This window comes from Leiobunum rupestre, chromosome 7, assembly GCF_980474605.1.
Source record: "Leiobunum rupestre chromosome 7, qqLeiRupe1.1.hap1, whole genome shotgun sequence".
In the NCBI taxonomy this organism is placed as follows: Eukaryota; Metazoa; Arthropoda; class Arachnida; order Opiliones; family Sclerosomatidae; genus Leiobunum; species Leiobunum rupestre.
Window position 1 is genome coordinate 32,034,100 of NC_143390.1, and position 282,176 is coordinate 32,316,275.

General features: G+C 38.1%; 2 protein-coding genes and 1 long non-coding RNA gene across 3 annotated transcripts; 2 read left to right on the forward strand and 1 right to left on the reverse strand.

The window, feature by feature from the left end:
- Positions 1 to 35,524: 35,524 nt before the first annotated feature.
- On the reverse strand, positions 35,525 to 169,609 carry LOC149936075 (cell adhesion molecule Dscam1-like). Its single transcript, XM_090153612.1, has 26 exons — positions 169,546 to 169,609; positions 165,217 to 165,540; positions 138,566 to 138,724; positions 138,053 to 138,199; positions 132,741 to 133,037; positions 130,228 to 130,500; positions 125,800 to 126,207; positions 114,353 to 114,511; positions 109,445 to 109,732; positions 108,862 to 108,981; positions 108,534 to 108,719; positions 107,450 to 107,597; positions 103,946 to 104,094; positions 74,292 to 74,423; positions 72,476 to 72,637; positions 56,668 to 56,738; positions 56,343 to 56,580; positions 56,142 to 56,237; positions 55,860 to 56,045; positions 53,266 to 53,559; positions 49,091 to 49,288; positions 46,712 to 46,977; positions 46,476 to 46,551; positions 41,918 to 41,984; positions 36,660 to 36,778; positions 35,525 to 35,733 (listed from the first exon to the last, which is right to left on the reverse strand). The coding sequence occupies exons 1-26, from the start codon at positions 169,607 to 169,609 to the stop codon at positions 35,675 to 35,677; spliced, it is 4,686 nt and encodes a 1,561-aa protein (XP_090009738.1). The 3' UTR covers positions 35,525 to 35,674.
- Positions 169,610 to 181,926: 12,317 nt separating this feature from the next.
- LOC149936076 (uncharacterized) lies at positions 181,927 to 183,312 on the forward strand. The gene is made up of 4 exons (XM_090153613.1): positions 181,927 to 182,028; positions 182,515 to 182,683; positions 182,747 to 183,043; positions 183,158 to 183,312. Exons 1-4 carry the CDS (start codon positions 181,927 to 181,929, stop codon positions 183,310 to 183,312), a joined length of 723 nt encoding a protein of 240 aa, XP_090009739.1.
- A 95,983-nt stretch (positions 183,313 to 279,295) lies between these two features.
- On the forward strand, positions 279,296 to 279,738 carry LOC149936077 (uncharacterized). The gene is made up of 3 exons (XR_016472328.1): positions 279,296 to 279,443; positions 279,521 to 279,631; positions 279,691 to 279,738. It is a non-coding gene; the product is annotated as an uncharacterized LOC149936077 (long non-coding RNA).
- Positions 279,739 to 282,176: the final 2,438 nt, after the last annotated feature.

Genomic DNA, 282,176 nt, shown 5'->3' on the forward strand with positions numbered 1-282,176 from the left:
GAAATAAAAATATTTCGGACATTAAGGGTTGAAGCGAAAATATTCCTGTTTTACGACAATCGTATATAAATCAAACTTTACCAAAAAGCAAACAAATTAATATAATAATGTAATAAAATATAACATTTATTTATTATTATAATAATAATATATATAAAACCGATGTTTACTAATTACGATAAGGGACACTTGTATAAAAAATTAATTAAAATAAAACATTTAATTCACAATGAATTGCGTTTTAACAAATTCATATATTTCATTAAAATAATTAATTACAACATTTAATCATACACTGTAAATACTCTTACAGGGAGACGACCCGAGGTGTAACCTATCAATTTTGTTTAAACTCAGGGAATTAGTAGACCTTAACGTAACTTGAAAATTCCTAATTGGAAAAGTTACGCTGGGCTATCGTTTTGCCATGGCAACCGAAAATGTTTTTGACAACACAAAATAAACTTTTCTTTATGTGATTTAACATGGAAAAATCACAGATTTCAAGAGTATTGTGAAAAAAATAATGATATTTTAAAAAACCTAAATTTTGAAAGAAATATAAAAAAGGAAAAGATTTACAAATTTAAGGTAGCAAAAACGCAACACGCATAGCAAAAACGTAACACACGTAGCAAAAAGTCCTGAACTACTTAAAAATTCCAACTAAACCTCCCCTTCTACCAAGTCCCTTTCTTTCACACTAACTCCCCTTCTACGAATTTTACACTAACCCGTTAAAAAAGTTTAAAGGTCGGGACGGGCGCAAAGAACTCAAGAGAGGAAAACCAACCGGGCGACGTTTTAAAACAAATAACGGCGCGACCACCCAACATTTAAAAAATGTAAATGATCAAATATAGATAAGGGAAGTAATAAGGTGCAAGTCGAGAAGAAAATTAAAGCCGAGACCAGCCGGACTAGTAGATAAGGGAAGCAAAGAGGTGAAAGTCCAATGTCGAGTAAAATAAAAATAAAATTGAATTAGATTAATAACCATGTCAGGTATTTGAAATTAGGTGCGTTTAGTTGGAAATCCGGCCCTGAACATTGAGTTAAAATTTCAAAGCTCTAGAGGTTTTAGGAAAATGACATACAAATAAATAAATAAAAGGGCAAACTTTAAGACTTATAGATATAGATAGTAGAAACACGAGAAATATTTAAAAAAATGTATGGTTAGAGGTAAAATATATATATTTTTAAAAGAGCACCAAACGGAAGTGAGAGGACCACCAATTTCAACTTTCAAAAAAGAGCGAAAGGAGAAGACCAGCAATTTCAGGTTTCAAAAATAACGATATGAGAGGACCGGCAATTTCAGCTTTCAAAAAAGAACTAAATGAGAGGAGCTCTGAATAAGGCGCTAAAAATGTGCAAATTAAATGAGCGATAATTTATAAGCTCAAAAATCCGCGAGCGTGAGCATGTGTCAAGCTCACGAGCACGAGCCGTACACGAGAGGAGCGACGGTTTACCTGATTTATTCAAATTAAATCACTTAAATGGATTTTATCTATATATATTCGCAGTTCTCAAATGCAATGCATTTTCCAAAAATTAATTTGCAATAACCCAGATCTACTTGCAAAGTACCCAAATTAGTTCTCGTTTACCCAACTTTCCTTAATTGGTCTTGCCTATTTAGTTCACTTTTATCTTACTTATATTTTCCCCAATGTATTCGAATTAACCCAACTTACCGTTATTTTGCCTATTTAATCGTTTTTCTCCATTTAGTCGAACTAGCCGTTATTTTGCTTATTTAATCGACTTTCTCCATTTTGTCGAACTAACCGAAATAAGTCGCAATTTATCTAACCGAATTTAACGCGTATTTTCCCTAATAACACAATTGATTAAAGTTGGTCCATTTTAGTCGAATTAAAATCATTCGAATTAACCAGAATTTACTGAATTTTACTCGTATTTAACTCAAATCATTGGAATTTACCAGAATTTACTGAATTTTACGGTTTTACCCAATTTATTAAACTTTTTCCAATTGAGACTAATTAACCATAATTTATTTAGATTTACCCAACTTAACTTATCTTACTGAATTTTACTCGTATTTAACCCAAATTGTTAGAATTTACTGAATTTTACGGTTTAACCCAATTTATTAAACTTTTTCCAATTGAGACGAATTAACCATAATTTATTTAGATTTACCCGACTTTACTTATCTTACTGAATTTTACTCGTATTTAACCCAAATTGTTCGGATTTTACGGTTTTACCCAATTTATTAAACTTTGTCCAATTGAGACGAAATAACTATAATTTATTTAGATTTACCCAACTTAACTTATCTTACTGAATTTTACTCGTATTTAACCCAAATTGTTAGAATTTACTGAATTTTACGGTTTTACCCAATTCATTAAACTTTTTCCAATTGAGACGAATTAACCATAATTTATTTAGATTTACCCGACTTTACTTATCTTACTGAATTTTACTCGTATTTAACCCAAATTGTTCGGATTTTACGGTTTTACCCAATTTAATAAACTTTGTCCAATTGAGACTAATTAACTATAATTTATTTAGATTTACTTAGATTTACACAACTTTACTTATCTTACTGAATTTTACTCGTATTTAACCCAAATTGTTAGAATTTACCTGAATTTACTGAATTTTACGGTTTTACCCAATTTATTAAACTTTTTCCAATTGAGACGAATTAACCATAATTTATTTAGATTTACTTAGATTTACACAACTTTACTTATCTTACTGAATTTTACTCGTATTTAACCCAAATTGTTAGAATTTACCAGAATTTACTGAATTTTACGGTTTTACCCAATTTATTAAACTTTGTCCAATTGAGACGAATTAACCATAATTTATTTAGATTTACTTAGATTTACACAACTTTACTTATCTTACTGAATTTTACTCGTATTTAACCCAAATTGTTAGAATTTACCAGAATTTACTGAATTTTACGGTTTTACCCAATTTATTAAACTTTTTCCAATTGAGACTAATTAACCATAATTTATTTAGATTTACCCAACTTAACTTATCTTACTGAATTTTACTCGTATTTAACCCAAATTGTTAGAATTTACTGAATTTTACGGTTTTACCCAATTTATTAAACTTTTTCCAATTGAGACGAATTAACCATAATTTATTTAGATTTACCCGACTTTACTTATCTTACTGAATTTTACTCGTATTTAACCCAAATTGTTCGGATTTTACGGTTTTACCCAATTTATTAAACTTTGTCCAATTGAGACTAATTAACCATAATTTATTTAGATTTATCCAACTTAACTTATCTTACGTAATTTTACTCGTATTTAACCCAAATCATTTGAATTTACCAGAGTTTATTGAATTTTACGGTTTTACCCAATTTATTAAAAATTTTCCAATTGAGACGAATTAACTATAATTTATTTAGATTTACCCAAATTTACTTATCTTACTGAATTTTACTCGTATTTAACCCAAATTGTTCGAATTTACCAGAATTTACTGGATTTTACGAATTTATCCAATTTATTAAACTTTGTCCAATTGAGACGAATTAACCATAATTTATTAAGATTTACTTAGATTTACACAACTTTACTTATCTTACTGAATTTTACTCGTATTTAACCCAAATTGTTTGAATTTACTGAATTTTACGGTTTTACCCAAATTATTAAACTTTGTCCAATTGAGATGAATTAACCATAATTTATTTAGATTTACCCGACTTTACTTATCTTACTGAATTTTATTCGTATTTAACCCAAATTGTTAGAATTTACCAGAATTTACTGTATTTTACGGTTTTACCCAATTTATTAAACTTTTTCCAATTGAGACGAATTAACCTTAATTTATTTAGATTTACTTAGATTTACACAACTTTACTTATCTTACTGAATTTTACTCGTATTTAACCCAAATTGTTAGAATTTACCCGAATTTACTGAATTTTACGGTTTTACCCAATTTATTAAATTTTGTCCAATTGGGACGAATTAACCATAATTTATATAGATTTACCCGACTTTACTTTGTGACCAATAAATTGGGCGCGTTGAAACGTGACCACTTGTTTAGTATTTAAAAGTAGATAATGGGCCCAATACCCGGCCCGGTCAACTCAGTTTTGCCAAATATATTTTATATATGTAAATAAAGTGTTAATTATTAAAGTGATTATGTTTAGCTAAGTAATATTTAAGATTTGTAGCTCTGGCTCGATAGCATTGTATTCCCCATTGACGTCACTGGCTCGAATGGTTAGTTTTGCCCCGGAGGAATCCGTCCCGTAGAAGCCGGAAATTGATGCGCGTATTACAAAGTGCAATATTTTGGAACCTCTTGACCGCGATTGTGAAACGCCCGGAAACGAGACCGCTCCCCCTTGGCGTAAGCCGGGGTCACGAGCGAAAGAGTAGTTAGTAAGAATCGGACTCGAAAGCCATCGGTCACGATCGAAAAGCGAAAATATTGTCGCAGCCGAAAACAGTTTCAAAAAGAGTTGCAGAGTAGCCGTCATGTTGAGTTCGAAGCTTTGAACGTCCGATGACCGTAGTGCCCAGCCGAAATACCGGAGTGCCTTCGTCAAGCTCATCGCGGGAGCCGAGTCTCGTATCGACAGCCACCACGCATTGAGGACCGCCACAGTGCACGTCCGCCCGTCAAGCTCCGCCGCCCTGGAGCCACCGCTCTTCGTGAGTAACTTATGCTAACGCATTAACTTAACGCCGACGCTAAAGCCAATAGAGTTCAAAAATAGAGCATTCGTTGCTAAAATAGTGAACTAAGTGCTATAGAGCGTCGCGCAGTGTTTAATTGGTACCAATCGCGATAATCCCCTTTTAATCCATAAACGAGCCAGAGCGTAGTTAGAATTGTTTAATTATAATTAGTAATAGTATTAATTTTAGTGTGTAATCATTAGTTCATAATAACCGTATTCCTTTAATAAAAGTGTTCATTGATTTATCTGAATCCGTTGTAATCTTTAATAATATTTAAGGCCTACAATTAACCGTCATAAATAGCTAATCAGAGTGTGTAATTCGTTAGGCCATTTTTAATATTTCTTTAATTATTTTGCTGACGGTATTGACTGAGTTGGCTGGGGTGGAATTATTGGACCCCAACCATAAAATCGTCACAAAACTGGGGGTCCGTGACCGGGTTTTAGAACCGCTAGAGAGACTACTTTATTAAGTGTAATATTGAGTATTTAGCTTTTTCTTATTTTTTTATTATTATCGTATGAATATTTTAAAATTGATAGGTTTTATATATCGACTTGTCACGTTGTGGTCCTGTTCGGTTGTACACATCGTAATTTTGTATAGTACATGTACCTATATTCGTTTTCAAATGTTTATATAGCGCACGCGCGCGTGAAAGTGAGTTTTTGGTTGCTGTTAAAAAAGGTGTTATTTTGCGCGTGTAAAAATAAATTAACGGCCAGTTCTGTTTTGAAATAAGAGGAAAAAGGTTTACCGGTTTTTATGTCGGAAAAGTTCGCGTCTTTTATTTCGCTGTTCACGACATTTTTTGGTCCGTCGAGCCGGATACATTCGTCAACTTGATTATGTTCCTCAACTAATCATCGAATCGGCTATCTTTCCGTGAGAGACAGTGAAAATTAGCGTGGATTCTCCGTTGGAAACCGTTTAAACCATCGATCATATCCCGATCGTAAACGAATCAACATAAGTCATCATGGATGTTCTGGTGAGAAGAAGAGCAGCTATCAAGGGACAGATCACCAGGATTGAAAATGCGGTGGGTCAAACAGCAACGAATCTATCTGACGTCGCCTTGAAGCTGTATGTAGACAAGGTGGAAAAACTATCGAAAGACTTGGATGAGGTTCACGATGCCGTAGTTGCAAATATCGATCCCGACGACGACGATTTCGCGGATCACGAAGATGAATACAACCCCCTAATCGCTCGACTCGAAGATCTGACAATCCTACTCGTCACTGAATCGAATGAAAGAGCAGCAAACATTCCAGTGAGACAAGTCAGACCAGCTAGTGATGTACGTTTACCGAAGCTGGAACTTCCATCATTCAGCGGTGGTTACGTCGATTGGCTTCCATTTCACGATCTCTTCACGGGCACCGTACACAACAACGAATCGCTTACCGGAGCTCAGAAGTTTCAGTATTTGAAGTCATCATTACGAAACGAAGCAGCGCTCCTCGTTCAATCTATTCCGGTAACTGACGCTAACTATCTGGAGGCTTGGGATATCTTAAACAATCGGTTCAACAATACCCGGGAAATCATCGATGCACACGTAAAACGTCTCTTCAGTCAAACTAACGTCATCCAAGAATCTTCATACGCTTTACGAACGCTCATCGATACCACCGCCGAATGCATAAGGGCGCTCAAGGTTCTCAAAGAACCAGTACAACATTGGGACTCCATACTACTTCATCTTGTAAAGGAAAAACTGGATTCAGAATCTCGCCGACAATGGGAACTTTCCCTGAGGGGGACCGAAAGACCAACTTTCGAGGATCTCGTTAAATTTCTTGAACAACGGGCCAGAGCCTTAGCAGCAGCTCCGCCTACAACTACTGCAATCAAGTCGAAGCCTCCATTACATCAGAGACCGAGTACAAAGGCTCATCATGGTGCTCTGAGCGAGACGTGTCACTTTTGCAACGAAACACACTCTGTATACAAATGTACCAATTTTCTGAATGCATCTTCGGACGAGCGTTGGAACATGGTCAAGAGGAGTGCCATGTGTTTCAATTGCTTACGAACCGGTCATCAAAGCAATGACTGCAAATCTGGTCATTGTAGGAAATGCAACGCACGACATAACACACTTCTACATCAAGAGAAGGAATTAACGAAGACGAAGGCAACCTCCGGTGTAGTTTCATGCCCATCTCGTGAAATAATTGGATCAACCCAAGTTATCTTGGCAACCGCAATGGTCCAAGTCAAGGGACTTGACGAGCAACTTTATCCAGCCCGAGCGCTTCTGGACTCGGGTTCTCAAGCCAGTTTCATCACGGAACAATTCACGAGGAAACTAAGATTGAAGCGAACACGTTTCAACGTCTCAGTTGACGGAATTGGAGCAACCGGAATGAACACCTCTCAAGGCAGTGTCATGGTGAATATTCAGTCAAATATCATTAACACGTCGGAGGTCATCGTCGAGGCAATCGTCCTGAAAAAGGTCACGGATTATTTACCTAACAGTCCGTTCGATCCTGGAAATTGTCTACACTTGAAAGGCTTAACACTTGCTGATCCAACTTTTCATAGCCCTGGACAAGTGGATATTTTACTAGGTGCTGACGTGTATCTTGAGCTCTTACAAGATGGCATTTGCAAGGGGAAAGAAGGTCTTCCAGGTGCCTTTAATACTCTTTTCGGATGGGCAGTTTCCGGTCCATTGCTGATGGCCGGAAGAAGTTCGAAAATAAAGGTCCACCATTGTACATTGGAAGCAGATTTGAAACATCTTTGGGAGCTAGAAGACATCCAGCCTCGAAGAATACTAACTCCAACAGAAATTCAATGTGAAAAGAACTTTGAAGAATCCATACACGTGACTCTACAGGAAGATTCACTGTACGATTACCAAAGATAAACGATGCACCAAAACTTGGAGATTCTAAACAAATGGCAATCCGTCGATTCTCTCACTTAGAACGACGTCTACGTGTTAACCCGAATCTCTATGAGGAGTACCGCAAGTTCATGGGGGAATACATTGCCCTTGGACATATGGAACTCATTCCCTCGAATGAAATAAAAATCGAAACCAATCCATCTTACTACGTGCCTCATCATGTGGTATTCAAAGAAGACAGTACCACCACGAGAGTTCGTGTGGTGTTCGACGCCTCTGCCAAATCTACAACTGGAGTTTCCCTAAACGATCATCTGCTAGTGGGGCCAAAACTTCAAGATGATTTGGTCAACCTCCTTATTCGCTTTCGTCAACATCGCATTGTAATGAAAGCAGACCTTGCCAAAATGTTTCGTCAAATTAGAGTACATCCAGACGACTCCGATCTTCAAAGAATTGTTTGGCGAAACAACTCACACGAACCCTTGCTCGAATACCGTTTGCTAACGGTTACATATGGAACCGCATCAGCGCCATACCTAGCAACTAAAGTCTTGAAGCAACTCGGCCATGACGTGAAAGAGACACTTCCGTTGGCATCTTCGGCTTTACAAAATGACTTCTACATGGACGATCTAATGACAGGTGACGAAACGATTGAGAACGTTTTAAGACTTCAGTCAGAAATCATTCAAGCTACATCTCAAGCAGGATTTGAAATAAGGAAATGGGCGTCGAATGAAGCTGCATTATTGGATACACTACCAGCCAACTTGAAGGATTTACAAAAGCCACTATGCATCGAGAACGACGAATCAGTCAAGACTCTCGGCCTATATTGGACTCCTTCGGCTGATAATTTCTCGTTTATGGTTACTTCTCCAGCGTCAAGAAGTTCAATCACTAAACGTACGATTCTTTCGGATACAGCAAGGATATTCGATCCTCTGGGACTGTTGGCACCAGTAACCGTTCGAGCGAAACTGATGTTACAGGAAATGTGGCAGCTAAAATTGAATTGGGATGAGCAACTTCCCCAACCACTTCAAGCTAAATGGAGGTCGTTTCGAACCGATTTACCAGAAATTGAAAACATTACGGTTCAACGGCACATTTCGCAAACTAATGCTACAGACATTAGCCTGCATGGATTTTGTGACGCATCGGAGAAAGCGTACGCAGCTGCCGTATACCTGAAGACGGTGAATAACAACGGACAAATCAAAATACAACTGATCGCAGCGAAAACAAGAGTCGCTCCGCTCAAACAAATCACACTTCCGAGACTGGAATTATCTGGTGCATTACTTTTGGCTTCTCTGATTCAACTGATCAGGGAGTCATTGAGATTGGATATAGCTGATGTTCATTGCTGGTCGGACTCAACAATCGTCCTAGCTTGGTTGAAAGCTCCACCGCAACGTTGGAAAACGTTCGTAGCCAATCGAGTGTCAGAGATCCACGAGAAACTACCGAGAGCGCAATGGCATCACATTTCAGGAGATAGCAACCCTGCAGATTGCGCTTCTCGAGGAATATCCGCTAGCGAACTGGGAAATCATGGTCTCTGGTGGCATGGACCGCAGTGCCTTATTTTCGCCGCAACAACGCAAGAACTACATGAACTCTCAGAGCCAAATGAATGTTTATCCGAGGAAAGACGAATTATTTCTTTAGTAACACATCATCAAATGGATTTCACGCTCCTTTCCAAATTTTCAGCGCTTAAAAAACTCATTCATATCACCGCCTACATTCTACGTTTTGTCTTCAATTCGCGAAATGCGACAGAATTGAGGATTACTGGACCTTTATCGAAGGAAGAGAACGAAAAGGCGCTATCCCATTGGATTCGGGTCGTCCAAAGCAACAGTTTTAACGAAGAGATAGCTTGCCTTAAACAAAACAAAGAATTACCACGGAAAAGTAAAATCCTTTCGATGCGTCCGTACATCGATCAAGATGGGATTCTTAGAGTTGGTGGCAGACTTTGCCACTCCAAGGGTATTTCCGTCGACCCCGCAAAAATTGAGGTTATGGAGCAATACCCTGTACCCCGGACGGTTAGGCAGCTCCGTCGTTTTCTAGGAATGGCGGGCTTTTATCGTCGATTTGTTCCATCTTTTTCGGAGATAGCCGCTCCCCTACATCAATTACTACATAAAGACCGTAGATTTAAATGGGGCACTCCTCAGCAAGCAGCGTTTGATAAATTAAAATCTGCCCTAGTATCAGCACCTATAATGGGTACGCCCAATTAATGCAGAAAAGTAGTGCCGACCTTAAATCCCCACTTCGTGTCATTTATTACGCGAGCCGTTCGTTGAATAGTGCCGAACAAAACTACTCGGCAACCGAACGCGAATGCCTAGCTGTAGTGTGGGGGCTCGAAAAATTCCGACCTTACGTCGAGGGTGCCACTTATGACGTTTGGACCGATCACAGCGCGTTGCAGTGGTTGTTTACCACCAAAGATCCGACGGGTAAATTTGCCCGCTGGATAACTAGATTACAGGCGCTTGATTGCCAGATTAAGTACATCAAAGGAAAAAGTAACGTTGTTGCCGATGCGTTGTCACGGATTCCCGAAGCGCAACAGGATTTGCAGGCAAATTCTGAGGGGTTCGTGGCAGCTGTATCGAGCGACGAAGTTACTGCTTCTAACGATGAATTAGTTGAGCTCGATCGTGAGTTAATCTTAGACCACCAACTTAGAGATAGAAGAATAGGTTCCCTAAAAACATTTTTGGAAGGTAGTTTGTTTCCCGTTAATGACAAAACTACTAGCAGGTGGATCAAGAGGGTCGCTCCCTTATGCGCAGTCAGTGATGGTTTAGTACATAGGATCGTAGAATCAAAGTACTCCGATAGCAATGATTTTCGCGTATTAATCCCCCGCTCATTAGTCAATAGAGTCATAGAGGCAAATCATGATGTTCCAACTAGTGGGCATCAAGGGACCAATAAAACCTTAAATCGCATTAGGAAATCGTATTCATGGGATGGGATGACCAAGGATATTTTGAAATATGTGTCTTCGTGTGTTACGTGTCAAAAACACAAAAACCCTCAATCAAAGCCCCTCGGTTTAATGAAACCTAGTTCTCCCTCTAAACCGTGGGGGGTCATTGGAGTTGACCTCAAGGGCCCTTATCCAAGGAGCAAAAAGGGAAACACGTATATTTTAGTCGTTACAGACTACATGACGAAATGGGTAGAAGTATTCCCTCTAAGAAAGCCCACTTCACAGGCTATCATAAGTAAATTAGTAGAAGAAGTGTTTACTCGGTTCGGCTTACCTTTGAGAGTCGTGTCCGATAACGGAGCTAATTTCATTTCCAAAACCATGAAGGGTGTTTACGCCGCGCTAGGAGTAAAGCAAAGGCTTACGTCGCTGTATAGCCCCCAATCTAATCAAACAGAACGGGTTAATAGAAACTTCTCAGTTATGATCTCGTCCTACGTGACCGACTTCCATGACCGCTGGGACATTTACTTACAGCAATACGCTATGGCCCTACGTAGCGGTCTTCACGATTCGACGGGGTATTCACCCGCGTTCCTTAACTTCGGTAGGGAGTTGCGTGAACCAGGTGACCCAATCCCAGGTAGTGATATCAAAATTGATTTCGAAAGTGAAATAACTAAAACCGAAGCGCTTGCTTTTGCTAAACGCGTTAGCGATAATATCGATAGAGCCCAAGGAAATCTTAAGAGAGCGCAGGAAAAACAAGCCATCGCGTATAATAGGGGCCGGGTGCATGGCGAGTTTGACATAGGTCAATTAGTTTTGAAAAAGGCCCACTATTTGTCGTCTGCTATTAATAAGTTTGCGTCCAAGCTAGCCCCTCGTTGGGATGGACCATATCAAATAGCCCGAAAATTATCTGATAAAACTTATATTCTTAGTGAGATTGAATCAGGGACAATTTTAAAAGGTACTTATAATATAGCTCAGTTGAAGTTATTTAAAACCCGCGAAGGAACAACACCTTCAAGTCGGAAAGCGAAACCGCAAGGTCCAAGCAACCAAAATTTTAGTGAACACCCCATGACACTTCGATCTCACTCGAAATAGGCCACACTTGGTAAATCGTCGTAGCCCTCTCGGGACGTTCGGGTCTGGTAAGGGGGTTATGTGACCACAAAATTGGGCGCGTTGAAACGTGACCACTTGTTTAGTATTTAAAAGTAGATAATGGGCCCAATACCCGGCCCGGTCAACTCAGTTTTGCCAAATATATTTTATATATGTAAATAAAGTGTTAATTATTAAAGTGATTATGGTTAGCTAAGTAATATTTAAGATTTGTAGCTCTGGCTCGATAGCATTGTATTCCCCATTGACGTCACTGGCTCGAATGGTTAGTTTTGCCCCGGAGGAATCCGTCCCGTAGAAGCCGGAAATTGATGCGCGTATTACAAAGTGCAATATTTTGGAACCTCTTGACCACGATTGTGAAACGCCCGGAAACGAGACCGCTCCCCCTTGGCATGTAAGCCGGGGTCACGAGCGAAAGAGTAGTTAGTAAGAATCGGACTCGAAAGCCATCGGTCACGATCGAAAAGCGAAAATATTGTCGCAGCCGAAAACAGTTTCAAAAAGAGTTGCAGAGTAGCCGTCATGATGAGTTCGAAGCTTTGAACATCCGATGACCGTAGTGCCCAGCCGAAATACCGGAGCGCCTTCGTCAAGCTCATCGCGGGAGCCGAGTCTCGTATCGACAGCCACCACGCATTGAGGACCGCCACAGTGCACGTCCGCCCGTCAAGCTCCGCCGCCCTGGAGCCACCGCTCTTCGTGAGTAACTTATGCTAACGCATTAACTTAACGCCGACGCTAAAGCCAATAGAGTTCAAAAATAGAGCATTCGTTGCTAAAATAGTGAACTAAGTGCTATAGAGCGTCGCGCAGTGTTTAATTGGTACCATTCGCGATAATCCCCTTTTAATCCATAAACGAGCCAGAGCGTAGTTAGAATTGTTTAATTATAATTAGTAATAGTATTAATTTTAGTGTGTAATCATTAGTTCATAATAACCGTATTCCTTTAATAAAAGTGTTCATTGATTTATCTGAATCCGTTGTAATCTTTAATAATATTTAAGGCCTACAATTAACCGTCATAAATAGCTAATCAGAGTGTGTAATTCGTTAGGCCATTTTTAATATTTCTTTAATTATTTTGCTGACGGTATTGACTGAGTTGGCTGGGGTGGAATTATTGGACCCCAACCATAAAATCGTCACAACTTATCTTACTGAATTTTACTCGTATTTAACCCAAATTGTTCGAATTTTACGGTTTTACCCAATTTATTAAACTTTGTCCAATTGAGACGAATTAACCATAATTTATTTAGATTTACCCAACTTTACTTATCTTACTGAATTTACCAGAATTTACTGGATTTTCCGGTTTTACACAATTTATTGAACTTTTTCCAATTTACTCGAAATTACTTTTAAATAAAATTGAATTTTGATACTTTTAATTGCATTTATTCACTAATACTTGAACTTGCCTTAATTGATTGAAATTTACTCTAATTTGGTCGCATTTACCCACCGACTGGAAATTTACCCAAAAAAAGTCTCTACACTCCAAAACTTGTAAAATTTCCCATTCTTTCAAAATTTAAGTTTTTTAAAATTTCATTGTTTATTAATTGTTTTGAAATCTGTGATTTTCCATGTTAAATCACATAGAGAAAATTTCATTTTGCGTTGTCAAAAACATTTTCGGTTGCCATTTCAAAACGATAGCCTAGTGTAACTTTCCCTAAAATATGAATTGCCCAAGTTTAAAGCAAATCGGTGGAATACACCTCGGGTTGTCTCCTTGTTAGTTATACAATTTGAAACACGATTTTATATGAAAGGTTTTATTGATATCATAATTTATTATTTTAATTAATTATTAGATAAATAATAGATAATAAGACGTAAAAACAGTTTAAATTCGCGGTATACATTTTTTATTGCGATTTTAAGCCGATTTTTAAGTTTCATTTTTAAATTTGTTTTGTTTCACAATGTGCTTTTCATTAATTAAAAGATAACTAATTTAAATTATCTAGATAAAGAAAACAAACTTTTCGGGATAAAGAAAACTCATCTATAAATTATATTTCACATAAAATCTAGGAACACTTCCTTTTTCTTCTCAAAAGTAAAGAAACTAGAAAAATATTATCCCTATGAAAGCCATATGTTAAATAATCGGTGATGTAAAACTTAAGAAAATTTTATAAGTAAACGTTAGGACGAAATCAATGTAGCGAATAGCAACAGAGTTTCCAAGGAGGAAAAAAACCCCGTCGTGTTCGAGAACCTTTCTCGAGACGTTCGGAGGATTTTTATAAACCTGTAGAATGAAAAGCCCATCTAACGTTTCTTTTGTAATAAAAAGAGGGGGGCACAGAAGCATAAAGAATTTCTTCTCTGAATGGAAAACCCGGGACCGGATTTTTATAAGTACGAGAATAAATTATAGACGAGGTATATTAGAACGGGGATGAGGGTAGGGGGACCTAGCCAGAAAGATATAAACGCGAACGCCGGAGAGTTATGGTTATTGATCTGATCTCGCTCTCCACCATACATATCGCGCGAGGAATGAAAACCTAGTAAAAAAAAGCCAAAGCAAACATCACCATCCCGGAGATGCTTTCCTTTTCGCTCGCTTTTTTCTCCATAGAAAACCGGTTAGCCTTCTCCCCCCTTTTTTGCCCTCTTTCGGTGAAATTTGGTTCTGAAAGATCTCATCGCTACACGTCTTATTCGGATGGTTCGGTTAAGAGATACGATTTGGGTGAAGTTTGCGCTAGTTCCAAGCCGCTATTTGACTATCACAGATTGCCCATGAAGAAAGAAAAAAAAATAATATTTCATCCCATTAGGAACAGCGAATTTATTTTTAGAATCTTCGGCGTCGAATAAAACGATATTTGGTTATAGCCTTCAACGAGCTATAGCCTTATTCGTAAAATTTTATATTTTTAATGAATTTTGTTTATTTTAAATCCAAAATACGTGTATCAATAATGCTGTAAGAGTATATACGTCGAGGAAAATTGGAAAATCAAATGAAATTAAAAAGATGGTACTTTTGTACGTTTCCAAGTACTTTAATTTAAAAAATTAAAAAACGACTTAAAACTTCCCCAACTCGGTACTTTCTACCCCAAATAGCATTGACAAAAAGGAACGAAAGAAACGTACGCTAACGGCTCGTGTCAAACCAATTGGAGAAAAGTCCAAACATTTGGCTGTCAAACGGGGCGACTTTCGAACTGCAACCGTCGTGTCGGTAGGCATATTTGCCGGCGCTCGCTCTAAATAACATTACTCAAACAAACTTTACAAGTTTTGAGCAGGGCTCAGCTCCTGATTTATGGCTCGTAAGAGAAGCGATACGCGCGACTTGGACGCTGAACTCTAAACGTCATTTGACAGTTTAGACAACTTCGGAGTCGCCGAGCAGAAAGCACCCAAAAAAGAGAGCGAGGAACAAACAGCGACTTTAAGAAGGGAGAAAAGGGTAAGAGCGCTTTCTTAGTTTGATGTAAATAGTAGCGGAAGAAAAACGCCACGCGCACCCCTCGTCTACTCGAATGTCACAGCAGTGCACAAAGGCGAAATTGAAAAATTCGTTGCGCCCGGAAAAAGTCGCGTATAAAAATTGACCCAGTTGTAAGACATCTTCCTTCGGATGTCGGGGATTCGCGGAGAGAAGCATAGAGAACCCTCACCCGTCACGACTTAATAACGTATCGATCACGTAGCTAACCTTCACTTCGGCCACGTACGAAACGAAGACTCGGCGAAGCTAAGGACGAAGACTACCCGGAATCGCGACGGATGAGAGAGGATGAATCGAAATGATCCGCAACTTCGTAACGCGTCCGTCCCGGATGTTTTGGCTAGATGGGGCTAACGCCAAACGGGACAGATAGGCTATAGGCTGAGAGAGGAGAGTTAAGAAGACGAGTAAAGGATTCGCGAGAAGCCGGTCCCTTCTTTTTCCAGCGAATTGGGCGTGCGTACGGATCACGGGTCATTTACTCCCAGAAAGGGGGGTGCGAGAGAGAGACCAGGCTGTAAGTCCCGAAACTAGCTATATCTTGGCATCCCCTCTTACAATCCCACGCAAAATTGACCTTCCAAAGAGGACGTTAAGTTGGCGTTATGAAGCGTCTCTACTTTATTATGACTCTTTATAGCGTCGAAGTATTAATAATAAGTTCCGCTCGGTACTAACGTTTTACCGATATATCCGTTTTCAATTACTAAAAAAATTTGAGACGGATAAAAAGTTATAATTCGTAACAACTCGATACGAATCGACACTCGATGCCATTACGGTACGCTTGACGTAAATAGAGATAGCCAATTAACTACAATTACATAAATCTGAAAATATAGGTCAGCGAAATATATCAATCGCCAACGAACGTCGAAATTTGGAAATTAGGGGCTTTATAGTTTCCGCTATTATTTCGTTGAATTTTATCCCCTCCAGGAATAAAGTTATGAAACTTCGCACGGAAAGATTTGGGAGTATATTCATCGACTGGAGCTCGCCATCGATTTCCCTTAACTGGATATATCAAAGCCTCTTATAGTTCAGCCTTAAAGCCGTGGCGTCTCCTCGAAAGGCCGCGTCTTGCGCCTACCATAGACAACGCTCGAATTAAAACAGCTTAGCCCGAATTAGCGACGAGAAACTTCTCTCTCTCTCGGTCGGTGGAGTTCCCCGCGTCATCCTCTGGCGCCCGGAACGAGGACAGTCCCGAATTAATGACGGACCATTGCTAATTACTGGAGGAACACGCTCCGGTCCAGGCTCGCATTGGCATGCTAATGAATTTTCAATTTAAACTATCCCGAATATATTAAATTATGCTAAGGACGGAGACGAGCCAAAGGGACTGAGCTGAAGCTAGTATAACAGATTTGCGATATAAGAGGCAATCTGGCCCCTCTTTTACAAACTAAGAAATCGACGGAGAATCGCGTCAATTTTCCATACATTCCCTCTAATGTATTTAAGCTCGTTAAGGCGATAGTTAGGAGGTTTTCAATTTCGATTCCAAGTACGGTTGTCCTAAAGTGGCGTTTTAATTTATTACTTTAAATATATCTAAACGATGTGTTTAAGAGAGGTGGTCTGGGGCGTGGTGAACGTTGAAAAAGGCTAATATCTCAAGAGGCCAACGATAAGCTGCTGGATATTCATTCGTCAAGTAGTTCACAGAAGTAGTTTCAAATACTAGAGACAAACCCCATTTCATTATAGTTATTGCTGAATATAGTTAGTATCTTAAAGGTCACACAAATCACCTTGATATATTAAAATATTTTCGAACTTATTACGAAGCTCACACATACGCCGCAAGCTATAGCTTGGTGCTGTTTCTAACTTCCCAGTAATGGTGGCGACGAATCTCCTTCGCGAGTCAATTTTTGCTAGACCCCAAGGCCTAAATAAATTTAAAACGCTTTCATAATTAAATATTATGGCGAAATAATGTCAAAATATTGAAACGGAACATAAAATTGATCATAATAAACATTCAAATCGTTTCTGGAATTTGAAATCAAACACGCGTTTCCACTTTTATTTATCACCATCAAAGTAACATGGTAGTCATTCTGCCAACAAAATGAATGCATTAGTTAGTTTGTAATTAGGAGCAGAGATATAGTGTTTCGTCTATGTATATAGGGCCTGATTAAGCACGATTCCCACGGGCTGGAATATACTTTGAGACACACAACGTCCCGAATAAAATTTGACAATAATTAAAATGAAACGGTTCAAGCTACAACACTTAAAAAAATGTTTTCAAGCAAAGCACTATTTTCCGGTACCTTCTATTCATCGGGTGTATTTCCCAGCACACAGTGTAAACGGAGCGAATAATTACTAAACCAAATGGAAACAAAAGGCGGGTGGTTTCGGAACCACCATTCCCGCTGACTTTATTTACCGTTAAACCCATAATACCCCGTAAACGGGTGGTTGAATAGGGGGAGTCGGCAGACCGGGTGAACTCGCAAAACCGTAATTAGAAACAAACCTTTTAAATTTACCCCTTTACCCCCCTCTCTTCAACCGCATTCAAATTTTATCGATTTTTGAAAAGCTGGTAGACACAAGTGGAGACGAATTCTAAAGCTCGCCCGATAGGTACTGGTTTTGGGAAGTTAAAATCTTTATTTGTATAAAACGGCTAGGTCATACCGCGATAATTTAAGCAGTCTATCTGTCTTTGAATTGAGCGAAAAGCCCGATGCTATTGGGCCTTTAATATTTTCCACGAATAAGTCATCCAGTTGCGGGTTGAAGCTAGAAGCAAGATCGCTTTTATCCTCGTATCGGGGAAAACGCCTGGCTCTAGCGCAAATTAATTACGTTAATTAAACGGCCAGCGCTGATTGGACTTGAATGGAAACATTTGAACTCCTCTCCATAGTGATTAAAACTGGGTCTCTAATTACTTAGCGAAATGCAAAACTGTGTCCGGGGAGGAACGTCGAAGCTTAGAATCGGTCAAATCACGGCGGGGATTTCCGAACGCGTCCATCGACGCTTTCCGCACCGCTACGACCTCGAACGCGGGCAAAGATCGGTGGAACGTCGCGCTGTGACGTGCGGCGCGTTGCAGCGGGGGACTGCCTTAAGTAGTCGAGTGCGCCAATTTAAGGCCGGAGGAAAAGCTTATTTATTTAGAAAAGGCAAGGCCACTAATGTTCGAACCTTCCGAGTCTCGCTTCAAGCGCAGCCGACTGAAAATGCAGTCTCTATAGTTTACGAAATACCTTTAAATCGAAGATCGCAGTTGCGAGAAGGCAGACCCGTAAGTCTCGATTTAACATTTCTAAAATCGGCACGATCACCCATTACGTTTAGCTATATATTCCCTAAGATAACACTCGCCCGACCAACTATTTCAATTTTCTGAAAATTTTTAGGCTGGAAATTAACAAAATTTAATACTCGTTATGCATATCAGCCTTAAAATGAGGTGATTAATTTTAGAGGTATTGAAGACTCGGTTTCCACAAGGGCGTGCGGGAATCTTAAATGTATCTCCTTTTAAATTACGCATAGCTCCATTAATAAACTTAAAGTACTTACGGCACAAATGGAAATGGAACAAACGCCACTTTTAACTGGCTTTGCCAATATTCTCCTTCTTTGACTTGCTGGTGTGGTATCAATCACGACGACGAAACCGCTTCTCCGCTTCTGTTTAACCCGGACTCTTTAAGAATTCATAAAGCTACTAGGAATGGTTTTCCGGTACACTTTCTATGACAAAACTTGGAGGGTAGGCCTTATAGCCTCGGCGCGAGGTACTAACGCTTTTTAAATATCTCTATGATTTAATGAACAACTAGAGGGAAATTTTGTACAAAATAATTTAAATTATTTGTGAACGTCAGTAAGAAAACCATTCGAGGTTTCTTATTCAATTTTCTGGTGTGCACATTTTCCACGCCCATTTTTGTCGGCGAAGGCCAGGACTGGACGAAATCGGCAATCTTTTAACAGACTTATGTAGTCTTATACTCTTAGAAAAGGTTTATTTTCATACCTTTAATAATTTTTTTCTTGCCTCAAATTTAACACCTTAACAGGTTTATAAAGGATATTATCCTACACCTTAAATAGCATTTTTCATTTTAGGGTGTTTATTTACACTGTTTGGGTACTTTTGTCCTCCGTTTTGGTTTCTTAATTACACAGTTTGTATAGTATAAAACTACTCCTTTTACGGTACAAGACTACTCCTTTTAGGGCACAAGACTACTCCTTTTAGGGTACAAGACTACTCCTTTTAGGGTACAAGACTACTCGTTTTACGGTACAAGACTACTCCTTTTAGGGTACAAGACTAAATTTTTACTGTACAAAACTACTGCCTTAAGGGTTCTACAATACTCCCTTTAAAGTGTTAAACTTATCCCTTTAAGGTGTTAAATTACTCCTTTAAGGTGTTAAATTACTCCTTTAAGGTGTTAAATTACTCCTTTTAGGGTACTAAACTACTCCCTTTAGGGTACTGAAGAATTTTTAATGGTTGATATCTCGAAATGCCTAGTTCTTTTGATTCTATTTTGCTTGGGAGAGCTTTTATTTTAATTTTTTACACGCAGCTAACGGACTGAAACATTAACTGGGTTCTTATAATTTCAATTGAAGATTGAATTATCTACTTAAGCTTATGATTTTGAATAAATTTTCACAAGGTTATTTTAGAGTAAATATTTTATTGAATGCTGCTATTAGCAGCCAAGACGCTGATTTTGGCCTTTCTCTGACAAAGTTTGTTCTTAATCTTCCCTAACTTCTCTCTCTCCTTGCCAAAGAAAGCTCGGTTTTTACGGTTGGACCCAATATCCTGCTCATTGTTCAGGTGGGGAGGACCCATAATCCCCTAGCATCTTTTTTCGGGCGAGGAGTTAGAGAGGGTTTTATAACTGACCAGGTTATAATAGCTCGGAAAGTTTTGGGGTTTTTCTTTTCTTTTGAAGCAATGTCCCTTCGAAAAGGGCATTTTACAACGGTTTTCTGTCCGTCTGTGTGGCTGTGTGTCTGTCCTGCAGTTTCCGTGCAAAGGTTAATCATTACGTACGCAGTTTCTCGAAATTTCTGCGTTCGCAGTTTCTCGAAGGGTTGGCAAAACCACAGTGTGACGGTGAGCGTTTTGTTTGGATGGTCTTTTTTTGGTCAACGCTCACCGTCGCGACAGTTTTAACTCAGTTTGATTGAATATTTCGTTATTGTAATGTTTATGTGTAGGTTGTGAATGTTGAGTTCGTGTTATGACGGTTGTGGGTGTTGAGTTTGTTGCGTTTGTGTTATGATGGTTGTGGATGTTGAGTCTGTTGTGTTTGTACAGGCGTTTTCTCTCCAACTTCTTTTTAATGACTTTGGGACGGACCGAGTGCTCAACGTCCAATGGCAGGGTTTCCACCAATTGTACACGGTACTCGTCTTAGTATCAATTAGCGATTTATATATTTATAAATTATATTCATCTTATATTTAATTAAATATTTATAAAATATATTCATCTTATATTTAATTAATTATTTATAAAATATATTCATCTTATATTTAATTAAATATTTATAAAATATATTCATCTTATATTTAATTAATTATTTATAAAATATATTCATCTTATATTTAATTAAATATTTATAAAATATATTCATCTTATATTTAATTAAATATTTATAAATTATATTCATCTTATATTTAATAAAATATTTATAAATTATATTCATCTTATATTTAATAAAATATTTATAAATTATATTAATCTTATATTTAATAAAATATTTATAAATTATATTAATCTTATATTTAATAAAATATTTATAAATTATATTCATCTTATATTTAATTAAATATTTATAAATTATATTCATCTTATATTTAATTAAATATTTATAAATTATATTCATCTTATATTTTATTAAATAATTAAGTATTTTAATGTAAAAGTTGATCGTGATCAAGAATTGAACTCGGGTCGCATTGTTACCACGCGGATAGTTCACCGCCGAGCCATTGAATTCCTTAGAAAAGATGTTAAAGTAAAGGAACCATTATGATAAGGCAGGTTTTTTTTTACTAAACGGATGAATACAATATCTGTGGATATTTTTTATTGAACTTTGTTTTTTTATTTTTGTGAACTTGTTTCTATTTCGTCGGGAATTGAACCAGGAGCGCGGTTTTATGACTTTGATTCGTTGCCGCTGTGTTTTTGATTCGTGGCCGCTGTGTTATTGGTTCCTTTTACGTTGTGTTATAAATCTGTATTATATTATTCAATGACGTTGATAAACTCTTTAATTGTCAGTAGGTTTATTTACGTATGAAATTTTAAAGGTCAAATCTTGTTTTAGCGCAGTCAGCAGAGATAAGAGGGTTAAAGGGTAGAACCTGTAGCCCTGTGGGTGATCCACTTTGTTAGTTTTTTGTTATTTATTTACAGGTTTTATAATCGTCTTAGATATAGTTGCAAAACAGCGAAGGCGTTCTTTTTACGTTTATTGATATTTGAGCTTGCGTTTAGTCAAGTGGCTCTTTGTGCTTTGTTGATGGTAAGGTTTTTGCTTCTTGTTAATACATTTGGTGTGGATATTTGGATATCTACGATTCCAAATACATTCATTGGTTTCCTGGGTTTGCGAGCCAATATATGATATTGAAAATTGGACGGCATTGGTCTTTTTCATGCGGTATGTGTCACAACGTCAACTGGAAGTCTACGAGTCGTCCACTACCAGATGTCGAAAATAGCTATTCTACGGTATCTTCAGCAATTATTTTAATTATAATTGAAATTTTATACCGGGTGGGATAGAACTTAGATAACATTTTTTACAAATAACTCTGAATTGCGGAGATATATCTTTAAGGGTCATCTCGATAAATTAATACCACTAGGGACAATTCTTCCGAGGAGAGGTATATTTTGGCTTGCCAACTTGTTACATTTTGTTAAATTTCGAGTTTTAAATTATTTTATACAATTTTAGAAGCTATTTATTTTAAGTTTAAGATTTTAGTTAGAATTAAATTTGAATTAAATATATTTTGAAGTTTTAGGATCAATTTCTCTATTTACGTTGGAATATAACACCGTTTATACGCCTTTTCAAGTTTTAAATTTGGGACCCTAAACCATTTTTTAAGAGTGTACGTTACTAAACTACAACTATCTATGTTCGGCGGCAAAATAACTTATGAGGATGCAAATAGCGTTATTAGTTCCTGGTTTTACTAAATTAACTCATTCATTTATTGCGTAATGAAATGACAAAGAGTTGGGAAATCTTTGTACTGATTTTCCATTTTTTAATACTTTTGAAATACAGCGATGGAGTTTAATTTGGCGATACGAAATGAGCCTAACAAACGTGGATGAAAAAGCAGGACGTTTTCATTATTTAGCCCTTATCACTAAATCATAATTTGATTAGTGTTTCCATTCGGACAATTTCAATTTGACTTTTTCGGGCTTCGGGGAAACTTTAAAAATTTCTTTCCCTGCTACTACCCCTTAAAAATTTTCAATTTTAATTCACTCATTAAATTAATGCAAAATGTGACATTAAAAAAGAAACGTATGCTGCTTTCAAATATAATTTTCATATAAATTATCGTTTCCCTAGATTTTGAGTAATTTATTAAATCTTGGCTTTTTCTAAAGAAATAAAATCTTATTACACATTGAAACAGGGAGGGTGTTTTAAAAGGTTATGCAAATATTTTAAGGAGTTGTAGGGGGTGAGTTGAGAAGTATGCCTGTTTTCCCCCCATTTTCCTACGATGAGTTAAAAGAGCGCCAGATAGCTTCAAAATGTAGCCTACTAGCCCCTGGAAGAAGGCTGTAACAAGCGCAAAACCAAGTTGGATCCCTCTTTAAGTCTGTTTTATTTTAAAAGTACTAGTTATTATTCTTTGAGGCTGAATTGGCATTAGCGAATCAGTCGTTTCCATGATGTAAAGACTAAGCAAATAAGGTGGTTATGGATTAAACAAATTATAATTTTAATTAAATTTAAAATAGTATTGCAAGTTTACTAAGACTTTTTCTATTCCACGTGTAACGAATATTTTTCAATACGTTACCCCTCTTTTCTATGGTCGCGTTGGATAGTTTGTAGGAATGGGAAGTAGTTAGCGAAAGGCCAAAAGAGGGATCCAACGGGTTTCCATTGTTACTACTCTGCTAAAAGGAATCTCTATAGATGCCCGAAATTGCCCTCCTGTCAACCCAGGCACTGATTTATAGTTTTACGATCGTCTTTAGAATCGACGGAGAATAGCGTATAGTGTGCATGCCACGTGTATTTATTATTGATCTCGAACCTTTGCCAGATTTTCTCGACCAATGCTTACAATTATAGTAGTGCGCCTCGATATTATTGTTTGGTGTAATTGTCACCGAATGTGTGCGCGTCTTGTCATCTCAAGAAAGTGAAACACATGTGAAACACATGGGCGCTTGAAATAAAGCCCTACGTTGAAATTTGGTGATTGGTCAAATCATAGTGTCCCTCCACGTGACAGCCCGTCATAGAAATTCGATTGCGTAACGAAAAAACCAGGATGGACCCAAAAAGTCACGTGGTTTATACAACAAAACTGGGAGACAAGAAGATAAGAGGACCCGTATCTCCGGACCGAAAGTAAAGGATGATCTTAAAACACCGCTTCGGATGACCTTAAGAAAAGGAACATAGTTTTCGCGCCGGTCGCAATCTATGAATGTCTCCAGCCCATTGAGCAGTTATCGCCGGACCATGGTTTTCCTCTGCCCATCACCACCACGACACCTCGTAGACAATAGTAGTAGCGTCATCGTATCTCCAACGTCTCAAGCCTTCAACTCGTCTCTTCAACTCTACGAACTCTTTCCTCGCATCTACCTTATTCATTTATTTTCAAGTCTCGAGACCAACGATAATCAAGAATAGTAATGAGTACTTTTTATATGGCGCAATTAGTGTATATAGTAGACCGCGTATTTTTAGTAGTCTGGCATTGGTAGAGTTCATGCTGCATGTAGTTATTTTGGGGGTCATGTAAATTGATACAGTAGTATTTTATTTGTTAGCGGTATTGTTTGGTTTTTATTTAGTAGTTCGATTCGATATGTTTGTCTAATAGTAAATTTAGTAGTTGATCATTAAATCAGAATCTGGGTATGGCAAAAACTTGTCCTTATTTAATAATTCTTTACCGTCCTTACGAACCATTTTAATCTAGTAGCATAGTATTAATATATGTCAACGCTAGGCACCTATAGGCCTATATTAGTATTAGAAAAGCGTTACACGCGTACAATATTTGGATTTTGAGAAAGCGTTTGTGGACTTCGTCTATTCTTCTCCGCTTTGTAGTTTTCAATTTAGAAATATATTTTAAATGAAAACTACAAACTAATAAACCAAATAAATTTGTAGTTAACAGATATAATATTTCAAATTCTAAACGGATAGAAAAGTATAAAAAAATTTCTATTTTTAAAACAAATTACGTTCTTGCGTCGGATAAATCCATTATTCCAAGGACGTAATATATCCTCCCGATGCAACTCATTAACCCAAAAAAAGCCATGGCAACGGTAGATCCGTATACGCTAAGGAAGCGCGTCAGTGGAGTAACTTAATGGAAGATAGCCCTTAAGCTTCGAGTATTTCCCTCGGGGTTTCTACTCATTACCGTCCGTGTCCGATCAAAGCGAGAGGCCTTCTTTTTGATAGCTTTAAGGTCTACCAGGAATCAAGCGCTCGCCAGAACTTCCATTAGGACACGCGAAAAAACACAACGGAGGGCGAGGGAGGGGGTACGGTTAATCAGCTTCTGCGCTTTTTGAGTGGAAATTACGGTTATAGGAGAAAATGTAGCAATGTTTCCGGGGGTGGACGGTATTCTATCATCAATTTCGCGTTTGCGATGCAAATCAAATTCTCTTTTGCCTCATCACGCCCGCCCGAATAGTTTTCTTTTTAAGAGCGCGCGCCCTCTGCCGGGATCGAATAGCGGAAGCTCGGCTACTTTGATGCAACATAAGGTTTATTCCTTGCCAGGTTTTTCCGCGAAAATTCCGTACTTAATTGACGAAAAAGAGGGGTTACCGAGTAAGAAGAACAACGAAAATTGCTGCGGGATATCGTAAAATGATTTCTGCAAAGTTCATTTCGAAGGCTGCCAGTTCAAGTTACTTGGGCAGGAACTTTCTAAGGTCTTTTAGTCGACCTAAGCGAAAAACGAAGGGATACGATGACTTTCGTGAAAGTTTTCTCGCATTATTTAGTTGATAGTTTGACAGTTTCTTATAAGAAGAAATTACTTTGAAATAAAAGTCGGTACCAATTTAACGTCAATAAAAAATTAGGTTTAAATATTTCTAAATTCGTACGTGATATCAAAAACTAATAGGCTTTTCTATAAAGTAACATTCTTGTCTAGATGTATCGGGCGCGTCACTCGTGACGCAGAAGTGACGTTTCACTATGATAGCCAATAGACGTTAGCATAAACTCTATTTATGTCTTATTCAACCTGTTAAAAAGTTCCACGCGCGTCTTAATATTTTAGCGTAAATGGGCTCGAGCGATTTCACACGTGCTCCCTGAAATAAAAAAATGCACGAGCCTTTTACGCTAAAATATTAAAGAGCGCGTGGAGATTTTTTACCAAGTTGAACAAAACGATCAGTCATCCTATTTATAAAGATCTAACCTTCAAAACTGATCTGAACGAAAGTGATACGTTAAAACAAGTTCGGCAAGCATAATGACTTTATAGAAAGCCTTATTCAGGTACCTAAGAATATAGGCGTACTTTATACCGTACTTTTTAGCGAAAGTTTAGTCGGCTTTGGGTATTTCGTGACAAGCTTTCACTTTCGTTACAAACATACCAGATGCTAATGCTATACTCCCATATTGTCAGTGCCAAATTGCATTCTTGGTGATATAGACATTCATACGTTACATAATTTACCGGTAATTTTATTCCAAAACCAAAAATAACCCTTCAAAAACTGTTAATCTAAATCCTTTATTGGGAAATTTAAAAAAAACTTTCACAAGGAATATCATCTCTTAACCCCTAAAAAGGGGAATAAAAAAAGCGGCAGATTCCCGAATTCCGTGGATTGGAAACGCGCTAAAGAGAAAAAACTACAAGCTAAATTAATTGGGAAAGGAACGTTATTTTATACATTTTATCCCCTTACCATAATAACGCTTAAAACAAAACGTTGCTAGCGGGGCTGGCACTCCTCATCCCCGGCTGCACTCGGCCTTTTAAGTGCATTTCCTCTCTCGAATCTGTGGTTATAGGAAACGCGTGCTATTTGGAGCGTTAATAGGCAAAGCTGCTTTTTGCTGCTTGGATTAACGCCATCCGCTTAATTGTATTCTCCGCTTTTTGCAGCCTTCCCTCCTTCTCATTTCCACCCTCGACGGAAACATTTTTTTCCCAAAACGTCTTCCGATACTTTAGAATCCCCCCCCCCCCCCACGATTCTCTAGCCTAGGCCTACGCCATGCCCCCCCCCCCCTTCTGTTGTTTGAGCAAACCATTATTCTTGTTGAAGAAGTATACGGGCGAGCGTAGGCAATAAATTGATGCATTACGTTGGCGCTAACTTCCTTCTCGCGAGCAAAATGAGATCCTAGCATGCTATACTGGGACCTATACGACATGGCACTTACCACGGGGATTTGGTTTATGAATTCTACATTAAAATGATCGTTATGTAATAAATCTTTACCAGAATTCGTTCAGAGTTCTGTATGGATTATTTTATCTCCGTGCCTGAGATTTAATCAGAAAAATTTAACCAAGGACTTAACATAAATAACAAGGATAGATAAAAGAGGTGCCTTCTGCGTTAATACAAGTTATCTCACTACTGGGGCTTTCGCTAGAGTTCTTCGGTTTCCCCTTTCAATAAAAGTTTGCTGAGGTTAACGGTAATAGTAGGTGTACTGAGCTGTTGGCTCGCGTGGAGTGAAGGGATTGTTACCAACCTTCTTACGCATTGTAACCCGGTAATTGGCTTTAAAAGTCTCTAGTTGACTTTGGCCTATGGTGGTACCTTGGATAGTAGCTTAGCTGATTAGCTTACCTGATTACTAAAAGTATTCAAGTTTAGCTTTAGTTATATGTTAGGCACAAACTGAAACAATATTATTTGTTGTTTATAAATAATACCTTGGATTAGTTTATCGAATCCTTATTAGAATTAGGTATTAGAATGTTTTTGGGAACATTTTACTGGAATGCTCCCCTCTTTTCAACAGCGTATTGTGGTCTGAGTCTGAGTCTGATGGTAAATTAAATAAATATGCCAAATTTAAATAGATGTACAAGCCGTAAAAAGCTCTCAGAGTCTAAAATCAATCCGAAAGCTTCCTTCCTCCAGGAGTGGCGAACGAAGTGCCTTTTAATTTCTTAAGCAGAAAGGTATAAGAGTTCCTTAAGAAAGAGGCGAGCGTGTTCCGGCTACAAATTGGTATTAGCAGTTGTTCACTTTACAAGTACCGTCAAAGCGGGCTAGGGGGAAGGAGGACCTCCGACACGGAGCGATAACGGGATGTGGCTTGTTTTTTGTTTCGCTCGCGAAGTCCGTAAGCCCATTACGGACTTACGGACGCGTGGCTTGTGCTGAGAACGACGCGAACAATCCGTGAAGGAGTTAAAGTTTAAGTTCGCGACACCTTCCGCGTCGTTCGACAAAATTAGGATCAGCGCGGCGTCGGTAACAAAATAAAAAATGGGTCCTTTAGTCACGTACGAAATCCCCTTTAAAGGGATATTCAAACGTCGAAAACTGGCTACGTGCTAAACGCTTATCGGCCGCCGGCTTGTTTAGCTGGCGCAAACATTTAATCTAGTTATTAAAAGACACGAAGAATCCGCTCGCGCGCTCTCGCCCTCAACTGCGAAACTCATTCCCACGGTTAAAAGCCAAAGGAGCACGCCCACCCCTCTCTAGCCTCAACCGAGTTTGCCGGTAATAGATTTAGTCGCTCCTGACGTCAGAAAGACCAAACTGGGGGTGGGCTGTAAGTGTGGGAGAGTGGATGGCCGGTCCGAGATAAGACCCCGAGGTGTTGCTGCGAACGAAATGATTTGGCTAACGATAAATTGAGTTATTTCTGGATCGTGCCGTGGGATTAAAGCGAGATGCGGCACAGTGGCCTTTATAGAACTCATTAACGCACTCGGAATTATAGCGAGATAGAACGGTGGAAAAGAGTTGGCTGTTTGGACGAACGCGTGCCATTTCAAATGTAGAGACACTCAGATCGGAAAGAATCTTAAGAGCTTACGCAGTCCCTTTTCTTTCGTTACGAATGGCTTGAACGTCTTAATAATTTCGAGGAAAAACAAAAAAATAATCCTCCTTCGTACAATTATTTCATACTTATCGTTCCTGTATTCTATTCTAAAAGGGGGTAAAGAGCTCTCAGGTAAGGTAGGTTGAAGAATAATAGCTTAACTTCGAAAAATTATCAGAAAAGAAATACAACCATTAAAAGCTATGGCCATGTAGTAAATCCTATATATACTAAAAGGTTAAATAATTAGTGGGATAAAGTATACTTAATCGTAACATATTGCTTAGTAATAATAATAATCCGCTAGGCTAATACCCTTGGCACTATACTTTCGATCCAAGTCAGCTAGCGACTTTTAATGCCTTTAATTCAGAATGATAGCTTCTCCCAGTGGCAAAATTTAATGAAAATGTATACATTTATCGTTCAAACGCTATCGCGTAACGGTAGTAAATAATATATTGGTAGAGTTTTAAGGCTTGATCCCGTACCCAATCATTCTCCCCTGGTGGGGAGCTGTAAAGTTAAAAAAGATAAGAACAATAGAAAGAGTAGAATGACTCTAAAATCTGTCCGCCCACGAAAGTCAACGAATGAAACGTGATAGGAAACCCTATACCAAACGCCACGCGCTCTTTTAGAAGTTTTAGAAAACGAAAAACAAAGCACTCTCTCCAAAAAATGGTGTTGGAGAGGTTATTTTCTAGGTATGTACGGGTGGTGATCATTCTTCAAAGCGTGAAGCCACAAACCCGACCGTACCTCGCTCCCCGAAAACCCAGCGAGAGAGAGAGAGACGCCTGCACTGGCCGAGATAGTGAACGACTGCGAGGCATTAAAACCACCGAAATCTGTCGTTTAATTATTTCAAGCACGAATTTAATCCGGCATCAGCTTCCCTTTTCGGCTCGCTCTTGGACGGAAGGGACCCAAGCTCTCTCTCTCTCTGTCGGGCAATTCGAAACGGTCGCCTTTCCATAATTACACGTACATTTTTATGGCTTTAAACTCGCTGGAAATATGAATATGTAACGTACGATATGAAATTAGAGAAAGCAATATCGCCCGCTATAAAGTCATCTCTATATTTTGAAATATAATGGTTACGTGGAAATTTGAGGAAGACCTAGTAGTTGTGAAGGTAAACAATAAGTACACCGAATATAAAATTTAAGTTCTGTTTGTTTGGAAGTTAATACGCATTGATCTATCCTGCAGAGGCGTATTTTCTTATGGAAATGCTGGATCAAATTTAATTCCAAAATAACACATAAAAAATGTCAGATAAAAATTCGACTTTGATCGAAAAGTACAATTGAATCGGTGTGTTATTTGATCCGATTACAAGGTACGGAATTTTACTTTATTCTCATTTGATCAGAATAGTTTTAAAAAAAAGTAGAAATGGATCCAAACTAGATATGTCTTGGTTCAAATTTGGACATTGGATTGTGTCATTTTCATAAAGGTTGAAGCGCTTAAAACCCCTCGCTTTGGACACTGTCTTTTGTATAATAGATCTTGAAGGTTCTATAATTCCACACCTGTATTGTTAATGAATTTAATTAAAAGTACGGACAACTACATTGCAATATCTTGGTCCATTCAATCTGAACTAATATTTTCAAATTGTCAAAATGTGGAAATTTGGCCCAGCATTCTGTCCGCAATGTCAGAAATACAGTCAAGACGGAATTGAAGCGCATCGATTGTTTCGGTCGGCAAAATGAAAGGTACTCCTCCTCGGGACTCTCTTCCCTTATGACGATGCCACCGCATCGCATTCATTAGGGAGAGAGAGAGAGATTAGCAAATAAGGGAATAACGTTTCACGTCGGAAATTCGAAGATTAGCCTCGAATATTATTGTCAACACAAAACACCGTTATCGAAATACATTTCAAGGTAATTTACAAGTGGGGAGATTTGAGAGCGATTTTAAATTTCTAAGAAGGCTAAATTTAGAGGTACGATCTTAAAGAGTTCGATACGGGAAGACTCAGTTGCTCCTAGCAACAAATATACAAGAGCTATGGGGGAAATGTGAGAGGCATTGTGATGGAAAAGAAGGACCGGTAATTGATATTGTTATTATTTGGGAGCAGCTTGAAGCGGAAACGGGGAAAATCATTTTTGTCGCTTTATGATACGTGACATGTATTGCTCGTGGAGCTCAATATTCCAAAATGGTTTGACACTTTCGAAATTCGAAGCAATATCTTCACCGTTTCTCCTAGCAAAACAAATTTTACACAATAAATTAGACCTTCAAAAGAGTAAAATCGCCCCAAAAGTAATAAAACTGTCAGATTCCCTTGTTCATCTTTTATTTTTATAACCAATACCTTTCCTATGACGTTTCTCTATATCTTTCATCAATAATAAATCAGCTAGGCTAATACCCAAGGCACCACCTTAGGCCTAAGTCATCAAGCGACTTTTAAAGCCATTAATTCAGGTGGCCTGGTTACAATGCGTAGGAGGGTGGTGGCAAGCCCTTCATGCCACGCGAGCCAACAACTTCCTACACTAACTATTAACGTTAACCTCCCCAAGTTTTTATGGAAGGGGAAACCGAAGAACTCATTATAATTACGAAGGTAACAACAAGGTTACCGCGTTGAGTTACCTATTTGTTTCCCCACTGGATAAAGGGGTTTTCCCCCGAGTTCTTCTGTATTCCCTTTCCATGAAACATTGTTGAGGTAAGCGATAATATTAAGCTGTTGGCTAGCGTGGGATGAATTGCTTTCCACCACCTTCCTACGCATTGTAGCTCGGTCACGTGGAGTAATATCATTCAAAGTCCTAAGCTGATTTGGGCCTAGGTGATTATTACTATTATTAAAGGGAGTAGAACCGCAGGTATTTGGTGTGGAACACCAACACTTCCAATATTGGTCTCTCTGTTATACAGCTTTAGATATTTCTGTCGCTAGTTAGTGAATTATTGTTCAAATTGTTCGGAGTCTTCCATATTCCCTTTAAATTCATTTCCCTGAGCATCAACGCTGTAACGATAAATCAAAACAGTCCTCTAAGTTAGAGTTTATACATAGGACTATTTCGGAGGTTCTATCTCTTTAAACAAGGTCTGTGACGTACAAAACTTTGATACCGCCCCATCGGCCCTGAAGGTAGAAGACATATCGGTGGTGTACAGCTCGAGAATCACCGTCGCGCAGGTTGGCGAAGGAAAGGTAGATATCTCAGAGGAATCCAACGCGAGAGTGGGCTTATTTTCGGCCAAAGATAAACGATACAGTAAGCAACGAATTGGCGCGCAACGCTTGCATGTACGTGCCGTCCCAGCTGGTTCCGAAATGTATAGACAGGCAGAAGCATCGCCGGCCGGTGCACTGCCAGAACATCTTTGGCCTTTGAGAGTTCGGGAGAAAAAAAACGTTTTTTTTCAGCTCGAGGAAATATATGACTATGGAAAAAAGAATTACATTAGGACCGTTTTTTTATTGTTCCGCGTACGCCAGCGAGATGCGAGTACTTTTCGATTCACCATTAGGCCATCCTTCGCGAAAACCTCGCTACCAGAGGATGATACATGCCCCTTCATCGTAGCCTCAACCCACCGTTTTTACACACAATCCAAGGGATTTGTGTGTATTGGTTTCACGTACTGTGTCGGTCGATGCTGTCGTGTCGTACATAACTCTTTACCAGTTATTGTTATAAATTTCAACGATATCTTGTTCTACCCTACATTTACCGGCCTCGGTATCCCAATATGAATTTTTTAAATCTGAGCCCATGAAGTTAATCATTTTTCCAGTTAAGAGGTTTTTCGCGATATTAGACTTTAAATCTACATACTTTTTTTAAATTAAAACCCACCTTGGTCGAAAATTATATTTTTAGTTGGTAATGATCATTTCAGAACTACGTTTTCGGTTCCGTTAAGAAATATTAATAATAAGTGAGATTTCTGGCCAACTCGCGGGACCACATGAGTCATAACACACGTACCAATTGATACAGGCGCGATCTAACTCCAAAACACATGGCTACCCTATTTACAAAACCAGTTAACTCCAAAAATTCAGTTTGTCTAAAAATTAATTTAAATGAACGTTTTCGCGTTTCACTACCTTATTTCCAAAACCAGGCAAATCGAAAAATTTGGTTTGTCTACAAATTAATTTAAATGAACGTTTTTGCGTTTCACTACCTTATTTCCAAAACCAGGGCTTATCAAGTTGATGTACAAGATGATTGAAAATTTGTTGAAATTTAAATTTAATATTTAAAATAAAGTTATAACATCGGGGGGATCGTGTGTAATTAAATGTCCGTGGCATCTTGTTTTTTGTTTCAAAGTGGGATAGTTGCCTTTTCACAACTATACCCCTTTTCACAACTATACCAATATAAACATTTTCTGCCATTCTACGGCATTCACGCTAGGCTAATACCCACGCAACGCACTAGCTAACGTCCCAGTAATCTAACGACTTTCATTGCCTTTAAAACAGGTGACCGGTTACAATGCGTAGGAGGGGGAGAGAGGGGGGGCTTTCATGACACGCGAATCCAACAGCTCCCGACACGTACTATTACCATTAATGTCTAAGTTTTAAGGAAAGGGGAAAGCGAAGAACTCGGGAGAAAACCACTTTAACAAAGCGGGAGATAACTTGCAAACTCTACGCAGAAAGAGTTGTTCCGAGTTTTCACCCAGTGACATTAGCTGGAGTAGAACCCAACTGCTCTTGCTGCGAAGCGAATGTGCTAACTCCACCACTACACCTTGTAAGCCACTAGATTATATATTTAGTTCTTCATCTTAAGAAATAAATCAAATTAGTATATAAGCTTATGTAAACCTAAGCGAGTTTATCATGTTAACTCGGAACAAAAACTTTGTCGTGAGCGTTGTCTTCTGTAGCAACCATTTAAACCCTTTCGCGTCACATTAAATCGTCTTTGAGTAGAAACGACAAAACGCGCCTATCGTCAGAGCTCGTCATTAACTTCTGAGTAAAACGCTCTATTAATTCTACTTCGTTAATTACGGCTTTAATTAAAAACCTGGAGGAACGGAAATAATTAAACAACATAATTGCACGAATTAGAGAACAATTAACGTCGACCGGAGACTGAAAAGGATCGTTAGCGCGTTGTGACTCGGGCAAATAGAAAAGACTAGCTTGCCCCTACACATCCATCTTCGAAGAAAAAGTTAAAATTTCAGCCGTTATGTTTTCGCCCCCCCCCCCTTCCACGTAATGAATGATTTTAGGAAAACGCGTGGCCTCGATTCCTTGCCATTTGAAAGAATGAAAATAGGTTTTTCTTTCAAATAATAAAAAAAAGTCTAAATCTGGTGAGAAAACTTTAAACCCCGGAATTTAAAGAAAAGCGAACGGAAAGCTCTGAATATTTCAGTTCCATATCCTTCGCTCTCGGGTTAAAGAAATCCCGAGAAAACATTCTGGCGATTGCATCCACACACACACACACACACACAGTGAGAGAGACGATAGATGCAATTTTTGTTTGATTCTTTTCTCTCAGATCCCATCCTTTACTTAGGCGATATTCACCCCTTTCAAGCCACTACAGCGCAGCCTGCACTTTCCTCGGGGCTTTTTTATATTCGAACTGAAGGCGATTTGTTCTCGGGTTTTCTAACTTTAAAGCTCAACGGCGTAATGTTCCGTCGTGCGAGAGAAAAGAAAAGAAATCGATGCCAGCCAGAAAACCGAGAAAGCGTAGAAACGAGTATAACGTTTTCTAGTCCCTTTCACTTACGTACTATCAACCCGATTTATACTTCTCTTCTTTCTATTTTGCAGCTTTCGTTCGCTAATGCCTAGCTACCGATAAACATGATGAAATTCCACTATCGAACATCGTTGCAGTATGCCAGACGGAGTTAATTTCATTTGATTTTACTATTTAGGTGCCAGATCGATATACGTGTATAATCATTTTAATTGGTTTCTATAGTTACGATTCAGATCGATACCAACCGCGTTAAATGGTCTCTATCCTTCAGATACAATCTACACATTGGTGACCATTCATTGTTATATACGATGTGACGGACTTGTTCCATATCTTGCCATTTTTCAATTCCTTCCCCTCCTAGATTTTCGTCGGAGCAAGAACGAAAATTCCTACACTTTAAGAGCGTTTGTTTATATATACCCCAGACTGTTATTAAAGTTGCGTTTTTATTTTATACATATAAAAGGCTGGGTTTTGGGAAAGTCGGTTTTTTCTGGTAGCGTCCCCTGCGAAGAAATTATATCTTCGCATGACTGACTTATTGAATTTAAAGAAGAAAATTAGCCATCGCGCCACGTCTTCGGCTATCAAATATTTACGAAATCAAAAGGGGAATTGGGGTTAATCTATCCACTCGTCTACACGATTTTTCCTTTTCGCTCATTCATCCCTGTACTAATCACTTTAAGGGCCTTCGACATATCCCCGTGCGAAACTCCAAATCGTGTCTCCACTTTTTTAACGAAATATTGAAAGAACGAAAAGAAACGGGAAACAGTAGCGTGCTTCATTATCCGCGTCTGAAGGTAATCAATTTGAAAAGCATCGACTAAAAATAAACTGTCTTTGACCTTTTAGTCGCCTTCGAAATGTTCAACGTATCGTATTTCAAAATGCATTTGGCGCCGCGAAGTACACCGACCAAATTGTCATTCTAATTGTTGTCGTGTAAAAAAAATCACATATCGTCGAATATCAATACGCCACGTTATAAACAGAAAGAGGAAAAATCACTTACTTGATTAACGCAAATTGCGTTCGGGTCTTTAATGCGCTGCGTCTCACGTTTTAGAGTAATTTGAATAATTATGGATCTGAAATCAGATTAGCCTTATTGATTTATACGAAGATTTCTAACGAATTAAGAAGATAAAGTTTTACGACGGTATGTCTAGAAGAAAATGAGACGTTACAATAGGAGAAAAAGTAAGAGTCCACTAACGGATTAAAACACATTTTTGTCGTTTTTAATTCGCACATTAGAGCTAAATCTTCTAAGCTGTACAAAAATTATTTACAAGAAACCGTCTTTGTTTTGTCTTCCTTGTTATATTTACAAATAGCGTTTTCTCGTTTTTATCTTCGCCGTTTTCTCTCAACAGAAAACATACGGTAACACAGAAAAGCAGTTTTTTATTTTGTTTTAAAAACGACTTCATCAACAAACTTGCTGTAGCCTTCTTAAGGCAGGATCGCCAAGTCTTCGAAATTGATACTCTACATCACCAACCAAACATACAGCGTTAGTGTGAAAGAAGAGGTTAAAAGAAAGCATGCAATGAAATGTTCAATAATGGTCGTTCATAAACTATAAAACATTTCTAGGTACTTTTACAGTTTAATACTGGTATTTCTAAATTGTAATGTCGATGTAAAGCATTAAAAAAAATTAATGTAATAGGCCTTTCTATAAAGTAACATTGGCCCTATTGTTTAGATGTATCGGGCGCGTCACTCGTGACGTAGAAGTGACGTTTCACTATGATAGCCAATAGACGCTAGCATCTAGGAGCAACAAACACAACACCCCAGCTAGCATAAACTCTATTTATGTCTTATTCAACTTGTTAAAAAGTCTTGATATTTTAGCGTAAATTGGCTCGAGAGATTTCGCGCGTGCTCCTTGAAAAATGCACAAGCATTTTACGCTAAAATATTAAAGAGTGCGTGAAACATTTTAACAAGTTGAACAAGACACGAATTAAAATTCAACGAGTCGCCCTTTTAATAAAGATCTAACCTTTAATACTGAGCTGAACTCCTACGTATCTCTTGACGAAAGCGATACATTAAAACAAGTTCGGCAAGCGTAATGACTTTATACAAAGGCTTATTAAATAAATAAATAAGGTTTATAGTATTTTTCATATATTTTAAGGGTGGATGTCTTTCTAATTATTACTCTTTGTTACGATGGAGAGGGTGAAATCGAAAAAGGTTTTTTCGTTAGGTAATTTGGGACCCCTTTAAGAGAATTGAAAATTTTGAATGACATTCAAACAGAGATTTATAGCTAGAGCCGCCCAAATTAATGCAATAGCAGTACTTAAAAAAATAAAATTCTTGGTACTCGACAGGGTTAAAAAAACAAAAAAGTCAGTATAATTCAGCGATACTCGGAAATTTAATCTTGATAAGCGTACCTCCTAACGATAAGTCATGGTGATCCCGGTCACATTCGGTCTCGGAAAACTCTGCGGATTCGGAGAAATCTTTCCCGGAGTTCGTCAGGTGATCTCCCTCATTACTGAATTGCGTACCACTACGAATATAGAATAAAGACAAAAGACGTCTACTCATTATATTCCGTCTATAGCTCCTTCATGCACACAAAGAAATCGTATTAATAGCGGATTTCTATATTAGGACTCTCAGATTGCTCTCGTAACGCAATCTCAATTACAAATGGAACACGAAATGTGATACCAGAGCTCAGTGGAAGCGTAAAAGATAATATTCCAAGAAATATAAGTGGGCTTTGAGATATACTGGGCCCTCATTAGACAAAATGTTCGATGAGGTCTCCAACAAAAAAAAACAGGTAGGTTAAATAATGACTTCCGAGATTTTCGGTGGGGATGGGGGAAGGTAAAATACAATGGAAATGAAGCGACCTTTGAAGTAGTAATTGCGACACACTCTTGGAATCATTTCCTATTTTTAACAGAAAAGACCGAATCGTTTTACTAGATTCATTTTTCTATCCGGAAGAGAAGAGAGATTGACTATAAGGAAAGCCAAAATTTCTCAAACAATAAGGACTGAAAGAAAAATGGGTGTATATATACTGTTCTAGGGAAGAAATCAACAAGAAAAAAGATAGCCTGACGAAGATGGGGAGACGATGAGGAAAAAACACAGACAAAAATGTTTCTGACAAGCGTCGGCCATATTTCTTTGACACCTTCTCAAAAAATAAATAATGACAGATTGTCTAGGCCCTAGAAACGTATAACCATTGCGTTTTCCTCCCATCCCTCCATTCTCTCTCCCATTTCAAACAAAACCGCAAGAAAAAAAGAGAAAAAACTTTCTACTTCATATTTCGGGCAAACAAAAAGGGTGCTCGGAAAAAACTGTGGAAAGAGCGCGCGAAGAGAAAAATGTTCTTTCAAACCATTGAGGTTGGTAAAAAATGGTTTTCACAATATTTCCTTTCGGGGCCAATATCGTTTCCTCTTTTTGTTGGGTTTTTACTTTGGAATTAATCAAAGAATCGTCCGACCAAAGAATAACATTATTAACGAGTTCCGGCTATGTAAACATACATACAGACTCTTGTCGAACTATTTTATCCTAACGAAGTAGGTTGAGTAACAAGTTTAAATGTAGACAGTGTAGGTATGTTAATAAAAACATAATTTTGGTTCATTTATTGGAGTCTTTTGTCTCTATCGTAATATGATTATTAAAACCAATATTATTTTAAATATTATTCAATAATTAATTATAATTGAGCCAAACGTATTTATCTAGGCAATTTATAAATAAATAGTACGTCTAATAGTGTCTAATGATTATCTTTGAATTTTAATCATTGCCTAACTTGCCTTTATTCATGCTTAAATAAGAATATTTTAGGCAGTGCAATTTGGGGAAGAATTTCCTTTGAATAGGGCGTATAATGACCGGGCTATCGAGATATTTTGGTCTTGTAACAACCTTTTTTGATATTATGAAGATGCATTTTCGTAAAAACAAGTGTTCTAATGATACCTAGCTAGCGAGTGAGACTGTGAGAAATTTGACCCAAAATGAAACACAACCTGAGTCGTTTAGCTTGAATTTTTTTTAAATTATTACTGCACGAATAAAAGACAGTTTTCACTAGGGAAAAAATGGTTAATACAATATTTTAGCGTTGACGCTTGTCGTCATGGCATTTTTTCCTTAAGCGCGGTAACAGACAGATGTTCTTAATTAACCTAATACACAAAATAGCCAAAAGTGGCTATAGCGTTCTACAAGCAGAATCGCGGCCACACCCATGTAATAGTATCTTATAATATTGGAAATAGCGAGCAGGTTCAGATCTGCGGCGAAGAGAGCGAAGGAAGACGGGTTAGAAAAGCATCGCTTGTTTTGTAAAATGTCTCGTGACATGTACGCGGAGCGAGAATGTAATGTACGAGTGGCGCGCGGGAAAGGGAGCACGAAATTGAGAAGGGTGGGATCGCGGCGAGTATAGGGCGTCCTGAAATTCAAGGTGACAGTTTGTGGTTATCCGAGCGTTTTGAAATTTGGATAGGTTTTTTTTCATTCTTTTGCAACGCGCGAAAACGTCGTTGCGGTCCACAATGGAAGATGAAATGTGTACGACAACGAATTCGACCAGCAAATGCGAACCACCACGCTCTCCGCCCCGCCAGATAAATGGCATTCGAGAAAAAGATGACAAAAATTGAAACGTTAACGCGCTCTCGGATGACACTCCGGCTAACGCGCCTAATATATTTCCCACAAATGGAAAAATAGCTTTTCGATATTATACGTTGGGAGATTCGGAGTGGCCGAGGCCGCAAACCGAAGAAGAGAAAGTGAAAGATAAACACTGTCATTTCGTTTTTAAAACACGGAAAATATATGACATTTCGGTGTAGACCATTTATATACAGTCCGAGATAGTGACACCTCAAGTTCGACCTACATGTCGATTTCACCGAACACGGGTTTTTTTTTAAGTTGGGCTCGCGTTTACCTAGAACGACTGAAAAGTCAACAACCTAATGCCCTCATAAACTCATTCGAAAACCATTAGACATATTAGGAACATGTAAGGGGAAAAATATATAGCCATGTTTGCTTTGATAAGCAATACGTAACTGAACGAAGTAGGGCAAGAATAAAATCCAAAATATATAGCGGAATTTGCCTAACTGAAACGCGTAGCAATCTTTATCCATTTCGGAATATTTCTGGAATTCAATTGAATTTATATTTTATATCCAGTTGGATTTCCTTTCCTTCCTAGTTCTCAGAATCGATTTACTTTCTTGGGATATCATTTGACCAAACATTTTGCCACCTTCCCAAACACTGTTCATATTCTATCGGTATAACGGTAGTGTACTATTTGAAATACTATTTAAATTAAATAATTTCATAGTGAAAGGTATACGTTTCAATTCTAAAACCACGAGTCAATGTTGCTAATGATTTACACCAGTAGCAAAGATACACTTCGTTAGTAGCTTGTCTCAAGTAACCAAGTACCTGTGGGAATTTATTTGTTTTATTACTCAGGAATTAATATAATTAGAAATTAATTAAAAAAAAGTTGACTTGAAATGCTACGGCACCATCAACAACCGGTTAAATGTATCCCATCAATAAATAAATTGTTATGTCCAAGGCCTATTTACTTGTGGCCTCGGTAGTCTTATGGTAGTAGCGTTGGGACGGTAACCCAAAGGTTTAAGGTTCGATTCCTGCCTGAGGTGATATGATTTTTCTTAGTCACTCTGGTATGGAACCATACTTAGAAGTATTCCTTGGCTTAAAAAAGGAATTTCTAATAACATAGTACCCGTTATAGGAAAATAGGTCAAACTCCTGTAGAAGTGTTCTAATAAAGGCACTTTAGTGTTCAGGGAGAAGTTACCCACAAATGTTAAATCGAAATAAAACTAAAAGAATTAGGACATTTCAAATCGCGTTGGACATTTTCATTTCAGAATGCCAAACAAAAGAGTTACGAGTCGAGCTAAGCAAATTTCATTTGATCTATACTTGGCGTGAGTTCGGGCAATTTTCAACTTTTTGCCAGAAAATTTAATTTCATCGCGTAGAAGGCGAATCTAGATCACAAACGCGCGACAGAGAATGACTTCGATGGATTCCACGAAAAATATCCGTTCCCTCCCCGTCGTCCCTCTGGCACGACGCATATCGCGCTAGCCCGATTCTCGTCTACTCCGCCCTCTTTCCCAAATCTTTCTTCGTTCCAAAAACTGATATATGCCGTATTTTGTAACTTTTCCATTTTCATATAACGGTCAGAGCTCTCCCAACCCACCCTCCTCCATCACGAAGGCCCATAGCTGACGTTTTCCCTCAATTGATACGTCTAAACGCGTCTTGCAGAGGCATACGCCGTCCGAAGCTATTTTGGGAACAACGAAATTTCTTCTAGGGTCGTATGTACGTTTCAGTTAAGGAATTGTAAAGGACGTCTGGATTCCAAGCCCCATGCAATGGCAGCTGTGGCCTTAATATGCATGACAGAGCTCGACATTGATTTTTTATCACCTCAAACTCTTTCTCTCTCGCTGTGTGTGCCATTTCGTGTTTGAATAAAAAAACGTTGGAGACACACGAGAAAGAAAGGGAGAGTAGTGGGAACGGTCGCGAGATCGCCAAAAGTCGAAAAGCCAGTTTGAAAAGAAGAAATTGTTTTGCAGAGAAATATTCGGCTTTTTTTGGGTCTTTTTCAGCCTCCGTACTCGCTTCTCGCGTACAAGATCGAAGCGAGGAAGAAACGATTAAATTTAACGCTATATCTCGCCTTTCTAACAGCCTTCCTCACTTTACAGTTTCCTCCCTCTCTCGCCATTCTAAAAGAACGAATCAATGAACGTTTTAGAGTTGAAATTCAATCCGGGTTGGAAAAAAGGAGAAAATAACCAAGCGTAAAGCACGGTTTTTCGTCAGCTACACTTTTACGCGAATTATTACATATCACTTCTCTCTTTTTATTTCGGCCGTCACCTGCTCTCAAATAAGATTTAAAACTTTATCTTCAACGATGCTCCAAGAGAAATAAGGTGAAATTGACACGATGATGGCCCCCAAATTTGCCAGTTAAAGCTTCGAAAATTGATAACTTTTCTCGAACACGAACTGAATTTTAAGATATGAGAAATCGAGTGCAGTTTTCTTCCAAATTTTATATTTATCACTAAGATTAATCGGTTTGAAGATTGTTTCAAATTTGGATGTTTTAATTAAACGAGAAAGTCATATTTTCGTTTCAATTTGCCTTTTGATTTCGGCCGTAATGGAAATTTTCATTGAATCGCGGGTGGTTATAAGAATCACTCGATAATTAACTAAGTTGACAAATAAATCTGAGGAAAGAATGGGTGTGTCAGTTTCCCAGAAATCCATCCTATTGTTCTTGGAAATATAACCCTGGAGTGGGTGTCGGCATCTGGAACGGGCACATATCGTAACCGTAACGATCTAGAACTCCATCGGCCTTCATTACAATCACCAGCGAAAAAAAGATACCCAAGGCCACGAGGGACCTCGAACGAAACGTTGCTTCGTGTCATTCCAAAAGGGGAAGAAACAATGATGGAATTATATCTAAAAAGATAGAGGAAGGATACTACGATCGAGTGATAGCCGTACCAGGGATATTGGAGAGGAGCCAAAAGACAGAAAAAATGGTCAAGCGCACCTTTTTATCAATAGATGAGGGGACCTGGCTGTCCGAAGATACGATAACGGTTGCCCAGTTTTGCTTCCTGAAAATAGTAAACATACACGAGTCAGGAACCAGAGGGGTCAACCTATTGTATGCGTGGAAGGTATGCTAGGCCACGGCCAACTTTGATCACGCGCTGTTCGCGCTACAGCGGCCAACCCATTCGTTGAAGTTTCTATGTTCACCTATGAGCAAAATATATCTGTATAGTTTTTACATTGAAGCTAATATAAAAACGAGCGTGGCCTTGAGCTTCTACAGGTTATAGTAGAGTTTATAGGTAGAAAATCCTTGCTCGCGGAATTTCGACGAATGGGTTGACCACTGTAGCGCGAGAGATCAAAGTTGGCCGTGGCTAAGCTAATAAACATCCTACCACCGTAGCTTTTTTTTGGAGTAAAAAATATAATTTTTAAGGCAAAAATTTCAAAACTTTAACCCATGGTCCATTTATAATTTTCGGGAAATTCAGGTACCCGCGGGTTATAGAAGATTTCAATGCAAAATCATTTGTCTTATCGAGAAAGAAGCCGAAGGGGTCTGTCAATACACGAGAAAGCGAGTGAAAGATTGTATTCCTGGAAGGAAACGATTTCATGGCTAGTGTGTTGAATTTTTAAAGCGTAACCAGGCAAGAGTCGTCTTTTATTACTTCTGTCTCCACAAGCCAAAGTGCGGAAAACTTTATTTTTTGTAAGAAAGTAAAGTTGGTTCTTGGTCAGGAAACTCCCATAAGCTCAAACCAAAGAAAACTTTTTGCGGATTTCTTACGACTCCCCTGGTATATACACACTCGTCTGAACCACCCCCGCCTCTGTTGATTTATTGGCATCCATAAACAAGCTAACCACGATATGATATCTTCATCCAACAAAGAGTAGATCGTAGTGTCGTAAATAAAATAACACTAGACTTCCCCGCCTTATACCGCAACTACGCGTTACGGCTATTGAATTTCAAAAATCTTACACGTCTTGAAGCAGCCAAATTAAATCGGCAGTTAGGACGTTGCGTTTAACGGTAAGAAAACAACGTCTTTATATTATTAATCAACTAGAACAGACTGGATTTTCGCTTTCAATAATAATAGCATTGCTCATATATTATTGAAATAAACTTTGTTAGTACATAGAGTATTTGAAAAGATTACAAAGTCATATTAAAATTTAAACGTCTGCTCAAACCAGGTATCTTAGACGCATTTAGAAAATAAATTATTTAAATATTCTAATATATTATTAAGCGATACGTTTTAATGTGAAACCATATTTTTGAAACTATTTTAAATATTTTAGGTATGCATGTTGAAATGCTCTTTCGAGAAAAACAGAAAACGTGTAACTCGATTTACTTAGTTTTGGAACTTCGGTAGCGAGTTACGAAAATAAAGAATTACTGACTGTCTATACGATAGGATTTTAAATGAAAAACACAAGTTTCACAACAAACTATATATATATATATATATATATATATATATATATATATATATATATATATATATATATATATATATATATATATAAAAATGAGGCAGTTATAGAGCTTATTGTAGGCCAAAATAGGTCAGACGCCTGTAGAAGTGTTCAAGCCGCCTCGCACGGATGCTCAGAGAAAAGTTCTCCACCAGGAGATAATCCGAGGGCAATATACGTAGACGGATATAGAAATAAAACCATGTCGGTAGCAGGATCGTAATTACTTTAATTACAGCGGGTGACTCGAATTAGATAACATCACGTTTAACGAAATCGTGGCTTTATTAAGAATAACAACCGCCAAAGATAAAAAAAATCGCCCATAACCTAGAGAAAAGAACCAGGGGCGTTCATTACGCTTAGAAACCCGAATACCCATCGATTACGAGAATCGGCGCGTTTACGTACAATCCACTTTAGGGGGACACTTTCATCCTGGATGCGGGAGATAAAATGGAAGTTCAATGTTAAGGGAGACGACTTTTAAAAGTCAAATGGTAACTATAAGGAAGATGGGGTCTCGGCGAATCCAATCGTATCGAGTGATTGATCTAGACTGTCCATCTATCTTTATTATTTTTCCCTCTTCCCGCGAAAGGGTTGGGACGCGGGCGACACGGAGAGCGCGAGCGGGACCAAACTCGATCCTTAATTTGGGGAAACTCCGGCCAAGCGTAACTACCGCTACCGCCAGTCCGAGATTCCCGAGGAACAAAATAAACTATAGTCTAGAGTTTCGTGAATGTCTATTAGGATCAACCGCCGCGCGAAGACGCCAAAACGCAGGACGCACCCTCTCGTCGCCTTTCCGTGGAAGTAATGATGAACACCTCCGGGGTTCTGGAGAGAGTGGGATTTCCTATCGAACACGTTTCCTATAAAAGGAGTTCGACCTCAACACGGGGCCCCGAGAGGTTCCGGCCTTGATTAGTAGCCGATATCTAGTCCGGTGAATTCCCGCCGAAACTCGATAACGTTAACCGAACCGATGCTGACCAACAAGAAAGAATAGTATAAGGAGCGCGAGTAAAACGTATAGCCTTCTGGGTATTCGGAGCGGGAGGGCTCAAGAGAGATAGAAAAAAGGCTGTAGACGTAAAAATGTGAGAAAGATATATCCCCGGTACTAATTCCAGTCTTAAGCAACTATTCCAAATAGTCTTTTGCAGAAATAATAAAAACCCGATAAAAGGAAACCGCTAATTATATCGAAGGGGAACTGAATTATTTACGTCTGTTTGAATAATTGAGGTTATGTACGTGCTGTGGCTGTCTCCTTCGCTCGCCGAGACGTGAAAGGGCAACCGAGTAAATCGGGGAATTGACTCTCTTTCCGAAACAAAGAAAGAAGACAAACAACCGATTTTGGGGGATTCCATTGATTCGAACTTTTGTCAACGACACCGAAGAGATTAATATCGCCTTACGTGATACAGTCAACCGCCAAGTTACGTTGAATTTTGTTAGATATTATAATCTAGAATTTATTTATTATATATTTAGGGAGACGACTTTTGGTACTTTTCTCAATACACCTTACGCTCTGCCAGCTAGGAGCAACAAACACAAGGAGAACGCAGCTAGCCTTTAAACACGCTAACGTACACTCTTAAAAACGTCGGGTTAAATGATTTTGGTTATTTCATTTTTAACTACTTTTTGAGTCAAAAATAACCCAAATTTAGTTGAAAATATTGAAACGCAAAATTTGGGTTAAACAAAATTAGGTTGTTTTTAAGATAATATAATAGCAACCCAAAATTGGGTCATGCTATTAAATTTAAAGTTCCCACGCGCCAAAGACGATATGAGCATCGAAAATGTGTCCATCGAATTTGTAGTCTTTGGAAGACTGGAAATTAAACATTTTGCGCATCGTTTCCATGAGTGCTTGAAAGGATTCTTAATTTTTGATTCTAAAGGTATAGAATAATTTTAATTTAATTTACTTTTTATAATTAAAATTTTTCCAATATTTAATTTTTTTTTTATGTTGTGTTGATATTTCAGCGGAAGAACGTAATGAGCTCTCTTGTTTAAATTTATTGCAAATTGCCAAGGCCCTACGATATTCTTTCCAGTGTGATCAAATTTATAAACCAAATTAATTGTTAATTTATAACCCAAAATTGAGTCATATATTAACCATATTTTGGGTAACTTATAAATTTAACCCAAAATATCGTTATTAAAATAACCCATTTTGGGTGAAAACGAAAACCACCCAATATTTTGTTTGGTTAAATACTGACCCAACAATGGGTAAAAAAAAACAACCCAATTAATTGTTAAATTATAACTCAAAATTTAGTCATATATTAACCATATTTTGGGCTAATGTTCAACCCATATTTGGGTAACTTATAAGTTTAACCCAAAATAGCGTTATGAAAATAACCCGTTTTGGGTGAAAACTAAAACAACTCAATATTTTGTTTGGTTAAATACTGACCCAACGATGGGTAAAAAAACAACCCAATTTGGGTCAAAAACAACCCAATATTTTTAAGAGTGTAGTGTTGTGTACAAATTTCATTGGACGAACCTTTATGCTGAATGTTATACGGGTAGGGGGAAGGCAATTTCAGAATTTCCCCTTTCGACGGCAGTAGTCGATAAAAAGTCTAACCAATGAAAACTGTACACAAGAAAAAGCACGACTTTTGACAGGTTGACTTCTTCTTGTGTGGGGTGCTGTGTTTATTTCTCCTAGCCAGGATGAGTACGCATTTCAACGCGATTAAGACACACGATGATGATTTTTTCCTGATGGGGGAAACTAGACCATATATAAATTCATTCTTCCTGAAACCTTCATAGTAAAATAAGAAAACTAATATTATTTGAATAGGTTGGCATTTTCAGCCAACTAACAACTTACTCGGAGTCAGTTTTATGTATTGGGTTAATATAATTCGGGCTTATAAAGTTAGGTTTAACCAAAAACTAATGTTACAAAAACCTAAATGTAAACATACAATAAACACCCGCTCTCTCGTAATCGACAGGCAGGAAACGAGAAAAGGTAATATAATAAAATTGGAAACACATACCGACTCCGTAATTACTATCACCGGACGTATTTCTGGTGTGTGTCCATAACTTGGCGTACGGAGTGTAGTCTCCGCTCTGCAAAGAGAGATCAAGAGGATTTATCGATTAGAGGGCCAAAGTTAATTATAAAGAGGAGGGAGCGCCGCCGAAGGGTTTCTTTACACAGGACAAAGTACCCCAACAGCGGAGGTGAGTGAGAAGGCACCGAGGGATCTTCGGGACGCGTCTTACGCACCTGAACTAATCGTTGTGGAATGTCGTATTCGTGCTCGCGGGCCATCCTGCCGACCCTTCTGAGCGTAAGCTGAGGAGGTCCCAGTCCGCCCCCGTGATGCTGATGCTGATGGTGGCCTTCGTTCTCGCCGGCTATTTGCGTCGTCGCGTACGGCGTCGGGTAATAGAGCGACTCCCGCTGGTGCTCCTCCGTTAAATCGTTCCTCTTGATCTTCCCGTAGGAGACCATAGACATGTTCTCCGCTTTTCCAACGGAACTGGCGGAGTCTGTAAGAAAAATAACGCCCACGTTAAAACAACGACGTTACCCTTTAAAACGACCTCTTTCGGGCTTTTACGACGCTCTGATTAAATTTGCCGGTTATCGGCCTCGAGTCAAATCCGTCCTTAATGCGCCACAGTGCCTTCAGATTGCGCGCCGTACGTAGGCGTGATAAACGGATAATTGAAAGACGTGATGTAGAAATATTCCCGCTAGAGTTCAAAATATGGCATAAAAATACCTAAATCGAGTATAAGAGGCGATGTTTACATTAGCGGTAAACACCTTGGTTGAAAGGTTTCACACAGATTTTCAAAAAAAATTATCCGCTCTGTTTATGTAAGGGAATCAAGCTGAAAATTAGAATCAGAAACCGGTGTGTTTGAAATTAAAATATAGAATTGTGGTAAAACAAGTTTGTAGAATCAAGTCTAGTAAAATGCCAACCATACATTTTAAACAGTCCCAGAGCGTCACGATTTAATGGAGGAAAATATTTTTTTACGCCGAAGCGACGAGATATCGCGAGTCCTCGCCTCGCGCGATTGCTTTCCCAAAGTCTCATTTCAAAAGATTTCAAGGCGATAAATTTCCCAAAAACCGCATATTTCTTTTGCCCTCTTTTTATTTATTTTCCAACAACGCGAACTTATCAAAAAAAAAAGATAAATAGACTCAACGTAGCAGGCGAAAATAACCGAGCGTAACTGGACTTTTCAGCCTCGGGTTGGAAGGGGTGAAGTCCGCGCGGTACGACGCTAACTTTAATCTGTCCCTAGCTTAAACGGAACTAGGCAGTTTCCTTCAGTTTCAAGTAAGGAGAGAAACATCGCCTTATTGATTTAGAAAAAAACATCTTTCTTGAAATAGAAGCCAAAGGACTCCCAAAGATGGGTCTTGGGAAAAAAACGTACAAATTTTTCTTAGCGGTCTGAGGTTGGGATTTTTTAAAGGCTTCTTCGGCATCGCCTTAAGCAATGAATAGTGTGGTTCCAGTTCAAACAAATACCTCCCGCTTCTTAGATATATATATATATATATATATAAGAGGAAACCTGGTAACATCTTACACTAAAGCAAAGGTATATATGGCAAGAGTTAGTCTACCGCGTAAAACCAAGCGTAAACAAAAATCCCGCGTAAAAGAAAAAAAAACCTAACTTCGCCTTGAGAGATACGCCGCCCAAGTTCTTCTATCTAGTAAAAACACACCGAATTCAGCCCCCCCCCCCCCATCTCCTCTTTTCTTCGAGTCTCTAGCACTCGTTTTCACACGCTCAGACACCATCCCTTTACTCTCTTTTTCCCCCTAAAAAGGAAGCTTCTCCAGATCACTATCGCGCCTTACAGAAAAGCGCCGTTGAAAGGGGTTTCGGGATGGGGAGGTTGTAGTTGGGAGAATAGGAACGCATAATCAAGGCCAGTACATCACTAGCACCTGAGTCTCCGCTTTCCGATAAAGCAGCTTGGGATGCCATATAATCTCAACGGGGGCGTTCGCTCTCTCTCCATCCTTTGAAAAGAAGCGCGAGAGGAGGGATGGAAGAGGGATGCGCGCTCCATCGTTGTTGAAAGAGTTAGCAAATTCGTTTAACGGCGGTGAAAGACTAATGAATATTCATTACCGCCTTTGATTTTGGAGGAACATTACGGCTATATCGGGGAAGGACAAATAGAATAACACCTTTTAGAAGGCGCGCCTCGAATCCGCTAAATTGTTCATAATTCCGTTATAGGCGAACAATGAAGCGCGCCCTCGATATAATAGAATTTTATTATCCGCGTAGTTTCGAAACTCCACGCCCTCTATCACTGGGAATTTATTATTATTAACTTTTCCATTATTAATGAACTCGGTTAAAGGAATTTTAGATATTTCGAAACAGCCCCCTTCCCTCGCTCTCCCGTTTAAAATATTTATATTTCCTCTCGAGCATCTGATCGAAATTCGCCGAATGGTGGCATTAAGAGATAACTTCGTTCGAATTCCAAACGCGCTATATCGTTAAGAGTTAGTTTAGTTAAATTTATGTTTTGAGGTCAGTCACTTATCCGGATAACGTTTAAATTAACAATTACGGAATAAAGAGACTGTGCACTCGAAATGTACACACTTACATGCACCTTGTGATTGGCACTCGGAGGCGTTGTCCTTCCTTCTGAGGACGATGACGACGGTGACCACAATGGCGATGACCAGCACCACTACGGCGGCGCAGATAATGGGTACGATCACCGCCGGGTCTTGGAAGGCCGAAGAATCAGTGTCCATGCTGCCCAAACCCGTGGAACCTCTCGATTCAGGCGCCACAGTGGCTGGTTAAAAACAAAAAAGAATCCTAAATTTATACACTCTTAAAAACGTTGGGTTAAATGATTTTGGTTATTTCATTTTTAACTACTTTTTGAGTCAAAAATAACCCAAATTTAGTTGAAAATCTTGAAACGCAAAATTTGGGTTAAACAGAATTAGGTTGTTTTTAAGATAATATAATAGCAACCCAAAATTGGGTCATGCTATTAAATTTAAAGTTCCCACGCGCCAAGGACGATATGAGCATCGAAAATGTGTCCATCGAACTTGTAGTCTTTGGAAGACTGGAAATTAAACATTTTGCGCATCGTTTCCATGAGTGCTTGAAAGGATTCTTAATTTTTGATTCTAAAGGTATAGAATATTTTTAATTTAATTTACTTTTTATAATTAAAATTTTTCCAATATTTAAAATGTTTTTTATGTTGTGTTGATATTTCAGCGGAAGAACGTAATGAGCTCCCTTGTTTAAATTTATTGCAAATTGCCAAGGCCCTACGATATTCTTTCCAGTGTGATCAAATTTATAAATCAAATTAATTGTTAATTTATAACCCAAAATTGAGTCATATATTAACCATATTTTGGGTAACTTATAAATTTAACCCAAAATATCGTTATTAAAATAACCCATTTTGGGTGAAAACGAAAACCACCCAATATTTTGTTTGGTTAAATACTGACCCAACAATTGTTAAATTATAACCCAAAATTTAGTCATATATTAACCATATTTTGGGCTAATGTTCAACCCATATTTTGGTAACTTATAAGTTTAACCCAAAATAGCGTTATGAAAATAACCCGTTTTGGGTGAAAACTAAAACAACTCAATATTTTGTTTGGTTAAATACTGACCCAACAATGAGTAAAAAAACAACCCAATTTGGGTCAAAAACAACCCAATATTTTTAAGAGTGTAGATAAAAACATAATTTGCTCAAAAGTATCCGGGTGAAAAACGCGAGAAAGGTTTCAGGGTGGAAAATTACGAGGCACTTTCGATAAACATGTTTTTCCCATTTTGAGAAAAATCAAAGTAATCCTTAAAAACACGACGCCGTTTTAACTCCCGTTATATCTCGTCTCTCAATAAACTTCAAACCAGTCACCGTATTATCCGAAGAAAGACAGAGGATGACGGGTAAAACGTCTCGAGAGCGAGTAAAAGCTGAGGTAAAAATCCGCTTTATAGAGTGGAAAAAAGAAATTAGGAAATTCAAAAGAATTTTAAAAGTTAGCCTATTAAAGTAGTCCCGCTGACTGCGCAACATTTGCAAGGTGCGCTTCACTTCCACTCCGCCCAAGAAAAAACCTTCGCGAAGAGGAAAAAAGCAAAGAGTTGCAAATACTCGCTCGGGAACGTCGAGTCCCGGTTAGAGTTAACGAAGGATGCGAAGCTTCGAGGAATACGAATCCGTTAATGCAAAATAAGCGTGACCTTTCTCTTGCCTTCGCTCCCACTCGAGGCGCAACTGCGTAACCGTATCAGTCCTCCCTTTTGAGAGATTTACCCCGAGCACGGTGGTTAAACAACGCGCCTCGAGTTCGGGAGTCGCCGAAGACGCGAAGGTTACGCGCCCTTAAACCGCGCATTAAATTCCAGGTAGGCTTTTTAGCCGGCGTTTCCAACTGTCGCGTCGCGTAAAGAGATCTTATAATCCCCGTCTCAAATGCCAAACCTGGAAACCCCCGGGGAGATCATAGTGGGGCCTAGTTAACTTTATTTCGAAAGCGTGACTCTACGAATTTTCAGGCTCAAAAAGTTAAAAAAAAAGAAATCAGATTTTGAGGGGGACTTGATATATTCTCCGTCTCACCTTTGTTAGTAAAGCGAAAGACACTGGGCCTCTCTGGAGAAATCGATATTCCAGAACGAATCCTCCACGTACGCGCGAACCGGAGGGCGCCAAAGACAAGAAACAGATGTCCGAGTCGCAAACAGAATTTTTGATACCGCGTTAAAACCAACGAGTTGGCTCGAGTAAAGATATGCTTTATTTAAGGAGAGGAAATAAATAGTATATATGAAAAAGACAATCGATCTAAGATTCTTTCTAAGCCTTAAGGAAATCGGTCAAAGATAAAAAAAAAGGTTGGATCTTTTTCTTCGAAACCCGGCAAAGAACAAAGCATCGATTGAGAATCGATAGTGGAAAGTGTTTTAGTAAGAAAAATTCCTAGGCTCCCGTTATCGAAGATTGTTAAAGGAAATCTTCGAAAACACGCAAAAGGGTCGGATCTCGCGGGCCGCGTAAAGTACCCCAGTTCGAAAGAAATTATTCTTTAGTTGGTCACGAGTAGCGGGCGATTCGAGAGGAGGAAATAACGGGAAAAAATGAAGTTGAACGGCGCTTCGTATTAGCCTTTTTGCCGGTAAAACATAGTCGCCGACGATAGGTAATTCGGAGCTGGCGCGCAATTGGCAGAAAAAGCACGCGATTCTCCGCGGAAAGCGAGCGCAGAGACGAAATCCCGAGGGAGATAAAAGGATTATTACATGGAGGCCGATCGCAAACTCAGGATCCTTGATGTACGGCCTCTATCGGGTTAGTTAGATACTGCTGAACCACTTTCGCGGCCTAAATCAGGTTGCTGAAGTATTATTTAAAAAATTTAACAACCAAAAAGCAGATCAAAATAACAAAAATATATGGTCTATTTGATCCAATTACTATGCGTAAAATTTAACTCTATTCCAAATTAGATTTAATTTATTTGATCCCAACGGAATTGAAAGTGTCTTGTCCAATTTGGATATTGCATCCAAATATTTTCATAAGGGATCATCTGAATAATAAAGCTACGTATAATAATGAATCAATGAAATATTGGAATTTAAATTAAAGCTAAAATACTTTGTAATATTTAAATAAAAATGATATAAGGAAACGCGAGCGCAAATCTCGGGTGCAAACCACACCCGTTGCTATGATAATCATCTGGGCAACCATTGTATTTCCAAGTATATACAAATATAATTTCCTGGTTGCTTGCGCTTATTTTCTATTTAATGGTATATATTTTCCATTTAATGGTATCAAGCCCATCCATTGACCATATAAAAAAGGCGGTTAAAATGATACAGGGGACTACCCCGCGAAAGTGTAGTGGGAACGAAACCCATTTTACGAGTCTCTTTTAATACCCAATATTAAAGTTCCCGTCCCCTTACATGTAAAGCGATAGAGGTTAGCTCTCCCCTTTCATCTTTGGTTTTTGGCTTCTCGCGTCACTTCTCCCCAAGCTATTTTTTTCGGGGCTCGGGGGAAGAGAGAAGATACTATCGAACAAATGGCCCTAATAAAGCTAAATCGTTAGCAATTACCATTAAATCAGTCATCTGGTTAATCTGTTCCTTAATTCATCATGATTCTTAAAAAGAAGCGGTCGCCGACGAAGCCGCCAATTCCTATTCGATGAAGCCGAATAATTAAATACCGCGTCCAGGGACCAACGCTTCGTTCAATGGCGCGGGAAAGGTAAAGTCCCCGCGTTCCACTCTACTGACATAATACCAGCTGACACCTTAGTGGGAAAGCAAATCAGAAGCAAAAATTACAACTGACGTGCTAGAGCTACGGTCAAAAGTTTAGTAACGAATAACAGAACCGCAAGTACGAGCCTTAACCAAGCGATAAAGGAATTGGGGAGCCACAAGAATGCGCGAAACCCTAACCACGTTTCTAGCGAAGGTAGTTTATTTGAAAGCTTTCATCTTTTTCCAATGAACCGTTGAACTACCGTGGCGTATGATAGCCCATTACTTTCGAGGAATCGTTCGGAAGGTATCAGAAATAAACAGGAAATTTTACGGGTTATCTGGATCAGTAATATCGACGCGTCATGACAGGGTTCGAGAGAGACGAGATACAGAAATGTCCGAGTTGAGACATTTTTCTCATTCGACGAAGAGATGCGCTGGGAGGGGGGGGGGTGGTCTTCGGTGGAATTTGATTTATATCGACGGTGCGCGTACCTCCGGTCAGGGTGAGCGTGGCGAAAGAGTATTCCTCTTCGTTGGTGCCAGCCTCGTTATGAGCGGCCATCAGCAAATCGTACCAGGAGCCCGCGGCCAGGTCAGCGATAGTGGCGATCCCTTCAGTGGGTAATATTCGATTTGAAAGCAGGATCCAGTCGGCGTGACGTCGCGGTTTATATTGGATGACGTAAAAAGTGATTGGACATCCGCCGTCATTCCAAGCGGTTAGACGCAATGAGGCCGCTGATGAATTAACCACCATGAGCTGCTCCTTTGGTGGTGGCACTGGAGCTGAGTCGCGATATCCAGAGGAAAGAGACAAAAAATGAGCGAATGAGATAAGGGTTACAAGTTTCAAATCAATTCAGAAACCGCGGTACGACAGCCAAAACACTAATAAAGATACGCTAAGTATAATATCTGAAAATGTGTCCCCACTTATTCGAGATCATTTATAACCCCAAATTCATATTACCGAAAATATCACTAAGTAAAAGAATATTTGATTCCAAAATCAGGCAGATTTAAATGCATCTTTAATTGAAAATGAAATCCTCAATATTTAATAAATTAATACAAATAATCTGTACGAAATTAAACTTTATTTCGATTTGTTCTAAATTATTTGATGCAAACAGAATATAATCCCAATTGGATGGATATTGATTCCATTTGGATAGAAATTTGGATATCAGATCGTATCATTTTCGTAAGAGATGTATCAGGATTGATTTACAAATAAAAATACTGAACTATATTTTTAACATTTTCATTACAGGGTGGTTTTTCAAAAGGTTATGCAAAAATTTTAAGGAGTTGTAGGGGGTGAGTTAAGAAGTATGCCTGTTTTTCCCCCATTTTCCTACGATGAGTTAAAATAGCTATAGCTTCAAAGAGTGGCCTACTAGCCCCTGGAAGTAGGCTGCAAAAAGCGCAAAACCAAGCAGCAGGGAAATGCGAAAATTAAGGTTTGGGTTCGTGTGATAGGTAAAAAAGGACGTTGTACACAAATCGAGGTAACCAGCGTAAAAAAGTAAACCTAAACAGTATTTAAAGTCCCTGCTGCTGGGTTTTGCACTTGTTGCAGCCTACTTCCAGGGGCTAGTAGGCCACACTTTGAAGTTCTCTGAAGCTCTTTTAACTCATCGTAGGAAAATGGGGGAAAAACAGGTATACTTCTCAACTCACCCCTTAAAATTTATGCCTAACCTTTTGAAACACCCTGTGTAGTAAAATGGTCTCCATGGCAGCGCGTTTCACGGATAAACTAAACAGGCGGTTTAGGAATCTACACGTAATTTGTTTACCCAATTCTTACGAAAGCAATAACGTTTTTTCCGGGCGATGGGAAGAGAAGGAGCCAGGGTCTTTCATACCCGCGAGAGAGCGCCTTACAAGCACGTCTACGATATATCGGAAGTAAGGCAACGAGTTGGCAATAGGATATAAAGTCATTCCCAATTTGTCTGTCTTTCTCCTCGGCCGATACAGGAATACGTGTCAGGCTATCGGGCCTCCCTCCGCGCGGATAGCTTTCTCCACCCGCAGCGTTCACCCACGAAACGTGCGCAACAAGAAATTGGTAAGAAAGACACGGCTAAAGAATGATGAAAGAGCCTCGAGTATTTTCTTCCGTCTTTTTCTTGCTCGGAACTCGGGCCCCTTCTTCTTTCTCCCTCGCTCTTCCTCCTTCGAAAATAGATCTGTCAGGAATACGATTGAGTTGTCCCGGCAGCTTCGCCTTCGTACACGGACGTTTCAAAGCGTAGAAAGGCTTACGAGGGAAGCCCTACGCCGAGTCACTACGTTACCGACAAGAAACGAAGAGAGGCAATACCCTTCGCTTTACTGTCAGATGGGGTCGGGCCCTCGGCTGTGGCGCTGCTTCGACGGTTGGGAACAATAGCCACGGGAAAAGCGGCCGTCGGAGGATCAGGTTTTTCAATTTGGCTCTATAAGTATTTCGCTTTGAAACTAAACGGAGTGCGTCCACGGTCTAAGTGAAGAAACCCGGCAGGATTTCCTCGGATTTCAAATCCGTCGCACTCGGTCCTGTTCTTCGCCTACCCGCTGCTTTCCGCAGTTATTTATATTTTTATATTGGAAAGTCCCATTGTACGAAGTTCTAAAATTTTCCCACCAGAACTAAACAGAAGAAAAACCGTTTTAAAGGGAATATATTTCAATGAATTGTAATATCGATCCGAAAAAGGATTTCGAGAATACGAAATTTGGCAAAACCGGAATCAGAATAAACAAATTTGTTCTCTATCGTGAAGTACTTTTTAAGGATGTGAGATTTTTTTGGAAGCAAGATGCACTTTAGACTATTGGTCTGTCTTTTATCCACTTTTGACAATACGTATACTATTTTATAGTTCCAATATTCAATTCTTAAGGAAAAATTGTGAATATTTTCGCTATACGGGTGGATTTCTCAATATACGAGTGTAATAAAATGTCTCGAGTATCAATACTTCTAAGAAACTGTTTATATTATTTCGGAAAAACACCAGTAGATAAAGTACTTGTCGGCCTCTCTCTCAGAGGCAGTTTCGCGGAGTGAATGTAGAAGCGGAATAATATCTTACCATTGCCTGTCGTTTTGACGGGGAAGGGCTCTGATGGGAGTCCCTTTCCCGCTTTATTGTAGGCCGTTAGGGTGATATGATACTGCGTTCCGCATTGCAAGCCATCCAGATAATGTCGCGTACTGGACGAAGCCAGGCGACTCTCCTGCCAGTCCCCATTGTGCGTTTTATAATTCAACAAGTACCCTGCAGTCGAGGGGGAAAAAGGAAACAAGAAAAACTTTCTGAAATATGCATTCCATATCGAGAGGGAGGAACTCCGTGAACTGAAAAAGCACTTACCCGTAATCGGGTTATCATTTTCTCGGTACGACCATTCTATCTCTACCGAATTGGACGACGTCCTTATCAAAGACATTTTCGGCGCGGAAGGAGGGTCTGCGCGCCGTGAGCGTTAAAGAAAGAAAGAAACCAAGATTCGTGAAATGTTTCAGCAAAAAGATAAGTCTGCACGTGTAAAAAAAGAAGGCCAGGATCTCTCACCGAATTCCAGTGTTTGCACGACAATTTCTTCGGACATTGGTCCGGCTCCTTTCTTGTTGAATGCTTGTACAGACACCGAGTACTTCGTGGATTTCCGCAAATTGGTCAGCTCTACTTCTCCCGTTTGACTGTTGACATTATCGATAGTCTTGAAGACGTGAGATCCGGACGTATCCGTCTCTTTGTAGCCCACGTAGTAGCCCAGAATCTGGCTGTTTTCGGTCGACTGATCCAACGGCTGCGATCATAAATATTAGAAATTGTTACAAATAACTGCACTTTTCTTCTGCCTTATTGTCCGAATAGGAAAATCTTCATAACGTACCTTCCAAGTAATTTTGAGAGATTTGGAGCTCGTAGCGATGGCAGTGACCTGTGAAGGTGGTTTCGAAGGAGCTACGGAAAAATTAGAAATATTATTGATATATTAGTAGTAAAAAATGCTTCAATTTTTTTGGCGCCAGAACGTGGGAGCCACCAATTTAAACAAAACATGACTAGCAACACTGTATCACGGTAGAAAGAAAAACTATACGTTTAGCTTTTAAACACAATTGAGCACCTAAACACATATTTCCCAAACATATTGTTTAAATCGTTTAAAATCTCAATCCATAGATGTTTTTTACATAAACACCAAAATAGTTAACACTTTTTTAGTGTTTACGATGCGTCGCTAAACGTTTATTTTGGCAATGGATAAGAAAATTAAACGTTTTTCTCAACATGCCGTTTCAAATGGAAAACTTACATGTTTAGGGATAGTCTTTAATGTTTAGAGTTTTGGTCCAGGTAAAAAAACCACCATTTTTCTGTTTAAAATTACTTATTCAGGATCGGTTTATTTGCTAAGTACTCTGATTTTAAATCATAATAAATAAATTAGTAATAATGGGTGAATTACCAAATTTTTCATGAAAGCGCTCTTGAATTTAACATTTAGAGAAAATGCCAATAATTGTAAAGTGTATTTCTAATTTTTATGTATAAGCCTTAATGTATAAGGTAAGCATTAAGCCTTGGCAACCTATAATGATTACGAAGTAACCAAATAAAATTTTATAGAACTAGTAAGATATGTTTAGATGCTATTCATTTAGCAAGCTAAACACGTTTAAAAGCTATACACACAATCCACACGTACGTTATACATTAAAATATGTAAATGTGTTTGAAACTTATACAGCTTCAAGCCTAGACATGTTTAAAATATAATTACGAAAACAATAATCATGTGTATATTCTAAACACAAAAGGTTATTAAACGTTTTGGAAACGTAATCATATTGATGGTAGTCATATAAAAAACCTAAACACTTTGTGTACTAAACATGTGTATTAGATAAACAGATTTGAATCTAAACACATTTAGCTTTTAAATGTGTTTAAAAACGCGTTGCATTTTGACGTTTAGGAAAAAGTTTAGGTCCTAAACGATGTTTTTACTGTGTAGTTTCTTAGAAGGTAGTATATATAAATATCACCTATATAGTTTCAACAAAAAATACCATATCACATCATTTCGGTGATAATAATAAACTGTAATTTTTAGTTTTGCACTTATTTCCTAATTTAAACCGGATTTCTTTTACATAAACCCAAATAAACTGTTTAATATTGAAATCGGAGGAGCAGAGTAAATATTTCACTTAAAAAATCTATTTATTTTGGTAAATACCCCCGACTAGTATTGTTAAATTAGAAATCAAAGTGGTAATATTATAAATATATAGGAAGCACTTTTCTAAAATCACAACCTTCAATCTTTACTACAGTCACTTACTACCCTCATAATAGTGAGCCGTAATGGCGGAGGCGAAAAAGAGTCCACAGTACTTCAATATTTCTAACTTTATAAAAACGTACTTCCGCGTTTAAATGATTTAATCCAATCGGGCGTGTTCGTCAAGAAAAGGTTTATTTAGCGAAACTTACAGTGCCATTAACTGGAACTTTTGCGAGACACGCGGACATTTTATCGGATAAAGCCATAAAGAACAATATTGGCGACATAATAGTATCGTATTATTATAAATAAAGGCAGCTGTCTGCCTTTAAAAGCGAATAAGAAGGAACATCACAAACGTTTTAAAGATTTCTCTTATTTCCTCTTCTTTGATAGAATATTTGGCCTTTTCCGCCGATGCTTTTAAGTTTCTGGCAACGACAGGTTTTTCACGCGGGATTTTCGTTTCACGAACAGTCGAGCTAAGAACAAAACTATTTTTTTTGGGGATTTTATTTAAGTTTAAAAATAAATTTGGCGGAGGCCAAAGTGAATTTCTTCGCTAAGTATTTTGGAGTTTTTACAGAAAACGCTTAATACATATATAATACGGAAAGATTTATTCCTTCAGACAAATAGGGCAAAACTCATTTAGACAAAGTGGTCTGGAACATTATCTAAAATCTATACAAAAATAGATGACATGCCCATACTTTAATTACTTTTTCGTCTGTTATTATCCAAATGGTCTAATATCAAATATATTTCGTATTATAGACATACGTTACCTAACGTCAATATATACAACGAAAAATAGTTTGCAAAACCGTGTTACTTAACGGTAGACGAAGTAAGCAAACTAGATTTCAAAACTAATGAAAGTTGATTAACCTTCAATTTCTGTAAACAGCCTATTTCTTTAATGTATATTGGCCGGGCGAAGGGAGCTCTCTTAGACCCACAAAAAGATGGAATATAAGTCTATAAGTAATGGATAATGAAATATTAATTGATAAAAAGTGCTTTTTATTCTAAATTAGGCCTTTTATATTTAAAATCGGATCTTGACATATACTGCTAATGCTGATTTTTGCGTAAAAAGTTCAAACGACTGGTAAGGCAAACTGCACCAATAATGGCGACCATCTTGGAAAAATTTAATTGTTTTATGTTGGTTACGATTTACGCACGAGTGGTAGAACAACCGTTATCGATCGACGCTTTACGACTTCCGGTTCAAATGTAACAATCATATGAAGTACAAACCAACTTGCTACTTCTAATGTATATTGTATACAGTAGCGGAACAATAAATTTAAAAAATTAAACTTAATAATAACCATGGTATAATATTAATATAAAAATTAAACTTAATAATAACCATGGTATAATATTAATATAAAAATTAAACTTAATAATAACCATAGCAATACGTAACTGAACGAAGTACAGGGCATTAACCATGGTATAATATTAATATAAAAATTAAACTTAATAATAACCATGGTATAATATTAATATAAAAATTAAACTTAATAATAACCATGGTATAATATTAATATAAAAATTAAACTTAATAATAACCATGGTATAATATTAATATAAAAATTAAACTTAATAATAACCATGGTATAATATTAATATAAAAATTAAACTTAATAATAACCATGGTATAATATTAATATACAAATTAAACTTAATAATAACCATGGTATAATATTAATATACAAATTAAACTTAATAATAACCATGGTATAATATTAATATAAAAATTAAACTTAATAATAACCATGGTATAATATTAATATAAAAATTAAACTTAATAATAACGATGGTATAATATTAATATAAAAATGAAACTGGAGAAACTCTCATGGTATAAGCCATTTTATTTTATTTATTATTATTTTTCATTGTTTAAAATCTTGGGCTTTTAAATTTATATTAAGTAGTCTTAAATTAATGGATTGATTAAGGGCCTCAGCTCGAAACGTCTCCAATAAATAAATTAAAATTGTTCCGATCAGATAAAAACACTTAAGTAATATCTACTTAACCGATTGATACGATCAAGAGCTTAAATATAATTCAGAAGAAGCACACTCGAGGAAAATCTAATTTTTATCTCAATTCAATGTGTTATATTTGAATAGGAAGTCGCAGAGAGTTGTTTAAACTATTGTTAGATAGGTAATCGGAAAAGCAAACGTTTTTTACGATTCTATAATTTATTTCACTACTTTCTATAGCACTACTAGCACTTGCAATTAGTTTGTTACTCATTTATTCTATAGGTAAAATCATAATTTCCTTGGACTGTACCTAGTATTTTGTTTATATGGTGCAGTATAGAAATTTTCCTACAAAGTTGGATCAAGTCTATAAACTGGATTTATGGGGAATATAAATATATATCTTTATTTTCTTTATATGATAGCAAACCGTAACGTCCCTATCCAGATCCGACTACTAAATCACGAGATACATTACATAGCGAGAAACTTTAAACCCCAGACGCGCGGACTAAATATATAACAATAATAAAAAACCGCAAACCACAAACCGACCAAGCACAAACAAAATAATAAAAATAAAAAAGGGAGGTGGCCTTAATCTCCGCGAGTATTCCCTATTACATTAAATCAAGCTAGCCGCCCCGTTCACATTCGCGAATAAATAATTCACGGGAGAGGGCAGTAGTCTAGAAGATCCGGTTGTAAACACTTCAATAGTACTAAGCCCAGCAACAGCGTATTCCAAGATTCGGAGCTCGAAAAATAAACCAAAAATAAAGGATGGGGCTAAAAACAAGACAGCACACATGGAAAAATAGAAATCAAAACAGCGAAACAGCATCTCGCAGCCGAACAGAAAACGAGCGAGAGGTGGGGGGGGGGTCTTCTTTTTCTTTTATCCTTGCCGCTTTTATTTCACTTTCGCAACTTCTTTCGGGCCAGCGTCTTTCCCTCTATCTCTTGAATTATATAAAGGGTTAGCTAGAAGCTCCATCTCTTCCGTTTTTTCTCTCGTTTCCCCATAGACGAGGAAACGACTTTCATAGTTTCGCGAGATTGTCAGACTTACCCTAGAATCCGTCAAAAATATACGTTAGGCTTATATTTTTTAAGACTTATACGCGTTGCCAGTTCGAAGAAAGCCGAGCGAAATGGTAAAGTTTGCTTAACATTCTAAGTCTCCCGTCAACCGTTTTCCATTCGTTTCCGTTTTGTTTTCCAGAGTGCGCGAATATGTTTCTTCGCGAAGTGGGTGCTCGTCTTACTTTCGGTGCAATAGTCATTGGCCCGATGGAAACTATCGTTGAAGATTGTAAGGGAAATGTCGTACTTATACAATAAGACTGCCTTTTCCTACCGTAGATATTTTTCTTTATACGAAATGCCTCGCTCTTTTTTGCCTTATCATTAGAAGGAATTTGTTTGGAGCGCTTGGAAAATTGAGTTGTTTTTTGCCATATTCTATTGCCGTTAGGAGGCAATATAAACGGTTTTCTTAGTTTAATGATTCTAATCTTCTTCGGAGATCGGTGTTGTATAACGAGGAAATGCCCTATTTATACGAAGATATTGTTATTCATCTTATCCTAGGCAGGAAAATCGGATAATGAACGCTGTAATTGGAGAAATAAAACTTCAAGCGAAGGGATTATCGATTGAAGAAGCGGATTACGATATAAAGGGTTTAATGTACGTGAAATAATAAAATTTTATTATTATTTGTTTGCCAGACTAGTGCAAGCGTCTAAAGCTTAAAACCAAATATTTTAAATTCTCATGTTTGTAACAAGAAATACTTCAAATAAAAAGTTGTTGCTCGCAATATTATTAGTTCAAATAACTTAGATTTGACAAAATTTGACAAATCAGAAGGCGATAAATTGAAAGTCAATGAATTCAATGTTTGATAATAAAATAATCTGATTATAGTGACTAAATCAAATAAATACTGAATAGTTTAAAACAGTTCAATTATGCCATCGTTGGCTATACGATACATGCTTGAGGTCGATTAACGACGGAGTTCATAGTGTGGTTCAACATTTAAATTGAAATGTCACGGAAGTCATTAATTATTTTTTCTCGCAAAACTTCAATTTCCCGGCTTCTCATTGGTCAAAGTTGAACTAATAATATGGCGATCAACAACATTTTAAAAATGAACCAAATTCGTAAACCCAACGGTTCTCGAGAAAGTTTTTGAATGACCTTGAAGACATGGTTAAAGGTCATTCATTTTACACTAGTAAATGTCCAACTTCAAATGTTCCATAGAAATTTTAAATTTAAAAAAATAAAGTTTTTTAGTTATTTATAATTTTTTGTTTTTTTAGTGGACACCCTGTATTAGATCGTTACAAAATAGTCATTCTCCCTAAGTATAAATAAATTCATCCTTCTTACAATCTCGTGTTCCTTATACCGCGATTAACTATCCGCTTTTACAAAATCTAAAGCCTATTACCGTGTATTCAAGTCGAAACCCCCTTTGAACTAATTGCGATCGGTACCGACTTTGACCATTTCAAACATTCGTAATACGCGTGATTCATTTCTAATCAGAACGCATTCAATTTCAACAGAAAACCATCATTTTTTGGTTAGCAGAGAGAAATGCCAAGAGAGATTCGAATCCTTCTTGCTTTTCCCATCGAAACGCAAACACAACAAAGTTTTAATGATACGCGGAAACCAGAAGAAATATATATAAATTGAAAACTTTTCCATTTTTATTCCTTTTTTTAGTAACAAAATGATAAAAACCAAGCAAATGCTAGCCAAAAGTTTCTTCCTTCTCAACACTCTGGGAATTTTTGCAAATTTCTATTGTAAGGCAAACAAAAGTTGAATACGTATTTTTTTCCAACTTTTTCCTTCGCAAAAACGTGCTCCGAGGGGGCGAAAAACGTTAAAAAATACCAACCGTTCTAAAAATTGGAGAGGAAAAAAATAAGCGAATTCTTTTGGCCTCGCCGATCACGGATTTAGTTTAAAGCACTCTTAACTAGGGACCAAGTCCCTCGGACTCCTTCCGACAGGCCGCCGAACGAATGGCGGCTCTCTAATATTATCCTTAAAAAATAGATGAAAATAAAAGAAAAACGAAAGAGAAAAGGGCGCCATTAAAGGCGGAGATTCACGGTAATAATTTCCGTTGAGATTTCGGATCGAGATTGAGGAGAAGAAAATTTCGAAAGAATGGGGATAAGGGTTGGGTGATAAAGGGAATAGAGGATACTGCTGGAGATGAAGGGAGGTTGTGGGTGTGGCGAGCGTTGGAAGAAGTCGGGAATGCTTCTTGGGTTTGGGAAGCTCGGGATGAGGATACTCCTATTTTCTCCATCCTTTTTTATCTTATATTTTGTTCCTCTTCCGTTTCTCTTCTTTTTTTTCTCGCGACTAACGATGTCGTTAAAGTATGGTACATGTACTCCGACTTACATTGTTGGTATTTGCTTTATAGAACTACGAAATATACCGATATTCCTAGAAATTTCGTTTCATATAGACTCGCTACCCAAGTCCAAAACAAACAGCCTTTGAAATGTCCAAATATTTAATCGTCTGCTTCTTTACTCTCGTTCAATTGTGTAACGAATTCAGCCGCAACTAGCGAAACATAAGCCGTAGAAAGCTACGTATATTTGGGAAGCACTAGTATAGTACTTGTATATAGTGTAGTAGTAATAGTAGTAATACCGCACGAGACTAGGATGGATTTCTTCCTAATAGTTTTTCTCCCTCCTCTCTAATCTTTCCGGACAAAGTTTTTAAAAGGATTAGAAAAAAGTCTGAAAAAGAAATGTAAAAAAACTGGCTTTATAAAAGCGAAGCTCTGTTGTTTGGCAGGCCCATTTCGGAGAGGTATTAGAAGCACCATTGTTTTTCTTGGTGCCGTTGGTCTTTTTTTTTTCCTCTTTCGGGCGAGCACCATACTCGATGCTATTATCAAAATGTGGAAGATAGCTAACTCGGCCCTTAAAATTCAGTTCTCTTTTTTCTTTAAATTCTTGTCGTAGGTTTTTTTTGGCTCTTCGCTGTTCCCTTCGTAGGCCTGGTATTATTTAAAAGGGTTTTTATATGAAATTAAAGTAGCTAGAGCGGAAAGTAATTGTTTTCCTTTACTTGACTAATGGCATCTTTTCTTAACTTTTGACCTTACGTTCTCCGATGAATGATCCGGGACATTACTTATTCTTTTAACTAATGGATCCATGGGGAATTTCCTTCTGTTTTCGTATTATTTAAATTAATATTATTTTTATTATTTTTGGCCTGAAATAAATTCGGTTATTTTACAGTGAATACTAGCGTAAAAACTGTACATATTTGATTATACAGTAAATACTTGTCATTTTTAGTGCCATGTAATTACTTCGCAGACACTTACTTTATATATTACATTTTAAAGGCAGGAGATGACTTCGTTGTCGATTTAACATTAACAAATACTAAATTTTGGAAATTAAAGTCCAAAAATGTCCTATATTAACAATGTAGTAATAAAATTAGGAATATCCGTTAAATACTTAAGGGGAGTATCGACGAACTACTACATTACTAGTAATGTAAGCCTATAAATTTTGCTCCTATTACTGTCACGGCACAAATGTATGACAGCGTGCAGCGCCACCCAGTGTAGTTTATGGAAGTTAAAAATTCGTTACAAGATTGTAGCCTCCATGGAAACGGAGATTCAATTTTTAAAAGGAAAAATAGCCCAGAAAAATTACAGTTAATTTAAACTATGGTTTAAAGTTAAGTATTAACTAATACTAAATATTTTTGCTCTTCTAGGTATTCTTCAAAATGGGTTTTAGTCGGCTCTTTCCGAATCGATTGATAAACTAGATGATGCTTTACAAAGTCCAAAAAATGATAATTTAAAGAATATCAATAAACTTTCAAAGCACTTTTTCGGTGTAACCTCTAAAAATTAATTATCAACGGTAGTATTCGCCTTCTTGTACTAGATTTTTAACGTTGCAGTCGAATAGCGCAACAGTTAAAAGATAAATCCTCTATGCGGACTTACAAGAAGACTACGCGAGCTGATTATTACCAATTTTGTTGAAACTCGGGGGTTCGGTAGCCCTTATTGTAGTATGAAAATTCCCAAAGGGAAAATTTGCAATGGGCTTTAGTTTTACCATGGCAACTGAAAATGTTTTTGACCTATCCATTTAAAAAAGCATGGGATTTTCTCGGTTACCCCATATTTGTTAAAATGTAACCAAAATTGATCAATTTTACCCAAAATAGGTCAAATTCATCTTATTGGATAAGATTTGAAAATTTAATTTTTTTAAGTAAGTAATTACCCTGTGAAACCGAGAAAACCCCATGCTTTTTTAAAGGAGATTTTTTGTTTAGAGAGATCAAAAACATTTTAAGTTGCCATGGGAAAACTAAAGCCCATTGCAATTTTTCCCTTTGGCAATTTTCATATTACCATAAGGTCTACTTAACCTACAAGTTTCAACAAAATCGGTGATAACCACCTAGGGAAGTCTCCTTGTTAGTAGAAAATTAGGATTTCCCATCCTGATGCGAGGTGTATAGAAATATTGTTGGGAGATAAACCCCCGCAGCAGGGTTTTATACCACGTTCTAGACCAACGCGCCACGAATGACTAACGACCTAAAATTTCAGTGATTAACTTTAAATATCACCATTTTTGATCAAGAGATGGCGGCGCTTTTAGTTTATCATTAATACACATTTTTTTTTGAAATTATAGAACGAAAAAAATAATTCCAATACTATTACGTTTAAACGCTGTAAAAAAAATTAGGGACAGCCGTAAAAATCTTCCGTTTTCACTCCACTTACGGCGAAATAGTAGAAACAAAATATTTCGTGCACTTAACGATCTCTATCTAGAATCGAACGGATGGTTCAAACGTCTATAGAACGTTTAAAAAAATCCCTATAACTCAATCGCGAGGCGGGGGCGAATGAATAAAAGCTTAATATCTTTTCGCCACCTTCGCTAGACTTATTAAGTTCGCCTTTCCCGTATAATACATAAACATAATTCTCGGTACCATTTGTAGCGTTTGCTATTTTTCGTGTTTCCTAACGACTTTATTGGTTTTCGCTTTGACCAATCATCAAAACTGTTGGTAACACGTGAACGAGAGCAAATTTTATCTCTAGTATACCCAAGAGTTGAAAAAACAGCGGCGTATATGAATTAAGGGTTGGGAGAGCTACAAGCGAGGGGGGGGGGGGAGAAGTGGAACCATTAAATGGGGGAGCGCACTATTTTCTCGTGTCAGCCAACAATAAAGTTTTGCTTTTTTAACTGCTTTCCTTCCGCGACGTTTAACGTTGCCATATCGAACCACCAATTAAAAGCAGCCAGCGACTCTCTCTGGACGAGATGTCCGTAATTAAACGGGAACGCAGCGTCTCTCTTCTCCTTTTTTATGTGGGGACACACTTTGTCGTTTGCCATTAATAGCCCTGACCCCTTTTTCTCTGGCGGTTGGCTTTGACTTTCTCGGTGAGGCCATGCCTCAGTAACGATCTACTATGTCTGTAGTGTCATGGTTTAGTGATTTAGTCTGGACGTAATTTCCCAACAAGATCGTCTTAAGTTATCCTCCTCCCATTTATTAAATATCACAGCTTTTAAAAAAACCGTTAATATCTGTTTAAATATTTTAGATAATTTGCATTTCAAAAAAATAAGCGAGGTTATGTCTATAGTGCCATGGTTTAGTGATTTAGTATGAAAGTAATTTTTTTACTAAATTGTTAAATTAAACTGTTAAATGTCTTTTTCATTTGTAAATGTACTATTTTCACCTGGTACGCATAGCCGCCGACCGCCGGTGTTCGTGACATAACTTTCAAACCGTTTGTAGTAAAATGGTAAATGATACATCAATGCACCGAAAATATCAAACCCTCACGTCTTTATTAATACTTTGGAAGTTGGTCATTGGCCCATTTAAGTGATCTTTGACGATTTTAGACTTTAAATATACATCCTTTTTTAGTACTAAGACCAACTTGGTTGAAAATTATATATTTAATTGTAATTTTAAAAGAGATATATGGCCAATTCACGGGTCCCCACAACCCACGTATGCTATGCCATCTTGACAATTGTTAGATAAAGTTAACTATACTATGTTAAAATAGTTTATGTATTGCTCTACAGGGTTTTGGCAATGCTATATTGGGTACTATCTGAGTTTATTTTAATGGCGCCAATTTTCTTATTATAAAAATTATACTAGTACGTTTATTAAGTTAATGCACAAGATGAATGAAAATATGTTTAAATTTATATTTAATATTTAGTATTCAATATAAATTTAATACATCAGGGAATTGTATGTAATTAAATGTGCTTGACATCTTTTTACATGGCGGATTTAGTACCTGGATGGTACGATAGATGTCGTATTCGGCAGCTAGTTCAACGATCGATTGAGATTTCCAAAGCTTACGTATATTTGCAACCGGAATTAAACACATACTCCATCTTATAACCGAGACTAAGCGTCAAATATTAATCTTAAATTATAATAAACATATTTTCGGTTGAGAAAAAAAAAGTTAAAATGTGATAACGAACACGCCTTCATTATGTTTATCAAGAGAGACTGTAGTAGATTATGTAATTTTTAAAGATTTACGAGTAATTTTATCAGCTGGCTAAACTGAGAAATTGCAAGGATAGATGTAGGAGTTTTTTTGGTGTAATACAGAAAAACATCCAAACAGTTTTTTGCAGCCGCCACTTTCTTTAAATGGAACGGAAACTAAACAGAAAAAATTTCTAACCAATTTGCAGAAATGTGAGCCTTTTTAATCCACAATTAATATATTGGTTCACACTTTATTTAACACAAAATCAAGCTTTTATTGATCCATTAAAATAAAAATCCTGCCATTGAAAGGTCATTTTTACTAACAAAAAGTTAAATTTAACGTTAGCTTTATTTGGTTTGAACTTCCAGGTACCTTCGATATCAAACGAATCAAATATACGGAAGAAGACCCATAGAGGCTTTATCCCCGGCGGAAACCAATAAAAGAAACTATTTAGACCCTTATTTCGAGCAACTGTCTTTACCCAGCGTGCCAGTAGTAGGGAATAAAAACTAAAAGAGGCAATTATCCGATTACAATTTCGTCCGCTCGGGACCAAATTCCAGGTCGCTTAAAACATTTATAGCCTGTCCATTGCTCGGCGAAACGACCCGGCTCGACGCCCCCTCGTTAAGAGCGTCCTGAGCTGATAATAAAAGTTGCGGAAGAAAATGAGAGGTGAGACAGTACGTATAGGCATGCAGTCGAAATAAAGAAAATAAACCTTCTTAAATTTCTCTCTTTCTCTTTTCTGTGGGATGGTGGGGGGTAGAAGTGAGGGAGATCTTCGGCGTTAAAAAGCGCGTCTCAAACTCATCGGTCGCGGGCGGATTTTAAGGGAAGCGATAAAATCCTCTTAATGTCTCGGCCATCTGCGCTCTCTTCGCGTTTTCGGAAAATCGAGGAGACCCTCTCACTCCCGCTTTCGAGTAAAGCGCATTGACGTGGAGCGCCATCTTTTAACTCAGTGGAGAATTGAAACTGCGCGACGTACCCGAGGTAGAAGTGGGAAGGCGACGCGGGGTGGCGCCTTCCGCGAGACCACGGAATAGGTCCGGGAGTTTCCATCGACGGATTTCCAGCTTTAAGCGTTTCAGGAAACTCCGTCATTTGCAGACGACCCTCCATATTCGTGTGCCGGAAATCGCGGGGAACAGGCAGCTGCGAAAATGTCCGAGCGTTAACTGCCAGCGCCTCTCTTCTTTTTCCGAAAGTGCGAGAAAAGGAAGAGGCGAAATTGGCCGCGACCGTCAGATTTGTTTGGATTTCCTGTCACACCAGAGCGTTGGAAGCTTCTTCGGAACCCCTCCAAGAGTCCGGGCCCGCTCTTAAAAGCCCTTAAGAGCCCGGCTTTTTCGGGCAAGTGGTCACTACCGCAAACGTCCGACTAATAGATTATTATATATTTTTTCTATCTTCATTCTTTTTCGTGGTTCGCGGTAATCGCCACGGATACACACATTCGGGATGGGTTATTCTTTTATATATATATCTCTCTACGGACTTCGCCAAGCGTTACGGCTATCAAAAATATTTAAGCATCTGTTTCTGAGCGAGAAGCGACAAGAACAATTGGCGATAGAAAGCGACAATGTGGAAGAAATGTTAAATAGAGCGGAAAATGGACGTTTGCTTTAGAATTTCGGAGTCACTGTCTCTTACGCGTAGAATCCATTTCCAGATTTCTTTCAGAAAACCATTTGATTTACAAGTCCCATTCAAAATTGATTCTAATCAATTTCGATTGATCCGCAGCGTCTGTAATTTTTTCCTAGTGCATTTGCAAAGTTTTTCACGTTTCAGGTTCTTGTATTATTTTTTGAAAAACATATTTAAATTCCTCTAATTTATACAATTAAGTTATATTCCATTTTAAAATGTAAAGTACCTCAAAGTATCGAGGGAATTCTAATTGAATTTCCTAGAATCGGATGAAAAGTGCTACTTTATGTAGTCCTAGACGGAGGAAAGATATTTATCGATTTGGATGCGACTTTAACCATTGAGGAGGTAGCATGCCTCATACTTTGTCGCCATCTAGCGGTGGGTATCTCAACCGTTATTTAAAAAAATTACTTAATTTATTAGAATGAACTTTTATTATCTAATTTTTGAATTTAATAAATACGTATAAATAAAATGTAATGTCATAAGTTAAACTACATAAAAAGTATGAAAATCGATATTCTTTTAGGCGCGATCCAAGCGAGAATTTAACCAATCAATACGGAGGTCCAACAAAGCCCTACTTTAAACGGTAAATTTAGAATACGCTCGTACTTTGACAGCACTACCAAGTATGCTATTCCCTGCGAAGCTGTGTCACTAAACCTCCCTGTTTTTTACCTTTAAGATAAATTTTATTTAACTGTTCTTAATTTAAATATTAATATAATTATTAATCTTATAAAATAAATGTTTATAAATAAATAAAACAAATTGTTTTTACCAACTAGAAACCTTGACTAGAGATGGCGCTAAATGCGGTCTTTTATCGAAGAAAGCGCTGGCATCGGATCGATGAGGGATACGAGGCTATCGTCTCTAGCCGCTCGATATCTTCATCGCGGTAGACGGGGGAATATCTTTCCTAGTCGATAACTTGACATTGTTTCCATATACAATCACTTTTCAATTAACCCCGATAACGAGCAAAATGTACCATTAAAATTAGACATAGCATGTCCAAAATTACGCTACTATATGGAAAACACGACTTAATGTTTCGAACAATTTAAACGCAAATTACCGCGAATATGGATTAGAAAATACAATTTGTAGCAGTCAATTAGTCAGGGCTCGGCTCCGAAAACTATCAACTCGACTCGCTTCCATCAGTCATTGTATTATAGGGTTTATTGCGCTATGGACGATTCCTCCATCCCTTTTACTAAGAACTCGTAAGCCGGCAAAACAATTACCCTCACGTCCAGCTAATTTATCGCCGGCGTAACCGAAATTAATAAAAAAAATCTTTATCCAGAAATGATCCAAACTTCAAAAGAGAGTGAAGGGGACATCGCAACTTATAAACGTCGAGCGTTCCACGTCGCTTTGTAGGAAAACCGTTATGAAATTGCGATGATCATAAGGCTCGCGAGAAAAAACGGGAGTAACGCCAGAGAAGGTGGATGGACCACTCGCGTGAAAAAATACCCCACTTAAGTATAATCGACCATTACACGCCTTTGCTTAATCGAAAAAAAATATATTCTAGAAAACCGTGGTTGACTAAAAATAGACATTTATCGTCCTCACTCGCTCGTCCGCTAGAGGGCGGCAGTTAGGGTAGAAAGAAGGAAAAAAGAATCAGCAGGGGGCGCTGGCTTCCATCGATAGGAAATCGCACGGAAAATGAAACTCGGGAAATTGTATGTTAGCAAGCTTGTAAGGCAGCGCGTGGAACTAACCTCTCGCCGTAATCGCTTCGCTGAATTTTAATGGAGGTCATGTTCGAAAAACGTTTAAAGTGATTACCAGCCAAACCTCATTTTGGAGGACGCCTTTTACTTTTTACCTAGGCGGGGAAAAAATCCCACCAGACCAACAGACGAGAGAAAGCCAGAGAAAGAAAAAAATTACTAAGTACACGAGTGGATTCGTTAATTTCTTTCGGATGCGTTTCAAATTAGCCTCTTTTAGGTTAGATTGGATTTTTTCATCAAATTAAAAATAACGTAAGAGTGATAAAAAAAAACGGAAGACGAAAAGGTGAAGAGAAAGCTAATTCGAAAAATATTTCTCGCGAACAAGCCGCGGGTTGCAGACACGTGCAACTTGTAATTAGCTTTTCAGCTATAGAAGTTCCTAGAAAACTCCCATTCTCCCAGTCAGCGTACAGTTTCGTCTTCAAATCAGTCAACAAACTTTACCCTAACTCGTAACTGTAATAGCAACAACACCGCCATTCGATGTTAACCTAGTTGCTTACAAGTTCGCGAAGACGGGGAGGGTGGTAGCTTTCATTCGATTTTTCGGGATTTCTTTTTGCAACCGATTGCATTTTTCGTATTCTAAAAAACGAATCAGCCTTCCAGGGAACCCATATTGATTTAAATCTATCAGGCAACCAGGCTAAATTAACGTTTTTTTAAAAGAACATCAAACTGAAAAAAAAACCGCGCAAACAACGTTGCCAATGAAAAGCAAATTGTTCTATAGCGCCGCTAACCGACGTAAGTGTATACGTTAGCGAAAAATACATAATACCTTTATTTTGGGGGAGGGTGAGCTTTTTCCTTTGTGAAGATATACGGGCCAGTAAAGCGAAGAAACGACTCACATAAATCATTTTATCCCCCCCCTCCCCCGCTTTACGAGAGAAAAATGGAGGGGGAAAAATTTCCGGAATAAAAAAAAAGCCCGGGATGTTAGATTAAAAACTAACCCGAGCAAAAATTCACATTTAGGGAAAAAAGGGAGTAAAAATGAATACATCAAAAAGCGCTTCACTCGTAGCCCGTTTCCTCGGTAAAATGTACTTAGCATATGATTTGAAACAATTCTTTCACGGACCTTTTTTTACTCTTTTTATGGGAAAAGACGTAAAATGTTTTTGTTATAAAAATTGCTTATTTTTTTGCGAGTGCTTTTGGATTCCCATTCGCTTTTTATCTTTATTCGGAAGGTTTTACGACAGTACGCTATAAGCTGATGATGCGTAGTGTAGTCGTCAATGGTTAGGTATAAGGGCGTTGCTGTGGTGAAGTAATTGTTACGGCCTACCCGTGACGTTCTTGTTTTAGCGTGCGAAGATAACTGAATAAATAAAAGTAGCTCGTACCTGCTTCTTCCGTTGTGAAAATCAATTCTTCGCTAGGCTCGCTGGTTCCGATGGCGTTGGCGGATATAATTTTCACCTTGTAAGAATGGCCCGGTTTTAATCCGGTCAGTACCACTTGAGCTTCACTCGCTTTGATGCTCGATGATAAGGATTCCCAATTTTCTACAAATAAAATCAAAATAACAAATAAAATAGTACTTTTCGTAGCGAGAAAAACATAGGGTATATAGAAATATACGTTGATTGAAATGTTTGATACCAACGAGCGAAGAGAATTAATTTGGTTTGGATTACGTCTGACGCGTGAAGGGTTTACTGTCATCGACGTAAATAGAAGGGCAAACAGACCCTGTTTTGATAGAGATTAAGAGCTCGAGAAGAGGTATGGCTCAAATTACGTACTCTAAGAGTGAATATTTAATAGACAAAAATGACTAGCAAACGAGATAGGTAAATAATCCGAAATTCAAAAGCAAAAAGTTATCTACACCTATTCAAAAATCCGTTGAGATTGACTCACCAGACGATAAATATTTCCCGACATCAAACGAAAATTTTCAATTCAGTATGTTTATGTTTAAAACGTTACAATCCAATGGGAATTGCGCAAATAGAATTTTCAGAAATACTACAACGGATAAACAAGGGATTCGATGAATAATTTGGTTGTTTGTACGGAAACAAATAATATTTAATACGATGTTTGACGGAACGTACCGCTTTGATCCTAGATTCCAATTTATTTTATCTATTTGCCAAAGGAACAATCGAAATTAACTATTTAATAAGGTGGAAAAATCTAGAATGATAGCGAATTCCATCAATAAAGGATGGCCACGTATTTACACACTCTGTAAATTCCTTTCGATGACGTGCCATTTGTTAACAATTGCTACCCAAAAAAAGCACTTCATCTGCCGTATTTTCGTCCGCTTAGCAGACGCTTTGTGTTTTATAAAAAAGAAATTACCCGCATTGCAGACGAAAATATCACAGTTTATGAACTTCTCGCATTTGCCGCTATGTGGATTTATGTATTATGAAATGGCTTATTGAGATTTTGGGTATAAGACCAAAAGAATTTGCTGGCTTTAGAAAATAAAAAAGGCGCCCAAATGGTTCTATGAGGCCCGTCAAAAAATAGAAACCTGAACAACACATTTTGATCCGCCACTGTTTGTTAAGTAGGACAAACTATACGCAATCCCTGAATCCCAGCTTTCAATTGAACTAGTTATAATAGCTTTAATTTGTCCGCAAAGTCTTTATATCGCGTATCGCGAGTACACGAGCATTGCATTTAAGGCTTTGGAAATGTTAAGAGCCGTGTCTGGCATTATTACGGTTAAGACTCGAACTGATCTAATGCGGCGCTCGTTGCGGGTATGACGAGCGTCTTGGACGATCAACTATGAAGTATAGCAAAATTACATTTCCTTTACACGGACTGGGCCGCGTGATCGTGCGAAGGGAAAGCCAGCGACTCGGGAGAGAGCGCGTGCTTATAATGGGGAGTCGGTCATCGAGTTAGCTGCAAAATTTAATCAGCCGCACTGGCGTTTCCAGTACACAGTCAGACACTCAGACCAGCCGCCCCTGTTCCTTAAACACGTCCGCCACGTTGAAACTACTCAATATCGGCCATGTCTTATCCTACGCGGCCCACCTTCACTTTCGCTAGCGTCTTAAGCAGTCGCGAGAGGGAAGAAATAGCCGTTAGGGAGTGATGACGAACTAGGGAAACTTAAAGTGGCGTAGAACTTGTCGCTTTTCAAAAGATGTCCGGCGACAGGAATTGGCACGAAAATGAACTTACCGGAAACTGGACCGAAGTGCACGATGTATCCGGTGACCGGCGAGTTGCCGGATTGAGTTTGAGTCCAGGTCACGGTAGCCGTGGAGCTGGACAGCTGAGTCACTCTCAAGTTTGAAGGAGGGTCGGGTGGGGCTACCAAATAGAAAATGTCAATAAGGTGTTAACGACAGTTTGAGTGGACTTATCGCGGTCGACGAGCTAAAAATAGATCAAATTTAAGGATCAATTGGTCAAAAAAGGCCCTTCTTTTAAAAACGTTACACCTATATCCCCCCTCGGCGGCATTCGGGTCGAAGGCAACGTCTTTCGAAAGCATAGATCCAATTTTCTCGCTTCAACGTATTGAACTACGCGAGTGTGGTAAATTATTTCGCGGCTTACTCGAGCGCATTTGATAATTAGTGTACTTCTGGAATATACTCGTAGTTACAACCAAGGCTGTTCGGAGGTGGTTAAAAATGCATAAGTTCGTCCTCAAATTTGCAATCCTAGTTGGAGTCGATTCCGCGTGGTGAAAATTAATTTCCAATATGGTATTACTCTTCGTTTTAAGACCCTAATTCATACAACATTTAACTCATTAAACTTGGACGTATAAGTCGGGTGTATACTCTTCTGGCAAACGACGAAGTAAATTTAGTTTACGCAAAGCCGTGTCACATATATAGCGCCATAAATATTTACAATTTCTAATTAAGATATAAAACGTCAACTTTTCAACTTAACCTCCGCCTCGACTAATCTAATATTTAGACTTTCATCGCTCAAAACGAGGCGGCTCTAGACAAAACGAAATTTTCTATAAAATAAAACGCGAAATAAAGGAATTCTTTTAATGAAATTTCGCCATCCGTTTTCTTTACGCGAGCTCGAATAAATGGGCTCTTTTCTCGGCGATTTGCTCAAATGAAATATAAAACCCAGGCGGCTTGAAGATTTTACGCGTCCACCGGCGGGAGCTTTACTAATGGAACTAAAAACATCGTTATCTCGACGATTCTGAGCAAATACACGTCTGGAGCGAACGCGCAGTCAAACTGGGTATAATTTAGCTCGGATGACCGGTCCCTTTCTTTAAGGTTTGTTTCATAGCTTAGCCTCAAAATAGCCATAGATGACGTAAGTTTTATACTTTATCTTGGCAGTCTCACTCACGGAGGGGCGTATTTATCAGTCATATATAGCCTTTTGTCTCTGTAAAATAAGCGAACCGCCGGAATCGTCTCCGTTTTGATGAGGCCCAGTCACGAAAAGTCGTTAACTTTTGGGACCGTCCTTCTTAACTGTCTTAGCAACCGGATCAGAAGAAACTTACTCTTAAACGAAGCCTACTCGCCAAATTTTCTGACTATGACATTAGATTACGGTGTTTAACAACAAGACTGACCACGATTCCCCACCCCTTCGCAAAGAATTCAGAATGCTCTTAGGAATATAAATATAAACTATGTTTCGGGCCATATTGTTGGTGCCAGCTAGGAGCAACAAACACAAGGAGAACGCAGTTAGCTTTAAACACGCTAACGAAGTGTTGTGTACAAATTTCATTGGACGAGCCTTTACGCTGAACGTTTTACGGTTGGGGGGGGGAGAGAATTTCCGAATTTTTCCCCTCCGACGGCAGCAGGCGCTAAAGCGTCTAACCAGTGAAAACTGTACCCAAGAAAATGCACGACTTTTGACGGGTTGCGTTCTCCTTGTGTGGGGTGCTGTGTTTGTTGCTCCTAGGTACTGCAGCATTGCCACCATTCTAACTCACCTAGCAGTGATTATAGGAGATGATTTGGAAAAATTCATCCCGTGTTCCTACTGTCGTACTACAAGTGCTTTTAACCTGTAGAGTTGATTTGATCAGATTTTAAATACATATATTTGAGTGAAAACCCCTACTCATTTATCGGTTAATTTTAGCTTACAGTGAGCTGACGGAAGCTCAATTTTGTGAAAAAAAGTATTTATAATTTTGACATTTCTTATATACTCTCTTCAGGTAGGTTACTTGATTAACTTTTGGTTGGTCAATTAAAAATATAGAATAAAATGATACTGTAGCCAGGTTAAAAATATACCGTCAACGATGATAACAGTTTCGCCGGTCACACTTACAAGGGGATTTTCATTGATTTTGTTAAATTTCCGGGGATAAGTAGACCTTTATGTAACTCGAAATTTCCCAATAGGAAAGGTTTTGACGGGCTTTAGTTTTTGATAACTTAAGACCTACTTTTCCCTATGGAAATTAAAATGGAGAAATCACAGATTTTAATGATAAATGTGTCTAAATTTGGGAAAAAATAAGCAAATTATTTAAAATGGGTAAAAATGGGTATATTTCTGCAAATATTAGTTAAATCTGTAAATTAGGTAAATACAAGTAAATGGACAAAATTTTACCCAAATTAACCTGAATTTACCCAATGTACAATTTTTTTAGTATAATTGATTTTTTTTAATATTTTAAAATCAACGAAAAGTATATTTTAAATAATAAAAAAAAGTTTCGTTGCCATGGCAAAACTAAAGCCCGTCGAAACTTTTCCTTTTGGGGAATTTCAAATTACAAAATCGGTGAAAATCACCTCGGTTCCTTGTTAGTACAAAATGGCGCTAAACAAAATCTATACTTGGTATCGTTTTTAAATATTTCGTTATTTTATACTTTCCCGCAATTAAATTAATTAAATAACGATCGTATTAATATTTTAATCAATATATTTCTTTAATGAAACAAATTGTGTAAAAATTGAGACGTCAAAGCAATCGCTTATTTAGAAGAATGGCTCCGTCGTTTTACGATAATATAATTTGACCACGTCTTTCGAGAAAAAACTTTGAAGAGAAAAGTTTGATGGCGTAAAAGCTTCCATAATTCCGATTACACTGACGGTAAGCGATGACACCCTACAGGAATATATAAAATATCCCCACCCATCCTTTCATTTCTTTCTCGTATAAAGTGCTCTTTTTGAATATATAAAAGTACATTTTAATATAACAGTTTGCCTTCAAAAATACCGCGAAAGAGATGGGGAGGTTTTTGGCGGTGCATGACTATCAAAACTTGGATTAAGAGCAATAATAGGCCGTACCTATTTGCTAGCGAGAGAGAGACGCTCTTTTTGAGGGGTCTGCGGATAAGAAGGGAAAAACGCTTCTTTCAAATCGATTTTTAGCGTAATCGGATACAAACTACGTTGGCACGTAAATGGAAGAAAACGCGCTGCCAGCCTGATATTTATTCATAAATTCAAAGTAGCAACGGCGGTTCTTGGCCGCGTTGGGGTGAAGACCCAAGAGTGCGAAGCCAAAAAGGCCGCCAGCCACCCTTCCCATTTTCGGGTTTCGAGGATAAACCCATTTTCACCAGCGGGAAAAAAATCTTTTCGCGCCGATTTTGTTTTCGTAAACCCAACAGAACGCTTTCTTGTCCGACGCATAAACGCGTCAACTCCGAAGATACTCTCAGGGATTATATCGAAAAAGCGTAGACAGCCATATTGCAGATTTTCGCAACCCATTTTTAGAGATTGTTTTATTTCCGTCAAACGCCAGCGCTATATATATTAAATGTACGTTATCTTCCAATTAAAGGCTGGTGTTTACTATAGGGCAAAAACGCCACAACGGCGAGAGGCGACGCAAAAATATTGCATTAGGCCTAAACGGGAATTTTTCGCGTCGATGTTCACCGTCGTGGCGTTTTTGCCTTTAAGGTATTTTGCGTATTTTTCTCGCGCACTCGTGCAACACCGAAACCATAAACAGGCGTTTAGAAATGGCGGTAGATTACTTTTTATTTCTACCCTGCCTTCTATATATATATATATAAGCCTTCACAGGCGGATTTTCTTTGTCGTTCGACCCAAAATATATATCGTAGATGCCACCGTAGCTATCTTTCAATCTCGGCCAATTTTTTCCAGATTTTTTTTCTTCCATTATATGATCGCCTATAAAAAGTTTCCTCTTCGGAAGTCATCGGTCGATTCTGGCCAAAGAGGGGTGGGGGAGGAGGAGGGTAGAGACGCCCTTATCCCGTATAACGCGCCACCTAGGTCTCCAAGTGGTTTTAAAGAATTGAAGAGGCCCGCTATCTCGGAGAGTGAGAGTGGCTGTACCCTTTTACTTCCATCCAGAGAGAGAGAGAGAGAGAGGGAGAGAGTGCGCGTGTATATCGCGCTTAGCGTCGACCGATTTCCGCTGCTAGTGCATTTTCGTGTATTTCAATTAAGGGCGGTCTTTATCGGAGCGGCATACTGGCTCCCATTTACTCTTTTAGCGGATCCCCGAGGCTGCGCGGGAAAGCTTCGCTGCTAACAGCGTTTTCGGATGCCCCTAAATAGATTCTCATTTAAAGGAGGAACACCGGTGTCCGATCGCCCAAAAGTCGAGGAAATGTCACTTCGGAGGGCCATTCGTCACATTAAAATGCACGTCGGACACGGGTAATAGGGGGGTGGGCCGTTGTCGACAGTCTTCTCGGCTAACACTCCCGATAGCGCAGGATCGAGCGAGAGCAGTCTTGATCGCGGCAGGAAGAGTGATTCATTTCAAAGGCTACTCAGCCACCTCTCCATCCTCCCGTCTCCATCCTCCCTGTCGTTCTCTACGAAACGTTCTTATTTAAAAGCCTCGATGGGAGAGAACTTGCGAGGGGGAATTTTGGGTTAAAAATTTACCGTCTGACACTCTGAGTTACTTCAACAATCACCGAGATATAAACTTGACTATTAAGCTAAACCGACACTTAAAATTGGCTAGAGGTTTATCGATTTACCTACAAAAAACCAACCGAGGGTTTTAATGGCTAAAACGTTTCAAATACACGGCTAGTTCATATCGAAATTTTTATTACGCTTATTTCGGAAAATCGTACAGCACAGACAGAACGAAATACAAAGATACCGAGTATACAGGGTGTTTCAAAACGTTATGCAAAAATTTTAAGGAGTTGTAGGGGGTGAGTTGAGAAGTATGCCTATTTTTTTCCACATTTTCCTACGATGAGTTAAAAGAGCGCCAGAGAACTTCAAAGTGTGGCCTACTAGCCCCTGGAGGTAGGCTGCAACAAGCGCTAAACCAAGCAGAAGGGAAATGCGAACATTAGGGTAACTTAAAACAGTATTTAAAGTCGTGATGGACCACAATTTATCGCAAATTCATCGTACCCCTGAAATCGCATTTCTATGCTGCTGGGCTTTGTGCTTGTTGCAGCCTACTTCCAGGGGCTAGTAGGCCACATTTTGAAGCTATCTGCCGCTCTTTTAACTCATCGTAGAAAAATGAAAAAAAAAAACAGACATACTTCTCAACTAACTCCCTACAACTCGTTAAACATTTTGCATAACCTTTTGAAACACCCTGTATACAGTATTCACCTTCATATCGCGCTTATGTATTATGTGTAAAAATTAAAAATAACTTTTATATGAAAAAATATTTGTGGGTCGAATTACATTAGAGAGGTTAAGTTAAGCGCTCTATAGGATAAACATTCTGTAAAATCAGTTGAGATCACTTCCAGTTCGCAGACTAACGCAATCAAGTACGTTTGCAATCGAAATTTAACCTTTCACTAGCTTACGGTACACGCAAAATTTAATACGCCGTTTCAACCATACTTAAACAGGAATTATGTATGTCGAAATACAATTATTGGTTATTTCGCCAAATTCGTATGACCGGACAAGGCCGAAGGCGTATTTCAATTCAAACAAGTATTTAAGCTGTTTAACAAGTACTTATAACTCTGTCTCGATTTGTTGAGTTGGAAAATTATAATAATCAGTATTCTTTAGAGTTGTTAATTTTCCGGAAAAATGAAATGCAGGAAAATTTCTAGAAAAGTTTCCAAATTGCGAAACATTTTCCGCAAATCGGAAAAATTAAAAATTGAAACAAATTACTTTTTAATGGTTTTTAATGTTTTTAACTTTGTATCGATATAAAATGTCTAATAACAGTAAACATTAATAATGTTACATTGTTAATCAGTTTAAACTAGTATAAAGGTTTAGTTTTACTTTTAGATTCGAAAAATTAGGTGAAAATTCCGCTTTATTTGCAAAAAATATTAGACTAATCATGGAATGAAAACATTTTTATTTTTTTCGGAAAAATACGGAAAATTTTCAGTAAAAAAGGCCTCGGTCATTTTCCGGAAAATTTTCCGACTTACAACTCTAGTATTTTTAATTAAATACTATAAATATATTACGACGTGTCACGTAAGCTCGATAGAAATATGGCGTCGTCTTGAAGTGGTTATATATTAAAAAGTACAAACGCTGAAAGCAAAACGTGTAAAATAGTCACGTGACTCCCGACTTTGTTGTTCTAACTTCTAGGGTGCACTGCTTAACCTCTCTATTATATACTAACTTTCTGAAACTATTAATTTGGGAAAATATGGTAATATTATTATTATATTATATTACTCATTTCTCGGTATTCGTTTGAAAACTGAAAAGAATATTGTTGCTACATATATTACCGTGAAAATTATATGGATTAATCGTTCCCAACCCTTCACAAATCCGCCTTATTAATTCAACATCACTCTACCGCTTAAAGGTAAACGGATTCTCACGGTGCCAACTCCTACCTTGACCACTTGACCCGAACGCTCAACTGAAACAGAGTAATCGAGACTTCATTTACGACCAGATAAAGACAACATGTACAAACGACACAGGGTGACAACACTACTGGAATTTAACGAATGGCGTTTATCCGACTTAAACTAGACCTATAAAGACAGCGATATATGCTAGTTTACTCCAGCCGGGCCATTGGAGGGTGTCGAATGAGGCCATAGTGACAGATACGTTGGCTGAATTTTGAAAGGGTTTGTTAGAAATTTAAGTAGAAGGGCATATACGATCAACACGGCTGTGTGTAACAATATAAGGCGAGCGCGCGTCGATTCTCGCGGATAACACAGCGGGCATAAATCCCCAGATAACGAAATAACACGTACCAACGTAAGCTTTCAAAGAGGCGTTCGCGACAGCCAATCGCTACAGGCAATGGACGCTACAACGGAGCGCTAGGTAAAGTTTGTCTAACTCCTAAACTATAAATGTTGTTTAGTCGGAGGAATAATACGCTTAAAACTGACTCGAGGCTCTTTGTTAAAGCATTTAAAGCCTCGAGAAATCGCGAGGCTTACCGATAAGCCGCCTGGAAACTGCAACCAAAGGCCCAACGAGAGAACGCCGTTCACAATCTAAATTATTTCCGAGCGAGATGTTTAAAAGAGTTATCTCGGACGCCCACGCCATTCAAAATACGGAATTATGAATGACTCGAACGACAAATAGCTCTATATCTTGAACATCAAAGCGAAGGAGTGGAATAAGTTTCGTCTCGATAAACAAACAAGCTAACGCCGTTCGCCTCATCTAACGAAATTTGTCTTGACAGGTGAGACTATTTGCGATCGAGAAGAAGAACGGCTTTATTTTAAAATCCGTCGTATCGAAAACGCTCGAGGACCGTAATGTTTTCCCACTTCGAAAAAGAGTTGAAAGCCAATCGCAAATGCCGATAAATACTTTTAAAAATATATACTTCCGTATTCCTACCGGGATTTCTAGAAGAGTTAAAATAACGCCAGCCAAAGCGCTTATAGACAAATGCTATAACAAAAAAAAAAACAAATCGCTCAACGGGTTGAGATTCTTCACTATATACAATCGCGCTTAAAATGAGGAGGCTATCGGTAAGATACAATACCCATACGTATATCCATTTATATACGCGAGAGGATACGGTAAAATGGAGAGTTCGGCGAACCACTTACGTCCTTTTTTTATCTGGCACAGTATACCGTAAATAGCCCAATGTTTTCCGCCAGAAACTATAAAAGCGTTCTAGGACTATACGGTAATAAAAGCTGTTCCACGATCCTTCCTCTACGCCCTACTCAAACCGCAGGGAGCGCTACTTTTATTATTTAAAATTCGACCCGATATAATACTACACGCGAGAGAGCTAAGAGGGATATACGGTAAAACCTCGAAGGAGGGATAACGCACTCAGTCCTTCTCCGACGTAGAAAGTTTTATTTTATAGCACAAATCTCTAAAGCCAGGACTCGCATTAAATAAGCGAAAAAAGGAGACAGTTTTTTTACTATCTATTCTCGTCTTGCAGCTATAAAGTTAGGAGACGAAAAGGTCGTATGAATATACTTCAATAACGTTCACAAAACCTATGTAAGACAGCGTGGCCAGTGCAGTATACTATAGAGTTCCATAGATTCTGGATTCGCTCTTTATATACGGTCATATTTGGCCTCGCAAATACCGTCGATTGTATAATCGAAGTACAGTTGATAAGACGGCGACAAGCAGCCCAGACCTTTCCCCGTCGTTGCTTTTGTTATACCGTCAACTTAACTTGACCTGTAAGCCGTATCACTAAACAGAATGGGGGATAGATTTAGGAGAGGGAGGGTGGTATCGAAAAACCATCAGAAACGTGTAAAAGGAAATGAACGATCTTTTCCATAGAGTTCGTCGGCGTCTGCAAAACGACGTCATAGAGGTCTAGTCTGGCTTTATACACAAATGAACGCCCTACCATCCCCTGGAATTTTATTTCGAGTATCGGTACAGAAGTCTGAATTACATTGGACTTAGAATTGACAGGTTTATATTTTTCCTTTCATACCAAAGAGAAAAACGCGAGTATTCAAAATTAAGGATATAAATTTTCTTCATTTCTTCACTCGGGAAAATTGTATGCATTGATTTTAGTTCCAAAAATATTCCAAAACGTTTGGAGATATATAATAGGAGAAATTCGGTGATCAAGGAGGAGTAATCCACCAGGGGCGGTAAAATCGAACGAAATACAGCTCCCTATACAGGGTGTCCAGAATTGCTCTGACTGAGCATTTTTCTCAAAAACCACAAGAGTTAGAATTGCGAAATTCGCCTCCCCCCCTTTTAAATTACGGCGTTTATGTCCCCCGGATGGACGAATTGTCTTCAACGGCACTCGATATAAATTTATTTCTGGCGTCATTCGATTGGTATTAGTTCTCTCTATCTACCCATGCCAGTGCTGAGCCACGGTTTTTAATCAAAGAGGGATGCTTCGCCCCCCATTGGAAATTACGGCATATAGTTCCCCGGGAATTGAAGAATTATCTTCAACGGCACCCGATATAAATTTATTTCAGGAGTCATTCGATTGGTATTAGTTCTCACTATCTACCTATGCCAGTGCTGAGCCATGGTTTTTAATCAAAGGGGTTATTTCGCTCCCCGATTGGAAATTACGGCATATAGGTCCCCGGGAATTGACGAGTTATCTTCAACGGCACCCGATATAAATTTATTTCAGGCTTCATTCGATTGGTATTAGTTCTCTCTATCTTCCAATGCCAGTGCTGAGCGACGGTTTTTAATCAAAAGGGTAAAATCAAAAGTGCTAGGAGGAAGAACTTACTATTGTGGCTGTGCTATCTTGTTTAATTAATTTTAAAGTGAGATCTTTCCGTTTTAAAACCATTCTCTAACGATTTTAAGTCTAATTAATTATCGTGAACAGTTGTATTACGGAGATGACGATCGTAATGTTCAAAGAGTTAGTGATTTGTTTAGTATTCGCTATCCTGACTTGAGAACCAGCCACAACACCGTTCTTCGAGCTATTTGAGACTTCAACGATAACGGAGAGGTCAATCCCAGGTTACGTGGAACAGGTGGTCAAAACCTTAACATGGAAGATGCCATTCTAGCTTACTTTACTGCGTATCCCCAAGCAAGAGTGAGTGGTGCAAGTGACTATTCACAATAACCACTTCCATCCAATTCGAGCGACCCTCCACCAAGCTCTGCACAAAGGAGATACGGAACGTCGAGATGATTTCTGTAATCGGCTAATGATCATGTCTGATGATAACCCAAATTTCCTCAATCAATTTCTGGTGACCGATGAATGCTCATTTGCGAGAGATTTGCCTTGCAACAGACAAAATAACCACTGGGGTTTCCCTCACTATCACCAACAATAATTTAGACTTAATGTTTGGGCAGGATTGCTTGGGGATCGAGTTATCGGCAAATTTTTTCTTCCAAATCGTCTTAATGGGCAAAATTACTGGGTTCTTTTGCAGAACAATGTAGCAGGTGCGTTAGACCACGTTCCGCTGGCAACTGACAGACGACTATGGTACCAGCATGACGGTGCGCCACCCCATCAACCTCGATGTGTTGTGAAGCATCTGAACGAGTTCCCTCAGCGTTGGATTGGTTAAAACGTACCGTTCAATGGCCTTCGAGGTCTCCAGATTTTGGGGTATTATTAAAGAACGAATTTAAGAGACACCTGTTGCGAGCATCGAAGATTTACGTCAACGAATTATTGCAGTCTTGGGATTTCTCACTCCTGATATGATTGTACGCACGTTTCGAGAGATGGCCCATCGTGCCGAAACCTGTATAGCGGCTAATGGAGGAATCATTGAACCTCCCTTGTAAATTTTGTGAACAATTTAAGTCATTTACCACATTTACGTACAAAACTCCCAAAATTATTGCCTCCTATTACAAGCTTGTTTTTTTTTCATCACCTCGTATCTCCGTGAAAAATTGAACAATGAAACCAACTATACATGTTCGATAATTCTCTACAACTTTCTCATTGAAGGTTTTCTTCTAGCATTTTCCGATATTTCTGAAAATTTGTATGTTAATCGTTCGCATATTTTAAATAATACCGTAAGAATTTCGCAACTCTAACTCTTATAGTTTTTGAGAAAAATGCCCAGTCACTGCAATTCTAGATACTCTGACAATAAAATGTTGGATGAAACTCCTTTTAACTCTATCCTTTCTTCCTACACAAAGGAGAGTTTAAGCAGCTAGAGTCTGAACGCGTAGGCTAAATTCGTATAGAAAATCTCGTAAAAGCCAACACGATCACGTTCATACTCTGTGCCTAAACTCGATATTAAACCACGCGAAAAAGGGTGAGAAAGTATATCGAATTATGTATAAAACGTGTCAGAATGTATTTGGGGGAATACGGAATCGCGCATCGGTGACGCCGAGACTATGACAGTGTCTTTTCACAGGCGGCGCCGCATTCGCCGCTACGCTCCGTGACCCAAAACCATAAATCACTTTTTCATGTTTGATAAGTGTCCATACAAGCCTAGCCACACCAACTCCATCAAAAATATCCTCTTCTAAAAATAGGAAGAAACGAGAAGAAAAGGGCGGGGGGATGTTAGAGGGAAGAAACTCCTAGCGGACAAAAATGGCGAAATACGGGAAACATGCCGTATTATAGTTCATAAACAGCAACGACACTCGAGGCGAAGGATCTCGACTGTTTTTTCACTCCGCAGTACCGATGTTGGCGTCAGAAAATAAACTTATTTCAACCCTTTTTTTGCGGATTTTTTCTCTATCCGGGGAAAAAATCACATCTGGTGGAATGAAAACCAGAAATTTCTATATATCCTCGTCGATCGCTTTATTAGTCTACACTAGTTTGGTACAGAGATCGACTACACACAGAGAGAAAAATAAATATACGTATAAAAACCCATTTTTCACCATTGGACGAAAGTCTGTGGCATGATGCATAGCCCAGTGCCCTCTATATATATACCTTTCGAGATTTTACGTTGTACCTAATGCACTTCCTGGCTGACTTCACTCCATCAACTACGCTTGTATCAAACCTCAAAAACTTTATATCACTTCGCTATAGCACGCTTTTTCGAAAATAGGGCTCCGAAAATAGGTCCCCGAAAATATTCGAACACTAAAGAAAACGGGGACTGATGGAGAAAGGGTTTTAGTGTTCCGTCAGTTTCAAAGTGTACCTCAGTCAACGTACGAATTTCCTATATACCGACCGTATATTGCGGAATCAAACATTACGAGTTTCTTTAGACTATAGCTCTTCTTGGACGCTTTTTACTCGTTGTATAAAATGGTTTTTCCCCCCTCTCTCTCTTATAGACCGCTCGGTGGCGTCCGGGTTCCGACTATTCAGGGCGATCATGGCTATATATCATCATTGAAAGTGATATATTATTGATTTAATGTTAGATCTTGTTTACCGGCAAAGAAGGTACTCGCGGGTAGTCTATCAATCCCGTCAACGAACGAGAACTTTTCGGGATTCTCGGTCGCGTATACACCCGGTGACTTTATCGGAATAAAAGCGTAAAAGAAAGGATCTATAGAGAAGGATTCGTGGAAAAGAATAAATATTTAAACTCTGGTTCTCGTCGCCCGCGTAAAAGCTCTATTAAGAGAAACAAAAGATACGGTTAGGATGTTGAAGTAGAAAGATTTTATATACAAAGGTACTATTTCAACATTGTATATAAATACGGGGGATTGCGAGTCATTGGAGCGACTTTGACTCATTGTTGTTTAAAGTAAACTAAAAGCTTTGGGCGCGCGGTGACTGACCTCCGCAAATTAGGGAAACAACGAGATAAGACTCGATGGAAAGCTTTTCGGGTATATTTTATTTTGTAATACTTGGCACCATCTGTTTAAACTCGACTGAAAAATTTTAAAAACAAAACCCTTGGTAAATAATGTTTCGTCCGCGTAAAGAGAGATGGCGGTACAGGGAATTTTTTTGGCAGAGTGGTCCATATTCGGTATTAGGTCGGAACCGATTATTATGCAGGGGTTAAAAAAAAGAAACTAGGCGGATACGTCGTTAATTTACATTATTGGAGAGTAAGAGAATCCCTCACCGTTGGAAGAATAGAGGTGACTTTTGGCTGACGAAGCGACAAAACAAAAGATCGAAAGACGCTCTCGTCAAAATGAAAAAGCCGCGTTTAAAATCACGTTTTAAAAGCGCTAACGCCATGCCATTTTTTGAAATACGGGTTGGGAAGGTTGAGTTGACACTTATTTAAGGATAACCCTGGTACGACAGCCTCTCGGATCAGACTCTCGCCACGAAAAAATGGCGGGAGAAAGGATGTCAAAAAGGCCTTCGCGAAAGCGCCGGACGAATATATCCACAAACAGATAAAAAAATAAAATAAAGTAGAAGGTGAATAATGGCCGCCAGGTTCAGCCTTTGGACGTACGCGAATTATTGACGACGTATTCCACCCCTTCTACGCTACAGGGACGTTACATGGCCCACAGACACGGCGCGAGGAAAAAATTTACTTTCCTGTTTCGGAAATAAATCAAAGATTGCCTAGCTCATCTTTTACACCTACGGCGACGGAGACGTATGTAGACGACACGAGGAAAGCACCGCTACCTTCCAATCCGGAAAAGAAAAGAGAACATTTTATCCCCGGGGTTGCTCGTCAATATATTCTGGATTATATAAACATTTATATACATCAAAGTAGGTTGGAAAGACTACGGGCCTTTAACTAACATAGACTAGGTCATTTCCAAATCGTTCCATAAAACCTTTGCCGAAATATTTTTAACGTATTAAAAACAATGATATTTAGGAAGTCCGAAATAACAACGCCCACTAATGCCAGGAAAGTTAATCCCTGAAGAAATGACTTCCAAGGAACAACGACTGAAAAAACTAATGCCCTAAAAAGTGTACTACGCCCGGCTCAAATATACATATTTTTATAACGACGGAGTAAAAAGAGATTCTTCCGTCTCACGAGAGAAGAACCGAAAAAAAATTGTATATCATAAAAGAAAAATTATATTTCTTTTACGATATTACTCCGATGGAGGCGGCTTTATATGGAAAAGCAGTTTCGCTCGTAAAAATATAGTGGTCCTCAAGTAACGTCCGCTCATAAAAAACCTATATGCTGGTTTTTCGATTAAATTTTTCTTGCACAGGTTGCATGCTAGGGTCCACCTGAGTTCGGAGCCTTATAAAACCGACGGCTGGAGGGGGGCTGCTTGATCGCGTACAAAAATAAATAGGAAATAGCTTTACATTTTTCCTAAAATATTTGGAAGAACAAGACTGTCATGAGCTATAAGAATAGAGCTTTTGAGCAGTTTTTGGATAAAGTTTCCAGAATTGCATAATTAGAGAAAAATCCTTAGTTTTATTTACCTTTATATATACCTTAAAATAATAATATGGAAGAGTGTATTTGTTCGCCTCATAGCTAGAGGAAAACCCTATAACCCCTATTCTTACGAATCAACTTGAGAACGGTCCCTTCGAAGTTTACGGGTGAGAAAATTCGAAAACTTCTCTATTTGTGGCGCCAGGTAGAAGATGAAACAAGATCCAAGTGAAATGCTACTACGCAAATTTTTAATACTTTTGTTCTGTTCTTGTATTATTTTCTTATTAAACGTTTTATTTAAAATAGTATGTTCCTCCTCTAAAAATGCAATCAAATGGTTACAGTATCTTATTGCTTCTCTAAAATCTACTTATTCGCAAGCGATTGAACACACGTGGGTAGAGTTGTAATTTTCTAGAAAAATACAATGCGGAAAAATTTTCGCAAATTAGAAAAATAAAAATTGAAACAAATTACTTTTTAAGGGTTTTTAAAGTTTTTAACTTTTTATCGATATAAAATGTCTAATAACAGTAAACATACTACAAATCATTAATAGTGTTACATTGCTAATCAGTCTAGTGGTTTAGTTTTACTTTTAGATTCGAAAAAATGAGGCGAAAATGCTGCTTTATTTAAATTTGCAAACAATATACTTATCAAGGAATGAAAACTTTTTTTTATTTTTTTTCGGAAAAATACGAAACAATTTCCGGAAAAAAGGTAGCTGTTGGCTCGTGTGGCATGAAGGGCTTACCACCACGCTCATACGCATTATAATATAAGTCGCTAGATGACTTGGGCCTAAGGTGGTGCCTAGGGTATTAGCCTAGCTGATTGTTATTATTATTAGGTTTCATTGGAGAAAATGCTTGTTTGACAAACATTTTTGGTATAAATATAAACATTATTGATCCAACAATGTTTACTTATTTTTGGAAATTAAAAGATACGTTTAAAACCGTGTAGTTGTCATTCTAGATAATTTTCACTCGGCACAGCGTACGACGACAACGTAGAATATAAAAGCTACGTAAAATGGTGTAATACAAATGTCAAAAAGCGTTGAAACAATATTACTACTCTTCTTTACGTAACACGGTGGAAAAAATAAAGTGAAAGTCTCGAAAAACACGACGTAGAAGGCACGGATAATATAGGAACGGAAAACATAGCGTAACCTTTTCAATCCCAGTCAACTCCATAGGTTTACGGAATAAAGTAATACAAAAAAAGAGAAAGTTTCTAGAGATACTGAAGAGATATTAAAATCGATTTTTCAACCAAAATGTTTTTATCTATTTTTCCTTCTCCTAGCCTAAATAAAGCCGCCTTTAAAAGAAAATGTTCTATTATTTGATCTAAATTTGATGGTATTACAATAAAATAATACACGTGTAAGTCTACGAAATTTTCAATAACCATTATAGCGCTTATTTTTTATATTAACTCTTACATTCTTGGCACAATAATTCAAATTAAAAAAAAATATTAATAAGTATAAAACCAAAGGATATTTAGTAGTGTCGACTAACGCTAGATGGGTTAAGAGCTCCCACAGCTTCGCGCTATAGTACCGTATTAACTCTGTCCGACTTTTACACGTGTATAGAGCCTCAACTTATAAATAATTCCTACCTCCTTCGTAAAAACGTAAATTAACATAAAGATAATGAAACCTGATGAAATAAAAATATTTCATAGAAATTATGAAATTGTTTTTATTATTTCTTTATAATCATTTATTGATTTTAATTCATTTTGGATTTTTAATTGATCTTGGATTTTTATTTGGTTTAGGATTTTTAATTGATATTGGATTTTTAATTGATTTTGGATTTTCAATTGATTTGGGACTTTTAATTGATTTTGGATTTATAATTAATTTTGGATTTTTAATTTATTTTTCATTTTTAATTGATTTTGGATTAATAATTGATTTTGGATTTTTATTTGATGTTTGATTTTTAATTGATGTTTGATTTTTAATTGTATTGATTTTTAACGTTTTGTGCCTTTTTGTCTTGACACATTTATTAATAATATGAGTGCAGCTGAAACAACAATTGCTTCGAAATTAATCTTAATTAAATTAAATTTCTAATTAAAACCTAAATTTAAGTTAGTTTATTCAGAATTTCCAAATACATTGAAGTATATACAAGCTGATTTAAATCAATGATTCAAATCACTGTTTTCAATCAAATTGATTTAAATCATAAATAAACATTTGTTCGGGGCTAAATGAAAATAATTTTGATCTTAATGCTAGTCTAATATATATTTAACAACACCAAATAATTTACAACCTTCTCGGTTAAACCAGTCTCTCACAAAATTCATCGTAAAATTAAGTAATATCGCGTTTTGGAGTATTTCGCCCATATTTGGGGGAAACCATTAAACGAAGATTATAAATGGTTCCCGGTGTAACCAGCACCGTCCCTTGGGTAGGGCGAGCGGGGCAGCGGCCCAGGGCGCAAAAATTCTAGGGGCGCAAAATTGAAGATTTTTATTTAAATTGGATATTGAAAAATTTTAAATTTTATTAAAAATAAATTGAAAATATTTCACTAAAACTCGAAAATAATGAAATATAAGTATGAGTATGTAAAAATAAATGTTAATTTAAAATAAATATTTTTCTCTGAGTATTAGTTTTTCGTAAAATATTTCTACCTAAGGTTATGAGGGCGCCATTTTGATGTTTTGCCCAGGGCGCCATTTGGTCTAGGTACGGCTCTCGGTGTAACCTAGAGCAGCGGTTCCCAAAGGGTGTTCCGCGGAACCCTGGAGTTTCGTGGAAGGGTCAAAGGGGTTAATTCGCAGCGCAGCCATTTTTGTTTGTGTCAAAGGTCTTTTAAGATAAGTAAAAAAATGAGTTGGGGTTCCGCCAGAATTAGGTGGATAATTTAGGGTTCAATAGCAAAACAAAATGGTAACTCATGTAATTCATTTTCTAAAAAACGAATCCATTCTACCTTAATTTAAACGCCAACAAAATGAATTATAAAATATCAGAAAAAGCAATATTCGCAGTGTTTCACCTTAAACTAAAGTGAACTATAAAGGTTGATTTCCAGCACGGTACTATTTTGACTTCCAACCTCGGGGCTGGTATTTGTTAAACTCATGACGTTAGGCTCGCGATTCCCGGTTGAGTTTCGACGAGAAAAGCAAAGGCAAAAAAAAAGAAGCGATATACGCGAGAAAGAAAAAGCGGCCATAAGAAATCAATAGCAATATCAAGAATGAAGGTTTGGGAATTCACTGCCTCCTTTTCTCCCTCAAATGTTTTTCGGCGCGGAAAAAAACTTCGCACATAGTTTGCGTGGTTTTTAGAAAAAGGGGGATGGAAATCTGGCCAGGGATTTCTCTCCCTTCTCTCATTCTATCGCCCTATACTAGGGTCGGAGATAATTGAGAACGAAGTTAAAGCTATAAGGAAAGGGTGATGGTATTTCTCCCCCGTCAACCCAGCCAGAGTGGTGAGAATGAACCAAGCTATAGCCTCAAACGGCGCACGTACGTATTAACGTAAACTTAAGCCTTTGTATAATGCATACGCAATATTGGAAGAGCGGGAAAAAACTTTATATGACATTTCAAGCCAACGCGTAAGCTGCAGACGTCGAAATGCCAAGTTTTTGAATTTTCCATTCAGCACCTCACTGACGGCTAGCCAGGCCTACAGAACGCGGGTGGGAGAAAACGCAATTTTGGCTGTATTTCTTTTTCTCTCTACGTTTTGGCAGTTCGCTCCTGCTTTGCCACCCCGATCTTTCGTATTTTATTTTCCCTACTAGAGCCGTGACTTCGATAAGCAGCGATTCCCTTGAAAATTAATAGGGTGTGTTTAGAGGTATATCGAGAAATAAATTGCGTGTAAAAGATTGGAACGAGGTGATAGAAGCCTTCCCGATAAAGAAAATACCCCGCGATATCGGGATGCTGGATGGAACGTTGTTTCTTCTTCGATAAATCAGGATACTTTGCTCGCGAGCACGTATACTCTTCAAAGGTTTCGATTGAGCTTCTCTATCTTAATATATTTGAAAGAAAATTCGCGTTGCTCCAGTCGAGTGTTTTAGGCCAAAAATAGACCTCAATGTTTATGTTTTCTTATTAAAAGAGGATAATAAATACACAACTGCCGCCACGATCAATCAAAACTGGACCAAATAGGATTTGAAAAGTAGACGACCAATTACGCCAAAAATGTATTTATTTATGCAGGGTCGTAGGAACCTGGAGGTGCAGGGGCGGGGGCAATGCCCCTCCCTAGAATTTGGCTGGGAGGGGCAACTAATGTTATTGCGCCCTCCAACTTTTTGGTCAGTTGAAATCTTCAAAAGGCTCAAATTATCATTTTGAAAGAATATACAGTTTATAGAATCTCAACTGTGTTTAAATTTCAGTTTTTTCCCGCCAATTTACTTAGTATTAAAAAGTACACATGCGTTCGGAGAATCTACACTCCATTAACAATTAAAAACCATTCTCCAGACCCCCTCCAACTTCTAGAACGTCCCTACGCCCCTGTATTTATGCTTTTGGAGAAGGACTATGTTGAGAAGATCCGCGGCCATTATTGTGGAATTTTCCCCAGGTACGAGAGGAGGGAGAAAAAAACGTTACAGGTGTCTGCAACAATCACGTCGGAAAACTTAAATTTTCGGAACCAGCGAGATATCGGTCTGATTTACTTTTTTGCAAAAGCGTGAGGGGATTGGAAGCTTGGATTAATAATAGTTTACCTAGATATAGCATTCTACAGTAAACGCGTGCATTTGGCAGCGTCCGCCGATGCGCAGGATCGAAGCCATAGGGGGGAGGGGGGGCAGAAGAATTCTATATTTCGAAGTAATATGATATTTTCTTTGTTATTTAAATAAACTTGAATTCGTTAAAATATATTTAAAACGATATGTGTCGCTCCTTCAGATGCATTGGTCCTTTTTTCCAACTCTATTCTATCCTAAATTGCCAACGCTGTTTTTTATTTCCATAGACAAAGTAGTGCCATCGTTGAAATTGTTTTTGATCGTATCTACGATCGCTAAACAAAGTAAATTAGAGCCCATTAGATATAGGTCTCACGAGTACGGTTACTTCGACTACATAAAAGACACGCACGATCATACGAGAGACTAGATTCATGGCTTGAAATGGGTTTAAAACTAGCTATTAAAACATATCGGCGTGACGTATGTCGATGTCATCAATACTTTTTCCTATAGATAAAAAACTGCCCTCAAAATGGCATACATATCTCAAAGCTACAGAGCGATACTACTCCTTAGAAATATTACTTAAATGAAAGTAGTCGCACGACTGCAGTGTTGCCAATGTTCGAAAGTTGAAATTCCCGTTGCTGGAAAGTAAATTTACCATGATTCCCAAACCCCTATTTAGCCCCACCCTAGTGATCGTATGGGGACCCCGACCCCGACCCGGTAAGGTGGGGAACCCCGGGTTTTCAACCCCGACCCGACTCGGGTCGGGTTGTAAAATTTTTGGGTCGGTGTTTTTTTGTAGTCGGGTTTTCCAAATCCAATAAAAAATTAATAAACGCCGAGCGAGCGCTTAACCTACATAGAACTATGTATTTGTACCCCGCCGTTCCGCATTAGCACTACGGTGGCCTACGAGACTAAACAGGCCGGGACAGAAAGTGCGCTTGCGAAACAACGTTCGGCCAGTGAGACAGCCATCATGACTGGCCCACATATAGCAAACAAACGCCCTCATCATGGCGCAACAGAAGGAGACACCGTGGGCTGCCCGAGACCCACGCTCCCCAACTGAGAGCTAGAGTGACTTATTCTTCCACTGCAAACAACTACTACCCTCCTTAGTAGTCTATAGAATGCCGAGTATGGACCACCCCTGAGGTTCCAGTGACCCAACGCCCAGAGCACAGAGCACCCCGAGAATTCCAGTGACCCAGCAAGCCGGGTGTGGACCCTCCTGAAGAGCCCCGCACCCCAGAGCGTCGGGTGTGGAGCCCCCTAAGGACTCCAGTGACCCCATTCAACCACTAGATAGGGACAGTGGGAACTAGATAGGGACGGTGGGAAGATAGGGACAACCTACAACCAAAACGGAGAAGGACGGGGCAAGCCAGCAGCCTAATCTCTCGGCGACTTATCTCGTTAGAACTTTGACCCAACTAGATGAGTCAACTTGAGTTGAGTCAACTAGTTGGTTCGTGTGAATAAAACTTCGATGAGTTGATCCACCAAAAAAGTACGCGAGAAGAAAATGGATCACTGATCCTTTTTTGCTGACTCAGCATTTTGATTTGAAAAGTTGGCTCGTGTGAAAAGGTCTTTAGAAGGTACAAAGGTTGCGTCACACTCGCCTCTCGTTCGCCGTGATTTCGTTTTTGGTCTTACCAGAAGTTTATAATATTGTTCCATAAGATCGTCACTTTGGAAAATATTTTACTGAGAGCTAGTAACCAAGTGACGTCATCCCAAGAAGAAAATATCCCCCTAGCGAGTAGCTGTCAAAGGCTACGTGTGGCGCGTTAGCAAGCGGACGCAAAACGGCGGCGAAGCCCGTGATGCAGTCTGTTTTGTCAGTAAATGTTTTACATGTTTCACATTTATTTTTACTTTTAAATAGTCGGCCGCTGAAGTGATGCGAGTGCTCTCGTCATTTTTGTAATTAGAAATAGCTTACAAGTGAAAATTCCAAAAAACCCCACCCGACCCGACCCGACCCGGTTTTTCGGGGTTTTTTATGTCCCCGACCCCGAGTCAAATGTCACCCCGTACGATCACTACCCCACCCCCCAAAAACCAATGGAAATTATGCCTTAATTTTAAAAAACATTTGGAAAATGAACTTTTTCAAATTAAATTTTATTGAAATTACAATTTTTAAAAACCATGGTTGTTAGTGACCTGACGAGGAACTACGGTCCGAAAGCTAGTCAAAAAATTTAAATGTTTTTAAAATAAAACCAAATTTTAGCCATGAAGTATCGGGTCTCTTATATTTAACTAGCTGAGAAACCCGCCTTACAGGCAGGTCCTCAGCTAGTGGTGTGTTTCGAGGCACTCTTTACCCCATAGTCGAACCCCCCCCCCCCCAGTAAGGCCTCCTACCCCTTTTTCCCAGGGGATAATTTCCATGGTACTCTTTCCCCCATAGTAGAAACCCCCAGTAAAGCCTGCTCCCCCTTTTTCCCAGGGGATAATTTCCATGGTACTCTTTCCCCCATAGTAGAACCCCCTCAGCAAAGCCTGCTCCCCCTTTTTCCCAGGGGATAATTTCCATGGTACTCTTTCCCCCATAGTAGAACCCCCCCCCCCAGTAAAGCTTGCTCCCCCTTTTTCCCAGGGGATAATTTCCATTGTACTCTTTTCCCCATAGTAGAACCACCCCAGTAAGGCCTCCTCCCCCTTTTTCCCAGGGGATAATTTCCATGGAACTCTTTTCCCAATAATAGAACCCCCCCATATACTCAATGACGAAGCTTTAGGGATACCTTCGGCGTGTACCTCCGGGTACCGGCGGCGATGCCACGTTAGAGTCGCGATTAACAGTCAGAAAGAAACGCGACGAAAGGGGCTTAGAGTTTTATTATATATATAATTTTAACGTATAAAACATGACTTCCAAAAATTTACATATTAATAACAGCTCTAGATAATTTTTAGCTTTCTATTGATAGTCAAATTTAAAAAACCTAGGTAAATACCCACAAAATCAACGTTTTTGAAAAAACCAATTATCTTTTCCCACAGATCCAAAATGGACCCCAAAAATTCTCACTATATGGAAAATTTCCCACAATTTGGCAACACTGCGCACGATCCTAAAGTTATAATAGGTGGAGGGCTAGTATTTTTACTACAATACGGTACATGACGAACGACGGAATAGAAATCACGAACTGCAGTCCTATGAGCTTTATATTAAAGTAAAGCGATATCTTTAGTGTTTATTCTTACCCCTGGGTCCCGCCTTTGGCAATGGTATGGCTTTCGAGAGCAGGCCGTACCTCATCTGGTGGCTTTGCGAATCATAATTATATTAAACCGAAAATGGGATGTTTTTTGCCCGAGAACCGAGGAATCAATTGCGCAGTTGCAGCAAGAAAACCAGTCGTCGCAGACAAATTCCGAGACGACCACTGGATTCCTGACTACTTCATGCAAACGTTTTAAGTTAACTCCCATTAATTTTAATTGCCAAATCATTGTTTTAAAATGGGCTACATAATAAAGCTCTAAGCGAATCGCGGGAAGGCCGTTGGGGGAATGACAGCCGGGGTAGTGTAAATCCAGAGAGGGGAAAATGACTGAACCAAATTCTATTGGATTGTTGCGAGTAATGTGACCTTTCAATCCACGTGACCCGCGTTTTTATTGTTAGGAAATTTCGTTTTTAGACGCGAATTCTAGGCCTGTGTTTTTGGTAAGTACATTTATTTCTCTAAACCAACTTTACAAGAGTAGCGGCAGATCTATTTTACGTTTTAACACAAAGAAAATTTAGCTATATTTTCTTAATTTAGAGGGGCAGTTTTGATACGATCGTATTTGCAGTTATGTTTGGAACAAAATGTTGGTTTGTAATTCAACACTTTGTTCTAAACTCGGGAGTTATTCAAAACTGTGGCATACCGACAAGGGGCAGGGCTGGTAATTTAAACCGGGCGCCACTCAAATGGGGCTGCCAAATTCTGTTTGGCGACCTTTTTGTCAACAGAAAAAATTAAGTAATGTGATTTTAAAGACAACAAGTCGTCCCAGGCCTTAATATTAGTTCCACATCAGTGTATTCGAGTGGGCAAACCCATACACCCTTAGTAGACACATTTAGGCAAATTATTACAAAAACTGTTGAGGCTACGTGATTTCTTATCGTTTTATATATAAATTGCCATCCTAAGTTAAAGAGTGGATGCCGCCCACTATCAGGATACGTGGGTGGGCAAACCAATACTAAAGCTGTTGAGGCCATGTGATTTCCTATCGTTAGATATATAAAATACCATCCTAAGTTGAAGGAATAAACCTTTTGCGCCACCCACCCTCAGGATACGCGGGTGGGCAAAGTAATACAAAAGCTGTTGAGGACATGTGATTTCCTATCGTTAGGTATATAATTTACCATCCTATGTTATAGAGTGGGCACCACCAATCTTCAGGATAGGCGGGTGGGCGAACCGATACAAAAGCTGTTGAGGCCATGTGATTTCCTATCGTTAGATAGACGGAAAGTATCAAAGGTGAAATAGGTATGCAAAACACGACGAACATACTTCTTTTAAATTATTGAAATTAGTTTAAATATGATTTAAAGAAATTCTTAAAATGGGATTCAAATGTGTTTATTTTAGGAAATTTATATCAAACATTTGGGTAGTTTAGGCACCAAAAGTCATGTAAATTCGGAAATTCATTAAAAAATACCCATTAATGTAATTTTGCAGAACATAAATTAATAGAATATGTCATTCTCGAATTTTACATTATCTTGGTGATTAAATTGGTATTTTCTTAGAGCAGATATTTAACATGGATTATTAACAACTGCATGAATCATATTATTGCAAGAATGTATTTATGTACTAAGAATATGGCAAGACGGAGATTCTGTCCCCATGGTCGCATACTTTGCAGCTTAAGGGCCTGTTGCAAAAGCCCTAGTCAAAGTGGCACAAAGTGCTAGCCCATTGAATTTAACATGTGCGATTCTAGCAAAGCAGTTCGACTGCTTTGGATTTTTTGGTCTCACTCTTTCACGTAGACGCGAGCGAAGACGATTCCAATCTTTTACTTTTATTGTTCTATCTAATAAGACCAACTTGTTTTTTCGATCACTCTCCCTTTAAGGGGGTTGGTCGCAGGGGGCGGAAATTAACGGCACTGCGTGCGCGTCAAAGAGTTCTATCGAATGAGACCAACTTTTTTCGGTCACTCTCCCTTTAAGGGGGTTGGTCGGAGGGGGCGGAAATTAACGGCACGCGTGAGGGGCGGAAAATCTCTGGACCAACTATACAAACTATAAAAGTGTTCAAGGCTAAAAGTTCAAGGATGAAAATTGAAGAGGATGGCGTGATTCGCTTGATAAAGGCGTCGGTTTTGGAAACTACGCGTCCAGAAATCTGGGTTCGAATCACGGTTTTGTTCAATTTCGCCAAGTGACGTACAGAACACCAATGAAGTTTCAGCTAACCGCCATGCTCAGTGCTGTCCCATTTCATTTGAGCTGGCGGGAAACCAGCTCAAACGCTGGTGTGGCCCTTTAAGAGTATTTCTGGATTTTCAGTTAGTGTATAAAGCAATGATTTATGTTAAACATTGCTCCAAGGAGTCCGAATTCGGACTTTCCCCGTGTCTACACCTACTGGGTTCGAAATCACTGTGAAATTTATTTCCAAATGAATATTATTTCATTTTTTGGGTCATTCTATGGGTATTAATGTGTTATTTTGTCCCAACTAAATTCCACATTAATAAAGGCTTCTGGGTAAGAATTTTCGGCCTATTGGTTAATGGATAATAACAAAAGCGGCATAAGACCCAAAAGTGTGATAACTCTACCTTTGCGCACTTTAAAATGTATACTGAGAGCTAGTCTCACAATAGACTACATAGCGTACTAGTTGGCAGAGTACTAGCAACTTTTCCTTTGGTCTATAACATATGGTGCGTGTTTATTTCTTTGATTTACTCACCCGTAGACATACGTTCTAAAACGTCTCACTCGGCGGCTCTGAAGTGGAGAAAATTTTAAATTTTGATGACGTGTTTTTCACTCCCTCTCTCACTTCATCTAATTAAAAAATAAACCGTTCTGACACACTTTTGAGTCTTATGTCGCTTTTGCTAATATTAATTTTAAATAATATCTGATATATTATCGGGATAGAAAGAAATAGCGAAGTAGAATATTGTAGAATGTAATAGGTGTTTCCATAAAATAAAACCATAAAAACGTTAGAAATATAAAATGTTTTTTTTCTGTGTCACGAGCTTAAGATTATTAGTACTTTATTGGCACAAGCGTTTCGCACGTGGACTTCAAATTCTCAAATCTTTATCGCTCGCAGCGCGTGCTCTCTATCTTCAATTTCTATAGCTAGTGACGTAGAAAAAACATTTACACGTGACCTCCCGTATTTTATAGAAAGTTATAATTTTTAAAGTGTAATTCGTTTTAAATGAAGCAAGCATTTTACCGCGGTGAAGTATACACTCTTTTATATCCTTATTTGTGAGAGCTACCATTTTATTACAGGTCTGATTTCAAATAATGCATGCAAGGCCACTGCACGCGGTCAAGTGCAAGCGACGTCTCGAGCTGATGAGCACGTGCAGACGCCCTTGCCTGTACTATTTTAAATAAGGCCTGTAATGAAATGGCTGACTTCGTAAAAGAGTGTATACGTTTCCATCAAATATTTTTTTTAAGTAAAGAGGATAGAAGGGAAATCTGAGAAAACACTTTTGCTTCTTAAATAGCTGGTCTAAGACGTTTGATAAAAATTGAGAGTAGCTTGAAGAAAGGAGTAAAAGGGATGTTACACGCATCTGATAGCCTCGTACATTTCCCAATTACAGGGAGGGGGGATATAAATTGAGCGGGTGAGAGCCCCTCCCAATTCGCTGTAAATGCTCATCACGCTAATAGTTGCGGATCTTAGCGCGTCAGGAGAGCGGATCAGATTTGTAAGCGATTAGTATGCGACACGGCCTTACATTAATTCAAATAAAGCTTCGGAACCCCGGGCTGACTAGCTGCACACCGACGCTGGAATCGAGCCCGCCAGAGGTGCCTATACGTTAACGCCACTGTCAGTTATGCCTCCCACCTCCCATTGCTAGTGGCGCCATCTAAAGTGATTTATACGGACGTTTCTCTCCGTCCAGCCATTCTTTCGTAATGTATAACGCATACACACACCGTTATTCCCTCTCCTCTGCTTTGATATTCCGCTCTTTCATCGGGTTTGTGCCTAGGTGGGGGGAGGCAACGGGTAAGAGGGGTGACAGAGAGGGGGGGGGGAATTGCAACGCCATTCTTTCAGTCACGCACGAATTACGAGAGATGCCTCGCGGGGAAAAGAAGAATCCAGGGTGAAGTAAGGCGTAATAATAGAGAGCTAGGAGGTGAACACTGGCACGATTAACATGCGCGTCTGCTAGGAGCCAACAAGTTGCGCTCCTATCGTCTAAAGTTTGAAGTAAATGATAAAATGAATGGCACGTTCAAAAATAAACAGCGGTATTTGGATCGACGAACTTAACCGAGACAATAAACTGAAAATTTCGCATAAATACGCCGATAAAAATATTATCCTATGAGGAGACTTCCCATCAGTACTTCCCCAGCGTAAACCTGCGAAAAAGAGAGTTTGAAACGAAGGATTCTCCAAAGAAAAGGTTTGTTAATGTTTTTGATAAATGTAAATTAAATAGCATTTAAATAAAACAGCAAACAGATCCTTCAATTCCAATTAGACGATTAATTTGATATTTTTAACTTATAATTTACGTGTTAATCATAAGAAACGTTCGCGTAAGGCCACGATTCTTGCTAAGGCTTATGTTTCCCCAAAAATACTGCAGCAGAAGAAATTTGTTTTTAACGTTTTTTATAGTTTTGATATCTGAACATAGATGGCGCTGCTGTTGAACATACGTCACAGACTTACTTCCCCTTCCTAGCCCCTTTCCGAAATCCTCTAGTAGTTAGGGAAAGAGAACAACTTAGGCGAAATATTTTTATCGGCCTATTAAAATGCGGAGGGTGATATCAGATCAGCCGTAAGTGTGTTCTGAGTTATCCTTAGGATACCTTGATACATAAAATAATTATATTACCTATTGTGTTAAATTAACTATTTATCTCGGTACTCGTGTTCAGAATGTTGATAACATTTCTAAAATTACCTAGTGAAAGGTACTAGGTTCGATTCCTTTCCGAGGTGATATGATTTTTCTCAGTCACTCTGTTATGGAAACTTGCGCAGAAGTATTTCTTGGTTGTAATTATCTAGTTATTAAAATATGGTGTAAAATATCTGGAATAATAATATGAATGAATCGTTTTTTTTAATTATTGAGAAAAAAATTCTAAAATTCTCAGGTGAAAGTTATTTTAAATATGGGGTAAAAATTTCTAAAATTCTCAGGTGAAAGTTGTTTCAAATGTGGTGTAAATATTTGAATATTTATCCGGTTAATTTTTCGTAAATGATGGGATAAATATTATAAATTTATAATGTTAATGTTTCTTAAATTATGGGTTAACAATTTCTTAAATTATGGGTTAACAATTTCTTAAATTATAGGTTAACAATTTCTTAAATTAAGGGTTAACAATTTCTTAAATTGTGGGTTAACAATTTCTTAAATTATGGGTTAACAATTTCTTAAATTATCAGAAGAACGGTTTTCTTTTAAATATAGGGTAAAAATTTCTAAAATTATCAAGTTAATGTTTCTAAAATTATAGGGTAAAATTTTCACAAATTATCATGCTAATGTTTGTTTAATTAATGGGTGAAAAAAATTATAAAATTATCATTCGATTTTTTTTTAAATTAAACGGCAAAAATGTTTAAAATATTCAAAAGGAAAATGTATATGATAATACAAGTTGTGCCCCAACTACAGAGAGCTCGCTTAGTCATCTCATTAAAATTTAAGCCTATAAAGAATTTTAATACAATTAATAACTGGCAGTGTATATATTGAAAAATTCGCAAAAGCAAAATTACATTAATAATAATTAATTCCGCTACGCCCATCTTTTCCACGTAATCACAATCAAAGTGTCATATTCCTAAGTCGTTTTCTGGAAGTCAAATGTACCCCAAAATATATTCATGGAGCGTAACTCGGCTTAATAATTCGGAACCTCAGAATACTGCACCGTCGTAATATGAATACGTAATTTTAGGCGAAGATACATCAAGTTTCATTATACGCTCTTTTTGAAAAAGGGAGAAAAGTACAAAATTTATCGGCTCGGTTTCCGGCGTCTCTGGGGATATTTTGAACAATTACGGGCTCAACCCTCATTTGACTCGAAGCAGAAATTAAACACGCAGAAAGTGAGCGTGGCGAGAAAGAGCTCGCCAATAAGAAAAAAAAAACGGGTGAAAAAAGGCAGGCAATCTAAAACAGGACCTAAAAACCCAAGGTATAAAAAAGCAGTCATTCGCTTGTTTTAATGAGGCAAATCAGTGCTCGGCTCGAGGAGCACCTATTTCAAGCCACCCCTGCAGAGCAGCCCTTTCCCAATTCGACTCCCATTTCTTATTTCTTTTTTATCGTCGATTCGAGACCGTTTCTTTGCCTCGCCAGTGGTAAAAATTCTTTCTTTTCGCCAGAAAATCTACGAATGCGTGTATATTTTTGGAGATATTTTTTTTATAGCGAAGACCGAATCACGACGGCGTGACCCTGTATTCCTACGCCTTACCCCCTCTCGCGTTTATCCACGTCCACTGTCAGTTAAAAGTACAGTCTTTACCTCCTTATTTTACCTCGTAGCTTTGTGACAAGCGGATTGGGAAGAGCTGGTGCTATCTGTAGATATCCCCTCTGAGGAATTAAAAGAAAGTACTTTCGGGCGAAGGGACGGGCGCGCAGTCTCGACGTTAAATCGTAACACTTTCCCCCAAAGTCCGATAAAGGGCGTTTTAAGAAAAAGAGATCGTAAAAATAGTCTTTCCTCTAGCGTCTATCTATAGGCTCTAGAATTAACCTTTTCTTATAGCGTCGCGCGAAGGACGATATACGGAGAGAGACGCGTGATACCAGGCCTTTTAAGAGCGAATAAAACTTAACCTTTTCACCCTCCGGAGAGAAAGCTCTTTTCGTTTCTGAGTGGCGCGCGGTTCGTCGTCATTAATAGATTCAATTACCCTTAATTGCGTGTCCTCCTAATATTAGAACGGCGAGAAATTTGCAATTATTTCCTACGACGGATTTCCACTCGATTTCGAGAAGCGGTGATTCCTCTCCCCACACGTCATTTTTACTCCAAAGGGGGTACAAGCCGTAATTATCGCGCGAATTCCTAATAATGACCGGTGCGGTTAATTACCATTCGCGATTTGGCGGTTTACTCGTCCGAAGTTTGTTACGACAGAAATATATATTCGTACATTTTCAACGGACGCCCGTATTTTGTAACTCCCATCTCAAATATTTGTTCTCCGCAAACGGTTTTAAATCCTCCACCTAATGAAAATTTCAGCAAACTACCACTAGGGCTTTGTTCCGAGGTATTTTGCGCTTAGCATATTTAACTAAGCCTGGTTGTAACCTTCTGGGATTGTCGCCTATTTCCCCAAAACAGCCTCTATTGTTGATACATTCTATAATATTTAAATACCACGTTTGAAGAATTTATATATCAAAGGGAATGGAAAATGTTTCCGAAAGACCGTACAATCATTTCGGCCATCTAATACTAGCGCGTATTTCAAATAAAGATTAGAGGAAGGGTTATAACTAGAGAAAAAACGAGGTCACTTTTAAACCAGCTTGATACTATGAAAATTAACAAACCACCCGTTGCCAAATACCTTGCGAAATTTAATACAAATTTCACCGGTCATTAGGCACGGGTAAACCAAACTAATAAAACAAGGAAAAAGCAGTCCTACCTTCAACCACAAAGTGTATGCTCCTCTCCTCTCGTCCGAATTCGTTGGACGCGTCGCAGGTGAACAGCGCGGAATCCATTTTGTTCACTTGGTTGATCAAAAGCTCCGAACGCAGCCCGTCAGTTACAGGGAATTCTTGGAGGACGAAGCTAAACGACCATGCCAAAAAGCAAGGGTTCAAAAAAAAACAAGGCTCCGTGAATATTTTTTAAGCCACTTCTGTCATAAATTTTCTAAATCACTACACAGTAATGGTATAACTCTCTCCTTTTTGAGCCCTTGCCGCTGTAGTCTATCCGCGAAGGAGAAACTCAGTCACCCTTGGAAAAAAGTGGTAATTACTTTTGGAATTTCGCATTTTTTAGGCGCTCAAGAAAGAAGGGTTTCGCGGGGAGGGTTTGGAGGATTGATTAATTAAATAGGCCTACCGTATATTTACGCATCCTCAATTAAACAAAAACATTACGACGCGGGTAGCAGGGAGGAAAAGAGGCCCTTCGGGGAGAAGTTATGGGTCTTCCCTGGCACGCGCTATTGAGGTTGAAGGAGCTGCTCCTAGCAGCGGTGGCCATCTTTATCAGCGCGATGTTTTTCTTCTACTTTTTCAAATCTGTGGTACGGAGACCCCTACGGATGAGTGTGTGTTACTGACTTTCTTTAGCTAATCGCTTTTTCCATGCTCCGTGGTTAAGCTAAAGGCAATTACACCATGTCCTGTCATATTCTTTATAAGCTCTTTCCTCTTCGTAGCTGAACGAACTGAGAAGGCAGGGCAGGGCAGGGGGGTTATATTCCAGAGTGACGGGTAATTATCCCCTTTCCTTCGCTTTAGTTTTTTGCTTCACTCTTTGGTTCCTCAAAAGCACCCAATCGAGGATCTCAAAATACTAAGGACCCCTTTTCATTCCCTTATACTGAAATATTTCTGGAAACCGAAACTCGCTATACCGATAACCTTTGACCTCTGTTTACTTCGCTATTTAGCTCGCGTCTTTGCAATTCGATTCCAATTCTAAGGAACAAATCTTTATCGTTACGTTAAAATATTAAACTTTACACGTTCCTCACAAAAACCCAATAACTTGAACCATCACATTGGAACTTTTATAATTCTTGTTCTAAGAAAAATAAGCACTACCATTAGTATAATTTAAATATCAATATATATTGTAGAACATTATTAAATAACCAAAACTAGAGCTGGACTCAGGAATCCATACCTCTACTTAAAATGCTTATCCTGCCGTATCGCTTTGGCCCAACCTACGAGAGAAAAAATACCCTCTGCATGCGCTCCCCTCTCACGTAGTTGTTTGTTATTGTTAGCATAGTGACGTCAAAAAAACCGTCAGCCACATCGAGACGAAAAGCTGCCGCGGTAAGCATTCCAAGTAGAGGTATGGATTCCTGTTGGACTAGATTGGGTGCGGGTACAGAAAGTCTAAAAAGTTAACTAAAAGTAAAACTTAATCAATAGATGAAGTGGAATTTATTATTTATGCTACAGCGGAGTTAGCCATATCCAGCTAATATTAAAGTATCGAGGTGGCTGTGGCCTTAATTATGATATCGTGTAAAATATAGAGTTGTTATGTAAAAGTAGAAGCCTTTAGCTTCGCCATTCACATCATCGAGTGAAAATTCCCTTTCCCTATTTGGTGGGGACTTACTACCCCTATGTCATTACCATATCTGTTTGGACGTCTTCCCTTAAGCTCATAAACGCGCTAAGTTACTAAGTCTAAGCACGCATGAAGAAATTATTTAAGAACAATAGATTTGTAGCGGCGCTTTGTGTCTTAAGCCTTGGAAAATCAATAGCTACCGAAAACGTTTCTGAAGCCTCTTCTTAAATTTTCGAAAAATTTCCCCTTAACACAAAATCTTATGCAGCGGGTATTCTGGGGATATTAAATTCACAGCCAATTTTCAAAAACTTATGAAATATAATATCCTTTCCGATCTTTAAGTCTCCCATTTTAAGGCTAAGGAAATTATGAATTCGTTATGTATTGTGACAAGGTTCTTAGACGCGACCTCTTGTTCGCTATATTTCAAGGTATAAGGGACCTAATATCCGGCCCAGCCAACTGGGTTTTTTACTAACGTAAGTGTATAAAATGTATGGTAAATAGTTTAGGAATGTTAAAAGCATTGACGTCACTGGCTCTTTAGAACTTGTGTTCCCCAAATACGTCACTGGCTCTGTGTGTTTTGCCCCCGATTAGTCCTTCCTTCAAAAACGAAATTGAGGAATGTGATATTCGGTGCAACCACGATCTTCATGTAAAAAGCCAGGGTAACACGAAGAAAGAGTGAGACAGTTGAAAACTCTTGAGACTGAAAAGACTCCTCCGTTATCCTGCGAGACCTAGAACTGGCTGCCGACGGGGCCCAGTCACTGGACCGTCAGACCATTGTGGACGCACGATGTTTGCCGCCGTTGAACCCAACGCCTAGCCGAGTTCCTGCAAAGTCGCGGTTACTTTACGAGTCGTCACCGTCGAAAAGGTCGCCGTAGGAGCCACCAGAGAAGTTCATCATCCTGGAGCCGAGTGCGTGAGTGAAACATATTAAGTTGTTAATGACATCAATTAATCGCGACGCTAACGGCCAATAGAGCCTAAAAATAGAGCAATATAGTGCTAAATAGAAGGCTAAGTGTCAATAGAGCGTCGCACTATCGGTTTTGGTACCATTCGCGCAAAGCCCCACTTTAATCGTTTAAGAGCCAGTGCGTAAGTTTTATTATTAGTGTATTTTAAGTGTGTTTTTAACTGTCATTAATTAGTTTGGTATTTCATTAAACATTTTAATTACCATTTGAATCCATAGTTATGTTTTATATCATTAAGACCTACCAATTCCAGATCCAATTAGCTTAATTACCAATTTATTAATAAGGCCATTAATGGTTATCATTTGCGTGTAATTATATATTTTGTTGGCGATATTGACGAAGTTGGCTTGGGCGAAAATATTGGGTCCCAACAATAATGCCCTATTGATAGTTTTTCAGGTACCCCGTGGAAATCGAGACCTTACACCAAATGTTACTGTAATGTAACGTTTTGTACCCACCTTTTGAATGGAAAAAATTGGGGATAGACGCACCTAATGTGCCTAGGAGTTAAATTTCGCTGAACGTGTTTTCAGGATTTGTAACCACACTACTTTGACCCTCTCAAACTGGAGTTGCCACTGTGTAGTTCTTGAGATCTACCTTTTAAAAATGCAATAAAATTATTTAAAGTGTACCTCAACAAAGCTTAGCTCACTTTGCATAATAAAGGTGTTTTGTAGCTCTTTTTTTTTTAATGAGCCACGTATTTACCCTAACTTATAGACCAAAAAAACTTTATAATCACTTGGGTAACTATACGAAACATTTTTTTTTATCAAGAGCTATAGATTGGCTCTCGTTATGAGAAAGCCTTATTAGGTAGGAGTACAATAGCGGCGAGGGCCCAACAAAAATAAGTGACGAGACTAGGGTAGACTCACCGCGGACTGTTGTTGAAATCGATTGGCCTTCTATTTTTGGCCCAGGTGACGGTAATGGGCAGATCGCCGGACGACGAACAAACCAGCAAGGCGTTCGTAGACATGTTCACAGTAAGTACTTCGAAGGACTTTTTGAAAAACGGAGGCACTGCACTTGGAAGAGAAAAAGACTTGTCACCACCATTTTAAAAACGCGAAACCTCCATTCTGGAAAATACCAGAACGAAAGTGGCGAAGAAACAACGGAAAGAGGAAGACAAATCTATTTTCCTTTTCATTTTGATTAAGTATTCCGGAAACATCCCCCCCCCCCCCAAGGTATAATTCTATTACGTCTTAATTGTAAAAATAAGTTTCGTTCGCTTTGTTAAACGAAACGACTATAAGAAGGCGGTTGCATCTTCGGCGGGGGTCCCGGGCAGACTCGTCAAAGGCTACGAGGTCGTTGAGTGATGCGTCTACGAAACGAGCCGGCGCTGGTGTGATCCGGTATTGTTATTTCCGAAGCTGTTTATATTGCCCTTAAAAATAATAGCGCTTGGATTGAAATCCATTAAGGAAATTTCATTCATTGGAGAGGAAAGACGGAGGTTCTTTATTTAAGCGAAATGCGAAGGAGAGTGGTGTACGCTTGAAAATAGAAGCCATTAAATCTGGGAAAAGCGAGTTTCCTTCAAGGACTTTGGAGACAGAAAAAGAGGTCGAGCAAAGGGAAAAGAGCACTTAGCGGCAATTAAGTTTCTACTCAAATCCCCGGGCGCAACCCAGATTAAAAGAGGGCCCATTCCGACGACTCTACTAAGTCTTAACTCTTGTAAGGACTTATTCTCATCTCCACCTCACCTTCCGCAGCTTCGATTACCCTTTCTTTACTCGGGAAAAACCAATATTGCCGATGTGTAGAAAAATTTTGATACCGAAAATATACAATTTATGAAACGCTTCGTTAAGCGAGACACGCTTCGGCAAACCATCGGATTTTCGTTTTATTGGATTTTAACGGAGAGTTTATCCGCGTTGTCGAAAGAGTATTTACTCGTCGATTAAAATGTCGTTCCGAGAAGAAAGATCGTATATCACTCACCTTTGACGGAAACCTCGACGACGGCCGAAAGCGCGGGAGCGATCCCATTATTTACGTCGCAAAGATAAGACCCGGAATCGGCTTTGTCAACTTCGGTTATGACTAAAGAGCCATTCTCCAGAACGTGCATATGCGGGCTGCTCACCACGCTGCGAAATTCCGAAGATGGAGCCCCGTTTTTGTGACCTAAAAATATATTAAGCTCATTATACTAATAAATCGTCTTTATAGATATATCAATAATAAAAGAGCTACTTGCGGTCGAGCGGTGAAATTAAAAAAAAAACAAATTACGCCTACATAATCAACAATGGGCGTTATAATTAACCTTGCACGTGTTTCCAACGGTGTACAGGTTCGGGTTCCCCTTCGGCTTTGCAGTCGAGCACCACTCGGTCTCCGCGAATGACGGCGACGTCCGACGGCTTCTTGGCCCATTTAGGACTGGCTGTTAAACCCAATGATAAATATTCTTAATGCGTGGCGGGCTCAAGTAGCGACTAGAGCCAAACACAAATGAATTGGGCCGGGGGTCATTAGGGGAAATGAATGAACGCGGCCGAAAAGAATCCGCAAAAAGGAAGAAATAAAACTTTGAAGCAATTTAAAGGGGTCGCCAATATAGTCGATCACGGCGAAGTGTTTACTATTACAAAGCCGTATATTGACAATTCGAATAAGCGGGGTTCGGTGCTAGACCGCGTCGAGGTGATCCGAGGATTAATTAATATTTAAGTAAGATAATGGCACTTGGCGCTCTTTACTCGAAAGACAGAGTTACCACTAAAGCCTCATCTTGGCTTTATTGACTTGACAACCCCTTTAATGGCCAGACGGGAAAGAAAAGGAGGAGAGAGTGGTTCTAATTGTAGGAAGATAATCGAGAGGGAAAGCGTCTTTCGGGGGCTTACCGTTGACATTCATCTTGGCCGAGTACTCGGAAGTAACCGAACCGGAAGTGACTTGGCAAGTGTAGTTTCCCGAATGGCGTCTTTGGACGCCGCTCAACGTCAGTGAAGACGTGAATTCTCCGATGGAGGCGACTTGAGCCTCCGGGTGAATCTGCTTCAAAGGACGCCCGTTCTTCAGCCACTCGATCACCAGCGGCCTTTCACCAGTCAAGACGCTACACACCACCGTCGTCCGCATGTCCTCTCGAAGGTCGCCGCCAAATAGAAACGGGTTTATCACTGGTTTTTCTGCGATAAAAACATCGAAAGAAAAACGATTTTTAATACGTATTCCTATAACATTGTGGTTTTTTTCTACGTGACTATAACAGTAGCTATTATAGAAATAAAAATGTGGCAATAAACCTTGGAATTTTAGGTGCTATTAGGAGTAAAAACGGGAACAAGTAAGGAGACCAAGAAGTGGGGGAGAAAACTAAGCTTTATTGGTGAAAAATATGCGGTACTTCGGCCGATAGGCCTTCAAGGCGAAAAACTAAATTTAAGACTATTGACGATGATCAAAACATTTTTATACTTCGATAACTTTGTTTTATTTTATGGAAATTTTCACACCTTAATTTTATCAATTACAAATTTTGACCTCAAAAATCATGATAAAATACTTGAAAAATAAAATAAATAGTGACTGGGACAAAATCGTAAAAAGTTAATTATTTCTGAATTATAAATTTCAGAAATTTTAAACGTATCATAAATTTAATTATACGCGAACGTTTCCGACATACCTGCTTTATGGAGTAAGTATATTTAAATTTAAACTGATAGAAGAAAAAGGAACGGAAATTGTATTCAGAACGGCAGTTTCAACATAAAACATCCTGAACTTTTCTACACATAGGGAGCTCTAACTTTTATACGGTCTTTTCAAAAACCTTAATATCCGTCTTATTTATGACACTATAATATCGTTTCCAGTCCGAGACTCTACTAGTGCGCGCGGGAGACTTTCCTACGAGAGAAATAAGTCTCCTGTGAAATTATGAGGGCCCGTTTTTTACGTCGCTATCTGCCTAATAAATAAAACGAGAAGATCCTTCTCAAGCTAACATCATAGCAGTCCACGTCGGTGGCGGTGGATCCTTTTCAAAAAGCTCACTTCTTTCCGCTATTCATAAATCACATCTTTCTCTTCCAACATTTTCTCTCTCTTTATAGTTTACGCGTACTAAGCTCCGTGCCATAACCTCGACTACCTAACGAGCACCATCTTTATGTCTGTTTTTAATCTACACCCCAAATTAATTTTCCTACCCAAAGGTACTAGTATAACGATTTATGATGTTGTACGCTCTTTCAAATTAAAAATTGAACCTAGGCTCTTAAGCAATGATATAGAGAACAATATAAGTTTTATTTAAGCGACGGTTAATTGAAATTTAATATCGTTTTGAAAATGTACGCGAAATTTATTTGCTTTATAAATAGCTGTTAAAACTGGTCATTATTTCCATGACTTTCGGAGCCATATCATATGTTAAAGGGATCATCCGGTGTTTGAAATATTTGGGTGGAAATCCGTACCTCGTTATAACTAATCTGGTAAATCACATTATTAAGTTTTTCGAGCGGTATTTTAATAAAATTCAGAATCCAGTGTGCCAATTTAAATGTCAAATGATAACGGCTGATAACTTTTGAACGTTTACTAAAGCGGCACGTACTCGCCGGAGTGAAAGTGTCGTTATAGCGTAGGTGACTTGTTTGGTATCCAGGCGCTCGCTGTATGTTTTGTTTTGCTCTTTTGGGTGTACCGACAATAAGCGAAGTTGACCAAGCTATCGTGAAGAGCCTTTCCCATTGCGTTATCCCATTTACTTTGTTTTACACCAACGAGCGGAGCAGCGAGAGGGAAAAAATGAGATCATCGAGGACAGAAAAGCTTACAGCGGAAAACGAGAGAGAGCTCGCTATCTCGAGTACTTCGGGATGGGGTCTTTCCATTCATATCTCCGGTCAACCTCACTGTTCAGAGAGCGTTAGAAAAAAGCGTACGGAGAAAGAAAAATATATATCAAAGATTGTTTCGGATCTACCACTCCCTCTCTCTTTCTGGCAAGGAGAAGGAGACGAATCGGAACGCCACTGTCTAACATCATAACGATCTTATAACCGAGATCGGATCGCGTGCCACTGTATTTGCAGTCAATAAGAACGAAAGGACCCCCCGCTTATTTACTGTCTCTGCCTGGCAAGAGAGAGAGACCGAAAAAGCGGAGCGTGTGATTCGCCTTTTCCGTGTATCTTTCTAAGGGTCAGGACAGGCTCTCCCGCGTTGAAAAATCTCGGAACCGTGTATCTGATTTCCAATTCCTAGTTATACAAGAGCGTCATTACAAGTCGTGTTTTATTCATGATATTAGATAGTTTTCGTTTCGCGACCCAAAAACGAGCGATTTCCGCGTTAATACTCCATCGAAATAATGTAGGGATTATACCGAAACTCTTCAAAATATGTCGTTAACGATGAACCTCTAAATTGAAATGTTTCCTCTTTCCTAAAAAGTAATGAGCCGTACGATTATAACTACGTACTTTTTCCCCTTCGCGTTAAATGATTCAAATGACAATATAGTTCCGCGGAAATAAAAAACTATATCCCATCAAAATCTCATCGTGAAAAGGATTCCGGCGTTTTATTCATAATTCAACTTTGAAAAATACCGCGTAGCAGCGATATGTCAAATTTATAAACCCCTCGAAACAGTGAGCCAGTTTTTTCTTATATTATTTAGACACAATGTTTTTCGGGCGAAACGTGCCAGACTAAACCGTAGGAAATTTCGGAGCAGAAATAATAGTTTTTCGAGTCCGGTATTTCCAAAGGATTTGGACTTTTGAAGCAATTTTTTAGCCCTCAGTGGAATAGGAGCCGTCGAGGGTTCTTTCCGAAGGACGAAATGCTACGCGTATTAAGCCCGCCGTTCGGCGCGACTTCGGAGAGTACCCTTCGGGCCTCTGAAAAACTATTACCTCCGTGCGTAGGCCGGTGCATTAGGAGAGACAAAACTGAAACGTTTGGACGGTGCAAAAAAGGAACCTAGCTTTACGGTATTTTCGAGAAACACAACGAGAATAAGGGTTATTTCGTTCTCCGAAAGAGTTCGTGCTACGGAAGCGAAAGAAAACTATATTGTACGATTTCCAAAAGACCCTCTTTTTCACTGTACGGGTATAGAAAACCCCTCTTTACCCTGGCCCTTAGCCATTCTGGTCCGCGCTCGAAAACCGGAGCTAACCGTAAACGTCGGAGCGTTCTGGTATAGGCAGCGAAATGGCCGAAGCCCCGGCGTTGAGCGAACTGTCAATTACTCTGGTCCTGGTGAGAAAACTCTAAGCCGGCTTTCTCGGTGGCCGAGATCCGAACCCGCTACAGAAACCGATCCGTGTCTTCCCGGCTTCAATGATAGAGATTACGTCATCTCTTCAAGCGTGCTAAATGCGCCTCTATTTAAGTTTATCCCCAAGACCAAGCTCTATATCTATATCAAGAGAAGATAGACTATACGCTGACTATTCTTTCGGGGTAGCGAGCTGGGAAACGTCTATTTTCAGGAAACTATCCAATCGGAAATGCTCCGAATAAGGTCAGGAAAAAGATATCCATTTCTACTATACCGTGCTAGAGAGAAATATATAAGTTCGACTACATACACTTGACAAAGAAAAAAAGGACCTCTTAATGTTCTTCTAAACGTTAAGGATTTATATATTTTTTAAAGATTTTTATATTATTTTTCTTTGCCCGCGGTAAAAAATCGAATAATAGAGAAATAACAAAGTGTGTGTCTTCAAGTTTTTATTTGCCCTTCTGGCTAACTGGTGAGGGCTAGATTTCATTTGGACATTTTATTAATACATTTCCAATTGGGCTTTGTTGAACCTGATGAATTAAAAATTGAAAGGCAAATTTGATATTAAATTTATTTTTGTATTTGAAAATTTATATTTCTTTTGTTTTTGTTTTCTTTTGTAATTTACTGCGAAAAAATCTGCCTCCGTAAAATAGGTCAAATTAGGTCAAACCCCTTTAAAAGTGTTCAACACGCATTGCACTCACGTATTTTTTACTCTTCTAAATTAAAAACAAAATTGTAATATCTTGTGAGAATAGATGCTCTCTGATTTAAAAGGGGCCCAATAGTTATATTAAACCAAAAGTATTTATCTTCCTAACTGCTTATTTTATTCTGTTGAAACATGTAATTTTGTAAGTTACCGATGATTTTACAATTGTGCTGAGGTAATTCGTTCTGATACTTATTTCCGAAAATAATGTTTATAAATAAAAAAAGTCCCTAGGTAGTGGAATTTTTACATTTCACACGCTTTAAAGTTTGAGCGGTTTCGACGGGTCTGTAACGTTTCTAGTTTTATAATTATCTCGTAAGAGCTTGATTATATACTATTATTAAATTTCGGTTGTAAAATCAACACTAAAATATGTGCAATAGCCTTTTGATATAATTTAAGTTTCCAAGGTAACGCTGCAGACGAAAGATTAACTTTACGTAGGCCAAACACACTTTTATACCTCAAAAGTTGAAAAACGAAAGTAACCGCCGTAACTCTGGGGAGAAACAGATTGGAGATAGAAATGTTTTCTGGTGTCTTATATTTATTTTCGTATAAAGCGGAATTCCCGAGAAAAGGTGCGCGCCATCCTTATCAGCGAAAAACCAAAAGGCTTTGCCCCACAATGTAACCGTCGAAAAGTTCTATGGGCCGAAAAGCGAGAAAGTAGCGAATAAACGCGACGAAATGTGAAGTCTGGAATGTCTGAGGTTGAGCGTTGTAGATTGCGTATGTACCGAGAGGGAAAGGCATCGAGGTGGAGGGAAGACTCACCTATTACTTTCAAGTAGAGGTTTCCATGGGCTCGCTCTCCTCGACCGCTCCTGGCTTCGCATCGATACCATCCCTCGTCTTCCTTGACCGCTTGCAGTAGCGTGACGGAGCCGTTTCGGTGGTCAATGATCCGTTGAGATCTGGGCAAGTCGTGTTGACCTACATCGAAAGAGAGAGAAAGAAGATTTGAGCCAGGTGATGATGACTACGCATCTCCGCGGATCGAGAGAACCTCTCATCGGAATTGCTTACAGTGTCCCGCGTTGCCTTTTAAGATCTCCTGTACTGGTACTTTGAGACGCTCTATAAAGTTCACTTCTTTCGGGAATCGTGATCGATAATTCAAAATAACGGTCGAAAAAGCCCCGACCAGCTTGGAATTAGTGGTTCCCCATTTCTAGCTGCTAAGTAATATCTGCTTATCTTGTTTATACTGATAAAATAGCGGACAAAACACGTTCAATTCACCTAATCTTATCCGATCAGATAAAATCAGTTAACCTTATCTTAATATACTAACGGAACTGCTTCAAAATTCCGTCTTATAAATAAATGATAAATACATTTAGAGAAAGGTTTTTTTTATCAATTTTGCCTTAATTTACTTTTTTAAAGACCATTCGGTCCTTTTACTTTTTGATTCGATACCTTGGATAAAAAATAAATGGAAAATTGGGTTAAAGAAAACGGGGGTACGTTCAGTAACGTAAATCTGGGAAAAATCGGTTTTTATCTGATGTATGCAGGAAGTTACTGAACGGTGTTATTTCTAGTGAGCGCTGTTTTTAAAGATGGCGGTTATAAATGTTTTGGGCCCGAAAATCAGAGGAAGTGAAAAATATTATTTTCAATAATTAATGAGTTGGTAAATGACGATATTGTTGACGACCATATTCTTTATTGTGGGAACGATCAGTCTTTTATTAAAAAAGGTCATTACAGTAGCTGAGGCATTCCAATTAAATGATAGGCCTTGACCAAACCAGTAGAATTGTTGATTAAAACTAGACTTGTATAATACTAGTTTTATGTCATCTATGATCTGTGTGAAAACTTGGAGCAAATCCTTCCGCGTTGAGTTTGCAAGTTCTCTCCCCACTGGTTTAAGGGGTTTTGCCTCGAGCTCTTCGGTTTCCCTTTCTATAAAAACTTGTTGAGGTTAACGTTAATAGTTGGTGTGGGGAGCTGTTGGCTCGCGTGGCATGAAGGGCTTGCCATCACCCCCTACGCATCGTAACCCGGCCACCTGAATTAATGGCTTTAAAGTCGCTTGATGGCTTATGCCTTATTATACTTATTATTATTATAGTCTCGAGATGAACAAATGCACCTCTTGAGAAATAAAGCAAATTAAATTTTTACTGTTTACGTGTAATGATTTTTGAACTTCAGTTGGATTTTAAACAATTAAATTATCCGAAATATAATATTAAAAAAGAAGTTATGGGATTATATATGAGAATTGAAAATTATAGGACATTCTATTACATTCTAGGAAATGCTGGACCACTGGGAGTCTAATACGTTCAATATAAATGTACATACTGCGTGAAATCACGAAGCCTGTAAATTTTTCGAATAGTGTTTAAGCGAAATTAAACCTTTTAAAAATAAAAATTGGCATACATTTTTAAATTTAATTCGGGGATTACCCAAACTAAAACCAACACAATAAATTTTAAGTCGCGAACAGTGGCACTTATTTTTCGTCATAAATTAGCAAATTAATATCGTTTAATTAAAACATCTTCCGGTAAAAAAAAACATTTACGAGAAATTCCATACATCAGCTCTTTTAATTAATCTTAAAGAGGAGGGCTCTTTTTATATTTTTTAATGTAGGACGCAAAAATGTCGGCGAAATTTAATCTTTGTTTGTTTAAAGCTCTCGTTCTAAAGTTACCTCTTCCGACAAACTCAAACATTTAATGGCACGTTTTAAGTGGCGACCTCTTTTAACGCCCTTTTGAACCTCTCTGCAAAAAATACGTCTACAAACGTACAAACATACGTAAAGAAACGAAAACTTGGCAAAGGAAGACTTCCGAATCCCAAATAAAAGAGATTACCCAACTCTATATTTTAAACAAACACTTCACCCGAGTCACTGCCTTTAACTAAACCGTCGGGTAACCGTGACGATTGAGACTGAAGCGACGTTAATAGATTCTCCGGGATCAAGCGTATCTGGTTTCTCGGGGTAATAGATTATCTTTCGAGCGCGTCAACGGTTGATGAATTTTAGGGAAAAGGGAATAGAACCTTTTCCCGTCGCCTCTCGAGAATTAACGGCTGCGGGAATTAAAAGAGAGTTTTAAAAGATTTGTCGCTGAAACCCCAGATTGAAGCTCTTCTTGGCTAAAAAAAATCCGCCGAAAACCATTAAATGGAATAAAAAGAGTTAAAAGGAAAAGAAAGAAGCAAAAAAAAACTTCGCGGAGTGCTAAAAAAGGTTCCTAAGGATCGATGTAATCTTGGCGATTACCGCTTCCCTCGCTAGCAGTATTCTTTCTCAGTGGGTACGCCCCCGACTTCTATTGACGAAGTTAAAGAAAATAAATAAATATATATACGGACTATTTCATTTACGTGGTACGAAAGGCCGATATTACTTAGTTGATTGTTTGTACAAAGACGCGGTCAGAGTAAAGTTTGCGACGCTATTGATTAGATTTCTGGAGTCTTAGCGAGAGAAAATCTCTCCTTTCTTCTTTCGTAGATAGTCGAAAATCCGTCCAGGATTTGAAAAGAAAAAAAAAACATAATTTTGACGATAAACGAGACGTTGGCTAAGGATTTGGAAAGAATTACTTTTAAAACCCGGTAGATAGATGTTTGGCTGATAAAGAACTAGATGGGTTAGAGGTTCTGTTCGGCCGATAGCGCGATTTAGAGAGAGATTGCCCGTTTCCGCGGCTCTAGCGCAAAGCCCGACGTCAGACGAATAGGAGTTTAATAAAGCCTTGATATGGCAAAAATAGAGCAATTCTTTTGTTAAAGAGCAACGATCGAATCGGTTGCGATTGGTAATAGAAAGGAGGAGAGATTGAAAACAAAAAAGCGCAATTGGCGGCTTTGGGTTAAACCGGGCGGAAAAGGGGAATTATGGGCGAAAAGTAGAAACCGAAAACGATTAGTCACGTCAATCGCGATGCTGCCCCAATAGCACCCCCTCCCGCGGAAAGAACATACGTTTCTAGGCCCGTTTAAAAATAGAAAGTTGGACATTTAGAGAGCGAAGTTGGCGTGGCTATATACTGCACTTCCCGAAAGGATCTAAACTCGGGGATCGTTTTATTTTTACAGTCCGTGATTCGTAGCGAAAGTGGCGGAGTCCGAGATCGCGCTAGACTAATAAATCAACGGGCTAACAGGTTTGAAAGCCACGCTATATGTTTTTCTTTGACTTTCGGGACTATTAAAAAAATAACGGATAAAACCATATAAAATATGTTTTACTAGACCTAACATTATTTCTTTTTCCTTAATACCGAAATCTAGCCAAAAAGGAAAAGGTTTTATCTCGGCAAATGCCACATCTTACTCGTATTTTCAAAATCACGTTTCAGTTTTGCTGTTACATTTAATCGCGCGATATACGCGATAAATTAGCAATATGTTAAACACTCTTAAGTATACCGTATATTTAATATTAATTAAGAGCGCGTTTATGCTCTTGGACAAGCAATGTTTATCTTTAAAAGGGGTACATTAATTAAGCCGAATAACAAATGCGAGCCTTAAAATAGGCCGTAAAAATAATATACCAATTAAAAGGAGGCCATTATTAAGGGTTCTAAAGATCGCCTGTAAAACGGGAAAATCAATGACGATAACTCGCCGTCACTAATTATAAAGCGGCTTCCCAATTCTTAAAGGGACTTTAGCTTCCACGACTTTGTTAGCGGTGGGTCGAATTTAACGGCGGAGAGAGAACGTGAGGGAGGGACTGAAACGAACATAATGTAGGCGGCGTTCGAGCCGCTCCGCCAAAAATAATTAAGAGTCCGCGTCAAAACTTGGATCCCAATTAAAACTTTCGCAATCCTTAATATACCAAAAACGGCGGCGCCAGGCTAGATTGTATTCCAGGCACCGCAAAAAGACAGAAACGACCAAAAGATTCCGCGAATAAAAGCTAAATGCAAATGACGACACTGCCTGGTCAACTGTCGTTAGAGCCAACCCGGGAACAATGTCCCCATCAAACTGGTAGCCGCTATAAAACAAAAACCAACTGCCCTTTCTACTAGTTTACATTCTTCAACGCGTCGCAACGGGTCAAAACGGTATTTTCAAAGGATGTTTTCTTCGTTGTTAAGCAAAGTTTGCTAAATTTTTGATTCTCTTTTCATACACCAGGGCTCCCCTCTTACGTTAGCTCTCGGCTCTTTTGAAAGAATTTTGGTCCTAGTGAAAGCCGCGTCCACTAGGCTGCGCTCCGCGAGAAAGTTTGATTTTCTCAGCAGCTGTTAACGGACCCTTTAACATCGTCATTTCATAATCGTTATCTGGGGATAATCGCTTATGGGAGGGTGGTCCTTTAATTACGGAACCCGCGGTGAAAAGAGAGCCGAATATTCGCCTCGCAAAGACGAGCGCCAACTACAACAGACGCTCACGGCTGGAATGGCCGGAATTGGATGCAAATAAGAATGACTATGCCCGTATCTCGAAGAGTGACTGTGCCTGTATCTACGGCCGTTTCTCGTACTTGGATCCCTTGGGTCGAACTTGAGTCGAAGCCAGTGCCGGGGTTAAGTACGCGATTGATATTGGAAACGTTTCGGGAGAACCACGATTCATGAGCCGTGTTTATAGGCAACATCGCGACTCTCCGTTCGGTAATGGAATGACGAGTAGATGCGTAATAGAAAACGCCTCCTTGACAGCTAGTTCCCAGGAAACAATGAACCGAAATCTCCGAGCAAATTAATTTCTGCATCCGGAGCGCCCTCTTTACAACGCGAATGTAAGGGGAATAAAAAAACCTATCCTCCATTATATAGTATAGCTAATGAAAAGCGGCGTTAAAGAGAAAAGACGCGAAGAGGGGGGGGGGGCGGATTGAAAGGGTCAGGCACTTCTCATTTATTCGGTAACGTTGGCTGAAATTCGAAGAGGGTTACACCCCCGCTTAAAAGGCCTTTCAACAAAGGATCCGATGGGGAGCCGCTATACTTTATATATAAAACAAAACGCGGGTGGCTCCCTCTCTATTTCGCCGCGGAGGCTAAAGATGATAGTAAGCGGTCGAAAGCTGGCGCGTTCCCTGTCCTCTCCATCTGTTAACACGCTTCAGTGAAGTTATTAAAGCCAGCTTAGGCCTCCCGCCCTTGTCCGGCCTCGGCTCCGTCCCCTCGTATTGAGGAAAGCTGTTAAATGTTGACATTAAGATATTAATCAATATTTCGACGGGCCCCTGGAATTAAGCGCGTGAACCGCCTTCCCTTGACGGACCACGAGATGGTATCGCCGTATTTATTAGCTGGGGGATTCCACTGGATGCGTCTGACCAGCTTCCCCTGGTTACGCAATAAGGAACAACGCGCATTATCTATAGGAAAACAATTTACCCCGGGGTTTTTTTCCCCTTCCTTTAGTCTATTAAAAATGAAATATGGAAGGAAAGAGCAGCGGCTGCCGGTGGGGGTGCGAAACCTTTTTGGAAGGTCAACGTTCATTTCGATCCGTCCCAAAATTCAGCCCTTTCTAACAAGGTGTTGTATCGCGTGGGTACTTGGTAAACCTATCCAACGCCGTTACTTGTATATTGGCGATATTTTTGACTTTGTAGTTTTTATGAACTTCAATATTCGATTTTGTTGTATACACCATAATGAGAATATTTACTCGCGTATAGGTCATATTTTTGCGAAATATATTGTAGGATAAATCGGTCTATCAACAACCGTAAAGAACTTCCAACGTATATTCAAATGGGGCAATTTCTTAAAGGATTTCATCCTTTTTAGAAACACGTGTTGTCTTTTGCTTAGGGCACTTTAAAAAAATGCCCAACAATACGGACAACTCGCGATGCCTCCAGGAAGGACAAAAGAAGAAAGAATAGGAAGATGAAGAAAAAGAGAGGTGGAGAGCGAAGGTGTATAAATCAGGATACGTTTTGCCGTGAGCTAGATTTTTCACTTAGGCTTTTCTCGGGAAATTGTTTTCGATCTTCGACCTCTTACTACGATGCCGAACTACTGTTCCAATGCCTGGGAGCTTCTCTCTCTCGTTCTCCTATCCGCTAACACGCCCTAAAAGTTTCCACTCTCGTTTTGAAAAGCCAGCACGGGCTTTTAAGAGAAACGCTTCGAGAGATATATCGCGATGGTCTTGCCTTTTTGTCTTCCTACACTTTACTTCAAAAGTCTTCGTATTGAATTTTGAGCCCCAGACGAGCGACGAGCGAGATAAAAGAAAAACCGCCCTTATCCATCTTTTCCTTAAAAATAAAGTTTCATGCTCCGTAGTTTTCGAATGCAATTAATCTTTAAAAAAAACAATTCGGTTAAAAGGGAAAATTGGTTAACATTTAATTAAGATGATTATTTATTCCAGGTAGTGCTTTAATCAGGTTATTAAGCTCGTAATTCTCTCAGTGCCTCAGATATCTTAAGAACCCAGTTATCCAGATCAGGTTAGTAGGTTATATTCGCCTCATCCAGCAATTTTACCTTGTACTATCTCACTTTGAATCTCATTCATTTTCCCAAGTAAGCGATCTGAAGTAATTAATTGAACCAGATACCGTTAGATGAACAGTTGTCTATAATCTTATGAAAAGCAGACCAAAATAAACAATACATTTCGAAAGGATTTTAATCAGGGGATATTTAAATCGATAACTGAAATCTGGTCACATTCTTACCGTCGGCTTCGATATGGTTCAGATTGAAACTATCTGGTTTGAATTTTGTCTCATATCAACTGATCTGATAATATCTGAACGTAGATATAGGTAATATGATATCTATCGCAATTATTTCGTCGGTTCAGATATAGCAACTGCTATCTGGAAATAAGTTGGAAGGGCTAATTTCAGGTTTATCTACGGTAAACTTTTTCAGCGATAGATGGCGTGACGTACTATTGAAAGAATTCGGAATTTAATAGAAAATTACGAGTAACAATAGGATCTTATTTCGAGGGGCTTCAAAGTAAACTGAGTGAGAAATTCAGGTCATTGGAAGCCCGCTAAGCGCCAGAAGCCGAGAACAGAGACACAATGACGTCCAGCGGAAGATTGCGGGGAGTGCGGACGTCGAAACGTCAGCGTTACATCAACGTCTACTTCACGGCGCGTCTCCACTTGGCTAACTAGTTTCTTTTGATCATTCATCGGAGACATTCTCTATAGAGAAGATCGCGCGCGCTAAGAAAAAGTAAGGAACAATTGACGCTTTTATACAGCGCGGACCAGGACAGAGGAAAAGGTGAAAAGAACTTCTCGCGGAGAAGAATGAAGAAAAAAAAACAACGAGAAAGGAAGTCTTTTCATAAGAGGGTCGAAAGGAGACGAGAAAGAACAAAAAAAGTGGAATCCCCGCGGTGATGAGACACTCGAGCTAGTGGCATACGCAAACTTCACCCGCAAATGCCGCCTTTTGGCGTACAGTCAGGTATCCGTCGATTGAATTCGAGAAGGAAACGAAATGAGATACTGCGAAGAAAACGTTTTGACCTAAGCCCACCTTCGCTGCGGGGACCCGCCCACCCCGCGCCCACGCCGCCACTCTCTCTCGCTCCACCTCGTCCGTTTCTTCGGGACGAAAAAGGTTTTATACCTCGGCGCCTTCGCCGACGAAAAAGGGGCCGAAAATTCCTTTTTTTCCCGAAAGAAACTGAAGCGAAAGAAGAGCGGGAAAAAGTGAGAAGCGATTGCTACTTCACGAACGATTTTCTTCTAGACGTCTCTCCCTTGTTTACATAAGATAATTTCATTTAAAATGCGTGGATCAATAAGAAGCTCAATTTACAAGGAAGGGCCCAGGCGCTCTCTCCCTCTCTCTCTCAGGGAATATAATGGAAGATGTGGAAATTTAACGCGTCCTCTGCATTATAAAGGTTGGAAGCTTTTTTTTTAACATCGAAACCCCAGTTTTTTTATTCCGGTTGGGAATGGTTTTATCTTTCGCTCGAGCTCGGCGTTTTCAGAAAAGAAGAAGGAATGGCTGAAGGAAAACTAATGGATGCGACGACGATATTTACATTACACGCGCACCGAATTAAACGGGGGGAAAAAAGATGAAAGGATAAGGCGGGAAAATGAACTAAAAATGGACAGAATGACGGAAACCCGGTAATTTGCATATACTTTGTCATTCTTTAAAAAGCTATTTCGAGATAATTTTTCAGTTATTAAACAGGTGATATTTTATTAACATACATCATTTTTCTTCCGCCTTTAATATTATTTTTCTTCCGCCTTTAATATTATCAGAAAAACGAGATTGAATATACAAATTCAGTAACAGTAAAAATACTAAAATATCTATTAACCCGGTATTTTTTTCGGGAATGTGAGATAGGAACGCCAGTCTTTCTCACCGTTCATTGTTAATGACCGACGCATTAAGGCAAGTACGCAATAAACGGATCGAAATTATCCGCAAATGTCACGAGTATTTTACATTGAAAGGCACTTAGGATATCTCGAATAGAAGCTCAAAACATCGCGTTTAATAAGGAAGACTATTTATACATTAAAATGCTGTTACATTAACTCTCTAAGCACCCATCCTCGTTTCATAAATTATAATATCCGTAAATGGACAGGAGGCGCGTTTCAATCAAGAAGTGTAGGCGCGTATAATAGCGAGAACACCGTTATAAATCCCGTTTGCCTGATACAATTTCCCGAAACTGTCTGTCCTTAGATTAAAACTTCGCTAGAAGATGGAAGGCTACATTAGGACCCTACAGCGCGTAACTCGGCTTTATAAGGGACGAACTGGATGAGGAGGGGGTTATCAATAACATCGATATTAAACAACAACCGTACACGAGAAGATAAATCGTGGTCGGAGTCGCTATCTCTACTGGCAACGGCACGAGCGGTCGTTTAAACCCCTTCAATGCGGGCGCGTATAAAGGCGACTCCCATCCCATCGAAACTAAATTAAAAGCGCCTTGTATTCGGAGAAGGGAAATTATTTCAATGGATTATTAAACTGCGCGAGACGCGGCGGAAACGCGCCGGTAAATTAAAATAAACACGAGACTGGCACGGAGTCGCGCACCCAAATCATCGGGTGACGGATGAATAACAATGTCCGGAGCGCCGAAGTTGGGAAGAGGCGAGAATATTTTCCTACAGAAGAGCACTCTTTGCGAGCAGTCTCTAGGCACCGGAAAATTATTAAATTCGCTTTCGAACGATATCTTTCGAATAGAAACGACCGTGGAGTACAACTTCAATAATGGATGAATTTCCACCATTAAGGGGGGTGGCGTATGTACGGAAAAGGGTTGGATGCAAAAGTGACCCTTTGAAATTTTCCCAGTCGTAAATTTAAACGGCAGGAGTGAAAGTTAAGGGAAAATATATATACACCGCGGTATATCACGCAAATGCCAAATTTTGGAAGGAAAATTGGAAACTCAAAGGGAAAGATATTAGCTCGGTTCGTTGGGACGTTTCGAAGACAGCTACTCGAACTGATCCTTAACGGCGCGTCTTCCCATCCTATCCATTTACGAGAATGAAAGATTCGGTAGTATTTAAGGTGAGATGGAGACGTTACGGAGATGTATCGGCCGGCAAAGCTCTCGTTCGTCGAAATTCTCCGGGAGACCGAAACCCCGAGCCGACGTGACAAAGGTTCCTTATGAGGTCAAAAATAAAGCTTCTTTTTCTTCGTGCCTTTTTGCTTAAAAAAATGAGCGTTTTTTGTCTCTCTCCGGAGTTTCAGCTGTCCTCCTTCGACAAAAAGAAGCGGAGGAAAATGAGAGAAAAAAAGTGCGGCGGTACAGAAGGGGGACCAAGGAGCCCGGCGGCTGTCAGTCGAATGATCTACGAGTTTACAAAGTAGAAAGGACGAGCAAAATAACCTCAGGGAGCGAGTGAGATGGAAAAAGATAGAGAGGAGAGGATCCCTCCGCGGAAGGTGGCGCGTACCGGGAACTCGTCACGTATCGAAAGAGAGGGAGGATAAAAAACCTCGACGAAAACGGAAAGAGGAGAGACTACCGTGCTGGAATGGAGAGAGAAAAGTCCCTTCTATATAAAAGGTTGAGTGATCAATGGCGAAGAAAAAGTCGCGAGCGTTAAATGGCTTTACGAGAATATTATCAACGGAAAGTCAACGATGCCTAAAATAACGATAGCGTCAACTTAGGCACGTTTCCAATTCCAACTCGTGTATGGCTTCGACAAATAGATTCTTCCTTTCAGAAAGTCACTTGAATTTCAAATTAATGCCATTAAATTTAAACATATACTATATAAATTCTGAATTTATATTGAAAAATAGGAATTTAAACTTAAAGGGTTTGTTTTAATGGGAAACGACTCGTTTTGCTATAAAATCATTACAAGTTCCCCATTAGGAATAAAATTGTAACTTTCTTTTCGACCGAAAATACAGCCCCTAGATATGAACCTCTCCTAACACATTTGTGCATTGTAGGATGGATACGTCTTAAGGCGTCTTAGGTCACAAATGAACATTGATATATTGCTAAAAAATTGAAAATAATTATAATAGACGGAGGAAAGACCACCGACGATCAAATAGTACATATAACAACTGTACGCTTGTCTTAGGGTTTTGTAGGCGACTTCATAGCATATTTTGCCAAAGTAAAGTGTTTTATTATCTATTAAAATACTGTCGTTAAACCATAGTTTGTTGTTACTTGCAAAAGTGTGACCATCGGTGGCCTAGCCACGTTATATTACCAATACCGACATACGTAATGTCAGAACATTTATCCGAAACTCAGAAATCGGTAATTCCATAAGTAATATATTGGCATAAGTATTTCACGATTTTTTTTTAATAACAGTCTGTTTCGCCATTGTTTAAAGAATTAGTTGCGTGGCTACGCTAGCTGTTACTCAAGTAATAATGCTTCACAATTAAGCATCAGCCAAGCCTTAAAATATTAATAATAACGTTTTATTGGCCAAATAATAATAAATTATTAGAGTTAAACATAAAATTTACTATTATAAACATACCATTTGTCTACTGGAAATAGTAATTTTCACTCAAATTTATCATCATTATACTTTTCTCGCACTAATTTGGCTACCAAAGAGTGTGACGAGGTTTTTCTTCCGAAACTTTCGAAAATCACTCCACGACAGACTACCATTAACAGTTCAGTGTCATACTATTATGCTACGTAACTTGGCTTTTGGACAACACAACCGTGCAGACAGTTACTAACAACGCCAAACAAAAGAAACAGTAAAAAGTGCATAGAGATAGTACCTTTCTTCCAAACAAAGTGGTCGATAGGGTATCCGGCCGCGGCGCAAGTCAGGAGAGAACTTCCACCGCTGATGACGGTCACGTTGTTCATGGGGTGAACGTACGGCGCCCCGACGACGTGAACTCGGGCGGAATGGCCAGCGACGCCAAAGTCGTTCTTGGCGGCGCACGAATACAAGCCGCCCTGTTCCACGGACACGCTACTGATATTGACGAAGCTCTGCAAAGACCCGCTCACGTCCACAAAGTCCCCGATTCTTAGCGTGGCGCTTTCGGCCACCGGACGATCGTACAGCTTCCACTGAATTTGCGGCAACGGGTTACCGTCAACCACGCACTTTAGAGACGTCGAGGAGCCAATTCGAAGCACTCGGTCGGGAAAAACTTCGTTGAAAACTGGCTCCTCTTCTGCGGTACGAGGTAATAAAGAGGAAAATTTCATCAAAATTACAATCCAATTAACCAACAAAAATTATGGCCGATTTTATCGCCCAACAATCAAGCGCGGAGAAAATTAAGGTTGGAAAAAAACTGGCCGCCAAATGATCGGAATTAACTTGGGAAAAATCGCGGTCATCCGATTTGGAAAAGAGCAGGTGTCGGGAGCGTGATAGGCTGCTACATCTTGGCCCGAAAACAAAGAGTTAATTGCCTCGAGAATCTCAGCGTAAATGAGCCCTCCTTTTCCTCAATCCGCGAGGGGGGGGGGGATGCCGGATCGCTCCAATAAGAAAAAGCTCCTTAAAATTTAATAGGCAGAATAGGCTTCCGAGTCAATCGGGCATTAAGAAATGATCCGCTACCAATTTATCTGTTGCATTATTGATCGACTGGTTCTTTTCGATTAGGCGTTTTCGAAAATTCCGTTACGGCGTCACCTTCCACGAGGTATCGCGCTAGTAAAGGCGGGCTGGTGAAACGGTGTACGTTACAAAGTTACGGCTGCAAATGGGAGTCGTCGAAGGAAAGTATTTATACATCAGTCAGAGAGAGGGCAGAAAGGAAAAGAGAGACTAGCGAAGGGAGGACGCAAAAAAGGGAAAAACCGTTATCTGGTGTAATGTATTTCGCGAGCGGAGATATATCAAAACACGGCAGCTAGCGAGAGGAAGAAAGGAAAAGCGTAGCTTCTGCGGGAATGCGAGGGAAGCGAAGCGAGCTCGGCCAATAGGCAGGACGAAAGGAAGACTGGTGGAGTTTACCAGACCATTAAATTGAATAATTAATTGAGAGGGGATGCGGGGAAAAGACGTTAGGTCCTCTTCCATTATTAATTGAGTGCCAAAAGCATAAGTTGGGATACCGTCGCATCCAGCTCGGCCACACCGACAGCCAGGCCTCATGCCGGGAGGGGAGGTTTCTCCATTCCGGAATTCCCGAAGGACTTCCCAGGGACAAGCGTCGGGACCGTGTTCCATTACCAATTCTACTAGGTTATTCATTGTAAACTGCCAGACATATCTACTAGTATCGCCTGATACCACCTCACCCCCATTTTCGATGTAGGTATAGACGTACCGTGCCTCCCGAGACCTTTATTTACGACTTTGTTATTAAGATTTAAGTTGAGTATTCTCGCCCGACGTCGGGCGTACGCCAACGAAGCTGATTAAAAGAGGGTCGGAGCGACTCCCCTTTCTGAGAAGACCTAGAGCTTCCGCGTTTTACAGTTTAGTAACGGAGAGTTTCTTCCTAAGATAGCGTGCGACCAGCCGTAGGGAATAGACCAATCTCGAGAAATGACTGTTCGCCGTGGGTCGAGCTTTAGGAACTCTAGTCACTTATAAAAGGAAGCTAACTGGCAGGAAGGTTCGAATTGACTTCCGAGGAGTTTATTTTTAAAGGGGGTTTCCAAAATGTTTACACATTTGGAAAATTAGAAAAGCAAAAGTTTCGGAGTGTGAAATTACCTTTTCCCGTTTGTCGAAGGCCGTCGTTAAAAAAGACACTTTGTTATACACAAGATGGCAGTTATCAAATGCCATCCTATTTCAAAGACGGATATTGAAATATTTTAAAGCAGAATATTTTACATAGAGTAATTATTGATCGTACGGGTGAGATTGCAGTCTGGGTCGGGAACGGGAGAAAAAACAAATTAATGAAAAATTGTAGATTTTGAATGCTTTCTACTGAAATTCAAAATTTGCACTTGCAAATTAAGTAGAACCAAATGTAATAGAATTTCTCTAAAATAGAAATCTAGCTGGGGGTTTATTTCATTGATACGCGACTTCAAGATTAATGGAAAAGCTAAGTATTTATTTTATGGTCATAGCTTAGTACTATAACGTCGCCATCTATTGAGTAATTTACAACTAGTTACAAAATGACGGGTTAAAGCTAAAGAAAAATGTCTGAACGGCATGAACTGTTACTAGAAAAGGAACCAAATAATTCATTTATAAAGAAATGACATCTCGGAGCAACAAACACAGCACCTCACGCAAGGAGAAAGCAACCATTCAAAAGTCGTGCATTTTCTAGTGTACATTTTTCATTGGTTAAACGCTTTAGCGCCTGCTGCCGTCGGAAGTGGAAAATTCGGAAACTGTCTTCCCCCTTTCCGTAAAACGTTCAGCGTAAAGTTTCATCGAATGAAATTTGTACACAACACTGCGTTAGCGTGTTTAAAGACTAGCTGCATTCTCCTTGTGTTTGTTGCTCCTATATGGCATGATCAGCTAAGGTTTAGTTTTTGGAGGGCTCTGAAAATATACTTTTAGATACCTTAATAATTTTGCAATGTAATATTATCCTTTTTTTGTGAATATTATGCCGAAACTGTGTTAATTTTCACTATTGACAACTAAATAAATATTTTAGCTGTTAAAGCTTATTTATTTATATAAACAGTGTACGCCCCAGCCAGCGTTGCACAGGTCCGAAAACTGTATCGAAGCTAAATAATTATTGAATTTTCTAGAAAATTAAAGTAAACAAGTACAACCTTGATCATACTTAGCCGTGGAACTTGGAAGTGGGTAATATATCAGTCATCCACTTCTAAGTTCCACGGCATATTTCGTTCCTACAACACGCTTGATTAGTCGGCCGTATTTGCCAGTCTAACAAACCAAACACTATATGGAGTATAATTTTTCCATTTTTAGCCTACGAGGAGTATAACAAACGGCGTTCTTAAGTTAACGGAACGGAGCTTTCTAATATTTCTTTAATTATCGCACAAACATCGGAAATATAGTAAAATTATCGCAAAAAGCGTACTATATAGTACGCGAGTGAAATTATAGTAAGGAGAAAAAAGTAAGGTAATATTATAGAAATGTACTATAATTATAGTACGGTTGGCAACACTGGCCCCAGCTCTACAGATGGCGTTCAACAGCTGAAAAATAAATAAACCAGCACGTCGAAATGCTACCGTATCTTTGTCTACTCTCCTACACGTGCATTCTAGGCTATATAAAACGGGAAAAATTATTTAAGAATTTTAATGTTCCATATTACGACTTCTATCGTTTTACATTGGGCTGTGATGTCACAGTGAAACCTGGGTCAATCTTTGAGCACTCTCAATAGAAATCGCTATAAATTAGCGACGAAGTTCGTAGTGAAACAGACGTTAAGCGAAAAATATTGTATGGAGTTTATTGGCACATTTCAAAGGAATTGAAACAGTTTTTAGAGTGATTATAACAAGTTAGGTTTACTTTGAAAAAAAATATTAAAAGATTATTTCTTAACTTTGGCGATATCCGACTGGGAGTGTGGTTTTTTTTTCAGAAAAAGCCGATTACAAAATTGACCACCACACCCGATAAAGAGGATAAAACCGGTGGACTTACTGGGTTGAAATCCCAGAAGATCCCTATGAGCACTCAAGTAAACCTTCTCTTTCGTGTATCGATGTCATCTCAACAATATGTTTGAAATTATTTTTCTCCATTTAATTCAATAAATAATTAAACACTTTTTCCGAGTGGTTGCTTTGAATACAGTATGTCAAAGGGTTTTTAAAAAAGTAAGCTCATTGCGCAACATTTTTACCACCTTTTTAGTTTCTTCTACTATACTTTTTTTTAAGAACCAACTTATGGTGTCGGCCATAGGCCTTAGACAATAAAATCTTCTACTATACTATTTTTTAGGACAAACGTATGGTGTCGGACAAAGACCTTAGGCACCAAATCTTCTAGTACACTTTAATTTGAAGTTTCATGCGGGAATCGCGCGTGCCAATTAAGTTCTAAAAATATTTTTAAACTTTTATTTTTTTACTTATTTTATGGAAACTCCAATTTTTATACCATGGAAACAAAATCTCGTGATCACGAGGCCCGAAGTTGGAATTGACTTACGGCATATCCTGTGAACAGGGTTTGATTAAAGAAAATTCGTTCATGGCATATACTTATGAGTAATTACGTTACATACGCTATACGAGATAAAAAATGAAGAACCAACCTTTTAAAGCTAATCTTCCAGCACCTTGAGAAGAAGCCGAATCGCCTCCGTAAACGAAACACTGGTACATGCCATTATCCCCTCTCTGAACCGCGGAAATTTCAAGGACCTCCTGACTCAGCAAAGTCATTCGGCTGGAAGTTGCCAGAAGCTGAAAGTTTTTCTTCCAGACCACGTTGTTAATTGGGTAGCCGGTAACGTTGCAGTAGAAAGTCACCGTCATTCCTTCAGTTACCAAAACATTCTCGGGCGTTACGGTCACGCTCAGGGGTTCTGCGAAGAAAGACGAGGAATCCTCGATCAAACAAGCTTCGAAGATTTGAAAGTCTTAAAACAAAATACGTCGCGGATTCGAACGAAAACTTCCAATTTGTGAAACACGTTTGGAAGAGTCTTTGGAGGACGGAAATCAGCCAACCACGCGTAATCCGGCGAATGGTAGAAGAATTCCGAAAATTCTATAGTCGCGGTGAGCTTTAATCAAAAATTGCTTCGACGAAAGGAGGCCTGCCCGTTGCGACGCATTGATTCGACCTCTTAACTCGAAAACCAAACGCGGAATTTCTAACGTTTACGTATTACGTAAAGAAAATGTAGATTTTTTCAGCTCGCTTTATCCGCTCATTGTCGTCGCGAAAGTCCGAAATTCTTCCGAGAGGAAAAGTACCCGATTTAAAGCTTTTAGACGCCGCGGCAAAAGTGGCGAGGGAAATGTGATTTAGAATGCTTTTAAGACGCGGCAAGAAAAGAGTTACGAATCGTTCGATCAATAACTAGCGACTGTTATTTGGCCCGTCCCTTTACGAGTGCCTTCGCGGCTATAGAAAAAAAAATAAGAAAAATTCCTTTATGAAGGAAAAGCGTTAAGACTAGGGTAAAAAGCCTTCCCACTAAAAGTACTTTCGAATACCTTAAACGATTTATGAAAAATCTCTGGGTTCGCTCGCGATCGGTGCCCGCAATTGAATTTCATTCCGCTTTCTATTCAATCAAATCCTATTTCAATACCGAGAACATTTTTTACCCTCGATTGCTTTTCATTTCATCTCTTTTTTCCCTCGCCGTACTTTCTCTATTCACCATTATTTTCTTTTTTCCTTAGTCCGGGATAATGGACACTTAATAAAATTAATATTGTTGGAGAGCGGCAGTAAGAGAATGGAGGAATCTAAAGGCAAATGGGAGTACAGAGCCATGGCGAACTCGCAGACTCTTTTATTTCCGTCGGGAATATCAAGGTGTTCCCACCCGCACTCTTTCTTTCCTTTGTGATTCATTCTCATTAGGAGGTGTAAGAAAGCAGGTGCAATTCTTTATCCTACGCCACGGCGCTATACGGAAAAGGTTTTTGCCTTTTTACGAGCCATTCAGGACAAAAGGAAAAGCGTAGGGTCGAATAGATAACGAAGACTGCGCGTCCGCGTATCCAGTTGCTCGAGTTCGACGCTCGTCTCGCGACCACGGCCCATACGTTAGTTTAAAGACAATAAATAGTAGAGCTAATGAAAAATTGATTTATTCGATAACTACAGCGTGACTAATATGACTATACTTTATTTTAGAGTGGCTAGACCCATCAAATCATTTTTCATTGTATGACCCCTATATGTAACCGCAAAACACACATTTGCTTACTCTTGGAAAACCAAGTTACCCCAAACCAAATTATAACGGTTTTATGCGCGAACTTTTAAAATCTTTAAATATTTTCAAAATAATAAAAACGCTAACCCACATTTGTACAATTATGGTATGAAAACTGGAAAAAATTAAAGATTTTAAGAATTAAGATTTCCTGGAAAATATTTTAGGGTTTAAAAATTTAAAGGGAATATAACCTCAGGTATTTGGTGTGGAACACCAACGTTTGCAGCTCTAGCCGCTCTGGCCTTGGCTTTAGAAATGTTTGGCGCCACTGTACAGGATAATTTAAAAAATTGAAGGGGTCTTCCATAAAGATTGCTTTGCAGGTTATATTCCCTTTAAGCTTTCTAAGAAAATATTTTAAATTTGAAGCTTTCTAAGAAAATATTTTAAAATTTAAGATTTCCGCGAATATATTTTAAGCTTCCTCGAAAAGAGTTCAGAAACTCTAGGGATTACCGGTTAAACGCATCGTAAAAGTGAATCTGAAACACCTCGTTGGTAAATAATGAGTTACAATCCATAACGAAATAGGTTATCCACCCCTCGGAGGGTCCGTTGATGGAAAAAATAAGCTGATTTCTTCAAAAATATCAGACAGTTTAAAATCTTTTCGCTGAAGTTATAAGACTTTTTGTGATTCAAGTTTAAAATATTTTCTAAATAAGTTTTGGAAAATACCTTCGCTAAAATGATTACTTTTTGAGGTACGTGTAAAAGGAAAAATGTGTCTGAATTATTATTTATTTCCGCGAATCTAGTTTGAAAACGTTTCAAGTGGCGTGTTTTAAGGTAATTATTAAGTTTGCACCCCCGGGACGCGTATCTCCGTGATAATAAAATCAATTTGATAAATAGAAAAGTCTTACCAATAACGAGTAATTCAATCTGAACTCGATCTTCTCCAACGCTGTTATTTACAGAACAAATGTAAGCGCCGGTGTCGTAGACGGTAGCTTTCTTGATTAGCAGTCCTCCTCCCTGTTGACGGTGATATCGCTGGGAATAGGGCAAGGGATTCAGCCTTTTGCCCGTCCTTCGATACCAGACCGTCGTGGGTTGAGGATGACCTTGCGCCACGCACACCAGCTCCGCCGTGTGTCCCGAAGGACAGCGAACCTTCCTCGACGCGGTTCTGATTTTCGACGGCAGACTGCGAATCGCCTCTGTCGCGAAAATATTATTGAAAACCGTTAATGGCGAGTGTATACACCGAAAACGGCAGAAAAGTATTTTTATCCCCCGCGCGGATCTAAAACGAGTAAAGAAGTCGAGCAAAGACCTCCGCCAAAGACAGTTTTATAGCGCCAGAATGAGGAAAACAAAAAAAAATTATCCGTAAATTGGAAAAGAGGGGTTACAAAAGTCAACGTTTCCAAACACGGGCCGAATAAGGCAGGATCGCCTCAATAAGGCCAACGAGGGAACTCAAATAGGTATAGTACAAGTCCGTTAACCGACGTTTTACGGAGCTGGGATCGGCAAAACGTGACAAAGAGACTGTCGAGTTAACTAACTGAAAGGAAAAGAGAGAGGAAGCTAAAATAGTTTCCGTTGAGAAGGAAATTTTTTGAGCCCCGCGAAGAGAAAAAGAAAAGGATCTAATGTAACGAAGAACGCTACAACGGGCTTAAAGAAGATTTTCGCACATTTTCGCCCCGGATAAGCCTGGTGTAAAAGAACTGACTCGTCTCTCTCTCGTTCGTATTCCCGCGAGAGTTCGCTGGAAGAGTTTAATTTTCCAAGAAAAAAATGGGTCAAAGTATTAAAGAGGATCAGTCGAGACGTTTTCGAGAATCGACCCTTCGGCGAAGCTTTCCATTCAGGTACGCTATAACAAAAAGGTCAGGTTGACAGTTGGTCTGAGACTACGGGAAGGTACGATCATCGTCTTTGATTAAATTGTTCGCTAAATCCGAGAGTTCTCCGTACCTTTAAAGAAAACAAAAGAGACTGGCCTCTGTCACGAAGAAAGTGTAAAAGTTATAATAAATCCTTTAAAGGGATTATTCTTAGGGTGTTATTCTCTCTTCCACGCCATCCGCCGGTCCATTTTTCTTCCGTTCTTCACGGTGGCCTGATAAATTAACGCGGATTCTTCATGGGTTTTCACCGCGAGCATTTCTCCAAACGCGTATACGCGCCTGGCGAAAACCAGTCCACTATCTTGCCAATAAATCTCTTAAAACCTTTTGTTTTATTACGCGAGCCTAGATATTCCTCTTTCTAAAGAGCACCTCGAGCGTTAAAAGGAAAACAAATGAATGCGGTGGCCACCGGCCCAAGCCCCCCGGATTTTTGCCCGGTTTACCACCCATCACCGTTTATAAAGGACGATTGGATAATAGACCACTAGCGCGCCCATTCTGATTTTCACACAAAACCGTTATACCGTATTATTTCGAACCAGTAAAACTCTTTGGCAAAATCGATAAATGTTATTTTGGGTAAAATCCTTTTAAAATCGCAACGAATTAAAACTATAATTTCCAAGAAATAGATTAGCTATATTAATCTATTTTTAATCCAATCAATTAATATATCTAAATCTATATAGGAATTATGTTAATTGAAAATCATTATCTTCGTACCATTTAATGCTCTAATAGAAAAAGTAATTATAAGTTATAATGTGTCATTTGAAACGCCAATGGAGAAAATATATGGAACTTTTACCTTAATGGAACTAAATTTAATTTACAGAGGAAAAACTTGACTAAATAATTCATTAGATTTTTATTAAGAGGTCTACATAGGAGCATCAGAAACGTAATTATATTCTGAAGCACAAAAGTCATTTAAAATATTTAAAAGGTTAGTGAAAAATAATAGAAAGGTTTAAGTGCTTTCGTTTTGAAAGCAAAATAGAGAAAAACTATGCATATTATATAAATATTACATGTTTATATTTATTATATTCCAATCGACGAATTTATTATTAGAGTGCCTAGACTAATCACGTTGCAAAAACAAAAGCACTCGACGACAGAAGGGCAAGGGAAACGCGTCTATACGAAAAACTATAAATAAAACAGGTTTTAGCGGCGGGGAATCGATCACGTCAACTTCAAAATTAAGAAAAATCGTTTAAGGAACTAAAGGAGGAGAGTTTACCGGGCAACGCCAATCGAAGAGTCTTAAGAAACTTTTCCGAAATCGCCTTCAACGACCATCGGGGGCGGAAAGGGAGTGGGAGCCGAAGCAGTGCGCGACAAATCCATAAATTATTAATGTTTTCATTATCCACTTTTGAAGGCTTTTAGCGAGCAATATAAAACTCCCATTCGGGCCAAGCCTCCGAAAAATCCATATACGTCGTTTCGGCCCTCAAAAATTATGATTAACAATTTAACCCTTCAACCACGGAGCCACGGAAAAGCTAACAAGTTGCTTCGAGGCAAATTATACTTTTGGGATCAAAGCGCCAGATAAGTACTAAAATTCGGTTTTGTTTTAAATTTCCAATAATTGGTGCCATTGTATTTTTAATAAAAGTAGGCCAGTATAAAGAACGAAGACTAGATTTGAAAATGGACAAAATCAACGAATTACGAAGTTGTTCACTAATTATAGTGGAAGGAGTCCATAAATTAAAATAGTAAAGAGCTATCTAGTCCGGCTTAAAAAAATCCACTCAAAATATATAAAATTTTTCTATCTATCTCTGAGGTTGAAAACTTTGAAATGAAAAAATATTTAGTTTCAATCTCTGCATACTTCATGGAGATTAATTCGTCCATTTTAATACGTTTCTCACCTTTTTCATAACCAAGTTAATTACGGAACTTTATTCAAATGAGTGCACAATTTAAGTATTTCGAAGCTATTTAAGCTTTCTGGATATGTTAGAATAGACTAAAAGGATAATTTCATGATTTCTTTGAATATGTGACTGGATCATTTATTTCAATAGGAATAATAACTCATATTTGCGTAGTAGTGTTAGAAGGAACACAAACCAGCCAGCAAGTCATTCTTGTAGAGGTGATAAGTTTTGTTTTCAGTAGTAAAAAGGGTAAGCGGAAATAACGGGTTACGCTCGCACTTGAAAGAAAGGCAGAGAGACGGTAGGGTCAGCGTGGAATTGTCCATACCGTTGTACCCCAGAGCCGATCAAAACGCTACTGTTGGGAAGAAAGGCAACGCGAGAGAGGCAGTAGAGTGGGGGAATATACGGTGAAGAGTTAAGGTTGGTTGCCGCTGCTGCTGGGGGTAATAGGACGGATTTTCCGCGAAACCTTGGCTATTATTCCAGCTAAAAGAGTCAAGTGGTCAAACCGAGCTCATTTTTTATCCAATATTGAAATAAAAGGGGACGGGGATTTTGGCTCGTTAATCACGAACAATGAATGAGAGGAGGGATTAGCCCAGTTCTTAGGGGTGCCAAATTTGCATAAAAGAAAATTTGTACCCCAGGATACTCTCGACTCTAGCGTCGCTAATCGTCCCCCGCTCCTATCCGCTGAGCCCCGCGAATGACGTCTAGGACACTTTGACGTTCACGCCTTGTCTGGCCTTTTATGGACCAACTCGCGCTAGTTTGTATCCGCGTTTCGAAATAGTATTAAAGCCCCATTTTCATGCTCGCTGGTAGTGGATAAAAATCATCAAAATTCGCTTCCGCCACTCGCAAGCGTGAAAATAAAGCTAAAATATCTGTTTGAAACATATCGACGCGGAAAGTGAAAAGGTGTATAGCAGAAGCGGATTTTTTCGATTTTTACCCGCTACCAGCGAGCATGAAAATGGGGCTTTAGGTTTATAAATGGGAAGCGATTAAAGTAATTTTTCAATATTAAGGCAAACGGTGTCGGTTCTCAATTAGGGATCCGTCACCTTTAATTACTTTAGTAATACAAGAATTTATTACAGACTATTTGCCGGTTAGGTTGTCCAGAGCTTGGAAACTATAGAGACTAAAAAGTAGTGGATAGTCGAGTGTTACGAACTTTTAGACAGGATATAGCGCGTTCGTATGATAAATCGCTGTCGTCTTTAATAACAAACCGTAGAAGCATGAAAATCCGCACTAGTTCGACGTGAAGACTCTAGCCTTTAGACGAAGTAGAAGCCGTCTGGGAGGTGTTGTTGATTCCATAGAAGCGCGACCATGGCCGCGCCAAAGCGATCGATTTCCAGTTGAACATATACCCGCGGAAGGTCCCCGAGCGACTGATGTCTATTTCGTTCGCTTTTATACGCACGCCGCACGCATTCCTCCATCTTTTCACTTTAAAAATCAAAAATTTATTCGGCCCGGCAAGCTCGGGAGGAAAATGATATAGTACCCTACGCGACCGAGCGACCCTCTATTCCGATACTAGGAAGCGGTAAAGTCCGCGCAACTTCGAAGGCAGCGGGGACCATAGAGCGGAAGCGTACATACTGGACCCATTTCCCTCATCCCGCTTAGCAGTCCGTCGAGATGGGACGGAGACGCGAGAGGCCGCGAGAATCGGAAAAGGATGAACTTGGCAAACCGCCGTGGGATGTTAACAAGGGGAAAGGCGCCAAAACTGGGAAATGCAAATATCGTTTGAAATACTACTTTCGCCGGGTTAATATAAAGGTCGCGGTTCTCCCACCCACTTATATCCAGAATTTGCTAGATAGAATCGCGAACGGAAAAGTTTCCATAATTCTTGCCCGAGCAGTTTCAATAGCCGGAAGGGTGGCCCGGCCGTTGCTGCAAATCCAGTATTAAAACTCCTCCGCGTAAAGTTTATAATTTAAATGCAGTCCGATGACGACGAATTTATCGGGTCGGGCGTTCGCAATCGCGCGCGAGTTTCTGTTATATCTCCAGCTATATCAGTGTACGTATTCAACTGAGATCCTCCGCTCCCCGCCGAGGATGAAATGGGATTCGTCATTTCTCTGTATTCAGATTTCATGTAACAATATTGGAAACCAATTTTACGCTCCTTCAATTTTCCATCCACCCGCGACAATAATAAGGACGCTCTTTTCATTAATGGCGAGACATTCTATAGAGAGAGAGAGAGAGAGAGAGAGAGAGTGCGACCGAGGAGGGACCTGGCGCGACTAACAACAAGAGAGGAAATTTTGGAAGAAATATAATCGGCGCAGTGCATTAACGAGACAATATTAGAGGAATCCTCGGTAGCGCGCATTAAGATCGAGACGGTCGGGGTTTATCTTTACAAAATTTTCTAGGTACCTGTTACGATCAATTCACCCCAGGTGGCGCTGGTTATGGAGTTCCCATAGAGCTTGTCTCGAGTCATGCAGCGATACTTGGCCCTGGCGTCGATAAAATCTACATTTCGGATCAGGAGTATCCCTTCGGAAGTAACGGAATATTTGCCTGGAAATGGAAAAGACACATCCATTAAGTCTTAATGGAGTTGCTTTCTCTCTCTTTTAGAAATTTGGATTTTATTACAAGTTTAAAAGGGCGAAGGCGCTTTGCGGGCCGAACGAGACCAATCTCGCGTTGGCCAAAAAGAGAAACGTTTATGAAAAATGGTATGATCGATCGCCGGTGACCATAAAGCGCCCCTTTTGATCGATCATTTTTAAGTCGGGAAGGACAAACTGCACGCGACCACCGCCGGGCCTTTGAGGAAAAATATTGGCGGAAAATATTCGCCTACAGGCTACAATGATATCAGAATCTAGGCCTACTCGCGCCATCACTCTCCGTAATTTACGACAAAATGATATTTAGTACCTTCAGAAGGGCCGCTGTACGTCCGGCCATCGTTGGTTTCCCAGGACACAATTTTGACGTATTCCTTAACACCTGTTGGCACTTCGCACCGCAAGACGGCCGTGTTTCCTCTGACCGCGAATTCGTCGAACGTCCGAACTTCGTAAGGGCGACGTACGACTATAAAAGATAAACAAAATTAAATTAATTAATTTACCTTCGTAAGAAAAATTGCGAGTGACAATTAAATTCGACCCGTAACGCTAACTGATTAACACGCGACCTAATACCCCGATAAAACGGGGTTTGGCGGCGCCTTAAACAAACTAATTTAAAAAAGGGGCCAAGACCTTCCACACAAAATTAATCAATGTTTCTGCAAAAGTTACAGTTTGTTTATTCATTTCTCAATTCCCTGTTTCTCGAATAAAATTTTCCAAGTAAAGACTTAACAATGTGTCAGCTACGTGCACTGACGAATTTTTCACGTGTTTAATAATAGTGTAAAGATTATATTTTACAAACGGCTTGTATGATTTTAATAAAATTTTCCCCCAAATGCTTTCACTTACAAAGTAAGTCATATCCAATGAATGCTTAGTTTTGGCGCTTGTCACTAGATGGGGTAAGAACTACTTCAGATTTGCACTTCATTGAGTAGTTAGGGTGCATGGTTTCAAGTTTAGAAGTGTTGAAAGTGTAACAGATTATATAAAACCGAATTTATAAGTGTGAGTTAAAATGCCAATTTTAAATAATATTTAATAAATAATTAAATTTCTAATTCGGAAATGTATTATGAAAAGATTTTTAAGTTATTACCCATTTAACAAAATGAAACCAACCCCAATCATATATTTTCAACACCATTATCATAAACAAAAAATTATTTACAAATTTACAAAAATGTATAGTTTTGAGTTGGTTCGTCACTTTCAAATTTTGTAAAGCCATGAGGTGCCAAAAAAAGCTCTGAACAAATTCGAGACTACTAGTTTTAACTCGTAAAAGATCAATTCTATCTCTACTATAATTAAACGGACGCAAAACTGGTTCAAAAATTATATTATTATGGTCTCTCCTTAACAAAGAATAATAATCATAATTCTACGTGTCTCAATATGTTTTTGGGACACTATTTTGGTGTGCATAGTCAGTTCTAACTTATTGTTGATTTTGCCCTATCGACCACTATCTGTTTTAAGCTGCGTTCACACATACACTCAGAAACGTTGCGAGTGCTCCCGCAACGTTTTTATCCCGTCGTGGGAACAGTTACCGTTGCGCGTCCCAGCGTTTCAGATCGCTTCGGCTGAACCGCTTCATTGACCTTTTTGGCTGCGATTCCTGACGTCATCGAGTCAGTTTTTGAGAACCATGAGCCTTTTTTTTTTACAAAAATCGTCAATCGTGAATTTTTTTGCGCCTAATAAAATTTTTATGCATTTTTTAGAAGAAAATGTATAGCAACTTTTTGTCTATTTGTTTAAAAAATACAACAAATTTCTTCTGGGTGCATTCGGTTTTAATTAAAATGTTTTGAAACGTCACTCAAAAGCGTGAGCAGACGAACTCCTAATTATATGGCTATACTACGCATGCCCAATTTTCTTCAAAACTCACTGGAAATCAAACGTGTGAACCAAAAGATTTCCAAACGCTAAGAACCGCAGCGAGATCGAAACGAGGCAAAACGTTTCTGAGGGTACGTGTGAACGTGGCTTACGAAACCGATTTTTCTACGTATATCCTCGAAAGAATTACAAACATTGATGGCCCTAAACACAAATGTTAACATAGGAGACACTTTTTGAATCCTATAGGGTGTAATATACAGAAATGTTCTCCACTCTTAATATTTTTTTATTATGAACAGCTTTGAAGCAGTCAGAATTTTCATATTATTAGACTTGATGCGTTTGACAACGGCAACAGAAACATGTTACACGAAATTTTTATTTTTAATATTAAAGTTCTAATAGTGTAAGGTTAAACGTTGTTTGATTATTATTATCCCAAAATGCGGTCCGTTAATTGAGAAAAACAGTATTTTGAGCCTTTCGCTCATGTATCGAAGTTAGTTTAAAAATTACTTATGTGTTAATTCTTAGTTTGGTAATTTAGTCTAAGTATCGTAAACCCAAACACACCTATCCTTGTGGAAACGCCTAAAAACTGTGACATAACGTTGACAGAAAACGTCTTTTCCTCGAGTAAAATTAATAGTTTTACTGTGCTGAATGTCCAAGAGGTGTATTTGGTGTAACGGAAATTAATTAAACCACTGAACGGTCAAAACACCGAAATAAAGAAGTGGTAAAATTTCGTCGCTCTAATTAAAAGCGCTATTTGACAAACGCAAAATTGTAAATATATTCCTTTCGCGATACAATTTGCTTTAAGAGTTCAAAGTAATAGAGTTAATTCGTAACAAATGTTCACATTTTCTAGTAAATCTGGGCATTTTCCGAAAACCAATTGTAGTCCTATTCGACTACAAGAGTTTGTATATAATGTTTAGCCTGTATAAGCCTCTCTCCTAAAGACTTACAAGGAGACTACCCGAGGTAGTTATCACCGATTTTGTTGAAACTCGGGGGTTAGGTAGACCTTATGGTAGTATGAAAATTGCCAAAGGGAAAAGTTGCAAATGGCTTTAGTTTTCCTATGGCAAACGCAAATGTTTTGACCTCTCCATTTAAAAAAGCATGGTATTTTCACGGTTACTCAAATTTTGTTAAAATTTAACCAAAATTGATCAATTTTACCAAAAATTCTTGATCAATTTTACCCAAAATAGGTCAAATTCATCTTTTGGGGTAAGTTTTGAAAATTTTATTTTTTAAAATTTTTAAGTAAGTACCATGTGAAACCGAGAAAATCCCGTGCTTTTTTAAATAGAGATTTTTTGTTTTGAGAGATCAAAAACATTTTCGGTTGCCATGGGAAAACTAACGCCCATTGCAACTTTTTCCTTTGGCAATTTTCATACTACCATAAGGTCTATCTAACCCCTGGTTTGAACAAAATCGGTTAGTCGAATGGAAATACGTAATATATTAAAAGACGTTGCACTCAATGGGCTGTCAGAATAATGAGTAAGCTATTTACTTCTGCAAAAATGCAAGGACACTCGCTCTCCTACATTGAGATATTCGTGGAACATTAGCGTTCGCCCCTGGTCATACTGGAGACTTTATCGAGCATTAAGGTTCTGCTTAGAAAAGCCAGCGTAACTACGTCGAAAACGGCCAGAGGGGAGTTCAGGATACAACCCGACACCGACCGAGTTTGAGTTTGGGCTGTTAACCAAACAATAATTGTTGATCGAACCTAGGAGTACAACCGAAGCCTCAGGGTGCAGGCTGAATTTAAGAGGGAATAGAAGAGGAAAAGAGCTTAGAAGTACCCGACACCACCACAAGATGTAATTCTTCAACGCGACCAAGCCGCGACACGCTCCCTGGTGGCATTATTATCACGAATCCTTACTTCTTTACCTCGCTCATTGTTCTCACAAACACAAAATCTCTTTATCAATAGGCATACTATATCATGGACATTATTCTTTATCTCCTTGGGCTATCGAAAAACCTTTTAGATTTAAAAGGAATTGAATATTCCCCCGGTTCAATCATCTGTTTTATTTTAATACATTAAAGTCATTGTTTACCAAATTTAAACGGGCTTAAAATGTACGGGTCATTTAGTTTTTACGTATGTCTAAAAGTGAGTCAATTGTTTTCGAGTCAGTGAGTATGACTTAGCAGGCTTTTTGGATTTAATCTCAACGCGATTAAATGGGACAGTCCAGTATCAATCAGGCTTACTCATTTTGTCGAGAAAAGGGGAACCAGCCCTTTATGACGGGAAAATTTTTGGCCCTGCGCGAACCCGGGCAAGCCCTACAGTTTGTTCGGAAGAGGCCCAACAACTCGGACCGAAATGAATATAGCGAGTATTTATTATCTTTAAGGGAAGCGCGGAGTAATTTGGTCAGAGGTGGCCGCGATGGTCTTAATGTCACCCGCGGGAATAAAAAGTAATATTACGGTGTGCATAGGGCCCAGCGTGCGAGGACGAGTAAAATTATTACCACGCTACAGTGTTTAACTGGAATCCCGAGTTATATCATTTTTATGAAAATATTTAATTCCGAATTTAAATCAAAATATAGCTAGACATGGACAAATTTACTCGCGGAGTATAATTTGAATATGAAAAGTGACCAAATTTTATATAAATAGAAACGATATAGGAATCGATTTTCATATATATCGTTGCATAGTTTACGCGGAAAGTTTAAAATTTAAGGCGTACCGATGCTTTTATTTAAAAAAAACGAGATATTTATCAGTAGATTTATTGGTGCAGGCTAAGCCTATCGATCGACCACATCGATGTTAGCGCAGTCACAGCCAGATCGTAACGTACCGGGATCGCGAAATTACTTATTCATTTTCTTAGAAGCTTATCTGGAAAAGCGAAATCGAAGCCTATACAGCGAATAAATATTCGAAACACAACGACTGCTGGCGCGATGAAATAGACCCTTCCAATCTCATTACAATGTAAAAGGCCTTATTCGCGCTTCCGTAATATCATTAATAATTTAAAGTCACCGGCAAAAGGCCGGCACCAGAATTAGTTCAATAATTTAATATCGATAGGAAACGGCGCTGACGAAAGGTTCGATCGACGTCGAAAATAAAATTACCCAGTACGAGCAAGTGGATGATACTTTACACCGACGAAAACGCGGAAGTCTGTAGGGGATTTTAAAAGGGGTCAAACTGACCTACGAAGTAGGGAGACGGGGGTTGAAGGAATCGGGAATAGCTCGGTGCCTACGAGTCGCTGACGCGGTAAAAGGATCATCCGTGGCTCTTTTACACGCTAATTTTCCAACTAAAACTCCATTAATAATCCATTAAAACTTAAGCTCGACCGGTAACGAGTAATCTTAGATCTGCCTGAAGCTTTCCGCCTAATAGCGTGGATCCTTCTATTTTTCCCGGAAATTCCTCTCGCTCCCCACCTCATCTCACCTCACCCTTTCCTCCCTCTCACGGTATCCTTTTTCATCTCGAATACGTGGAAAAGAGAGGCCAGGAAAAAACACTTACAGGCGAGAGAAATGCAAATTGCTGAAACGGCTACGCAACAAATGAGCTTTCTTACAGAAGCTAACGTTTTGATTAAATATTTTTTTCGTTCGCTATTTGGCAAGTTTTGCTTCCGCGATGTAAAAATGGAAGCTACACTTTAGCTCATATCTCGGAACTTCTTTTAGCGAGATCGGAGTTTTCCTTCGAAGTGGAAAAAAATATAAGCAAAACAGCAACCCATCAGCGTTGCCCGAGTTATTCCGAGAAATTAGTGTGTAAGCGAGGATTGAATTTCATTATAAATATATTTGGGTATGTAAAATACAGATCAACCGAAGGAGAAATTTCTTCTAACATAACCCGCGTCTCAAATTCCGAATAGACTAGAGAAAATAAAAAAAAAATATTTTTCACTAATTTGGGTAATAGCTGTAATTCCTTTCACTATAATTAGAACGGTATACGTTACTTCATAAACAATGCCTTAAAAATATTACAAATTCTTCGAAGGAAAATACCGAATCCACTTACAACAACGTAAGCAATTACCGGAAGAGCTCGTGATATAAAAATCGCCAGGTTCGTTTCGTAATGAAAATTCCTTTCGTTAAAGTCAATAAAGATGCTTAAAAAATCCGCGTACAGTATTAAATGGGAAGCAACTAACTCTTATTTGGTATTTTCACTTTTTTGCAGTCACATTACCCGTAAGAGCCCTCTTAAACCGGCTCCGGAAACACCGCTCTTATCGAAGATAACCGGCTAAAACACAATTTTATGGAGACGTACATCGCCACGTTTTAAAAATTGCTACGTTGTTTCAGCATAGCCCCCGGAATCAATTTGCAAGCTAGTCTTTCCCTTCGATCACGAAGAAGCGGTATGTTAAGGATATGGGACGTGAATCTAGAAAATAAGGTGAACGGCTTAAGAGGTCGTAGGCGTCTACCGGGTGTAGAATGAGCTCGCACCATAGCCTTTTTTCAGCTCCAACGAGAGAGGAGCGGTTAGAGAGGGCTTCAGGAAATTAAAAGGGTTGCCTTTAAGTGGAATGCATTACCATGGATATGAGCTTGGAGAATCCCACCGGGAACCCCGAGACTTCTTTCCATACACGTATATCACTGGCAAACTCGTATTAACTTACAGCGGATTCAAAGGCAATGGATGTGGTTACAGTCACTGAGACCAAGCGCGGTAAAGTCATATTACATCGAGGGCGAATTCCTTAGTATACCATTCGCGTAGCACGTAGGTTTAATAGGCGGATGAGATCTCGCGCATACCATTCCCTAAATGTTTTTTTTTTCTTCTTTCAACAGTTACGCTAAAGTGAAGCGCTTTTGTTTCAAAAACACTGCTTGGATCTGATATAGGTGTAGTATTTTTTTGGTCATTCTTTGCGAGAGAGAAAGATAGAGTAAGGAATGGCGGCTCTAGAGACGATATTTCTTTCCGGGGCCCAAATAAAACAAATTGCAATTAAGACTAAGTGATACAACCAATGGATGTACTGGGCAGCTTAAACGTAAAAAAATGCCAGAAGAGAGAAAATTTATGAGCAAGCCACTCTCTTTTATTCGCTGGAAGAGGAGGTTGAGATACGTAATGCGAATGAAAATATTGCATAGGATGAAGTTGAATCAAATTGGATTAATAAAATATCGACTTGGAAGTATGGAGTAGTGAAAAAAAGTGCCATTAAAATGACGGCCAACTGGTAAAAGCCGTTCCCTGATTGGATTATATGTCAAATCAATATGGAAACTCCTCTTCCACGAATATCTGGCAACACCTAAAGTGTAAAATTCAATTTCCCTGCAATGTCTCAGTTGCCATCTTTCGTTTGGTAAATGATCGCGAATTTTTGCTGAACTATAAACTAAGTAATTACGGTTAATAAGTGTTTTTTCATCGTAGTTATAGTGCAAAAAGTATTGCCAAGCTGTTAAATTAGTGCATGATAATTTGTTTTTGAAATTCTTTTTTTTCACGCTAGTGGCACTTATCTTTATGAGTATGACATCACTAGCACGTCACCTAGCTATCAGTACTTATTTCAATCAACTGACAAACTAATGCCCACTACAACCTAAACTTTATTAAAAGTATTCCGAAATAGGCGAAACCATAAAGTCCGCTACGCTCATCCAGCTTGTTATTGATTTAAAGCCTATCTATAAATTAACGCGTTTTTTTGGAGCTAATGGAAAGGTAGTCCTTTCCCATTAAAAAAAGAAAACTACTTCGCTTTATAAAACATATCCTATTCCCCCTGTAGTCAATATAATAATTTAATTGGGCTGGTTCGACTAAAAATGTCCAAAGAAATGTATCCTAACAAGAATCCGTTCACTTTAAAAATAGCAGTATCGATTTTATTTGTAAAATCCTTGAATTAAGAATAATACAAGCGGAATAAAAGCAATGAAAAGAATATGTCCGCAATTTATATTTTCGAATAGATTGCCCTCGTATAAGGCGCGTTACAAAACCCGAAGAATTGGTAGTATTCGAAAAAGACATCTTCTCTTTCTCCGCGGTGTTAGCATTTCGACTCAATCTAACAAAGACCACTTGGCAAAACATCCGGTCCTCTAACGCCATTCACTTGTAAATTCCGAAAGAGGAGGCCAACCTTCACCCTCCCCCGGGGACTTAAGGCAACTGAATATATATCTTCTTTTCAGCCACGTTAAATTGACTCTCTCCGATCTATCTCTCTATTCCTCTTTTTTCCTCCGCCCATCTTCCCTGAATAGCTCGCCTCGCGTAAAAGATATTGGAAAGGAAATCTACAATCATCCTTCAAGCTACTATAGGAATATCCAATGGAAATAGACCTATTCGAATCGAATGATCTGAATGGCAAATTTGTCGTGATCTAACTTCGTGAATAGTATCATTAAAAGAGAGTGGGTTATAGATACACACCACTTAATAACCCGCATGTTAACCAGGGACGTAGGGACCTAGATAAGAGCTGGTAGCCAAATATTTTACTAGAAGGGAAGCTTTTAGTCGGTTCATAACTTAAAATTGGTTACGTATTAAAGGCTTAATGAAGCAAAAAGTAGCCCTATACGACAGAAGTGAAAACTTTTACTGATTTGATGATCTGCGCTACGTCTTTAGTTTTGAATAAATATTAATTTAGTTTCAAGTGTACGTATCATTTAATAAGTTTATTAGTATTTATGTGTTAATAATCACCTTAATATTTATGTAAAAATGTTCATGGCCCGTTTAAAGATTTAAAAAAAAAAGAGTTTCTAGAGCAGGGTTGAAACATTTTTCTCAGATTTAAATTCACTGACTTATTTTGTAGCGCAATTTTGTATTTTTAGCCTATATTTTAGTAAAGGTTTCCTATTTGCAACCGTTATTGAATTCGTTGACATTTCCCTGATTTATAGACTAATTTTTAAAAATCTATAACTTTTCCCTGACTTTTAGACCCATATTCAAATTCCCTGACTTTTCCAGGAATTCCAGATTTTCCGAACCCTGTCTAAGAGTGCCCCCACCACGGACGCTGTGTTTTAGTGACCTCGTTTCCACCAACTTCACAAACGTTAACAAAGAGACATATTTTAAGTCCTCAGTAGTAGTGAAGTCCTCAGTATCCATATTTTTTCAAAGGAACGTCACAGACTACCCGCGAATACGCTAAACATAGTTGAAGATTACCTAAAATCTTCAAAAGAATTCTAGAAAATGTTAAAAATAAGAAAGGTTTATTGTAAGATTTCTACGAGGTCGTCGATACACGGCAGTAAATAGAGCGAGTCTTTCTTTTGCCACATGAACTATTATTAGAACCTTACAAATTGTGTATCAAAGGGAGGAAATTTGATGGTGGAGACAGTTAACGGTGAACATCAACGAAAAGAGTTGTCGGAAGAAGGGTTTATTCCTGTAGATCAGGGAAATAGCGTATCTATAAGACGTATACCTTATCTATAACAGTGGCTCGTGACTCGTGGGTCTTCGACCCACGGAATCTCGAGGAAGGAGTCGAAGGCTCGCTCTCACAATGGACTGCGGGGAACGGCTTCTAATCGAATTCCTGGCAATAATGATCCGATTGCCCTAAGCGTCCCATCTTAGGACCCGCCACCAAAAGGATTTCTACGCCGAAGGCAGAGAGGCAGCGAGGAGGCCTTTTGTGATCGGGGAAGCGGGATAAAATTTCCTCTTCATGAAGAAAGAAATTCCCTGACCGGCGAGAAAATATTTGAGTTTTATTAAGATATCAAGCGGCGCGTCTCTACCTACACGTTAACCTGGCTTCAGTTTCGCGAAAAGCCGGTACGGCTCTATAAGAAAACCCCGAAAGGAAAGTCTCGATCGAAGTGAGCCTAAATTTTTAGGTAAACATTGTCGAGATTCCGTTAAGTTTCTAAAGTATTTTAATCTTGGTTGATGGTATAGAGGGCGGTCAATATCGAAGCCCGGTGATGTTCTTCCAATGACTTTGTAGTGTTTGCATTTCCAATTTATTAGACTCGCCAGTACCGGCTGTGTTTAAACATGACCCGCCAAATGGATCGGAACGACACAGCCGTTTTCATCGCTAAAAACCCGATTGAAATTTAGGCGTGTGTAAATTAGGAAAATGTTTACATTGCAAAATTGGACAAAATTATAGCCATTCTTTGAAGTAGTTTAGTACGTCGTAACCCCATTCCAAAATATATTTGTAATTCACTAAAGTATTATATTATATTATATTACTATCTTACACGGAAATTTTCCTGGAAATGAATCCAGGTGTACAAACCCCGAGGCTCTTATACTTAATATTATAAAACTTATAAATAGATTATCATTTTAAAATGATTTATACCAAAGCAGTGTATATTTATAACCGTACGCTTTACGTTTCGAAGGACAAACTAAATCGAATGAATAAAAAATAACCAATTACTCTTATATACGGCAAACTAAATTGTAATATTTTATTCAGATTGATAAATTAAATTTTCAATCTAAATCGCTTTGCGAGGTCGCTAAGATGAAGAAACTTTTTTTCGCCTCAAAGGCTTAAAACCTTAACCGAATTTACGTCGAAATGGGGAAAAAATGTTGACCCGGAGGGCTGAAATCCTTAACATATCTTGCCGAGTCCATACGGCACTATTTTACAGCGCTAGTATACAGCGGCGTCTTTTCTCGAGAGTGAAATTCTCCCGACGTAACGTGGGGTAAGGAACCAGAGTCGGCCCACCGAAAGTACAAAGAAAGTGGAAGCGTCCAAAAATAGATCGTTTCCTCGAGATGAAAAGTATGAAAACATAAATCTACCGTCGCGTCAACGCGCGGCCGTTTAGATAAAAGTCAGACTTTACCTTTCAACCTACAACCGAGCTCAGTGTACAGCGGACGCGGGTTTCGGTATAGAACTTCGCGCAATATTGAAGAAAAGCAGAGTCGCTTCGGTGAGAAAAAAACCACTTAGGCAGAAAATGTCGGCGACGACATAACGCGTTTATATTTTTGGAGATAGACGACAACGCAACGGGGTGAGAATCGCGCCGTGGACCCGACGGATAACGAGATCTGGCAGCTCCGCGAATTGGTCCGAAGAGAAACCCTCGTTCGCGGGAAAGAATAAGAGTCCGCCACGTTTATATCTATCCCCTTTAGGTATGAGTTTCCCTTTACGTCTGACATCGGATAAAAAATGTTCTTGCAGAAAAAGCCCCGTGGACCCCGCGAAAGAGAAAAAGACTCGCGTTACGTATAGGACCGCGATGTTGAAGCGCGGAGAAGCGATGGCAAACTGTATTAAGGGTAATGAAACACCCGCCTAATCTAAACGGAGACGTGTCCGATGCGTCTACGATATCTCGTCTTCCGGAATCAGAAACGCATTTACAGAATTAACCCAGAGCGGAGCGTTCGGAGAACGGAGTGAAAGGAGCTTGATGGAAGCGAGACCGTTTCCAGATGTACTAATTTAGGTGGGAAAAAATGTCAAGCTTAATTTAATGATAAACCATCGAGACTAGAAACGGATCACTTTGATTTTGTGGAGCCTTCATCTAATGGTCTCCACGTGATACCTCGTGGTTATCAGTACTCATTAGTGTAATTAGATATTACATCACCCACTTTGATTAGCTTCAATGTTTTTATCGCGATTTTTGGGAGATAAGACGTATTCAGCAAGCTTTCATCGCGACGTTATTTAAAGACATCTGAACGCGTGTTTTCATTAATTTTTAAAATTAATATTAATAATAAAATTATTCTGAATAAACAACTGGAATATTTTTCCCTAACAACCTAGCAAATACGCTTTTCTGAAAAGGGTATATTCGACCCTTAGCTCTGCCCTTTGCCTAGGAGACCTCCAAGCTTATCTCTTCTCTCAAAAGCTTATTATATAAAACATAGTGTGGAATTAAATATCGTACCAAACTGTACGCGAAGAAAGACTTAATTCTATTTAGTTAATCGCGTAACCATAGGTTGGGTTGAATAAGCTCTTTGGCAACGGCTTTGTAATCCAATTGGAGATATCCAATTAGAAAACAACAGCGAAACAATGTCTCCCTGCTGGTACCAATCTTTCGTCAATCACGCTCCTCCAACTCCGCCGTAATCGCGTTTTAAAACGATATACAGCCCCATAAAGGTTTAAACCCCTTCATTCAACTTTATCGCACACGATACTCTTTTCAACCTTGCAACCCAAACGTTCTCAATTTCTCTCAAATCCACAAGGGGGCTACCAAACGTAACCACCATCTCATCATACAACCCCCATATTTCTCCAATTTCAAAAAGAAAAGAGCCCCAATCGAGGAATTAGAAAAAAATCCCAATTTCCTATTATTTTCTCTCTACAGACTGGTTCACACGGACGGAAAGATTTGTCGTGTTTCTTAATTCAGGCTTTACATGCCGCAACTCTGTCTAGGAAGAAATAAAATACTGGTCGTGTGAACCAGACCCATCTCGCAAAACCAAAAAGAACTAAAATAAAATGAAATTAACCCATCTTAACTTTTAATAGATGTACGTCTTTCTAATAGGTGCCTTTTTCGGACTTTATTATGACAAATGCGCTCGTTTACGGATATAGTATGGCAAGTCTCGAGAACTTCAGTTTAAAGTCGAAGCCATACCGGAGCTCCAACTTCAGTTCGCGATGTTCTGTCAGTGCGAGACCAAACTATAGGTCTCTCAAAGTCTCTCACTTAAAAAAAACCGTAATAAGGCCCCCCCTACAATCCGGGGTAAAAAACGAAATTGATCCGGGAAAAAGTGAGAAACGTTATTAAGAAAAGAAAAGAGAGAAGAAGCCGCCAGTTTTTTCATTACGGCAGCCCAGTAAATGTCCAGATTAAGGAACCATAAATCGAATAGGGAAGAAGAGTTCCCCCAGAATTTCCACTATTTATAAAAAAGGGGGTAGTGCGAAAAGGGGACCAGGATTCAATTTACCGTGCGCCGATGAAGCTATACGGGTCTCCCTTCACCAATATACGAAGGTGTACCAACGAGAAGTGGAAATGCGCGCCAGAGAGTTTAAGCCTACGATATATTTTTTCTCGCTCTATTTCGGCTGGGAAGAGCCAATATCCTAGACCGACAGAAAGATTGGGAATCTTCATCGTTAGGGCGTTCCTTCGGCACGCGATATCCAAGAACCCACAGAGCTAGGACCGCCAGCCTGCAGTATTAATCACGCCGAATTTCTTATATATTTTTTTTCTCGACAACCTAGTCAGCGCCGAGCTGTTATGAGAGCACCACTCATAGAAGAATGAAATCTGGTTTGTCATCCGCCCGCTCGACCAACAGTGAACATATTATTTCGGACACGTCCTACAAACAGTCGCCGTAGCTGTCAGTTCGTTGGAACGATATTGGATAACTAAAGAGGCAAAATGATCAAATAATTTCATAAAAATAAAGAAGTCTCAATCAAAAACCGTTTTCTCTCAACTCATATGTGAGGGATTTTGTAATTTTGTTCGAAATTGAGTTTAAAAAACAATTAATCGTAAAAAAAGACTAAAATAGAAGCGAGGATATCTCGATTCAAACGAGCAAGGAAAGAGAGGAGCGCCAATTTTACCTCTTAAACGAACAAGGAAAGAGAGGAGCGCCGATTTTACCTCTTAAACGAGCAAGGAAAGAGAGGAGTGCCGATTTTACCTCTTAAACGAGCAAGGAAAGAGAGGAGCGCCGATTTTACCTCTTAAACGAGCAAGGAAAGAGAGGAGCACCGATTTTACCTCTTAAACGAGCAAGAAAAGGGAGGAGCGCCGATTTTACCTCTTAAACGAGCAAGGAAAGAGAGGAGCGCCGATTTTACCTCTTAAACGAGCAAGGAAAGAGAGGAGCACCGATTTTACCTCTTAAACGAGCAAGGAAAGAGAGGAGCACCGATTTTACCTCTTAAACGAGCAAGGAAAGAGAGGAGCACCGATTTTACCTCTTAAACCAGCAAGAAAAGGGAGGAGCACTGATTTTACCTCTTAAACGAGCAAGGAAAGAGAGGAGCGCCGATTTTACCTCTTAAACGAGCAAGGAAAGAGAGGAGTGCCGATTTTACCTATTAAACGAGCAAGGAAAGAGAGGAGCGCCGATTTTACCTCTTAAACGAGCAAGGAAAGAGAGGAGCGCCGATTTTACCTCTTAAACGAGCAAGGAAAGAGAGGAGCACTGATTTTACCTCTTAAACGAGCAAGGAAAGAGAGGAGCGCCGATTTTACCTCTTAAACGAGCAAGGAAAGAGAGGAGCGCCGATTTTACCTCTTAAACGAGCAAGGAAAGAGAGGAGCGCCGATTTTACCTCTTAAACGAGCAAGGAAAGAGAGGAGCGCCGATTTTACCTATTAAACGAGCAAGGAAAGAGAGGAGCGCCGATTTTACCTCTTAAACGAGCAAGGAAAGAGAGGAGCGCCGATTTTACCTCTTAAACGAGCAAGGAAAGAGAGGAGCACTGATTTTACCTCTTAAACGAGCAAGGAAAGAGAGGAGCGCCGATTTTACCTCTTAAACGAGCAAGGAAAGAGAGGAGCGCCGATTTTACCTCTTAAACGAGCAAGGAAAGAGAGGAGCGCCGATTTTACCTCTTAAACGAGCAAGGAAAGAGAGGAGCGCCGATTTTACCTCTTAAACGAGCAAGGAAAGAGAGGAGCGCCGATTTTACCTCTTAAACGAGCAAGGAAAGAGAGGAGCGCCGATTTTACCTCTTAAACGAGCAAGGAAAGAGAGGAGCACCGATTTTACCTCTTAAACGAGCAAGGAAAGAGAGGAGCGCCGATTTTACCTCTCAAACGAGCAAGGAAAGAAAGGAGCGCCGATTTTACCTCTTAAACGAGCAAGGAAAGAGAGGAGCGCCGATTTTACCTCTTAAACGAGCAAGGAAAGAGAGGAGCACCGATTTTACCTCTTAAACGAGCAAGGAAAGAGATGAGCGCTGAATTCGCGTCTTAAACGTCAAGGGAAGAGGTGAGCTCCGATTTTACCTCATGAACGGGTACGGAAAGAGAGGAGTGCCAATTCCACCTCTTACCTTAGCACGAAATAATAGGAGCGCTGATTTCGTAACTCAACTTAGCACGAAGAAAGAGGAGCGCTGATTTTACCTCTTAAACGAGCAAGGAAAGAGAGGAACTCCGATTTTACCTCTTAAACGAGCAAGGAAAGAGAGGAGCACCGATTTGACATCTTTAAGGAGCAAGGAGAAAGATGAGCGCGTATTTCACCTCATTAACGAGCAAGGAAAGAGAGGAGCGCCAATTTGGCCTCTTTCAGGAGCAAGGAAAGAGAGGAGCACCAATTTTACCTCTTAAACGAGCAAGGACAGAGATGAGCTCTGATTTCACCTCATTAACGAGCAAGGAAAGAGAGGAGCGCCAATTTGGCCTCTTTAAGGAGCAAGGACAGAGAGGAGCTCCCATTTGACTTCGTTACGGAGCAAAGAAAGAGATGAGCGACGATTTTACCTCTGAAACAAGCACGAAATAATAGGAGCGCTGATTTCTTGTCTCCACTTAGCACGAAGTCCAAATATACTTAAATTTGGGCTCTTTTGTCAGCAAAATTTTCCCACGGAGCGCAATTCTCCGTTAGACGGTTGGGATTTGAAAAATGTTAGATTGAAAAATTACCAACGGTGAAATTTTTTAAATTAAACAGAATTTCACTGTCTTATTATCGTACGCCCTTTCGAAAAAACCCATGACACATCGTATACATGAGAGCGTTAAGGTGAAGTAATAGCTGATCCAAAGGGTTATACACTGATCCTCAAACTCAAACGATTCTAAAATACAGTAAAACTAAATTATTAAAATGTTTTCCATTTTTCAAAATTTAAAATAATATCATGCTCAACGATGGCATTATAGCGGGTCCGTCTTGTTTCCTTCTTTTTCTATACTGTATTTTTTGGAAAACGCACACGCTCGTAAAGGCGGAATATTTGAGAAAGAGCCACGTCCGCTGCCTCTCCGTTCGCAACGAGAATCGTTCTTAAGGAAATGAAAAGATCGGGTATCTTCTTTCCCCCTTTAGACGCTGGCAACCCGTATTTTAGCGGAGGGCACTCTACCCCGCCTTTTATATATATACATAACCCCGATCTTGTCTCGAGGGTCGGCCCTTTTTAGCGAAGCCTGCAGACGCGATTCTCTCCTAGATGAGTATAATTTCACTAAGCCAGCGGAGACTTAATAGTTCGGAATGATAGGAAATGACGTGAGTTATTGGCGTAGATTCAGATTCCAAAGAGGAACCGATAAATTTCGACGCCCGCTTGAGATATGGCCTCATTTGGATTCAACGAGATTATATACTTCTACACGTAATATTATACATATAGAAAGCGGAGAAGGCGGACTATAGTGACGTATATAAAGGGAGAACGGAACACTTCTAAGGAGGGATATAAATATTTCCTTTCCATACAGCCCAAACACGGAGTAAAAGAGCCGAAGCACGCGGGCTGCGCTGTACGTCGCGAACGCCTGTATATATTTCACATTTTTATGAGAAAAACTTCCATATCAGCGTCGAACGTCGTGGGATATTTAGAGGTTTCGGTTTACGATTTTTATATTTCGCGTAGATCCTATATTTTATCGTAGTAAAAAATGGAGTCTCCATCCCCATTCTCCTTTTTTTCCTTTACAGTTTTCCATACAACGCGAATAAGTTTTGTACTTTATTTTAGCAGCCAGACAAATATAGAGATTTCCGAAAACTACATTTATCCGCTATAAAAGCTGTTTTGAAATATATAATATACATGCACGTACGTAGAAGGGTTCGAACCCTTGTTCAGTGTGAAGTAGACTTGTCTAATGCCATTTTAATGGAGATAACGCGACGATATCAGTCTCCGATAGTATTGGAATTGTTTCAACAAAATCTGGTGCCAAAACGCGATTTTATACAATTATGTCTAAAGTTGAACGCCAATAATCCATAAATAATTGAAATTTATTGGCAGACAAGGTCATAAGAGTACGTGAAGTAGACTAAGGATGAATTATGGGGGTATCATCCTCGAATAAAGTCAAAAATTAACGTCGAGCGTCAAGCGCTGCAGACACACTAGACGGATAAATTTTACATTGATTTATTCGTTTAATATAAAGGGCACTGTTCCTCCCTCGAAGGCCCCTTAGCTTCCTTATCATCTCGCTTCCTTCAATGAACTGATCGATCGCGGGTTTCAAGTTGTTAACGCAACAACGCTAATTAATATTCGCGAAGGCGCTCCTCGCGCTGTAAACGATAACAAGGCGGACACGATGTGGTCCCGCAGGTTGACAGGGCTTGCGTAATAAAACGAATATTCGGACGGCAAGAAATTAAGGACCCTCGCGCGTGAGTCGAACTTTTATGCCTAAATGCCCAAGAGAGCCAGAGACGGGAATAAAGTTTTATATTCAGAAAAGCTGGGCACGAAGTGTTAACAACTTCCTAGCAATTTTTCAACGCAAAAGTTTTCCATTTATAAAAGTTCCGGGTCCGTAATAAGGAGGTAGTTAACACCAGACGGGTGTTCATAGACTTGACCCTACGCCACGCTTCGATCGCTATGGCAGATAGTCGTGGAACGTGGCCGTGGGATTAGCGTGCGAGAAGGTAGAAAAGACGGTCCTGGGGCTCCTAATAATTTTCCACCTAGTCGCTCGTCTCGACGATTTTTTTGTCAGGGTCCCGAAGCCTGTGTACACTTCACGGATGGGCGGACGCCCCCTTCTCACTCCGCCCAGGCCCGACCATCGTCTAAGAACATTGGCGCCCGAGGACTCGGAGTTTACGTAACTTTCGCAAATTAAACCTTTTCTTCTCGTTATCGAGAAACTATTAATTCTCGTCGGGATAGTCGGATACGCATCTCTCGGCTAAAGGGATCTGCAGCGTTTTTTGGCGGGTGGAACGCGAGCGAAAGTCTTTTGAATTTTGGTAGGTGCAACGGCGATGAAAGGGAAAACAAATGGGCCTGGCAAACTATCCGTGGATTAGACAAAAACCGATTAAGAGGACACAATAGAGGCGATACAAGAACGCCCTGGGCCACCCGCGATTGAGGATCGGATGGTTTTTGTAATAGGTTGTACGGTAAAGAGCGCTTTCGGGGGATGGCTGGAAAAAGAAGGGCGCAAATTCCTGATTAATAATGGTGGCGTTAAAACTGTAACGCGTCGGACGCCAGCGGTCCTAAATATTGGATCAGTTTTGGCCAACTACGATTTACGATCGATGAAAGAGGGTAAACATTGATTCCTATACCGTGAGGGATGCGAGCTGGGGTGATGTAAGACGCGGTGTGCACTGTATAGCTGAAAGATTGATAGTGGCAGCCAATGCAATTGTTGCTCGCCCATGCATGCCTCATAGACTCCGAGAGATCGAAGGAAACGTAATAGGGTGAGATATGAGGATCGTATTTTACACAAAAGCATTCGGAGCCGAGCCGAACACCTCCCACGCGCTCTTCTGCTCTAGATGAGAGTAGGCCAAAGCTAATATCGTTAATTAACATCGTGCTCGTAATGGACTTCTAAATCCATTTACCGCAATACGTTTATCTATCTATCCATCAATGTATTGACCATAACATTTGACAAGTTTTTATATTAAATTATATTTAAAGCAAATAAATAAACACTCAAACTGCCAAGTATCTCTGTGAAAATAAACAAGGCATGGAATTAATCAGTCCCTAAAAAATTTATTTTTTTAATCCTTTAATAATGCAAATCATTTAAGATGGTTTTGTGCCTAATATGTTTTTTTAACCCTATAAATTACATAAAACTATGTCAGAGAGATTCGAGAGTTTAAAGAAAGACGAACGACTAGGACAGAAAAGGGAAAGAAGATATATTACGACTGCAAATACGCGAGACAAGGTTCCTACAACACGATAACGAAACTGTTGAAATGTTCATAACTGATGGAGCCAAATCTAAGGGATAGCGATAATAAAATTAATTTACGTCGAACTGAAAATCAATGTTGAACACTAGTGTTGTAAGTTGGAAAATTTTCCGGAAAATGACTGAGACCTTTTTTCCGGAAATTTTCCGTATTTTTCAGAAAAAAATAAAATAAAGTTTTCATTCCATGATTAGTCTAATACATTGTTTACATATTTAAATAAAGTGGCATTTTCACCTAATTTTTTCGAATCTGAAACTAAAACTAAACCTCTAGACTAGTTTAAACTGATAAACAATGTAACACTATTAATGTTTTGTAGTATGTTTACTGATATTAGACATTTTATATCGATAAAAAGTTAAAAACATTAAAAACCCCTAAAAAGTAAATTATGTTTAAATTTTTTATTTTTCCGATTTGCGGAAAATTTTCTGGAAATTTATCCGCATTTTATTTTTCCGGAAAATTAACAAGACTATTGAACACTATTGTCCACATTTAAAAAATATCAAAATCAACTTTGGCTCGTAACTATCGAAGTAATTAAGTGGCAGGATGGCAAATGTACTTGTCCATTGAACTTAAAGACGTACAAATGTAAACATGTTTACGGCATCGCAGTTTACAAAAAATTTGTGACTGTTCCCGAAATTGCTAAAACTATTCCCTTTTTAGTTAAATATATAGGGTCAAAGTTATTCTTTTTTTAGGGTCCAATCTAATTGAATGCGAATAAATAATACCGCAACGATAACTAATAGCCGACCACTGTTATCAAATCGGCCCCACAATTCCCGAGTGCACCCGTTACGGGAGAATTCACCGTGCCCGGGTGTACCTTTTCTCGAAACAGTTAATTTTCTGGGGTTAGTGTGTATAAAGCATGATTAATCGGTCGTTCGCTGAGCATTCGGCGGCAGCGATATCCGGGGCCTCCATCAAGTCGGCTGTTGAGATACTCGGCCTGACTTTCGCCTTACCCGAAATCTTGGTTTAACGCGAAGGTAGTTAACCATCTTGGACTTTACCGCGATAGATTTGCACCGAACGCGATTTCGCTAACGGAACCTTACCTATAGAGGCAGCCTTCTATCCCTGGTCCTGGGCGCGTACGGGATCGCCAGGGTCCAAATAGGTAGAGCGGCGTCAGTGGCTTTAGTTCCGATAAGGGAATGGATAGTAGCTGTCATATATTATCCGCGACATCTTCGTACGACCATACTGATTGTTCGCCGCCTTCCGAATTAGACGCGGAAATTGGGTTAGGCGGACTAAGAGGAAATCCTCAATTGGCATTGCCTCACGCTCCCGATCGAATTCGCGCTCGCCTTCGCTATCTTTGATTCTCGCTCTCCCGCGCGCATTATACATTCCCTCTTCGATATCGAATGCCACTCTTTATGGTCTTAGATGCGAATATAATAAGGTAATTAGGAGGTGGAGGGCATCCCAGTTATAGATCCGACTGCCAAACGATCTAGCTTAAGCCAAAAATGCTATCACTCAGCCGAAAGGCTTCGAGGCTTCTGAACATTCTCACTCTCGCGAGGAGGAACGGATATAAAACTAACGCTCGCTTTGCAAATACTTTCTCGGAAATCTCTTTTGGGAAACGTTTAATTCCTTTAATGTAAATAATGAAGTGACCTAACAATATTGTTCCCAATTGATAAATTGCCTGGTAAATTATCGACTGTACAAAGTAATTGCAATTGCTTTCGCATTTCGAATACCTTTGCCCAATCGTAATTGTAAATAACATTAAGGTGATTCAAAAGGTGGTAAAGGGTAAATTACCGCGAATTGTTTACCAAATTTGCTTAAAGTGACATAAGGGTCTCAGTGTAACAGTACGTTCTAAGCACTTATGTGAATTATTGCCTAGATATAATTAAAAAATAAACAATTATAAGCTGCGAATGAAATAAATTTGCTAAACTTTGATGCCGTAAGCACGTGCTTTATTTTGCTTCATGTTTAATAAATGTAAATTATATTTAAAACCTTTATATTTCGAGTTTTCAAGTATTGGAGGCTTCCCATTGTTTGTGAGGAAATTTCTGGATTTAAAGTAATTATTGTTATTTACATCTGGTAAGGGCAAATTTTAAATGAATTGTTTTTGGAAAACGGCCTAGCATAATTGACATAATATTAATGCCAAAATACACGAAAAGTACACGTTAGTTTTAATTTATAACAAGACTCAACGTATTATTATTCTAATTAGTTTTCAAATGGAAATTTAGCTATTTTGACTTGACATCTCCGAAAAATAAATTTACATTCGCGTGTCTGAATTTTGGATCAACTCCAAAATTATCCTTTTTATTCTTCCGGAAAAAGCTAAGAACTCGAGCGTGAAGAATGACATAACGAATAACGATACTAATCAGAAAATTACTTTTTAAGGCCCTCTTAATTAGATTCAGATTCATTCGGCAATTATTTATCATAACGCTGGCGGAGTAGAACTTTACTTTTTATAGCTTATCCCTTTTTAACCCATAACCGAGGTAACTGACCCTGTGCTCAAAAAATACCAAATTTTTCCGGTACGCGTGGAATATGAATTATACTTTACTAATTTATTATTTTATTTATTAATTAATTACATTGCATATTGGATTTATTCCGAAGAAACTGTTAAAGTAAAGATAATCAGCTAGGCTAATACCCAAGGCACCACCTTAGGCCCAAGTCATCTAGCGACTTATAATACCTTAAACAGGTGGCCGGGTTACAATGCGTAGGAGGGGGTGGAAAGCCCTTCGTGTCTCGCGAGCCAACAGCTCCCTACACTAACTATTACCGTTAACCTATACAAGTTTTTATGGAAAGGTAACTGACCCTGTGCTCAAAAAATACCAAATTTTTCCGGTACGCGTGGAATATGAATTATACTTTACTAATTTATTATTTTATTTATTAATTAATTACATTGCATATTGGATTTATTCCGAAGAAACTGTTAAACCAGTGGGGAGAAAACTTGCTTACTCTACGCAGGAGTGGTTCCGAGTTTTCAACCAGCGCCACAAGCTGGAAATAACACGGTGTCGTCTAGTATACAAATGTAATGTCTACCAAATCCCCGATTTTATTTTTTCTATTACAGTTCCTATCCCTAATGGAATAATAAAAACAATGTATTTTCCACGGCGTACGACATTTAAATCCAGGGCTCAATGTAGAACGACTACAAGAATAATTTAAACCTCTTATAGTTCCCGGCGATCCCTTCAAAGGGATCCTAGGAAAAACCTTTTTTCTTCTACGGGGATAATTATTTTAAATTTAGAGCGAAGCAATGTAAAAGGAAACTTTGTAGTGGGGAAAACTTATAAGCCCTTTGCTTTCTACACCAGATTTTTTTAACAATAATACAAGTGAAATTTCCTTAAAGAGAAACACTATAAAATGGAATAGGAAATTCTAAGAAAAGGAACAAGAGATTTCTCAGGGTGGCGTCTGTTTTAATATGCACCGTATCCCTTTAAAAATAAATTTAAATCCCCAAGGAGTAGAAGCGACTGAGAGTAAAGCAATTAAGTTTCTCATAGGCTTTATATCGCGAAAATCGAAAAGACATAATACGGCGAAATGGGAAACGGACGCGACCTCTCGTAGTCGATGAAGATCTACGACGTTCGCTTGCACCCAACCTACAAAGAGTGGATGTGTTAGAGATAGAACTTAACGCTTCGAAGGCACCGCAAATCGAACATTCAATATGGCCGATCATAACTATAAGGTTTTGTTTCTTCGTGGATTTTCGTCTGATGGGAATATGTTTACAATATAATATTTCTCCGGTGTCAATTAAAAATAAAAATATGTATAAAGTCAACCTTTAGGTAACATGATATCCTTACGTATGACACGTTTTATTATCTGTAATAATAATCATTTTCAACAATGATCTGACAACTCCACTCGAGTTGTAATTAGTCTTTAAAACTAGCAGGTAATAAAAAAAGCCCGGGAAAGAACCACCGCAAACCTTTTTTTACAAGATCCGCCAAGACCCTGAGAAAATTGTGACGTTTTCGAAAGTAAAAAATAACGCTTTTATTTTAAATAATGATGCATTTTATAAAGAAAATTAAGTAAAATTATTATATTTTAAACCTCTTTTATTGATAATAAACCGTAAAGAATATTAAATTTATGAAAATAAATAAAATTAATTTAAATAAAAAACTTGTCTGTTTAAATTACGTTGAAGAACAAAGTGATATTTTGTATAAAGCCTTTTATCCGAAGCCTGCTTTCGATAGACCTAATAAATATTGATGAACTCGCAATAAAGTCACTTACTCATATCAGTGGTGTACTGGGAATTTTATTTACAAGTGTAGTATCTAGAAAAACGAATAGCTTTGGATGACCGTTTCGAAGTCGTACGAGTAAAGCTATTTTATCCAGGTTGAATACGGTATATAGACGGGGAAAAAAGGTAGCTTTCTTCTTCCGCAATATGAAACCAAATAGCCGGGCTTTGTACCGTACGCGCCGAGTGGATATTTTTCGCCTTCCCAGGAGAGACGTTACACGCGGCAAAAACGGGCTGTCCCGTAATGGGATAATATATTCTACCAATACCGTTGTACGTAATGGGTTTTCGACAGCTTACGTTCTGTATCCGCGACTCGATATACAAGAACGCCGTTCTTTCGAGAGCGGCTCCCGAAGACTCGCGATCCTCGAAAGGGCTCCATCTGCAATGACATACTCGCGATAATGCCCGTAATATAGAGAATAACGGCGACTCTCCTAAATGACCACTAAATAGGAATCGCTCAAGCGAGAGTGAAGTGGCCCGGGCTCCCGCTCGAAATGGGAAAAGTCCCACTTTTAAAAGCTTAAAAATTTTGCCAAAAATCAGGAAAATATATATATCGAGCCCATTGCCAGGGCCGTTGCTAAGCCTTTCCGATCCAATCAAAATGTTATCGGCATAAAGATATTTTTAGCATCGCGGTTTCACATTTTACCATACAATTTTAAAGCGACATTTTTTTAGGATTGCCTCGAATTTTAATTTTCGGAAAGAGAGAAAAGAGAAACACCCGCTAATAGTAATTAGATAACGATCCGCGTCCGCCACCCTTTTGTTTTAATTTAATTAAGCTAATAAAATTGTTTCCGCGAATATTATAAGAGACCGGTGTTGGTCGCTATGTAATTATGCTAATCCGAAGAGTGGTCCGAGCGATTCAACCGAGGCCTTAGAACAATTAAATTCAAGTAAGTACACAGCTTTCGTATCTCTGAAAATGGTAATTTTTGCCAAAGGAATTAGGATAATTTTATATCTTTAAAGAAAAGTTGTATTTCCTGTCCGGGTTTGGGGTACAAAAAATGGTTTCTGTACAGACGTTCACGATTTATACCGATTGATGGCGTCATAGAAATTTAAAAATGCTTATTTATGATATAAATCTACACTATTTATAAGAAACCATATCACAAAAATACATTTCCGATGTCGTATCATGTTTTCATATAGTTTCTTTGAGAAATTGAAATTTAAAATTACAAGACCTCTCGTTTGATATGAAAGAAAAACATTTTTTCCCTGTTTCCTTTTCTCGTGTTTCATTTTATTATTTTTCTTCAAATTTCGCTTTTAGTTTTTCATCTGTAATAATATTTTTTACTCGAGTTCAGAATTCTCAGAAACACGGGGGTAGAGAGGGAGTTGTTCGGAAATTTGATTCTACCTATACTGAGCTCGAAGTTTCTGCTTAAAAAAAATACAGGCTGAAGCTATTTGGTCGCTCTCTCGCGGAGGGAATGAAGTAATACGCCAATAAAGAGGATTTTGACATTGCGATTCGATTAAATAAGAAAATATTATCCTTCATTATTATAAGATACACTATAGTAACGTCTTTCTAAATCAATCATTATTTAAGTAATAATTGGACTAAAAACGAGTAGAAAAGTGCTTGAATAAATCTATTTTTTTTCTATTCAACTTAGGCTCAATTTTAAATCAAGGCAAAGTTCATATGATTCATTTCTAATTTAGTTTCGAATAAGGTAAATTAGAATTAGAAAGAAGTTGTCTACCAGGGTTTTCCCAAATACTAACCATATAGAGAGAACCGAAAACTTAAATAAATGCAAAAGTTGAAAACGAAAATTAATTTTAATTTACCACTAATTTTTGAATGGACTAATATATAGTTCCGGGGAACGAGCGTCACTTCGCAAAGCGAGTTTTAAATAAGGTTTAAAAGTCCCGGAAAAGGTTAATTGCTGGATGGACGCGGATTATGGAAGAGGAAGCTGACAAACAACGATTAACCCCTTTTTGTTTGTACTGATAAGTCTCGACGTAAACCGGCCTCTGGACCATAAAATCCCCCCATTTAGCGTGATTACGTTAATTTGATACAAAGCTCGTTGAAAAACAAAAGAATCGTAAAATTCGAGAAGGCGGGTGCGCTCCGCAAATCAGTTGGCCATATTACGATATCATTTAGAAACCATTAGGGCGTATTCCGAACACCGTCGACAACGCGACCGGTAGTCGTAAAAGCATCGTAGAGCTCCCGCCGCGTTAATTGGAGCCAACGATTAATTATAAAATGGGCATCTCGCAAATTAAATTCGCGACAAAGGTCTCCATCATTTAATAGCGCCGAGGTTATCTCTATTTGAATAGCACCCCTGATGGGCTCCCGCATCAAGACACGATATATATTAATGTTATATATACGGATCCCCGCGTGGTATCCGCCAAAGTGTAAGAGCCGAAGGATATACGGTTCTCCCGAATCCGACGCTGATTATTATTAATACCAGGGGTTCGCGACGCGGATTTGTATTTTGGAAAGACGGGACTTTATCCGGATAACGTTGACTATCTACTCGTTAGCGAAATCCCGAGAGCGTTGTCTCACGAACAAACACGGCTTTTGTTAACGCCGCGAAAGCGCGTTGCTAGATTAAAGTTTTAGAGTGTTCGAATTGCGTTGACATCCGCTAAATTCAGTCTGATGGAGCGAGATAAATATCATTATTATCTTTCTTACTAAACCAAGTACGAATAGCCCCAGGATTAATTAACTCGCTTCCCTAAAAGATGTACGCGGAAATACGCTAACCTTGTGTATCGAAATCGACCTTACGGAAAAGCTTATTTTCTGGACTCAACAAAACCATCACCGTGGTTAAGCCAGTTAATCCACGGACCTCGTGTTAAGTTGCGATACGATACAGAAAATTCCTAATTTGTACTTTGTTACTATTTTCGCAATGATTTTTTTAGAGTTGTTAATTTTCCGGAACGTTTTCCACAAAGGGGAAAAAAAATTGTAACATAAATTACTGTTAAGGGTTTTTATTTTAGACTAGTCTAGAGGTTTAGTTTTACTTTTGAACTCGAAAATGCCGTGAAATTTAAATTGGCGAACAAAATTAAAACCTTTTTTTGCACGGCAAATTTTCCGACTCGAAAATATTTCTTTGGTAATTACGAACGTCACCATTCTAAAAAGAATAAACGGACTCTTTTCTATATTGTAAAACATAATTACTTATTAAAGAGTACCTAGTTTAATCCCAGAGGAGACACGTAATAAAAAGCGGCGATACGGGCATTGTCAAACAACGAAACAAAAACGCCTCCGAATGTGGACGTGCATTTCGCGGAAAAGCTCATCGTTTATGTACATAAGAAAGAGCAAAAAGGCGAAAGAAAACATTCGCGGAAACCGAGAAGGCACGCGAAAGACACTCGTCTCTGACGACTAAACCTTATAAGAAATTAGTTACTCGACTAAAAGAACAAAGGCTATAGGGCTTTTGTCGGAGCCGCGAATCGAGGAGACCCATCAATAAACGGGATTTCTTTTATATAAACGAAGAAAGAAAACCAATACAAATAGAAACCCGTCCGAAATGAGCCTCAATATAAACGAAGAGATGGTCTACGCGGCACGGATACCTAAACTCCCCATCCGTTCGGATTTGGCTACGGCGTCCGAAAGCGGAACGGAATCGCGTCCGATGGTCGACTAAAGGTAAAAGGTGAGGAAGAGGAAAATGCCTATTAACGAAAATGGTTGGTGGGTGCGGGGAAAAGAGATATATAGGAGTAGAGAAAAGGTAGCGAAGGGGGCTTACCTCCTCGCACTTGAACCTCCCTGCTGGCTATTGTTCCGGCGGAATTAGAAAGCAGACAATGATAAATGGCGTCGTGGATTTCTTGGCGATAATCCTGGCTGGAGAAGGGAGGCAAGACCAAAGCGCCGTCGCCTCTCACGTATCGAAGATTCGAAATCTCGGAAATGGGCTCGCTGGAATCTTGACGACTCCACGTAACGTTGGGCGGTGGGAAGCCCTTGCCACTGCACGGAATGGTCGTCCCGGAGCTGTTGTAGAAGTCCACGCTCGAACCAGGCTCCAGCAGAAAAGACGGAGACGTCACGCTCGGGTGAATGGCCGACACTAGACGGAATCATATGAAGGGAAATTAAATTTCAACTGGCCGAAGCGACCACTCTCCCTCTCTGGACGCTAATAGGCGTGAGCTAGGGAATTATTCCCTACATCCCCACTCGTACATTTTAAACTAGGGCGGTTACCCTTAAATTGTCTGTCGTATAAATTGCACGGAAAATGTAAGTGAAATAGACGTTATTCCCGTTCCCTCTCTATTTCCCGAATGTGGCTGAACATTCTATACTAGGTTTAATTTATTCGGTAAACCGAGCATTTCAATGAAAATTATCAGAATACTGATAACTGTACTATCCAAATTTAATAGAAATTTTCAATCTTGTTTAAGAACGAGGGTATCGCAAAATAGATATAACCTTTATTACACCGGAAGATTCGAATTGATAAAAATAATGTTTTGAAGGTTTTACATTATTTCTTCTTATCTTCTTCGTGCAATTCCCGCATAACTTAAAAGAGTAAAATTTAGTCGAGCCTACTAAACAACTTTGGCCATAGAACATAATGACAATATTTACTATAGTTCAAAATTATTTCCAAAAAGTATCTTCGTATCACATATTTTTGACATTCGAGCATCCCACTTAGGTTTTAAAACATAATGAGAGTTATTCACAACCAATTTTTCATTATGAAAGTCATTATTCCGATTTTATTACAATATTGGATGAATTAGGGTTGTCCAGGTCATATACTACTAACACCGATCTTTATTGCGAGATGGGAAAAAGGCAGAAAGGGAAGCATTTCAATTTTCAATTCAGATTTACATACAAAAATTGATTCATATGGTTTAAATTTATTAATCTGGGTCGACTTTTAATCATTAAACTTCTAAACGCTTGGAGACTAGAACCTTTTTATTATATATATTATTTACGTAAGAAATTAGAGCTGATTTTAAATAATAGAAAATTTAGGTTGCCTAGCTTAAGTTCTTGGATCGTAAAAATTCCTATACTCACGGACAAAACCCAAATCGAGTCTAAAAGTTAACCTGGTTTCGCTCTGTCAAAACCAAAACTCTCTCTTAATATCGAATAAAAGAATAAATTTGCTATTGAATTAGAAGGCTTTCTGTAGAAACGCGAAAGTGGCAAATTTTATATAAATAACGTAACTTTCTGGAAACATTATAGAGATAAAGTTAAGTCAACATGTGAGCCGGTGAAAAGTGAAGCGGGATAATGGGGATAAATTCCGCGACCACTTTAGCCAAAACACACTTTTACGGTTATTTTTACGACAGTTTTAAAAGTCACTATCAGGGGTGGGCACCTGTTAAGGCAACGTTTCGCGAAAGAAGGGGAACTTTAAGAACGTGCTAAAGCTCGATAAACCACTAAATCGCTTTCGCCGTTTTCTGTTTTTAACACTTTCGAATCCTCCAAAACGGCCTATTTCGACCTAAATGCTCTAATGGAGTAAACTCTAATTGAAACACTAATTAAAACCCGAGAAAAATCCCATTTATTCGAAAACCTTCCGAGTGCGTAGAAAGAAGTATAAAACCGGGATAGTCCATCGAGGAAGTTTAAGGGCCGCGAAAACCTTAAACTGGCCGGCGGAGGAGCCATTACGAGGCGGCAGAACGCAATTATTAGGGCGACTAATGAAGTTCGACGTCGTAATTTTAATTACCGGCAAACAGGATTCCCTTTCCCGCCCTATACCGAACCTCCGCCCCCGGAAAATCACGCAATCATAGTTCACGAAGGCAATATTGATAGAAACAGCCCCGTTTCTGACTCGGAGGAGACGCGAGTCCAAACAAACCTAAAATATCAACTCGTCCACTTATAATGAATGTACACCGTTAGCACTTGGCTGCTTAACGAAGATACGACTCCACTTTGAAAGTCTCGATAACCAAACTTTAAAGAAGCTTATTTACCTTATAAATATTTCCGATTAAAAATCTACCCTTCTATTTTGGTCGCGTTTAGCCGTATTCAAGGCCTGAAAATTTCGGATTAAAAGCGTTCCTTAGACACGACGCTAATTTCGAAGTGTAAACAAGGGTTTTCCAGGGATACGCGGATCGTTATCCAAGATTTGCGGGACCATAACGACTAATTAAAACGAAAGTTAATCTTCTAACTGAAATCGACGAAATAACGGAAAAGCGTCCTTTAAAGAAGTAACCCGAAAAGAATTTTGTTTTGGAAACATGTTTAAAGCCTCTTTTAAAACTTCAACGGAAGGTTTCTAGTAATAGGAGGTCGTCTTTCGCAGAAACCAAGCTAAAGGGCTTCTCAAAAAGGTAACCCTCTCCCGTTACTCGAATAAGGTTTTAATTTAAAAGCTCCCGGCTTTGTTGTTCGGAATTATAAACAGATATTTCCTTTTAAGATTTTAGCGACGGCTGAGGACGGAAAGTGCATTGTTAGCTAGCTGGAGTATGTAACGTCCCGGTATTTTATGATCCAACGAGTGCGTTTTCCGTCACTTAAGCCTCGGCCTTAAAGTTCCTTTCATAATTGGCGGGGACGCTTTCGGGAACCGGAGCCGCGTTATCACGGTTCATAAGAAGACCCTATATACAGAGTATCAGATGGTGAAATTCCCGAGCATTTCCAACGAAATTGGCGTATACCCCGACTACCTCTAGACTCATTTCCCCCTTTGTAGTAGGCTCGTCTTCAGAACGCGCGGAAAACTGCAGCCCCACGTCTTTAACTTGCCTTCTTGCATCACCAGACAACTCGATTAAAGCCACACAATGCTCGGCAAAACTGCTGAGAACTTCAAAGATTCGCCGAAACCCCTTTCCTCTTCAACTTTTAGTCCCCGAAAAATTTCTTCCTTTTCTAAAGCTTCCCCCTCTCCCCGGCTCGCTGTAGAAGCTTCTCTATTTGAATCCTCGTAGCTTCGATTCGGATAATCGATTGATTTTTTTCGGATTTCTTTTTTTCAGTTCTCGAGATAGCGAAAAAAATCGGATAAAGAAAAAACGTTTTCGGAACTTTTAAACTCGCGTTCTTTCAAGCGATATTTAAAAAGATATTAAAAAAATTCCGGAGAGAAAAATTTTATCCTCGAAAATTTATCCCTTACTTATTCGCCTATGAAATTTGGGTCAAAAATATATTAAAAAGAGATCGAGGGATACTTTTCGAATCCTCCGGGCAATAACCGACTCGACGATCAGTTTTCATCTGATCATTTTGTTTCTTTAAGGAGAATCTCACTTCGTATCAACAAGCGTGACTTTGTGGTTAAACCGAAAATCTTCGATAAAATTAATTCGTTTGGGAGTCTCCGCGCCAGTCGATATGACTTGAGCCCAATTTTAATTCATTTTCGACTGCCGATTTAAAAGAATAAATTAAATGTTCGTTCCTTTGGACGAAATAAGAGAGAAAAGAACGAAACTGTATAATTTTCCTCGAAAGTAAGTTTTCATTAAAAATCCCTAGCCGCTTATCTACAAAAAAGTTAAACATACCCCGGTACCGTTTTTAAGCCCCAACATCCCATTCTAATAGCAATGGCTCTTATAGGGAAAAGCGAAAGTCAAATTGGATATTGCAAAAGATTCAAAATAATTCCAGCTCGAGTTCCTCTAACTGATTGAAGAATAAAAAATGATTAAATTTTCGCCATTTTCCCTGTCATTGATGTAGGACCACGTGGCTCATTAACTCGGTGTCATTATAGGAGCTAAGGGTTGTCGGAGATAATGAATCGATGTTACTATTGCACCGTGGGTAGACCCACTGGTCTGCGGAGAAAAGCTAACTCCTCCAACCAGCGGCACGAAGCGAAAGGGACTTACGAGGGAAGAGGGGCTTACACGTCCCTTCGATTTTTTGCGCTCCTTACAGAAGTTAGTTGTCTAAGGGTCTAAACACGAAGGTTACCGCTCTACATCGCCTCCCATTCTCTATCTAAAGGTCACTACGTAACTGTTTCCACTCGACTAAACTTATTAGGGACAACGGCGCGCGGAAGAAAGTTTCGGCCATGAGAAAGAAAACGTCGTTCACTTACCCAAACTCGAACGGCTGCTGAGTATCATTCCAATTAAGGGTACGACAACGAGCACAATACGCATGGTAGTAGCAACTAGGATTAAAACTTCGTTACGAGAGCGACTGTAGAGACAATTACGCGGATTTAATTGTAACTGGAGAATAACGACGACTTTCTTCAAATGGTGAAAAATTGGTTTTGGTGGTCACCACGCGGGGGGGTCGCGGCGGTAGCGAACACGCCGCTCTTGGCTGCACCGATGCCTTTGGAGTCGTAACGCGTACTGGCGGTTTCGACGAGGCCGAACCCGGTAATAATGCCAAGCATCCCACCACCCAAAGTTCCGACGGGAGAAGAGCGGATTTCAGGCGCTGAGAGAGAGAGCGCACTGGCTGATGCCGTTTCCAGAGAAAGACCGCGCAGACTCACTACTCCCCTCCGAAGGTTTAAGTTTGGAAAGGGCTGTGCGTAGAGCGAGCCGGAGGGTCTAGCCGGAGGGTTCAATTGGTTTTTAGCAAACGGAACCCGATGCGTTAGGGAGAATTTATATAGCGGGTAATATTTTATTGCGTTCTATTGTCACATCATAAAATTTTGTTCCTTTTCTGTCGAGGATCCCCGCCTCGCCACGAAGTTATCGGTTAAGGTTTCATTTTTATTACCCAAAGTCAATGCCCGGCGCCGCGTTAACGGAAGGTGAAGGGACTCTATCCTCTTGGACCGCGTTTTTCTGGGTTCTAATATTTTACAATATCTGCTCTAATTAGAAGTATCATTAATCTTGAAATATCCAAAAACTAATTGAAAAAGATGTTTGGCTGCCTTTGATATTTGTCACATTAGTCTGGCTTTTCGTTCAATTTATGGTTTTTAATCTAGTTAACTAGAAAAATGCGAGTGCCCCAAATTATAGGTTTATATTGGTGTTATAATTATACAAATTAAATTCTTTAACCATGGTCAAGGTAAATAAACTAAAATAAAATAAAATACACGATTGATATTTCATATACATATTTATTTATATTTAAAGTTTTAAATAAATATGAATAAATCATGAAGTATCTGTCGTGTATTTTATTTTATTTTAGTTTACATTGGTGTTCTTAAATTGTTTGACAAACACGATCTGTGTCTCAATATTTAACAATGCCTACTTAAATTAAAATATTAAAAAATTTAAACTTTTATTGAAATACGGTTGACCGAATTTCAGAAAGTATGACACTTATTATTGTACAATCTCGCCCAGCTCCAACTTAGACTTACAATCGAACTGAATAGTATATTATCATTTTAGGTTGTAGTATATTTCGCTTTGGCTACATTTATACCCAACCTTGATTCTGCGATATTTTTTATAATTTTCATACATATATAAATTGCGCTTCTTATGCTTATAGAAAACTCGTTTGAAACTCTACTTGACTGAAGTAATTCTTTGGTCGCAAAAGCCTTCTTGGCCAGTGAATGATTTGTTTGTTTTAATGATGTTTCTATTTGCCTTGGAGTAACTTCGTTGGACCATTCTATATAAAACAATATTATATTTATATTTGAACCAATTTTCAATCATCTTGATTATTAACTTAATAAACGTACTATAATAATCCAAAAGGAATTTAGTCCAAAATGAGCGTTTTCTCAAGCACCCTGTATAATAAAAACATTTACTCAATCACCTTGTCGTTAACCCACTAAGCATTAACCACCAAAGAGTAATTTTAAGCAAAATCCATGACCACGCTTTATTAATCACCCTGTTCATTATTAATACTTTTAAATTACAGGCGGTTTTCCCTCAAGTTCTTCGGTTTCCCATTTCCATAAAAACTTGTAGAGGTTACCGGTAATAGTTAGTGTAGGGAGCTGTTGGCTCACGTCACATGAAGGGCTTGCCACCACCCTCCTACGCATTGTAACCCGGCCACCTGTTTAAGGCATTAAAAGTCGCTAAAAGGCTTGGGCCTAAGGTGGTACCTTGGGCATTAGCCTAGATGATTATTATTACTACGCGCATTATAACAAAGTAAGTGAAAATTTCACAAAAATATCAACCAACCTGTACAATAACTGAATCACCCTGTCCTTTAACAACTGAAGAGTAACTTTACCAAAAAGAAATTAATTACTACGCTATATCAATCAACCTGTTCATTACAAACAATAACCACCTAAAACGAATTTTTACCAAAAGCTTAGCTTTCTCAACAACTTAGTTCATCCAGTGAAAAATCAATTTTATCATTGGTATAATTTCAAATACCCTGTATAAGAAAACTGGTGGACCATTAAAAAGAAATTCTGAAAGTAACGAATAAAGCATAGCCATAAAATCAAGCTTAAACAAATCATTAAAGGGAAACGTTTCCACCAACACCAGTATACACAGCACGCATAAACGACGCATATAAACCCACTGTTTGTTCAAGCATTATCTTAACGCATTTTATTTTGAATCCCTTTTTTAAGGCCCACCATATCACGTAAGTCATCATTTAGTTTGCAATACAAACCCCTAGCAGACATAATAAAGGTATGGAAAGTAATTAGCCTATTCGGATAATGATGGTTCAAATAGTTTTTAAATTCCCTAGTATCATAAGTTTTTGCTTATACACATGGTTAAGAGCATTAGGGGTTTCCCAGTATGTACCGACATCACAAACAATAATTTCATTTGAGTCTATTAATATAAGATCAGGATTTATAATTTGAGAGTGACCTGCCACGATCATTGCAATACCCAAGATAGCATAACATAGCATAGCTAACACGTTGTCTAACAATAGTCAAGATAGCATAACGTAGCAAATCAAACACCCTGTATAACAAACGTGCAATGCCCTAAAAAACACGGTGAAAGTATCCAACGCCCTGTAATAGACAATAGAGGTTCCCAAGGTCAAAGCACAAATATTTGATAACAGATGGCACTTGTATTCGCCACCGAAAACTACAGCTGCGCCACCTAGTCACACTGCCTAGAACTATATTTGGGTGATACGGGTAATGGCGTTATGCGAAAATGCGCGTTTTATAACATCAATTAAAACATTTTACTAACGATATTAGCATATTTTTTAAAGCGTGTTCGAATGTTTTGTATTAACAAAGGTGTATTTACGACATTTATTTATTAATTTTGAACTGTCAATAGGTATTGAATTAGTAAATATAAGTATAAATATTCGAGTTTAATAACACTATGAGTAGGCCTTGGAGAATTCATACACGGGTCCTCACGGGATCAGTTTCAAAGTTTTAAAGGTATGTAGGAAATTTATTATTATCTTCACATTAGATCAAGCCCAGATGGTTCTAATTTCATAGACTAGTATCTTCAGCATTTTGTATAATGTATAATGTATTTTAAATAATTTTATTTGGTATATTAGTGAATCGCTCCATGCTTGAAATTTTTAAGTATATTGGAGAGTAGTCTTTATCCATAGAATAAGGTGCGAGGATGCTTAAAACAAAATTTGAAGTTGGTGATGGAAAACACAGCATTGAAAGTGTCCATTGTTCATGCAATAGTGGGTAAATATATTTTTTATTAAAACCCAATTCTTTAATGTAACCTGTTTTACTTATTTTTCTAGAAATTCAGGCTTTTGCAAACATGCAGTAAATTGCTGGTCTATTTTATATATAAAGATACTGAGAGCTATCCCAACTTTCTGACTTTAGAAGTGGGGTAAAATGAAGGAAAAGAACTAACTGTGCCTTCGGTATTGTACGGTAATAAAATGGTTAGAGTTGCGAGGGTTAAATTTGCCTGGCTCAAAAAGGTTTATGTACTCTTATTTGGTCACTTAGTTAGTCTCAAAAATTTATTTCTAGCTTTTAGAGGGGATGAAATATTTGTGGAGAGTCCATTTGTAGCGAAGATAATATTAATTGAAGAGGAAGTGGCACAAAATAACTAAGTTGGAAAGGAAGGAATCTACTGGCTAACGACTGTAGAGACTACTATGGAAAAATTCAGCTAGGCCTTTTCATTTTTTTGTCTATTCTCTCAAGGGCTATTTTTAATTGATATTAAGAGAGATTGACAATATTTGAAGAAAAACGTTGTCCAAATATATAATTTTTATTTTAGTTTTAGTTAAAGAAAAGTTATAATTAAATTTACCCTTCTAGTCAAGGAAAGTTATATGTTCCTATTTTAAATTTTGACCAATTAGTATTTGTAGATAACAAATGAACTGAACTATTTATGTTATGAATTTTCTACTAAAAAGGCAAAAACAAATGTATTATAGAATGAATTCAAAGTTAAATGCAATTAAATTCATTGAAGAAACCACTTAATTAGAAATTACAATAGAAGTGAATAAAATGTTAAGATATGCAAATAAGTATTAAAAATAAAACCATTTGAATTTACAGTATTATTTTTAATCATATTGGGATCTGCGGCAATAGCTCGAAATGTTATTAATCAACTCGAAAACTCATACCGAACCATCAGGGTGGCAAAGATAGGAAAATTGGGGTCCAATACAAAATAGAAAAATTTGCCCTTTTAACGCATAATTTTGTGGGCCTCAATGTAATATTTTCCAGCGATAATGACAATCGAACGGCTTGACCTAAAATTAATTTAATTCATTAGCATTTCCTTATTTTGCAGTATATAATAAAACAGATCACCTTTAAAACGATTCACAAAACGTAGGGTCCTCTCTTTTCATTTATTTACAGTGGATTTGTAATAAGTCTACATGGTAAATTATTGCTTGGAATGGCACTGCATTTCATGCGTCTCTTGAATTATCTTCATCTAAATGACAGTTATTATGATATATATTTAATAATATTAACTTTAAAATCAGTAATAACAAGTAAAATTTGTGTCTCACCATTTCTTTCTAAAAAGTCTTTATCTTTAAAATGGGCGCTGCAAATTTGTACCCAATAACTAGTCATCTTCCCTGATTTTATATTAGTTAACCACACATTAAAAAGATTTTTGCATTTCGGAAAATTGTGAAACGATAACTCCAACGTTCTTTTCTCACCATTTACTCGAATTGTAATATTTTTAAAGGCAGTATTACTACAAAAAGGCAATTTATGCTACCTCTGCGCCTACAATCCGCCATATTAATCGTTTGTTTTGATCAACAAAGTACGCAGACAAACCAAGCTGCAGGGGTAGCGACAGTGGCGCCGCCTATACCCGTTTCGCTAGCGAATTATAAATCTTGAATTTGTACGAAATTCAATAAAGGGGAATGCTTGTTCTGGAGTCCAGCGAATTTTCCATAAATCTCACTTCATATTAAAAGTTGTTCGGAAATGATCAGCACTAATTAAAAATATAATTCCCGGCCAAATTGGTCCTAATTTAAAAAAGGTTTGTAGATTTGAAGTGGAACATCGCGTAAGATCACTAAAATGGACAAATGACCAACTTTATTAAAGTTATTATATATCCTTTCGATTGAGATATCCCGGTTCTTTTTAAGCCTAATTCTTGGAGCGTTATGTCGAATACTACGGTGGAGGCATCGGCTACACTGTGCATGAAACTAGTACACACAAATTCCTTAGGGATTATGTGTAAAAAGCGATACCACAAATTACGTACATCTCACTCTAATAAGCATGTTAATTTTGAAGAAAAACACCTTTTTATGATCATTTTGCGGGATTGCTAATCTACATAGAAAAATGTAATTCTTATGTCTAATAAAAAAGTTTTTCTATGTAAATTAGCATGTAAAATGTTTTTTCAAGAATTTCAGTGAACAGTTCGTCAAAGTTTAATTGTTTTATTTTGTTGACAATAACCTTGCTTATTTTTTGTTTTTCATTGCAATCGAAATCCAACATACATTTTTAAATAGAGTTTCGTAAACTAAATCAAAATTAATTGAAAATAAACTCCCTAAGATTATAGTAATGTGAATATCTTTATTTTTATGCTGAATTCCATTTTCTGCTCGAAAGCACTACGGGAGCAATCTGGGAGCCCCCTGAGATCGCTTTCGTAAAGTAACCTAAGATAGATATTTAGAACAAAGACTAATCCCAGAGCGCCTTGAAAGCGTAAATGAAATTTACCATAGAATGAATTTAAATGAATGAATTGACGAAAAATTGTGCATTTCAATTTCTATGAACGAAATCCCTATAAAGCCTGAAAAATCGCTAGCCGTTTTACTATAATTCTAAAGGTTTCAGAATTGTTACGCAATTAGTTATAATAGAAAAAGGTACTTAATAGTCCACTAATCAGTCGTTAGGTGTTGAACTTTTGAACCATTTAAATCGGTTTAAATTGTACGAAAATGGGACGCGGTTTATGGTTATTTTCCGAGCACGCGAGTTAAGGATCCTAAGCCCGAAATAGGCAGTGCCTTGTTACAAAGATCCATTATTTTTCTTAGAAAAACATCTAATGGATTTTTGACATCCACCTAATCAGGACAGAAAAGACATCAGTTCATGATAAATGCCATCAAAAAGAACTGAAAAAAAAAGAGTGTAACAAGTTGCACGTCAATAGATATTTCGTCTAATTTTGCCGGAACCAAAAATATATATACAAGACTCTATAAGTACGACAGAGAAAATTGCGAAAACGGCACGAATTCCTTTCTTCATAAACTGAAGTCGTACAAAGAAATCACTGAATGTAATAAAAGGTTAGTTAGTAGCGGGAGCTCCATTTCGTTGGAACAAAATGGTATTTCAGGAATTCCATTTGACCCACCGCGAGATCCTATAAGACGTAACAAAAGGGGCCGTGGGAATTCTCTACTTTATTCGAATGGATATACCGCGTGAAAGCTTCGGGAGAATATGACTGTAGGATAGACGGAGATCCGCAAAGCCCCGCGTTGAAGAGGCGCTCTTCTCCATTTCGCCGAAAAGTCGGCCAACTGCCTTTCAGCGGAAAACAATTTTCAAAAATCACTCCGGCTCGCCCATTAGCATCAAAAAGGAAGGATCCACGCGCTACAGAACCCGAGAAAAGCATCGCTGACGAATCCGAGGAAGCGGCGACAAAAACAAAAAGATATAGTTCAACCACATTCCCAGCTGAGCTTCTTCACTTTGAATGGGAGAGTTTGAGTACATTAAAGCTTACGGATAAAGAACTCTCCATTATCATTAAGCGCGATTTCGACGAGGGTTTCGAATAAATCTGGACTTTATAGAATATAACACGGTACAGAAAAATTGTACAGTCGCAATTGTTAGGTTGGCTCTCTTGAAAAGGTTGGCAATGTTTATTACAATTATTTTTTTCCAGAGCCGTAATAACCCATGGCAGGGCCCGTAGGGTTCGAGTTTCTTTGGGCCCCTCGCCATACACCTGCCTCTCGTGGTACATAAATTAATATAATAATCAACTAGGCTAAGCACCACCCTAAGCATGTCGCGACTTTTTTCGCCTATAATTAAGGCGGTTGGGTTAAATTTTGTAAGAGGGTGGCCCCTAGACATCCAACTGCTTGTTGTAGTACATGGACCCCTACTCTTGAGGGCCCATAAGCTTTAGCCTGGTCAGCCTTACGGATAATGTGGCACTGTTGATTCCAAGATTTATCACGGCTGCCAGATGTCGTCACGTTCAAATTACTAACTTAATTTATTATCTGCCATGAAAGCATCACATTTCAACCCCTTAATGATTAAATATTAAATAATTTAAAATCCCGCATTTAAATAGACACGAAGCTTTAATTATTAATGTATATCTTGGACGCATCTAAGAATGGACTAGAAAACTGAACCGGAATAAAACCATGCCGTGAAGAAACAGTTATCACATAGTCTATTCTTTCTTTATAACAAGTGCAACATATTTTAACCCGGCAATGCCTTCCGGTAATTGTGCCACTACATTCTTTAAAAACTGAAAGGATAAGCTTAAAAAAAGATGGAAGGATTGCATCAACCTTAGTTGGAATAAAAAAAAGCTTATGAAGTCTTGGGCGGGGGTCCTTATCTGTTGTGCTCTCCTCTTCAATAATTGAATTATGCGTTGAAAGCATCTAAGTTCCTTTCCGCGAGGTCCCCGGGGAGAGAAAGCAGAGACGCATTCAAGGCTTCTTCCACGCGTACAGCAACGGATGATTTTTTTGTACTGTCCTCTGTTTTTCCGCGACGACCAGTGAGAGATAGAAAAAAGAGCTAGCCCAATCTAAGAATGGGGGATGGACGGGTTATACAATGCCCATCGAATAGTTTCCTACAGTGGGGGGCGCGGCATAAAAGGGTATACAAGTCCGAGCCAGCGGCAATCAAGATTCGTTAAAGTCAACATCATTTACTCACCCCTACGTATACCACCCCTTATTTAGTTTTTCTTTGAACCTCCTCGTTTTCCTCATTCCACCCGGTTTTCCAATTTTATACAAAAGAAACTCTAGCCTCGTTTCTTCCATTCCATCCCTCTACGCTTCCGCAGTTGCTCTTAATTTTTTTTAACAAGACAAAACGGAGCCTGGAAGCGGTCTTACGATAGTTTGACTATGGTGGACCATATGACGGTGTATACAATCTTTCCAGACAGTTCTGTTGGAACGGCCAACTTTGCACTCCGAGAGCGTACGAGAAAGAAGGCACTAAAAAAAGGAGTCATTCGAATCTGGCGGCGAAATTATCGCAGCAGCTTCGAGCTCTCTTCTATTTTTAATTAAATACCCGTTGGATCTTCCCGGCGTCGAAACTAATCTAAAGATAAAAAGCTTTCTTCCCTTTCGCTCTCTATTTTTTCATTTGCCTCCTTTCTCAAACTTTTTACGCTTGTTTAAATCAGCACAGCGAGTGAAGGGGAAACATTTAGCTATCTAGCAATTATAAGAAAAGCTCCCGGCTTCCATAACTAGCGTCTTCTGCTCCCCCCTCTCCCCGCCCCGCGTACCGCCGACTTTCGTTTGTAGATAAAAAGACAAAGGGTATTTTAACGACGATTGAAAAGTAGTGCTGCCGTTTTAGATTAGAGAGTTTAAGCACCGCAAAACGTGTAAATACGAACGAGGAAGATTGCGCCAGTAATCAGTACTAATCTACCTATGTAAGCCTTTATTTCGGTTTGGCTTAGGGAAAGCACTGATTAAAACTAATATTTCACACGTTCTCGTTTGGCAGGGCTTAAACTCTCTCTCCGGCACTCGTCGAGAAATTAAAAAGAATGAGAAATAATATTAAAAGGAGTAATTTCTAGCGGCACTAACAAAACATACACGGGATAATTTATTTCAGGACGGGATAGCGTTACTCGGAAACTATTAAGTTTCTGCAGGGTAGGCCTTTTAACGTTAATTAAAATTCTTTTCGAAAGAATTTTTAAATAGCACTCTTGAATAATTAAAAAAATATGTAGTTCTTTTTACCATTCGAATATTTTCGCATAGGAGGAATAATGTAGAGCTTTAATTAAAAATGTAGAAATGGAATGGCAGTGTTTGCAAATTCTCCAAATGTAGCATATGCTACGCGAGCAATTTCTAAGTTTCTCACACATACAGCCGTAATTGTATTAGACAATTATGAACCGTATGTCAAAGGAACGGCAAAAGTCGAATGGAAAGATGAAATATTTTTAGTCGTATATTATATTTTATCATTCCCGATTTGTGTGTTTGAAACGATCAAATTGATAAACAAACTTAATCACAAACAAGCGGAAACAAAACAAAATAAAATTTCCAATCAGCCTATATATTCAACGTACCAAAAAGGGCTGTTGAAAAAACGGAGAATAGAAATAAAACAAAATTAGATTTAAATTGCTAAAGATTCTCATTTAAAAACAACTGTAGCCGGCCCTACCATTTTCGATTCCCTCCAAAGCGAAATCCTATTCGCCTCGGAGTACTCTCGTTTGGCAATCCTAGTTGACTGAAACGTGGGGAGTAAATAATGATTCACTCTTGATTGAGTAGTTTCATTGCAAAGAACACGGTGAAAATTTTATATTTTTCCGCTTGAAAGACTTTGTCCACGGATTGTATCTACTCTGGGGCCTCCGCAATTTACCTCCATTTTCTCCTTGAGAGTTTGTCTGCGGATCATTCCCAGGGGCGCCGCCGCAGTTCTTTGAGTACATTAGCGATATAACCTTATTTCTGATAATATGATCGTTGCTATTTGCTTTTACAAGAGCTTATTTTTTACAAATTTTATCAGATGTTACTACTGCTGCATAAGTTCATAACTATTAATTATATTCCTACATGATTTAGCAATGTAAAAACATAAATCTGTAAGAAACGTCGGCGGAAAACCATTTTTAACTACATTTGACCGTATTCCAACCGCGCGATGAGAATGAGATTTTCCTATATCGCGCCATACCCTCAGCTACTCTGCTCGGGCTAGAGAGACGATATTTCGTCTTATTAAATTAGTGCGCGTTCAAATTGCCTTTTATGTATTTATTTGTGAATTGATAAATCGACAGTTAATTTAAAAGTCGTTTGAGTAGTTTATTAGAATGTCAAAGAGAACGAGAAAAATACAGGAAGCTGCTGAAGCAGAAAAACAAAAACTGCATTGAAAAGGTTCATATCTGTAGGAGCTGCCCCTGGTAATTCCACCGCAGATACGGCAACACCTGTATCATTTCAGGTAAGCCAACTTGGCCGGGAGTAGTGGCGTACTAATGTAATCCCAAGCGTCTGGGAGGCAGAGTTTGTGGATGGCCGTGTGAGGATGACCACCAATCCCCCAACGGGTGGTCGGAATACTTCCGCCACGGGTGTCCCCACCTCTGCCGCCACGTATACCCTCGTGGGCGTGGCTGTTACACATATCTCGCCCTGATTAATCAGGTGGACGAGCGGACTGAATTTGTCCCACACGTTATAATCCCGAATGAAAAAAAATAAGCTGACTTGGAAGTTCAACACTTCTGCCTTCATAATGTTTCGATTCAGTAGGATGCATGACGATGATGGACGAGACTAATTAACCACGGTGTGAGCTTCCGGGATCTTACCCAGTTAGAAGGAGTATGGTCCCAGAAAAATATAGTCTTCGTTTATCCTACTCAAAAAACATAACGGTAGAACACCTGTAAACTTCATTAAAATAATATTATTATTTGTTTAACTTCTATATTATTTATATTATTTGTTTAACTACTTTATTATCTATATTATTTGCTTAACTTCTTTATTATTTATATTTGTTGTTTAACTACTTTATTATCTATATTATTTGTTTAACTTCTTTATTATTTATATTTGTTGTTTAACTACTTTATTATCTATATTATTTGTTTAACTTCTTTATTATTTATATTTGTTATTTAACAACTTTATTATCTATATTATTGGTTTAACTTCTTTATTATTTATATTATTTGTTTAACAACTTCGTTATTTATATTATGTGTTAAGCTACTGATAAAAATACACTGTTTAAAGTTAAACTATGTTTAATAAAAATAACTGACGAGTTTTACATATTAGGAATTTTCGACAATACCTATAGAGGATTAGGAGTTAGAAGAGGCCCGAAGCAAAGATGAGATCATTCACAATTTTTCCCACGTACTATATGCCTCAATACTAGCTTGAAAATATAAATATTTTATACTTTTAAATTTATTAACAAATGTTGCCTGGTGGTTTGGCTTCGAAGTTCGATTCAATTTTATATTTTAAATAAATTTTAGGACTTTTTACCTCACTGGTTTAATAGGTTATTAATAATGTTTTGTACAATATTTCTAAAATTATTTTTGCTAATAGAATTGTGTATGTATTTTGGGAATGTTATTGTTTATAAAACTTAATTGAATCCCCATCATTATTAATAAAACCCCGTATTAATTAATGGTTTTACTTTTAATGTAGCCCTTATTAAATTATTTAATTTATTGTTCCTAATATATATTTGTAGATGACGCTGCCTCAAGCGGAGGCGCCAGTATCACACGACCCTGGAGAATGGCCGGTTCACATAACCGACAACATTCGTCAAACAGGTAACTAACATAGAGTTTCCTGTGAATAAAGATAGACGCAGGTATAGCGTCAACAACTACCATAGGCGTATGTCTAATGGGGAATTTGTTTCGCGCGTCTGGTTAATTTATTCATTGTCGAAAGACGTGATTTTCTGTTTTTGCTGCCTCCTTTTCAGCAACATTCGAATATCTTTGACTTCCGAATCGGGTTATTCCGATTGGAAACGTATGTCTGAACTTTTACCGGAACATGAAAAATCTCCAGGACATATGAAAGCTTTTCAAACTTGGATGGAATGTAGTAAGCGTCTACGTATAAATAAAACAATTGACTCTGAGAATCAAAGAGTCATGACTCATCAGAAACGAAGTTGATAATCGAGTTTCTTGGTTCACAGAACTTAGCATAAAACTGATCAGCTCAATTCAAGAGACAGTGGAATTTTTTTAAACTATTAATGTTTGTTGGGCAGTTTGACGTTGTCATAGATGACCATTTACGAAGGATAACTTCAAAAGAAACCTTCGTTCATTACTTAGGCAAAAACACCCAGAAAGAGGTAAATGGATTGTTTGGCTCTAACGTAAAGTAACAAATTTTGAACGCAGTCAATGAGTGGATCTATTACTCTATTATTTTAGATTGTACACCTGATATTAGCCACATAGAACAAATGGCTTTAATCATTCGGTTTGTAAGCTGTGAAACAGGAAAATAACCCTGCATCCAAGAAATTTTTACTTGGATTTTTTCCGATCTACTGTTCAACAAGTGAAGCTCTATAACAGATACTATTTTGTCGCAACTAACAAACTTAAAGATACCACTGTGTAATATACGAGGTCAAGGCTACGATCACGGGGCTAACATGAGGGGTAAACACGCAGGAGCCCAGAGTAGAATTCGAAGAGTGAACCCTCGGGCATTTTTCGTGCCGTGTAGTGCACACTCGGGGACCTTAATCTAGTCGTTAATGACGCTGCTTTTTCTTGCAATAAAGCTGTTAATTTTTTTAGCACAACTACTTTTCTGCCTCGACTTATAGATGATCAGTGTTGAAGATACCCGTGTCTTCTTTGACAGTAAAACCACTAACAATTGTGAAACGCGATGGGAAAGCCGAAGCGACTCGGTGACTCCTTTTCGATACCAGATTGGAGAAATCTACGATGCGTTATTTGAGTTATCAGCAGATTCAAAAACTGATGCATATGGTAAGAATACTGCACTTGGTTTAGCTCACAATCTAAAGAGATTTAAGTTTGCCTGTTGTTTAGTTGTCTGGCACACAGTTTTAGTCAGAGTAAACATTGTCAGCAAACTATTGCAAAAAAAAGAAATGAATGTTTCAAAAGCAGTTCAGCTTATCACTAAAGAAAGGGGCTATTTTGAGGAGATGCTAACGGAAAAAGGCTTTGAAATTACACTAGTTGATGCAAAGGAAATTGCAGAAAGCCTTCAAATTGAACCAGTGTTTCCAACTGAATCACAAGTGCATCCTAGAAAAATTAAACGTCAATTTGATTATGAGTCACGAGATGAATCAACTGCGGATCCAGAAAAAGCTTTCCTTTGTAAGTTTTATTTTTAAGTATTGGTTGATCCTATCAATTCATTAGAAGAACAGTTTTCTCAATTAACTATTCAGAATGATATGTTTATATTTATGTATAACATTAAAAATTAAGCTACGAATATGCTATTAAAGAAATGTGCAGATTTACAATTAGAATTAATGGACGAAAACCATTGTGATGTCGTAGGCTTGCAACTTCACCAAGAATTGACGGTGCTTATTTCATTGCTGCCCGACGAAGGTGCGATTGGACACGGGATATTTTAGCATACATTTCTACAAACGGCTTAGGTGAAAATTTTCGCAACGTATATATAGCACTTAGAATCGGCCTCACCCTCCCAGTGAGTGTTGCTTCTGGAGAAAGAAGCTTCTCAAAATTGAAATTAATTCAGAACTATTTGAAATCTACTATGTCTCAAACTACAACTAGTTCGATGTCAATCGAATATGAGATACTACAAAAAATTGACAACGAATCAATTACAAAAGGCTTCGCCGAACAAAAGACCGAAAATTTTTTAATTAGTTTATTTGTAATAATTTTTAGCTCGCAGTGCAGTAAATTGGTGGTTCTATTTAACTCAAGTTTGTATAAACGTTTTCGGCAGTCTACCAGGTTTTGCTGCTTCTTGTTAAAATTTTACTCATTATGTATGATTGTGTAGGTTTTAAATAAATGCAAACCAACAAAACACGTGGTCCTTAACTTCATCAATAACACTTAAAGGCCAACTTCATTCTAATTCACTTATGTCTATTCTGTCTATTAACTGGAATTAAGCGTAGAGACCTCTTTAGAATTGGGCGACCTCCCCGGGCATTCCTTTGAGTAGCATAACGTTAGGGCGTAAAAAATATGGATTGGAACCGTAGGGGGGATGGAAGGGGGTCGCTCAAAATTCAACTTGCCCCCGGGGGTGAAACTTTTACCTTGAGCCGCCTCCGATCATACCTGCCATGGAGCATTCTCTGCCACATGTAGCTTCTAATCAGTGGCCTTTAGGCTTACTAATCTTTAATTTGTAAGCCCTTACGGCAATGTATTACGGTGGTAGAGTAAATATGGTTGTTGGTTTTAATTGTTAGAGATTACAAAGTAATGTTAATTATTATGCAAAACTTATGTTTCTTATTTAATTGGACAATTTTTACCTATTCTGTAATTTGCTTCTATGAAATTTCCCAGGTATAAACATACTGATAATTTTATTCTTTATACATTATTTTATTTCTACAATACATTAGAACAGTACATTTGAGATAAAAGGTACTACAGTAAAAAGGAAAACAGTCCCGTTTTACCTTGGAAGACGCGGATAGGGCTTTGCATAAATTTTAATTATGCTTAAGCTAGTATTTTTCAATTTGGGGGAAATAAAACAGATCAATAGAAAAAACGTTTTGTTAGATTTGTCTCGAACAGAATAAAAATTTAAATTATTTATTAGGCAATTTTTCAATAGATTATCTTCTAAAACACTATTTCGAAAGATAGAAAAGGTTTTCTTGGAAAATAAACAGTAGCAACCCAACGTTACGAAATAATACAACACTGCACGGCCACAATTAGGAGGGACTTGGTCTTGGGAAAACGTTTATGAACAAAATTCACCCGCTTGTGTACATAATTTACCATAATATCCTTTAATGTTAAATGTAAATCTTAGGTGCCAATATTGATAACCTTTAAGAAAAATGGTTCAATGTTGGGCATGTGTGCAATTTTAAACGTGATTGTGACCCTTTTTTCTAGAAGTGTAGACATTGACAACGATATTTTCCACATCAAATTGAAATTCAATATTTTTATTTATTCCAAATTTCAGTAGGGCCAAGTCTTCAAGTGACTTATAGTCCTTCTTCATCTGGAATTATATTTGGTTCTATCTCCATTTTAGATTTGTGCTCCTCGGCTATCTCACGATCTGCTTTTGAAGGAAAGTCATTCTTTTTAAATAATAAGTATCGATTAATAAATTCGTTGTTGTTTCCAGAGTCTACATGCTTAATCTATAACTATAAGTCTTAAAGTTTTCCTTTAATTTATTTATTTATATGTATGTCATGTTCCTAAAAACTCGAGAACGGTTAGCTCTAGAGCTTTGAAATCTTAACTCAATGTTTAGGGCCTGATTTCCAACTAAACGCGGCTAATTCCAAATACCTGACATTGTTATTAATCTAATTCAATTTTACTCATCATTCGCTTTTATTTTACTCGACTTTGGACTTTCGCCTCTTTGCTTCCCTTTATCTATTTGTTTGTTTTCCTCTCTTGAAGTCCTTGCGCCCGTCCCGACCGGATATTAAAGCTAGTATGTTATAAATATATAAATAAATTGGTGAAAGCTTGCTCTCTCTCCTCTTATTTACGGCCCACGCTTGACAACCGAATACTTTCAAGTGAGACATTTATAATCTTATTTCCATAATCCCAAGGGAGTTGCACTTTCATTTGTTATTGTAGGGCATCTGTTTCTGATATAAGCTTGTGCAACGGCATATGTTCAGAAATACTTGGGCATACCCGGTTCAATTAACAAGCAACTTACAGCATCCAGGAGGGTTTGATTTTCTTTTTCAGCGATTGCGTCCTGTTGGGGAGTTTCAGGTTTGGTAAGCTCAGCAGTTTCTTAAAGGATTTACTGATATAGTCCCTTATATTACCGTTCCTTAATTTAACGATTGTTTTTTCATTATATTAGCTTTCTGCTCGCTTTTACTTGAAATTTATTCTCAGTTTCAGCAATTGAACTTCAGTATTCCTCGAATAATCATCTACAATAATAATCAACGTAAAAAAATATTAACTTCTGCCTTTCGGTCTTGATGGGTCTAACCATAAAAATGAATAAATAGAGACAACAGTAGATTGGTTTCGTCAATTTGGGGCTTTAGTACTCTGTAGGAATTCTGACATAGCTCGGATTGTTGCGGAGTACAGTTAACATGTCTTATATGAGATTACATGGTGGTTGTAGTATCGGCGAAGCTAGTTCACCAAAAATGGGTACAGCCAGTTCTGGATCGATTAATCAAAAAGGTTATTTCTGCCTTGATAGGCCTTCTTTGTTTAGCAGTTCAATGTTAGTTTTCTTTCACAGAAATTTCACACGCTTAGTCTACATATCAATTAAGATTAGCAAAATCTTTAATTGGAACTACGTAAAAGTGACCCTATTGTATATGCCAAAAATATTCATTTTTCGTAGTGGATTCTTTGTTTGAGCTCCTGATTTCGAATGTAAATCTTTGTAAAAATAGTAGAGCGTTTACCTATAAAGCCTTATGTGACTTCTTATTTGCCTTGTTCTATTGATAGCTGTATCATCGGCTAGCCTAAAACAAAGAACACTTTTGGTCACTTTCCTTCCGAATCGGGAAAGAAAAGTGCATTAGCGAACTGTTATAATAATTAGCTAGGCCAATACCCAAGGCGCCAAGTCTGCTAGCGACTTTTAATGCCTGTAAATAAGGTCCGGTTATACTGCCTTGGAGTCAAAACGATTCCTCCGCGAAATTTAAACGGTTCTTTCCCTGTGGATAGCAATGTGCTGACTTCAGCTACTTCAACATTTATCTCTTGTTCGTGGAACGTAACGAACGTGTTGGGAACGGAAGCAGCTTTGTCCAAAACCCATGTGCTTCAAGAATATTTCTTTGCCTGCCAAAAACTGGTAATTATCTGGCCATTATTAGTTTCTCCATTTTCATATGCACATGCAGAGTAATGCTTCTTAGCTCTGAAAAATTGAGCTTCACTCTACTTCTCAGTTTCCTTTCCATAGTTCTTCTTCTCAGATTCCTTTTTATGTTGGCATCCACGAGCAATTTACCCAAACTATAGACAATGAAAGCACTTTTTATAATCTTCTGTAGCGCGAAAGTCTTTTCTATTTTTAGAAGAGTCCTCATATTTGGAATTTCTCGTTGAAAATTCCCTTATATTTCTTTGATCATAGCGTCCTCTATTTGGTTCTCATGCACTGTCTGGTTACTATTTTTTCATTACTAATGATTTTCCGTAATTGCAAGTACATTTCTTCCTCAATTAGTTTAGCCTGAAAATCAATCAGTGTCAGGACATTACTATAAAAACGGAGACATTCGCCAAATATTTATATTCTGTAGACAATCCGAGGATGTCAAATCTAGCCGGAACGGTCTCATCAAATAAAAAGTTGGGATGTTTTAGTTTATTATACAATGCGTTTCGTTAACTTAAATTTTTGTCTTAATTTCGTGGACTTCATAGTTGTCACGAAGTCTTTGATTAATAATAAGTAATGACAAGTGTTGTATTTCTTGTGAATATCTTGTAGAAAGTTGTGAATATTTTGTAGAAAGTTGTGAATATCTTGTAGAAAGTTGTAAATATCTTGTAGAAAGTTTTAAATATCTTGTCGAAAGTTGTAAATATCTTGTAGAAAGTTGTAAATATTTTGTAGAAAGTTGTGAACGATCATATAAAAAGTAAGTTTTAGCTTTATGATCAAGGGCCATCTGTGCAGCTACGATATTTCAATATCCTTTCAATTCCAATTGCCTTTTGCTCGCATATCCCAGCTGCTATAGTTTCCACCGTTCAGTTTTTCTATTCTATAACAGTCTCCCATTTTAGCTTTTGTGTTTTTTCAAGTCCTTTTATCTAATTTTTGAGCAATTGTATCAGCTAATGTATTTGCTTTCTTCTATCGTGTAGGCTGTAATATTGTCTACTCTTGAAAACCGTTTAAAAATAGCTAATGCCATTGATGAAAACGTAGTTATAGACATAGCTGTTTTAACGAACATTGAATGCGAATCTGAACGCCATCACGTTGATAAACATGTAGGCGATAAGAACAGAAAGTATCGAGATCGGACCGGAAACCATTTAATTTTGTTTACTCCCTGTTTAAAATATGTACATTAAAATTTTCACAACATTACTTGGTGGCCTAATTATCTTGGTCCCCATTCCTCAAACTGAATTTCGAATGCCAGGGCTTCTCATATCCGATCTATTAGTGCATCATTTACATTTCTCACCTTAACGGTTTCAGAGATAACTAATGGCCTATTTTGTGAGCCTCCAGGTGCCTAACTGTTATTGTGACCGGGGTGAGGGCCCTACATTTCCTATCTCAAACGCTAACACTATACAAGCCACAGCATGGCTGGGATATAACTTAGATGTTTCCACGGGAAATAACTCATACGAGCAAGCAGCGCTTATCCATGTGGAACCCTGTATCTCTCACGATCTCTTGTCAGTAGGTGCGAACTGGAAATGGGGAAGTTAATATTAAAAAAGGTGCCTTAAAATACGACAACTCAACTTTTTCTACCAAAAAAAGCGATAAAAAGACTTCGGGACAATTTCGCAGAGTCACTTACAACCTAGCCGATATATAACTACACTTCTGATTAAACAATAATTCTAATCGAAATATATTTCGATGTGGCGACTCCATCGGTTGGGGTCGTCTGACTAGCAGCAGATTCTGGAAGCTAGCAGCAACAAACACAGCACCCCACACAAGCAGAACGCAACCCGTCAAAAGTCGTGCATTTTTAATTGGTTAGACGCTTTAGCGCCTACTACCGTCGGAAGGGGAAAGTTCGGAAATTGTCTTCCCCCTTTCCGTAAAAAGTTTATTGTAAAGGTTCGTCCAATGAAATTTGTACACAACACTGCCTTAGCGTGTTTAAAGGCTAGCTGCGTTCACCTTGTGTTTATGGATCCTAGCTGGACGTCAGGATACTTTGTTTCTTCTCTTCAAGCCTAGGGCTCCCAACCACTACATTGGCCTTTTCCTGAAGCAACTTCCTAGTCATCTTGAAAATGGACCTTTCGGCCGTCGCCACTTAGGTTTGCAGATTCCATGCGACCAATTTATTGTTATTCGAATTAAATTTCCGACTTCGTTGCTCTACGTACGGTAACTCTCCCCTGATCGACGGCTTTCATTTTACCTAGCCCTCATATTGGCGGCTGGCAGCGCTCGTATCTTTGGCCATCTGGGTTGGCTTCCGACTGGTCTTGAAACTGGGTCTGTAAATTCCTGATGATGTGAAAATTGAGAGAGGCAAAACTCGGAACAACTGTGTTAAGTTTTCTTTCCCTACAGGCTAAAGAAGTTCAACCTCGATTTTTACCTCTAGGAGGGGTTATACAACCAGCGTGTCCGTCTGTGGGTGTGTGTGTGTGTGGCCTGCGAACGCATTTTCGGGGCAAAGGGTAATCACTGCGTACGCAGTCGAACAACCGTTTTAGCAGTTTAAAGGTTGGCAAAACCACCGTGTGACGGTAAGCGTTAACGGATTGATATGCGGTTGGGTTTGGTTTGGATGGTCTTTTTCGTCAACGCTCACAGTTTTAACTCAGTTTGATCGGATATTTCGTTATTGTAACGTTTATGTGTAGGTTGTGAATGTTGAGTTCGTGTTGTGAAAGTTGTGGGTGTGGAGTTTGTTGTGTTTGTGTTATGATGTTTGTAGATGTTGAGTCTATTGAGTTTGTATGGGCGTTTTCTCTTCAACTTCTTCTTAATGACTTTGGGACGGACTGAGTGCTGAGTGTAATGCTACCTCTCAACGTCCAATGGCAGGGTTTCCACCAGTTGTACACGGTATTCGTCTTAGTATCAATTTGCGACTTGTTGGCGCCGGCCGGGAATCGAACCCGGGTCTGCTTCGTGCAAGAGATGTACTCTAACCACTCAGGGACCAACGCTTGTTAATTTACGCTGTTTTTATAAAAAACAGCCTTGGCGAATATCCTTTACAAAGTTATAACGTTAGGTACTATAATTTATTCTACATCATTTTAAATATTTATAAATTAAATTAATCTTATATTTAATTAAATATTTATAAATTATATTAATCTTAAATTTAATTAAATATTTATAAATGATATTAATCTTATATTTAATTAAATATTTATAAATGATATTAATCTTATATTTAATTAAATATTTATAGATTATATTAATCTTATATTTAATTAAATATTTATAGATTATATTAATCTTATATTTAATTAAATATTTATAGATTATATTAATCTTATATTTAATTAAATATTTTAGTATTTTAATGTAAAATTTGATCGCGTTCAGGAATTGAACTCGGGTCGCATTGTTACAATGCGGATAGTTCACCGCCGAGCCATTGACTTCCTTAGGGAAAATTTTCAAGTAAAGGAACAATTGTGATTATGAACTAAACGTATTAATACAATATCTGTATATATTGTTTATTGAATGATAATTATTCAAAACTCCCGCGGAAACTATATCAAAGTAATAATATAGCGCCACCGTGTGGAGAACTATCAATCAAACCGGGTAAAAAATATAATCTCTTAAATTTTTCGAACTTTAGTCAAATCTTGACGGGTCTAAAAAACGCCAAATAAACGTATATAAAGCCGTTGCCGTCAATAAAGAAGATTTAGTCTTTCTTAGTTCTTGGCTGTCAAACGAACTACAACAGGACGGGGTCCTGGTGTCGGTCAAAAGTTATGAGGTAACTTTGCGGTTTTAATTAGTATGTTCGGTCTTCGGTCAAGAAAAGTGTTAAATTGTGTTTCGCGTTTGGAACGTGAGTGAATGGACTTAAGTGTATGAACAGTGCGTGTTTAAGACTGAAAGTGTTAAAGTAATTGTGAACTAACTCAAGTCAGCTGTAAGATAAAATTGATTGTTTTTATTTTTTGAATTGGAATAACCTAATTATACCCTTGAAATTATCAACTCAACCTGTGAGGCTAATTAAGTAGATTGGAAGTAATTAGTAGTGAACAGCTCTCAGCTGTTAATTAAGACAAGAGTTTATAGTAAGGTAGTTTGAATTTAGTTAAAATTACTCAGTATAATTTATGATATTTACTGTAAGTGTGTTTTGGTTTATTTTTCAATCACGATGAACTAAGACAAATCTAGTCTTAGACACTTTACCAGTTCTGTACAATTACGTAGGAGGGATATATATTGTTGGGTTATTGATGAAAGTTAAATCTAGAACGTTCCATAGACTGTTCTGAATAAAAATAAACATTTATAATTTTCCATAATTCTGGTTTCCATTTTATTTTCTAATCACTCACCCACAACATTTAAGTTCTGGCAATCCCGAATCAACTAAATTTTCAATATAACGGCGACGGGAAATTATTATCGTAAATTTATCGCGCGGCCTTAGGGAATATTCTTTTAACAAAATTTCGATAACTATCATTTAATTAAAATCGGCCCGATTCCATTAAAATTATAAACCAAAAATCGAACGGTCGTTATAATACCCTCTGTAGATATTTCTTTCATTAAAATTTGCTTTGTATTATATTCAACTGACAAACTTGTACTGTAAAAAAGTTTTAATTCAATTGTGCATTGTTATAGTACGTCTAACTCACTGTTGTAACTACTTAACTTATGATATTCTGAATAAATTAAAATTGGTCGTTTCGTCTCAATTATTTTAATTATAATTAAAATTTTATACCGGGCGGGATAGAACTGGGATAAAATTTTTAACAAATAACTCTAAATTGCGGAGATATATCTTTAAGGGTTATCTCGAGAAATTATTACCACTAGGGACAATTCTTCCGAGGAGAGGTATATTTTGGCTTGCCAACTTGTTTCAGTCACCCCTTGCCATAAAAACTTGTAATAGTAAGAGTAAAGCCCAGTTCACACTACACAATTAATTGGGCCACTTAATTGAAACCAACTAATTGTAAGGAAGAAAACTGTACAGTGTGAACAGAAAAAGTTGGAACAATGGTTACAATTTTTCTGTTCACACTATTCAATTTTCTTGCTTACAATTAGTTGGTTTCAATTAAGTGGCCCAATTACTTGTATAGTGTGAACTGGGCTTAAGAAGTTGTTGGTTTGCGTAGCATAGAGGCGTGTCACTTCTCTCCTACGCAATAAAACCGAGCCACCGGAAATACTGGACTTAAACGTAGCTGATTGAATTAGGTCCCTTGAGTATCAGACTGGCTGATTATTAATTACTATTTATTTATTTAGTGGGGTGGCGGAGTGGTTAGCACGTTCGCCTCGCAGCAAGAAGAACCGGGTTCGATCCCAGCTTGTGGCGCTGGGTGAAAACTCGGAACAACTCCTTCTGCATTGAGTTTGCAAGTTCTCTCCCCACTGGTTTAATGGGATTTCTCCCGAGCTCTTCGGCTTCCCCTTCCTAAAAACATGTGGAGGTTAACGGTAATAGTTAGTGTAGGGAGCTGTTGGCATGGAGGGCTTGCCACCACCCTACGCATTGTAACCCAGCCAGCTGAATTAAAGGCTTTAAATGTCGCTTGATGACTTAGGCCTAAGGTGGTGCCTTGAGTGTTAGCCTCGCTGATTATTATTATTAAGTAGCTGATTGAATTAGGTCCCTTGAGTATCAGACTGGCCGATTATTATTTATTTATTTTTCTGAGGTTTAAGGGTCTTTTGGTCTGAGCCATTCCATGAACCGATCCCGTTGGGCTGACTCTACAACGGCGTATATGACGGTATAATACTAGCGCACAATCAACCGAGCAGAAAGTTAATGGAGCCGATTTGGAGGACTAAAGTTAACTGCGACGGGAAGACAATTGCTGAGGAAAATAAAAGGCGAGGAAGACACAATTGGTGTAGCTTGTGTTGTCTATTGAAACATTTGCGCCGCCACGCTGGTTTGCTCGATGGTGATGATGGCTCTTGACGTACACGTTCTCCTTTCTCAGTCTCTCTAAAAAAATATCTGAAATTTGATATGTGTAGATCTTGATTTTTTGTTATTTTGTTTAAAATGATTTATCATTTCGATTTTTATTCGCGTTTTGGACAAAACGTCTTGGTCATCCGGTTATCTCGGTGTTGTTTCCCTCCAGAGAATAAAACTTTTAAAAGTTAGTTCTTTGCGTAAATTTCTACCCTTAAGAGAAATTCTGAAACAGTTATGAAAAATAGTGACTGAGAATCCGAGTTTTTAGCGACAACAATAAATACAAATCGATGAAAATGCTTAATACGCTTAACCACAAACGAGCGATTCCATTACATTAACGAAAGAAAAAATCCAATCAGACTATACATTAATGTGTCAAGAAGCCCTGTTGACAAGACTGCGAAAAGTAATATAACCGATAAGATCAAAATTGCTTGAGCTTCTCATTAAAAAACAACTCTATTCCAGCCACTGCGAGTATTTTTCGAGCAGCGTCAACTCTTCGGCAGTAAAAATTAACTTTAAAGGGGTAGGAGATGCGGGGCGAAAGAAACCTTTCCTCTTAACATCTTTGAAAAGAGCAACAACAGTGGCTGAAGAGCGTCTTGGCGGGATTTCGAGATAAGCCCATGATGAAAATGCTAATGGTCCATTAAAATTCAGAAGGATATTTTTTTCTCTCTTGTCTCCGGCGCTCGTATATGGCTCTACCCTCTTCCATTCAACCCTTCCGTTATACCTTGGCTTTGAACCTACGATGTATAAGGAACATTCGGATATTGTAACCTCAATCTGTAGTATTAAACCACTTCAAGCTGAGATCGCATTACTCGAGAAATCCCTTTTCTTCTCTCCAGCAGCGGCCTCATTCTCAGCCCTGTCGCAGTTCTTCTTGTACAGAGAGAGAGAGAGAGAGAGAGAAAAAGGGCAGGGCGGGGAGATCCCAAACCGCTTTTTAAAGCACCCAGAGATGAGCCTAAATCCAACGCTTTTCTTATTGAACGTGACATTTCTCCCTGCATCTCGCCCTCGGCTAAAAGCTTAGAGGTTATAAGATAGAGAAGAGTATAGAGTAGGGAAAAGAATCCCCCTTTGCGAGATAGCTTACGGGCTAGAGTACTCGGACGGGGGGATAGCTTGCAGCCTACTCCGAGGGCGGTAAGAAGGTGAAATCGCTTCTTAGGACCTTTGACTCGGCTGTCACCTAATCCCAGGGACTCGTAGCAACTACTAATGGTAGAAAAATTCCGTTTTTCAAGAATCCCAACGAATAAATGGAACTTCTCGACGCGTCCACAAAACAAAACTCCGAATGGGAAGAGCTTATGGGGTTATTTCTTTCCTCTCTCTCGGGTTGGTTTCCCTCTACTCCATATATAAGAAAAGATGGGGTGGTTTTTATAACTTGGCTTCGGCTTCTTAACCCTCAGTTTTATTTCGCCATATATTTCGTCGTTTCTTCCGCGGAGGAGGATCTCTATACGGTGTGGTAATGTCAGGTCGCTTTTATTACCGCCAACTCAAAAAAAAACAACGCGATCCCGCGGCTATAGTCCACTTTGGGCAACCTACGAAGTTAACTTCGGAGGCGGGGATGGTAATATACAGTCAATTGAAACTAGATTCGGCTCCCGTAGGCTATTTGCCATTGAAACGCGATCAAGAAATAACGTGGCTCCGTCCCAATTGCTTTTTATAGTTCAGGTCTATTTTCGTAAAAACCAATTTTCGGGAGGAATACGTATGGCTCTCTATTGAGAGAATCCACTCCGAAGAAAGGCAATTTTTAATGAGAATTTCAACGGAGCGTGTTATTAAAAGTTTACATTCCTGTCTGCCGCCTAGTCACAGAGAATACAGTTTAGCGATAGGTTGAAGAAATTTCATACTACAGTAATAAATGACCAAAAAAATACTGTTAATATGACAACCCGAAATGTATTTTTGGATCAACTCCTTTTCAACTCAAGACCTATTCACACGATTAAAAATTTTAGTAAAACATTGTTGGTCAACACGCGTAGCTAGCCAAGTTGCTAAAAAGTGAATTGGAGAAAAGAGTTCACGTGTGTTGACCACACAAACGCTTATTTGTCCTCAGGTTTTCAAGAATGGACTTAGGGCTAACTACAAATGTCAATCTAATACATTTCGACCACATATTTTCTATTTCATAAAACCAAATGATAATATTACTTAAAAGTATCTTTATTCATGTGAATTTCCATATTTTTAATAGCAGAGGTATTTTTTAAGTATTACGAGTAATTTTCTTCCACGGAAAATGCGCTACGTATTTTGCGAACTTGAGTCGAAAAAATGTTGCTTGGGTGACTAGGCCTCAAGTTTTGCAGATTCCTGAAAATTCCAAAATAAACAATGTACATCAATTAACTTTAGGAACAAAATTGAAACGATATAGCTGTAGAAAAATTAATAGTTTACATTTTATCGAGCTATTTGCAAAGGTTAAGTATTCAACGGTTTGTATTGACTTTACGACCACGTAAATATTACTACGGAATTCAACAAATATTGACTTTCTAAGAGATAAACCTCTTTTATAATTTGTACGGTCAGGCCGATATTATTGGCGAGAGCAGACATCTGTTTACCATAAGATGTAAGCTGTTATTTTGGCTCGAGTCGCCTTTTTTGGGAAACCCTTATTTTTTCCGTTATTGTCAACGTTGTTTTCCCGGGCCATTATGGGTGGATCGATGAAGGCCTCCATTAAATGTACTTTGTAAAAGGAATGCCGTAGTCGTCTATAAATGGGCGGTGCGCGGCCATTTTTTTGTCAGGGGCGGCCACGCCACGACGTTAAAAGGCGGGATGGCCTCGAGTTTTCGGCCCCAAAAGATGAAGTCTACGAGGAAGGCTGGTCCACTAATAAAGTCAAAGAGAACCTTCAATACGGGATGGAGCCGTACTACCGGACAGTTCAACCAGGACCACTCAAAAAGGGTAAAGTTGACGCTGATTCGTTAAAACTTATATTTGAGCCCGGACTAAGAGCTCTAATGGCGAAAAATACGAAACTGCCCGATAGGGGAGCTGCGAACGATAAAGACAAAAGTTGTTTGCATTTGAAGCTTTTTAAAACGCTTAAAAAATGATTGAACGTTGTTCGAGAGAAGCTTTTCCTTCGCGTATATCCAGAGAAAGGATGCCCTGAGTGATCGCGTATATAATTTAATGGAGTAGGGGAGAGATTCCGACGTAAAGTTAAGCCTCGTACGAGGCATAACGCTTCCGCTGTTTATCTAGACATTTCCCGTTATTGGAGAGGAAATTGCTCCGCTAATGTTATTCGCGCGCGCGGTCGGCTCTCCGTATATACTCCATTCATCAATTAACTATTTTCTAGACGCGTGAAATATTCTCTTTAACGTACGATACTTTAATAGAATGTTTTCATCCGCAAAATAAACGCAAATAATAGCGCAATAAACAAATAAAATACTTATAAGGACTGTCATAATATTAGAGACCAATTTTCAATCGTTTAATATGGACTGGTATATTTTGAATATACATATGACTAGCGATATTGCATTGACGATATTAAACGATTTATATTCCATCAACCGGCCATCGATATATATATATTGGATGAAAACGATCAAGATCAGCTGGTTCCATCAATCATATAAAAACGTGATCCTATACCTATCAAACGAACAACTGCGACAAAACGAAAATCAAACTGTCAGTCAAAAAGCCCGTTTTGAAGCCATTCCTTCACGTATATTGTAAAACAGAAGGGAACGAGAATAACATCTGTTTAAGCGACAGTTACTCTGGGAAATTCAATAGAACGGGTGGAATGGGGTGTTGGGATTTAACGGCGCGTGCACACTCGACTGGATGAGAGGAAGGCGTGGTACTTTAAACGTTAAACACAATGGCTGTAAAATAACATATTCGAATTGATTGGGGCAATGAATCGGTCAAAGATTCGTTGGGTCTCCGTTATCGAGAAGATACGGTGGGGAAGTCGCGGAGAAAGGCAATTAGTATAATCCCATTGTGATGAATAAGGCGTCAGTAGGTCGTTAGAAACCCCCCATATTCCCCGCTCTTAAAGCTATAGTCACACTAGATTTGAAATTTCCTAACGCCCGCGTTTCAAGCGCCTAAAGGGACAGAAAATCCCGTAGCCAAGACGTTTCGAAATTGGGAGAAACGCCTATGGAAATGCACGCTAAGATTTGAGTAAAGGTAAATCGCAGTATCTCCATTCGAAACGAGCCGACGCGGATCTAATGGCAAATCCCAGGGTTTTGCCAGTTTAAACTTTCTAATTCGATTTAAAACCCGAGGATAAATTTGTCAGCGCCACGCAGCGTCGGGGAGCGGCAACCATACCAACGGCGTGTCGATGTACGTGGATTCCGGAGCGACTTAATTAACCATGGGAGAGGTCTTAATTAAACCACATATAGTCCACGCCGCCGGACGCTCAAATTTCCCCAGAAGGAAGGGATCTTGCACCAATAGAAATTTCTATATTCGAAATTAAAGGCCAGGAAATCCTACTCTATAAATATGTTTAATATTTCGAATAATAGATATCACCGATACTAATAAAGGCGATTTTTAAAGACCAGAGGAACCCTTTGATTTAAGGGGCTATAATTTAATACATTATGAGGATTGTTTAAATATTTCTAACTATTCTTTTCGCGTTTGGCAAATAAAAGGGGATTTGTAATGTACATTTTAAGCGTAATTCCGTGTAAATTAATTTCTAAATAAATGGAATTATGTCATAAAATGTCAGCGTACTTATAGTAAAGCACCGGATGATGGCGTTGGTTGGTGAAACCCTGTAAATTATCTTCTCCTAGGACTCCAGTGCCCCGCGTGTGGAACACTTCTACAAGCGCTAGTAGGTCACAATTTCTATAAAAATAGGTCAAAATATAACAATGTGTCCGACAAAAGATACAGAATAAACCATTTAATCTAGGAAAATAGTTCAAAGGACCATTTTAATTAAATTAATGAATAAAAAGGCAAAAGTAAATAAAAGATTACTGGTCTTAAAAGCCTTGAATTCTTCGCTTTTTAAAGGCACGCTATACACAGTATAGATAATGTAGCTACCAAAACAAAAATTCGGTCGCGTTTTGAAGGAGCGAGTCCTAATGAAACAAGATTCGGCAAAGAAAGAACTGGTGGAGGCAAAACAAAAAGGATCAGCCACCAAGGACAAGAACTCTAGGATTTCCACATCAACAACGCTCTAATTAGAAAAATCTGACGCCCTTTTAAAAAGACGAGAGGACCTCTTACAAAATATAGACGTCTTTGCTGGGATACAAAAGAAGATTAGCAGTCTCCTTTCAGAAGACGACGGAGCGGACAGTGCATAGTTTTACAGATTTATTTCGCCCACGAGGTCGGCCACCAATTTTTTTCACTTTTAATTCTTTAAACAAAAAGGGAGAATTCTTTAGCTAATGCCTATCTGTTGAAAAGACGAGCCAAAGAAAAGACGAAAACATCCACGCCAGCCAGCTCCGCCCACTCGGCTCTTTACTAAATGGATTAGCCTGACAGGTCGAAAAGGCCTCAATAAGCCATATAAGGCCAGCGCGATGTGTTAATGTCTTTTCGCAAAAGAAGTAAAGCTAAGACCTTCCTAAGCCAATACTTCGGTCGTAGGTATTCGGGGCTACAGATAGCCTTACTCGTTACCCTCAAATGACACTAGCGCTTCGACTGCTACGCTAAATGGAAACAAGTCTTATATCAGAGGTCTCGCCGTATAGCGAAGAAAAGCCAAAGAGATAAAAGTGCAAAAAATAATAAAAGCGGCCAAAGGGAAAGGGTTAGTTCTATCGTTGAATTAGAATCGATAACAAATTTTTCCCCGAGAAAAGCTTTCCTATGGTGTGAGAGATATCCCAACAGGATTAATTTAATTCAGTTGAGAAATTAGGGTTTTCTGGGGTAATTGCTCAGATTTTTTTATTTACTATAGTAATTTGCTAATGGCTGAGCCGCAAGGTCGTAAACCTTCTTAGACGTCATGACTCTTTCGATAGTTAAGTAAATAAATTTCTAATGCGATTACACGTACGCCGGTAAAGTAAGTTAAAATAAATAAGTTATCTGTTAATGCGAATCTACAGGCTTACTAATCACGAAATTAAACAAGGTCCCAAAAGGTTTTATTAGATTTTTGAAATCAAAAGCACCACATAAATACCGAAATTAAAAAAAAATTATTAGCAAGCAGTTGTAGCATTTATAATAAGAAAATAGGTCTAGATAAATAATGAACACTTAAGGTCTGAAAAGGGGGAATTTTTTCGAACTTGCAAAGCTGTTCGCTATAGAGCTTTTTAACAAAGGTTTAAGTAAACACACTTTTAAGCGGAATTATAAAATAGCGCGTCACACTGTGCATATTATCTGTCTTTATGTAATTGCCATAATAAATATATAGTTAGATAAACTTAAGTGAAAATGATTTTTTCGAATGAGCTCCGGTTTGGTCAATGGCGGTACAAAACCCTATTTGATTTGAAATGTGATATAACCAAGAAAATACGTAATTTCTTAATTTTCATAACTCGGGAAAATAAGGGTGTATTTATAAAACATTTAAATAAATTTAAATTTAATTGCTATTTTTATTAAATACTGATAGGGAAAAATCAAATATTAATAAGATAAAAAATATTTTAAATTAATTTACAACAAAAATTTTAGGCAAAAGGAAAATTATGATAATTTTAAAGATTTTCGAATCTAAATCAGCCTTGTAGTTGTATGATAGATTCAAATAAATCCTACTAGATCAATTATAACAGTTATTATGTAAAAGATGGAAAACTTTATATTTAAATAAGTGCATTGATATATTCATATTGTAGGGAGTTGTTGGCTCGCGTGTCATGAAGGGCTTGCCACCACCCTCCTACGCATTGTAACCCCGCCACCTGAATTAATGGCTTTAAAAGTCGCTTGATAACTTAGGCCTAAGGTGGTGCCTTGGGTGATTAGCTTAGCTGATTATTATTATTATTATTATATTTTAACATGTTTGTATATTAATATTTTATGCTGTTTTCTGCCAACCTGCTTAAATATTCTTGTTCCAGAAACTAATTGAATTGTGAGAAAACGGATCTGACCAACTTTCGTTTTCCCATTTTGGAAATAGTTGTTGGATTTAAATTTGCAATGCAAATTAATGTCGCGTTGTGTAGCTTTCGGACAAAACTAAGTGATTAATTAATTTATTAATTTTAAAATTGTTTTAAACAGAAACGACCTTTTCTCTAATATTTATACTTTTATTTTTGTTTGCTTTGGTTACCTTACTGCTAAATAGGTTAAAGCAGACACTCACAATTTGTCAGTGCTAGTGGTGGATTAACCAAAGGGCTTAGTAGGCTTAAGCTGAGGGACCTGGAAATTGCATTTTGAATCGTATAATAGCCGCGAATAATATCCATAAATAAACAGTTAATCGAATTTTTTATGATTAATTGAAATTCTGGCGGTTAATTTATTTGTTTCCCCGAGCTATACAGTTACGTATAAATATTACATCTTTAAGTTGCAACAGTTTTTACCAATTTCCTCTGCTTTTTCTTAAATTTACCAGAAAACAATTATTGAAGTTTTCGACAAATAATCACAACTGACTATTTGAAACTTAATTGGAGAAAAAAACCATTAAATATCTTTTAATTGTTTAATTTTCATATAGTCAGGGCTTACCATTTTATGCGGGAGACTCGTGTACAAACGATAGTTTTAAGGCTTAGTTCAAATCAATAGCGTATGTAACTCATTTGCATCTATTTACTTTACAACGTTGCTATTGTTTGTTTTTCTATAGGAGAACTGTTTTTGCAGAATCCTGGTAGGTAAGAGTCTGTTGTTTCCACTTACCTTTAATCTCTCTACCTTGAAATAGACTTTACGAAGCCTGAAATTATTTATGTATGTATTCGCTTTTTTACACTTTTAGTCCCCCAAAGTTTGCTCTACAGGCGGTCGTTATCCATGTACTATCATTGTACCTTTACTGCAGGATTTCCTTAATTCCTAAAAACGTGTCTTCTAGCACGCAGTAGGGCTATGGCAGGCCCATAAATATATTAGCGTAAAGAGCCTTATAGACTTTTTAGTCTAAAGCATTGGAAGACCGGGTAGTGGTGATGTCGTTCACAGTGCCCCTTGTTTAATGGGTAGATGTTTCTGTAAAATAAATTGAACAAAAATAGAAATTTAAAATATTTCTCTTACGTTACAAGATAGTATAATTGTTGCACGCGCGCTATAAAATCCTTAGTTCCTCCAGACTCTAGCGCGTGCCCCTAGACTTGCAAAAGTAAGAGACAGTGACGTGAAAGTAGCATATAAACAATAAGGACAAGTTACTTAATAGAAAGACCTATTGTAGCAGAGCTATCCTCGAGGCTAACCCCACTTGGTTTTATATATATGAACTAAAAATTATTTAAAGAAATATTGTGAAGACCAATTTATATCCAATAATGGCTTTATTGAAAAACTAATCATTCCTGATATGTTAAACAGCTAGAGTCGTTATAAAGTTTTTCGCCTTGAAGGCCTATCGGCCGAAGTACCGCATATTTTCCCCCATTAAAGCTTAGTTTTCTCCCCCACTTCTTGGTCTCTTTACTTGTTCGCGTTTTTACTATTCCTGATATGTTATTTTCATGTTGTGGATTTCTTATCAGCTTTTTACCGAGAATCAGCCAAGAACAAAAACAAAAATACGTATTTTTGGGGCCGTCCGTTTCCTAATCATCAACTCGAAATGATAGTTGCAAGCTCTTCTTCACAGTTAGATTTTATATTCTAGTTAAAACATTCACTGTTGTAAGTCGGGGTCCGGCTCTTGTAACCCATAAGGGCGGTGGCGCACTGAGAGATGTTAGCTCTGATCAAATGGTCCTATCTCCACCTCCGACTTCGGTCAGGTTTGGGCTGGATACCGAACTTCGGTTCAGGCTAACGGAGAGGGTCCAGGCAAACTGGTCACCTCGGCGGATTGGGTAGCCTGCTGTGGGGCGTTGAGCCTCCGTATGAGGGCACGGCGGACCCATCTCCCGGCCTTTTGGACTCCCACCGGGATCTCCGGTGCCAGCTGTGCCGGGTTATGCGGGCTGCTGTGTGCTCGTCGTTCCCCTTTAGGAGCTCTCTCCAAAGGGTTTGGCTCCTTACCTTCATAGGTAGGGTGTCGGCTGGAGTTGCTATAGCATCCATTCTAAATCCCACTGCTGTGTGCGAAGTGGGGATTGGTCCACCCATTGCTGCACCTTCTGCTGGGTTGAGTGGCTTGCGTCAAAGGTGAGACCATGTAGTAGGGTTCTGCTACCCATGCTGGATTTGTCACCTGTCCGGGCTTGGGGGACGCTGGCGTAGGGCACTATGATGCTAGGCCTCCGGTGGTATTGTCTCTGTTACTAGGTACACCGGGCTATAAATTCTGACACACTGTTGTAAGCCGCTAGATGACTTGGGCCTAAGGTGGTACCTTGGGTATTTGCATAGCTGATTATTATTATGTTTTATCCCAGGCGTACCGTTCGGAATTCCACATTGAAAAACCAATTGCATATCATATCACATTGTTTTATATTTCAAGCAGCTTTTTTCCATAGAGGTGTAAGAATAAATTTTATATAACAAGTACTCAAAGTTACTTAAATTTCATATTTTATTTTTCAATTAATTTCAGGAAAGATTTAATTTGAATTTTGTGAATAATAGTATCTTAATTAATTCCAAAGTGTATCAAAACTAAAATACTTTACAAAAAGCAATATCCGTTATGGTTTCTATCAACGTAAAGAAATAAGCTCTTTATATGTTATCCGTAAAGCAAGTGGTGACTCTAGTGTATTACCTAAATGGTACGATAGATATTGTTTTTGGCAGTCAGTTAAACGTGTATTAGGTTGGGATTTCTAATTAATTTCCGTATATAACGGGGCACGAGATGTCGCTTTAAAATCCTATTTAAGTCTTAGTTTCTTGTATTTAACACGTTCGCCGCATAATAACCGAGGCTCATGGTGAATAGGTGCTTCTATAAAATACGGGAAGTCATGTGACAATGTTTTGTCTACGTCACTTAGCTGTAGCTCTTGAAGTTAGAGATCCTTTGAAATCTGAAACCCGCGTGCAAAACTCGCGTGCAAGTAAAGCACTTAAATAACTGGCGCTCGTGATACAGATAAAAACATTTTATACTTTTATATTTTATAGTTTTATTTTATAGAAACACCTATTGTGATTTCGTTAAGTATGGTTAGTACTTGGGTAACTTTAAGCACCTTTAAAAGTTTCGGGATTAAATAGCACATGCCCCCCCCCCCCCCCGAATCATCTTAAGATAATGGAAATTTTGAGGCAGGTTTACTTTATGGGTCTTATTAAATAAGGTTTCACAAATGATATAAATCGTAACCACCAGAAAGAGCAAATTATTTTCTACAATATAAACTCTTTAGACATTCTATTGTTTCAAAATTTAATTTAATTCAAAACACCCTATAATGTGAATAGTTCGAACTTAATTTTAATTAATAGTTAACAAAAAACATCTAAAATATTCACCAACAACTTTAAAGGATACTCCTTGGTATATGTATTTGTAAGCCTCGGCAAAATATTTGCTTGATGCTATGCCTATGGCCTTTATAGCAAAAACTCCACGAGGGAGAGCGTGGACGCAAAAAAAACCTTAAGCCTAGCGGAGAGCTCTTGCGTCGGCTCAATTATTGCAGCGGGAAAATACAGATTGACGATATAAATAGCCATTTAAAGTTTTGAATATTATAAAAATTTGATAAATCATAGGTATAAATATCGTAAACTAATATTTTTATAACTACCTAGGCATCAGTGGCATACTCATGCTTAGGTGTTCGGAGTTAGATAGTTGAATTTCGGAATTAGCCAACAAACTACCTTTGCTAAAATTGAAAATTTGTGAGAATGTATTTTAAGAATACTTCTTAATGTTTATTTTTTCTCTATGCTTACAAATAACTAAGTTTTCCAAGGATTTATAAAATATGTTCAAAGTTTCCACATCCTACCCCATTGAATTGGGAATAAATAGAGGTACAACTAAATCTCGCTAGCGCGGGACCAATTTCGTTCAATAAGGAGACTTTATTAACTTTATCGTTCTAGCGTGGCGGTATCTGTCTCTAGTGGTGGCAACTATATTGCAATTGAATTTTTTCGCGAATCTGATGCGAAATTAAAATGTAAGATTTCTCGTAACAAACAAACCTTTGAAGTTGTTTAAAAATAATTATTTTGTCAACACGATCCTTTTTAACTCAAGTTACGGTGAGTTAGCTAATAATTATATATTTTTAGACATATAACTTTACGAAATATAGATGGCGCTACCGCCTAATTATAAAGATGAATTTCGTACAGTCTTAGCACAACAGGTCCCGCATAACCATGGAAACCGAAATCGTAATTGTAATTCTAGCAGTATTATTCCCAATTCAATGTCCTACCCAAAATTCTTATTTGACATTCATTATCATTGGGGTTCCAAGTTAGCAGTGAGTATTCCAAGTTGGCGTAATTAAGGCCGTTCCAAGTTATAATTTTATATTTCTAGTTGACATTCCAGGCTCGTAAATATGTGGGCGCCCGGGGATGCTAAGCGCCACGAAATTAATACTTGAACATCCCCAACCCGACTGACCCAAAACAATTATATTGCTCAACTACCAAATAATATCATATAACATCGGTTACCTGTATTTTTAATCAAATATTATATTCTCAACGAAGTTAAAATTCATAATTTAAAAAATAACAAAATAAAGCCAATTTCGGTATATTTACTAATTTCAGGAGTGGGAGTTAAAAATTACGATTTTTAGTAGCAAGGCATTACGGGCCTGCGACATTTGCCTTTGCGAAAATTAAGATTGTGCAATATCTTAACGGGCTTAAAAGCTGAATAGTGGAAACGTGGCGTAAGAGTCATATTTCATATTGCAAGAATAATAAAATTTCTTACTTTAGTGAAACGGATGTAATCTAAGTATTTGTAAAACGTGTTATAAGTTTTCCGTCCCTACCCTAGTAGATTAAATATTAGTAAAGAATTACGAGAAATTTTCTTCTCGGAAAGTCACTGACCGCACGCTCCACCGTATTTGGATTTCGTATTACCTGATTACTTCAGAAAACGTAGATACTTTACTAACTATAAACGTTTTTTAAATAAATCGCTTATCCGAACCAAAAGAAACACCATGTACTACAATATTTGGCACAGCGGCATTTTCTGTCTATTTTCGTGGTAAAACAGGGTACACGAAGGTGTAAAATGTCATTCGACGATACTAACGCAAAGCTCAATAGCCTATATTTCCAAGCTTACTATTTCCTCCCATAACTTGCTTTATTAAAAAAACTAGCTAGTCATCCTGACTAATACTAGTCGTTGCTTTGAGAACTGCTTTGAAATTGAATAAACTGGCATTCGACTTGTTTTAAATAGTTAGTTTCAATTTCCGAAATTACTCAATTAGTCGGCCATGTGACCATGTTTGCAATTCATCACACGAGCATTAAGAAAACAACAATATTAATAAAGATAGCCTGCAAAAGGTTTTTTGTTAAAACAGGGTACACGACGACGAAATATTAATCATCGACTGCAGTCCTATGGTCTTTTCAATATTTCTGTGATATCGTCCAATTACGTTTCTTCTACTTAATTCGTGTACCTTTGTTTATCATAAAGCCAGCAAGCGAGTGCTTTATCCGTCATAGCCACCCATATAACCCACACCTCGCTGCTTCGCGAGTCAGAACCATAGACAGTTAGGTCCCAATGGCCAAAAGAAATCGCCTATCATTCAATGCATTAACGTCGCTGTCTCACTCACAATTATCAGTGATACTTTGGGCTCGAAAATTACTCTAATGGGAGTCTAAAAATCAGCTCGGAAAATACAACACGTATACCTTGTTAATCTGTTTCGATCTCACGATAACCGATATCGGTTAAAAAAATAATGCATGTTTACTGTAAAATAATAATAATAATAATCAGCTAGGCTTATACCCAAGGCACCACCCTAGGCCCCAGTCATCTAGCGACGGTGGCATTAACTAGTACGCCTTTAAAATTGGGAAAGCTTTTCGAAAATTAATAAAACTTAATTATAGATTTGCCTCTCTACTATTACCTAGTTCATCTAAATTTCCATATATTCAATTATTTGACTTGAAAAACATTTGTAATCAACCTTTTTATTGTAATAGCTGGTGAATAAGATTTCGGTATAATAACGTTAAGTAGTTTTTGATATAAATTGGTTTCGTTTAAATGATTTTAATTCTATAATAGAATTCGAATCGATGGAAATACATCAAACGCAGGCTCAAAATGATATTATTAAGGCGCTTACCTTCATTAATTTTATTTATATTTCAAAGTTAGCTTGTGTTTCACTTTTATCGACAGAACGCCTACCCGCGTTCTGTATTCATAAAATTTAATTTAGGAATTTAATGTTCTTTCCCATTATTAGTCGGATATAATTGAGTTTGTCCGCAAATCCGTCGTTTGAACGAACAAAAGTTATATTTTAATCATCAAAAGAAGTGATATATCACAGATTCCAATTTGAAACTGCACCAGTTAGAAGAGATCTTCGTTCTGAATTAAATTTTTAATATCACGACAATAATACTGAATTTAATTCGAAATGTGTAAGAAGATTCTGGTGAACCATGTCAGTGGAAAGGTATTAACGTAATAGTTATCAATAGATAATCATTTAGTTCCGGAAAAATAGGGTTCGACCCTGATCAAATTTAATAATTTTTAATTTGTAATTTTATTGTTTTAAGGGCGCTCTTTCACGTGGAATTACCGTCATCATGGAAAATGGTTGGAAAAACCTTTGATTATTTTTTTATGTGTTTTATAGAATAAGAATAAGCTTAATTATTTTTACATCATTTTTATGTTAATTAATGTGGAATTGTAAATTGCGTTTCTTTGAAAGAATGTATGAAGAATTACACGAACAATTGATTTCATAAACGCCAAACTTGTTAAATATATTGGGATATTGAATTTTGTTGATGGTTTGAAAATGGGTTTGAGATAAGCTTTGGCGGAACACGTTATCCACTTCTTCCAAAATGCTTTTAATAAAAGGGATAAGAACATAATTTTTAGATTTAAAAGGTCTATCTAGTTTGGTTTTACTTGTTACTGTATGTGATGAATAATGCGATTGATAGTTCTATTAAGGTGGCTATCGCCTTAATTATATAATGATGAATCCACTAAAGAAAAACCAGGCTAACAAATTTTGGAGACTTAAACCCAAACTAATAAAAAAGCTTTCTCAATATAAATTTCTCGTGAAATTTCAGAACAAAACCATCATTCCGAACTTCATCTCGGTAAAATGCAACCAAACAGACCACAGAAGCAAAATGTAAATAACCTTCACGAATCTGAATTTTTTATAACTATCATTCAACGCAAAAGACGTGGCAAAGCAATACTTTAAAGCGAAACCTACCGATTCCACGTATCTGAATACTCATATTACAAGTGATGCGACGCTAATTTCAAACAACTCTAAAAAAATTGCATTTTAAGTCTTGGTCAATTATTTTTGCCTCTATGTTCCCCTAGCGTCAGCAAATTCAAGAAGGATTCTCGTTTTGGCCGTTAAATACTATTCCATATACAGGGTGTTAACTAAAAAATTAACCAGGGTGAATATCTCAAAATGTGTTTTAGCTACGATTTTTAAATATTAGGTTGTTATAGAGCGCTCAGGGGGTCACCCAACTATGAAAATTTCAATGACCTTGAACCATGTCTTCAAGGTCGTTCGAAAATTAACTTGAGAACCGTAAGAGTTACGAAGTTGGTTCCAATTAGAAAGTTGTTCCCCGTCATATTTTATGGTTAACTAGCTTTGACTCGATATGATTTGCGAAATAGGAAGTCGAGAAATGTTAGGCCAAAAACAAGACGGTCGTTAAGTTGATAACGTGTAGAAGACGAGTTTTGGGAGCTGAAATTTTCAAATTAAAGACCCTCAACCACGATGAGGTTGTCTAATAAATTCCAGTACTCTAACGAGAGTACTTTTAAAGGTATCAGTTGAACATCGTCTTTAACACGTTATCAACTTAACGGCCTTCTTGATTTTGGACTAACATTGCTCAACTTCCTATTTCGCAAATCAGATCGAGTCAAAGCTAGTTAACCATAAAATATGACGGGGAACAGCTTTCGAATTGGAACTAACTTCGTAGCTCTTACGGTTCCCAAATTAATTTTCGAATGACCTTGAAGACATGGTTCAAGGTCATTGACATTTTCATAGTTGGTTGACCCCCTGAGCACTCTATAACAACCTAAAATTTCAAAATCGTAGCTAAAACACATTTTGAGATATTCGCCCTGGTCCATTTTTTAGTTAACACCCTGTATAAGAATGTCTAGAGGTAATAAGTACGCAGAAACGCAGATGTCGGGTGTCCAAGTAATATAATTTAAAAAGCAATGGTAACCAATACACTTGAATAAAATAAAAGCACCTAAATAAAATACAGGGTGTTTTGAATTGCTGTGACAGGGCACTTTTTTCAGAAACTGCAAGAGATAGAGTTTCGAAATTTTCAGTTTATTATTTCTAGTGTGGGATCGCTTTAAATCCTAAATTTCAGATAAATCGTAAATAATTTCGGGTTTAGGTAAAAATCTTTTTCATCGGTAGGTGCTAGAAAAAACGTTTCAATGAGAAAGTTTCATTAGAAAAGAACACTTTTTCCCGAAGATATGAGTTGATGAAAAAACAAGCTGTCCATAGGGCCAATAGCCTTCGCATTTTTGTACGTAAATGAAAGAAATAACGTTAAAAGATTTAATTGAACATTTTATTCGAATAAACATAAGAATTGTACAAGTGAGATTCTATGATACCTCCGTTTGCCGCAATACATGTTTGAGCACGATGAAGCATGTTTCGAAACGAGTGTCTGATCATATCAGGAGTGACAAGTTCGTAGGCTGCAATGATTCGGTGACGCAAATCTTCGATGTTCTCAACGGGCGTCACGTAAACTTGTGCTTTGATGAACCCCCACAAGAAAAAGTTCATCGGAGACCTCGCAGGCCATCGAACGTGACCATTCCTGCCAACCCCACGCTGAGGGAACTCGTTGTTTAAATGCTCCACTACACATCCAGCAGAATATCTTCTAAAGCGTCTGCTATTTCGTTCTGCAAAAGCGCCAAGTAGCGTTGTCAAATAAAACGAGCTCGGAGGAAAAATGGGCCAATAACTTGATCCCCGAGCAAACCCGCCCAAACATTCAGTCGGAGTTGTTGTTGATGATGGTGAAAAAAACCCCTGTGAGGATTTTCATCACACCACATGTGGGTGTTTTGATGGTTGAAAGGCCCATCTCTTCCAAAGAAACACTCGTCGGGCACCAGCATTTGATTGATGAAATTTGGGTTTTCATCAGACATGGTCATTAGCCAGCTGCAGAAATCAAATCTACGTTCTATATCTCCTTCGTGCAGAGCTTGGTGGAGGGTCACTCGATATGGATTGAAGTTGTGATTGTGAAGAGTGGTCCACACGTAGTTCGTCGATAATCCGAGATCATCGCTTGCAACTCTGACGCTTGCTCGAGGATACGTAACCAAATAGGCTAGAACGGTGTCTTCCATGTTGATGTTTTGACGACCTGGTCCACGAAATCTGGGATTGTCGTTTCCGTAAGTCTGAAATTCACGAACAGCTCCAAGAACGGTGTTGTGGCTTGGTCTTCTATATGGATATCGTACGGGGAACAGTTCACTAACCCTATGCGCGTTACGATTGGCTTCACCATAAAATAACTCGATCATAAAAGCACGCTGATCACGAGAATAATTTAGTGCAATGTTGATTAGATTCAATAAACGTTAGAGAATGGTTGAAAACAAAAAGATTTCACATTAATTACTTATTGAAAACTTGACCTTTGTGCGTAGTTGGCCTTCTGATACGTTTTTAGCTAAATTGGCGTTTTGGTAAATTACATGTACTTTTTTAAGGAATTTAATGTTTTAACGTGATTTCTTTCATTTACGTACAAAAATGCGAAGGCTATTGGCCCCTATGGACAGCTTGATTTTTTTTCAACAGCTCATATCTTTCTGAAAAAGTTTTCTTTTCCAATTAAACCAATTTCTTTGTACATTTTCGTCAGCGCTCTACAAATTTCTCATTGAAACGTTTTTTCTAGCACCTACCAGTGGAAAAATAGTTTTTAGAAAAACCGGCAATTATTTCCGATTTTTCTGAAATTTAGGATTTAAAGCGATCCCACACTAGAAATAATACTCTGAAAATTTCGCAAATCTATCTCTTTCAGTTTCTGAAAATAATGCCCAGTCAGAGCAATTCATAACACCCTGTATTCACGACACTAAAATAAACTGGGCATGCAAATAAAATTCGTTTCGCGGGAATCACGTGGGGGAGTAACGCAGGCTCTCTCTCTCTCAAATTGATTCAAAGCCTTTCTTGGCTTTGGCTCACCAAAGATGAATACAGTCTGTTCGCTGGGTCGGTGTCAGGTGATTTTGGACATGGACTGGCTCCAGCTGACTCCCGTCCGTTCCGCAATGTTGGCTGATGTCCGCGAGCCTCGAAATCTACTTCGCTTTTTTTAAAGTCTTTTATAATAAAATCTTCTATTAACTCTCCCTGATACTCGGCCCGAACTCTTTGTTGACAATCTCGACCTTTTTGCCTTAACCCGGGACTACTCGTCTCCGGACTCTTCCTACAAGTTCCACTCGGTAACCCTGAGGGACTCTGTGTCAAAATTGGCAAACTCTCTGGTTTTGTTCTTGGGGGATGTCACGTGATTATAATTTCAGATTAATTTAAGTTTGGAAGAACTTAATTCTTCGGTTGATGATTGGAGAAAGTGAATTGTGTGAAGAAGCCTGCGAGGGGTGTTTCGTTGATAGGTTATTGGTCGACGTATAATTGTTTGGATGGAAGCTAGTAGTTGATAGTCGGTAGTAAAAATTGGTGATGGCCGGGGACACGTTTCCGCATGTGGTACCACTTTTTGGTTCCACGGCACTTTCGGGAGGGTAGAGAGTACAGTGTCATTAAAACATCCCGTTTGTTAAAAAGGCAGATGCTAAAGAATGTACACTCTTAAAAATACGGGTGCTTCATAACACCTTTTTCTTCGTCACAAATATGACACCTTCCAAATAATTAATGTACACCCTTTCGGAATACGAAAAGTCGAAAATACACCTTTAAAGAGTCATTTTGCACCTTTGACCATTAAATCCAGGGCCGTGCTTAGAGGTCTCGCGGCCCCGGGCGAAATGCATGGGCGAAACTGACAATTGTGATTTTAAAAATTACAGGTTTAAATATGGCATATAATTGGTTTAAATGGAAATTGTATACCATTAATGGCGAAAATTATGGATGTATAATGGTTTGTAAATCATTTAACCAACTTTAAACCATAAATGGATTATCTGCTGTACTGGTTCTAAACCATAAATATAGTTAAAATTCTTCCATTATTGGGTAGTCTTTAGTGTGCTGCTGAAAGCACTATATTGGTTTAAATTAAGCCTTTAATATACTAGTAGGAAGCCTTTATTAAACTGTTGAAAACACCATAATGGTTTATAGTTAAACTCTTACTATATTTGGAATAAACCATTATTGTGCTATTTAAATCATCATAATGGTGGGAAGCTAAACTATTCTTCCATTTTTGGGTTACCCTTAGTGTGCTGCTGAAAGCCCTATACTGGTTTTGAAGTAAGCCTTTAATATACTGGCAGGAAACCTTTACTATAAAGTTGAAAACACCATAATGGTTTATAGTTAAACTCTTATTATATTTGAAATAAACCATTATTGTGCTATTTAAATCATCATAATGGTGGGAAGCTAAACTATTCTTCCATTTTTGGGTTACCCTTAGAGTGCTGCTGAAAGCCCTATACTGGTTTTGAAGTAAGCCTTTAATATACTGGCAGGAAACCTTTACTATAAAGTTGAAAACACCATAATGGTTTATAGTTAAACTATTATTATATTTGGAATAAACCATTATTGTGCTATTTAAATCATCATAATGGTGGGAAGCTAAACTATTTTTCCATTTTTGGGTTACCCTTAGTGTGCTGCTGAAAGCCCTATACTGGTTTTGAAGTAAGCCTTTAATATACTGGCAGGAAACCTTTACTATAAAGTTGAAAACACCATAATGGTTTATAGTTAAACTCCTATTATATTTGGAATAAGCCATTATTGTGCTATTAACACTGTATAATGGTGGGAAGCTAAACTATTCTTCCACTATTGGGTAACCCTTACTGTGCTGCTGTAATCATCGAGAGAAAAATGAAATTATAAAAAAGGTCGGCATTGGACAAACTTCGCCTGTTTGTGGCGCCTCGCGTAGAAAAAAAGGTTAAATAATTAGCCATTTCGCGTTAAACGTGGATTTTTTACGCATGCTGGAATATTTGAATTTCATTGAAAGTATGACCATTAAGTATGACCAGAAATAACAAGAAAGTGTGGCACTTATCGAAACGTTATGCGTCACTTTCAACGTATGACCAGAGGTAACACATAACTCTTTCCCATTGATGAGGGAAAGGCTCAAACCTGGGACCCTTAGGTTGTACGGGCCCTGGGAATGTGTACCGGCTTTTAAATACGAAAACTGTATGCTTATGCCACAGGCGTTACAAAAATTATATTTCTAAGTAGGTGATGGTTGGTTTGAAGGCTGTGCATATGGTATCGTATTACCAAAAGTAACATAACAACAATAAGTATACGATAACTGTATGGTTATGACACAGATAAGTAAACGAAAACTATATGGTTTAGACACAGATAAGTAAACGAAAACTGTATGGTTATGACACAGATAAGTAAACGAAAACTATATGGTTATGACACAGATAAGTAAACGAAAACTGTATAGTTATGCCACAAGCGTTACAAATTTAAGTGTATGGATACTGTATTATCAAAAGTAATATAATATAACAAGTACATTTTTACGTTTTTCCTTGGTGAGGCTTTTTTTCGTACGTAAATGTGTTCTAAGTGTACAGGGTGATTAAAACATTCTTCGTAACTAATGAAAATGTTATTTCAAATATTGCTTATAGTTAATGTATAATCGAGGTCGAGTTGGCGAAACGAAGAAGACTTCCATCAGCATCCCCCTTTTGAAATTTTAGTTACCGAAGCTTCGTCCCCCCCCCTTCTTGAAATGTTTCGTCAGCATCCTCCCCCTTGAGTTTTCCCTAGCCGTCGAAGTTATAGTTGGCAAAACCATGCCTTGCCCCCCCCCCCCCAATTCAACCACCTCCGCTACGCCCCTGAATGTACAGAATACTTAATTATGTTTTTGAAATTTAACTATAATATGTAAGATACACTTAAAACACTGCTTGGATTATTTATACTTAAATGTCCGTGTCATTTTGATTTCTACATTCGTTGAAGGTTCGTGGGTGGCGGCTAGAGGTGTCAATGAGCGAGCCGAGTCGAGTTTCGAGCTCGACTCTGTTTAGGCTCGACTCGGTTTAGGCTCGACTCGGTTAAGGCTCGACTCGGTTAAGGCTCGACTCGACTTAGGCTCGACTCGGCTTAGGCTCGACTCAGCTTAGGCTCGACTTGGCTTAGGCTCGACTCGGTTAAGGCTCGACTCGGTTAAGGCTCGACTCGACTTAGGCTCGACTCGGCTTAGGCTCGACTCAGCTTAGGCTCGACTTGGCTTAGGCTCGACTTGATATGTGCTCAGCTCGTTTATGGATCGGTTCGACAAAGGCTCGAAAAAACTGACTCGGCTCGAGATCGACTCGGGTGGCGTTTTAGCTCGCCGAACCCTATTTTTGTCGCGCTCGACTCGTTTAAGACTCGCTCGCCGCATAATTCGCTCAAAATGTCTAAAAGTCAAAATTTCAGCCGGAGAATCCAACCGTAGACCGGTTTCGCCCTTTTGTGGCTCATCAGTACTGTGTAGGATTTCTGGCTTTTCTCGAAAAACTACTAACTAATAAAAAGCATATATAGGGCAACACAGTTGTATATTCGCTCAAAATGGTTTCCGATTTAAATTGCTCTGTTCGACTTGTGTAAAATACATAGTTGTACCGAGCGAGTTTATAAAAATAAATAACCACTTAAAATCCGTCAATTTATGTTTTAAAATTAATTACCCGAACAATAATAAATGCGGCTATTTTAATTGAAACCTTTGTCACCACTCGAGAATGCTATTTTCAATTTTTATTCTAGCACCAAAAAATAAAGTAAAACTTATCGTCGAACTATACAGTTTAAAGGCCCATCCACACTATCCAACTTTAGTCAGCTGACAACTTGAAAGATTTTTGTCGGACGAACAAGGCGGGTAATGTGAACGTGTCAGTTGGTTAGTGTGAATGCAAAATAAGTCAGGCTGACTAGTCTGCCTAATTTGGTCAGCTGACTAAAGTTGGATAGTTAGAATGAGCCTTAATTTGGTCAGCTGACTAAAGTTGGATAGTTAGAATGAGCCTTAATTTGGTCAGCTGACTAAAGTTGGATAGTTAGAATGAGCCTTAATTTGGTCAGCTGACTAAAGTTGGATAGTTAGAATGAGCCTTAAGGGTGATTTCAAAGTGAACTGATGAATAACAACAAACATTTAGAACTTTAAATCAGTGCAAATGCAGACCGAGTAAAAGCACAGTTAACGCGTAACGTTCAAGTCAATGAGGCAATGTAGAAATCCACAAAAAATCCATATAAAATGTTTTCAATAAGTAAGATAAAAATTAACTGTCCAAGCCTAAATATAATTTTCACAATCAACTATTACTGTGTAAATCGTGTTAGGATATAAGACCGTTAAAGGTCTTTGTTATGTACAGAAACGTCAATTAAGGACGCTAAATTCAAGACCACACTGACCTATAGGCCGAATTAGCGATCGCCCTTTTGCCCTGGTCTCAAGAAGCAGTTTTGCCGCCCCAGTTTGAAACCCTACTGCTGACTACAGCAACTTTCGCCTGAGTCTTTACGTACCCAGTCCGACCCTAGCTTAGGCAAGCTACACTAATGAAATGAATACATTTAATTTAGTGCTCCAGGAAACCACATTTGTTTAAACGGTTTATTGTCTGGGTTTAAAATAAAGGCCAGCTATAATGTACAAAAAGTTTTATATATTCATCACCATCCATGATTATCGCTGAACAACCACCTGGTTGCTCCCACCCCCAAAGAACGTCCCTGAATGCCTCAAATATAATACAGAATAATAGGAACCTAATATCCATTTTTAGAAAGGTGTTACGATATGCGTTCCTTTAACCTTAGAAAGTAAGCTTTCGAGCTATTAAATAGCGAGCCAATGGTTTTTTCAAGCGAAGGCACTTGATTCGTTTCAGGGCTCAACTTTTTAGCTCGTAGTTCGATGCGTTTGCCAAGAAACTAGCTCGACTCGTTGCTCGTTCGCCACGAAACTAGCTCGACTCGGTGCTCACTCGCCAAGAAACTAGCTCGACTCGTTGTTCGCTCGCAGTGACGTACCGTACACGGGGTTTGCTAGACAGGTTTCCCTGGGCCCCCGACCTTTAGGGGGCCCCACCGCGATCGCGAACAAGAAGGGGTGGCCCGGGTGGGAAATTGGGGAATCACTGCCACACGTAGGGTGGGGGCCCCTTTTTCGCTTTCAACCCGGGGCCCCACATCAATTCGTTACGCCACTGTTCGCTCGATATGACATAGGCTCGGTTCGTGATACGGTTCGTTTTCTGCTGATTAACGAGCGAGCTCTAGAACTCGGCTCGATACGTTTTTGCTCGCTTCGACACTCGACTCATTTATTCTTAGCTCGACTCTGTTCGATACACTTCGAGCGTGTCGAGTTGCGAGCCCTCACGAGTTTGCTCGGCTCGTTGACACCTCTAGTGGCGGCGTTAGGTTAACATAAGCCTACCTCTTTTATTAATTGTTAAATTTAGGTTTCTGTATTTAAATTGATTAAATTTAATTATAATAAAGATTAAAGTTGTTTATATTAGCATCACCTACCTTACACTAGCAAGGAGACTACCCGAGGTGTAACTCACCGATTTTGTTTAAATTTAGGGATTAAGGAGACCTTAAAAAACCCCAAAAGGAAAAATTGCGATGGGATTTAGTTTTACCATGGCAACTGAAAACGTTTTTGACAACTAAAATATTATATTAACATGGCAAAATCGAAGATTCTAAGGGTCCCCCCTTATGAAATTATTCAATTTTTTTTAAACAAAGGTGGTTAAATTTGGGTAAATATCAAATTTTGGGTAATTGTCTCAATTTGGGTCAGTATTTTAAATTGGGTATATAAATTTAAATAATAATTAGGGTACAATCTACTATATGTTTTCTGGTAAATAATGCTAACAGAACAACCATTACTGTGTTTTCAAAAGCGCAGTAAAGGTCTCCCGCCAGTATAGTTAGAGTTTAAACACCAACCATTAAGATGCCACTAGAAGCGCAGTAAAGGTCTCCCGGCAGTATAGTAAGAGTTTAACTTCAAACCATTAAGCTGCTATTGGAAGCGCAGTAAAGGTCTCCCGGCAGTATAGTAAGAGTTCAAATTCAAACCATTAAGCTGCTATTGGAAGCGCAGTTAAGGTCTCCCGGCAGTATAGTTAGAGTTCAAATTCAAACCATTAAGCTGCTATTGGAAGCGCAGTAAAGGCCTCCCGGCAGTATAGTAAGAGTTCAAATTCAAACCATTAAGCTGCTATTGGAAGCGCAGTAAAGGTATCTCGCCATATTAGTAAGAGTATAACTTTAAACATTTGTGGTATTTGCAGTAGCATATAAATATATTTAAAATGGTTTATATACAAGCTATTATTAAACTCTAATATCATATAAATCGTTTTATATTGCTACAGTAATGGTTTAAAATTAAACCAAATAAATAAATGTTAAATTATCTGGAAATATAAATGGTTTAGAACTAAACCAATTAAATTTAGAATGGTTTTTATGAAATCCTTCGATGGATTGGATTTTGGAGAAAAAGTTTATACACATTAATGGTTTAAATTTAAACCCTTAGTTTTTAGAGTGTACATCAATATGGGAAAATTTTAGCGGCCCTGGGCGACCGCCCAGCTCGCCACCCCCTAAGCACGGCCCTGATTAAATCATGCCTTTAAAGGTGGCAAAACGCCTATTAAAGAGTAAAATCAAACCCGTGAAGGAGTTCAAAACCCTTTTAAAGAGTTATAGAACACCTTTAAATAATAAATTTACACTTTTAAAGGTGTAAATTGCACCTGGTAAGAGTTACATCTCACCTTTAGAGGTTTAAATACGCCATTTTAAAGTGTACAATCACACTTTAAAAGGCGTAGATGCGCATTTTAAAAGATAAAAATTGCACCTGATAAGATTTGAATCGCACATACAGAGGTGTAATTAGGTTCTTTTAAAAAGTAAAATCACTCTTTTAAAGGTGTAAATGCTCACTTTAAAACAGAGAAATTTCACTTGGTAAGAGATAAATAACACCTACAGAGGTGTAAATGCGCCTTTTTGAAGAGTAAAATCACACTTTTAATGGTGTAAATGCACACTTTAAAATAGTTTAGTTGCACCTGGTAAGACTTTAGTCACACCTTCAGATTTATAAATATGCCCATTTAAGGAGTAAAATCACTGTTTTAATGGCCCCTTACAGAGTAAAAGCACACCTTTAATAAATAAATTAACCCATAAATCTGTTTAAATGAGCTTTTAAAAGGTACATTGCACCTAATAGCTCACTAACAATTGTAATGGTTTTAGCATCTAATAGCATGCCATATTAAAGTGTTGAAAGATTGTTAAAGGAATTGTGTTTCTAATAAATATTATTTTACCAATAGAAACAGTGAAAACACAAAAAACTAGTGTAGTTGAATACAAATTGTTATTTATTTTAAAACAAATATATAATTTTTCATTTCACATGGTCTCAATTAAACTAATTCGAAGAAGTTGTTTTCAATGAAGAAAGTTTTAAAGTTTACAGCACTTGCCGTGATCGAGACAATTTTTAAAAATTTCAGTATTACTAAAGGAATACTTCAACGAACCGGCTACACCTAATACGTAAATAACACTGCGACAAAGAACAATCCTGCCAGGGTGTTTTATACCGAAAACCAAACGTGTAAAAAAGTATTGGGAAATTTGGGGTTGTGGATCATTTCATTGGCCCAGGCGTTGTAGATTTTGAAAACAAGAACTCAAAAATTGACACTAAAGCCCAGGTTGGACAGAAACTTTCGGCTTAACGTGATAATAGGGGTCACTATCAATGAAAAACATGATATTTAATTGTCATTATTTCTTCTTTGATTCGCATTTTATAGAAATTTTAACACTTCTTGCTTATACTAATAAGCAAATTAAGCTATAAGATAAATTGAAATTCCAATAACATTTAAAAACAGATAATTATTCACAAATATTTACAAAATATATATATTTAAATAAAATACATATATTTAAACACGCAATTAAACATTTTGGAACGGTATGCGTTAATGAATATGCACATTATTATTATTATATGTGCAATTATTCGATTTTGATTGTCATTTAATCCATTTTTGACAGAAACGTTATCTTTCTAGAAAACCCCTTATTGGGATTAACTACACCTAACCGTGTAAAATGGTAACAATTACACCATATTTTGGTTAATAAATAAATATGAAAAATCCCTAGTTAACGATGTGCTTAAACGCGTAGTATTAAATATGTGATTTAACTCTACAAATGGGCGTATTAACACGTTTAAAGGTGTGATTTAATTCTTAAAAAGGGTGCATTAACATTTTTAAAAGTGTTATTTAACTCTTAAAAAGGGCTTACTAACACTTTTAAAGATATGTTTTAACTCTTAAAAAGGCATATTAACACTTTTAAAGGTGTTATTTAACTCTTAAAAAGGGCTTATTAACACTTTTAAAGATGTGTTTTAACTCTTAAAAAGGCGTATTAACACTTTTAAAGGTGTTATTTAACTCTAACAAAAGGGCCTATTAACACCTTGTAAGATGCTATTTAACTCTTAAAAAGGGCGTATTAACATGTTATTTAATTCTAACCAAAGGGCCTATTAACACCTTTCAAGATGCTATTTAACTCATAAAAAGGGCGTATTAACACTTTAAAAGGTGTTATTTAACTCTAACAAAAGGGCTATTAACACCTTAAAAGGTGCTATTTTACTCTTAAAAAACGCTTATTAACACTTTTAAACGTACGTGTGATTTTACTCTAACAAAAGGGCTTATTTACACTCTTAAAGGTGTGATTTAACTCTTAAAAAGGCGTATTAACACTTTGGCAAATCGGTGTTAATTCGGATATCGAGAGGTGTTAATTTAGATCTTAAAAGGTGTTTATTAGAACATAAACGGTGTAATCTAATCATTTATGGGTGTCACTTCGATGTTCAAAAGGGTGCTTTAACAGTATAAAAAGAGTAACTACCCCTTCCTAAATGGTGCTTTTAATACCATTTATGTTTCGATATTCGTAGTATAGGGTGTAGAGGTACTCCTTTACAAGGGCGCTTTTAAAGGTGTCCCTAAACACCTTTTTTGTAAGATAAAACATCTTTATTATATTATCTTTTAACACCTTACTTTTGCCGTAAAGGGTGTAGTGTAACTCACACAAAGGTGTAATAATGGTGTTTAAACCTATCACACTCCTTTATAACTCCCTTTGGAGACTTTTTTAATTCCTTAAATAGAGGCTATACATCATTTTCACACCCCTTTCAAACCATTATAACACCCTTAAACACCTTTATAACGCCTTTATTTTTAAGAGTGTAGTCTACTTGAATACAAATTTATATATTTTTTAAATTAATATATTTTTAATTTCACATGGTTTCAATTAAATTAATTCGAAGAAGTGTTTTTTCAATGAAGAAAGTGCTAAAGTTTACAGCACGGCAAACCGGGCACAACGGTAAAACGCCTACCGTGTAACACCAAAAGCTGTACTCTGTACTCGTTGTACAGAAATTTCAGAAGTCGTTAGCTCCCTGGTTTAAATGGTGTAAAATTCCGAAGTAAGAGTTACGATAGCAGGAGCGTCCCATTGGGAAGATGGGAAAAGCCCCCGCTTAAAACGTTAGAGTTGGCAAATTTATACCTCCTCCTAGAAATAAGAACTCTAATAGCTTTACATAGCATCCCTCCCTCCCTCACCGCTCGAGCTGCTCCTGTGGGATTGAGTTGGCAAACCTCTGTTAATTTGGATCCCGAGAGGTGTTAATTCTGATCTAAAGAGGTGTTAATTAGTAACATAAACGGTGTAATTTAATCATTTATGAGTGTCACTTCGATCTTCAATAGCGTGTTTTTAACAGTATTCAAAGAGTAATTACAACTGCTTAAAAGGTGCTTTTAATACTCTTTGTTTCAATATTCGTATTATAGGATATAGAGGTACTCCTTTACAAGGGCGCTTTTAACGGTGTCCCTAAACACCTTTTTTATTATCTTTTAACACCTTACTTTTGTCCTAAGTAGTGTAATTCCCACAAAAGGTGTAATAACGGTGTTTAAACCTCTCTCACTCCTTCATAACACCCTTTGCACACTTTTTTCAATCCTTAACAAGAGGCTATACACCATTTTCAACCATTATAACACCCTTAAACACCTTTTTAACGCATTTGTTTTTAAGAGTGTAGTGAGCGTGTTTACAACTTAAATGCGCGAGAGTTTTTGTGAAATATTACATTATTTTGTGCGGCGAAGAGTTGATGCTTTCGATTATTGATCGAAATTTTTATTAATTTTAGGTAAGTCGTATAGCCTAGGGACTATGAAGTGTGTGGCCATTTATTGTTTTTAGTCTTGTCTTTAACACCTTTTTTTATATTTTCTTGAAAAGTGAAGGTAGGGTTGCGTTTAAGTAAGTAGTAGAGTACTAACGTAGGCCGGACAGCCCTCTGTCAGAGTCTACTTTATATAATAAAACAATGTTCCCACCTTTGTCTGCTCTTGTGAATTGTGATAATTATATCTCTGTCAGATTTGATGTGATTAATGCCTTAAATTTGACCTTTTTTATAGTTTTTGTGTTTTCTCTGTTTCTAGTGAAAAAATATTATTTATTAGAAACAATTCCTCTAACACTCTTTCAAAGGATGTTTTTCTAACTAATAAAAGGTGTTATTGAACCCTTCAATATGACATAATAACCTCATTACTATTGTTAGTGAGCTCTTACAGGTGCAATGTACCTTTCAAAAGAGCAGTTGAACACCTTTATAGGTGTAATTTAATTATTTATTTGTTAATTGGTTATTAAAGGTGTGATTTTACTCTTTAAAGGGGCATAGTTACACCTTTAAAACTGTGATTTTACTCCCTAAATGGGTATATTTATGCTTTTAAAGGTGTGATTTAAGTCTTACCAGGTGCAACTAAACTGTTTTAAAGTGTGCATTAACACCATTAAAAGTGTGATTTTACTCTATAAAAGGGCTAATTTACAGCTCTGTAGATGTTATTTGTCTCTTACCAATGTTAAATTTCACTGTTTTAAAGTGAACATTTACATTTTTAAAAGTGTGATTCCACTCTTATCAGGTGCAATTTTTATCTTTTAAAACGCGCATCTACACCTTTTAAAGTGTGAATGTACACTTTAAAATGGCGTATTTAAACCTCTATAGGTGAGATGTAACTCTTACCAGGTGCAATTTATACCTTTAAAAGTGTATTTTTTTATTTTAAGGTGTTATATAACTCTTTAAAATGATTTTGAACTCCTTCACGCGTGTGATTTTACTCTTTAAAGGGCGAATTAACACCTTTAAAGGTCTGATTTAATGCTTAAAGGAGCAAAAGGTGTATTTTCTGCCGCCCAAAGTTATAAAGCTGGTTTCACACTCGACGGAAAATCAGCAGCGTAAAGTTGAACGTTAGCGGTATATCGAATGGGAATCAATTTTCATCTCGGCGTTTATTATCGTCTTTCCGGGATATTTTCCGTCGAGTGTGAAACCAGCTTAATTGTATAATTTTAAAGTTGAAGTTTCTGGCGCCAAAGGGTGTGATTGCATACATTTAAGAGTGTAGGTTAAGAATTCCAAAGTTGTTTTTGAGTATCTTAAAAAAAACTAGAGATCGTTCCCACTGATGTTTTCGTTTTCTTTGATGTGGTTTCAAAGTTAAAAAACAGACTAACTAAACGAAAAAATTAACATAAATGCTCATAGTTGTTAACCTTGTAATTGTTTATACATTAGTCAAACGAAACGCAAATTGTAAGAATTAAATAGATTCAACAATCCTCGGAGCTTTACCGTCGGACTTTGGTTTAAAAAATTATACAATATACCAACCAGGGGTCACATGACAAAGCTTCCGACGAAGTTTCAATAATTTAGACCTGATGATGCCAACGTTTTTTAAACTATAGTAATTTTTATTGCATAAATAAAATTGATACTGTTAACTTAGTTGTCTCCATTTTATTTTATTTGCAAGTAGACACAAATTACTCGTTACTTTTACAAGTCATTATTTAATTCGTTAATGGATCCAAATCATTTAGGTCTAAGATTCCGGTTTCATATAAATTATTAATCTAGATAATTAAAATAATCATTTAAATAAGCATTCCGAAACATTTCATTTTTAATTTTTCCTGGTAATTACAATTTTATAATTTTTATTACCAACTGCTCAAAATAAATACAATGTAATAACTGAAATTGTTACGAACTTCTCGTGTTAATTATTATTTAACATTTAAATTAAAATACCAATTCCAAATTAAATAAATCTAGTCAGCAGAACTATAATATAAAATTTAATCTTTTTAATTATTATAAACTGGTAATTAATTTATTTGCAATATAATCATTTTAGTTTTCAATTTTTTAAGTTCGATTTAGTAATTTTAATCATCATAATTATAATAAGCTGTTTAATAATAAAAATTCACTCAATACATGATCAACATTATTTTAATCAATTGCTTATTTTAATTAAACTGTATCGATTACTTTAATAATAATTTTTTCATTTTAATAATAATTTTTTCATTTTAATAAAAATTTGTTCATTTTAATAATAATTTGTTCATTTTAATAATAATTTGTTCATTTTAATAATAATTTGTTCATTTTAATAATAATTTGTTCATTTTAATAATAATTTGTTCATTTTAATAATTTTAATTAACAATTGTCTATTTTAATCCTTTATATGACAATTGTTTATTCTAATAAATTTAATTAACAATTGTCTATTTTAATCCTTAATATTACAATTGTTTATTCTAATAAATTTAATTATCAATGGTTTTTTTCAATAATTTTAATTAACAATTGTTTTTTTCAATAATTTTAATTAACAATTGTTTTTTAATAATTTTAATTAACAATTGTTTATTCTCACAATTTTTATTAACAATTGTTTTTTAATAATTTTAATTCACAATTGTTTATTTTAATAATTTTAATTCACAATTGTTTATTTTAATAATTTTAATTCACAATTGTTTATTTTAATAATTTTAATTCACAATTGTTTATTTTAATAATTTTAATTCACAATTGTTTATTTTAATAATTTTAATTCACAATTGTTTATTTTAATAATTTTAATTCACAATTGTTTATTTTAATAATTTTAATTCACAATTGTTTATTTTAATAATTTTAATTCACAATTGTTTATTTTAATAATTTTAATTCACAATTGTTTATTTTAATAATTTTAATTCACAATTGTTTATTTTAATAATTTTAATTCACAATTGTTTATTTTAATAATTTTAATTCACAATTGTTTATTTTAATAATTTTAATTCACAATTGTTTATTTTAATAATTTTAATTCACAATTGTTTATTTTAATAATTACCTCTCCGAGGGGACAAAGTCCCCTAGGAGGGGTTATACAATCACTGTGTCTGTCTGCCAAAGGTTAATCAATGTACGCAATGTCTCGAAATCTCTGCGTTCGCAGTTTTTCGTAGTGTTGGCAAAACCACCGTGTGACGGTGAGCGTTAACGGAGTTTTTTGCGGATTGGTTAGTGTTTTTTCGCTCCCCGTCGTGACGGTTTGGTGTATTACGTTTTTGTAATGTTTATGCGTAGGTTGTGAATGTTGAGTTTGTGTTACGTCGGTTGCGGGTGTAAAGATTGTGGTGTGTCTGTGTTATGATGGTTGTAGATGTTGAGTATGTTGTGTTTGTACGAGCGTTTGCTTTCCAGCTTCTACTTAATGACTTTGGGACGGACCGAATGCTGAGTGTTATGCAACCTCTCAACGTCCAATGGCAGGGTTTCCACCAACTGTTCGCGGTACTCTAACCACTCAGCCACCAACGCTTGTTAAGTTACGGTGTTTTTCTAAAAAACAGCTTTGGCGAATGTCATTTACAAAGTTATAACGTTAGATACTATAATTTATTCTACATCATTTTCAATATTTATAAATTATATTAATCTTATATTTAATTAAATATTAATAAATTATATTAATCTTATATTTAATTTATAAATTATATTAATCTCATATTTAATTAAATATTTATAAATTATATTAATCTTATATTTAATTAAATATTTATAAATTATATTAATCTTATATTTAATTAAATATTTATAAATTATATTATATTTAATTAAATATCTGAGTATTTTAATATATTTGATCGTGATCAGGAATTGAACTCGGGTCGCATCGTTACAATGCAGATAGTTTACCGCCGAGCCATTGACTTCCTTTAGGAAAATAAAAAGTAAAGAAGCCATTATGATAAGGCGGGTTTTTTACCTTTTAATAACGCTTAGAAAAAGGATAATTGTTCAAAGCTCCCGCGGAAACTATATAAAAGTAATAATATAGCGCCACCGTGTGGAGAACTATCAATCAAACCGGGTAAAAAATATAATCTCTTCAATTTTTCGAACTTTAGTCAAATCTTGACGGGTCTAAAAAACACCAAATAAACGTATATAAAGCCGTTGCCGTCAAAATGGAAGATTTAGTCTTTCTTAGTTCTTGACTGTCAGACGAACTACTACAGGACGGGGTCCTGGTGTCGGTCAAAAGTTATGAGGTAACTTTGCGGTTTTAATTAGTATGTTCGGTCTTCGGTCAAGGAAAGAGTTAAATTGTGTTTCGCGTTTGGAACGTGAGAGAATGGACTTAAGTGTATGAACAGTGCGGGTTTAAGACTGAAAGTGTTAAAGTAATTGTGAACTAACTCAAGTCAGCTGTAAGATAAAATTGATTGTTTTCATTTTTTGAATTGGAATAACCTAATTATACCCTTGAAATTATCAACTCAACCTGTGAGGCTAATTAAGTAGATTGGAAGTAATTAGTAGCGAACAGCTCTCAGCTGTTAATTAAGACAAGAGTTTATAGTAAGGTAGTTAGAATTTAGTTAAAATTACTCAGTATAATTTATGATATTTACTGTAAGTGTGTTTTGGTTTATTTTTCAATCACGATGAACTAAGACAAATCTAGTCTTGGACACTTGAGTACCAGTTCTATACAATTACGTAGGAGGGATATATATTGTTGGGTTATTGATGAAAGTTAAATCTAGAACGTTACATAGACTGTTCTGAATAAAAATAAACATTTATAATTTTGCATAATTCTGGTTGCCATTTTATTTTCTAATCACTCACCCACAACATTAAAGTTCTGGCAAACCCGAATCAACTAAATTTTCGATATAACGGCGACGGGAAATTACTCTCGTAAATTTATCGCGTGGCCTTAGGGAATATTCTTTTAACAAAAATTCGATAAACTATCGTTTCATTAAAATCGGCCCGATTCCGTTAAAATTATAAACCAAAAAGCGAACGGTCGTTATAATACCCTCTGTAGATATTTATTTCATTAAAATTTGCTTTGTATTATATTCAACTGACAAACTTGTACTGTAAAAAGGGTTTAATTCAATTGTGCATTGTTATAGTACGTCTAACTCACTGTTGTAACTACTTTACTTATGATATTCTGAATAAATTAAAATTGGTCGTTTCGTCTCAATTATTTTAATTATAATTAAATTTTATACCGGGCGGGATAGAACTGGGATAACATTTTTAACAAATAACTCTAAATTGCGGAGATATATCTTTAAGGGTTATCTCGAGAAATTAATACCACTAGGGACAATTCTTCCGAGGAGAGGTATATTTTGGCCTGCCAACTTGTTTTAATTCACAATTGTTTATTTTAATAATTTTAATTAACAATAGTTTATTTTAATAATTTTAATTAACAATAGTTTATTTTAATATCGGTATAAAAATGTTAATAACGAACTAATATTTTAATATGATATAAAAAATGTATAAATAAATAAATCAGATAAATTTTTTGGTGCGGTTCCAATAGTCGTATTTGCTATCTCGGTATTCGTCGTTCTTTATCAAGTGACCTCATAAACTCTAGCATTTGAGCAAAATATGCCGTTCGTTTCGATTGGCGCGTGAAGTGGAATTCGTATAAAACTCAGAGGATGTTTTTGCCACTTCACGCAAGCGTGTAAATGTGCATTAATACTATTAATGATGTATACGTTACTTAACATTAAGGATAGACTTTACAACTTTACTTTTTCCAGTCGGTTTTTGCACCAATTACGCTCATAACGGGTATTTTTCCTAGTAGAATGTCTACGCAAGAATGCGAAGGGCCCCATCAAGAAAAAGGACAGTTTTTAATGAATTAGGCTTGCTCATTAACTAGGCTATAACGCGCGTTCAAAGTGGAATTTAGACGACCTTCTTCGGGTCCGCTCTTTGACTCGCTCGACGGGTGTACGCTATATTATACAAGAACCTAATGGTCGCTTAAAAAGCTTAATGATCCATTAAAAGCACGCCGAAAAATTTTACTCTCGTTATACAAAGCTAACGCGTGCCTTTTGGAGCAAAGTTCATCGACATAACGACTGGAACCACCGAGATAAACTAACGAAAAATGAATATCATATCAATCTCTTGCTAAAATAAAGAAATTGAACGCATTATTTAAAAAAAATCATAATTGTATTAAATCTAACTCCGTCGCTATTAGCCAAGCAAATAAGAACTAGAGCCTTGTTGCTAGGGTGCCTCTCCTCAAATGTACAGGAAATGATTTATCCTCGCGGTATCAGAAAATGACCGATTTCGGAGAAAAAGGAGACACCGGCTGAGAGCAACAAAAAGAAATCTAATTTAGGCAAGGGCACCTCTGTACATCGCGTCTCAACAAGGTCTGAGCTTTCAAAAGCAGACCTTCACCTCAATAGGTTCCGTGTTACGGGAGACGAAACGCTGGAAATCCTAGAAGGCCGTTCTCTGGCCAAGCAGACCACGCCGCGGAGGAAGCGGAAGGAAGGAAGAAAAAAAGTCGAAAACATTACGTCGAAGCGGCCAGTGGTTGGAGGGGGGGGGGCACCGGGAATGGACGTTTCGGGATAATCTCGGGTTCTGTCTCTCTCTCTCGCTCGCACTCCAATATCTGGATAAGTGGCTGACCAGGGGTCAATCGTCGAATATCCCAACCGGATCGATGTCCGAAAACGGCCCGGCTGACTGCGAAACGCATTTGGCATACGACAACGGAAAGGCGGTCGCCATAGTTCGACCTCCGCCACCACCGCCACCGGCCAAGGTTTAGCCTTTCCTTTCGTCTGTGTACATACATAGGTCCCTGAGACCCCTCGAATTTCCTCAACAAACAGGAACAAGCTTTCTCGCTCTATAGCAGCCTCCCCCTTCGCGCCACCCGCCAGGAACCCGAGCTCAGCTGACAGTCCGTTACGAGGCGCGGAAAGAAAGGAAACTTCCTCGCCGCTCGTAGGAAGAGAGAAAGTCTCGCTATTGGACACTAGTATAGGTCCATTTCTCCAATCCCCCCAATCTTTTCGCTCAAACATTTCCTGCCAATGTCAAAAAATCCGTTCCCTTTCAGCGCGGCTGTATGGCGGCCGCCGATGAAACACTCTATGAAACGGTTGGGATATGTATCGCGGGCCGTAATACGGGCGCTGTACTGACGGGAAGCCGATTTGGCCGCGACGAGTTTGTTTACTCCAGTGAAAAAGAAAAGAGAGGCGCGCTAGCCGAACGAAACTTGTCGAAACCATCGGGACACAACCTACATCGAAGAGGAGACACTGTTCATTCAGCAAATTTCCAAGTTGTCCATCAAGTCCACCTATATTGCTTTTCTCCGTGTAGGGACCATCAACCGAGGAACTAAATACACCGACTGCGCCAAGAGATATATTCAACCGTAAAAATATTTCTGTCAATGACTTGATTCGACCGAAACTGATTAATGGTGTTTATTCCGAAGACACGGTGTATAATAGGAATGGAAAATTACCCGCGTTATTACATTATTTTATATAAAGCCCGTCTAATTTTAGTTCGTAGAGGGAGTGATAAGCGTATCAAGCGAAACGAGCCCAATATCGGTTTGGTTATACAATTAAACTAAATTAAACAGTTCATGAAATAACACATCATTAAGTGCTGCCGTTGTTGTTGAACTAAATACAACCAATAATTGAAGTCTAGTTTATAATAAAAACCTTTATTATAGAAATAATAGACTACTTTTCTCTTAAAAAAAGTAATGTAGTCAATTATTTGCGAATTAATATATTTAACCCTCTTGTTAAAATACTTACCATGAAGCGGGCATGTTCCTAATGAGTGTTATTCACTATCTCAACCTCCAAAAGGCTTACCTAAAAAATGTATTAAATTATGATCTTTTTAAGCCTATTCACACGAGCCAGCTTTGTTAGTGAGGATAGTTTTTGACTATGGTTCGTAAAACGCGTTTTTGTTCAGACGCTCAAAAAAGTCAAAGTATGTCAATTTATATTAATAAAGGTATTTATTACTAATATTTTCATTTAGTTTTATTTAGTCAAAGGATGTGTACGAAAACTATTACATTTAAAAATTTGCATCTAAATTGGTTTTAAACTTGGACACACTTGGTGGAAATATTTTATCCATTCACACGAAGCAACTTAGATTACGACTCGAGTTGACCAACAATGTTTTGTAAAATGCTGTACAGTGCGGATAGGACCCCTGCCATAAAGCATATAGACCACCTGAATAATTAGAGGTGAAATTTAATACGTTGGCTGCATGGGCGTATCTCAATACGGCCCACCTAAGAAAGAAAAAACTTTCTCAAAATCTAAACTTGGAACTCATAGTTGAGTTAACCCGACTAAGGTACGAAGAAACTGCGGCTCTGGGGACGATAAAAACAATCAAATTCGTGTCACGGAAGAAGCTCGAAAGTATAGTGGTACATTGGCACAAAAGCGTTCATTACGGTTCGATACTCACGCTCGCAGTCGACGTTCTATCGGTATTCTTCGAAATGAGCGAGCTTAAGCCCCGAGAGGGGTTGAGGACTAAATTATAACCTTCGTTCTTAACAGTTCGCCCCGCCGGAGGAGGACAAAGTGGGAGGAGAGACAAGCCCGAGCGAGAGGAGTGAAGAAGCGCGGGAGGACAGCTAAAGCGGTGGCTTTAAAGTTTTCTACGCCACAAGCTTCACACCAGTGAAACCGCTAAGAAGATTAAAGGATTTTCCAAAATATAGCTTCTCTATTTCCTTCTTTCATTCGCCCAATTTTCGGCCGTAAACAGCACTCCAACTACGGTCGATCGATGGAGTTAACGCTATTAATACGTTACAGCCTCTTCCCCCCGGGGCAGGGGGAAATGAAAACGGCATTCATTATAAATGCTACCCGGAACTTTAAAAACTTGTTGAAAGAAATGTCCCGCGAATTTTAAGGATATTTTTCGAATGAAATATCCGCGGTATAATTGGAAAGTTTGGGGAGAGTTTAAATATTTCCCTTAGCGTATTTAAAGTAATAATGGGGACCAGTCAAAGTAAACCGACTCTTGGCTCAACGGATATCAAGTCAGACTTCTCCGATTCGACGTCTTCGCGTGACTCGCCCCTCGGTATCTCCGACTCCATTTCATTTTAGGTTGATTTGTCTCTGGCGGAACCGCGGAGGAGAGCTAGGACACATATATGCCATTTCAACCCCGACAAAATAGTATTTGCTCTCGCGTTGTTGGCTTTTAGAATCGTCAGCGTATATCGGTTGATGTTCGTAGCTTGAATAAATAAAACTATAGGAATGTCGCTAAGGCTCCCCGCTTTTCGCTAGATAGGTTTCAAATGAATTAAGCCGCGGTTTACTCGAGGAAGTAGGGAATCCAATGAGGGAGCGATCCTCGAAAGAGCGCTACGATTAACCCAGCAACTGGACGTCCGCTTGAAAAGGCAAACACGGGAGCGGCGAAGAGACGAGGAAAAGTTATTGAAGTTCGAATTCCACGCGCGCGTCACGTAAAAGCGAAGACACTCCAGTCGCTCCTAACAAACTGGACGGGACAGAACGGACGATAACAGGCGGCTTCTAGTAGTTCAATATTTTGACTGGCTTTACGCAAACCGACAATCTCGGGGCGTCGGACGAAACGGGAGGTTCGCTAATTAGAATTCGTCTTTCTTGAGAAGCCCGAGGCGTTCGCTATAAACTCCGCTTCCCTTCGTCTATATCTCCGAAATGCCAATAGCAGACCGATATAAATCTCTATACTATATGTAAACGGCTGAAAGTTTCTCGAATGGCATTATTAAAACATCGGACAAAGACAGGCCGAGGAACCTTTTCGTGAAAGCCGTGTTTGCTCTGTTTGTATTAGAAATCTAAAACCGTCCAAGATTTTTCGAACGGATATGTAAAGGTTCAAGCACGTTCGCCGACCTTGTCCATTGTCCGTTCATTATGTCAAACCTATGAAAATCGTTGCGGAAAATGAAAAGGACCGATAGTCTTGGATTTAATTAGTTCGTGGAAGGGAACACTCTTACACAAATTGGATCCTGTGACATAATTTTAACAAGATGTGGCCTAGTACTCTGGTCTTGGTTTGTCAATTAAATTTTATAAATATTTATTCACTCGGAAAAATATTGAAATGTAGAGAGATTTTAAGTACTCTAAAAGTTAAAATATTTCGCTATGCCTTATACTTCGGGAAAGTATAAGGTTCACAAACGACCCTTGAAGATCTTTTATAAAAATCATCCAAGGTACAACGCGAAAACAGATTTATAACAATAGTCTGATTTCGAAAAGAAGTCGTTGAAAATTTCCGTTCCTCTATCTTGTATAGGGGAAGTTAGTCTTAGGGAATTTTCAGCCACTGACTTACGAAATAGCGGAGAATGGATAAGTTATTGGTGCTACAGAACCTTTATGATTTGTTCGTCCAATTTACGATTATTTCCAAATAGGGGACCAATCTGCTGATTAACTACTGTAAGAGTACAAATAACCGCCTTTTAATGCGAAATTAGTCGATTTGGGACAATACGTAAAGAAGAGTCGCAGCCTTTGTCTGGGCGCCATCGACGTTTTCAATCGAAAAGAATACCGATAAATCCGCTCCGATTAAAAAGAATTGCCCAATTTCTCCGGGCCTTAATTATCCTTATTGCGTTGTTTGGTCAATTTAATTAGAAGAACCCCTTCGCTTCGTCGAACGAAAGAAGAAAGATCGAGTGACGGAGGAATTTCTCAATGTTTGTATATAGATATATATATCTAGGCGTAAGAGAACAAGGTCTCGCGCAGTGTCCGGAGAAAAGCCATAACGGGAGTTACGGGACGAGAAAACCAAGTAAAACAAAAGCGAGGGTATAAAAGAAAGGTCTTTTTACAGAAGTCGGCTTGAAATTCACTGGCAACGTCGGAATCCGAGACTAGTCAACAGTATATAGCGAAGCGAGGCTTCGTAACCCGAACCTCTCCGCTCGCCTTTGACCGGAGTGTAAGGCGATCATTGACCAGCGTATAGAGGAAGAAAAGCGAGTTGGGATAGAAATAGAAAAGGGAAACGAAGCGTGCGGGGTCGTAGCTCCAAATAGATTTGGAGCCTCCATCTACAAATGCCCGGGGAAACCACTTCGGTATTTTCGTTACGTTTCGCAGAGTTGAAAACACAAGCGTACATTTTGCGAAAGCGGAAAGATCAATATCGGTTCTCTCGGAAAACGGGCCACAAAACGAGACGGCAAGCGAGCCGAGTCCTATGGCAATCTCCTCGTTATTCCCAAACTTTCCGTGTTAACTGCCAGAAAGTCTCACTTCCAAAAGCGCCCTCTACGTCCTAGAGTACAGGCGCGCGCGCGCGCGCGGCCGATCTGGAGTTATAAAATGAGAGAGACTGTTTAATAATAATGATCCTAGTGCGCTAGATGACTTTTCGAGAGTGCCGTTGGCGGCGCCGAGTTCATTTCGAAGGACCTTTATAAACGACTAACTTTTCCATCTTTTAAGCATCTTTCTCCGTGCATAGCAACGCCATTTTCTTCTCATTTTTTTTCGTCACCTCCCGCCTCCGAGCTCGAATCGAAAGAGAGCGTGTGCTGGTGGGTGGAAGAGCGAAGCCGTAGAAGAGGAAACTCCAACACGACCCGGTCCTCCTCCCCGTTATTAATACTTCAATACCCGGAACCCGTTTTCCGCGCTTAAAGTTATTAGCCGTTCTGGCGTGATTTTAATAAAAATTTGTATAAGCGAGAGAGAGAAAATTTCTCAAGTGAATCGCACCCACTTATTTTTCCTAACTTGAAGAGACTCCGAGAGAAATACCGAGAAAAGAGTTCCGCAAAGGAAAAAGGAACTTTTGAAATCGCCGGGTATACGCATTGAGGTTCGTTGCTACTTCCTACCAGATCTATTAAGCATCGTACAAAGGCGGGAAGAAAAAGTTACAAAGTGGTAGTGTGTAAGAAACGGGGCTCTTGGTATCTTCTCTACCGCATCTTTTCTCCCTTCCACTCCAATAGAAACGGGTGAAGTATTTTTTTCTTTACTTCGAGAAAAAGGATCTTACGTAACTACAGAAAGACTAGACGCGTCGAGAGCGCCAAGTTAAGAGAAGAAAATGACTAGTTTTGGAGAAACAGGACGCGCTCGCGACCAACCCTCCTCTGGACTGCCGTGTTCCTTTTATTTCCCATTTTTCGCAGCGCAACATTGAGCCCCTTCGCGTTACCATCTCTTTGGCCTTTTTTACTTTTATTTTACACTTTTTCTTTGTTTCTTTCTTTAATTTTCTTTCTCGAATCGAGCAGGGAGGGCTCGTAGCTTCTGTTATTTGAAGGCAGCCTGCGCAGACTGGGAATTGGTTTCATCGCTTCTTCGTGATCCAACAAGGGCGCTCTCCCTGTATTGATTGTGTACACGGACTTACGCTCACTGGACCCTACATCGCTCAATCGCTATCGCTACACGGTATACCGATACACGTCATTTGGAGCTATAACAATGATGAAGTAGATTAAATAAGGCTTATTATTAGAGTGTATCGAAGACGAAATTCTATAAAGGATTACTATATACTCAACGTCAAACAGAATACGCAGATAGTGGACGAGATACAATGTTAATCACGGTATGATTAGCGAGATTCACGTTCTAACGTTTTCAATTCTATTGACAGTTTTGGCATCTCGTGAATATTTATCAACTTGACAAATTTAAGCCCCGCAGATATTCCCGGCTTTTGAATCTGGAGATCTAGTCGTTTAACACCCTCTTACATTTTACAATTTACCACGTATTCAGTGTTGGGATACTATATTTCATCAGGCTAGGTGAATAGCCCAAAGGTCGTATGGTTCTTCGTCGTGTATCCTGGGTGAAAACTCGGAACAACTACTTCCGCGTTGAGTTTGCAAATTCTCTCCTAATCGTTAAAGGAGTTTTCCTTCGCGTTCTTCGGTTTCCCTTTTCCATAAAATCTTGTTGAGGTGAACGGTAATAGAAAGTGTAGGGAGCTGTTGGCATGAAGGACTTGCCATCACCGTCCTACGTATTGTAAACCGGCCATCTGAATTAATGGCAATAAAAGTCGATAGATGACTTGAGCCTAGGATGGTGCCTTGAGTATTAGCCTAGCTAGCTTATCAGATTATTTTACCATATTGCAGTCGGTATTTACTTGAGACGTATGACATTTCAAAAGTTACTTTGCTAAACGATTTGATGACCAAGACGTTCATAAATTTTAGTATGTTGGTTAAACTGTCTAGCTTATTAATATCAAGCTGTAGACAATAGAAGTGGATGCTTTGCAATGATTTCTGGTCTTTATTTTGTAAAATTATTCTCATGTTCCTACAGTTGTCCTTCGGCCGTCTACGAAATTGCTGTCCCCGCATGAGTAAAAAGGGACGAAAGTTAGTCCAGATTTTAAATATGAGTTCCATTTTTTATTATCACTATATTTTGAAAAATATTATACTCGCGTAGTTCCTTAGCATTGGATAAATTATTTTTATCCCTCTCTCTCTGTCTGCCTACCAGCAGTGGCGTAGCTGATGGTCCGCAGGGCCCGCAGTGCGGGGTGGCCTCGAGCTTCATGGGGGGCCTCAAGCTTCGGGTGGGGCCCCCCGCTAACCATAAAAAAATTAAAAAGGGGGGCCTCATAGAGATTTTTGCGGGGGGGGCCTCTGAATTCTCAGCTACGCCACTGCCTACCAGCTGCGCGATTCCCTTTGTGTTGTCCCAACTTTCTCATTAGCTGCCTCTGTTCAACTTTATCTCTGGCTGGCACCTACGAGCAACAAACACAGCACCCCACACAAGGAGAATGCAACCCGTCAAAGGTCGTGCATTTTCTTGTGTACATTTTGCATTGGTTAGACGGTTTAGCTCCTGCTGCCGTTGGAAGGCGAAAATTCTGAAATCGTCTGCCCCCTTTCCGTAAAACGTTCGTCCAATGGAATTTGTACACAACACTGCGTTAGCGTGTTTAAAGGCTAGCTTCGTTCTCCTTGTGTATGTTACTCCTAGCTGGCATTAATCCACCTTGTTGTCTTTCCACAAAACGGGTTTAAAATATCCAAAGCAGAAGTGTGTCATGATTATCTCAATTGATTTGACCTTCATAGAGGGAGCGATTCCATATTTACGAGAAACTCCTGGAACTTGTAACAAAATTGAATATTACCTATTGCCGAAGCTTTCTAAATGTCCTCTTTTACAGTGTGATTTCAATGACACTCATGCTTCCAACTTCTGCAAAATTTATGTGTGGCAAAATAATTCCACCTTTAGTTGATAATATAACACGGTTAAATTTCAGCTTGTTACGAGAAACTTAGAGATCTTAGTTTTAAGCCTCAAACGAGAAAGTTTCCCAAAATGTGAAACGTCCAATACAACAGTTGCTGCAGTCTTTCCTCGAAAAAGATAAATAATAACTTTGTTTAAACTTCTCTATATTATGGATTGTAAATATTTAAATAATAACTTACTTTCCATTTCCCAGTTATTAAAATATTTGCTATTGGCTTAGCTACAAGCGTTAATTGTGATTATCCAAGCAGTCCCTTTTCATTGACGTGTTGTCAACTGTAACAGCTGACTCAGTAGCGAGAGCATCTAACATCTTGGATTTTAAAATATTATTTTCAGCGGGAAAAACAAAAGTAAAAATTTTGAAAAAGTAATTAAAACGTATAAAAAGAGTTGATTTATCTTTCAGTTCCTGGAAAATTCCGATTAATTCTCAATCTTTTTCATAATGAATCAAAAACCAACATATCTCCGTAGGATTCAATGTTAAAGAGGGGTCAGATTATAGCGCTACAGCCTACGTAGCGGCCACAAATGGCATTCACTATTTTGGGCTGATTGAGCGGGCCGCTATGGGATGAGAGAACGCGAGCGCATGCGCAGTGGGCCGTAGCTTAGCGCTCTATGTTTGCATGTCGCATGGTTAATTTAAGTGATTAACTTTGATGTACTACAGATATTTAAATTTAAAAAATATCCTAGGTTTTCTATAAAAATATCCTAGGTTTTCTATAAAAATATCCCAGGTTTTCTAAAAAAATATCCTAGGTTTTCTAAAAAAATATCCTAGGTTTTCTATAAAAGTATTCTAGTTTTTCTATAAAAATATTCTAGGTTTTCTATAAAAAAAATCTAGTTTTTCTATAAAAAATTCCTAGGTTTTCAATAAAAATATCCTAGGTTTTCTATAAAAATATCCTAGTTTTTCTATAAAAATATCCTAGGTTTTCTATAAAAATATTCTAGTTTTTCTATAAAAATATCCTAGGTTTTCTATAAAAATATTCTAGTTTTTCTATAAAAATATCCTAGGTTTTCTATAAAAATATTCTAGTTTTTCTATAAAAATATCCTAGGTTTTCTTTAAAAATATCCTAGGTTTTCTATAAAACCATCCCTGTACTTTCTGTAAAAAAACTCGTGTTTCCGCTCACTTTCTATAAATATCACCGGTTTTTCAGTATAGTAATTATTCTAGCTCTATAGAAAAATGACCAAAATTTCTATAGAAATTATATAAACTATTCCGAATGTAATTCTATAGAATTTCCATGGAATCTTTTGGTAAGGTACCTAGCGGTTAAAATTTAAGTTTTCAAAAAACATGAAAATTTTTTTCGATTTAGATGCAATTTTGGTACCTGTCCCCCGGTACGTATAATGTACAGTACAAATTTCAACTTTCTAGAGAACATAGTTTTTGAAAAAAGTCACTTTTTCGAGCAAAAAGTGCACCCTGTATACACACGTACGAGATTGAACTATAATGAATAGCTTCGCTTACACTATACTTTTAATAAAAATGTAAGAATGAAATGGTAACTAGGTGCAAAGAATATACTGCCCACTTACAAACATACTTTGGCGTGAAAATAACGTATATACACGAGATAATGCCGATTTTGAGAACGAGTTGGTACGATTTATTGAACAAAATATCAGGCTAAACCTTTTCTTGAAGCGAGTTTATCTAATAACTAAATAAAGTATTGAAATGGTTTTTTAAAAACATTTTTATTTTTTATTATTTTTTATTATTTTTATTTTATATTTTTTTTTGTTAGCTTTCGGGTATCTAAATTTCTAAGTATACTATTAGGTATATTAAATGATTTTCCAAATCTTTTGTACCGTTAAATATTAATAAGCTTTATTTCACATATAGTCAGATTTTTTTCCGCACATTCTTAAGTTTATAGCTCTGATTACGCTTTCTCAAAATTCTAAGAATTATCTACCGAGAACCCATCTACCTAACTGGATACTTTTCGTTCAGGTGACAGGCTAATGGTCTTACCCTTTCTTAAGTAGTTCTGGGACAACTGACTTTCCTCATCTATACCGAGCCGCCGCACCGATTTTATTAGACTTAACGTGCATAAAGTAAAGACCCAGTGCTGCATATTTTCCCGTTGAGGTTTGCCTATATACTTGCCAATACATTCCTTTTGTTATGTTTGATATTTTTTGAGGAAATTCCACTATCCATTTGGCAGGGTGAAAAACTAATTGGTATCGCCCTGTCAATTTATTTTTGGTATTGTTCACTTCTGCTGAACTTTCGCAAATTTATGATTGACCCATTTCTCATTATAAATATTTTTGGAGTGATGCGTGGGTCACCCTTTGATGGTACGCGACACCGTCCGTGGTCGAGCCCACGGTGTGTTATTGTAAGTTCCAAGCGTGGGATTCCTGTCAAAGGTCACGATTTGTTTTTATCCAAAGAATAAAGGGCTGATTTGAGTCTGAGAAGACCGCGAGCCCGGTGGAGACACCATCTGAGTAATCAGGGCGAGATATGTGTAACGGCCAAGCCAACAGAGGGATACGTGGGGACAGGGGTGGGGACACCCGTGGCGGAAGTATTCCGACCACCCGTTGGGGGATTGGTGGTCGACCTCACACGGCCATCCACAAACTCTGCCTCCCGGACGCCTGGGATTACAGGAGTGAGCCACTACTCCCGGCAAAGGTCACGATTGGTCCGAACGAATGACGATCGAAACGGACCACGTGACCTCCGATCTTATAACCGGGACTTCGAATATTTTGCAATAGAATAGAGCAGAATTAGTTCGAGGGAAATAGTGCCGATTCAAAAAATAAATAAAACGGTGAACTTAGAACAAAGTACCGTGTGTCGGAAAATGTATATTTTGACATCGAGGACTTCATCCGCGCTAAAACGGTAACAACGCGCAATGTGCGACCGCTCAACGAACATCACTTAATGCGTAACCATCAGCACCAGTAACGAGACTTCTGATCATTGTTACCGGCGCTACACGGCATCAGTTGGGCAATGTCCTAAATTTTTTTATGTGTTTATTTTTTTCCCACATTCTTAAATTTTTGGGTCTGTTAACGATTTCAGAGTCATCTCAAAATTCTAAGAATTATGTACCGATAACCCATCTACTTACCTGGTTGTTTAATGTTTATTTCCACCTTGGCTGATGTGTTTATTGGGTCATATTGACCCATATAACTTAAGCTACCCGTAAAAGGGAGTATTTCTTTATACGTATATGACGTACTTACATTGTTAGTCGACTTTACTTTGTGAAGCTATGATATAGAGACAGTTAAAACGAGCCATTTTCTCTAACTGTGCCTAAAAAATTTTTTTTTGTGAACAGCTCTGTAAATTCGACCATTTTATTCTTTACTAGATCTTAGACATTATTATTTACCCTTATTTTTATTAAAAATGTAATGCTACAACTTCCAATTTCGATACTTATCTTGTGTATTGATCTCAAAAGTCTAATTTTACTCGAGGCAACTTGTTACACCCCAGCCTTTAGACATACGTTAACATACTATTGAACAATTATAAATGGGTTAAACCTTTCGTTTCAACCCATTAATTTTTAAAGCAACACATTTTAAAACCAACGTCAGTTCCCCAGGGTCACGTTTAAAAACAAAATTTCCCGAAAAAACAGAGCGTTATTTTCGGTGATATAGAAAATATCGATACGTTACTAGTCGAATATTTATTCACGTCAATAATTCTCCAACAAATCCGTTGGCAACAACTTTCGAAAGAAAAACGCGCGTAAGGGCGGCAAAATAAATCAAAACTGAAAGCGATTACACTTTTAAAATATATAACCTATAAGATAAAGAAGAAGGAAAGGCGAGTCAAGAATATGTAGAAAATTCCAATTTTTTATTCCTCTCTGGAAAATGTATCGAACAAACGAAGGGAACTCGGTTTATCCCTCCTCAGGGGGGTCTGAATGAAAGTAGAGAGAAAGGCCCAAATTCCCAGATATAAAATTCGGGCTCGATTGCTCCGTGGAACGATTTCTCTGGTGGGGTCAGCGGCACTTGGCCCGAAAGCCTTCCCCCTCTTCCACTTGGAATAAAAGATAGCACTACCGAGACGAGTGGGGAAAACGACTTTTATAGAGTCGGAAAATATTTACCTCGTCCGACTATATCCAGTAACGTTATTGCGGCGGACGAAACGTTATACATTTCTAGGTTTTCCGTTATTTCCGCGTTTCCAAAACCATAAAGAAACCTGACAACCGTTTTCAACCTGATGGAGAGAAAAAGTTGTTCTTCTATGTTCGGCTATTATCATAATACATGGCGCGCAAAATGATTCGTGTACGGGAAATTGGGAATAACTCCGCGTCGATCTAGCTAGTAATAACGTTTTTTATGAAGGCCATAAAACATTATATAGTCTATTTATTGCTTGTCCCCCTACTTTGTCCTAGAAATAATAAACGTGGAAAAAAATGAAATCTAATAATATCGCGTTAATCTATTGTATAATATCATAAAAGGATACCTTATTAATTATCATTTAATCCCGTTAATGGGCAGTGGGCGTAAGTTTGCTACCACCTAGCCCCATCCTCTTAAGACTTACTTCCGGCACGTCAGCTTTTGGGTGAGTTTGAGATAAGATGTAGAATCAGACCACTTTATGACGTCTAGAGGAAGTGAGTCTTCACAAGAGGGGGAACAAATGTTTTACCTACTATTTTTTAGAATGGACCTACTGATTTTATTTTTATTTTTTTAATTACTAATCTATACCATGAAAATATTCCTATACTATTTGGTTATCCAGTTTTCATACAAAATGAGTTTAACATTTCTGAAATTAATCTATTTAAAATCGATTAAAAGTGCTATCAGTTCCACCAGGAATCCATAAACGAAAAAGTAGATTAGTCCATAATTAAAAGGGATAATATAGCTAAATCCTATATACTGTTTAGGCTTAGTTTCTTTTTTAGATTTGACAGTCGCCAGCCAGATTTCCCGCACGGTACTGATGAGTTCCAAATAGAACGAAACCGGTCTACCGTTGGAATTTCTGGCTATTTTATTTTTTTAATTTAGTTTATTACTCGAAGATCTATTTGATCCGAGTTTCGCGTTTTTTGTTTGCTCGAAGACCTATTGGTACGAGTTATTAGTAAGTTTTTAATTTCTTCAACTTTTTTTAGGATTTAGCTTTATTATCCCTTTTAATTATGGACTAATCTACTTTTTCGCGTATTTTATCATCCTTCTCACAGTCCATAGGTGACTTCTTCTAACTTAACCAGGAATCCATACCTCTACTTGGAATGGTTATCCTGCCGTATCGCGTATGGTAAGATCACTCTGACAGCTTTGGCCCTGCCTACGAGATAAAAATTCCCCTTTGCGCGTGCTCCCCTCTCACGTTGTTGTTTGATAAGTTAACATAGTGACGTCAAAAAAAACCGTCAGCCACATCGAGACGAAAATCTGCCGCGATAAGCATTCCATACGAAAACTATTACGGCATTAGTAGATTTTATATACATATAAATATTTACATATGTAGGGTACATGTTTCGAGAAATACGAGTTTGAAAAGTACTAAAACTCCTCTCATGTGAGCGTTGTCTAAACACACATTTCCTTCTTCGCCTAACCATGTTTACAGAAAATTTATTTCATTTGAAACTCGTAGCGAGCTTGCATTATTTATTCAAGGCATAGGAACGATTAAATTGAATCTACTTTTTATCGTGACATAATGCATAGTGGAGAGAAAAACCATCATAACATAATTTTTTTTCAATTTGTTTCGCATAAAAATGAAAACATTCAGTATTTTGATGTAAACATTAGAAAAATTGAATTAGCCAAAACTAAACTGTTAAAAAGTAACACGTTACGTTTGATATGATCAATCTTTCTATTATTAATTTATTTCATTAATCTGTCAATGATAAACTTTAGTTAAAAACGTAATAAAATATAAAGATGTTAAATAAAATTTAATAAATTTTCAAAAATAAAACAAAAATAGAAAAAATGAAAAGTGACCGATAAAAATTCATTGATTTGTATTAAAAATAAATAAATATATTTTTAACTTTTTTGTTTCTCCGCCCCCCCCCCCCTTCTAGATAGTTATGGTAATTATTTCTTACAGACTTGAATAAGCGTTTGAAAACGGCGGTGTACTCGTCTAGCGCCGACCTTTAACTATAATAAACTGATTTGAGCGTAATTTTAAACGTTGTAGTCTTTCTTCATTAAATATAATAGGAGTAATTAATTTTGTAGCGGTCCTCCCGACGGCTTGTGCCCTTCCCTCGAGTGTTGGTGAGGAAATCAATATTGTAATTTAAACATTTCTAAAGATCTTTTCATTCAAACATAATTTTTGCAAATCAATATTGGCCAACGCGGTTCGCTAACTAAGTTACCCCATGTGCATTGAGAAAAATGTCAACAACGTGTTTGTCAGGTTTTGAAGAACGGATGGTTTTTCTGACTGAAGTTTAATTAGCTCTAAAAATTTAAATCTGTTAATTTCTTACACAAAACTAAATGATAATATTAACATAAAATACCTTTATGCATGTAAATTTAAATATTTTTGAAATAGGTAAGATGTTTTTTTAAGAATTAGAGTAATTTTCTTTGATGGTTAACCATCGGAAACTCGACAGTTTTCGTGGTAAGTGTCAACGAAATTGCAACTTTATCATGGAATTTTTGTTTGTTCGCTAATGTATGTGCATGTCATCGAATTAGGTAATGAAACAACGAACTCTTATCGAACTTAAATTTTTAATCAAAAACGAAAACGCTATTTTGCATAATTTATAACTATAGTGTTTCAATTCCATCTAAAGAAATTATTCTTGGAATCTTCCTTCAGTCTGCTTTCTACTTTTTTAGTCAGTAAGGGCGAAGGTGACATCAGATTTTAAAGTTGAGTGCGTTTATCAATGAAACTTTTGAAAACCAACTCTTGCATACAATGAAAAACAGATAATAGTGCTATATTTTGAAAAACATATTCCTTAGCTACATGCACAAAAACTACATTCTGGCGGGTCATTTGGAAAATGCCAAATTAAATGTTACTTTTCTTGCTGTAACTAGGTGCAAAGGTAATAAAATACCTACCTAAGAAAAACATAATCATGGACTGTAACATTAGTTTCGTAGATTATTGCAATTGAAACCATACAAATATAAAAAAAAACAACTTAAAGCACCAAAATGTACATTGGCCATAATAAACATCCAAAAGGAAAGAAACTGTCTAATCAAACAGAAGTCAGAAAACCGTCAAAACGCAGACACTACTATAATCTAGTAATCTATAAAAGTTAGAAGCCGCAAAAATCTGTAAAGCTATAGAAAACCAACTTAACATACACTCTCAAAAACCACAGAGACCGGCGTAACCATAAAATATCACAAAATATAAAAAACAACAAAATTTTGTCAAGCTCTAAGCCGTGTATTACAATTCAAATGTATTGTTTGGCTTGTTTGCGGAGCTAGATAAACTTTCCTGCTACATTTACATTATGTTTTCCCCATGGCGTACTTGCCGAATGCCCACATGTCCTGGCGTCTCATTAACAACAACAGAGCCACCCACATACATTATTTAACGGGCATTTTTCGAACGTTCCCAAAAAATGCAATGTTATTTCGTATAAAATGGAGCGGGATCCAGCCCCCTGCCCCCTAGGGTGCGGTATCCATACAAATGGGGCCCTGCAAAGGTATGTTTGATCAGAATCCAACGTTGGTTCAGTCAGTGGATTTATTCCGCCGCGTCAAATGAGGCAAAAAGTTTAAAACGCTAAAGGGAACCTGAAATTTTCGCCATAAAAAATATGGTCGAATGCGAATTGAAGTTGCGTCATATTTGCCATGAGAAACTTTCTTTAACCGTTCTCCTTTCCAAAAAACTAATCGGTATACTTCGCAAACTAGTCCCTTCGGCGGGCCAATATCACGATCGGCGTCCACACAGACGGAATAGTGAGAAGGAAAGCGAGACGAGCGACTTATACGGAAACGTCTCCATTCCCAGTCGAACGTCATAGCTGGCCGCCTCAACGAAATAAACCGTAACGAAAAATATAAACTCGCGGAGCAGAAACGCGCTTCGGTTCATTTCCAAGTCATATGAAGGAGATCTATTGAGAGGCCCTCCTCGCGCTTCCGTCCGTCCCAATCGAAAAACCCCAGCAGAAACCTTCGGTTTGGGCTCTCTTCCTTAATATTTTTCACGCCGATGGATAAAACCTCGGAATAGGGAAGGGAGAGAAAATATAATAAAATATAAAATAGACGGGGCGCGTCCGTCAGAAAGCGCGCCCCGACGAAAGGAAATATCCGCCGAAAGCACCCTCAAGTCATTCTCGTTTTTCTCTTAAAACTAAATCGATACAACGCAGCCAAGGTTATTCGGGCATCTCTCAGCCTTCGAATTATTCGTAAAAATCGATGCCACGATAAGTACGTATATATCCCGGAAAGCGGGAAAAACCTTTCTTTATTAAAAATCATTATCAGCGCTTCCTCTTTTTTTAAAATAGGAGGGTGGACTAAGATGAGTCCAGCCACTCGCGGAAAGACTCTCTCCACTAATTATGACTCGATTTTCCGAAAGATTTGCCAGGTAATAGGTTCCGACTACCAGACCGTTCTCCGAGCTACGGCGAACCTCTTCGCAGACTGACTCCTCATCCCGCAATGTCTCATCATCTCAAGCTCTCGCGCGTCATTTCTTATCGGCGTACGTCCTTATCGGTGGTACAGAAGAGGAAAGATTGGAGCTTTCCTTAATAACGGGGGACACGAGTCGCGAATGAATAAGAAGCCGTGGCGAGGGAAATTCCATTAGATTTATTCGGCGGGTGAATTAAAGCTCCTTTTATGTAGACGAAGGCGAAGAGCTAGAAAGAGAGGCGTGGAGCGAGTAAGTTGAGAGGGGTAAGCGGGCAGCCGCTCGCATCCGAAACGGCGCACGACGAGCCGACTCGATAATTAGTCGCGGGGGGAAAGGTATTAGCACCAAATGAAATTACAGAAATTGTCGAGTAGCGAAAGACGTCGCGGAGATTTACTAATTATCCGTTTTATAGCTTGATGGCTACGGCTTTTTCCTACAATTGAATTGTAATATACTTATGGGGGACTTTTCCCTCGCGATTCAACTTTATAAGAGACGATCTTCTACAACTTTCTGTTCAATTATACCCGAAGGAGCTACGAACCTCCAATACCAATAAAATTATTGACAATTTAGGAGATTTGAAAACATCTTAATCATTTTTAGATTTTAATTTTCTAAAAGAATAATTTAGCATATCATTAATGTTAATTAAAAATTTCGTCAAATGTTAAAAATGATAAAATTGCGAGTCTTAAATCCAAAACTTTCATTATATACGTAAAATAAAAATAAAATATTACGGAAAATTATTTGTCAACCTTTGTATTTCAAAAGCTCTTACATTTTTCATTATAAGTATGAATAACCACACCGCGATATCAGTAGAGTTGTATGATATTAGTTTATGGGAATGGGGAGGTCGTTACGAGGATCCATTGGTCCAACACACTTTTTCTTGAGCATTGATTCCCGAAAACTCTTAAGCCGAGAATTGAGGAAACGACGTGGCACCGAAGTGTGTAGAAATTACCGGTAGCACCCTGAAATATCTTCTAAACACGGACTGCCGGGGTCGCTCATCCAAGCCTACTTGTACAAAATGTCTTTCAATCGCCACGCACTTCAGAATTACCGCATTAAACGGGGACAAATCCTGAGTACTTTGCCGAGCGGTAAAGCGAGTGCCAATCCCAATAGCGAGGACAAAGACATTGACGTTCATCGCGACGTCCTAAGCGTCTCGTATCGGCTACTTACTCTCAGCCAAAAATATAGGTTAGGGAGCCGCGGTGAACGAGATTATATCTGAAGACGGTGGACGACGATGCATCGATCCGAATCGTCGTCGGAAGAGGAGAGAGTAAAATCCCTCCAGCCATGGGGGACAAGGGGGACCAAGGCTAGGAACCGGTGAGCGTTGACAGAAAGCCGCCTTTTATAGAGACGAATGGCTTAGCCGTGGTTTGGGGGTTCGAGCAAAAACCACCTCGGGAAGAAAAGCCCTGGGAAAAAGAGTGGTTTGGATTCCCCCCTCAAATAAAGAAAACAGAGAATGACCAAAATAAAAAATATAGCGAGGAAATATTGGTTACTAAAAGGCAAAAAGGCGAAAGAAATAAGCATCGTATCCAAGTAGATGTACAACATGGTTTATGAGATGGAACGACGTAATATTGTATCCCATTTTGCTGTTTCGGTCAAAGAAACCCGCGAGCTCAAAGCCGTGGTCATATATTTATAACAGAAATAAGCTTACACGTAATAGTTTGCGCGTATTTTGTTTGAAGGTTGAAACCTCAGACACCATAGGAATAAATACGGTTACTCCTCGTAGGAAGCTTCACCCTGAACACCGATGTGCGGCGGTTGGAACTCTTCTACGGGCGCTCGGTCTATTTATCGCCTACCTATGAAAATATTCGTGTTTTCAAACGAAAAATATCGTACTTTATTTAAGCGTAAAACCTCCCGTTTCAAAAAGAAAATGCGGGTTGGAAAATATTTTTCGGAGGTTTATACCGAAGACATTGTTAATCAAATGTATAGCGAAAGACAAACATCGTTTTATACGAGTATATTCTCAATCATATGGTAAGGGAAGATCAGCGGGCAAAGAACAATATTGTTGTTCTTTTCTGGGGTTGTTGTTTCAGGAAATGTCGTACAATGGAGCCTAGAAACGCTTGGCTGACTCGGAATCGCATTTGTTTTAAATTAGGCGTAAGGGAATTGAAGATAAAAAAACAGTAGGACACCACTTTTTACGTGGAAATAAGCGATTGAAAAAAGAATACGCCTTCGAGATGTTTGAAAAGGATATACGTAAGCGAGACGCGTTCGCATTTCGAGGCAGCTGAAGTAATAACATGAATAAGTTCGCCAAAGTGAAATGACGGGTAACTGATTTCAGATAACGCGTAAATCTTGACACTTTAACCAGAGTCGAAAAATAAAATGGCCGTGATTAAGGACATAGGGGTGGTCTAGTTTAAAATTTTCCAAAAAGAAGCTAGATAATATTTGTTGGAACCTATTGGTTCCACTTCAAATCAAATAGTATATGCATCAATTGGTGTTTTTCATTTTCTATTGCTTTTACCATGTAGTGCACGGGAGTATCGTGAATAGTTAATTTTCCAAATATTTTATGTAATTATAGCCAATTCATAATGTTTGACGAAATTTAGTCAGAAATGAAAGCTTAAAATTTTATTTACCATTTAAGGTTCACTATGAAGCAAATTTAACTATGTTGAAAACGCTAAACACCATTTTGCGTTAACCCCATTTTATCGAGAAGTGCGATCCACAGTCTAAAACGTGTAGAATTAGTTTTACCCTTTACAAAACACTAACCAATGTTTTCCCCCGCAACCACTATCTGAAATTGTTCAAGAAATAAACCCAATAATTTTCACTGATAATGACAAAGAGGTAGGATGGTAGTAACGCCAATTACGAAAGTGACCATCCCGTTTAAAAATCGCGCAACACCAATTTCATTAAGGAAAACAGCGTCCGAAGTGAATGAAAGAGCATTCCTCCAGCCTCATTTCTCCAAGACTGGCTCGCTTTGAAATAAATTCAAAGCTGGATTCTCTACACCAGTTCTTTTCTCTCCCTGTCGCCTGCCATTCCATTCGTTTCTGGAAGATTTATAAGAGGTGGAGGATGAGAAATTTGGCAGCGATGAAAAAGGAAGGCGGTTCAAGAAGAGGGGGGAGGGGATCTGGAGACGGGAACCTTTTGACAGATTCCCTTCCAACGTTACGAAATATATATTTAAGTAGCGTAACGAAACGTCAAACGATGGCAGTGAAAATAGGCGAAGAGTTTCCAGGAGAAGACAGTAAATGTGTGAAGGACCCCATTTCCTCCGGAGGCGCCGCGAGTTACGCTTAAGTCCACCCTTATAGTTGCCTATTGCAACTTCTAAACTTATTCACCGTATTGGTGGCTATTTGAAACGCGCCCGTTAGGAAGTCAGAGGTTACGGATTGCCCCAATTTTTGACCCCTACACACCATCCGGGTGGGTGATTTCCGAGTCTAGTTTGAAGCACTCTCAAAGTAAATCGGACTTGCTGGTACCGGACTATCGTAAAAAGGGCGCGTGGTAAAAGCCTGTAGGCTCTTCCCGTCATTAATGCGTTGGACTCTATAAGTCGACCCCGAAATCTATTTCTCTTCCCGCTCGCTTGTACCGGCTCCAATCCATTTCCACAAGAAACTCCCAAACTTTTTCTTCCAGCCCTTCGACGAACTCTATAATTCTCGAGTCATTGATTTGAGAGTTTCTACGAGTGGAAGAAAATTGGCTTAACTCCACGAATATGCTTTCAGAGGTGATCGCTGTAAAATACTGACTGAAAATTTGTAGCTAACCTAGCAAAACTTGAAGCTTAAAGGATCAAAATGGTTCGAAGTCTTCATAGAGATAGGAAATCCAAAAAATTGGATAGTCAGAGTTATCTGGATTTATCTTAAACATATTTTTTTTAACTCCGTGAGGAAAAGGTATTTTTAAAAACGACTGATTTAAGTAAAGAAAGGATTTACGAGAATTTCGCGTGCCTTTTTGTTTGTTTAAGCAATACAATTACTTTAATCTAGGATAATCGTCATGACAACGTAGAAATATGTCTATCACGTACAAAGTAAAGAAACATTTACTGGGTTGAAAAAATAATTAGGTATATTACTAGCAAACAGTAACTTCTTAGAAGACGAAGACTGGAAAAGTTTTGTTCCAAGTCCATATTTGCCTTTCATTTATGCATATATGATTTGTTATAAAAAAAATCCATGGGATTCATAAGCTAAAGGAACCAAGGGACACTGTGTACAGAAACCACGCCGACATCACGAAATGCTCGGCGAACATTAAAGAAGCGTATCTCATGAATATTAGATAAACGTTTAAAGAAATTAAGCTTTTATCCTTCTCCCGGCCACTCTTGCAAGTACGAAAGAGAAAAGCTCGACTGTACCGAAAAAAAAGGTCAACATTTTAAATACAATTGAAATTCCCGAAACGTAACGTTCCCCAGCTAGCATTCCAAGATTCAAGTGAAGGACTTAGCCGACGAACGCAACTTCGAGAAACGTACGCAACCACGGCACTTCCAAAGAAAAATATACGCAATGGAAGTTGCAAAGCGCGACCAACATCCGCCAGGCTACCCATCCCTATTACGCACAATGAAAAATGTTTTTTCTCTCTCTCTACACAGCGTGGATCTTTTTTCCTTACTAGTTGGCGCTTTCCAAACTCAGAGGGGGTCCTTCATTAAATAGCCTTCATATGAAAGAGCACGGAATGAATAATTCCGAGACAGACTTCGTGGGACACATTTGAATGTAAAAGTCGGCCGGGCTCGCGCTGGTTGGCTCGACCCGCTTATCTTCGCTGCCTCTCACGAAAAACCGCCAGCCAATTTTCAAAGGAGTCGAGGATGCAACCCGTTCGGTATTTCACTTTAAATAAGAAAAGAAAGCACTTTTTTTCATAACGTTTACTTCTCTCTCTTTTACGCTCCAGCTAAACTAGAAAAGGAAAAATGTGGGAACGGGGAATATTTTAGGCCTTGGCGTTAAGGTAACTTTCACGTGACGTCATTCTCGCTAAAGCGTAAGGCTAGTGTTATCCAAATTTCTCCTTTACGTTCCACCTTCGAGCCATAGCCGCCATTTCGGCAAAATGTCTGGTGAAATCTTATCTCCCGCGTTGCCCGCTCGGTTACATAGGGAAACGGCATCGTAACCTAGCAACGATTTTAATTAAATCTCCTCTCGACTTTCTCGCTGCATGCACACGCACACACTCTCGACGACTATGTAGAGTTTATCTTTTTGTCGGTTGCCAGGATTTTTCGGACTGCTTAAATAAAAAGGCCGGGAAATGTTGTTGATCCATAAAATGACCCCGTCGTATGTACTGCCGTCTCTGTTCATTTAAATTTGTAGCGAAATAAATTTACGCAATATTTGGATAAAATAAATTAATGTTTCGGTCTATTTTTAGAGCTAGTTTTACAGGCAACCAAATAGTCAAGCTTGCAAATGACAATGGGAAATGGGTCGACCACAAATCGTCAAAACGCAACAATTCAACTGCTATTTAGTATCATTGTCAGTGATATCTTTAAACAAGGTCAAATTTCATTTGTGCCATTTAAATTATAAAAATCTGCGTTTTACCTTCCTTTTTCTTAAGTTCTGGGAATTAAATTTCTTGAAGAAGCTAAAAAAGTAAATACGCAACATTTTTTCTTTACAACGCCATATTTTTGTGGGATTTGACTTTTGAAAGTTTAAACCTTGCTGTTGCCTAGGCAACGAGGTCCAACTAATGGCCATAAATGTCCAACTAAATAGCTATAAATGAATTTAAGTAAATATAATAACGTAAGCAACGGAAAACTATTAAAATGTACGCTTCTGGCTCGGGTAAGGACAAATTTAGAGAAGGACACGATACGATAAAAAAGGGTTATCGGTTTTCGAAAAGATCTAAAATAGCATGAGGCGCAAATACATAGAGTAATACCATCACATGTTATCATCCTATAGACAGGGAACTGGTATTACTATATACTAAAGGTCACTCGAGGTTCATATTTAGGGCAGGAAGAATCCAACCAAGCTTAAAACGTATCCGGACGCAACACTTCAAAATCCGAGATACTTATATAGTTCCCGCTGAACTACACCTTTCATTTTAGAGACCTTTCTAAAACGGGAGATTTCTCTCTGGCAGCCCGCCTTACAAGCCGCCATCCGTGACGGACATGCCTTAGCTTTTAAGAACACCAGCAGCTCTGTATTTCGCACTCTCTTTATGTCCCAACTGAAGCCGAAGGCAATGTCATAGAGTGTCCGTTGGAAATTTGGAGTAGAATGTGTAGCGCAATATATATATATACGAATAAATTGCTGAAAATATTATACGCAATTTTCTATACCAACACCCGTAAAAATTGGGAAAAATTCTTAATGCAAAAGCCTTAAGTTTAAGTACCCTTTACACGGAATCTTCCTAAAAGTTCGTAGTTCAAAAGTTCCATAAAAATTAAACCTTATATAACGATCTAAGTAATCGACCAAATTTCTATTCATATCAATCATCTCCAATTCTAAATATTCAAACTTAGGATATTTCGTGAAAGTTGGAAGTCGAGCTATTGGTGGATTAAGGGGCTCCTTTTAGGCGAAACGGTTAAACAATCTATATGGGGTACGCGTACATCTCTTTCCTAGCTAAGACCCACCGTCGCTTCAGAAATATTGGATCCTGGTGACTATAGTCTCTAAAGGAAGGAAGATATTGAAAGAAAGAAGATTTTAAACTTTGTTCCGGGGATTGTCTTTTCCTTTAAGGGAAAAAGAGGCAGATTTGTTATGGCTTAAGACTTCCTTTTATTCTATAGCTTTAATACTTTACCCGTACAGCGAGACAAAAAGACTATTAAGCTAGTCGTTTTATAAAACAACGTAACTCAGACTAAGACGAAACTACGTTCGAAGCTAGGCGTACCAGTTATAAACAGCGCAACGCCAACGAGAAATCTCCGTCATCGTTACAGTTCGGAAGTAATTTATGGAAGGAAGTCTGCACTTCCTACTTTTAAAAAATATTCTCTTCGTGGGAGGACGGACATCTATATTGGAGCACGATACGACTTGAAGCCTAATGGAGTCCCCAAAGGGAACATTCTCAGGCCCTACAATTACTTTGCAAAGCTCAGAAATGTTAAAAATACGTATATCGATATACATAAATCTATATTCTGGTCGTCTGAATCGGTCTGGGAGATATTGTGACGTCTCGTGGATTCGTAAAAAAGGCTAGAACGAGATAGGGCCCGCACGCTAAAAAGCCATCCATAATATTTTCGATTTGCTAAAAGTGTAGCTGTACATAGTTCGTGGAAGGGACGCCAGCTAAAAGGTTTGATGGCGAAAGAGAGGCCAAAAGTGCCTTTCACTATTTCACGAACGATAGCCTTTGTATTTCGTACAAGTACATTAATTTTAAATGGTTTAGTATAAGACCTAATTAAAATTCCAACCTTGTTTGATAACAGTTTACTACAGCGACTTCAATTTTTGTTTTATAATTCAGAATTAAATTGGGAAAACTTTTTCCTCCATCCCAAAGTTAATAATGATATAATAAAATGTTCAACATTGTGGTTAACATAACACCTTTTTAGACCACATGCAAGCCACTTTAGAATTTACCGAATAAAGTGCTACTCACTGATAATGATTGGACAGATCGCATATTTTGTTTTTAAAATATCCGAGCAGTGTAGATACGACAAGAGAGGGCGGACGCCGGTACAAATTCTCGGGGCCCGGGCAGCCTAGGGGCCTGGTTTCTACAAAAGAGGTATAAGAGAAGGCTAATATGCCTTAAATAACAATCCTTTTGCTTATTAGCCCGTTGAGATAAAATCTTCTGCTATGGCGATTTGTCGTAGAAAATATAGAAAAGAAATAGCAACGCTCGAAAAAGTGATTTTTTTCAAACATTATGTTTTCTAGAAAGTTGAAATTTGTACTGTACATTATACGTGCCGGGAGACACTTTCTACCAAAACTTCATCTAAACCGAAAAATAATTTCCCGTTCTTTGAAAATTTAAATTTTAACCGCTAGGTGCTATAAAAAAATTGTCAATGATAAAATTCTAGAGCGTCACCGAAAACGTGCAAATAGCGTTATCGCGAAAACAATAGACGTCTTTTTCACTGAAAAAATACGACTTGAAAAAGTGACAAGTTGGGCAAGCTAAAATAATTTTTTTTGAATTCCATTGGGAGAGTAGTGTAACTTTATGAAAGTCAGAAATTTGTTAATCTGGTGTTTAATGCAATAAACACCGCTGAAAAATCAACGAGACAGTGGCGAAGAAGGTATTACACGATTTAATTTCATAGGATGAAATATGCGAATGTTTTTGAAAAAACAAAGAGACATTTTATTTATCTACTTACAAACAAAATTTATAAGTACGTTTCTAAAATACCACCTTCGGCTGCGATGCTGGCTTGGGCGCGAACAATCATACTTTTGAAAGCGGCTTGAATCATTTCCGGGATTACCTCCCGGCAAGCGCTTACAATTCGTTGACGCAGCTCTTCTAGGGTCTCAACCGGAGTGGCGTACACCTTGTCCTTGACGAAGCCCCAAAGAAAGAAATCCAACGGAGTCAGATCGGGCGTACTTGCTGGCCAGTGTACGGGACCGTTCTCCCTTTCCATCGTTGTGGAAATTCGTTCTTTAGGTAATCTCGCACGGCTCTGTGCTAATGAGGCGGGGCACCGTCTTGCTGAAACCACAGTCTTGCTCGTTGCGCCAACGGCAGTTCGTCAAGTTGTTGTTCTAGCTCATTTATCAAGAAATCTAAATAACTCTGAATATTTAGATTTTTCGGTAAGCATACTGGACCAATTAACCGGTTTCCAACAAGACCAATCCAAACATTCAAGCGCCCAAATTGAAATTGGTGACGGTGTTCATATCCCCAGTGTGGATTTTTGTCTTCCCAAACATGATTATTTTGGTGATTGTAAGGGCCGTCTCTTGCAAACGAGGATTCATCCGAGAATAGCATGTTGCGGAGGAATTGTAGGTCATCATGCACGGAATTTGCAAAAATCAAGCCGTTGTTGAGCGTCTCCAAAGCTATTTGTACGTTTTCGGTGACGCTCTACAATTTTATCTTTCACAATTTTCTTATAGCACCTAGCGGTTAAAATTTAAATTTTCAAAAAACGTGAAAATATTTTTTGGTTTAGATGCAATTTTGGTAGAAAGTGTCCCCCGGCACGTATAATGTACAGTAGAAATTTCAGTTTTTTCGAAAACATAGTTTTTGAAAAAAATCACTCTTTCGAGCAAAAAAAAACACCCTATTTATTTTCTATATTTTGTAAGTTTATTCTCCTGTTATTCCTCCACAGTTTGTCTATTATATTATTTATTTTCAATTTATAGACGTGGAAGTCAATGGCTCAGCTGTAGAAGTTCCACCTGCTAAGAGTATGACCCGGGTTCGATTCTTGGCCACCACGGTCTTTTAAATTAAAATAATTAGTTAATTTTAATTTAATTTATATATATTAAAAAAAAATTAGAATAAATTGACGTTAATAAGTTTAAAAAACGGTAAAGGAACACGAATTTTTCCCATGGCTGTTTGTATAAATATCGTTGTAGCTTATTTTCTACCGTCTGCCGTAAAGGTCAATGACTTAGCGGTAAAATATTCGCCTGCTATAAGTAAAACTTGGGTTCGATTCCTGGCCACAAACGTATTTTGAATTAAATCAATAATTTTTTCTTTAATCTATGAATAATAAAAATCTTACAGAAGAAATTGACTTATTCAAGCTTATTAACGTAAATTTATCATCTCGGCTAAACAAAAATGTGACCACCACCCTCCTACGCATTGTAACCCAGTCAGCTGTTTAAAGGCATTAAAAGTTGCACCATGACTTAAGCCTAGCTGATTGTTTATTTTAGAATATCTTTCATAATGCCAATAAGAAATGGGGACTGTAAGAACTAAACTTTTCTTACTTTATACTAAGAAATCAATGAATTGTGCAAACCTATATTGCAATGCATTAGTTTTTGAAACAGAACCTTGGAATATGAATAACTTACCCACATCCCGGATTACAAAATTTTATTATCTAAAAAGGGCCCAAGGGACTTCCCGTTGCACCTGCATTGACCAAAATCTTGAAACTATGCCATGACAGGCAAAGTTAATAGGTTAATTCAATTTTGTCTGCTAATAATTCAAAATGCCAGGTAATAACATGTTTTTATTTTTGAGTAAAGGAAACTGATTTTTCATTGTTTGAAGCTGAATTGTAGTTTTAGTAGCTAAATTTAGTCATAGGAAATCATTGTTGCAATGAAAATGCCGTAGTTACTACAAGTTTCAATAGAATGCAAATTTTTATACAATTCCTAAATCTGGAAATAATGGGAAGAAATTAAATGGGTAAAATTTATAATTAAATGTATAGAAGGAATTAACCGTAAAACCATTACAGTGACAACTTTAAAAATCATTCCGTTTGTAATTTGCGTTTTGTTAATTTAAATTGATAACTTTCTGTATCTTTCAAAACAAATTCCGTTCTCAAATATTTAGAAATATTTTACATAGTTTAATATTTCATTTTCATGAAGGAAGTGTTTAGCTATTCAAAAAATTATTTATTTCTTCTTTTAAAAACGTTTTAAATTTATTTAGGTATAAATAAATATGTTATTGGTCTAACTGAATCCAAACGGTATCAACTGGTTGTTTAAACAGAAAGAGAAAGATAAACCAAATAAATGGATCTTCGGTTGCGGTGCGAGAAACGTTACTAATTTTCAAGTAGAGGTTACATTTTTGGCAAGATTTCAACAAACAGTTTTAAGGTTAAAACTAAAGAAATTAAAAATCTGGTGGTTATAAGATTTAAAACATTTTCACGTTAGAATTTTACTGAAAAGGCTTTTACTTAAACTAGACTAGATATTATTCTAGCCTAGCTACATGTAGCTAGCTATTTTATAGGCTTCATATTTTGTATTGTTGGAGACTTGGAGCCAAAATAAAAGTAATACAAATATTTCGCTCAATCTGAATATATTTAGAACAATCTGAAGCAATGATTCTTTAATGATATTTATAATAATATAAAACGATAATAATTGTATTAATACGTGCACTGTAGATATTCAGATTTTTCCGACTACATAACCGAGATTACCATACGCGTAATGTAAAACGAATACGGTTGGAGAAATTGGATAACGCTAGTCAATATACGGACCATCAGCCAGTTGAATAAAGCGATTTAGCAGGTTAATATTATCAACTGAAAATATGGCCGTCGTATTATTTTCCTGGCGGGTCTACAACCATTATACCTTTCAGCTACTATTTTTCATACCGGGACAAAAGATTCGCATCCATTAGCGACAAGCATTATCTATAAGCCCACGTTGGGAAAAAAAGGCCGTTTACGAACGAAGAGGAACTCCTTCTCTAGCTACTCGCCTCGACATAATGACGAAAATCACGCATATAACCCATCATCGCGGTAGGCTCTTTACTTCCGTTCTCTGCCGCCGCCAAAGGGGAGTATTGTCTTGTCACCGCGCTGACAAAAATTTCCATTCCGAACGCCATTACGTGCCTTTCACGCCCTCTTGTGAGCGCTTCATCAAATCAAGATAGTGATTAACTTAACTAAATTTAAGCTAAAACTCTGGTACAGTGGGTACAATTGAAACGGTTTCGGGGATGGGGGTCAGATTATAAAAAATAATTCGCTAATTAAGTTTTACAATATATAATGGGAAGAAGAACCGTTTTTTCGCGTAGCTGTGTTACAAGAAATAAAACTGTACAATCAAACGTCATTCAGACAAGGTGATTTTCTCCAACCGGTACAATGGTAGGTATCCTTACTTAAAGAACCGCTGTCTTTTTGCCGAGTCTCGATCCAGCCTGCCAACCGTCAGATTTGTCTAGGCTAGAGCGCTAAAATCTCAAATCGCGTCTCGCCCAAAATTGACAGAAATGGTTATAACCAGGTCGATGCGGCAGCCCGGGTTACTCTCGCCCTACACCGTGACGTCACAGACCCTATTACCGATTCTGGCGCGTCGGGTAATTACCCGACTAACCATCTGTGGCGCCATTGTCCCTGGCCCTGCACGAAATTTCTTTGGCGGATCTGAAACGACGTCGCATCATATTGGCTCATATCCATCTTCGGCCAAAGCTCGGGAAACACTCGTCACTCGCGCCTCGCGGAACACCCTACACGATAGAACCCGGACTACCCCCGAGACAACTCCGAAGCCTGTCCGTCGCGCCTTCCACGATGCTCGACCTACGAACGAAAAAGGAGTCTCGTCGAAGCCGGTACCGATACGTTTGGAAGAGTCGCCGGACGTCAACGGATAAGCTATATAGCCTATAGGTTTATGTGGTGCAAGCTCCTCTATATCGCTGCCCTAATGGTTAAGCTAATGTTATTCCTTTCTACGGGGGCCTATCATTAATGGAACGCCAGGAATACGCAAAACAATTTTTCTTTTCCTCGTATATTTCTGCTTAGCTCGACGGATCTGTCCCCAGCGCGAAGCGGCGGAAGGAGGAACTTTCTTTTATGCTCGAGCTCTTAGTTTTTCGCCTTGTTTTTCTTTTCCCCTTTCACGTGGAAATCTCATTGGGAGCTGGCAAAGAGTAATAGCGGCAGGGGCTGTATTATCTCTGAATACATTTTGAATTTAGAGAAATCGGTTTTTATCCGGAACTCCCTTAAAATAAAATCAGAACGAGGGGGAAGAGAAAAGCAATCTGAATTGAATTTCTAAACGAATATTATCTTCATTCTTTCATCCTCGTAATGAAAATTTTCTTTTCAATGGGTACGCGTATTTTTCTCGGGATTTTCTTTTCAAAGTTAGTGCTCAAAAATTTTGGCAATCGTGAGGTTGAATTAAAATAACATAAGGTCATTACGAATTCACTTTAATAATATTCATATTAATAGCGTGCTTTTTTAAATGAAAATATATCAAACGCCTGTAGAACTCCTTCATTCGTTGCACTTTGATGTTTGGGGAGACGTCACAGAGGTGTTTTTCCCATCGCACCTCGGTTAATAAAATTAAATAAATAGTACAAAAGGCGGTAGTTAGTGGTGATTATCATAATACAACGAGTGAAGAGTACTATTTACAAAGGAAACCTCATATTTTTTACGGTTTCGATAAGGCAAACATTTAATGACCAAGATAGATGGAAAAGTCAACATACCTTCGGGCGTACAAAAGCGTGATAACACCAAACGCGACTGCGTAAAAGTAACTAACCTCCAAACTCAATTAGTAAGAGCTAACTCTACCGAGTATATAATAACGATTATAATTATTTTGGGGCGTCGTTAAAAAGAGACAACGACGCGTAGATATACTGGCATCAGAGTGGAAAAGTTATAGATTTTTCCAGGGTAAAAGGCGGGGGTGAAGAGTGGGGAGGTGTGACAGCGAAAGGGAGGTCAAGTTATTTCCCATTTTACGAGCTCGGGCCAGAGAGAGCGCGAATGGTACGTATACGACGGCTCGGGCCAATGCAATTTCCCGGAGCCATAGCCTAGTCGCAGTCGTTAATATAATTAAGCGGGTGGCGCACAGTCTAGAAAGCTAGTTTTCCCCATTAAGTCCATCAGATGTCGGCGAGCATAAACGCGTGAATGAACTTTCTAAAGGAAAAGCGCATTTTTCAACGGGGACACGCCGGCGGACTTTGGCTAGTCGCCTACCGCGCGTTAGCCCCACCAGGGTCGCGGCTTTCGGAACGCTTCGGGCCATGCCCCGAGAAAGGCGGGAGGTTTACGTTACGAAATTACAGCGCGGGACTAAACGCCACGAGCTGCTGTACCGGCAACTCTCGACTAGTGGACCCCTCCTTTCTCCCACGCCGTTACCAAGTTAGATTCGTCAACATTAAGCCAAAACGAAGATAGAAGAGGCTCTGGGGATCGTTGAAGAGAGAGGGAGAGGATGGGAGATTATCATTTGGCCCGCTATTCCTGACCTCTCTGGCGAGTTTGTCCCACGCGCAACGACGTTCGGATTGATGCCGAAAAAATATGGGGCTAAAATATTCCGCGAGTAACAAGGCAAATTCGTGTCAGATCCGTACGCGTAAACCCTTTCAAAGGTCGTGTAAAGAATGACGCGCCAGCTACAACATCTCGGGCGGATCTTGGCCCGGGGAGGTTAAGTAGCTTGACGAAAAGAGAGAAGAGAGCTCGGGGATACGCTAAAGTCCAGAACGAATTACGATTTTGCTCTCATTTTTACCACCAGACGATCGCGATAAGATTCGGAACTAGATTTAACCGAGAAAATCCCCCAGGTGAGTTTTCCAACTTTCTTTACCGATATAAAGAGGGAGGTAAAATAAAGAAGAAAAATTAATTCCGCCAGTAATGAAAACAAATTTGAACAAGGTGTTGAGAATAAGATCCGAATACCCCTGGCCCGGTGGGACTGTGGCCGAAAAAGATGTTGTCTTTCGGAGGTGAGCCGTCCACTAATTGTTTGATTAATCATCCTCTGATGGGGGCCCCGAAATATTCCGAGTATGAGGTCAAAGAACTAACCAGGGGTTCGTCTACAATATGTAAATCAAGAAAGATGTTGATCAAGAATGGCAACTGAGATAATATTCCCAATCTATTAGGCGGGCAATTTTGACAAAGAACCCTATGCAAAAACAAGCTTAATTTACCGAGTCTTTACTTTCTACAACGTGTCTAAAGTGGATGATTGATATTAATTTGTATACCACGTAACGTATACGTTAAATCACGAAGCTTTATCCGCGTTCTTTAGAAAAGCTAATTCGGTTAAAGACCCCAGACGCGTAAGAGGAGAAGAGGCCATTGAGAAATTAGTTTTAACATCCTCCAAATTGAGAACGTTTCACCGGCTTCATCGGAAACGACCCTTCAACCAACTTAAAAGTTTACTATACTCTACAGAGATCGACTCCCTGTGAAAAGGAATTCTTGAGGAAAAAAAGAATAAAGCGAAGTGGACGATGAGAACGAGTATAGGAAGGACCGGTGCAGTGTGCCAGAGAAGAGCGTGTTCTCCCTTCTCTTCTTCGTCGAAGATCCGTAATCACCTTTTCGAACCGGATCTCGGCTTCGATAGCCTTTCGGCCTCTCTCAACTTTCTAAAAACCTTTTCCCCAGCTGATTTCTCCCTCCCTGGCTCCCTCTCTTGACGGGGATCAAGCCAGAGCTACTGAAAAGGGATCCCGTTAAGGAAGCGATGGCCCAATATTCGCCTTCGAGCTATACGGATAAAAGTTAATCTAGCGCGTCTTACAAACGCTGCCGCGCTGCCTTTCTAGAGGGCTTCAAATCCGTACCGAGACAATGGACAGTCGAAGGCGGGGATGACGCGTTCCGTCGTCGCGGTTAAAGGCGATAGTTTAAGGTGCCAAGCCCTAATAGGAGACCGAGAGACGTGTGGAAAGCAAAAGAGGAGAATGGACCTGGCCGTGTCTCTGCGGACCTGGTCGGTTATCAAATTCGTCAAGTTAGGAAGCACGACCCATCCCTTCGAGTTTATAAGGCGTTCGTGTCTCCGGCTATACGTAGAGACTGTTAAAACTAAACGGCTATTGCGGAAAAAAGAATAAGTAAAGAAACGAAAAGAACTAAGTCAACAAGGAGATCAAAGTAAACCTATAGCGTTCTAACCGAGATAACATCGTATTCCAACGCTGTAGTTTTACTTTTCGTTTTAACTGAAATGTCTCGAGACTTTTTCCACGAAATAGACCACACTGATTGTGCGATAGATTTCGCGAAATCAGATTGTCCACCAAAAATGTGTAAGCCAGGTCTTCGAAAGTCTATAACCGAACCAAATTTTACAATATCCTTAGCTAAATTGATACGCAATAATCAATGTATTTCATTTTATAGCTGGTAATCCAGCTAACAAATGCACCGGTAGGTTTCTAGGAACGTCTTCACTCTTGCGAAAACGTTAAGACGATGAAGCCAAAAAAATTTGTTGACCTTTTCTCGAGCGAGACTGGGTGGTAATCTTGACAAAAGAAAAAGTCATGCTAGCTAATAGTCTCAAGTGGCTCATTGCGAGCGTGGATAGAATAGGTGGGGTGGCGGAGTGGTTAGCACGTTCGCCTCGCAGCAAGAGGAGCCGGGTTCGATCCCAGCTTGTGGCACTGGGTGAAAACTCGGAACAACTCCTTCTGCGTTGAGTTTGTAAGTTCTCTCCCCACTGGTTTAAGGGGTTTTCCCCCGAGTTCTTCGGTTTCCCCTTCCATAAAAACTTGTCTAGGTTAACGGTTATAGTTAGTGTAGGGAGCTGTTGGCTCGATCTCGTGGCATGCAGGGCTTGCCACCACCCTCCTACGCATTGTAACCCGGCCACCTGAATTAAGGGCTTCAAAAGTCGCATGATGACTTAGGCCTAAGGTGGTGCCTTGGGTATTAGCCTAGCTGATTATTAGATCCCGAAATTCTATCACCCCCACCTTGGAAGCCTCCCTTATTTCGCGGACCAACTATTTAAAAAGAGGACGAATGCTTTCCATTGTGGTACGTGTACCGTCCACTTTATCACGGACGTTGTCAGTTACCATCCCCTTCATCTTCTGCTGCCTAACCAACTGCGCTATTACGGAACGGAGACTCCCCACCAACTTTCTCCAGCACTCCCCTCCTCATTTCTTCGTTCAAACTAAAAGGAACCCACCTCGTTTCCCGTCTTCTAGCTACGCTCACCTAACAGCTCAAATAAGACTTCTGTTTCGCAGGCGCTACCCTCCCACTTATCTCGCGGTAAACTAGCGGGTAATTGCGATACAAGTAGCGCACCAACACTGTCCGTTTCTTCAGCAGCGGCTCATTTCCGGCCCAGAGACAGACAGCGTGCAGGGGTAGTGAGAGCGAGAGACAGTGCAACGCCACAGTCCGGACGAAGGAGAGAGGAATTTCTTTCACGAGTCGATCTCTCCCTATTTCCGCGCTGTGCCCAGCTAGAGAAACTGTCCCGGTTCTCTTCTTCGCCTTCTTTTTATCCGTCTTCCTGGACGAAAGAAGTTAGGAATGGCGCAAAGATATTGAAAGGCTTATATAGGAAGGAATGTTGGTACGAGAAAAGGATTCGTTCTGATTCGGGAGACGTTTTCGCATTTGAAAGCCTATTAAGCGAATTTATTCATTCTTCCTCTAGTCAATAACCCTCGGGGACATATCGGAACTTCATTCGAGAGGAGACAAGTAATATATAACATTATACCAATCTCATTCTCCATATGGACCTAAATTGACATTTTCTATGGGGGCTGATTTCTCATACAAAAAGGCTCTAGTTGGCTACAGTTTTTGTTCGATACGATTCGTTCCAACACTAAAAAAAGAGAAAAGGTTTTAGGCGTCGTTATAAGTCCTTGTATAACAAACTTAATATTTCTAGCTATTGGCGTTCGTTGAATTGATGACGTTACAAAACAGAAATAATCTAATAAGAAATACGGATTTCTTACGTACTGTAATTTATTCGGCTTGGATGTAATGCGAATGAAACTGCGACATGCCAAGAAGAGTCTTTTTGACTGGAAAATACAGCTTACCTTTTTTCTCCTCTCCACGAGCACTTCCCAGATATTGCATTCCCGATCCGCGTAGCGTTGTCTCTCTCTCTTTCGCTCTCAATCGTCTTTTTTATGTCTTCCGTATAGACTCTTCGGGACTCGTCCTTTGGCGCAAACCTTTTCTCGGTATGCATGTGGAGGAAGCCGACTGATAAAGGCTAACGCGCAGCTTACCGAGCGGACTAAGTAGACCACCTGCGGAACCCAACTTCTTCTTCCGTGGACAGGGCCAAGAGATTCTTGAAGTCCGGCAAGTGAACCAGAACGAGAGAGAAAAAAGCGAAGGGTTACTCGCGCTTGTAATGGCTGGTTGCAGTGCACTTTTTCCTTCTCGTAATTGAACGTTCTTTCCTTGACTGTTGACAATAAAGAAAATAGCGGCCAAGTTAGAGTCAAACTAATTAAAATTTTCTTCTTAAAAGGGTGACTCACAAAATGTATCTTATGAAATTGCTTTGTCATGAATGGTAACCGTTTGAGCTATGTAATAAAACCACTACGCACAAACGTATTGGCACAAAATATCCCTCTGCTGTTTAATGCCATCTATAATCGCACCCCAAACTACATATATAGAAAATTATAAAAAAACAAATGATGTTACGCAACAATATAAAACCCTAATATTTAATCAGAAATTATACCGTGTTATTTTTGGTTCGGAAAAGTTATTTTTTACGAAAACTACTTTAGGTAGTAATTTCAAATTTTTATGGTTAAGTATATTTACCGGGGGACATTGATTAGAGAAATTTCGTCGTTTTCTGAAAATATTTTCACACTTTAAGAAAAACAATTTTTTTGCCACTAGGTGCTAGATCAATTTTGTCAATTGAGAATATGTAGAGCATCATTTGAAACCTACGAATACCTTTGGTTTCTATGGAAAAAGACCTATTTTTCAATGAAAAATCATAGACAGTATATATCCCTAAGGGGACAAGAATACGCTCTGATTTTTAGACCCCACTACAGTCGCTTGGCGGCCAACTACGCTTGTGACTATCGAACAATAGGCGAACGCGTTGGCGTATCTATAAAAAGATCTGGATTTTCCAATTTTCCAATTTGAAATATTGTTCACTCTTTTAAAACAATATAGATACTTTTTAAGAAAGTTTCAATTTAACGAAAAACCTTAAATCTATAGTAGCATTAATATAAAATATATAAATATTAAATAGTTAAGGTCAAGTCAGCGCTGGTCCGTGTAAATCAAGTCCTATTGAGCGAAACTGTATTGAAGCACCCGGCTAATGCGGCCAATAAATATTTAACCACTTCTTGAATCTTTAACTCGCTTTCGTTGCGTGGAAATGCTCTGGAACCAAACCAGCAGAGGGCAGCAGCGAAGGAGTGGAAGAGCGACTTGAAGAACAAAAAAAGCAGGCTGGCAGTGAGGCGAAGCGAGAGGGTTAGTTAGGCCTTCGAATCTCATTAGGGAGTCTTTCTTTTGCCCTGAACTCCCAGACCGGCTTTGGCACAAATCAAGTTTATTTCCCTCCATCTTTCGGGGCCCCGGGTTTTGCTAGAATATTAATATTGCAAATTACTCGCGGCTGATATCTTTATTTGAAAATAGTCCAATTCAACGCCCGGCGGATAAATTTATCATCCTCTTACCGAAATTGATATGGACTGGATATATTTACCAGACTCTGAACTAGAATTTTCAAAACAATAAATTCGTAATACATTCGTGAGCTCTAATATCACTGCGAAGAACGCTTTGTTGGGAGAATAATGGCCAAAAAACAGGCTAGCAAAAAGTCCCTAGAACGACTATAAACCGCAAACCAATTTCAGTCGTAATTTCCATATTAACGCAATTTAGAAGAGAGGCGCGTTCGTTGGTATGGCGTCAAAAGGCGTTAAAACGCCGCTCTTTAATGCCTAATTTGCATTACCGATGGCTATTTTCCTAAACAACGAGCTTGCCTTTCCGCATTCTAAGCCCGCCGCCGCCAGCTAAGTCTATCGATTACGTAGCAGAATTCTCGGCTTCACCTCTTTACTATATGGTACATAGCCTGCATAGTGAAATTCCCGAAAAGTAACGATCTAGCATTTCGCGACGCTATCCATAAATACAAGCGTAATAGTCAAGTTGATGACGTTACGAAGTTGCGGTTAATCGGGTAGAGCCGCTTCGTCACCTTTTCGTGACCAAAACATGGGAATGAAGTTGAAACTTTTCCGGGCAAATGTAAAAGCGACGTAATTGCGAATCGGTCAAAAGCGCTCGCTGCAAATTGTTTCGCGCCTCGAAATGACGTTATTCCATGACGAATTCACGTGCTCCGCTCGACCGTGTAATAGGGTCGAATAGCAAACTGGATTAATGTTATATTGAATATGAAAATAAAATAGCTCCCGAGAATATTTTTCGAATACTTTTGGCCTAGCTGCCTCAAAGAGGTTTCTGACCAATTTCGAGCAACACTTTGGCTGAGACTGAAAGTAAATCAATTAGTGACGCTCTCTGGATTCTAAATGGTGGTTCTAAAGATGGAACATAATTTGTACTGTTATGAAAGGAGTATCTAGCATATTTTTACTAACATAGGCTATTCTTTATCCACTTTTTATAGTTTATGTATATCTAAAGGTTTTTTTTAAATAAATTTACATATTACACAGAGATAAAATTAGAGATTGTGCACTTATAACCAACCTAATCCTATATTTAAAAAATTAAATAAAAATATTCCAAAACGTGTTTTTTATATGTAAGCCAATCCCACCCCGTCTTGGCGACTAAGTGGCGCCAGTCGAAAACGTGGTGACATCCCTTGATTCATTGCTGAACTATTAATTAGCAAGGGCTTTCAGGCTCTAGAATCTGTGGTCTGCTAAATAGTGCTTCGTTGAAGAATTCAGAGGTGGCGGCAGTGTAACGACGGTAAATTACAGTAGGGTGGAATGTATTAACTGATTTGTGTGTGTGTTTCTTATTAGATTCCGTGACTATGGAGACTCGGTAATTGTGACACTGATATAAGATAAAGATATTTAAAGGGCTAAACGCGATAGTTTTATTTCCGGTTTCTACACAGATATCCCAAGGGAAGGTTATCTAGGGGCGAATGAAGGCCCAATAATTACGTAAGGGTGGAATTTTCATAGGCATCTATCTATAAAAGAAAACCTAGAAAATCTACGGATAAATATTCAAGTTCCAATAAAAGAAGATACGCTCTGTTAGTATTACAGTGGTCCTACGTAAAGGGGACAATGAGATGCGGCGACCCGGGTTAAACACCACTGATGGACTTTCTTCGTCCAGCCATCGCCCGCGCCCCCAAGATTAATCGAGCCAACAATCGATTAGCAGCGCCATCTCTCGGCATTCTTCTAGCGTCTCTCTCTTCCGACGCGGTGCGGAGACTTCCCTTTCTTTCCGTCGAGGTATGGCCCTTTTTGCTCTTGATCGAGCAAAGTCCCGACGACAAATAAGAGATTGAACGCTTCTTGATTTTGTGTCCGCCGTCTCATTCTATCTCTCAGCCCCGCCGTAAGACGTCGCTTCTATCGGCTCGACCGATATGATAGGCGTGGACCCGCGGGAAAATGAGATTAGTCGCTTAAAAAAGACAGAGTGGAGAGATGAGGTAGCCGAAAATCAGATAAACCCGATATTTTTTACTAGTTGATTTTCTATTTTAACGCCTCCTACGACTATCGAGAACTTCGGTGGCAAAGAATTGTTTTATCAGGCAAATATATAAGAAATTGGAAAATTATTCATTTAAAAAGGAAGGAGTAGTTAATTATGTTTCACAAAGAAAGAATATAGAATACTTTCCTTTGTATTAAGAACACGGAAAAATATATAGAGTTGGATGGATGTTTTTCCATGTGGTACTGATTTCTTCACTCGATTGTGGTGATCATTTTACTCATAATTTACATTGTATAATCAATGTGCATTATTTGTCCATGCGTCAACTCAGTTGATATTTGAAACGCCTTTATTAAAATCTATAAAACAAAGCGCTAAACAGGTCATTTTAACTACACGAATGATATTATTATGAATATGTTTTGTTAACAATCCTTATTAAGTTTAGGTTTCTTTAAAATAAATCTATAGTTAAAAACAAAAATGTCAATAAATAATCAGCTAGGCTAATACCCAAGGCACCACCTTAGACCCAAGTCGTCAAGCAACTCTTAATGCCTTTAAACAGATGGCCGGGTTAATTTGCATTGGAGGGTGGTGGCAAAACCTTCATGCCACGCGAGCCAACAGCTCCCTACACTAATTATTACCGTTACCCTCTACAAATTTTACGGAAAGAGGAAACCGAATAACTCGAGGGAAACCCCTTAAACCAGTGGGGAGAGAACTTGCAAACTCTACGCGGAAGGAGTTGTTACGAGTAAACCCACTGCCAAAGCTGGAATCGAACCCATCTCCTCTTGCTGCGAGGCGAAAGTGCTAACCACACCGCCACCCCACGTAAATTAGGAAAAGTATACGAAATTGCTCTCAAGGAAATTTACTGTCGTCGTGGTTTTTAAAGTGTTGGTTGCACGAAATTTTAGCAATGGCTAATTAATGATTCATTAGGAAGATCAAACATTTTATAGCAAGTACAGACAATTTCATCAAAATCGGTTAAGTGGTCTTTCAATTATTATAAAAAGAAGTTGAAATGGTGGAAATCGAGTTTTTCGGCGAATTTCTAGACTTCTGAAATTCTTCTCGGCACCCATGACGTCAGAAAATGCGAAGCGTATCATTGGCTAATTGTCTGTAATACATTTCTTTACATCTGGGATTAAAAGCGGGTTGATTTAACACCCAGAAAAAATTCTACGCAGTAGTAATTGAAATAGCCATACACAAGCCTACGTAGTAGAAAAACGATACGACCCGAAGGCTCCTTGTAAATTCTTCTTAAAACGTCGGGTCGCGCGCGAGTAAAAAAATATTTTTTATTTCGATAATAAGCCTAATATTATGATTAAAAACCTCTGGTTTGAAAACTTCTACAAGTAAACAGAATCCCTCCACTTCAGTTCCTTCTATTTTAGGAATAAAACTATACAGCTTTGATTTGCCCCAAATTGCTCGTGCTACGGAGGAGAGAAATTTGCCAAAAATTTCAAGATTTTGGGGAGCGAAAAAGGTCAGTTTCGGACTCAAAGGCTTGGAAATTAGTTTCGACAATGACATTTTTGGAAAGAGAACGTCCTGGGCTTCAAAACAAGCCCGCATTCATTCGTTTTTATTACTATCGATTTTTCGTGCAACCAACACTAACTAAAAGAGACCCTAGCATATTCAGACAGGCGCGATAGGTGCGAAAAAATGAACCTTAAAAAAATTACAAATAATTTCAAATTTTTAATTTTTCCGTTCAGATGTCGGAACTGGAACTCTTTTATTGATTTAGCGCGCTATCCGAAGACGTTAGCTTTTCCAATCTCACTAACTTGGCCTCTTTATATTTTGGCTTGTTCCAGGCCTCTGGCCTACTCATAATATTGGTTAATCCGTGACGCTTTGAAATCGTTAGTATCTTTCTTAATAATTTAAGATTTATAAACTCCAGAGTGACTCCATGCATTAACGTTTTACAAAATTTATTTGAATAATCGTTCATTCATAATTAAAATTACCATTTTATTTAAATTTTCTCAGAAATAGTTTTAACATAACGTTTTTACTTTTAGCAGCCTATGATATCCGATTTAAAAGTCGCTCGATGACCTGGGCCTAAGGCCAAGCGCTCACTGCTCTTCGTAACGTCTACGTACTACCTTCCACAAGGCTTTGCTTCGTAACGGAGACAATGCCTTGTGGAAGGCCGGATGGATACGAAACGGAGAGCCAGTGGGCGCCTAGCCTTAGGTGATGCCTAGCTGATTATTATTAAAGTGTTGGTTGCACGAAAAATCGATAGTAATAAAAACGAATGAATGCGGGCTTGTTTTGAAGCCTAGGACGTTCTCTTTCCAAAAATGTCATTGTCGAAACAAATTTCCTTTTTCGCTCCCCAAAATCTTGAAATTTTCGGCGAATTTCTCTCCTCCGTAGCACGAGCAATTTGGGGCAAATCAAAGCTGTAGTTTTATTCCTAAAATAGAAGGACCTGAAGTGGAAGGATTCGGTTTACTTGTAGAAGTTTTCAAACCAGAGGTTTTTAATCATAATATTAGGCTTATTATCGAAATTAATAAAAAATTTACGCGCGCGCTACGTGGCGCGCGCGACCCGACGTTTTAAGAAGACTTTATAAGGAGCCTTCGGTTTCGTATCCTTTTTCTACTACGTAGGCTTGTGTATGGCTATTTCAATTACTACTGCGTAGAATTTTTTCTGGGTGTTAAATCAACCCGCTTTTAATCCCAGATGTAAAGAAATGTATTACAGACAATTAGCCAATGATACGCTTCGCATTTTCTGACGTCATGGGTGCCGAGAAGAATTTCAGAAGTCTAGAAATTCGCCGAAAAACTCGATTTCCACCATTTCAACTTCTTTTTATAATAATTCAAAGACCACTTAACCGATTTTGATGAAATTGTCTGTACTTGCTATAAAATGTTTGCTCTTTCTAATAAATCATTAATTAGCCATAGCTAAAATTTCGTGCAACCAACACTTTAACGTTTAACGTAATAACCTTTCTAGCTCTACTACTTTCTAGGCTCCTAACAATTTCAAAATTAGCGACTTGCGCAGATATACTGAATTAAGAATATTAAAAACAACGAAATTTTAAAAGTGCATAAGAATATTTTATAATTAAAATAAAATATGGAAGAAATTTTTGTTTTATTAATAAAATATACTTGTACAATTTTTAAAAATTGGTAGTTTTAAATGTTATAATTCTGTTTTAAGTTTATATTCTGCTGCACATAAACAATTTAACACCATGAAATAGGTTTTGGAGACTTGGGACAATAATAAAAATGTCTTATCTTTGGTTTCCACTAGGGCGTCATAATGCATTTTCTTTACGCGGGTAAAAATGTTTGTACGTCCCAAAGTTGAGTGACGCGTTGTAACGCGGGATAGTGGAAAACAAGTCTTAGAAATAACAAGTTCGCCAAGAAGGCGATAATATTATTTCATTGCACGGCTCTCAATTAAACCGTTATATATCAAGCAGAGATCGGCATTTTAATATACAACAGAGAGCGACTGCGCTCGCGAGCCCCAGCCTAACCTAGGGCATTGGCGATATTTGAAGCCCAGCCCCCCCCCCCTCCGACCTATGATATCAAGTTTAACTGTGTTAAATTGGTTTCTTTAAAATTTAATTTAACAACACTCTATAGTACAAACGTTTTCACTATAGAGTGTTTTTCAAATTGAAGCCCGCAACCTTCTGAACGCCAGAAGCCCACGCTGTGTAATCCCCACGCCCAAGCCGCGAAGAAAAATTTCGTATACTTTTGGCAAGTTATACACGATGATTTTATTAAATTAAAAGTTGGTTTTAATCAATAAAATAATGTAAATATAATTTTTGTACTTAATTTGCATCTACATTTCGATAGAGAGTAGGTTATTTAATTATGTCTTTATATGAGAGAAGGGGGGAGGGGAAGGGCGAAGTCTAAGGCCTGCTCTTGTATCGAGTATAAATCCTCCTAGATCGCGTTGAAAGAGGTTCCGAAATGACGGACAAATCGAAGTTTTAAATTAGTTAAGCCTAAAGAAGAGAACTAACGAAACTTATATTGTGTGAATGATACTTTACAAGATAAAATTAAGAATTGAAACTATCAAATAGGTCATATTGTATAGAATCACAATTATACTCATAACACAAAAGCTGAGTTCACACTTACCCCTAAATTCACTTCGTTTAGATAACTGGTTTTTAAAACCAACGTGAGAAATCGCTTCGTGTTTGTTCGGGAAGCAACTCGTCCAAGTCAGTTCGCTTAGAATCGCTTTCAAAACGACAAGGCGGGAAGTAAAATTGCTCGTATTTTCAAAAATGATGGGGATAAAATTCTAAACAATGTCGAATAATATTACTAAATGTATATTAAACATGATTAACTAAATGTTTTGGGATACGTTTTAGTATTTTCAAAATTCTAGTCATAATTTGAAATTGCGTTAAGCCTTGGCTATAGCGAACCGGGGTGAAGCGATTTCGCACGTGTAAACCAAGAATTATTGTAGGCGGTCAAAACTGGCATTCAAACCGCCCTAAACTGGGTTTTAGGCTCTAGTGTGAACGTGGCTAAAGAATACTCCAGAGCTTGAATTTGAACTAACGAATTTCCAATCGGCAAAAGGGATGATGCGCGTTATATTTGTTACTTCAGGTCATACGTTGTAAGCATTGCGTATTACTCCGAAAAGTGTCACACTTATTTGTTACCTTTGGTCATACGTTGTAAGCATCGCGTATTACTCCTATAAGTGTCACACTTATTTGTTACTTTTGGTCATATTAGAACGGCCTCCGATAAGTGTCACACTTATTTGTTTCTTCAGGTCATACGTTGTAAACATCGCGTATTACTCCGATAAGTGTCCCATTTATTTGTTAGTTTTGGTCATATTAGAATGGCCTCCGATAAGTGTCACACTTATTTGTTACTTCAGGTCATATTAGAACAGCCTTGGAAAATGCCAGAGAGAAATTCACGACCTCCGATAAGTGTAACACTTATTTGTTACTTCAGGTCATACGTTGTAGGCATCGCCTATTACTCCGATAAGTGTCACACTTATTTGTTACTTCAGGTCATACGTTGTAAGCATCGCGTATTACTCCGATAAGTGTCACACTTATTTGTTACTTCCGGTCATACGTTGTACGCATCGCCTATTACTCCGATAAGTGTCAGCTTATTTGTTACTTCAGGTCATACGTTGTAAGCATCGCGTATTACTCCGATAAGTGTCAGACTTATTTGTTACTTCAGGTCATACGTTGTAAGCATCGCGTATTACTCCGATAAGTGTCAGACTTATTTGTTACTTCAGGTCATACGTTGTAAGCATCGCGTATTACTCCGATAAGTGTCACACTAATTTGTTACTTCCGGTCATACGTTGTAAGCATCGCGTATTACTCCGATAAGTGTCACACTTATTTGTTACTTCCAGTCGTACGTTGTAAGCATCGCGTATTACTCCGGTAAGTTGGGCAAATATTACATGGTATTTAAATTTTCGCGGTCAAGATGGTATTTCGTGCCCCCTATCAATTAGGTCTTCCAATCTATATCAATTTGGCACTAGAAGGTTTTTAAATACGGAGTGGCTATTCCGGCTGAAAATTCCGGCCGATTAGCTCCCACACTAGCTATTTCGGCCGGAATAGCTTTCAACTAAAATGTGGCTAAAACGGCCGAAACTTTCGGCCGGAATAGCTGACGAATTGTTGGAGGCTATTCCGGCCGATATTTTCCAAACCGAAAGTTTCAGCCGGAATAGTCTTCCATCAGCAACCAGCTAATTCGGCCGACATTTTCCCGTAGTAAAAGTTTCGGCTGATTTATCCAGCCCAATGAGGGCCGTCTAATCCGGCCGAAACTTTCCTTATATAAAAAAGTTACTAAACCTTAAATTTAATGGTAAATCGTGTATATTTCAGAATCATTACTATTGAGAAAAAGAAGCAAACTTATCGAAACATTAATACTAACCATTTAACTGACTTTTTACCGATTATTATTTTTCGTTTTCACCTTGGAGAGTAGAGACACGAAGCGATAAATTCCCAACGAACTTTGATTAATTAACAGTTTGATTAATTTTCATTTGTAACTCTTTCACCCCGGCATTAAGTTAGATAATCAGAATGTCTGAGATTTTACCAATTTTTAACTCAAGTTACAGTGATACTGAAAGTGGACAGGATGTTTTGCCGCAACGCACCAAAAAGTTTCGAGGTCTGGAAAACGAATGGGTTAAAATTAAAACATTTATATCACTTCCCATAGCGAAAGATTTTATTAGTAGTGAAAAAAAATTTAATCTAAGAACTTCACACGAAACTGCAAGTGGCCGAAAAATATATTTCGATTGTAAATATTCAAGAGAATGTCCAAGTCGAATTTTTCTACATTTACCCTGTAATGATGACGTTGTGGTATTGTATCAATCTAATAGAGATCACACGCTCGAAACTACAACAAAGGGATTAAGTGTTTCCGTTAAAAGTGAAGTGAAACGATTACTACAACTTGGTGTGGACAAACCCAATACAATTCTAAGAGCTCTTAAACGGAATGGTTTTCCAGAGCCCAAAAAATGTCAGCTTAAGAATCTAATGCAAAAGATTAGAAAGGAAACAGGTCCGAGTATATTGTCAATGGCTGACCTCAGAGAAGTTTGTTTGCTGAAATCCGAGGAACCAGATGCTACGGACACCCCATTTATCCTAAGATTTGAAATTAATGAAGAAAAGTTTGGTATATTCATATTGTCACTCATACCGAAATCTCGAATTATTCACATAGATGCAACTTACAAATTAAATTGGAACGGCTTTCCTGTGCTTGTATGCGGTACATCTGATATGGACAGGCATTTTCATCCGTTTGGAATTTCGGTGACGTACGGTGAGACTGAAGACGATTATATTTTCCTCCTAACAACGATAAAAAATGCAGTACCCAACTATAAACCTGAGACGCTCGTGTCCGATTGTGCTGACGCTATTTTTAACGCTTTTACTGCTGTGTTTGGAGATAACAAAAACATGGTAACATGTTGGGCTCATGTCATACGCAACGTTGATAAAAAACTCAACGTAATACCATCCCTAAAAAATGGTCAAATTTACTTTTAATAATTTACTTTTAAAAGTCTATTAAAAAATAAAATGAAAATGTATATTCTTTTTCTTTATTAATATTTTATCTGAGGTCAAATTTTAATATTTGCGGCTTTCAAAAGTCGATTTGAGGCAGATTTCATCCGTGGATAAAAATATTTCTTTTGCGGTATAAAAAACTTATTCTGCGGCAGGATTTAATTTTAAGTCATAATATTACTCTTCCGGTAATACGGGACAGACGAATAAAAGTTTGCGTTTGTATTACACTACACTCGTTTTGTAATCGTTATGTTACTAATATTGAGATAAATTCTTACTGAATATGAAATAAATTAATTGTTTTCTAGTGGCGTCTGTAACCGCTTGAACAAGACAAAGCAAAACTTTAGCCCCACGGAGAGCTAATGTCTGGCTAAAGTGTTTGGAGTTAATAATAATAATAATCAGCTAGGCTAATACCCAAGGCACCACCTTAGGCCTAAGTCGTCAAGCGACTTTTGAAGCCATTAATTCAAGTGGCCGGGTTACAATGCGTAGGAGGGTGGTGGCAAGCCCTGCATGCCACGCGTTCGAGCCAACAGCTCCCTACACTAACTATTACCGTTAACCTCAACAAGTTTTTATGGAAGGGGAAACCGAAGATCTCGGGGGAAAACCCCTTAAATCAGTGGGGAGAGAACTTGCAAACTCAACGGACGGAAAGTAATAGGCGCTTAAATAAAACATCTTCCCAGATATTGCCAAGAAGTAATATTTTAGACAGCAAGGACTCATAAGTTACTATTTATATAGTGCTTGTTGAAATATTAGAAAGCTGGAAACTTTTCTCGAACATAACATCGGTGTTTTGCTAAGCATTAACATGCCAAAAAAGTTACCTGGTTAAAAAGAAACACTTGTTGCATACCGTACTGCAAAAGTAATACTCTGCCTCCATTAGAAGCCTTAAAATTGCCCGGTAATATAAAAATATTCCGTATAATTTTAATTATTTATACCATAAGAGGATGATAATAATAATAACATTCTCTTCTTATACTTAGTTTTAGTAACATTATATATTTCACCTTAAAATATATTATCGAAAATTAACATTAGTATAGTATGTTCCTTATACACGTGAGCCGACGCATTTTCTTATCTGACGCAAAATTATCTTGAGGGCATAAACGCGTCTCAATTGGCTTATATATGACTTTTTGGCTAGCCATTCTAACCGTTTAACCGACCGACCAGAAATAGTTCCTTCCCAGATGAATTTGGAGAGGCGAGTAAAAACCGAGTATCTTTTATTGAAGCCAGAAGCGTCCATTGTAGTCGAAGTTTTTCAATCATTTTTACAGGTCAAAGGCGGGGAATTTATGACGTCCTATCTATGGAACCTTACCTGGTGGGTTGTATTTTCATAGGACATTTTACATAACTACTTTCCATAGAATTACCCCTTGGACATTAATTTACAAGCGTGACGTGACACAATGTATATCATTGGAAAAAAAGCCATTAAGATTTCAGTACATATTTAATACTTCGTCGTCGTGTATATATTGAGTGAAAATAAAATCAAAAAATTTAAGGTTTTTAATTGCTATTTCAATATTTATATTATTATAAATATATTGCTTGATTGTTGATTCTTGATAACAATTATATTTTGTTTTCTGCATATAACTAAATTCTGCCATTCGTCAATTCTACTGTATCTAAAATCACACTTTGCATAGATTTTCGAAAATACCTAGTGATTAGTGATAATAGTGAATAGATTCCGTCGAAGGCACAATTTTTGGATTTTCAAATTAATTTTAACTTATTTAAAGTAATTTAGTTGTTTTGACCCCAGGAGCAACATTTCCCGCTGGCGGCTCTGTACAGATACTTTTGTAGACTACTTTGTAGTAGTACTACTACTAAGCCTAGGTTTAACAGTTTCAAGTTTCAATGTGTAAACATTCTGTAGGGTCACATAGGGTGGAAAAAATACATTTTACGACGAAGTAGGGTACGCGACGGAAGATGTTGAATATTAACGGAAAGGTTTAATTGTTTGATCTAATTTATTTCGAATGTATTATAACAATGCATAATGTTTTATATAATTTGTATTTCATTAAATTGAATGATATTATTAGTCTTATTTGATTATTTACTTACTGAAATGAAATATGCAAATTCCACACGTAAAAGGTTACAACTTAGGGTCGCGTTGTGGTTTTTCGAGTGGTCATAATTTACCCACATATAGGCCTAGTACTAGAGAATGCACAGTATGCCTATGCTGACATTTCAACCCTTCAATGTGTTTTTTGGGAAATTAGGGTGTAGGAAAAACTACACCGTCATGCAATGACTTCGTGCTAGGGTTTTGGATATTTATCGTCGGTCTTACAGAAAGACGTTTTACATTTCTTAAAAAAATCAGGAAATATACTGAGGTCGATATTTAGTACATTAAGTTTAGAACCTCACTGGTTTAAACATGGTTTCCGAGACTGTCTGGTTTAAACAGAGGCGGCGATAAGCATTTTTACCAAATGTAGGAGCAATAGTCGCTGGTTCTTTTCAATTACAGGACTCCCTCGAAACCCTAAATCATTGTGTGTGAATCATTGAAATGTTGTTGATTCCCTCTCCCTTTCGATCCCTTGGAGCGGAATAGAAATTTGGTTGATTTGCACCCCTACTTCCAGCCTTTTAAGTGTTTTTTTAATAAATTTTCAATTTTCAACCTCCCCACTCCCCTTGCGACTCGTCTGCATGGCCCTGACTATTCGTATTGCTTTTATGGAACACGTACATTGAAGAATCTTATGGGCGCTCCTTTCATTTTGAGCGGTTTTTAAGCATTTAAAATATCACAAATCAAAAATGAGAGGAACGTAAATTTAAGCGATCCAAAAAGAGTGAAATGTGAGGATCAACGATTTAGGCGCTTTTAAATCTGCGAGCATCATCATAATCTAAAATAAAAATAAAAAGGTATGAGTCCCCCAAAAAGAAGAAATTGTTACCAAATAGGCATATATCACATTATTATTAGACATGGTATACCGATTTTATTTATGTTATAAATATATTGGTCGACATCACTGCACTACCCCTAAAAATTGTTCAATTATGTTCTAAATTTACCTGATATACATGTATTATTTCGTATATAGAAACAAAATAAGAGGGTTAGAATATCCTATTTCATAAGTTCAGAAATAAGAGCTACCCTAAACGACCCCCCCCCCCCCCCCGAAAGTATAATTTTTAAAATAACCACCTCTCCCCTCCGTAGCAAACCCTATTTGATTCTTCATGCATCCTATTAGGATACATGACATTTTCGGTTGCCATGGCAAAACTAATGCCCATTGCAATTTTTCCCTTGGTGAAATTTGTTGTTATCATAAGGTCTACGTACCCACTTAGTTTCAACAAAATCGGTGATTATCATCCGTCGGATTAGTGCAGAGATTGTAACGGGAGCCATACCACTTCCCTTCCAAATTTCTAGGCGATTGCCCGTCACAGGGATCTAACGTTACTACCACGATGACAACCGAAACCTCTTTGGCTTCTCCCAGACAAAGTCCAAGTAAAAATCAAAAAAAAAAACCGCGCATTTAGACAACTTTGGAATGATACTAATAGCGAGGCTACTTTCTTCGCGAAAGATACCCGAAAATTAGCCCAATTGGAACACTCAAGTACATCCTCAGAAACTACGGGATTGGGTAGCCAAATTGTAGAAACTCTCTCCGAGGAGTCGAAAGTTTGTTTAGCCATTGAATCCGATGCACTTTCATCCATGAAACCACGGGCCAACTGAACGAAGGAAGTAACCGACACCAATTCGAATGAAGAATTGGAAACTATGACAGAAATTCTGTCAGGAAATCAATAATGTGTGCCCTTTCGATTCGGACAATAGCATTGCGGTTAAATTTATACCTTTGAAATTTAATTAAAATTTGTCGATTGTCTCTTAAACTCGTACAATACCATTTCAGGACTCATTTGTACTACTAAAAGTAGAATAAGACCCAAAAGTGTGTCAGAACGGTATAGTAGTTAATGAGAGTTTGTCGCAAAATAAAAAGGAGAAACGTAGGGGGTCGGAAAATACGTCATCCAAACCGATGTACTTCAGCGCCGCCGAGTGTGGTGTTTTAGAAAATATGTCTACGGGCGAAGTAATGTTGCTAGTACTATTCCAACTAGTAGGTTATGTAGTCTATAGTGTGACTAGGTCTCACTATAAAAATTTTAATAGGCGCGAAGGTACAGCTGACACACTTTTGGGTCTTATGCTACTTTTGGTACTACTGTTAAATTTATATCTTAGGAATTGTATTATAATTTTTCGCTTGTCTTTGAGATTATTTTCTATAACTGTTAAACCCATACCTTTGAAATTCAATTAGAATTTATCGATTATACATTCTGTCTGCTTATTACAAATAAAACACGGATATTTGTGGGATTTATATAGTATCTACGTGTGAAATCTAAAAAGAGCTAACAAATAATTTGCGCTAAGCCTACTATTCAAATCTCAATTTCTTAACAAACATGTAAAGATGGCAAAAGATATACTTCAATTTGTATTTATACAATTAGGAATAAGTATCGTACAAAAACATTCCATAACATTTAAAAATGTAGATAAATAGTAGCAAAGATTACAAGGGGAGTACCCGAGGTGTTTACTGCCGATTTTGTTGAAAGTCGGGCGTAATGTAGACCTATATGATGTATGAAATTTCCCAATAATAGACGTTGCACTACCCATTCGATTTGCCATTGCAACCGAAAATGTTTTTGACCACTCAAAACGAAAAAATTTCGATTTCCTTATTTTACCCCAAAATTGTTACAATATTATCCCAAAATTGTTCCAAACTTGATGAAATGTACCTAATTGGGGTCCAAATTACCCATTTCGTGAATTTCAAAAACAAAATAAAAATTTAAAATTTTTAACCGGGAAAATCCCATGCTTTTTTAAATTGAGTTTTTTTTTTGTTTTTAATGGTCAAAAACATTTTCGATTGCCATGGCAAATCAAATGGGTCTCCTTTTTGGGAAATTTCAGATCTCACATAGGTCTACATTCCGCCCGACTTGGATAATATAATTTACTGGTCATGACCACTCTTTTCTGCCCCACTTCTTTCCCTTACCCTTTTATTTTACCTTTAAATTGTCTATAATGAGTTTTATTTATCACAAACCAAAGAGCTTTAAAAATATTTCATCATCTCCTTCTTCTTCTTCTTCTTTGAATAAAGGCTTATCCGTTTAATCCGTTTTGGCCTTCTTTTTGTTTCTAAAAGCCATAATGAAATTGCAGAATCTCGTGAGGAAAAACTAAGCGTCTGCTTTAGCCGCAACCTATCTAGCTTTCAATGGCGAACCAAAGGGGGCGTAGCGATAGTTTTCGGTCGCGAAGAGTCATCAAAACCTTCTATGCTTTTGTTTCTTAAACATATACTTAATTATTGATCTAGGTGTTCCCCATTCAACTCGACGAATTTGACTCATTGTAGCAGAAGAACGTCAAATTGAATTACTGCCAGTCTTGCCAGATGCCAGGAAATACGCTCAATTTAGGAGTGGAAATAAGTCAAAATCCGCGATTTCATTGACTGTGAGAGACTGAGAGCACAACGTTTTTATAGTTTGTTCTTTTCATTAAAAAAATTATATAAATAGAAATACTACTTTTAATTAAAAAACTCCTTTCGTTTATTATTCTACAACTCCTTAAACATTCCGCAATTTAAAAGGTTTGGGGTAAAATAGTGAATTTTCGGCTGAATGGAAAAACAATACCATATTCTGCAACTATGGAGACTGGAGTTAGTTAACGCTAAACTCCTTTCGTTTATTATTCTACAACTCCTTCAAAATTTTGCAAATTTAAAAGTTTAGGGTAAAATAGTGAATTTTTGTCAGATTGAAAAAACAACATACAACACTGCAAAAAGGAAATTAGTTCAGTGTAATCAACTTTTCTTTATTCTTCGCGATGCTATTCGAATCGGCGCTTGTAAAATCTTGGAATATTCAAGTTTAGGGCAGAATCATAGACATAGGAACTATACTTATACCTAGACAAACTGCTGGATCTACGAAATTGAGGCCGATTTTGAGCAATGGCGCTTTCTTATGCGTGATATGGACAAAATTACGTGGCTCCGCCTACGGCGTCTACGCGCGGCTAACTATACCTAGGCTATAGCCTTGACTATACTAAAAAAAGTAAGTCAGCTGTAAGATGTAAACAAAGGAAGTATGGAGGAATGTACCAATAAATTTCCAAATTATATAATGAAATGTGAGTAAATATTAATGATATTTATCTGTTAATGTAATACTTATGAATATATTAGTTTCAATATTAATATAAATAATAGCAGAAATACATGATAATAGGAATAAAAATAAACAGTGTCTGAGTATTTGGCTATTGACATTGCATTCAAAGGATGTAAAAGGGAGGTATAATTGTGGAAGGGATTCTACACACACTAATAAAGGATTAAAGAACTCTTATTGCCCTTGAAAAAGTATTAGCTTGGTGAGTCTTTTTCGAATAGCTTCTTTCTTCATTTGATTGTTTATGTCTCTGCTTATTTTCCTCAGCCTTATGTTAACGTATATTTCGATAATCTTTTTCATCAAAACATTAACGTGGTGTTGTGATCCAAGTTCGTCATCAAACATGTGTTCAGTAAGAGTTGGAAAAATATTGTCCGTTACTAACTGGCGCAGAACCAAACATTCTATTTTTAAGTCAATGTTTTTAGCCACAGTTTGAATTGATCCAAAGTATCTCACTGCCTTCTCGGTCAAGCTACAAATCTTGAGAACACTAGCTTTAAAAGGAGAAGAAGTTTGGTTGGATCCCCCTTTACATAGCTATGACTTGATAGTGAGGAATGCCTTTCGTCTAAAGTGTGTAAACATGTTTCGGATTTTAATTCTTTTTGTAATTTCTTTACAACAAAACCAGCCATATAACGGATTATGTTTTCTCGTAAGATGTTGGATGTTGATGTTTCATCAGTAAGAAACATAATAAAGTCATCCATTTCTTCCTCTAGAGATTCTTCTTTAATAACTCGTAAGTTCGTTGGTTGGAACTGGCACCATGCACAAATTTGGAACGTGAGTGTTGTCCAAAGCAATTAAGTGGCCACTTTTTTGATTTTCAATTTTAGTAACCAACGTGTTTTTGTATGCAGCAGTGAAGTTTCTACAAGTAGGATTGTTGTTCCAACCTCCTCGCTGACGAATTGTGTTAAAAACTTAAAATATAACTCTAAATGGTCCTGCGAAAGTTTTTAAGTTAAAAGGTACCTTAAAAAATAAACAATTGTTTGCAAAATCTGGTATTTTAAAAAATATACTTCAGTGGTCCATCAGGGGGAACAATGTACTTCTCTCCAATGTCCAAAACACTGAATTGTGACACCAAAACCAATAATGGCTGTCTTTCTTTGGCTTTAAAAAATCAAGTTGCCTTCCAGGTCTGTTAAATTGAATAGAAGTTCTTTAGTCTTCATTATGTAACATTTGGTTATTTCAAGGTTGGAAATCCGAATTGGTGCCTTGGATTTCGAGAGTTCAATACCTCAAACAAACTGCAAGGGACAGTGAGGTAAGATACGGTGTCAAAATTGTGGAGAAAAGTTGCTTAAAAATTGTTTTTTTGTAGATACCGATCAATTGTTGATATAAATTTAGATGTTGGCCCGCTTCCTTGAAACACTGGATCACCAGCCTCTTTCAAAAATTATATGCTTTTTGCCACAGAACTGCTACTGTTTGTGCGGCCAAGTTGACTTTCATTTTTTGAGTTTTAAACTGTATATGAAATTTTGATAATTTGTTAGCCAACGTTAATCCTTCATATTCTTGATACCTCTGAAGGATGGCAATATATGCCCATTCGAGTTTCTAAATATGTACATTAAATGTTGTTCAATTTCCTTGATAACTTTTTAAGGTGAATGTTAGATCACTTTTTCCCCTCGCAAAAACCGAAGGAATTGAGTCTTCCTTAAGAATTTTCCGCGTGAGATCTTTCGCGTTTTTGCCAATATGATAATCTGATTCTTTAAAGTGTTTTCCACAAACAAAGTGATACTTTCCGGGTATTAAGTTCCATCGATTTATTGCCTTAAGATATTTTGAGCACAAGTTTAAGTTAGATTGAGGTTATTTTTATTGTGAAAAATGGACAATACAAGGTTTTAAACAAAGACCTGAAATTGTTATGATAAAAACAAGAAATACTTGTGAAATGGTATTTTTTCCTTTGGTGACCGACTTTGACGATTGGAAGCCACACAAGTTTGTACCATTTTCAATTGTTTGAAGTTTAAATTTACGTAAAATATTTTATTTCGAGTTGTATTTTACCAAAAACTAACTTTATTTTCGAAAATTAAACAATTTTTACAAGTCTCGGTAAGCAAATACGTTTTTGCGTCCAGCATTAGAATTTTCCGCTGTTTATAGTTTCTCCATTCTCCACCAAACGATTTGGTGGCGCCACGGAATTTTGTCCATATCACACATGAGACGCGCGTGGGACTGAAAACCGGGCACAAAAAGCTAGTGCCTTCAGAATCTGCAATACTCCGTCTAGGTATAAGTATAGTTCCTATGTCTATGGGCAGAATACTCGATTTTCGGCAATATCACAACACTGTAATTAAAGAGTTAGACTAAAACGCACCTTATATTCACTTAAATTTAAAAAAATCTAACGATTTAATGATTACGGTAAATTAGTGGATTTTCGGTAATATTACTAAACCCCGTATTAAAGGTTTCGGGCAAAACAGGAAAAAATCACTACATATAGTTGACTTTCGTGAACCAAATAAAGACACTAAATTTAAGTAAATTTAACTCAATTTTTATTGTAACTTTGTAAGAATCTATTCCTAACTATATTTCATTAATAAATAAAATTTATGCAGGAAAATATGTTTATTGACTGTAAATGGTAATTCCTTTTTACATGTTGCAAGTATTTATTTTTTAATTGACTTTAAATATTAAAAATAATATCTGTTAATTCTATACATTCACCTATATTCAAATCGAGTCTCTTGTTGGAATTGCTTTACAAAATGGTAAAGCCATCGGTGACCTCGTAAGCTATCTAATTGCATATTCCAGTCTTTTAATTTATTTTCTTTCAAAAAGTAAAATGCATATATGAAACCGCAAAACAAACACAGGCATAAAAATTTGATGATCCTTGATGAGGGATTAATTTGTTAATGTATTTAACTTGAAAGTTCAGATATTTGGCTGTTTAAGTGTTAATTCGCTAATGCTTTCAGCTTTGGTTTGTGATTGTTTTCACACATGGTGATGTTTCAATGGAATCAAATAGTTACGGGGATATTATTTCTTATTGTATCTAGAAACCAATGGTCTGAAGAACCTACATTTCGTGGAAAAGCGAGAGCTAAATGTCGGTAATTAAAACCTACTTCTTACTTCTATCAAAAAGGTGCTTTACTTCCAATAAACATTGCCCTTTGTCTTCATGAAACATGTATTGGTAAATAGTAATGGGCACCACCAAATAAGTAGCGTCCCTTTTTAAGAGTTTTACCAGAGTAACCATGCTTTACCCAGTATGAAATATTCAATGAGTTCTTTAGGTCTAAAGCTCCGGTAATTTCTTTTTCAAAAGATCCGTCACACATCGAAATTAAATTTTTCTTCTGAATTGGTTTTGGGCTTCTTTGTCTCAGCAGGCTCAGTTGCAGTCGTCTTAGAAGTAACACGTTTTGTAGGAAGATTTTGCATAAGGAGATTCATTTGCATATACTTGTTTTGTTGACGTTTGAGGAACTACTATATCTCGGATAATTT

Bases quoted from the DNA above. Each gene is read 5' to 3' on its own strand.
- LOC149936075 (XM_090153612.1), bottom strand. From the start codon at position 169,609: ATGCGTATTGTGCTCGTTGTCGTACCCTTAATTGGAATGATACTCAGC. The intron at 109,733-114,352 runs GTGAGTCTTCCC...TTTTTATCGCAG, and splicing joins CCTCTACTTGAAAGTAATAG to AAAAACCAGTGATAAACCCG. The intron at 104,095-107,449 runs GTGAGTCTACCC...ATGGTCGTTTAG, and splicing joins GATTTCAACAACAGTCCGCG to CTTCGTCCTCCAAGAATTCC.
- LOC149936076 (XM_090153613.1), top strand. From the start codon at position 181,927: ATGTTTGTTGGGCAGTTTGACGTTGTCATAGATGACCATTTACGAAGG. The intron at 182,029-182,514 runs GTAAATGGATTG...CTCGACTTATAG, and splicing joins GCAAAAACACCCAGAAAGAG to ATGATCAGTGTTGAAGATAC. The intron at 182,684-182,746 runs GTAAGAATACTG...CCTGTTGTTTAG, and splicing joins TTCAAAAACTGATGCATATG to TTGTCTGGCACACAGTTTTA.